The sequence below is a fragment of the Ylistrum balloti genome, unplaced genomic scaffold (assembly GCF_031769215.1).
Source record: "Ylistrum balloti isolate Yb309-2 unplaced genomic scaffold, AGI_CSIRO_Ybal_v1 Utg369872, whole genome shotgun sequence".
NCBI lineage: Eukaryota > Metazoa > Mollusca > Bivalvia > Pectinida > Pectinidae > Ylistrum > Ylistrum balloti.
Window position 1 is genome coordinate 8,783 of NW_026782014.1, and position 288,358 is coordinate 297,140.

General features: G+C 34.8%; 13 protein-coding genes and 1 long non-coding RNA gene across 15 annotated transcripts; 4 read left to right on the forward strand and 10 right to left on the reverse strand.

Annotated features, from left to right (window-relative positions):
• Window positions 1-10,844: 10,844 nt before the first annotated feature.
• LOC132546003 (uncharacterized) lies at window positions 10,845-11,438 on the reverse strand. Its single transcript, XM_060209690.1, has one exon. It carries the CDS (start codon window positions 11,436-11,438, stop codon window positions 10,845-10,847), a length of 594 nt encoding a protein of 197 aa, XP_060065673.1.
• A 10,146-nt stretch (window positions 11,439-21,584) lies between these two features.
• LOC132545991 (betaine--homocysteine S-methyltransferase 1-like) lies at window positions 21,585-32,948 on the reverse strand. The gene is made up of 7 exons (XM_060209679.1): window positions 32,936-32,948; window positions 27,240-27,430; window positions 26,602-26,796; window positions 25,560-25,671; window positions 24,888-25,066; window positions 24,539-24,620; window positions 21,585-21,865 (listed from the first exon to the last, which is right to left on the reverse strand). The coding sequence occupies exons 1-7, from the start codon at window positions 32,946-32,948 to the stop codon at window positions 21,585-21,587; spliced, it is 1,053 nt and encodes a 350-aa protein (XP_060065662.1).
• Window positions 32,949-40,108: 7,160 nt separating this feature from the next.
• Window positions 40,109-46,049, reverse strand: LOC132545999 (uncharacterized). Its single transcript, XM_060209686.1, has 2 exons — window positions 45,969-46,049; window positions 40,109-44,154 (listed from the first exon to the last, which is right to left on the reverse strand). Exons 1-2 carry the CDS (start codon window positions 45,977-45,979, stop codon window positions 42,120-42,122), a joined length of 2,046 nt encoding a protein of 681 aa, XP_060065669.1. The 5' UTR covers window positions 45,980-46,049; the 3' UTR covers window positions 40,109-42,119.
• A 5,458-nt stretch (window positions 46,050-51,507) lies between these two features.
• LOC132545998 (copine-8-like) lies at window positions 51,508-74,723 on the reverse strand. Its single transcript, XM_060209685.1, has 21 exons — window positions 74,588-74,723; window positions 72,558-72,645; window positions 70,699-70,802; window positions 70,129-70,168; window positions 69,742-69,818; window positions 69,486-69,517; window positions 69,147-69,175; window positions 68,724-68,827; window positions 68,139-68,243; window positions 67,845-67,886; window positions 67,161-67,236; window positions 66,713-66,727; window positions 65,622-65,675; window positions 64,771-64,832; window positions 61,786-61,941; window positions 61,127-61,199; window positions 60,139-60,266; window positions 59,476-59,578; window positions 59,081-59,138; window positions 58,717-58,790; window positions 51,508-57,256 (listed from the first exon to the last, which is right to left on the reverse strand). The coding sequence occupies exons 1-21, from the start codon at window positions 74,674-74,676 to the stop codon at window positions 57,083-57,085; spliced, it is 1,683 nt and encodes a 560-aa protein (XP_060065668.1). The 5' UTR covers window positions 74,677-74,723; the 3' UTR covers window positions 51,508-57,082.
• Window positions 74,724-77,882: 3,159 nt separating this feature from the next.
• LOC132546006 (uncharacterized) lies at window positions 77,883-78,635 on the forward strand. Its single transcript, XM_060209693.1, has one exon. The coding sequence runs from the start codon at window positions 77,883-77,885 to the stop codon at window positions 78,633-78,635; it is 753 nt and encodes a 250-aa protein (XP_060065676.1).
• An 8,421-nt stretch (window positions 78,636-87,056) lies between these two features.
• LOC132545997 (uncharacterized) lies at window positions 87,057-102,348 on the reverse strand. 2 transcript variants are annotated; one of them, XM_060209684.1, is made up of 3 exons: window positions 102,208-102,348; window positions 94,907-94,989; window positions 87,057-88,750 (listed from the first exon to the last, which is right to left on the reverse strand). In XM_060209684.1, the coding sequence occupies exons 1-3, from the start codon at window positions 102,242-102,244 to the stop codon at window positions 88,592-88,594; spliced, it is 279 nt and encodes a 92-aa protein (XP_060065667.1). In that variant the 5' UTR covers window positions 102,245-102,348; the 3' UTR covers window positions 87,057-88,591. The 2 variants fall into 2 exon arrangements, with proteins under 2 accessions (XP_060065667.1, XP_060065666.1); XM_060209683.1 differs by having other exon boundaries at window positions 87,057-88,885; window positions 102,208-102,341.
• Window positions 102,349-107,178: 4,830 nt separating this feature from the next.
• LOC132546000 (uncharacterized) lies at window positions 107,179-110,795 on the reverse strand. The gene is made up of 4 exons (XR_009554054.1): window positions 110,706-110,795; window positions 109,550-109,605; window positions 109,047-109,137; window positions 107,179-108,002 (listed from the first exon to the last, which is right to left on the reverse strand). It is a non-coding gene; the product is annotated as an uncharacterized LOC132546000 (long non-coding RNA).
• Window positions 110,796-110,982: 187 nt separating this feature from the next.
• Window positions 110,983-127,572, forward strand: LOC132546002 (protein CFAP20DC-like). Its single transcript, XM_060209689.1, has 20 exons — window positions 110,983-111,422; window positions 112,444-112,524; window positions 113,353-113,446; window positions 113,606-113,678; window positions 114,119-114,233; window positions 114,622-114,778; window positions 115,802-115,893; window positions 117,011-117,098; window positions 117,321-117,436; window positions 117,820-117,880; window positions 118,444-118,608; window positions 118,898-119,041; window positions 119,363-119,677; window positions 119,842-120,031; window positions 120,243-120,360; window positions 120,639-121,187; window positions 121,713-121,970; window positions 122,312-122,388; window positions 122,958-123,070; window positions 124,000-127,572. Exons 1-20 carry the CDS (start codon window positions 111,402-111,404, stop codon window positions 124,146-124,148), a joined length of 2,976 nt encoding a protein of 991 aa, XP_060065672.1. The 5' UTR covers window positions 110,983-111,401; the 3' UTR covers window positions 124,149-127,572.
• A 2,147-nt stretch (window positions 127,573-129,719) lies between these two features.
• On the reverse strand, window positions 129,720-133,890 carry LOC132546005 (LHFPL tetraspan subfamily member 5 protein-like). Its single transcript, XM_060209692.1, has 3 exons — window positions 133,461-133,890; window positions 130,759-130,998; window positions 129,720-130,002 (listed from the first exon to the last, which is right to left on the reverse strand). Exons 1-3 carry the CDS (start codon window positions 133,888-133,890, stop codon window positions 129,890-129,892), a joined length of 783 nt encoding a protein of 260 aa, XP_060065675.1. The 3' UTR covers window positions 129,720-129,889.
• A 411-nt stretch (window positions 133,891-134,301) lies between these two features.
• LOC132546001 (origin recognition complex subunit 5-like) lies at window positions 134,302-147,400 on the forward strand. Its single transcript, XM_060209688.1, has 15 exons — window positions 134,302-134,347; window positions 135,406-135,544; window positions 135,973-136,065; window positions 136,739-136,939; window positions 137,349-137,423; window positions 137,580-137,691; window positions 137,907-138,037; window positions 138,360-138,408; window positions 138,696-138,786; window positions 139,593-139,651; window positions 140,400-140,512; window positions 140,801-140,851; window positions 144,841-144,951; window positions 145,355-145,467; window positions 146,909-147,400. The coding sequence occupies exons 2-15, from the start codon at window positions 135,440-135,442 to the stop codon at window positions 146,952-146,954; spliced, it is 1,350 nt and encodes a 449-aa protein (XP_060065671.1). The 5' UTR covers window positions 134,302-134,347; window positions 135,406-135,439; the 3' UTR covers window positions 146,955-147,400.
• A 4,159-nt stretch (window positions 147,401-151,559) lies between these two features.
• Window positions 151,560-214,918, forward strand: LOC132545992 (reelin-like). Its single transcript, XM_060209680.1, has 59 exons — window positions 151,560-151,767; window positions 159,572-159,649; window positions 159,937-160,039; window positions 160,586-160,682; window positions 161,184-161,235; window positions 161,833-161,932; window positions 162,547-162,698; window positions 163,134-163,366; window positions 163,532-163,680; window positions 163,958-164,109; window positions 164,989-165,101; window positions 175,892-176,112; window positions 177,397-177,525; window positions 178,124-178,233; window positions 179,016-179,079; window positions 179,753-179,986; window positions 180,850-181,011; window positions 181,343-181,582; window positions 182,148-182,447; window positions 182,772-182,909; window positions 183,132-183,318; window positions 183,974-184,179; window positions 184,395-184,554; window positions 185,176-185,346; window positions 185,687-185,898; window positions 186,562-186,713; window positions 187,011-187,218; window positions 187,820-188,064; window positions 188,320-188,508; window positions 189,031-189,313; window positions 189,883-190,023; window positions 190,808-190,985; window positions 191,729-191,928; window positions 192,449-192,525; window positions 192,777-192,936; window positions 193,387-193,507; window positions 193,883-194,103; window positions 194,406-194,656; window positions 195,088-195,152; window positions 197,168-197,467; window positions 197,668-197,809; window positions 198,762-198,869; window positions 200,161-200,329; window positions 200,976-201,116; window positions 201,325-201,502; window positions 202,342-202,535; window positions 203,105-203,423; window positions 203,707-203,933; window positions 204,285-204,483; window positions 204,929-205,104; window positions 205,511-205,617; window positions 205,961-206,140; window positions 206,666-206,889; window positions 207,236-207,480; window positions 209,106-209,260; window positions 209,639-209,855; window positions 210,197-210,311; window positions 210,652-210,830; window positions 211,079-214,918. The coding sequence occupies exons 1-59, from the start codon at window positions 151,560-151,562 to the stop codon at window positions 211,128-211,130; spliced, it is 10,089 nt and encodes a 3,362-aa protein (XP_060065663.1). The 3' UTR covers window positions 211,131-214,918.
• Window positions 214,919-229,772: 14,854 nt separating this feature from the next.
• On the reverse strand, window positions 229,773-232,919 carry LOC132545993 (uncharacterized). The gene is made up of 3 exons (XM_060209681.1): window positions 232,791-232,919; window positions 230,459-232,450; window positions 229,773-229,973 (listed from the first exon to the last, which is right to left on the reverse strand). The coding sequence occupies exons 1-3, from the start codon at window positions 232,917-232,919 to the stop codon at window positions 229,773-229,775; spliced, it is 2,322 nt and encodes a 773-aa protein (XP_060065664.1).
• Window positions 232,920-234,758: 1,839 nt separating this feature from the next.
• On the reverse strand, window positions 234,759-237,784 carry LOC132546004 (uncharacterized). Its single transcript, XM_060209691.1, has 6 exons — window positions 237,590-237,784; window positions 236,850-237,036; window positions 236,281-236,538; window positions 235,856-236,027; window positions 235,260-235,408; window positions 234,759-235,025 (listed from the first exon to the last, which is right to left on the reverse strand). The coding sequence occupies exons 1-6, from the start codon at window positions 237,635-237,637 to the stop codon at window positions 234,850-234,852; spliced, it is 990 nt and encodes a 329-aa protein (XP_060065674.1). The 5' UTR covers window positions 237,638-237,784; the 3' UTR covers window positions 234,759-234,849.
• Window positions 237,721-240,579, reverse strand: LOC132545994 (uncharacterized). Its single transcript, XM_060209682.1, has 6 exons — window positions 240,181-240,579; window positions 239,768-239,881; window positions 239,235-239,349; window positions 238,403-238,655; window positions 237,846-238,112; window positions 237,721-237,775 (listed from the first exon to the last, which is right to left on the reverse strand). The coding sequence occupies exons 1-6, from the start codon at window positions 240,577-240,579 to the stop codon at window positions 237,721-237,723; spliced, it is 1,203 nt and encodes a 400-aa protein (XP_060065665.1).
• Between the last annotated feature and the right edge of the window lie 47,779 nt (window positions 240,580-288,358).

Consider the following 288,358-nt stretch of genomic DNA (forward strand, 5'->3'; position numbering starts at 1 on the left):
TAATATAAAAAGTACAATTCTTCACAAACAATTTTAAAAAATAGAAAGTATAAAACATAAAAGAAAGAAAAAAATAGATAATAGATAGATAAAGAAAGAAATAATAAAGAAAGAAATGCATTTCTACCCCAGGAAGGATTATGTGTCAACGTATCTTTTGATTATAGTACGAAGTCACAATCAGTTTTCCGGAAGTGAGTTCCAATTTATAACACCCTGTATTTATTCCAGCGTAACTGGACATCTTGTAAGATATCCAGAGATAAACTATTTTTTAATGTTTTGAAATATTCATGGATAACATATAGAGATCTCATAAAAAATCAATGAATCAATTAACCATGGGTAAAAACCTAGGTGACCACAGGTAAACTCAGATGAAATGACCTAAAGTCCTATTCACAACCTTATTCTGCTGAAGTGGGAATGTAGATAGAGCCTAAAATTGTCAATAAAAGATCTACGGTTTTCTGTAGCGATGCATGCCAAACGGATCGTTAGATAACCCACTTCCTTACACTGGCGATGCACAGCGAATGAGAATTTCACACCTACAAGTATCATCTCTACCGATCTATTTCATACAACCGTTTGTGTACCGAGAAATACCAGATGACTGATAATATATACGGTCCACACGTGCACGGGCACGAACGAAAATGTAATCAAGCTAAACTATAATGGTGATTGTTTTGTGAAATATATATAACACCTGTCAGCTACTCGTGAATATCGATGCATTGTTTGTTTCTCATGATAGTAAATCAAATCGTTATTTGGTAAATAGTTTCTTTCTATAACAATGTTTAAAATGTCACACTTGAACAGTTCTTATATAAAAAGAATAAAAGCAGCCACCCTTAAACAGAATTCGTATAAACCATACATGTTATGCGACATTCACAAAATTTACAGTTTATTTTCTAATATATTCTCATGTTTGCTTGACTATTTATGTTTTATTCTGCAGCGTAAAATACACGAGGGAAGGTATACTTACTTAATATCTCCATTCAATAGTATAACCATTCAGTTTGTTAAAAGGTAAACTTCGATAATATTTCATTAATGAGCCAGATCATAATTAACCGCAGCTTACAAAAGACAGTACTCCGGTTTTGATCATTATCATGGCTGGATGAAAAAAATAGATTTGTAGTCTTAACTTACTTCAATCGTATTTAAATTCATTAGTTTTTTTTTAAGTTGAGTTTCTGTAATTGACAATTCCTCACAGAAAAACATCACACAGCTTATTTACCAAATCAAATGCAACGTCACCACACGGACTTGGCACGGCATCTCAGTCCACGATCGATATATAGGTATTATGGTGACAAAAGTTGCCATTCCCATAAAGGGAAAGTTGAGAATATTTTCTAAAATTATGTGTTTTGATATCTCAGGGCCGAAGATCTTAGCAACACTTCAGAGTTCACCAATCATCGGCAACATAAAAGAAGAGATGGCGGCTGTTGAAGAAAGCGAGCACCATACTGTCCTCGTACAACGTCCGAGACTAATATCATGAAAGTGATTAAGAGCGTATTGTTTGTTTTTTTTCTTCTCTGAATATGTGATACAACTGAAATTTGAATGTACAAAATAAACCATCATGGTCACATCTGTTTGCTTCAAGTTGTAATATTTGGTATAAAATATATTCTGAATGTAAAGGGATAGGGAATACACCGTCCTGATTGTCGCATTCGACAGTTAAATGTGAAACTAAATCGTTCCCATGGTAACATTTTAACTGAAAGCCGATATATTGTACGTGGAACAGTGATGCTTAGACGATAAGACGACCAGTGGAGAGCTTTGTCCTGATGAAGACCTAAAGATTGTGACGTCAATAGTAATATATACAATAACGTCCAAGTATCATTTACATGAAATGTACATAAAGTTGTCAATCACTATCAATCATAATAACCTCCAGGGTTCTTTTAGCCTTTGACGTTAGATAAGTTCCGGTACACGTTAGAATTCATATCAAGACGTATTTATGCTCTCACTAAACCTTATTACCGTGCATTCGTTCATTCTGTCTATATACGCGCAAATGCACCAATTTGACAAGGACATATTCTTCATCAATAACTGGAAATTTTTCATCTGCCTCTTAGGCTATACTAAATGCCATATAAATTTCGCTTGCCCAACAATATACAGAGTTATGGCCCTTTGTTTACCATGAGTAAACGTGTTCGTAGAAAATCTCATACGACACAATCTAGAACTACACAAAACATGTCCCATGTGAACCTTTCTGAGGATAATGCGGTCTTATGTACCAATATCAGGATGTGTATATGTATTTTTCTATCACTGCATTATCGATGCTTAAATTCCTGTCTCGTCTTTTTTATGTTCAATTTTCATATTTTTAATTTGTGTGTCAAATATGTCTGGTGTCTGATTTCGTTCTGTGAAATCATGTCCATGAGAAATCTCGATTGCTAAGTAATATACGTCTGACTTTTATCTAGGTGATATTGCATTATCATTGTTTGTAACGATTTTTTATCGTATATGTTTGAACAGAGTTGCTCCCCTGTGTCCATTTTTATACCAATGTAGTACTCGTCTGAGAGGTTTTCCTCGACAGTTTGGTGGGTAATATAGTATCATGAACGTCTGGCTTGTCATGTAGGAGCTAACAGTCCTTGGCAGCATGTGAGAAAAAAGTTGGGGGCAATCACGCTGGTAGCTAAGAAGAGTCGGATGCTGCTAATATAATGAGAGAAAAACATTATTCAAAATTATGTTTATGTAAATTAAGTTTATCGAAAATATTATTAAAGTCTCAAACGAATCTCATTAATTCTGAACGAGTTATACACCTAAATATACTCTTCAACTATACTTTTTTCTTCATGTAAACATCTTGGAAGCCCCTCCTGAATGACTTATTGGTTAGTATTGCAAATTAAGCTAATTTTTTTATTAAGATCTGTTCAAAGGTGAACATAAACATCGTAACTTCGAAGTTTTCTGAGAAAGTTAAGAAAATCGTCATTATAATTGATCTGACCTTTCTAAATGTTAGTAACGGGATTGGAAATACATATATAATAATGGCCTTCATGTCTATTGCGTGAAGTGTTTCTCACCCCTTATAACACAAGGGAAAACGGTATACTTATCAGCTATATCTATATATACCTCTACTGTTCAAAACTGACATTTCGACGCAGTTTACCTTTTTTAGCTTGTCTGGAATAGAATATTAAGATATCTACATTTAGAAGATTTGTTCTTTCAAATCCTTCGCATTAAGATGCCTTTATTCAATAAGTTACATTTCAAAATTGCTTGTAAGTAGATACCATTAGTGCGTTCATTTCTATTTTGCATGCTTCCACTTTCTACTGAATTGGTTTTATTTATGAATTTGCCACCTACTTGGCTTAAAAAAGTTATGTTTAAATAGCATTCCATGTAAATGTTTTTGAAAGTTCTCATGTACGTGAAATTAATACAAGATAGTTAGATATTGTATCCTTGCGTTCATTAAATTTGAGATACCAAATAACTTGATCACTCTAGACCCTCCTGGGTTTTAAGTCAGCTTTCTGATAAATCTTATTGTAGCGATTGATTTTGTAAACAGGATATCGCTATTTATGGATATGAAAAGATTTGTCTTGTCAGACAGTAACAAGAAATATTCATTTGATGTTGAATACCGTGTCTTGTAATGATGACGTCTAAAAGCAAACATCGTCTTTGAAATGCAATACAACTACAACAATGTATTTTTACACAAATTACAGATATCAAATTTATTATTTCATTCACTTGTCTAAGTCGGCACATAAATATTCCAGTGTGTATTCAAGGCTCGGTAATCGTGCCCTTAGCTGTCATGTTTGATCATGCTGTGTAACTACAAATAGGGATGTGAAACCAGTCGCGAACATGAGTACATGGGTCATGTGACATTTCACAAGATTCCTTCATGATGGTGTATTGGTCGAACACATTGTCTTCTCTTGTTCAATTCCGATTGGACTACAAAACATGTTAGCTTCACATGACAACGTATCCAATGGTGACATACCCATAGAGCTATGCCTCGGATATTGCTCTCATTTCCCTTAAAATTTAGATTTTTCAACTTTTTTTCAATTTGCATGTCACCGAGACAAATGAAAGGTTAAACGTTTGTGACATTAATAGAATACCAAGGGAATCTCACACATCTTGGTGCTGATTAAACGCCGTTTCTTAACCGCTTTACTTTGATTTACCAGTTGCTGTCAGCTGATAATCTCTATTTTGTTATCCCATTACTCTACAGATATTGGCAACCTTCACCTGCTTGGAAATATGAAAGTTTGATTAGAAATTAATGGGCAATTTTTATGTTTGTGGCGATGATCAAATTTAGCAGTAATATATTTCCTGGTAGTACGTAAAGTTAGATATGATCATCTCCCAATCGTTTTATTGTTCTGAATGCTGTTTTCAATTGAGAACAAAACATTATATGTTCATATTTTGCACTCGTTTATGTGCGAGTTTGACCGAGGATTCTAGTGACAAGTCGATATATCCTTGTCGTTTTTGTCTATATTGAATAATATCACTTCAAATGACAACGCGTCGCAAACTATGGCAATTAAGGAATATTCATTGAAATTCGATTGCGTGACGACTGGTTGATGTCAAGTGCCACGTCACTCGCTGGCGTTGTCATAGACGAGCGGATGGCTGGTGATTTATCTACACACGAAACAGTGTTGGTATGGAAAGTAGATCCAAGACGCCTTCCACCAAACATGATTTTCGAATCACCTTGTATTGTAAAAAAGAAACTCGAAAGCCTCTGTGCCATCAGAATTGGGCATGGTTGTCGAGTTATTTTGTCACACTCAAAATAAAAAGGAATTGTAACGTTATTGTATTTAGTAATTTAGGTAGCTGTAAATGAAATGATTAAAGTTATTCGGGGTAATATTTTGTTTTTGTGCTATTTCAAATAGTCGCAACATAAACTTTTCGTTTATATATGATTGTATTTTGTGAACAGAAACACTCCAGTCTCACTTTTGTCATAGCATTCACAATGAAACAGTCTGATTCGTATTAAATCACAGATGTATGATAAGCAATAATAAAATGGCATACATCATCATTGTTTACCGCTTATGGAATACAACATCCAAACCTCGTTTCCTCGAACTCGGCGGAACAATGAGAAAACTTCAAGATAACCGTGTATCCGATTTAAGTGAGTACGAATTTTGTGAAGTTAGGCAGAGACCGACAAAGGACTTGAATTACACGGAGTTATACGAGTTCGGGATAAAAAGATTTGACTGTATTGTGAAATAAAGACAAAACATCATGTAATCGAGATGTCATTTTCACTTCAGTTCAATTTCAACTCAAAAGCGTATTTAAAAGGCATCTTCAACAATAACAACTTATCGAGGTTAACGTTATTGTAAATATGCTTTTCTTTGAAAGAAAAGTATCTGCACAAATAGCACAAATAGGCAAACCTTGAGAGAATTGGAAGTAATAGATCGTATATATACACCCATTTTCTTCATACACAGTTTTTACTTATCTAAAGTTAAGTAAAAGGATTTCTGTTCTTATCAGGATTGAAATATCAACTTTTATTGTAAGCCTTTAACATTGTACAACAACAAATGTCATTATTGATATTGGATCTGAGATAGATAGAATTAAAATCAATCACCAAATACACAAAGTAAAGCCGTTCTGAGCGAAAAGTTTAGGAATTCTATAAGATGTAGGCACATAATAACGTACTTGCTTTCAATTTCACTTAAAAGGTATTAAGTACCATTAATTTAATATCATTCGCGAGCATAACGGATTTGTAATTGTGTTTTCAAAGTGTTTAAAGCGAATTCCGGTCGTGAACATAGCTCCTGGGCGAGACTTCATAGGTGCCTGGTGGCGAGATCAATGTTAAGTTTATGATGCAGATCAATAAATCGGCGTGCCATTTGTACAGTGCTACTTTCTCCAAACATGCCATCTCCACGCTGTAACCCTCCGGTAGGTTTCATGTCTGTAAGTCACTCACACGTGCATAAAGTAAAAGCGATGTACGGTGATCCGCACGTGCTACATTAGAAACATGCCGTAGATTTTCGGTTGAATTAATTTCGTTGGCAGTAGGAAATAACCGCCATGAAAAGTTAAAGAAATATTCATAGAAAATTTGAGTGTGAATTAAGTATAATTTTTTTCTAATAAATATAGTATATTCCAAATAATAAAGATATACACCACATACCTGCTCCGCCTGGCTAGGACGTCAGTGATGCTAGGGACCAACAGAGGCTAACCAATCCTAATCGGTTCACCTTCTAGTTAAAAGACAGACGAAAAGAAAGGAGAGTGAAGTCACCTCAAACGTTGATGAAATTGATGATATTTAGATATTGGACTATTTCAACAGAACACAAAATATAATTGTTTATCTCAATCGCTGCCACCTATTCACCATTCAGAAAAAAACATCCATTTTAACTTTTAAAAGCCGAGAGCTAGATATTCATGGTAGTCGACAAAGTTGAATAATATCATTTATCATCAATTGATAAAGATGGTTATATCTAATCTGTAAATGTGGTCTTAGCTTAATATGCATCGGAACACCTCCTGGGTTGAAATTGTATATGTCGAATTGTAAATAAAACTGCGACATTAAATTGATTCTTACTACAATAATGCTTTTAAAGGGAAAGTAGAGTATATAGTGAAAAAGTTAGAACCTTTACACACGTGACCATTTTGTGACGTCATCAATCTCATTGTGTGGATACTGACATTGTTTGATTATAGTGTTACACAAACCGATTTGAGGAGAACGAAATTACTGAATAAAGAAAAAACCTTAGATGGTTTAGTGTTTGGTGTCATGTTCCAATTACACATATTTCCATCTACTTATGGCAATTCCACATAAAGCCCTAACGGTCTTATTCATTTTGTCAATAAAGGCAGTTTGAGTTACAGGATCGTAACATTTTCGAAAATATTACACATTTGTTAAATGTTCAAATGGGAACCAATGTCAGGTATTTATGGGAACGTCATAAGCTGTGTGTATGATTATTTGTGCAACGTGTCTGCGAATGATGAATGGGAAATAGTTAAATCACCTTGCTGACTGACTTATATTTAGTTATAAAAAGACAAGTACATATTCCGGCAATGTATTGCCACGGTGAGTTTCCATATCGCCACTAGAGGCCTCGTCATAAAAGACTGTAAAAGCGCCAAACAGTTTTACATGTTATTCAAAGACTCTACCGAAATTAGATATACAATACATTATTGTCGTAGGTCTACAAGAAGTAAAAATTACACATTAACCCGTGGTACTCAAAGCAATCATTAGATTTACATAACGACATAAAAATTCGAGTCTGGTGGACCTGATATAAATGTTGTTAGATAGGACTGTAATAAACACTGCTTAGATGATATCGACAGTTGAACAGAGTTTCCCACAGATAACAGGGTGTGTATACAACATGTCTTAAGTGGATTCAAGGAACCAAATAAATAAGTTACAGGTCTGTATCGAGGGAAATCTCCGAAATTATTTGTCGACATCATGATCAATATCTGCATTGAAAAATTTGAAAAAAGGATATAAGGGAAAGAAATTTTGTTATGCTATTTAAATAAATCTGTATAGTGTCAAATAGTTATGTATGGTTGTAGTAATATTTTCAGTCACAATTTTAATGTCGGAAAGTTTTGACAGACGCTAACTGCGGCAATTGTAGAAAATGTTATTTAATTTTGATATGCCGTGATAAAATACAATGTTATGACAGAAGGCTGAGAAATCGACAGTCAATTAGATTGATTATGATTTTAGTTCTCCTTACGTGCTTCCATCTTTGTCAGCATTTTCATAATTTTTTGTAGTTTTATGGCTACTCATTAAATATATCGAAGCATTTGTCAAATAATTAACATTATTTACTATTTACATTATGTATGGCTTACAAACACGGATGTTTTGTAATTCATGCCAACAACTGCGCCTAGAATCTTTATCGTCATTGCTGGTATGTAAATATCAGTACCTTTCGTGTTGTCTTAATTACATACTAAAACTCAAACTTCCACTTTATGATAATCTACAAAATGACAGGAGATTTCTTATTTCAAGAGTTTACATAATACAGAAACGGTTTTCGCCACATCAGGAATCTTACTGACATCACTTATCCAAATATGCGTTTTCTATAAATGTCGGAACATGTACATCTAATTCCGCACCGTATTGCCATACCAGTTCAAATTAATGTGGTGCCAAGAGAGACAAGATGAGAAAACACGATTCAGAGATCAAAATGTAATTTTTAAAATTCATTTTGAAGAATGGCGAACATCATATTAGTTAGTAGTTTTATTAAAATCCCTCACGGGATGAAGCCGCTGACAAAGATTTTTTTCAAAAATTAGTAACACTGAAACTCGAATTCCTGTGATAATATGGCCCGTTATATGAAGGTGAATATTGATAAAAATATCATCTGGTATAAGCCGATAGAGTGCTGACAAAATTTCGTTTCTCAATGTCCTTCATATTTAGCAGTGCATGAATTTTGACTGAAACCTCTTTAGATATAAAACCGGTAGAGGCGTAGACAATCACTTTCTAAAAATAGTAACACGGACATTGACATTGACCTTACAGCCTTGGTACTCAGGTTTCTTAGAGTTCTTTTTATAAGTGTAAACTGTGGTCAAAATCGGTCAGAAAATGGAGCCGCTAGTGCGCTGACAGGCACGTTCTAAAATCCGTGCAGTAACAGTGACAATGGCCTTGACCCTACAACCCCGAAACTCGGTCACTTTATGAAGTTTGATAAGAATCCGTTTGAAAATGAAGTCTCGGGAACACTGACAAAAATGAACATACAAACGCACTGTGTGTTATATGCCCTCCACGACTCGGTCGTTAGGGGTAAATAACAACACAATACATTATCGCTTTAGCAATCTGATGGCCATTTTGTTTGTTAGTTTGAGGTTCTGGCAGCAAAACTCCCCTACGTCAACTTACACTAAATACGTTTATGGGTCATTCTTTCGTGAAGTCATTAAAAATCCACCGGAATATCATCGTCAAGATGAATTCTCTTAAGTTAATTTGTATAGAAATAAAAAAAACTGAAGGTATAATGAGCATGCAATATATACAAATATATATTTTCATCTTCACAAAAACTTACTGCTACGTAAAGTATTATAAATGGGGGCATTCGGACTTTATATAACAACAGAATATTCCAATCTCATAAACTTTATAACAAATATGATGGAATTTATACATTAACTGTCATTGTACTGAATATTGAACTAATGTCTTTTAACATTGTGAAACGCATGGTGATTTTATAGACAAGACTAACAGAACCCTTCATCCCCTGATGAGTGAGATCATGGGATCTCAACCCTAGTTGTGGGGATTGACTTTACAAGCATGGGTTTGCTTGCCAAGTATTTGCAGCTTCATGTTTTCTTTTCTTTGCAGGGTTGTGATCTCTTTCCTAAAAGGCAATTAATTATTAGCTTTCTCTCATGCTGTTGGTCAGCTATTAAATACTTGTCATTGTCGGCGTCATTGTTATCAGGGACGTATAATACATCTGCATTATATGTCCCTGTTGTTATTAAAGGGGAATTTCCCAGCCGTATTAATCCTAGGATGGCAAAATGCACCTGTTCAGGAAAAGAGAAACAATTATATATCATAACAAAAAATAAATAAATGACCTCTTCCAGTATCACCCAAGGATCCTAACCCTAATTTCAATCTTTAAGGTTACAATATCATTTCAGGAGAACTGGCTAATGTTCATTCTTAACCATTTGCAATAATCAAAACAATGGAAATCCAGTAACACATTAAGCAATATATGTTTTATCCATTTCGTTGGTCAGCCCGGTTTATTAAGAGTACTGATATGTAGATAGTGTACGTTGTAGTGATAGTATTTCACACCCATGATTATACAGTGAGAGGCAATCCAATAAAAGAGTGTCGACATTCATTCGTTGCCAGACTGTTGAATTTAACACGTCCGTTCAGGGAATCGGGGAACTCCAGACGTATAGGTGAAAAGTAGCTTGAAACTGACGGTCCGTGCTCAAGTTAAATTTCTTATCAATGATATTATTGCTTGTCAAAATAACGGTCAACTTTTAGTAATATATATTAAAACGAAAAAGAAACGACGTGTAACCTAAAAAGATTCTTTTAAATGATATAATTTAATGTTACATTATTTCATTCATTTTTTATACAATTTCATCTGTTTGGAACCATTTGTTAAAGCTTCTATCGATTATCAATGCTAATTATGCCAAAAATATCCCCCTTTTAGCGATGACCCTACTTGTATTGCGCAACACGGCCGGACATTTCAGTATCTTGTGTGTCCTCAATGCGCAGCTGTCGCAGCCCTGATTCTTCTATGCATGGAATTCATCAGGGTGTTAACCCTTGCAATGGGGGATGTTATTCCATTCTTCATGCAAGGCACGTGTGAGCTGGACCAGATTAGTGGGGGCATTTGGACGTCTCCTAACTCTCCTATCCAATTCGTCCCACAAATGCTCAATTGGAGACAAATCTGGACTGAATGCTGGCCAATCGATTGGGATTACGTTATTGTTGGCAAGAAATTGCTGACAATCTCTAGCGACATGGGGCCGGGCATTGTCTTGCTGGAATATCAGGTTCCGTGCTTGCACACATGGCACGGCAACTGGGCGAAGGATTTCGTCTCTATACCTTACACCGGTTAAATTACCGTCAATCACGATCAGGGGTGATTTAAACCCATAGGAGATACCGCCCCAAACACATACTGAACCACCGCCAAACCGGTGTAACGTTCCCCTCGACGTCGATATACACGACGTCGCCCGTCCGAACGGTAAAGAGTGAACCGGGATTCGTCAGTGAAGAATACCCGTCTCCATTGCCTCATAGGAAAATTTCTGGGCGAGTGTGCTTGTAACCAAGCCAATCGGCGTTGGCGACGCGCAGGAGTTTGGGGCAGACCAACATAGGGACGTCGGGCTCTTAGGCAATTGACGCGTAATCGGTTTCGAACCGTATCAGGATGAATATGGCGGTTATGACTGCCTATAGTGTTATTTGCAGTTTCGGTAGCTGTGACATGGCGATTACGTAAGTGAGAAAGTCTTATAAACCGATCCTGATGTGGCGTCGTGACGCGCGGACGTCCACTTCGCGGTCGGTCGATGACCCTCTCCGTCACTCGCACACGTTGGACAAGACGTTGAATTGTCCGAATATGCACACCAAAATGTGCAGCAACCTGAAGTTGGCCCTGACCCTGCAAAAGCATTCCTATAGCCTGTCCCCGCTGGACTTCCGTCAATCGTGACATGGATGTAAATTGCTTAATTCGAATCAAACTTTGAAAAATCAATCCGAATACTTGAACAGTATCAAATAAACTGAAAATTTCCATTGGCGAACTCAATGACCTTCCCCTGCACGGGATTCTTGTATTTTAGCACGTGCCTCGCACGGAGCGCGGAGGTCAGGTATTATGTGATTTTAAACACGTGTACCTAGTGACCGCGAACAACACATCAACCTGACCGAGTGTCATTATTCTAGGCCAAGCTATAAATCATTTGTAGTATATTTAGTGTACCCGGCGTTTCTTTTTCGTGTTAGTATATAACAATGTATACAGACATGTTAATTTTTTTTAATAAAAACACAAATTCTAGTAACATTTGATAAAATAAGAACAAATTAAATATTTACAAAAATAGGAACAAATTCAATATTCAGGTGTTCCAGAAGGGTAGGCTTATTCTGCTTCATGTCATATAAATCTTGGTCAATCCAAGGAAGTAATTTCCTTTTCCGAAATAAGACAAAGTTTAGTAGCCAATGTAAAACACGTCTGTCGTGGGCTTGTTTTCCAATACTGGTTGGTATATACGATGGACACGGTCAGTAAATTTCCTACCCGAAAGTGAAATTGAAGGACATCGCTTGGTCGTCGATAAGCTTGTCGACCAAGAGAGTTGTACAATTGGTTCCCATCATCTGTCATTTACATGTGTTCTTGCATTTTTGTAAAGTGCATTCAGCAAGGCTTAATCAAATAAATGTCAAAATATTGAAACGCACTTTTAAATAGCCTTTTAGGTGCAATTTGTATTAGTGCGGGTTGCAGATTAATTTCTGATAAAGGTATAATTTTTGTAGAAAGATCCCATTACTCAGAAACAAGGCTCTTTTAACGTTTTGTTCTGCATCCCAGTGCATGACATTGACACTCGAAGCCAGCAGAAACTGGTATTAATGTTCTAAATAAACTCCGCGTTATTGAGTAATACGAACTATGAATAATAACAGCTCTTTGAATGTTTTTAATAACATACCAAGTTAATCTTATCGAATGGTAAAACCAGTTTTCAGTAAAACATATTGAAACTGCCGACGCTTTGTATCTATTAAGGATGTAAAAAATAGCTCCAACATTAAAGGATTTATTTATATTCGATCATGGTTTTCAAATTAATTTAAATGAAATAAAGTGTATGGCGACAATATATAAAGATACAATTTCGGTTTGGGCGTGAGAACCTGTCACACATTACTCTTCTTACCGTATACGACATTGTAAAACTGTAAACACAGTACTTCACTATGATTTCTTTGTCTATAAACCACTTTCATTTACAGACGTATTCGAAAATAAGATATTGTTCTTATTTTATTCTTAAAGGCATTTGATTACTGCTAAATTTCATTTGCTGAAACACAAACACTGCTGTGTAAGAAATCCAGCAGGTTTTGCTGTACAAAGAATTTTTATAGTCTCTGTAGGGTTTTCAATGTTAATACCCCGACCTAGCACATCGATTTTGAGTTGAAATTACGATATTGTGTACATTTCAGTGCTCACTTTTGCCAAATATAACACTTAGATTATTAACGACACGTAATGGGTACTGGAGGTTAACGGTTGATGTCTGCCTTAAAACTGTCAATACATTTTGTTGTAAACCAACGTTTGCATTGTCTCTGCATGACAAAGTGCAATCACAGTAGAATAGTTGTTGATTTAGATATTTCTGCTAACACTTTATTGGACCGAGACATGTAGAACAGTATTATACCTCATACTTTTTACCCTTTATGAAGACTTCGTCCGACAATAAGCCCATGTTTGTGGAGTAAATTACTGAGGTAGTATTGTTCTCGTGTATATGACCAAACTGATATGAGCCCCACCTTGTAACTTCTAAGGATCTCCGTGTTTTATTGCTACATAAATCAAACTAGGAATCCTAAAGCGAAACCGGATCTCTTTTGGAAGTCACGCCACGCGGGATTTGCAGAATTACATAATAGCAGAGATGAAATATCTCCGATACCTCGATATGTGGTCTTTCCATTGATGATAAAAGAGTCAACTGTCGCGGAGTTTTGGAACTGGTGTTGAGCTTGTATTTTTGTGCTGTTTGTCCATACCTGCTGCGACTAACTTACATAATCGATCCTACTTACTGCCAAGAAAACTGCAGTGTTCTCGTTAGTTAGCTTGTCATAGGTCGTCCGGTAAGTTTAGATAAACGTTGGCTCATCTGCCACCGTAATGAACCCAGGTACATCCCAAGGGAAATAAGTTCCGTTCCCGTTATTGTTCCGAAAATATCATGTTTAAAACAATATCTATGTTCGCCAGGTTTGGTTCCCAAAGCCCTTGTAACATGACAATCAAAATGACTGTTCATTATAAACAATTTGTCATAGGCAGGTTATACGGTTCCACTTTAACTCTCAGGATCTGATGTATCCTTACTACAGTAATCATCACTAGGACTCGTTATTCACCCTGTGAATAAATAAGGGCCAGCAAACGACAAGACATTTCTCATTTGGATGTTGGAATGTACTTGAAAGAACACGATAAATTTGTCTTCATCTGTGCCATTGCTGGACATTATTGAGTTTCTACTCGCAATGGTTACTTTAGCTATCGGTGTTTGGAGTTATCATTGTGTTACAAATACATTATAGTTACCTTACAACAATTGCGAAACAAGTTTTATCAAATTATAGCAATCACTATTGAAGGCCCAGATATAAGCGCACAAGGGGTCTTATTGTTGGAGGGAACCATACCATCCGGGGAAACCCTGAATTTGTATATAGATATTAAACTACATGTACATGTTTTATTCAGTGTAATGATAATGAAACACTTCATATAAAGAGCGGCAGATTCAATCCGGCATAAATGAAAGAAGTATTGTAAAAATATCAAAGTTTCCAACCCATGATATGAAAGATAACTTTCATTCATTAAGACGCAAATAATATCATACTGAGCATCAATGAGACGAGAACCGAATGTAAACAGTGGAAATATTACACGGAAAATCCTGTTTGCACTCTAAGAGAGGACGACCATATGTTTAAGAGTATTAAGTGCTTGCTTCATTGTCGGCGACCGCTTTATAGTCAATCCCAGCAATTTCATATTCTCAAATTGAAACTTATTACAACCAAATTACAACCTATCGATAATTTTATCATTTGAACATAAAGTCTACTCTTCAATCCTGGTTCGGAAACATTTACAACTGATTAGTTCTTACTTATGAAAAAAGTAATTGATACATCGATATGTATTGATATCGACATTGATACACATCGGCCGAAGATAACCAAGACTCGAAAACGTAGCGAAACAAATATTTTGTTTTGCTGATATTTCTGTTTGCGTATTTGGACAATACACAATACTTTCGAAAGGTAAGCTCAAGTGCAATTTCGGCAGGGACTTCAGATCTGGAACCTTCGGATATACAACATTACTGTGTATGTAGCATTGAGTTAATTTATCGATATTTTTGGACAAAGTCACACAAAGGAAGTTTTGACTCGTACCCTGTCCGGGCCTCGAACTCACAATCTACGACACTAAATTTCCTAGTCAACGAATTCCCAACTGCCTCCACCACGACATCTCCAAATTGGATGTTTGGAGATTGTACTTATAGACAACTGGAAATTCTCTACAATTATTAATATTTTGGACATTGTTACACAATTTTGACTCGTGCCTTGTCCGCGCTTCGAGCTCACGGTCTACGGCTTCAAATCGCCTAGGCAAGAAATTCCAAACTGCCACCACCACGACATCCCCAAAAGGGTGTTGGGAAGTTGTACTGATAGACAGCTGGGGTTTTCTCAACATGATTTTATTGATAAGTTGTCTAATTATGTGATATTATGTGATATGTACATATATATATATATATATATATATATATATATATATCTAGGACCTGTTAATTAAATGCAAACTATGTACTTTTAGGTACTTTGGCTATTTCAGTAACTATGTATTTGAACGAAACATTGCAGTTAAAAATGCTTAATGCTGAGAATGCGAAGTCGGAGGTAATCTGTTGTGAATTTTCCCAAGACAATGCATCAAATGGTGTTGCTATTTTAGTAATAAATGTCATTCCTACTTTCCATCCAATTTCTGTCTAGCCAATTATGTAACTTATATTTCTCAAATAGTGCTGCAGTGTCATAAAGGCCTCTCTTGCCACCTGTCAACAAAGCTCAGTACTGTTGACTCCTCCGTTCACTATCTTTTCTGTATTGAGTTCAATACCTACTGTTCCTTTCTTGTAATTGAATGATTCCAAAACTTAATATCTACTTATTTCCATGTTTGGAATTTTCTTTTCTTTAATCTCGTCTGTAATTAGTTTAAATAATATTAATTTCCTATATTCGGATCAACTACCAATCAAGGCTTTAAAGTTTATCACAGAAATCACTCTTTAAGTTTTACTGATGCAAGAACTAAATGTTAAATCCTCAATTAGGAAATCTATTGGTCCATAACTAAATCCATAATGCACTTGATAATTAATCAAATAATGAAACAAATTCGGATATATTTATATGAAGATACCGCATGTAAGATAAAAGTACGGTAACATTTTCTTCTGATGACATATTCGTTCGGTTATCTGGCGCTGTGGAGACATCCAAACTTTTAATGCTGGTGACGCTGTTGGGAATGCATTCAGCTTCTTCAGATATTTATGTTATATAATATATTACATTGCCTAACCTTAAATCACATACAGATTGTGATTATTAATCACAGGCACTAGATATTACGGGTTTTTTTTTTATCAAATTCACGTCTATCTGCCTTTATGATTGCAATACGAATACGCGTAAATCACAAAAACAAATGTTATTTAAAACGGGAAGTTCTCACTTTCCGATAGCTTCAGGTTTTGGTCTTGACATTAAAAAGTACATTCAACATGGACATGGTAGTCGGGATGGATGACGTTACGAACTAACAGACCAAGTCTCTAATGACACGTTATCGGATACATCATTTGTTATATTATAGTCTTTTAACTTCCTTTGTAAAAACGAACTATTCCTGATTCGTGGGAAACTAGGATATTTCTGTATCATGTTCAAATACGTGTCGACAATAGTTTAACCTACAAGTGCTATTCAAAAGCCATTTCAACCGTTATCACCGCCTTTCCTTCGAGCTCCTAACAAAATAAGTTTTTTCAGTAAACAAATCTGATTTTTTCGTTTGGTTTCAAGAAATAATGACACACCTCATCACACAATTCTAGTTTCCCTTGCCTTATCGAAAATGTAAATGTTCTATGTGATTTTTTCTTTCAGACTTGCGTTTTCAAGTAAAACCACGTGACACATCGGGAAACATTACTTTGACAACAAAGATCCCATAATACTTACAAATTCGACAGATGTCCTAAGCAATCATCTAATAAATATTTCCCTTAGTATTCCCGAAGGTGTGTATACCTCTATATCAGTGGTAACACGGTGACGCACTGTCATTGAAAGGACGTACTTCCAGACGCAGTTTCCGCCATCATTGGGCATCTCTCTATAATTATTGCCGAAACAGTAAGGCGATCGGTTTTGTCCAGGACCTGCCGGCAACGCTGACAATAAAATCAACGAAATACTAACATGGCAACATAATCATAATTCAAACTCAAATCCCATAAAACTAGGACAAGCTATGAGCAACAAGGAGACTCCTGAAAAAGTACAAGGGATGAATCCGGAAGGGTAAGCGTCCTCTGCTTCATCGACGACACCCGCGATGTAAACCTTGAGCAATCAAAGTGAGTAATACCACGTTCTCAAATGAGAACATTGTATTAAACAACGGAAGCAACAGCACGCTAACGAGCATCAAATACGTCCAGCTTCATGTCACACAAAAAAAAATTCTGAACGAGATCAATATAACGATCATAAAACTTCCCCATAATTCACATCAACCTGCATTTTTGAACGCTTGTGTTACGAGTTTGTCAGTCAGTTGACGACTTGCACGAAAACCGTGATACTGGGAACAGGCCCTTGACTATCGAATCGACTGTGTAAATAACATAGGTTGGTAACGCAGGAATATTGCTATCCAGAAATGGAAAATCCACAATAGGGAAATTGAAATCATCAAGTTTATCATACAATTTGATGGAAAGTTGTCCATCTTGGTTTCGTTGTAGGAAAAGAAGTCTGTTCTATCTTTGATTTCCAGTTTTGGTGGATATATACGATGAACGTGGTTAATGAATTTCTTGTTATTTAAAGACAAGACGTCATCAATATACCTGGGATGAAATTAAACGACATTGCAACGTCTTTCCGACCTATCAATCAATTGATTCAGCCTCGTATGAAAACAACAAGTCAACCAACAGAGGTGCGCCATTGGTTCCCATAAGTATGCCAATAGTCTGTTGGAAGATTTTACAACCACTACAACATTTCAAATCATAGACTTCAGTAAAACGTTTGCTCATTACAGCATTTTAAATCACTGACTAAAGTAAACCGTTTGACCATTTACAGTTTTTATATCACTCACTTAAGTATAATGTTTAAGCATTTACAGCATTTCAAATCAGTTGCTTAAGTAAACCGTTTGACCATAACAATATTTAAAATTACGGTAAGGTATTTCAGGTAACGTTTCATTATTACATCTTAAATCATAGACTTAAGTAAACGTTTGACCATTTACAGCATTTCAAATCATAGTTTTAAGTAAACGTCTGACCATTTACAGCATTTTAAATCATAGTTTCAAGTAAGATGTTTGACCATTTACAGCATTTCAAATCATAGTTTTAAGTAAACGTCTGACCATTTACAGCATTTTAAATCATAGTTTTAAGTAAGATGTTTGACCATTTACAGCATTTCAAATCATAGTTTTAAGTAAGATGTTTGACCATTTACAGCATTTTAAATCATAGTTTTTAAGTAAGATGTTTGACCATTTACAGCATTTCAAATCATAGTTTTAAGTAAGATGTTTGACCATTTACAGCATTTTAAATCATAGTTTCAAGTAAGATGTTTGACCATTTACAGCATTTCAAATCATAGTTTTAAGTAAACGTTTGACCATTTACAGCATTTCAAATCATAGTTTTAAGTAAGATGTTTGACCATTTACAGCATTTTAAATCATAGTTTCAAGTAAGATGTTTGACCATTTACAGCATTTCAAATCATAGTTTTAAGTAAGATGTTTGACCATTTACAGCATTTCAAATCATAGTTTTAAGTAAGATGTTTGACCATTTACAGCATTTCAAATCATAGTTTTAGGTAAGATGTTTGACCATTTACAGCATTTCAAATCATAGTTTTAAGTAAGATGTTTGACCATTACAGCATTTTAAATCATAGTTTTAAGTAAACGTTTGACCATTTACAGCATTTTAAATCATAGACTTAAGTAAACGTTTGACCATTACAGCATTTTAAATCATAGTTTTAAGTAAGATGTTTGACCATTTACAGCATTTTAAATCATAGTTTTAAGTAAACGTTTGACCATTTACAGCATTTTAAATCATAGACTTAAGTAAACGTTTGACCATTACAGCATTTTAAATCATAGTTTTAAGTAAGATGTTTGACCATTTACAGCATTTTAAATCATAGTTTTAAGTAAGATGTTTGACCATTTACAGCATTTTAAATCATAGTTTTAAGTAAGATGTTTGACCATTTACAGCATTTTAAATCATAGACTTAAGTAAACGTTTGACCATTACAGCATTTTAAATCATAGTTTTAAGTAAGATGTTTGACCATTTACAGCATTTTTAATCATAGTTTTAAGTCAGATGTTTGACCATTTACAGCATTTTTAATCATAGTTTTAAGTCAGATGTTTGACCATTTACAGCATTTTAAATCATAGTTTTAAGTAAGATGTTTGACCATTTACAGCATTTTAAATCATAGTTTTAGGTAAGATGTTTGACCATTTACAGCATTTCAAATCATAGTTTTAAGTAAACGTTTGACCATTTACAGCATTTCAAATCATAGTTTTAAGTAAGATGTTTGACCATTTACAGCATTTCAAATCATAGTTTTAAGTAAGATGTTTGACCATTTACAGCATTTTAAATCATAGTTTCAAGTAAGATGTTTGACCATTTACAGCATTTTAAATCATAGTTTTAAGTAAGATGTTTGACCATTTACAGCATTTTAAATCATAGTTTTAAGTAAGATGTTTGACCATTTACAGCATTTTAAATCATAGTTTCAAGTAAGATGTTTGACCATTTACAGCATTTCAAATCATAGTTTTAAGTAAGATGTTTGACCATTTACAGCATTTCAAATCATAGTTTTAAGTAAGATGTTTGACCATTTACAGCATTTCAAATCATAGTTTTAAGTAAGATGTTTGACCATTTACAGCATTTCAAATCATAGTTTTAAGTAAACGTCTGACCATTTACAGCATTTTAAATCATAGTTTTAAGTCAGATGTTTTACCATTTACAGCATTTCAAATCATAGTTTTAAGTAAGATGTTTGACCATTTACAGCATTTCAAATCATAGTTTTAAGTAAGATGTTTGACCATTTACAGCATTTCAAATCATAGTTTTAAGTAAGATGTTTGACCATTTACAGCATTTCAAATCATAGTTTTAAGTAAACGTCTGACCATTTACAGCATTTTAAATCATAGTTTTAAGTCAGATGTTTGACCATTTACAGCATTTTAAATCATAGTTTTAAGTAAGATGTTTGACCATTTACAGCATTTCAAATCATAGTTTTAAGTAAGATGTTTGACCATTTACAGCATTTCAAATCATAATTTCAAGTAAGATGTTTGACCATTTACAGCATTTCAAATCATAGTTTTAAGTAAACGTCTGACCATTTACAGCATTTTAAATCATAGTTTTAAGTAAGATGTTTGACCATTTACAGCATTTTAAATCATAGTTTCAAGTAAGATGTTTGACCATTTACAGCATTTTAAATCATAGTTTCAAGTAAGATGTTTGACCATTTACAGCATTTTTAATCATAGTTTTAAGTCAGATGTTTGACCATTTACAGCATTTCAAATCATAGTTTCAAGTAAGATGTTTGACCATTTACAGCATTTTTAATCATAATTTTAAGTCAGATGTTTGACCATTTACAGCATTTTAAATCATAGTTTTAAGTAAGATGTTTGACCATTTACAGCATTTCAAATCATAGTTTCAAGTAAGATGTTTGACCATTTACAGCATTTTATAGTTTTGTGTATAAGACTTTTGCACGATCTCGCATCAACCAGTTGGATGTCAGGTGCGTCTACTATCCATCCTCTCACTCATGTGTTGTACAAGTGAAGTTTGATTCAAGGCTTTGCGAAGCTGAGTGGAATATTTATAGCATAGAGTAAAGAACCTCTCTGACTAAAATCTTTTGCCGCTGGGGCAGATATTTATCGCTGACAGTTGACTATGCTGATAATGAGGTGATGTATGCACAGTCGTGCAAAAGCAACAGATGGTACAATAGGAATGCAATTTTACACATGTGCATAAACATATACAATATAACACCAATTTAAACTTATGTAAGTTAAGTTCTAAAGGGTACTTGTTAATTATAACGGTTGTTTAGAACTCGTTAGGTAAACACTGTACAGAACAGAAAATACTTTATGCCTACATAATCATTGTTACATCTATACTATCGAATTTAGCATTTTAGGACATAATAAGTAAAAACACTGGTGGCATCTATGTCTTAACTAATCATGTGATAACACAAATACAGACTGTCGAAACTAAGTATTTATTGATTAAAGGCCAGCCTAAGGATGTGTAATTATACATATATGAATTAATTCATTGGCGAAATTCAGGATGAACATGAAAATGAAATAATCAAACGGAACTGTTGCGATACTACATATACCAAGTTTTTTTTTTTTTTTTCTTCTTTTTTTTATTTAATTTCCGGTGTCGTGAAAACGATATGAACTTGCAGTAAATGCGCCAGGCATGAAAGCAAAGTTCACAGTGTGATATTGACGTATGAGATAAAATACTATAAACAAAAAATCCCAACCTACACCTTCAATTGTCTTTCAAATATCATGGAATGATTCTTGGTACTAGAAACTTAAATCCTACCATTACATATTAGCAACGATTTTAGATTTAACATTTTTTGTATAATAATCTTGAAACTTTGACTCATCGCCAAAGATGTAATGCTTGTGCATTGCCGGGGCGTGTTTGTTGGCTGGTGGGTTTTTGCCGTAAACGTCTGCCACAATTCTGAGCGTGTTTGAAGCTCCTCCACAACACAGCCCTACATAGGTAGTTCCAATTGCCTTGGCTTCTTCTGCAAACGTCCGGATCTCCTCGCGAGAACTGAGACATGTCAACAGTTCTAATGGAAAGGACTTCTTTTCTGGAATTACATTGAAAACTTGATTATTGTTCTGATCAGAACCGACACCTTGTGGCAATGACAACTGTATGTGATTTTGTAAGGAAACTATATTGTTTGAAAGAGAAATTTCATCTTTTTATAACAGGAAATTTGTGGGTTTATTTTAATGTATCCATACCAAAATATGTAAAAATCCTTACCGTATTCAAGAATTTAATTAGAAACGAAAATCTCTGTCTCGTTCCAGTAGCAACACAAGTATCGTTGCTTCTTCATTCATTTCACTACTTCAATTAACGGTCTAATTGAATTTCGGATATCACATCAGTGATGAATGAATTGCAACCTTTCAAGTACTTTCGGAATGTTTTAACATATATTAGACTGTAACGGGTACCAATTTTCTTTCATCTCAACCTAATTTATTTGGAACCCTTGTTATGTTAATGGCTAACTAAACAGGTGAGGTAAATATTACATTAATGTGTAATTCTCCGCCGGAAATGGTCTTCAAGATGTATATGTACGGTTGGTGTGGTGATCATTGATATACAAAGGGTGCATGCCAAGATATTACGGTGCAAACAGACTCAATAAGGGAATCTGTCCACAATGAACAGAAAGATTTAAATATTTTCATCAAAATAAAAACATAAATATCTTCCATTTGCAGCATACCAATGTTGCGCAATAAGTTTTACCATAATTCCTTAATTTTGTGTGTTTTCAATTTAACATGCATTACGTATTATAATCAGATCACGTTATCTGAAGACATATTCTGTTTAATCTCTGGGCGAATTTTCTCACACCATTGCAACGTTACGACTGCCTGAGGAATCATATGGATAAACATAAAAGACACATTTGTTTGACAATATCCCTTTGAGTGATAACCTTATGAAGAAATCAGATAAAAGTACAAAATTAAGGTCACGTTTGTTAGAGATTTTTATCATTGTTTTCACAAAAGCAGTTTGTTCTTAATAAGAAAATGGGTGTACAATTTCTCTCTCCGAATATTCCATTTTAATATTAAAAGACAAAATTTGATCGCTTTCCTTTAATATGAAGTAGCCACTGAAAGCAGTTCTTAGTATCAAGAAATAACAGTTCATTATTTCCCTATAGCGTTATTGAGCAAGGGGTCGACGGTTAATTAAACTTCAATTATTTGCCAATAGTCGACAATTAACCTTTAAGAATGCGAGGTTTATTCTATTATAGCGAAACATATGATAACTTCCTTGTAATGAATATTCAGCACTAGTAGACATTTCTACCTTACTTTTTGTTGCAGTCAATAGTCTCCTTTTCAATATTATGTGTCGATAAAGTTTCTCTTTGATCATATGTGATTTATTTACTCTTTTCAACAAGACATGACTGACAAGTTTATACTGTTTTTAAACTCAGATTCTTTTTGTAGAGTTTCGCTTCGTATCCTTTCATATTTGAAACGATAATGGACAATTTCCCATTAATAACACAGAAAAGTATTATCTTTCTTTCATGCTAAAAATTGGTCATTGACTAAATTGTTTTAAGGTACAATTATTCAAAGAATGTCTATTATCAGTTTGAAATTTCTTAAAGGTAATTGAGGAAATCATGAAATGCCAAATTCTTCACTAATATAAAGGATGAGACGACGAATTTCCTGTTAATGTGTATGAAGGCGGTTGTATACACATGGTCAATTTAACTATGAATTATATGACGTAACGACAACTTTATAGTAGGGACGAGTTTGCTTTAAACTCCATGGATCAGGAAATAATACAGTTTTATACGTCATAGTCAACTGTTTTCCTCAAGAAAATATAAACTCACAGTCAGGCATAAGTGATAATATTTTTTTCAAATAAAACGTTATAAATGTCACTATGCGAAAGGGTAAATTTTTGTGGTTGTTTTAGCTGTTTTCAACCAGTGAAACTTTGGAAGAAATTCTGTCTGTCTGTATTGTACTCACTGATAGGTCATCATAATGATAACAATTCATCATCACAATATTCAATTAAGACTCATTACGCAACTTCATTTCAGTGATCTGTGAAATATGGGAGTTGTTAAGACACATTTCGGTTATTTTCTAGTGATATTAAAATTAATCACACGTCAGGAACATGTTTCATCGTTTCATCTGTCTGGTGAATGAATCCATTTGAACTCACTGACTTGTCATTCCTAGCAGGAATATTGAATGCCAATCCGCCATAAAAAGACAAAAATTCTAGACATTTTTAGCTAAGGGAATAAAATCCGTGAACATTACTCTGTCGAGTAAGGCCCTGGGAATAGGTCTTATGTGATTTCTATAGTCACTGTTCCTGAAAAGATGATAATAAAAGGGTAAAAACGTACAAATGAAGCCCATACTTCTTCACTTGGGTTGTAAACGTCACCGTATTGTGGATTGTGTTATGTTGTTAGGCTAGTATTTATTGATGATATCATAACATTGTCTATGTAGTCACAAAGCTATCACACCTTGGGATTCATTCATGGCACTCTCCATAAATTCGAAGTTTGCTCAAAAGTACATCAACAGTAGACTTTTACACGATTTGAAAATTGCTTGTAGGTTATAATGAAGAATGTGTTTCATATAATATCAATCATAACTGGATAAAAGAAGGAGGTATGTCATTTATTACAGATCGATCAGAGCGACCGGAAGTAACTTACCAGTTTCCGGAACGGTCAAGGAGAAGAAGGTTGGTTTGGCAGCAGTTGTCCTGTACGGTACCGGAAGGCAAGCAATAGGTCCCTATCAGGGAAAGCAATGCATGACTCACCGATTATGAAAAAATTGATTTGTCAGATTTGCAGCAAATGTTGCGTTATTAGATGAGGCAATGAGTTATAAGCGATGTATCGGGAAAGTGCCTTGCCTTTTAAGTCTTTGACCAAAACTAAAATGAAAACTGGCAAAGTTACCATGTATCTAATATTCCCAATGACACAAGTCGTTAACGAATTTTGGTTTCGTTGACTTAAGATAATAAACTCAATTGCAGGAAGTGATACCGCATACCTTACATGCATCCCGTACACTCTTGAGCGTCTCAATGATAGTGACAGGACCACGCCCACAATTAAGTCCCACTACGTCGGCGCCGCCCTTCTCAAGCATACGACACGCCTCTCCGATATTTATGCCGTCTTGGGTATCCATACAGACAGTTGGCTGTAGCGTGATTACAGCAGGTAACCCTAAATGAAGTAATAAAAATGGTTAGTAGACAGTTTCTCTGTTCTTGTAATGATTAGCCATGCTCCACTCCATTTCTTATTCATTTACATATTTTTATACAGAGTTGAAATCAGGTTAGATTTAAAAAAATGCCGCCACTATCAAAATTAATGTTTTATTACTTGAATTGATTTTCATTCAAGGTCCATATATGATTAAATGGTGAGCTGGTGCCAGATACAGGACAGAATTTGCATCGTCGTCATTAATATTCATTTGGAGCACTCAGTACCAATATCAGCAACTATCTTTGGGCTTGCTTGGAACATTCTAATACAAAATATCGATCGATCTTGCTCCCCATACACTGATTTTTTTAATTATCAAGGTCATATTATCTAAGTCTAAACTACATATTATACATTGTTTTTACATATCTGAAGGTAGATGTTAACTTAGTTTGCATACATATACAGCATTATTCAATATAGTTGTTACTTTGTGAATTCGTACCGTTTCCGAATTTCTTTATTGCTTCTAAGGCAAGAGCAGCCTCGCCATACTCTCCAAACGTCTCAGCTACGATGAAATCGGCCCCTCCCTTCACAGCCCACTCCACTTGTTCCTGAAAATAAGGAATTAAAGCTAGGTCATCTCCATATATGTCATTCATCAAAAGCTGCGAGACGGTTATTTTTTTTCTATATTTCAAAACGAATATTGGCCACTTACAATAGCGTCGCCCTGTCTGTAGTACCAAGGACAAATCTCCATTTTGACAATGGATATCATGTTCAAAACAACTTATCCTTGGATATTTAAGAGTCTTCACCGCGACAATGTATTCTCGTCAACTAAAGGAAATTCTGGAAACGTTTCAATTCAAGGTTTATTCTTAGGCTCATAAATCATTCCTACAATCGGTCAGGGAGTTTTCTCTTTCCTAACGGCGGCTGAGAAAGGACTCTTACAGTTATCGCATCAGGAACAACGTTTTGTGTGAATGGCATGGCGCATACTTTTTACTCAGAATATCAAAGTGTTTTAAAAACAATATTTATAAACTAATATCTACCGAGATGATATGAATAAAGAAACATTTGAAGATCTTCCTCTTTTGAGTCTATACAATGTGTAGATTAAATACAAACGCCTTTTATCATATGAGAAATATTTTTACTTCTTTACACTTGCAGCATTTCATATCGTCGATCGTTTATTGTCAAATTTTAACCTGTACAATAAAATACTTGTTAAATTTTAGATCAAAAATAAAATTTAAAATCCATAGGTTCATTGCTGTCGAACAATTGGTTCAATAGGATATCATAACTTATCTTTAAATCATTCTGAAAGCGAAGACATCTTCAAATGGAGAACAGTCACGTGTCATATTCCTCGTTAATCTTTTAATATATATTATATTGATATTTTCTTCTCATAAGGTTAATAATGGTGAACCACTCCATCAGCAGTATGAGTCAGTCATAAAACATCTATGTTTCATATTTTAAAGTCTGCGAATATTTCAATATAAATAGATAAAATTCTCTACCTTAAAGATGGCATTGACCTGTGCGATAGATGCTGCGTCATCCTTCCGATAAATCGTTGAATTACACAGGTTTCCAGCCATCAATGTACCAGTGTTGTCTGCGACCTGGCGCGCAATTTTAAGAGCTTCCATGTTCATTCTTTCAAGGTCAAATTCCCGTCCTATCAGACGAAGCTTTTCTCTGTGAGCGTAATACTGTAAGGAGAATAGTGTTTAAACTTTCTTGTTACTCAATGTAATATATATGTTGAATGTTAGCGTAAGGTAGTATGAAGAAGTAGAAATTGACTGTGGAGATTAACGACATCAGTTGACAAAATTTAAAGAACCTAGCTTTCAAAGGAAAGTAAATGTTCTCTTTTTAACTTATTGTTCATACTTTTACCTTGTGTGCATCATGTCTGAAACTATCGTATAACCGGTTATTTTCGCGGGGATGATATTTTCGCTATTTCGCGGTACATTTTTTTATCCGTGAAATAATGAGTCACGTTTGGATAGATGTCTTTTACACCTAAACCGCGATTTGGTTTATTCTTTGAAATAGTATTCGATCGTTTGAAAAGAGAGTCACGAAAAGAAGTTTTTTTCAGAAAGTTTTCGGAAGAAAGAAATCACAAAAACCTCAAGCCACCTACAGTAAACGCCAACACAACGTCGCTTCCGGCATGAACAAATTCTTCGTGTAAACTCTTCACCAGCTCAGGATGTTCGAGTACAACTTCCGGTACAAAACTTCCTGCTGTCAGATATCCTCTTCTTTCAAATTCAAATATGTATCCCTCTGCCACCACAACGCTTTCGCCATCTCTCAGACGCTCTAACAAACCTGGGAGAAAAAGATGATGCGATTTAAACCTACATCTTCAACATGTAATGAAAAGCTTATCGAAATAGTCATCGAAGGAAGTACGTCATTGAAATGTGTTGAAGGATTCTACATTTTTTTATTTTCACAGACTATCTTTTTATCTATTTGAAATAAACCTAACCAGCCAATGTCATAATTAAGATACTTGTATTTTGTTACATTGCTGTATTTTGTGAAAGAATAAAAACTAAAAAAAATGTTATAATTTAGATCTAGAGTAAAACCCTTAGCAACGAGGTGAAATTGACCTCGTTTGGTCTAAAGACATTTTGGTGCCCAGAAGTTTGGTAAGTCATGTATAGCGTTGATAGAGGCTATGGTGTTTCTGTATGATAATGTTTAACGAAAACTGAAACCGGACAAATTGATTTTTACATTCAATGACGTGTTCGAAAAAAAAAAACAATTTACTTCCACGTACACATTTCCCGGTATCAACGACACAGCTGAAGTGCTTTGGTAGATAATAAAAATTGAAGTCCGGTCCTTTTGTGAATATAAACATTTCAGTATTAACTAATGTCTATGGTAATTTTACTTCCGCTGTTATCATTACTAAGACAAGTCGTACATCAATACGATGAAAGAAATAATTCTGACAAAGAGGTACTGAAACCACCACAATTGTGTTTAACTTGCTGTTTTATCTTCGTGGCGAAGCGTTATTTTCATGACTATTTCCACAAATGAACCATGAGAGTTGTGGTGTTTTGTCTGGAAATAGAATGAAAGATGTTGACTTCGTAGTGAATTCATGTATCGAAATTATGGGTTCACCCGAAATTGTCTACTGATAAGGAGGACCTTTTGTATTCTTGACAACACAGCCATAAAATTTTCATGGGAAGTGTTAATATTATCTGATAAAAAAAGTCAGACATATGTTGTTTTGTACACGAATAGGAAAGACACTTATCATAATGGTTATGTATTCTTGTCCATATTGGATCTTGCATGCATTTGTCTTCCACTTGAGCGTGTGGAAACGAGTTGATGTAGATTACATTTAGAGAGCTTCTAACGACCTAAAATAAAAACATTTATGGAGAGTTTTATAAATAATAAGAAATGGAAATAAAAAAAGTATATATATATTTGATAAAATGCAGAATAGGTTATTTTCCATATCAGATTTGAGGTATCTTTATAAAAAAAAAACCTTCCTTGTAGGAAGTGATGTTCGTGACAGTCGAGTCACAGCAGCCTAGTAAACATATTGGTGACTGTGGCATCATACCAGAAAAAATACTAGTTATGTCTGTTGAAAAGAATAATTCCTTTTTAGAGGATGATTGTAGCGACAGAGCAGAAACATAGCAGTAATGCCTGTCGAAAAGCATATTCCCTTTTTAGATAATGACTGTAGCGTCAAAGCAGAAAAATAGTAGTACTGTCTGTTGAAAAGAATAATTCCCTTTTTAGAGGATGACTATAACGTCAAAGCATAAAAATGATAGTATTGTCTGCTGAAAAGAATAATCCCTTTTAAGAGGACTGTGTTGCTACCGAAAGAAATAATCCTTTATCATCTTAAAGCTGGTAATGATGACTTCTACAGACACTTGTTAGATAGTGATCGTATTGTTATAACAGTAGAATAGAACTAATGTTTGTTGTAAGAAAAGATTTTGGATAGGACAGGTTAACTCAGTGAACCCCTTAAGACATACGACCATGTCTGCATTTCAAAGCTAAAATCCTAATATCAATCTTAATTAGGCGTGGAAGTAGTCGAGTGGGGGTCGAATTTGAAAAATTGGTATGCTCTCATTACCTTGGTCTGATGTCAAGTGCTCGAAAATAACTTTTAGTTTTAGATAAGAGAATAATATCATTTAACGTTATTATAAGAAAAACTATATGTACATGAAAAAGATTGCAGCCGTATTGATAGATATACAACTCAAAGGAAAAGGAGGCCAACATGGTTTTGTTGGTATCTTTGAAGAACAAACGACGTTCATGAAGGCAATAAACAGAGTATCGACTTCAAAAATTGCCTTTGTATGTGGCATTGTTTATAGGGTACTTGAGTCTCAACATTCGGTAATTTAAATGAGTGGAAAGAGACAAAGTGGTCGTATTTTGTGAAAAGTCTCCAAAATGATGTGATTGATTTTTGTCAAGCAAACGAAATGTCCATTAAGTTTGTGTCTGCTGCAGTCAGTTGGAGGTTAACACATGGTCTGTAGTCTAAAATAGCTTGTATACACGTGATCGATTGCTGTTTACTCCGGGGTCTTCTTATAATACGTTCTAAGTACACTTTACCATGTCCTAACGGTAGCATCATCAGTGTTGTACCGTACAGTTTCAACCAGTTAACTGTAGTTCGTTTCTTTCTTTGCATTGTGTTTGATGTGAGATTTTAAGCAAATGTGATTCAGAAGCAGAAAATACGTTGGGAAAAAACAAGTCATCAAAACCTTAATTCAGGAAAATTACAGAGTGCGATAAATATACCACTTTGTGTAGAATACGGTACACCGTACGGTGACTTTACCACCTAATGTAGTATACGGTACACCGTACGGTGACTATACCACCTAATGTAGAATACGGTACACCGTACGGTGACTATACCACCTAATGTAGAATACGGTACACCGTACGGTGACTATACCACCTAATGTAGAATACGGTACACCGTACGGTGACTATACCACCTGATGTAGAATACGGTACACCGTACGGTGACTATACCACCTGATGTAGTATACGGTACACCGTACGGTGACTATACAACCTAAGGTAGAATATAGTACAGCGTGTACCGTATATGTAATATCTGGTACAGAATCTCGTACAGCTTACGATTAATGTATTTAATATTGATTAATCTGGTACAGCTTACGATAGAATATCCCTTTACTCTTATCCAGATAGAAATGATTAACTACGTGGTATGTTTGCTCCATTTATGATCATGTCGAATATTTCCAATAAATTCTTGAGTATTCGTTACAACCAATTTATTGTTTATGGTTAACTACTCTGTTGAAATGAATTGTTGTCTTTACTTTCAAATGTCTTAATGCACCTTAGAGATTCAATGTGAGTTCAAAAAGTTGTATTAATATTACTGTCGTGAAAACCGAAGCCAGTATACAGTTGTTTCACTGAGTTTGTATTTTTTAATCTTATTACGGATTGCTAAACTGATGTATACCAGCATGTAACCAATAAAACTATCGATGTGTAAAATACCAAAACTTTTCTCTAATATCACAGCAACAACAGGTACGATGATTCTTTCTGAACCTTTGGTGATTTGCTTCTTTATTTTCTTAAAATATGCGCTTTTAAAGATACGACCCCCATTCCTACCCCCGCCCATTCCATCCTCAGACATACAAACAATAAAGCAACATGGTATTTACAAATCTCTATTCAAATCTGTGAAAACTAGTATTTTTTCACCTCGGATTGGACGTGACATTAAATTGTAGACCCATATTTAATTTGTCTGTATTATAATAACTGTAAAAAAATAACTGTGCAATTGTATATTTTCCAGTGACAATTTCCGTCTCCTTTAAGTTGACAACGATCGAATCCAAGCAAAGACGATCGTTTTATACTAAACATAAAACAGATTATTGCTATCCATTCCCTCCAACAGTAGATAGATAGCAACGAGACATTGCGCATTTGAACCGAGACTTTACTCCCAAGTGTATCATGATGAAGATATATTCTGTCCTTGGAAACAATTCAAAGTATACAAATGCTAAGAAGAATTTAGTTTTAATAGCTTTTGTAAAATGCATCCATACTAATTAGGATCGATTCTTGTTTCTAAGTCAGTTTACCTCTTCCATTAATATCCAGAGGTAGGTATAAATGTCTACATTAACCTTTACAATGTTTTCAATTAACTTCTGCTAAGAAATCGTTTCGTCTAAGTTCTGTTTAAGTGGTAATATTCGAGAAAATTTATTTTCTTGAAATTGGTTGTGTATTAATCCTCCCAAAAATATATGATTTATGTTAAATCCCAAAGGCTGCGGCTTCGAAACACATAAGATGTATATGTGTGTGAATGCCGTTTATTAGACGACACAAGAAATGTAACAATCTATTTAACACTCACAGGTCAATATCCCCATGGGTTGCTACATAATTGCAATGACAGATGAAAGATAATCATTATGATTTTGAATTGGCACGAAGGTGAGTTTCGAAGCTTCCACAATTCCTCGGAGATGTACCTTCATCTAGGTGTTGGGATTAAACAATAAGTGACAGATTAGACAAACGAAAGCAGCCATTCAGATCTTAAGGCCTGAAAATGCCGAGTCTTGTAAATATTTATTTTTTCTCCTTGCATATATCTTTATATACCTGTATACATCTTGACTCCATCTAACTTGTCCGATCAAATCAAATGCAAAATATTAGCCCCGACAAATTAAACAACTGTACGGTGTGGTCGATCAGGTAAACTGGAAGCCAAACCCAAGCAACTTTTTAACGAAATCAATGTGTTACTAGAAATAAAGAATCAGACACTTTAAAGAAAGAAACATATATGGCCATGCCCACTACGGCCTTTGCGTTGAATTATGACTCATCCGTTAATTTAAAGGTTACAGTGCTTTGAAACACACCTTCTAATGCAACGAAATATCCATTCATTAGGATATCGTGACACTGGCAGAAATTGATCATCGTTTAGACTTATTTTGTATAGGTCATGCCGATATCACTACCATCTGTTGGTTTACATGAATAACTACAGATCCCATAAGTTGTTCTAGGAATGACACTCGACATAATCTACATGGAGAGATAATAAGGCTCAAGGTCATCTATAGATCCATTACATCTCTGTTCGTATCTCTTACATTTATAACAACTTAATGCTGTCACGTATGGGGAAAAAACACGAGTTATCACATTTTACCACAACCTCTATGTCTTGAATTAAGCACCATTTTGTAAAACTTGCGCCTAAATGTGAAACGGAATTGGACAAATTCATATCCTCAAAACAATGCACACGCTTATATTCTGGCAAAAATATTTGTTCGTAGAACGTGTATATCAATTTTTGTAAAACAAGTTAACTTTCATCTATTTTTTAAAATCTATGATAAAAAAAATTTTTTTTTCTAATTCTCTATTACTTTTCTTTTTAAAATAAATTTCGAACATAGGAATTTTGTGTTATTTTTACAATATAGAAATGCAGATACATTCGAAATTCGTTTGTTTTTTATATAATGATAACTTCAGAAAGGCCAATAAATCGATAAAATATGAAAATATGCAGCAGTACTTCAATGGCTGTAACTCTACACAATGGAAATCTCTATAAATCGTCATGGTTCATACCCTCCTCTTCAAGTTTACACAAATCGTAATATCAACGTAAGTGTCCTAAATTACGTAATCATATGATTATATAGGTCAAGAATTTTGGTCTATATTTATTCTATTTTTATATCATTAATTTCTCACCTTTCGTTGGCATTCTTTCTTCTGTCGCTGTGTATTGTTGTCACCTATCAGACCACTGAGTATTTAATTGAGGAAGTTTTGAACATAACAAGATAAGTAATCTTATCGCCATTTGTGTCGAGTATGGAAACGCATTAGATGTACCAAGCGAACGCTGCAAGAGTACTTAACTTTGTTTTATTGGGTTGACACAATAGAAGTATATACTTCTATTGTGCACGAAATGCTATTGGCATATCACCTGAAGTTTTATATCCGTGATTTCATTAACATTGTCTTTTATTTTTTCATTTCGTTGATAATTCAAAAGTTCTAATAGTGATATCTACTTAAAGAGCTTTGACTACGAAATGTACGGTCGACAGCATTTTCTTAATTCAAGTAAAAGAAGGTATGTGTTTGATATCCTGACAGACACTGCTCGGGGAGCAGATGTTCTTTTCCGGCACTTTGGGTTGATTTCATGGTGTTACATCTTCACTTCTCGTATCTTCTGGGTTTTCTTGTCTATTTTCGTATCGATTTTACCTGCAATTATGTCCTTACTTTACAAGCTAACGCTGTGGTCTACGTTACCTCTGTAATCCCCTTGGTCATTGCAAATTTTATGGTACTTAATGTTACAGTTGTTAATGATCATCACACATCGAGAATCGAGGAGAAAGGAGGTATTTACTGGTAGAACGTTCTTATATCCTCTTGTCTTTTATTGTCTCTATTTCAGCCGCGATGAAATGCACTTGTATTATTCAATTCAATTTAATTCAAGTTTTTCAGTAAAGAAACAGCACGCTGGTGTACGTCTTAGTACTTCTAATCGTTGATCTTTTTTAGATGCAAGCCAGTTTATGTCTCATGCGTTCCATATTCGCGGGCGTTAGTGGTAGATAAGTTAAAGAATCGTTCACACATGTCCATACACGTTACCTGTAAGTTGCGCAAGTTGCGATAATGTCTAACACACCCAAATTTATTTCTAACCAATGGGTAACGAATACCACGTGTGTTACCATCTGTCGCCTGTTATATACTCGTACGTAGCATACACAGTATGCGTATGCGTCAGATTTATCATACGTCGGCTCTGGTCGTGTGACAGGGCCTGACAGGTATGGAATCAAACTTCATTGAAGTTTTATACATTTTAAGATTTTTAATTAAAAAAAAAAAGCATACGTACCTCGTTCTAGACTTTTTCTATTAAATGTTGTTAATATATCGTTCCATATATGATACAGTGGTGCATTAATCCAAATCAAAGAAGTCATTTAAGAAGGACGAAATCATAATATGCTCGAGTTTCTCGTTGACAACATCTCCGTTGAGTTTGGTATGATCTTCCAACATACTATTGGCCTAATTATAGGAACTATTTGTGCCCATCATTTGACCGACTACGCGGCAGAATTTATAGAAGAGCTTTAGCAAAAAAGTATCTAAGACTTTGCACAGTCCTTCAATTTCATTTTAGTCATAATGATGACTTCTTGTCTTTAAATGACAAGAGATTTATTGACCACGGCTATCGTATATACCCTATTAAATTGGAAATCAAGGATACGACAGACTCTTCTTCAACACGTATCTTTACCTTTTCCTACAACGAAACCAGCAATCTGTATGTAAAGCGTGTTGATTTCAATTTCCCTATTGTGAATTTTTCATTTCTGGATAGCAACATCCTGCATCCCTAAACTATGGTGTTAAAAAATCGCAGTTCATTCGATAATAAAGGGTATGCCCCCAATGATCTTGATTTTTGTGTAAGTTGTCGTTAACTGACAACTGGCAAACTCATAGTTGCAAAAAAGCATGTTGATAAAAAATACAGGGAAGTTTTACGGTCGTCATAGTGATCTCATTGCGAAATATTAAATCATTTCTTTTTGCGATATGCAGCTAAACGTGTTTAATGATCGTCAGCTTGCCTGTTGGTTCCGTTGTTATATACCCTGTTCTCATTTCAGAACGAGACATTACTTACATGGATAAACTTTTATAGCAATAGCGAAACAAGTTATTTCAACTTATACGTATCACTCTTGTTGGCCCGGATGTAAGCACGCGAGGAGTACCCGGAAAAACCCACGTGGTCGACCAAATGATCCCTTACATTTTCACGTCCGTTCCGTGAATCGAAACCCGGACGGCTAGGTGAAGGGCGAGTGTGTTACCACTGCGCCACCCGACCACCCAATAACGAGGTTTGACCGAGTTTACATGGCGAGTGCCGTCGATGAAGCTGAAAACGCTTACTCTTCCGAAACACTAGTCATATTTTCCTTGTATTTCTTCAGGAATATCCGTGTAAATCGTTCTTTTATTGATATTTTGTTCTAGTTGTATTTGTTCACCTGTTGTTACTTTTCTCGAGGGATCAAATTACAAATTTGTGCCAATGGACGAGTAAAAATGGTGTTTTTTCCTAATCCGACATCCAGTAAATAAGCAAGATACATACAAAAGCCGTCAACAATGCCGGCATAACACAGTTATATTTATCATGATTTATACAACAATTGGAAACGTGTAATAAAAAAAAAACAATAATAAGAGAACGGATATTTTTGGTAGATAAAACAACCGGTCTTAATTCTATTCGGCCACGTATGGACTTTGTTGGTTATATATACTTTCCTATACTGGAAATCAAGGACACAACAGACCCTTTTACATCAACCACTTAGCTCGATATTTCCGTATCACAGTGCTGACAATGATAGATTTCCACCAAGCTATAAAATAACTAAATCGAGTTTATTCCGATTTTCCTATTTCAAATTGTAAGATAGAAGAATGATTTAGATTTTTCTGATGTTAAACGTAAGACAAGAGAATCATTTAGATTTTTCTGATGTTAAACGTAAGACCAGGGAATTATTTAGATTCTTCTGATGTAAAACGTAAGATAAGAGAATAATGATTTGGACTTTCCTATCGCGAATTTTTCATCACAAGGTTATTATCATTGACCTTTAAAAATCGCAGTTTATTCGTGTCCATCACTGCTGCCATTACAGATGTCTATATATGACCGATAAAGTTATGGTTTCAGAAGAAGCATGTTGACAAAGCCCGAGGGAAGTTTTGTGGACGCCGCCATGACTTATTGTGAAATTAGTGTTCCCTTGTGCTATATAAAGTTGGATACAATTGATGTTCGACGTCGTAACTGGTGTCGTCGATGAGGATAAATTACCTTCCGGATGACCTTATTTAATTATCTTTTTTTCAACCGTATCCTTGTAAACCTTTCTTTTGTCCATACTCTGCCCAGTTTCATCGACTTTGAATTTAGGTAGCACAAGAAGTGTTGGCCAGTAAAACCTCAGTCTCTTGTTTTATTCTAAATAAGGAACACACAACAATGAAATCCATAGGTCGACTCAGCAATAAATCAATATTTCAGCTTGAAAATAAATCAACTTTGATTACATCAGTTACGCTGTCGCATGCAACGCACGGACTCCAATTTTCTATCCTACCTGGCCTAAAGGGCTATGTAAGCTTACGACATACCACATCATCCGGCGTCTGTTCGTCCGTCCGTTAACCTTTAATTTATATAAAATTTGAATCCAAACCTGAATGGCGAGATCGAATAGAGGAAATTAAGCATTTTTTTTAAATCTGCTCCTGTATGTTTTTGTTCCAATTTTGTTCGGAATTTTGTTCTGTGAAAGGAACTCTTTGTATCAACAGTGGGTCTGACCCCTTCGGTACACAATAGGGGCACATGGGTAGAGGGATAGTGCTCAATAGGGAAGAGCTTTAAAAACCTTCTTTTGGGAGGAAAGTGATATGTTTATTTAGTCAGAACTAATGGATCTGTGTCTATAGGGGCCTGAGGGGCAGTGGCCAGGGGGAAAATTAAGCAAAGTCTTCACAACCCTTCTTCTATAGGAATGACAAGACTACGAGTTCGGTTTAGAGCATTTGTGTTAAATAGTAGGTCTTACACCTTGGGTTAGACAGACGGTTCTCTATTGACGAAATATTGGAACAATACCGTTCTTTCGTTAGGATGATTGTTTTATGGACACATTTGGTCAAACTATAATTGGTGGAGATGAACTTACATAAACAGGAAGTAAAGATTTTAAACTTCAACTTAAATAAAACAATTTGGGCTAAAACAAACCATGTAATCGATAGTCCTTTTTGGACTCCTTGTTTAATTACCTTGGCACATTAAAAAAAACATCACTTTTCTTTAATTCGCTCGTACGTTAATTAACCAAATCAAATACGACGAGCAAGACAAAATGAACGGCATAACATGATATAACAGAAATCCAAGTAGTTAAGTGAGAAAATGTACAATTTCATTGTCCGTTGAGATCAATATGAGGTAAATATGCCACAAACCTAACTGAAGCGAAATGTGTATAATGAGTATATCAGTCATATAACAAACACTGGACAAATATTTGTGAAGGAAAACGACGTTATCACTGTATACACGATTTAATATCGTTAGACAGATAGCTTAATGAATCTATACGTGTTTTGGTAAGGACCAAACAAAATAAAGTGTAATAAATTTTTGAACACTATTAAGTTACCAACATCACAAAACAATCCTTGGTCAACAATTCAATGAAATGTTTAGGGAGATGGTGCGATGACACCCTGTCCGAAAGAAGAGCATGAGTAAGGTTGAAGAGCAGGGAGACGGATGACTAAATAGGATAGACATAGCATGACTACCTGGGAAATTCCAGGCCAGGATGAACCAACACAGTGTCATTCCTAGACTGACTTGGCCTCTTATGTTTCGTTGTACGAGTTTTAGCTGAAAATGGTTGAAACCCATGAGAGACTTGTCAGCAGGAACGTATGATAATGGCAGACAGTACAACCAATTTTCACGTCAGTAAGCAGGAACAACGTGACATCTCAGACAGGACGGAAATGGTCAGAAAAGGTCATATGATCTCCGTACAGCCATTTTGTTTTTATGATCAGTCTCAAAATAAACATGCACAACTAGATTATTTGAAACAAACAGGTAAAAAATTCGAGAAATCTAGGGAGAGCATTATCCAAATGACAAGACCGTCAGCCACAACAAAATCAATATAAACTCGTAAATGATACGAGAAAAAGATCACTTTCAAAATCTACGTTACCACATCTAATGATATTGTTTTCCGTTCAGTCCAAAAATGCCAAATTCAGAAATTATGAACATCGGAGTTATTATGTAAAAGAACAAAATCCTTCCAGTCCTTTCAGCTAATTTACCATTACAAGAATTGCTTTAGACGGGCAGACCACGAAAAAAAACTTGTCTGAAATAAATTAATAAAAAAGAATGTTCAAAGGAAAAATCTGCGCCAACAGAAAACTTATGTTCCTTCGTAGTCCAGAAATGAATGAACATGGGTCTAATGTAGAAACCTGGACTTGTTCAATAGATATATTCCAATTAGATGGTGGTTACATAACCTTAGTTCGATAGGTCGTTTCCTAAATCAATACGAATACTCCCACTGAAGCCGTGTCTACTGTTCGTTCGGTCGCTACGTCCTCACTCCGATAGCCCAGCAGGCTCAAAGGTTGTGAAATGAATCAAAATCTTTCATCATATAATCCAGTGTGTCTTCGTCTTTTCTTTGGTATAATAGAACTCCTAAATGTGCATTTATTATCCTACAACAACACTTTCGTTGGTTCCTGAAATCTTTAAGTTTCATTCGTATACATCAATATCCTTTCTTTCTCCATTTCTATTGTTTTTTTTTTTTTTTGGGGGGGGGGGGGGGGGGGGGGGGGGGGGGGATGACGGGGGTCCTTGATTTTTTTCATTCAGCTTCGCATGGATTTTTACAGAGACGAATATTTTAGAGCTTGAGATATTGGAACAAACGTATAAATCATTTCAATTATTTATATGTAAGAGCTGAACTAGTATAAAGCATTTCCAATAATTTGATGATTATTTTCCATGTTCATTTTCTCAGTTCATACGTTCAATCGCGTTCAGTTTCTACATGATAAATATGTAGGATAGAGAGTCTATTTTCATTCAGCGCCATCCACAGCAACGTCTTCAATGGGCAAGGCATCATCAACGATGGCGACTTGTTGACTGGCGACGGGTTCTCTTGTCAGACGAGTCTCGATTCCATCTTGCCCACGCTTATGGCCGACTGCGTGTGTGGCGTCGACGTACCGAACGTTACACCGATTGCTGTGTCCTGCAGGATAACAGGTGGCGTGGCGACAGCGTGTTGGTATAGGAAGCCTTCAGTAACCACCATCGGATACCTCTTCAAGTCTTCCGTCAACGTGTAACAAGAGTGATGTACAGGGATGATGTTCTCAGGCTTTACGTTGTTCTATTTTTTGCTTCACAGCCGTAACTACAGTTTTACCAGCAGGACAACGTCTCCCCACAATGGTCGAGTACCTATGGGTTTCTTTGCACCGAATAATGTGCATGTCCTCCCTTAGCTGTCACTTTCACTGGATATGGCACCGATAGAACGTGTGGGATAAGACTGGGAGAAGAATCGCTCCTGGTGGAGCTCCGTTGATGTTGGCACAGCTGGAACAGAAACTCCTCCTGGAATAGAACAATTTGCCTCAGTCATTCCCCCAGACTCTCAGCAATTCCATGAAACGACGTTGCACAGCCTGTATCAATGCCCGAGGCGGACACACGCATTATTGACTGATTTGTGATTTTCCTTTCATGGGGGTAATTTCATTAAATAGATAATCGAGATTGTAAATTTTATGAACTGAAATCTAGCCATATTTTGTTTAATTGCCATTTTAACAAACTATTGAATAAATCAGAGAAAATTCAGCTCCTGTTTTTTTTATTTTCTATTTCTTACAAAAATCATCTTAAGTCGGACTTACGTTTATTTTGGGGTTCAGTATATGATTTTATGAAGCAAATGTAAGAAGGCTGGATTTTTGTTCTTTTGGGGTTCAGTATATGATTTTATGAAACGAATGTAAGAAAGCTCGATTTTTGTTAGCCTTGGCAGAAGAAAAACCATTTCGGTACGACTTTCATAAATTCTAATATGAAAAACAGTTGTGAAATACTAATAATCACATAACTTAGAAATGTTCCATTTTGACATTAAAGAAAAAATGTGGAGGACAAAAAACCTCCACACATTATGGAAAGTATCAAATTTGAGAAATCAGGCGGATAACAGGCGGATTACACGATAAAATTCAAATACACTGTCCTTTATGTCTGCATCTGTACCAAGTCATTTTAAATGAAAGTGATCTGTTTCAATAAGTTTTGGCAACGACTATTTATGTACGATTGTTAATTCTCTTGGAAATATTTAAGACTTCTATTATGCTCTATTCCCACATGTACATGGATATTTTGAAAGTACTTGGACTATCGAACAGTCGGAAGATCCCAGTACGATCTGCGATAAAAGTTCAAGCGGCTCAGTTGTGCCAGGCTGATGATATAGGCAGTTTGTTAGGTTTTGTTGGATTGTTTAAACAAAATTCACACTGCTATAAACACTGCCGTGCACATGGTACGGAAAAAATGTTGGCGACAAAACACACATCAATATTCTGATTTAATTCCTTATAATCCTATGATTCATTGTGCAATTTTAGGCCGTGGAGACATTATGACAGAAATGATGCAGACCTTAATCCATATGAAAGGTACGCACGAGCTTCAAAATTTATGGGATATTAATGCGTAGATGATGAGAGTAAGCGAGAATTTGAAGTCAGAAGGATTGAAAAGCAAAACAAAAAAATGCATCTCTTACTAGTTTTCTTGTCCCTATGTTACAGATATCATACTGACACACCATTTCATCTTAGCACAAATAGTCATATAAATCTTGGCATAAAATCGATTAAAAATACATCATTCAACATACAAGGCTAATATGCAGCCTTTCATTTTATTGTAATCGTCATATGTATAAAAGACACACTGGAATTGTGGGGAAAAGTCATCACTTCGTTGTCGGATCTCAAAGCATAAAAAATACAAGTCACTTTTCCATTTAAATACATTCGCCAGCTTACATGCTGATGTCGAAAACTTTGCTTACATCGTGTGAAACATTTCGGAAAAACGTATCTCCAATACGTAGCTGCTCGGCTGTCTACACGACGCCATCTTGAAATGTTCCCTCCGGACCACATACACGACAGTGATAAAACGCTCTCTATTAGAACGGTAAAATTTTGCATACTTTCCGAAGCCGGTACGTCTAAAAATCATGTCATTGTCTTAACGTTGTGACTATATCATGTAAGATTTAGGACCGAGGGAATATTTGTAAAACAAAAGGAAAAAAAACAAAAATCATAACAAGGCATATACTACAGAACATATAATCCATATGACCTACATGCATTCTTTCTCTTTCAGCGTGTACTCCAAAAACCTTTGTGATGTGAGTATTGATCCCCATTGTGAGGCTCTTTGTTAGTTATATTTTAAAGAAATGGCCTGTTTCTGGACAATGCATCACTGAACCTCGTGAGAACTCCAAGTCGCTATCTAATAGGTTCAATTCGTATTAACGTTTTGTGATTTTAGTGTAAATGAAATGGCCATTACATCTAATTGTATTTCAAAGACAGAACAGTTACACTAAAAATGGCTTGCGTAAATTAATAGAGTAAATGTGTGTGTATTGCTTAATTATTGGGTATAAGAATTATATTTATTTGATAACCATCTCAAAAAACGAAAACAACTTCATAGACCGTCGGCCATGAACCTTTTATACTCAATGTCATACCGTTTGTTGATAACATTAAGATGACCACCCTGCCTGTATCATTTCTCCTCCCGAGATAGCCCAGGGGAGTCAACTCTCAATACTACAATGTAATACCGAGAACAAAAATTTCATAACAAGAGTTTGTGTTTACATACCTATAACAAATGATTTGTATCATAGACTACCACATCGTCGGAATCCTACGAGACTCTGCAGTGACTTTTGAGTCAAAAGACTCTGCTGTGTCTTTGGAGTCAAAGACTCAGCTCTGTTGTTTGAGTCAGAGGACTCTGCTATGTCGTTTGAGTTTGTCTTACTAATATCTTTTTCCACAGACGCGAAAGTGCAGAACAGTCAAGAGTTTTTTTTTCAGATTTAGTCCGTTGGTGATATTTTTAAGACATCGTTGGATATTTGACTACCTAAACGTTTTCACTTCATTATCCAGTCTCAGAACGTTTTATGGCTTCTAACCTCTCCATGACAGGATTTAACTCCTGAAATGGGGCAGGTGAATTACAGGAGTCTGTATAAGATCTGATAGCCCTTCGATTGTCTCCTAGAGTTTGATAACATATTCCAAGAAACGTATGCACTATCCAGTGCTTGTGTCCACCATGTTCCTCGTCATACTTGACCACAACCATTTCACGTAGCGCTTCATCACGTCCCTGTGTATCCCCGAGTTCATGACAGCACATAAAGGCCAGGAACGCCGCATACGGGCGCGGTGGTATGGGCATCCCATCACGACATTTTGAAATCTCTAGATGAAGGTGAGGAAGAGAAAAATGTTCCTCTAATTCGAGTGCTGCTGTGTAGGATGACTTAAGTTTATGGTACAAAGTATAACCTTTTGAACAGAATGCATCCATGTATCTTGAAGATTGTCTAGGACTTTGTAAAGACGTATGGAAGTAGGAATTTGACAAAACAAGCCTGCAAATATCAAGTGATGTTCTGTAGGTTCCCAAATGGTAGTGAAAGGTTGCCATGTATAAGAGATTTGTTCCAATAGCAGCTCTTGGTAAAAGCAAATGTTTGCATTTTTTCAAACGCTTGTATCTGGATTTGTTGCCAGTAGCATCGGGACGACTTTGATATGTTTCGATTGCCAATTTTGAAAGTGTAACACTAATTTTGTGGTAGGAAATGATTTCATCACTTTCAGTCTGCGACTTGAGAAGAAATTTCACGGCCTTGGATAACTGCTTCTTTGTCTCTGATGACCCACCTAAAGATATATCTGTTTTCAAGCATTCCATTAGGCCTAAATCTCGCTGCCACTCAATACTAGCTGCTGTTTGAGCACGTACCAGTTCGTCCCGGACACTGTCACTGGAAAGCTGTTCTAAGATTGACGGACCAAAAAATTTCACAAAAGACAGACACATCCATTTTTTCTGGTGAAAATCATTCAAAATTCCCAACAAGTTCTGCTGATTACGTTCATGAACGGGTCTCCCGAACACATTTTTGGATTGAATGAAGAAGTCTGGACAATGACCCGACTTGAGCCATGATAGCAATAGCGTGTAGCAAAACCAAAAACAAAAGAATAAATTATGTTCCTGCCAGAAGTTCAGGTGAGAGTTCTCAATCGCAAAAAACGCTGCAGTTTTCACCACAGACAAGCTTAGTATTTCATCTTCTACTCCAGCATCAGTCAATTCCCGTTCAATTTCTTGCAAGAGATGTTTCAACAGAATGTAAACTTTCCGTTGAGTGTTATTGAGAGAGTAAAGCAGACGTCTCTCAGCGCCTGCAAATGTGACCTTCCACTGTAAAACTGAATTACTGGAAAATTTGTCTCCAAGTGGAACAAGCTCACAGCCTTCGTGTATAATTTTGTCTACCAGTATTTGATTAGGCCAGCTATACATGCGTGTGCGGATTGCAAATCCATGTGCCTCCTTTGGCCAATTGTTGCATTTCAGACAAAGAATCATATCAAATGACTTAGCCATATGACCACTTCTTGGTATATTTTCGGATGCAGAATTCATTCCGTAAACGTCCATCCTTAAAGAGATATCGTTGTTTACAAACGTCGTGTCTCCAACAGGAACAAGTGAATTAATCAACCAACTGCTTTGTCTCCTGCCAAGGTGGCCGAGCTGTAACACCCTATACCCAGGTGGACAATCTGTCTCCGTCATATAAATTATGGTTTTATGCATACTATCCATAGGAACGTGTTGCCCTGGTAACAAGACAGTAACAAGATTGTCTATCAACATGACATTAGTATTTAATAAACTTGCACTTGTCTCAAAGGTATTTCCTGTGCGAAACACACTTACATCATCAGAGCTAGTATTATGAACTTTTTCAGATAAAAGTATGGTTTTCTTCCTGAAGTTAACGACCTCTTCTGACCCAATTTTCTGGTCAACGTATCTTGACAAAAGCACAGAAAACTGTTGTATCTCACATCGGTCTGTTGGGTTCATCATGGTCTTCGTTGGTATGGACCTGAAATGTATTATTATCGTATGAACAAAGTAAATCTGAGAGTTGATATTTTAACAATGAAGTTTTTTTTAAACATTTCATAGGCAATATCAACGCAAATTTTCTCGCAAAAAGTAACATAAACAATGAATTCTGTATTTCCGTGCTTTACCTTCAGTAATATACAGATATTATATCATGACGCATTTGGTTTTCTTTTTTTTCTAATGTCAACAGCCACGTTCACGTGTCACCTTTCTGTAATAGAATATAAACAGAAACATTTGCGTTTTACCAATGCCAATGACTTCAAAATATAGCACAAGTAAAAACGCTTTAATGAAAACTTTTGTTCAGGAGTAAAACACGCCTTCTACTGTAATATTTGCAACAGAATTAAGTAGACTAGAGTGTCTGCAATAGTTTTTTTTTCTGTATTCTCCGCTAAACTTTTCACCAGCGCAGTCTAGCGAAGAAAGATTGCACTAAGGCAGGTAATCTGGTCTATAAAGCTGAAGTGCATTGTAGGCTTTTCTGATGACGAAAATGCTACTCAGCGCATGTCAATGTAATATCTTTTGCATACTTGAACTTGTGTAGTTTGACGATTGTGACGTCATGGCAGGACGAAATGACCCACTAACCTCGTCGAATGCGCTATGATATCACAATGTAAACCAAGCAAAACTTACTTTAAAATAATACAGCAAAGCAAGTTTTCAGTAATATTTGCAAAAGAAATCTTCATGTGATTAAGATCAGTTTCCATTCTGAATTGTTAATTTAATTGAACTTAATGTAGAGTTTCAGCTGACTCAAATGAAAAACTCTTGAGACTCACCAATGTAATCTCCTATGAAATGACAACTTGTGTTAGCATAGCGTGTCCTTGCATTTAATTGTCTGTACATTTCATTAATGAGTGTATAAATACAAAGGAAAATATAGCTTTTAAAGCAATTCAATAATTATTTCTATGTCTATAATTAAGCATAAAAAAGTGAGAAAAAATAATATAAGGGAAAACGAAGAACAATATACTAATACAAGGGAAATGTATCAACATCGACAGTCTTAAGTGTAATTTTCAACGATGTACAACGATGGTCTTCAGGCAGACAACAATGGGAATACGGTATAAGGGGAGACAACCTCATTTTGTTTACACAACTTACACTATTCCCAATGTAATACAAGGCGAATATAATTTTGTATGCGAATAATTGAACCAATGCAGAAGTATGTCAGCAATTATAAACATTCTGTGATTGACAAAAGCAACATTTTAAAACGACTTAAAGTACCCAAAATACGGTAAACGTGTACCTTAACAGCGTCGCATTCTCCGAGAGTGTATTGTGGTATAGCTACACGTGTGCACACGTTTAATACATGTGCGTGCTACGCTTATAAGGCTATACCGCGGGTTCTGATATATATTCAGTGTATAGTTGGTACACAGCTAGGGATGTGGTCAGCATGACTGTGCAGATAACTATAATGTGTCTTTTTTCAGTATAACGGACAGATTACTATGAAACGATAACCTATGTGATACTGGCGATTTTCACCAAACGTGTACTGTAACTGTTTTTTAACAGTAATCGGCTTTCGACGTGAAACCTTGTCATTGTGCACTAATAAACATCACGAATAATCGTTTATATTGATGATTCCAACTGTTTTAGAAGTATAACTACATATTGTCACGTAGTTATTTTTATGTCCGTGTTGTTTAAATCATACATCGCGTCTCTGGTTATATCACTCTGCAGAGTTTTACACATACCCATTCATTGGCACAAAGTTAATATTAATACAATATACTGACTCACCTTTGTGCCATGCTTCAATAATGATGAAGCTTGGCTGGCATTTTGATTGACGAAATCTGTTTTTGGTACCCCCTTGACTAAATTTAGAAGAAGAAAATCCCCAACAGGAAATTGAAGCTAGACGATAAATAAGATCGGGCAGGATCGGACAGGATCGAAGAGAATCGGGCGACGATTTACAAGATCGGGCAAAATCGGGTAGAATAACGCCGTTTTAATCATTTTAGCGAATTTCTTTTGCATTAATACCTTAATATATTAAACATTATGAACAGTTTTTAAGGGAAATTAAAGACATATTACAAAACACATCCATATCTGTTTAGGTCGCGCAAGATCGAAAGACGATTTACAGGCTGGGGAGAATCGGCCGGTTTATATGTAGAATTTGAACATTAAATTGACTTTAGTGTAAATATTTTGTTTTTAAATGACCATAATTAAGATATCATAGTTTTATATTGAACACTTTAGTACTAGTATGTTTTCAGCAGTATGTAAAATAAGTCGGGGATGATTTCCTTTGAGTTCTATTATTTACTGATATAATGTAGAAAGCCATCTGCTATGATGACAAGGTCTTGATAAGACTGCTAATTGAGTAACATTATCAGGAATCTATTACTGCATTGTCAAGGTCTGCGGATCGTGGACCCTGCTTTCAAAGAGACCCTTTTTATTAGGGTGGGGTTTTGTTTTGTTTTGGTTTTGTTTTTGTTTTTGTTTTGTTTTATGTCAGTTTGTAAATAAATAACACTCTACAAATGTTATGATAATATTTTGCTACTCCTTATCATTGAAGTGGACAAGGTCTGTCGCATACATCGCTGGATATAGAATGCTCGTCTTTACTACCCTGTCCTTGAACACCTTGAATAATTTCTTGTTCACTGACGACTGCTGGTGTTTGAAATGTTGCATGGACAAGTCATCCCTGAATTTACCCCACAATTTCCTGAATTAGCACTGCCCTCACACCTGACGCTTCAATAGCATCTACTAAAAGCTTGAGACTGTCTAAGATATCTGCTGGATATGAGTCGGTCGTAATGTCACTCCCTCCCAAGCACTTCCTAAATCTTGGCACTTAAAAAAATTGTTAGCCACCATGCCACCTTCACCAAAAAATCATATATTGAAAAAAATGATAGCTTTTGAATTTGTTTTTCTGATCTGATACATATAAGACCCATGTCCTTGTATATATGGTTCAAGGTCATTACTCTTATCAAGCTTTCTTAATTATCATTTTAATGTGATCTCTTTATACTGATTGTAACACACAATATATAATAGTTATGATGTGTATGTGGTGTGTGATAATACACACTTGAATACTGACATTGACACCTACTTGTAAAAGCTGGTTAAGAAAATTAACATGCCAATTGACTAAGCGTTGTTCTTTATCAGACTTCAAGTAGAGCTATGAGTAGGCGTGATAATTCAACAAGTTTATGTATTTTATTTACAGGGTACTGAAACGCTTATTAGACAATAGACAACTTGATTAAATTTGATTTTTTTCTAGAACTGATTTAAGTCTGAATTCCGGTGGTGTAGATATCATAAACAGATATATACACACAGAATACTTACATTATAGTTTACCATCATGTGACATTAGATAGTGAGGTATTTAAATAGCTCTGACATGTCTGTGGTCAATCTGCTGGTCATCTGTCCATGAACAATTCTTTGTTATTGCTTGTTCTTCAGTATCACTGGATGGATCTTTCTCCAATATCATTATGTTCCAGTAGGTTTCTCTTGGTCACTATTTACGCCCTGTTGATTTTAAGATTGATAAAAAATTAATGGCTGGCAGGCAACCATCTTGAATTTTGACAATAAGCGATTGTTATCACTATTTCGTGAGGTTTACAGCATAGATCTTCCTTCAATCTCTTTTGAATGTTTTCTTCAGTTCCTAGTAGTGCCCTTTTGGTTTTGGGACTGGTCAGATAAGCAAAATGTCTGCAGGTGACCATCTTGGATTTAACACTTTCGCATTATCATCACCATTTCTTAAAGAAGAATTGTTCAGTTTCATATAATCGAATGTAAAATCTAGAAAGAGAAAATAGAGAAAAAAATCCTATTTTAAGGAACAAATACAGATCAAATAATGGTGAGTGTCAACTCCTTTCTGGGATTTCTTTTAGAGCTGTGGAATTATTTGTTGGACCTCTACTCTGATCTGTACAATAAAACTATGAAGACTGTCCTGAGGAGAGCAGCCTACAATGGTAGCACAGAGTAATCACAATGAAGAATCAAATCACCTGATCCACCTGATTTATCTTATCTTCAGTCTGTATGATTTATAAGCTTCTAAACCACCTTCATTCTGGACGTCATCGTTTGTTACGCATGACGATATCTGAACTAGTATGTCCATTTTTTAAAAATCGCTTTCATGTATTTTATATGAAACTCTGCATGGAAGTCAATGTTCTTTTTTATAAAGGTATACTTCCTTGATTTCTATTGTCCTAGTAGTTAACTCCTTACTCATAACAATCTGGATAAAAATTGATTTCGAGTCCTTTCCGATAGTTGTTTATCCTTGATTTGAATACATTCAATACATGTAACAGGCTTCGTGACTCTTCTGTGCATGTTTTCAATTGCTCTGATGTCTCTCTTAAATAGTGGTTCCATACAGTAAATCCAAATATGGTCTAATGAGGGCATAATAAACATTTCATATTTGTATTCTTAATTGGTTATGTAACAATATCTTGAAGATTCTTAATAGTGAATATTTTGCACAACCACTTGTTGAGAACGTCTGCTTTGTCACTACCATCTGTTGCTATTCTACCATCTTCTGCCTGCCATGAAGAAATGTCTGTTTTTGTCCTAGTTTACATATATTTCCGGAAGCTTTCAGGGTCTGTCTTAAACTCGTCGATAATCTTTTGTTCGTACTGCTCAGCAGACCGTCACGGTACATTGGTGTCGTGGTTCCTTGCTCTTTTGTAATTTTCGAGTGTGTTTTCATTCCTTTTACCTCTGTACTTATACTTTTCATCCTTGGGTTTCGAGGTTTCCCAAAACTTCTTTTGTTTACTGGATTCCATTTTTCCATACACTACATAATTTTGTGCAACAAAGTAAGCCCATGATTCCTTCAGATCCACTTCATTCATTTCATCCTACTCATCATGTTCCACAAAGTCTTGTATCAATTTCTTGTCTTAAACTAAATTAATGTGGAATACAGACACTTTTAAAGGCTAGTATTAACTACTAACTATACTGAGAGGAAAAAGAAACGCAATAAGCAGAAAATTAATTAAATCCTTGATGTACATCTTGAAACTTGACAAATGTGTGCATTTGAGTTAGGTCCCTATAGTACCGTATTAAAATCACTGATGCATAACTAAACTGCGCACGCCGCTTATACAAAAGAATAAGAGACAAAAGCACGATATCTCGAACCCAGAATAAAGGACTGGTTCAAAATTTGTGTGTGCGAATCTTCAGACATATCCGTCTTGGTTTTCCACATTTTAAGCATAAACAGTTCACCGCAACATGCAACGACTGTCCGAAGTTGACAGGGGTCGTGCTGTTGCACTTCTTATGCGCTATGCAGATGCTTGCGTGATAGTGAATGACCGCTTTGGAGGAGGATCGGTCATGGTATGGGGAGGGATTGCGCATGGTATCAAGACTCCTCTGGTCGTTATTCAGGGAAACCTCACGGCCGTCCGCTATAGAGATCAAGTCCTAGCGCCGCATGTTGTTCCTTTATTACAGCAGCGTCAACTGACGTTTAAGCAGGACAACGCCCGGCCGCATGTAGCGAGGGTTTGCCGTGGTCATCTCGCAGCAAACAATGCCCCCACCTAGACTGGCCCCCATACAGTCTTGACCTCTCCCCAATAGAACATTTATGGGACGAGTTGGACAGAAGGATAAGACGTAGGCCGAATCCTCCAATCAACGTCGGTCAGTTGGCGTTGGCGCTGGATGAGGAATGAAATCTTATACAAATGAGGAGGTTTAATACCCCGATCAATTCAATGCAAAAAAGAGTTTATGCAGTTACTGCAGCTTGCGGAAGGCACACACGATATTGATGGGTCCAAAACGCACTTCATTTTGAGTGGGGTACTCTTGAATCAACGTCAAATTTGAAAGGTTTACTTAACGTACACGAATGAAATTCTCGTAGATGACAGAGTGGTCAACTTTCTTCCAGTTACACCATAAATACATTCTAAAACCCTTTTCTATTTCCCGTAGTTGACCTGGAAATTCCTAATTGCGTTTCTTTTTCCTCTCAGTATATATTGTCTATAAAATTAAGTGACTCTACCAAATCAAAAAGCAATTACAGCTTGTGACATTGTCAGCAATATTCTGTCTTTCAATTCGAAACGATTCAGGAATACCAGAGGCGATAATCTTAGTTCTTCACAGAAAATACGAAGGTACAAATTGTATGTAATGCTGCTAAATATATCATTCTAACATCGCTGGTTCAAAGCATTAATACATTAAATGCAACAATATGTTAATAAAATCATTGGAATGACAATCATCATTTTGAAACTAAACAACTAGTTGACTGTTACAATTAATTTATTCAAAATGTATAGCCATTCAGCACGATTGTTTTAGAAAGCTCACTTCGAGCGAAATAGCTCTCTGAAAACTAAAATTGGCAGTGTAATATAAATTTTTTAAATTTCATAAATCTTTTAATTTTAATAAAGATATTTCACAAGCGGTACGTATGTCTTGTGGCTCATACTTCACTGTATTCTCCGCATTTTTAAGTCTTTTTCGCTAAAACAAAAACGAGATCACAGTTTGCTTATATACTTTGGTCAACAATTTTTGAATTGACGTACACTACAATGGCAGTCAATATATTGGTAACACACTCGCGTATATCATCTATACAAATTAAGTTCTCTGTTATATTTAGGTACATTTTTATGTTAAAGCATGTTCCATATTTTAAACGTTCGGAAATGTTTACTTTTTAGCAAAAGATGTTTTCCGATGCTGAAGCAAATTTATGGGAAAAAATTCAACTTAAAAAATTGCGAATGTTTGAAAACCTGAACTTCTGGTTCACGATTTGGTGACAAAAATGGCCAAATGGAAATTCTTGAAATATTATATCCATCGTTCTAATGGCTGACACTGTGGTGGAATATCTCACGAGTTACGAAGAAGTTCAAGGTCACTGTTATTTGACCTTATATAGGTAAGGGCGGTTTCTAATAAACATCCTGTTGTTCTGCCATAGACACGCACCTGATAACAACAGAAAACACACGATAGTGACGTGTTAGTCAATTTGTTCTCTAATATTATAGTATTGTAGTATCTTTGTACAAGACCATGTTTGCACAGGTACTACATGTAATTACTTTCAGACCCACTCCATTCTATACCATCCCAACAGAGACTCATTTTACACACAACATATCTGATGAAAGTTGTCTAAAATAGACACAACTCCCATGTCAATTTTGTCATAATGTTTATTGATAAAACATAAAAACACATATCGAAAGTTACATAGTAAAAGAATTGATATCTATTGTAAAAGTAAAGAACATGAAGTAACAGACACGAGGGAATAAGAAATATTGGTCGTTTGTTGAACTGAGGTGCATATAAAATTGACTGATTATTGCTGCTTGTTTGATAAGGAAATGACCTCCAGATTAAAAAAAACATTTATTTTTGATGATATGTGATTCCGCCATAATAAGTATAAAACTCATAGTTGATAGCTGAACAAACACATCTTATTAACATTCACTGCCATGTTGTTTGTCTTTCCATTGATAAAGACTAACTAGTTAACATCCCACACAATTTTAAAGACCACATATCAGGTTATATAAAATACCATTGAAATCAGATATTTTCCAATGATATGTTTTGTTTGATTTTGGTTGGTTGAAACAATCATTCATTTTTTTCCTAAACTGTAGGTCTACACCAAGGAACCAATTGCACAGGATTTATTTTGACAATATATAGCAATGTGAAATGAAATAGGTTATTAATTACATAATATATAACATCTATACCTGTATTACATATGTGTAACAAGAGAAAGTCACAAAGAGGTGGTCATTATTGAAACTGGGGGACATCACTGGAGAACACAGAAGGAACAGAATGGTGCCTCAGTGTTGTTATACTGGACAATAAAAACCCTTGTCATAATATTACTTAGTAAGCTTTGACATTATAAAGGGATTTGGCATTATAAAGGGATTTGACATTATATCTAGCGCGACACACACAACAGATTATCAATAAGGTTTACAACAGCTGGTAACTAGCTTTTGATAATCAGATCCAGTAATCCACTATACACATATCAATGGACTAGAGTTTACCATCAAACAATTTACACCAGACATTCACATATATAATATCATCTGTAGGAGTAGACGATAACAGGTGAAGAGCTGTTAAGAAAGAAGTGTTAAATGAATCACGTTACTTTAAACACGGGGGCTCATAACAACGTTTTTGGGTGTCAATGAAGACGTGTATGGTATACTATAACTAGTACAACCTTTACTAGTTACTGTTTACCATACAAACCCTCATTCCCCAGAAATATTGTTACAGGCCCATGTACCCTTAAACAGTACAAATATCAAAAGCATTAAACACATACATGTACTGATATGATTATATAGTCATTTATAAATTACATTTTGACCATGCTTCAATAAAAATAAAAAGGACACTATAAAAACTCTTTTGTGAAAATAATCCCTTTAAAATGCTTCTCTGAAAAAAACCCTAAAGTTGATAATTTCTGTAGGTAGACAAAATAACCCTACAAGGAAGCCCAAGTATAGCACTTTTACATCAGATGTGCCTTCTTGATTATTAAAATGTTGTGAAAGGTAAATGTTTAATGAACTACCAGATACATCTCTTAAAGGGAGACTAAAAAGTGTCTAGATGTCCTAGAAAGACTGAGACGAATCCTTTCTCTCTAGTGGGTTTCTCCTGGGAAAATTACAAGCAATCTCTCTTGGGGTAAAATTATTAACAAATACATCTTTCACCAGGGGAGACAACTCAATTGTTTCTCTCCTGACAATATTTTTAGGTGTATTGATCCTCAGATAAGACAAACAGCAGAGTTATTTATCTATTGGTGACTAATTACTATCATTTGATATGTTTCTAACAATAGATTATCAGCAGTTACCTCCCTTCTGGGGATAAAGGGATAAAGACATATATTGTTTCAGAAAGTGAGACAGCCAGTAGGTCTCTCCCACAAATACAGTGTACAATATGTTTTTTCGTTTGGTGTCTACATATTTATCTTGTAGACTGTGCATGAAATTCAAATTCATTGTGTATGCTATGTTTGCTGGTAAAACATTAAAAGATCCCAATCCCTCCAGACAAAGCTGGTATGTAAAATTATGAATATGGAGAAGATAAAATGATACATTTATATGTCTGGGGCCTGTACATCAATATGTGGGTATCATACTCATATCATGTTTATCAAGACATGCTTTCATATGGGATAAATATTAACTACACAACTAAAATGCTACTGTAATAGGTTTATCCTCACACAGGAATAACAATTACATGTCCCTTTAACACAACAATAATCACAGCCTTTGAACATTTTAAATGTTCAGGGTGAAAAGACAGCAGGATGTAGTGTAAAATTATAAGATACAGTCCCTCTAACAAAACTGGAATGTTATCAAGACTAAATGTCTGATAAAATCACCATTAATGATTATTTTGCGACTAATAGGGAAAAAATTTCTGACATTAATCCTCAGTTAACTAACATGTACTTTTCACATACCAATACATTTTTTCCTAAAAGAGAAACTTTTTCAAAATCCCTCCTTTCCCCATTAAAAAAAAAAAAAATTAAAACTCTCCAGTTAACTCAAATGCAAGTTTTGTACACCATACATGAAATTTATTTGTTTTAACCAGTGATAAAAACAATGCAAACCTGCTACTAACATTTTATTGGTCATTTCCTAGGAAAACTTCACTGACAGCATGATTAGTTAAGTAAGACAGCCAATTAACAGGTGTCCTGTTGCCATCCATATTACAAGCATTATGAAAAGGATATCATAATTGTAAAGCTAGCTGCATGACATGCAATATGATGAAAAATACTTATATCTATTTGAGCTTTTTAACTTTAATACATCTTTATTGAAAGTAGTTGATAGTAGGAATTCGGATGTGATAATTTTCTCTGAGTTACGAGTGGTAACACAAATAATACTGTACACACATATATTTTTTTGAAAAAATAAAAAGTTGAAACTAATACATTCTGTGTGATAAACACGACTATGTGGATATTTATCTAATGGTATATAAATGCCAATCAATTTCAGTCACTGTAAGGCATAGATACATACCTATTATCTAATATATTGGATTATAAGTCAACACTTTTATGAAAGTTGATTATGTTAACAAGTTCATCGCCTTTCATCATAATGCATGTTCTATGTTCACATATATATGAAATAGATATAAGAAGAATAGATATTGAGTAAATAAGAAACATATTTTAAGGATTATTACATCATTAAGAACCACTAACCATGCTTAAAGAATATAATTCCAATTCACACTTCATAAAAATGCACAATGTAACATACCATATTTGACTCAATAGATAAGTAAAAAGCTTGGACTAGGTATAGGACTATTCAAAATTAAAATGACCTTTTAAATAAATTGTCATAACTTTATTCAAATTTTTGTACCATGCTGTTCAAAACAATTTTTTGAATTTGGAGAAAATTCTTCACTTCAAAATTCATGTTCAACTATTTTGTTTACACTTTTTTGAGCTTAAAAATCTGAATATTATTTGAATACTGTTCTGATCTTGGGTATTGGTATTAAAATTGTGACAAGGACTTGAGGATCCAATATCTAGAATCAGTCAAGTTTCTCTGACAGAAATAAAAATTTTGTGATAACGATTCTGTAGGAAGTTTAACATCCAAGCCTGATAGTAACCCTTTGTATGACTTTATTGACAAACTCAATTCTGATATATATATATCAGTAAAGAATTGTGTCCACATGGACATGGAAAAAGACAATTGCAGCATGACCCCAATCTTCAACACAATGATCAATAATGATACGCTGTATATTTAAATACAAATTTGTATCTACATATTGTATTGGAGCAGTGAGACTTCAAAACTTTGTGTAGTGCAACAGACCATATTGAAAGTACCCTTTTTTCACCAAATGGCAAGAAAACATACTTTGCCTGAAAATTTGTATTGTTCTTTTTTCTAACTAATTCTTTTGTGTGTTATGTATCATTTCTCATTTGTTAAAAAGTCAGGGACTCATTTGCAATGTCATTTGATGAAATAAATTTTAATTGTCATTTATTAACTAATTTCTATACATTACCCTATTAAAATTAAAACAGTATACACATATATTTCATAAACATACATTTAATATAACAATCACAATAAAAAAATCTTGATCTCAAGATCTGATGTTTATAGTTTAAAAACTACTTCTAGAAATGTTCTATATCATACAGCAACATGAAGGACTTCTGTATTAAAACACAAATAAAAAAAACATACAATTAGACACAAGTCTGTAGCAGGTGCCATGCCAAAGTATTACACACACATCACAGAATCATCTACAATGTCTGATATTCATGTTGATGACAATGATAATCAGCCATTTTCATAATAATCTCATGTTATATAGCTACCCAGTCATTTCTAAACACGTTTAGAAGAGGTTTCATACAGGCTTTCATTCCTTTCATAATTTCCTACTGCTGTTCTAGCTTAAGGATGAAATACAGATGACTGGTACGCTCTCAACACAAAAAATAGATAAATTCCCTTACTTCATGGCAAATAAACTAAATAAACTTTATTATTTTTTATATACTTAATTGGCAGAGATGACAAAAAATGAGACATACACCAATATTATTTCAGCTTGTACATGTATGTATGATCTGTCAAACTTAGAGTGTACTCAATGAATGTTGAAATCGAAACAGACAGAAACTCACGTTAGGTTTCCCTGTAGGAATGAAAATTTCTTTTCAAGGATTGTCAACTGTTGACTCAATTATCCAGAATTTGGACAAGATGGGTATATGCTAATGAGCACTGATTCAGAACATGTTACAAGGATGTAGAATTTATTTCGAGAAATTTGATATCTAACTGGAAACACCAGTGCTTTTACCTCCCTTGTTTTGTGAATTGATAACAGACTTTTTGTAGACATTTTGAATTGTTTTACAGTTGTGTGATAATCTTCTTATAAATACAAGGATACTCAAAGATACTGTTTTACTATAAAAACCACTCGCCTTCATTTCTGGAATACAAACAGTACATGTTAAATAAGGCCAAACAAAAATAATGTTTGTTTCCGATTATAGGTTTGAAAGATCCAGGGTGTGTTGCAAGAATTAATCTTTTTCTGAAATACACAAAGGTTATATGGCAGGTTGATCCTGATTTTAATAGTGCTATCTTGATAAATTTTAATAACAATTTTTGAAAAAGCACACTTATTTTTGATCAGAAGGATTACAGGAAGCAAACAATATTCTTTCTTATGCCTGAGGACTGAGAATGGAATACATGCATTCAGATGTTGTGTTTATGTAATCTACTACCCTAATGAAACTAGTTAATATCTTATATGTGGTAAACTCATGTTTGAAATATATTGCTTAAACATCGAACACCGCACCTAGCGTTGATTTTATTTTAATTTTCTATCACCGATACTAAGATTGCCATAGTTATAATTGAACACCCTTAACAATAAATGGCAACACAGACCAAATACAGACTAGTACCCCAGCTCTTCTGGTGTCATTTTTGTGTATACCTTTATATCAGACCATTGATATGATTACTGGTGACTTTCATTAAAGAAGAACAGTCACATGACATATAGGTAGTATTTCAGATCCCAGAAGATCTTCAAGGTAACATAACAGTACTTATACCTCTCAACAGTACTAGTCAGTAGTCGTTACATCCATAAAACGTGCTATTTGGAAAGTCACAACAGAATCTTTATCAATAAGCTGGTCCGGGAGCATTGGCTGGTGGTCTAGGTTTAAAATTGTGGGCCTTCATATAGGACAGGAACTGGTCTGGTATCTCTGCCAGAACCTCCTTTGCTAGAGCTGCCTGGCACATCTGCATATTGCTACTGTTGGCACCCCGGAGGAAATCACGGAATGGCACAAACTGAAATAAAACATAAAATGTAATGACTGTATTTATATAGAGGATAAACGGTAAGTGTATCAATATAGAAGATGTATTTTGATGAAGGTGAAGTAAGACACAAATGGTGAACCTTTGCCAGGCTACTTTTGTCTTTCTATCCAGATACAAAATACAGCTTTTATTTTAAAACAATGGCCATGCATTCTATTTATCCTAAATGATTTTTTTGAAAATTCAGACTATCAAAATATTAACGGTTTGTTAGGCTTATTCAACCTTCGTTTATTTGACACTGACATTATGCTGAATAGTGCCTGATGAAGCATGTCAAAATAAATTAATCAGCTCAGAAATATATCATCAAACTTCAACGGATATGTAAAAAGTGATTTTTTTAATTTTAAGAAGTAAGCTTGTTTGTTACAACAAACAAAAGTCATGTCGGCCATGAAAGTCTCTGTCAAAACTTGCCAAAAAGAAACATCAGATCACTTATTGTATCTCCTAGTAGGAAATGTACTTTTATACATATGAAAACATCTTATAGCTGTACACTGTTTCTGGTCACATGTTGCCATAAAATCACCTTACACAAACAATCACCTTATACAAACAATGTTTCTAAGCATTTCTAAGCTGTAGAAATATACTGACCACTTGTTTCCATGGAAATATCTCGCCTGTACAATGTCTCCCAACAATAAGAGGCATACCTTACCTACATAATGTCCCTGACCACTTGTTGGCATGAAAACATCTTACAGTTTGTTTGTTTGTTTGTTTGTTTGGTTTGTTGTCCTGTGAATGGTCAATAGCTGGTCGCTACCTCACTAAACAACATATAGGAGGTCTATTACAAAGTGTGTTGCCAAAGAACACAACCATGATAGCACAGACAGGACAGTTTCTCAGTCTCCTGAGAGACACAAACCATCACAGGTAGGGAGGGTTTAACACACACACTTCTGATCTTCACTGGTGGTCATTTAAGCAACTCTCTAACCAACTAAGTTATTTCAGCTATCTTGAAGTTTTGAAATGTTTCTGACCACTTGTTACCATGGAATCATCTTACCTATACAGTGATTCTGACCACTTGTTACCATAGAAACATCTTACCTATACAATGTTTCTGACCACTTGTTACCATGGAAACATCTCAACTATACAATGTTTCTGACCACTTGTTACCATGGAAACATCTAAACTATACAATATTCTGACCACTTGTTACCATGGAAACATCTTACCTATACAATGTTTCTGAAACATCATATTGTTGCCATTGGAAACATCTCAACTATACAACATCTTGTTTGGAAACATCTATACTTTGACCACTTGTTACCATGGAAACCCTTACATGTCCAGATCACTTGTTGCTATGGATTAATTTTATTAATTTTGATAACTTTCCCCAATAAAAACACTCTACCTGCACAATATTTTAGCCACTTGTTGTTATGGAAACACCTTACCTGTACAATATCCCTGACTGCTTGCTTGCCATTGTAAGACAACCTCACTTCATCCCCATCTAGTGTATCCATGGCTGAAAAAAATTATAAGACATGAATCCTGTGAATAAAAATTTTCAGAAAATAACAGGTTTCTGTTTCAACTTTTTATCAACACATGTTCTCTTAAATGTAGTGTAACTCAAAATGATCTAATTTCATTCATCAAGTCAAAATTCATCTCTTAATTAGGGATCCATTTTGTGAATGAAAGTAGAACAAACCAGAGAAGAAAATGCTATAAAAAACCAAATGGCCAATAGATGTTTTTCACATCCAATACAATTTTTAAATACTCTTTCACAAGACATAAAAATAAAGTTACCTTCAAAATCTGCCTCTCCTACTCCAACTATGATGATTGACATTGGTAGCCCAGAAGCCTACAATCATCAAAACCATGTTAGGGAGAACTGTCAAGAATATCGGTACCATTCAATGACTTTTACAGAAATATGTTTTTGTAATAAATCTAAATATCTATTTACCTACAACTACTGATAATTCAGCTGTAACATGTATATCTCAAATATTGTACTTCAGGAAATACCCAAAAGGCAAGTTGTCAAAGTCATACATATGTTGTGATAGTGAGATCAACATAATGATTGTGATGCGATAATTCTACAAATTTCATATCTTTTTTTTGAACGTTCAGTCTTCATGGATATGCTACTATTTTTCATGTTCTGAGGCACAATCTGGTACCCTGGTACTTACATTGACTATAGCCTGCATGGTTTGTGGCATGTCGGTGATGACACCATCCGTGATGATGAGCAGCACAAAATAATTAGAGCCATCCTGCACTGCAGCTGCAAACCTACAAGTACATCATGAATATAAGATCTTACAGGAATTTCCAGATGATATATAATAAATGAAACAATTTCAAGAAATCTTAATTTCAGGAAATGCCAATAACTTTAAAATCCTATTTATCTAAGATCACTTATTCAGGAAAATATTGTAGAAAACAATTTAATATCAACTGTAAGTCTTTAAGACTGTATATGTATGGTCTCATTGTAATGTCAGAGTATGATCTGTGAGTGTGTAACAACATTTCATTTTCTAAACCTGATGTCACAGGATGTAATGTAACACAAGAAATGTACTGCTTCTTCGGGCTTCGACAGTGTTTGCCCTCTCATTGCACCCTAAATTACACATATATAATATATGAAAACATTACACAGGTGTACTTACTGAATAATAAGGAAATCACATGGTAAAGCAGATGTATTATCACACAGCAAATCAAATGTATTTCACAAATAGGATAAAAGAACCTACATGTGTCACAAATTACATTTGAGCAAGTTATTTGCAATAATCAGTAACCAGTAATACTACAAGTCTGGGGGAGATACTAGAACCTACCTGGCCACATGGTTGATAACAGGGGCAAAGTTTGTTGGCCCATAAAGTTGTACATTCTTTAGGGAGTTGTAGTAAGCTTGTAAAATACCTTGCACACCTTGACAGAATGGATTGCTTGGGTTGAAATTCTGAAATACATGAAGTATATTTTTGCTCACTTCTTTCCTTAAATTTTTTTTGATAAATACTCTCCTTGTTTACATAATGTTAAATGTAGAAATGACCAACATGAATTTCCCATTTTTTAAATTTTGAATCAATGTGTTATAAAAATGATAAATTTAACTATATAATCAGGCAAAGTTTATTTTCAAGATGGAGGTAATGTTGGACATCTTCAAAACCAAAAGTAATAATGAGGAAGAACTTCCATTTACAAGATCCCTGATTTCAGATGGAATCATTTGTTGGTCATGCACAAGACGTAAATGGAAGCCCTGCCTCATTATTACTTTTGGTTCTGGAGGAGTATACGTAGTGAAACACAGTTTTTATGATGGTGGGTATCTTGAATGTAGCATTGGTCCTATTCACTTGTGTGTCTTTTGCATAATTTTTGTTCAGCACTACAAGGACAATGTCAAACTCATTAGCAAATATTTCTATTGCCTGTATCATTATTCATTAAGGAGAAGTGTTAACGAGATAGTGTCTGATAATCTATGTCACTCCATCTGTCACTACTATCTTGGACAGATGGAGTGACAAATGGATTAGTGGACAGACAGATAAAAGGAGGAACAGGACACCAGGCAATTTACCATAGAACTGTTCTGGTCTTTGAACAAAAGACTTAAAATCTTTAAAGTCTCCAGGTAGGATGCCAACAATGACAACAAGGGAACAGAACAAGCTCATGGTTACTTGTAACTGGTGGACTAACAAAGGATTAGCCTTGAATGTCCTATAATTCACAATAAATCAATTAACTTTCCAATTACCACAGATATACTAGAATCTGGTGCAATCACATTTAAAAACAACTTACCAGTGCAAATTCATGATGTACACTTCCATCACTCATCCTGGCCCCGAAACCTAAGGCAGGGAACAGCTTGTCACTAAAACGAGCAAAAGCCATCCATTTTGTTACATCTCCTTATTCTACACCACAGATGCAAGGAAATCATGTGTACATATACTGTATTTTCTTTATCAGTAATCCATATTCTATATTTATATCTGTAATCAGTACATATACAGATTAATAACAGGACTACAGTCGAACAGAATAACTATCTACTCATACAGTAGTCATCATATAAATAATGTTTTACTTTCTTATTCATATATTCAGTTTCTCTTCATTCATTATAAGTGTTGCAGGCTCTGTATTTGCCGTCTTAATGATGGTCAAATGAGTTGACTTAACAGATTTGAACAACAGTTTGGTCGGTGTTTTGGCTTGGACAAATATATGCCAAGAGATTTGTGTCTAGACAAATAATTGGCCATAGAATTATCAGTTTTGGAAACAATGCCAAGGACATTTAGCCAGCCTTAACAAAAAATTGCTTCATCACAATATTAAAAATCTGATATTGATGTACATATCTTCTCTTTTCTCCAACTCTTGGAATTGTGATAATCACTTAACTCAGATGGTACCACTTTCACCCGTCAAGTCAGAAGAGAAACCATTCGTACCTGTCATAGTCCTGGATTATCTCCCCTACTGCCTGTATAGCCGCTGCGTACTGGTTCGGTGCTCCATATGGATTAAGATAGTGAAGAGAGGTTGGGGAGGAAGGGTTTCCATTGGAAGCAGTGAAGTCCACAGCTACGGTGAAGCTCATCTCAGTGCTGGTAAGTATAAAATCTTCTATCTAAGTCTCATTTATAACCTGTTTATCACTGAAATAGGTTCAGTGAAAGATCATACAATGTAGATATCACTCTTGAGTCAAGGCTAGCTGGAACATATACCTTATCCCATTCATTGTGTCTATCAAATGTCTAGTCATACATCAGAAATAAAGCTTAGCCCAACTGCATATAGTCTAATAGTGATTTGTGAAGATTCAATTTCTTTATGACTCGGCTAAAATCATACCAGTTTATAAAGAGAAAGATGATCATTTAATTACAATCAAAGGAAGGAGCTTTGAAAAAAGCAAACAAGATCAAAAACTCAAAAATATGTAATTCAGATGCTTATTAAAATGTTAACTGGCAGTAAGTGTTTGTATCAGTGTTTAAAGGCACTCATTAATAATACCCTTATTGAAACTGAATGATATTGATAAAATCAACAGACAGGAAAAAGAATCAAAGTTTGCTTCTAACTGTTCTCCTTGTCACATAATTATTTCTCTAAATGACAATATCCTGGGCCTTTGAGCTATCTACAGGCAGCTAGGAGGTTGTCTGATGAAAATTTATTTTATAGAATTAAGATCCAAGAAATAAAAGGGCAATAATCAATAATTGTAAACTCTCTCAGAGCACCTCTTAAAGCTGTTTTCATGAAATGACATTAACTCAAAAGTTACTATTGATTCTAAAAAGGAACACCACATATTGGGGCCAAGACTAGCACAGGAATATTCGTTACACTCAAAATTGAAGGAATCAAGTCTCCCATTTCAACTAGTTATGAGAAAGCCGTCTATTAGATGACATCAAATTAAAATGGATACAAATCAAACTATCATGTTTTTTATAAATGTGAAATAAATACCAGATATAATGTACATAAAAACTGACGCAATCACACCATGAAATTTATACCATTTGATTATTTCACATAAAATTTGATATATATTGCCACAATCATAAATTCTGTGTAGTGAATTCTTCAGTTTAAATACTTCTAAAGCAATCAGGGTAAAATGTCTTGCAAAGGACATAGTCACGACATCACAAGACAGTCAGTGATGTCAACTTTCTGAGAAAATGGAACCCCTCCCCCTAAGAAGGGATTGAAGCATACCTCGATCATCACCTGAAGTCAGAATAAGTCTGGTGCTATATCAATAGTGCTGATATGATGATGGCCCTTTTACGATTAGCTAAGTGTACAATAATAGTTAGTTGATGAAAATCAAAAGTGGAAGGGATACATACCCACTTTTTGTCCATTGATCAGAAGTAATTGAAAACCCAGGGTCCACAAAAATATGAAGAAAATAAGAAAAAGATATGAAAACAAAGGTCGATTACGAAACTAGTAAACTGAATGCAATGATACTGAACACTAAACGTTATTTTAATCAAGATCGACACATGAGGTTACAAGGCGTGTGATTTTGATGTGATTTAAATATTGGTAAATGGTGCCTTGTTAATGCAGGTTTACAATATATTTCTATAAAATACTGATACAACTATAGGTCTAGACTACTGTAATATCATATATTTTTGTTGGAACTTAATGATGAATCACAAAAACCGCAAGTATTATAATCAATGTTAATATGTTTAGCATGTCGTGGATATATAGATTTGTGGACCAAGTTTAACAACAAATCCAATGTAAATAAAAAATACCCATGAACATTAATGATTACACTGTACTTATTGAATATTTTCATTGCCTGATATTGATTATGATATGATTTTGCTATTTATGTTTGACGTAATTTAAGACGCTTTGCTTTAAATACAGGTTTATATTACTCCTTCAAAAGGTTATATTTTTTGCATCTTGTTTGACCAATAAACATTTTCAAAACAAAGGATTGCACACAGAAAAACAATCATTATTAAATGATTCTATTTGATTATTTATTGACTATTTTGTTTGCTTATACCAATTGAACAAGAATCCTATATTTGAAATGAAAAAGTCTTCTATCCATTTCATCATTAATATTGATGTCAACTGACAAAGAGAGACTTCAGCTCTCAGCAGAAAATCTAGAAGGTGTGTGTTAGTGTGTAAGCAATAAATCAGTGTTTAAAGCAGACTAAAGCAACTGGGAAAAATGTTTTAAAGAATTGTCCGTATAAAATGGCTGGCATGACTTCCTGTTATAATGATTCTGAAGCAAACTTTGATCAATATTCCTAAGTCTTTTAACTTTGATCAATATTCCTAAGTCTTTTAACTTTGATCAATATTCCTAAGTCTTTTTATCTACAGTGTTGATAACTTTATCTTGAATATACAACACATTAAGGTGCTAAGTGAGCTTGCCATAGCATCAAAATCAGTGAGGTAACATTTAAATGTGTGTCCTGATACAACAAAGCAGGTAATCTATATAAATATCTATCTCTAGCTTACCTAGATGCTTTTCACTGTTTCTCTGAACAATTTCCCAGTGAACAGTCATCAGTTGAAAAATTCTTATATATAGCAGCTGATATACAGTCGTCACAGCCACGAACATTACGTAACACCCACTAGTACTTCAACTTTTAAACTAGCAACAGGATGTTGTATCAAAGGATGTCTATTTGTGGTGAAAGTAGTGACTTGGTTGGGCAGAAATGCAAGATTATTTGAAAGATTTCTTGTATGAAAATTTCCAAAAGGAGAGATGCTCGTTGATATCTTCGATCTTTACAGTTACCTGCTTAACTGTATACATAACACATGCAATATGTGACTTCAATACAAAGCAATCAAACAGTTAACAGGACAAAAATTGTAAACAGTGTTCAGGCAGTGCCATATTGCTTACTTACCCATTCTGTATATAGTCCAGAAAGCTATGCTGTATCTCCATTTTATATGACATGAGTATAGCCTACAGAAAAATAAATGTCAACTCATGATCACAAAAAAAGTTTGACATCTTTTTCAAAATCACCTTTATGAATTAATATTACCAGAGAGATACTCATTAACTAATCTATCTCTGAGTCTAAGAAATTGTACAGAAACTGAAGTACAAACACTGTCTGCGAAAAATTACCATGCTCTAGGTACACAAAGGGCAATAACTCTCATATATACTAGTATATCTAAATAAATTCCCTGTAAATCAATGTCTTACATATGATTATCTTCAGCTGATAGTGATAAACATATCAACTTTTAAAGTAATGAGGCACACTTTTTACAGATTATCCAGATAGTATAAAAGAATACAAACGACAGGATTCATAGTGTAAAAATACAAAACATAATAGTGCTTATAGGTTTTACTTATGGTCATATGTAAATTTTAGCTGCTGTCAAGAGTTTATGTCATGAAGCATGAGGTAAAACAGTGTCTCATTGTGAAAGGAAACTTAGTTATCATAAACCATCACTTTGTGAATTTACCATGTCTACCTATCTCAAAAAACAAGTGATTTAGTAAATTAGATCACAAATATAATTCCTTTATTTATTAACTTTTTACTGTAAATAGAATGGACGAAAAATATTGCTTGATGTAAATTACTACATGTATATACAGATAACATATTATCCAGACATACCAGGTTCCACTGCATTAGATATGGAACAAAACTTCCACATCAAAAAATATCCACATACTGTATGTGTAAACACTAACAAGGTTTGACTACACTGAAAACACAATAATTACCTCCCCTGAGTTGGTGTATTTCTTCTTCTTGGCCTTTTTCTTAGGGTTCATAACCTGTAGAAAATAAAGGTATTTAAATATCATATTGGACAAGGAAGCGTAACACTATAATTATTTAAACTGCTGCTAAGATATAGTTTTTCTTCTAGCAAGGTGAAACATGTACAAAGGTATAACATGATTAATCTCGTGTAACTATACAGTCCTTTCACTTGAGAATCAGCTTAGTTGAGTGTGTACTTGTATTACCAATATGTTATCAAATAAAATGGTATAAGACATCTATAGTTAGTCTGAGAAAAAGTGGCACTTCCCACAGATGATTCTATAGACAATCTTTTATCAAATTTCTTGTTTGAATGCTCTTTTATCGTCCCTGCTTACATATTTGAAATTTTAAAAGAAAAAAATCATTGGCATTATCTAAAATTCAGACAATGTTATTCACAAATAGCCATTCTATATATAATGAACTCTAGTCCTCGTACATTGTATCTAAATTTTAAAATCTAGAATTTGCTCTTTAAGTCATATTTGTGATTTCAGGTATATCTATGATTCAACTACATGTTAGTGTATTACAATCTACACTACTAATTGAGGCTCTTCACCAAAAGTCAACAGACTTCAATGTCTGTCATATCACATACCAGTATCTGCATAAGACATGCTATATATAAAGATCAGACTTCTGATACAGATGTCAGATGCTGGGTTACCTGAAGCTCTAGCCTTGTTCCACAGAAAATGTACCATGCTACATATCTATAATTGTAAGCATTTGGGCCTATTGATAAAAGGGAGATCAAAGTATAATGTCAGGGTCTTCAAAATAGGATCTAGGATACTGGAAAATACTGAAATATTGACATGAATCAGGGAGAGATCAGGAACATTTAACCAGAATCTTCAGGCACAAGGTCTGCAAGTTATGGGGTCTAGTGTCTCCTCATGATACCATATCCTGCATGCTGTTTATTAGCAGCTAATGAAGCAATTTCGCATTACATATAGAACATTTCATATGCTAAATACAAATTCGCATATATACCAGACAATTTCCATATTATCAGCAGTGCATGCATACTTACTGGCCACTGGGCAGGCTACAATTAATGTACAGCTACACATATTACTAAAAATAGTCCCACACAAAATATATCATTGAATCCATTCTTCACATAATTTATTAGTTTGCAAAACTTCTTTAAGATATAAATTCACCATCATAACCGCTTCTCTTCATATTTCAAGCAATACAGAAACAAGTAGGTCCTACTGGCTCTTAGGTGTCATTCTATGTTTGACACATGACTTCAGTTAAGCCTTGACCCCTAATATTGGGTACCAATCCAACTGTCCCATTAACTGGATTATAGAGTGTTTTAGAAGACATAGGGACATTTTTCTCTACAAAAGTATCCTTGCCCTAAAACATGACTTCATTGGTTGGAAGTAAAGGACTATCAATGATTGAGTGTACACAATTTACAAAATAGTTAAATAAAATACTTCAATATATGAAATTCAAATACTTACAGAGAACTGGTTGTTAGAACCAGGACCTCGACTTAGTTCTCTCATGTTGGTCACAAATTCTCCAATGAAATCATGGCTGAAAAAAAAATGTCATTCATATCTTACAATAACATAATGTTACATGATGCCATCAATCAATTATGTTACCTGATGTCATTATCTTTTATACCTGTTGTTACCATTTATGTCACCTGGTGTCATCGGCTATGTTACCTGATATCATTATTTACATTACTCAATGTCATCATTTATGCCACCTGATGTCATCATTTGTATTACCTGATGTTATCATCTATTTTACCCGATTTCATCAACTCTGTTACCTGATATCATCTGTTTAAACTGAATCTTGTATAATCTGGAAACCTTAATTAACCAGACTAGCTAACTCATTTCTTTGAAAATTGAAGACTTGTTCATTTTCACCGATCCATGACAAAAATATACAATAAATGTTTCCAGTGTAATAGTATAATACCAGTTACTGTTATACAAGATTTGTGTAAATATAGGTACATATAGTAATCCTGAATTCTGAATCATCAATTACATGACAAGAAATACATAGAGCTAAACTTCCTATGTTTGTTTGTTCAAACTCATGTGGGCTGTTGAATTTAGAATAATATGTATTTTCGTTATATTATAAAGATGAATTAATCACTTGTTTAAAAATCTACATACCTTCCATCACTATCCCAATCATAACACTCCACCTTGATGGATCTGGAAGTCAAAATATCACCTTTCACTTTGTGATTTAATTGTAATTCAATTCTGGTTGAATGCAGCTGCATGAAAAGATAGTGAACACCTTTTTCCAAGCAATTATTAAAATAATAACTTTAAAAACCAGAACGTTACTAAAGTAAATTGATTCAAAATAACAAAGCAAAGCTTGAGAAGACTGAATATGGATGTGATAACTATCATTAACCAATGAAATTTGATCTAACAATAACCTAAAATAATACAAACCTATCATAGTCTCCGTTACATAAAGCTCTGGTGTGAACTGTGAAGGGTCTCCATGTTGGATTTAGTGTATTTTTTATTACTTCTGTTTTATGCACAATGGTATAGCTGAAATAGAACACAAATACATCGACTTAGAGTTTGCCTCAACAATAACGGATATCAAAATGGCTATTACACATTTGTCAGGACACTTCATGAATGAATCTGTGACAGTTAAAAAAAATATTTTAAAAATCATGTAAATTAGGTATTACACTTAGGTACATTTTGTGTACAAGGGTTATTAGGAAGCACAGAGTTCAACACACCTATCTTCAACAGTGTAGTAATAGTTCTATCTGATACCGGATGTGAAATGGTTAGCTAGCTGACAAATCAGCAATGTGTGGTTAATTTGCATTCTTTTTCTACATAAAAAATATCTGTGTTCTACTATCTCAACCAACAAGATCAGGTGTTAAAAGTTTATAACACATTGAAGCTATATACAGCACAAATATAGCTAAAAAATCTGACACACAACCATCATACAGAACCATACTGGTCCACAAATCACATAAAACCATAGTAATTATATCACCTTACCTGTTATCCTCGTTTGCTCTGTAAAACACCAGATATGGATCAGATTTACCAAAAAAGTCCTTTTTATCTAAATGGATGGCTTTAAACTGTAGTGTGACTATTTCCTGGAAAATATGACCATAATTTTTTTTATTAGCTAATAAATATTGAGATAGTGATTGCCCTATTTCACCCCTAAGGAGTTCCAAGATTCTATCAGCCTAACATTTGGACGTAGCTCTGGAGATTTTACACAAGAATGAATTTCATTACCATTGTGACATTCAATGTTTATGTTACAAACCTGTACATTACCATTAAAACACATTTTCACAGAGAGTTGTGATGTATTGATACTAGTACTTAGGTACTGATGAGATGCAGAAAACATGGATAAGATTACAAATATATCAACTAGTGTATTTCAACAGGTTTATCACTTACCTTACAGTTACTCATTTCTTCAGCTCTAACTGAAAAATCAGCAACAGTAACACATTAAATACTCTTAAATATCATTATCTTCATGAAGATAATAGACATCTTTTCAAGGCATAAAATAATTTCAATAATTTAGAACAAAGATTAATACAAAAATATATCACCTGTTCTACTGTAATAACAAATTTGAATTTGTCTTTATCATGAAATTGAAATTACTGAGACCAAAGTAACATTGACAGTAAAATAAGATAACTGAACCTGTATCCTTGTACATGTATATTATTCACACACACACAAACCAGTACATGTATATCTTCTATGTATTAACGATTAACTTACCAATAATTTTCCCTTTCTGATAATTCTGTAATCTACAACAGGAAAAAAACACTTTTGAAACAAATGTTTAATATGTAGATTCAATATCCTTTAAAATCTAAAAGATACCGTCCTATTTCTGTTGCTATTTAATGTACAACATGTAAACAATTTTTGAACAATTCTTGTCAATAAGATATATTTATATGTAAGTATTATACATAATATCTCTGTTGTGTGATTTTTCAGTAATATAAACTTTATTTATTATACATACGTTAAAGGTCTTTCTACTTTTCCTCCTGATGATCCTACAATTTCTCCTAAAGTTCCTTCAAATCTTCCCAAAAAATCCTGGAATAAAATTTTAGTATACTGTCATTTTCGTTTCTCAAACCAAGAGGCCCAGAAAACATTCAATAATAGCGATTTTGAAAGAAAAACTTTTTGTATTCTTTAACTGTAGCACAAATATACATCCTATCCATTAAATATTCTGACAGGTGCAGTTTATCCACAGCAGTATCAACAGTCCATCCTGTTGCATTATGTTGACCTTATTTCATTTTATTGAGTAGAATTTCATTTTCTGTGAAATAATAATATATTATTCAAACAATATTGGATAATGGATGAACACATATCATTTCAGCAATCAACTTACATGGGCATCAAGTCTTGATGTACTAGAATCCACATCATATCTGTAATTAGAAAACAAAAGCTATCTAAATTTACAGGTATAAGCACAAAACATACAGGCTTCATTTAACTTGGTCTCATATATCTTCATACTACTAACAAAAAATCAACAAGATTTTGTATGTAAATGACCCTCTTGTGATCTTCTAAGTTAACTATGACTGAATCAGAGAAAGTTGAATGATGATATATGACAAAAAATCCTGACTTGTACCACACAATAATAATGCATCATATACATTTATGTCATACAGTGCTGTAGCGCATGTGGCTTTGTTATGACTTTTGCCATGGTACATTATATACTTGTGTATCTGTCAGGGAATGGGTATTTGGATTCCAGGGGAGGTAACTCAAAGTCAAGAAACTGTCTCTGAAGTATAACACGGTAAACTTGTTGCCTTGTATGTGGTGAATATCATCATGGTTATTATAAAATATTTGCATTCCAGTCTTTGGTAGGGTATATGGTCCCATGTTCCTTGTCAGGAACTTTCTTCTGCGTAGAATTCATAATTTTTGGTAAACTTACATTTCAAATTTTAATTTTTGAGATTCTTCAAAGTAGTACTGCATTGTAAATTTCTTCACAAAGTCTGGATCTAGTGTATCCTTTATCATCTCAGTCCTTCCAATCTAAAATCAAAAGATGAAAATATTGAAACTAACATTCCTATATACAGTTACCCTAGTAACTAGAAACGTTGTATAAAGTATATCAAATATCCGTCTTTAGCTAAATATAGCATTAGAATGAAAAATTCAGCATACATCATATTTGAATTGAATCAAGATCAAAAAATTGACTTTAGCAAATTTCACACCTTTTTATACATAAATACCCAGATTCCTCTAAGACAGGATACCTATGTACATTTATAATAATAGGCATTTTTTACCATACTTGTTTACATGTAACTACCTACCAGATAATTTCCCCTATTTCCTGATATATCATTACATATTAAGTAAATCCAGATTTTTTCTTTCAACAGCACCATTTGAAAATGTTTTGTGAATCAATTGACCCGTAACAGTATAACTTAATGTTGGGCTGATTTTGGATTGTTTGACAGGACATCTCTAATTGTGAATTTTTACTTCAGAACAATTTAGTTAATTTCAAAATTGTTATTCTGTTTTAAGCTTTTAATGTTTACACAAATGTCACCTCAAATCACTTAGATTGATATAACATCCATTAAATAATGGTGGTTTTCCAATATGTATGATACAACTGCATTTCTCCATGTTTTATGCCTAAACAGGTAAAACGAACAGTCATTGTACCAATTTGCATGACTTGATTACGAGAAAAAGTCATTAAGTAACATATTTTTCCTTATAAATTGGTATTAGTGTGTATTCACATGATTGGTGTCCTTCATTAGATGATTTGATCTCTATATATAGCTAAATGATACACATGATATATATATACCACTCATTACTTGAGTTACAGATGAAAGATATCACACTTAAACTTTGAAGAAAACACGCACAAGATATTGAAGCTTAAAATATGACTGAACTCTCTTGGAATGATCAGTCATTTTATAGCATTTTTAGAGGAAATCGAGAACAGTGTTTCCAAAATTTTGTTAAGTCATGTTGATAAGAAATAAAGTGGGTTCTTAAATTCAGTCATGTCCCACAGGAAAAGCATGAGATCAGGACTCAAGTTAAATATCCCAAAAATCACTGGATCAGAATGGTTTGCATTATTTCGGTTACCATTTCATTCAAAAACTCAATTTCTTTAATGCCCTTTACATTTGACTTTTTTTTTAAGCCATACCACATGTATGTACATGCAGGCTCAGATATTTATAATAAAAATTAGACCATGTATATACACAACTACACAGGTACATGTATTATATAGCTCATTATAAAGATGCTATCCAGGGATGATACATGGAGTCCTGTCAGATCTCTGCTTTTATATGGTGACATCACACTGGCATGTCATGGTCATAACCTGGACATGATCAGATTTAATAAAACATAAGCATAAGGTCACATCTATCATATATCTCATTTTAATTTGAAATTACCCATAAACAAAACCTGAATTTACTGCCCAGACAATTATATCACAGCATTATCATTACTGTATATATCAATATATGTGACAATTGCAGGTAATGGCATATTTATGTAACCCTGGTAAAATACTAGCCGCAATATACCACTTGGCAAGAGAGAACTTCTCTTTAGCTCGATTGGTTGAGTGTCAGACTAGTAAGCCAGGGGTGCCGGGTTCGATTCCTAGTGGAGGCATTGAGATGAAAAATGACCTCTGTTACATTTACAGAACACATTTTTATGTAAAGTATTTGACAAAAATGTGAAAATAAATTAAGGCTGCTGTGTCAACTGTAAACTCACCTCATAATATGATCCTGTTCTTTTATCTTTTGTGAAAAGGACACACATTGGGTCAGACTTTGAAAAAACATCAGCATCTTTTAATCCCCTGCAAAAGATATATACAATCAACAATAATCATAAAACTTTCAAATTTCACAAAACATGTCAACTTTTCGTATCAATCACTGAATATTATGGAGAAGGCCTGTCATATGTCACCCAGATTAACTGGTGAAAACATCTCATGCCAAAGGACACACTGACAACTACAACAACACAATTTGTGATATCTACTTCCCCTGAATTTGTCAGTGGTAGTTATCAAACTACATACCTCAAATCTTCACAAATCAAAAAGTTAAAACAGTCCTTTATTTTAAGTTATCCAACCTCTTGCATGAATATAATAGGAAGAAGTAATGAAAAATGTCCTGCTTCCTCTAGGTTTCAAACTAGCAGTCTCTTGCTCTCAAATTAAGATGCACACTCTATGGCTTGACCAACAGGAAATTTCCACAAGTTAAACCTGATCAGATCAGGTGACCTGAACTCTCAACTTCCATATGAACTACACATTCTTAAACAGCACATTCTGGTGACTTCCATAATACAAGATTGAAACATCCCTTCATCTTATGTATGTTACATGGAATAAACCTGTTTTCATCCATTATAAATAATTGAAGAAAATTTATAAATCAAAAGAGCAAACAGGAAATTACAATAATGTATATCCATGTGTGTGGTAAGGAATGCAGACAAGAGAGGATAAGACCTTTTACTGTTGGGTAATAAGTCAGCTGTTTATTTTTTATCCTGATATGAACATTATCAGGTTTAATACAAAGTACCACAAGAAGTACATGACTAATAATTTTCAAATCAACAGTAACAGAAAACAGCGTAATTTTAACATTAAACAGGCAATCTTTTATGATTGATAATTTTTCTTACCTATAATAATACTGACAATTTTTATCAATGCACACTTACTTTTCATTGTACATGATTTCACTTTTGTAAACAATTGAAAGATCACCCTACATATAAACCACATTAAGATTTTTTCTCCTCGGGAATGCAGAGAGAAAAAATGTTAATATATACATTTTTATATATCTATATTTAACATAAAACTAGGTACAAAGGTAGAATTTAGCATAGGTGAGGTTTTGATAACAACTGGAATCAGCTAATCTTTTCTACAAATACATGGTCTAAAATGGCTGCAAGGCCTATTCCATTGGAGAATGGTGCACAGAAAGAAGGAACATTTGAAAGTGTTTATTGTTGCAGATATATGTAGGAATTTTTTTTTTTTTTATAATTTTATTGGTTCTACTGTAAAGAGTATATCAGTTGTAGGAGCAGTAATGCAATGAGACAGTGGACAATTAATAGAAGACCACAAGGCGTATTTTTGGTGATGATTTGCTAAGAGTGGCCAAACACACTGATTTTGTTATGGTAGTTACTGCACACATATAAATGTAGTTGTTTGCTATCGAACCATTTCAATTTTGTTAAGATTGCATTGTGTGTAGGACTCAGTAACCTAGCATCTCAATGAGCAGAGACAAAGTTTTTTATTGAGGCATTCAAAATCTCCAAATGCATTTAAACTACGTCCTTGGTGTGGTTATGATATTCATTTCTTGCTAAAAACATGTTTAAGCTTATGTTTATATTGTATCTTTTTGTGCTTCTATTATTTTTTCTCTTTGTGCGAACCCAAAATTCTACCAGACAATGAGCTACTTCTGTTTAGGTGTTAGGACTAGTGTAGTGTGAGTAACATACGGTTGATTATCATATCATCCAAGTCATGTGTTGCGCAATATAAAATGTTATACGCTGATAATGACAAAATGAATTTGATAATTCGTTTGCCAGTATTTACTCAAACATAGCATGTTCACGTGTCTTAAGTATATGAAAGATCATTTCTTGTTGTTTTTTTTATCCAAACTTAGAGCTGTCTGTCAAAATGGAACAAATCCTTGACTGGGTACGAAACACCGATAGGTCTATCGAATATCATTCTTTACCTGCAGGATACAGTTATTTCCACTTGTGATGCTGGAACTACTGCCGTCCCTGCTTGGAAATGTCCTTGGGCACCTGGATAGCCCGCCATGAAAGTGTAAAATAGTCTCGCAAATTTAGATGACAACTCCCAACTTCTTCGGTCAGTTTCTGTAAACAAAATTGTCGACTTCCTGTTTAATATGAAACTTTATCGCTTAGTCTTGTCTGGTTTAACGGCTTCGTTAGATTATCGAATAGTTGCGCCTGACATGCCTTGTCGAAAAAAATTAAGGCTCACTAATGTCTCGCAGCTCTATGTTAAACCTCCAGCAAAGAAGAGTTCTTTTATTTATAGGAATCAACGATGAGTACTATCAAGTGATTTGAATTTGTTTACACTATGGTACAAGATTGTACTGAAGACGTATGAGTGAATAACATCTTTCGATACAAAAGAATTATATACATTAGAGCCAAGTATGGTATCATACAGTCAGCTGTCCGTCCGAACCCACAAATGAATGAAGCTTAGTCCCGAAATTTTTATACTAATATGGCGAAATATTAGTAGAAATGTTAGATTGATCGAAACAAATTGTGTCCGAATCTAGATGCTAATTTCAAGAACATGTGTTATCAGAGAGTTATACTCTGAACAAACTTACGTAAGAAAAGTATGCCTGCGACATACCAATGTAGTGGGGAGCGGTGTAACACTAGCTTCTGTTAGACTTCAAGGTATTATTATTATTTCTTTAGAAATGTGGTAGTACATTTTTATACAATGCTCGTCAAAACTGTTTAATAAAAGCTACTGAAGAAGCATATTAAGTTTTGTTCTGTGTATGTTTTTGAAGTTCACTAGTGTTTTCTGCAATTAGAATAGATCAAAATTAATCCAAATTCATCAAGGAGCTCCATAACGCCTTAAAATGTAACTCATTTTTGTTCTGATAACTCTAGAGAGTTCGATTGAATCTCGGGTACAATTGATTCGCGTTTTGAACCTTCTTAAGTTCTATTCTTAATTTCAACAATTCTAGGATTCCGTGTTTCCCAATAATCATTGGAGATGGCTCTGGCATTGTTTGTAATTTTGAACACGGACATTTTTACTATCATCGATTCCTAGATGAAGCCATCGAATTAATGTGTATTTACTATGATGTTGTGATATACTTTACAATGTACTAGACCAAGTCCGTGACTAGACATTATTACTAGTAACATCAAAGAAGATGAAGTTTTCTAAAACAGCACACCAGGAAAATTACTTAATAGTGTCTGCTTTTCATACTAAGAGAAATAATACATGCTTATTCTACTCTGAATTTGTCTTTGTCACGGTCTGAAATAAGTTTTTTTTTTCTAATTAAACTGGAACGCAATTATATTTTATTAGTAAAACAAAACACATCGCTATATCGAGCCCCTGTAGTAATTGTAGGTCTGGTCGAGACAACGAGATTATACACTATGGATGAGATGTCCATAAGGATCTGCTGTCATTTCCTTACAAAGGAAACACACTATAGTAGTTAGTCTACCGGGCTACATACTAGTAAGTACAGAAGTAGTGGGCAGCGTTGTGAATACTTCACTTTTCTGGTGTGTCAGATTACACAAAGTCTCCCCATTCAGACATAGACGAAGATGGAGATGCAAAGCACAAGACAGTGTCTAATATTATATTTCAGGTTTGCATGTATTTACACACTCTTATGAAGTTGGTTCTGAATTCTGAATAGACCCAAAACTATCAAACCGATCTCCAGGTAACTTTCATATCGATTTTGAGTAAGACCGGTGTGCTTCCCTACTACACAAATGCGGCACCAATAACATCTGGATGAATGTGAATATTGACATTAAATTATCAATTTGGATGCGGTCTTGTCTGGTTGTACAGTGGATAGCGAGGCGCCAAAGCTGCCGTCTTTAAAAGTCGGTTAAACCGAAAATTTCTGTCTCTAATATGGTAATTCAATGTCAGTCAGTATTCACGTTGGTTAAGAAATTAAAATGAAATAAAATTACTTATTCACACACTTTATCCGTTGATATATGTCACTAATAAAGAAAAAAAGGCCTTTTATTTCCAATAAAGCATACTGTAAATTTTAAAAGTACATCAGAAGACGTTGAAAAAACACCATTCGTGTTGTAAAATTAACATAAATGTATAGGCCTACACAGAACAAAGAGTGGTATTGTGTACGGAAGTGATAATATTGAAATATATGCTGATCACGGACTCGGATATCTTATTCTGCGTGAATGATAAAATATTCTTAATTTGGAGTTATCAACTGTAATGTTCATTTCTTCACTTAGTAGCTTATTCGAATTCAGCGCCATGAGCAGGAATCACGAGCGCCCCCTTTCGCCCAGGTAATATCTTGTTATCGGTAGGAGTATGGCGACTGTGTTGTGTGTTTTTTAATCAGTACCAGCTATACGACCAACAGCTAACTGGAATACGTCAGTTAATGAGGTCAGTATGACATCACCTACGTACCTGTATAAAACTTGATAACAGATTACGTGTAGATTTGATAAAAAGTAGATATTCCCTCTACCTGTAAGCAAACGAGATGACATCTGTATAAAGCTAAAAATAGCATAAGGGGAACACGTCGCTGTCCCATGCTGTAGGGACTTAAATAATCATTGGCATTTGTAATGTTGTTCCTTAACCGAAGTCTGCATGGCAGTATTACTATATTTTAAACTATCGTCGTACATCGATAGACTTCGTAGTCCGTGACGGAAATTATAACGAAACTTATAACGGTAAAGGACACGGATCCCATATGACTCTGATGTCTCCCTAGATATGATATATGGCCCAAACAAATATTTAGAGAAGTAACGGTGTAAACGCTCTCCCTTACTCGAAGACGTAGTCATTAACAAATACTTTAAACATCTCCAAAATAAAGGGTTCCAGACATTAAAATCTGCACCATATTTGATGATATCCTGGTAGGATTACAAGCATTACTAATCTACCCCAAAATTTGTCACTTTGACCTTTTTCCTATCAATGTCATGTGATTCCTGTTTTTTCATGTCGCTTTTAATTTGATTTACATACAGTGTTGGATTATATACATGTATATAATGTGCATTAAATTTTGTCCTAGCACATTATCATTCAAAAGGTGTTCATATATATTAGTAGTTGGAGATTTGGATATACAAAGGTGTTATTGCGGAAACTGGAGACAAAATGGTGAACATCCACACCTACTTCTGAATATATCACTATAATTTCCTTAAATTGAATTACGTCTCGTTTCTTTTAGCTAAAAGATGGCAAAGCGTTACCAGCCAGGTGAAGGTATGGTGGGAGATGATGAATTAGCCTATGACAATGAACTTCAACCTCATCTTGGCCATCTTCAGTTTGACAATGAAGGATTTACTGCATTTGATTTTGACAACCCGGAAAATAATGATATTGTACAACAGTCCTCTGTCAAGGTTGAAATTCAGTCAGAGGTCAAGTTGAATCAAGGTCAAGCTGTCGGTCCCAGTGCTGAACCAAATGGTAGTGCTAACAGTGAGCCGTCTGTGACAATTTTGACATCTTCATCAAATCAAAATGGGAATGCTCAATCAGAAAATACTCCAGTTCATTATAAAAGCTCTTCAGAATCAACGACAAAATCAAATGGAACCAATAAAGACCGTCGTGTAATCCAAACAGCCCATATCCAGGAAACGGAAAGATGGAGAGACTTTGAGCGTCAGCGTCCATTGCGACAACGCCATATCATGTTGTTAAAAGTTTTTGGAATTATTGCTTGTCTGTTTTTCTTTCCAACAGGTATACCAGCAGTGTATTATGCTTTTAAAACTGAAAAAGAATTTGATGAAGGAATTATGCGTGGAAACATTGATGAGGCACAGAGATGTGCAAGAAAATCTGAGAGATTTATCATATTTTCTGGACTGTTGGCAATTCTGACTGCTGTCATTATATTTGCTGTAGTAGAGAGATCACTGATGGATGAACAAGCATATTGGGAAAGTCATAGTTCTAGTCGTGTTCTACCACCATAAACCACTGCACTTTTTCATTACCTGCTGTATAAGTTATGAATGCTTTGTTTAAGCTTTTTTGTCTATTTACCTTGATTTTGTAAGAGAATTCAGACTTTAACTCAAGAAAAATGCTTGACTTGAAACTAAGATCCGAGAGCTGGATATTTGCCAGAATAGTTGAATATATAAGTCAGAAAAAAACCAGAATTTAACAGCAGGAATTTCATTCACTAGATATTTAGTCAAATTTATGCTACATATATAACCCATATTTAACTTTGGTGTTTTTGAATATAGACAAGAGAACTCCAGGTCCCATAGTTTTGTCAGACGTTCAGAACTTCTAAAGTAAACAGAAGTTAATTATCAGTCTAAAGGTCACGTAAATAATTCGCTGTTTTAAAAAGTCTACAAGTACATATTAATATACATGTGAGAAAAATGATGTATTTTAGTCATACTTAATGTGCCGAACGTCATTCATTGTCTGTTGGGAAGAAACATAAACACCATCTGGGTTCATCAAGTAGGAGTTACTTGTATACCTGGTAGTCATTCTGTTGTGTTGTAGTGTTATAGTGTTTCCTACTGTGTATTAAAGTTAATTGATTACATGCAATACTTCAGGTATGGTATTATTCATTTACATATTTTTTGGAAATCTGATATGAACTTCTTTTTGATAAATTGTGCTTAATTTTGTACTAGTTTTCCTTTTCAAAGATGTCAAATTCAATATATTTATATGTTTATGTATAAAGATATTTTATTTTATTCAAAGTGAATCTCCAAATCTAGAAAATCTATACTTTTACATTATTTCCAGCATACTATTCATTCTGTTTTAGATTTGATGTGTATTCCATGGTGACAGTGTAATACATGTTACATGTAGTAATCTGTATTCTCCAAAGGTCTTTAAGTTCTGAATTTTTTTTAATTTCAGTAAATACAATGAATAACATACTATAATGAATAAAAATTGTGAGAAACCTACATATTTTTTTCTCAAGAAACTATAAAAGATTTTCAAATTCTGATTGATCAATAGGGCAAGGAATTTAATTATTCTCAAAAGTTCACATCTTAAATTGAATTTAGCACTTCAGTTTTGTTTCATCTTATTGCATGATATTCTTTCAATTTAAATTACATTAATTTTTTTACTTATTTGGAATCTACCATAAGCAAAGGTAGTCTTGTTACTAAAGAACCATGTAATATTTTTCTTTTTGTTCCTATCAATTTTCAGGATATCTTCTCTAAGGCTCACAGGCCAATGGTTAATGGGAGGTAATCCAATACAGTTGATATATTCCTGATAACAGCTGATCATTTTATTTTCTTTCATTTTCTTATTAACTTTGATAACATGTGTACATACACACAAGATACAATACACAGGTGGAATACAAGAAACAAAACACTGTATTTATTTTTTTAGTATCTTTGAGGTTGATATACATTATGGTACCACAATTATTAAACAAACTATTAACACATCAAATACTGTGGGGTACTTTTGATAACATTTCCATATATTCAGGCTTTAGATATCAATGTATTATGTGGTGTTACATAAGTGCTTATTTGTACATTTACATTAACATGTGTATTGTATACTTAAACATACACAAAATTAAATAATTGTTGTATATTTGATTTTTTCATATATATAGATAGTTATATATATATTAATCAGTGATCTTATAGAGTATATTTATAATACATATATATGTACATAATTAATTATATAGATTCACAATTAATAATCAATAATGCTGCTGGGTTGTATGATTCTTCGGTCTTTGACTGAGATTTATTGTTTGCATTTATGTTGAAAATGTAACGTGTGGTAGAATAATTTTACATATCTTTATGTTGACATACATTTGTTTCATGTATCTGAAAGTCTTTCAAGTTTTAATATGCAACATTTAATGGGTTCTGAAAGTGAATGACTTGCTTCTTGTTGTGATACTACAGATATCACCAATTCCACAATGACAACTTGTCACATTTAGCAAAATTAATTATTTCTCTCAGCCTTATTGAAGTTAGGTTTGTAATTCTGGTCCTCTACAATTCTCTACTATATTGTAGTATGTCATAGAGGAGTCAACTTACATGTCTTGTTTTAATTATGTTGTATTTTTTCAGATTTTCATCTCGTAAAAATCAAGCCTGATTATAAAGAGTTAGGAGCATGAATTTCCTTCTGCAAATTTGGACTCAATATGATTTTCTTTATAATGATTAATTTGTGAATTGATTCAGACACAATTATCACATCTAAAATTATAGTATACAATAAAATATTTTTTCATACTGAACTTCTGATGTATTTTGCATTTTTTTAATATTGGTTTATTTTCTATATGTTTGTAAACATTCATATATATATAGGATATAAATTTTCCTTACAGTGGATGTGTTCGTGAGTGTTGAGGATTAAATCTGCAAAGGATCACAATTCATTCCCTTTTTTCTGGATTTTTATGTAAATGAGAGAATCTGCTTTTTATATTTGGTGGCTTAAGTGATGGCATATTGACTTGCTCATGTAGTTGTTTTTGTAGAAATATTTAAATGTTTCTACAAGGGATACAAAAGAGGCAAAACTCTCTCAATCTTGGTTTGTGTTTGCAAGAAAATTCCTGATTGGCTACAGATAATATTGACTAAAATTCATAATGTTATCATACGATACTGCTTTTTTGATAAAAAGTCATATATTACAAGTAATTGTATATATGTTGTATTATAGCCCATGATTTTCGTATTTGTAAAAGAAAAACATTACTTGGAAGTTAAAAGAAATAGGTCATTGGTTCACATAGGGAAAGTAATAATCATATAGTGTGTGCTTTTTTTTTTATAGAGTTGCTGTGGAGGGATTGGAATGGAGATACACTCTCCCTGCAAATGTACAGTATGTGTAAATATTCCTACTCTCAGGATATATTCTTCTTTTAAACAATTGATGTGGTAGATTATTTTTTATACGCTGCCGGAGGCAGTCGTATATTGGCGTCATCTTCTCCGTTTGTACGTCCGTCCGTACGTCCATTTCTTGTGAACTCCTCCTTAACTAATCATCAGATTTTCATGAAAATTGCTCAATGTCACTACTACAATGTGTAGATGCACATGAAGGGGCGATTTTTTGGTTCGTTTTTTTTTGGAAGATTTATGCCATTTTCAACTTTGTATCTGTAGCTTGCTCTTAGTGGAGCCTTGTGAACGCAACGCCTCCTAACCTAATGATCAGATTTTCATAAAACTTGCTCAATGTCACTAATACAATGTGCATGAAGGGGCGATTTTAGGGGTCATTGATTTTTGTAAGATTTATGCCATGTTATCTTAATCTTTATATTTTGTGGCAGCGTATATTGTGTCCACGCCACTCTTGTTCTGTATTATTCTACTCATCTTAGCTAATATGTATAATTTACATGTGTACTTGACATTTTGATCTCTGAGTTACTTCTTGTCCATAACTCATTATCAGTTGGTATAGCAATTGGTGTTGATAGAGTGCACACTAATAATTAGGTATTTGATAAGAATGAGGGGAAATCTTTGAAAAATAATGTAACCACAGACTTAGGTTATAAAAAGTCTGTGCTGTAACATTCAAATGAGGTCTCAGTACAGAAAACAATTAAACATGCCACTCAAGCTTGTCCCACAATAAAATATTGATACAATGTCCCTGGGATACAGGAGTAGGCCCTTTTGTGGGGGTATTAACAAAGTGGTATGGGAACGGTAGTTAGTGTTCAGCAGCTGTACAGATGTTTATGAAAAATATTTCTGGAAATGCGGTTTTGAAATGGTGAAGTTTTGGTCCCCATATCTGAAGTGCCATGTACATAGGATAAAAGCATCACCTCTGATATGTGATATTCATAGCTATATATTTTCCTATGCAGAGGGTAATGAAACGTGGAATGTGTATGTATATTTGAAGAAGTTGCACGTTATTTTGTTAACTTGATCAGGGATATATAGTTAGTTTACTTTGTGGGCATAGATGCCACATATTTCTATGTATTTGCTGAATTATGAACTGGGAAATAATCCTATTGTAAATTTTGCATAATTTTGTATATAATTGTATTGTTTTGCAGCAACAAAGTCGCCACTTAATAGTTTATCTGTTGTGGCATGTTTCTGATTTTGTGTTTATGGGACAGAAACAAGTTTTTGTTTTTTTCGTTTTTTTTTTTTTTTTGTTATTGTTGGAAACCTTTTGGAGTCCACAACAGATCACAGCTTCCCCACAAAGTTTATGAATATGAAAGAGAGTACAGTCTTTTCTTTAAACAGGAACATGGATAACTCTAAAGTACATAAGATAACTATGTTTAACAATTTAATCAGATGGTTATTTTTTTAGAAATATTTTTTTTGTCTCTGTAAGAAGTTTCAAATCCTGACAAAATAGGAGTTTTTTTTTGTACAAATGGGTCTTTAGTCTTCATACATTGAAATCATTGAGATTATTTAGCTGAAAGATAGGTATATTTTTTGTATGTATATTGTTTCATTACTGTTTGAATGATTGCTGTATAATATATTACAGAAAATTAAATATTTTTATTCTGTTTATTTACTTTTTCATGTATGTATAACTTTATATAGAGTTATAGCCCTTTGTTTTTTCCTATTTCTAAGTTTGCTGGTGTTTTACCTCCCATCGATAATAAATCATCTCTTTGAATATCCTTTCAAATCCGTAATATTTTACCAGAGGTTTAAGTACCATGTACAGAAGCTGAATCCATTGGCTCACTTTCTTATTTTTGACAGATTCTTTGCTATTCCAGTTGCTTGCGCAAAACTACAAATACTTAACTCCTGATGTGTTTTGCAGGCGATAATTTTCCTGCGTTGGGTTCGATCGTAATAATTCTTGTAACGAACCGAAGTGCTTCGTTGTTTCTTCGGGAACACTAAGGGGAAGGGATTTGCTTCGACTTTTTGTCGCCCTTCCTCCGTCGTCCTTCATAAATCCTTGTTATCACTATTCCTCCGTGGTCCTTCATAAATCCTTGTTATCACTATTCCTCCGTGGTCCTTCATAAATCCTTGTTATCACTATTCCTTTAGAATTGCTGGATGGATCTTTCTCATGTATGTACTATCTCCTTACTTTCTAGTTGTGCTTTAGGGACTGATCAGAACAAAAATATCTGTTCGCCGAGATCTCTCATGGAGCTGTTGTTTAGAACAGAATCTAACAGTCAATTTGTTAATGTCGGCGATCTTCCTGATTTCCTGAAAGCTTTTGAAGAATTGATATCTCGATGAATGTTCTTCAAATACGGATTAATTTTCAATATGGCTGCCAACGACCATCTGTTTTCACAAGATAACTCTTGGTAAAAACATATCTACAGTATCATCTATTAGCCCACGTCCTTCGTTTTGCCCTGGTACTGGAACCCGATATATACTGATGCCAGTGGCCTTTTTTTAGTATTGGCGCTTTTAGAAGTGTGTTGCTTTGTCATGTAGCTTTATCATTAGTATTATTACTATCTTAACGACCCGTCAACACATAAAATGTTATTAGGGCCACCAACCAGTGAAACACACAGTGATCCCAAAAGGAAATCGCATCAACTGAAAGGCAAATGCTAAATATCTTAAATGGTTATATCATCACAGAAGATTAAAATGGCAAGTCTTTCAGATAACTTAGAATTTTATAAATCTCATCAGTTTCAAAAAGAGTCTTTAGAACTTGTTATGTTACGATAAAAAAATTCTCGAGTAGACAGAAGGTCAATGTACTCCAATAAAAAATGTTTAACGGTGAAAGGCTAATTCATGCCATGAAGCGAGGATTATCTACGCCTTTCAACATGTCCTGTAGCTATAAAGGTGACTATGTGATATCCATTATTTTTTTTTAATCTTTTGACGGTGCAGTATCATGTCATATCTTTGGAAGGTGCTTGTAGTTGCGAACCTATACCTAGGGTTAGTTCCCCTTAACGGTTACTCGAGATGTGTGGAGATACCTTCCAAGCCACGTGTCCGGTAGGGGAGCCACACGAAACTCTTTAAGAAATCGTCTAGGATGCAATATTACGTCATACACCACGCATGTGCTAATGTATAATTGATTTTTTTTGTATCATTGGAAGGTAAAGCATTGCTTCTGTTATACATCTCAGGAATGATGAATATTTGTCCTAGAATTAGTGTTACACTCTGGCATAAATCAGTGTGTCCTTTACTAATATGTAACATACCTTTCAAAAATAGCTGATATTGCCACTGCCATCCTCTGGTGCTTTGGACAGTTTATTTTTCCTATTAACTAGTGTACGAGACTCCGAGGATTTGATATAGACTAATGTATGTTGGAATACTGACAAAACGCATGACTCTGCATATCAGCATCTCATAACTGTAGTCGAGGCCATAGCTATCTCGAGTGATAAACGTTCACTTGGCACGATTTTGTTTACGTAGGTATAATATGTTTCGCAGTTTGTGTTGTCCGTCGTTGTCCGAAATGAGTAGTCAAAGTACTTCTATTTGATAGTGGTCAGTACCCACTGCTGGTCACTACGAACTCGGGATAATTCTTTATTAATCGTTAATTTTCAATACGTGTAGACTCCTTGATTTCCTCACAATCGTTTCTGATATATCGATATTAATACCATATACCGGTATAATGATATCAAAAGACTTAAACATTTGTTCTATCCTTTACTTGTGAGTCGGTGACCTCATCATCCTTGACTGCAGATAAAGGTATTTGAAGTTTTATTATAAAGAGTAAGATATATCTCACCGAATTCTTGTAAATGCTGCATATATACACAGATTTCTAGATTAAATGTTTCCATTATATATCTGCTACAAGGCCTCCCACATAACCTCTGTTTAACAGTTCGCCTCTTACATCTCCAGTTAAACCTCACAAGCTAAGCGGGATTCTGATCGCTTACATTGCTAATGTGTGTTCTACTAAAAATGTGGTAAATAGGTTTTCCTTCACTTTTGAATCTCGTCTGCCAAATTCTTATGTAACAAATATAATGAAAATTATAAAATCGTGTTCCGACTGACTGTGTCAAAACTTGAAAAGAGAAATTTCTAAAACAGAGTGGCATGGTATAGGAATCGTAGTCTTTAAACTTCTTTTTCAATTTATCTGAATCTTTTGAAAATGAATATTATTCTCGTTTTAGTCTGAACAAATATTACTGCACAGCAGGAAATAAATCATATAGACGAAGTTACATAGATATTACAAAAACTAAAGAGATTTAGGAATTCCGTCTCTCACTGATAATTAAAACTATATAAACCACACCGGTTCGTTCCGAAATATGTTAATACTGTTATTTATAACACGTAACAGTATGGTCTATATTTGAATCTCAATACTGTCAATTATATAATTATATTATCAGATCTCCAAACATCTATAGATATTAGTTGCTAGTAGTACGTGCTTATAGTAGTGCTAATAAACAAGGTCGTTTGAAAGAAACAAAAAACTCGCACGTTCTAAAGGTTTAACTTTTTTAATGTTTAAATGAATACTTTTAAATGCAACAAATTAACATTAATAAAGATTACGATCCATAAAATCAAATTTCATACTTCTGTTGCCGGTGAAAATATATAATGTATAATCGTCAAGTTTGGCTGTAACTAAAAATATATGTTTAAAAAAATAGTACAACACGGTTTTCTTTCGTGGTCTTTTTTGTTATAGATTTCGGGGCTGTTTTTGCGACAAAGCACATCCTAGCACGAACTACTAATAATGCGAAATTGCGCACCTGTTCGTTTATGACAAATGTCCATGTATCTTTCCAGACATTGCGGTGTTATAAATGGAATATTTACGAGGGTGTAGACTTATTTCATGATCCTAAAAAACTCTGGCCCAATTCCAAGACAAACCGTTCAGGCAGTGAAAAATGAAAGAAAACGGTCCTTATTTACGGATGTCCCGCTGAACTCTGCAGATTGATTTTAAATTTCGAAAAACATCGTTCAGTGTTCCATTTACAAATCTGAAGCTTGTATATATCTAATGTTCACCTTTTGCGCATCAATTTTATGGCAATTATAAATCAAAATAAGTAAAACATTTTCAAACTTGTTTTGTAAGGACAAAGAACCAGTTAGAAATTGAAATCTATGATCAATTAATTATCATCATGTTTGTATTGTGTCCTTATAAGTAGGTATCAGACTGGATTGCCCCAGTGTCGTCGAGTTTCTACTCTCCACAAGATTTCGCTTCGAAAATACAATGAGCGCAGTCTAGCGGAGAAAAGTTGAAACTAAGGTAGGTAATCCATGCTATACTTCGTGCAAGTCCTCACAATAACTATGAACAATCAAGTTATCTGCAGTACATGTGAACAATTTCTAAAAGTTTGACACAACGCATTAAGTTTTTAAATTTTTATTATATACATACAGAGTTATTTTAAGGCGATGATGTTTTCATGACAACAGTCACAGGAACATGACCCAAATTCTCAATAACACGGTCCATATAAAAACGACCATGGGATCGGGAAGCTATGTCATATACCTGTGATTCTGGCGGTAAGGTAAAAAGTCAAGCGAACAGTTCGCACAAAATACAACAACCATAAGTTGGATTTCAACGTGAACACAAACGTAACGCAAAGATGATACTGGTTGAAAGCGCAAATGTATAGTGTAAATATACACTTGGGTCATATTAACAGAGCATATAACATGCATTTGTGCGCACAGGGACTTGTGATGAATTTCCAACTAATGGATCACGTATATGTATTATAGAAAAGGATCGTGAGCTGGGAATTTGTTCCAAGTCCATGTGGTTGTGCGTATATATAATTATATCGTTTATAGACACATTTAGATGATGTGCCATCAGCTTGCACCAAAATTATGTTTAAAATTCTATAATATCGCCAATGACTTTAAATTATTCATATTCTCATGCTAAAGTAAAATTCAAGCTTAATTCGTATTTGAAGATTGTAATATAACAAGGGAAATGTGTTATGTACCGCGCCAAATAGCAAGATCGCAGGAAAATTTCCGACAAATTTTGGAGTATTGCCGGAAAGTTATTTTTGACCGCGTAATATTGTGAATATTTTATTTTCGCACTTTCTCTTGCAGCGAAGTGTTATGGAGAACGATAGCTGAAACATGTACTTTTCTGGAAATTGGTATCGGATTAAAATCTGCGATATCTAAAATTCGCGATCGTCCATTCTAGGAAAACAAATCACCGTAAATAAATATTTCATACTTTATAAATGGTCATCATTAGCATAATGAAATAAAAAAGAGAAAGCGAAAAACTTGGGGATCGACTATAGAAGTCTGGAATGATAATCAACTCTTGACATTCAGGAATCAGGTCACTGGCATTCTCTCTTCCGTAGTGCTTTTATCAAACAAACACATACATCATTTATACGTCTCGTGCTCAAATATGATTTATTTACCCAAAATATTTTTCAAATTATTTGCTGAATTTAAAATACGCGGTTTAAAGGAAAGGCAAATTATTCAAAATAAACATATTATTCCTCAAAAGCACCCAGAATATTGCCTGATTAATCAACGCCATCGCAACATATGCAATGTGTTATAATCAACTCGGAGCGGTCGTTTTCAGCAAGAGTAAGGAACGCCAGCTCTAGGCAAAGATTAGTGTCAAATCGCGGTAACAAAAATGGTGACCGACATAACCTCCACGTGGTATAATAAAAACCCACCATGCACACCTCTGACTGCCCAAATTGGGACGTGTGGGTAAATCCAGTCATAGAACGTGCTTATCATTTGAGGTTACATACACGACTTCCGGGTAAACCGCCATTTTTTTCCTCAAGTCGCAAATCCCCATAAATGGCACAGGGGGATTCAAAGCAAATAAAACAATATTTTCACATTTCTCTTGTTTTAAAATCTGTTCAAGTCTTCGGAGCAATGGATGCTTTGACACCCAATTCCCGGGCAAATTGCTGCGATCCGCCCACACAAGACATGGAGGTTCCAATCGCTTGGTTTATAGAGAAGACGCCATATTTCCTGGGGCTGCTTTCTTTGTCCTTATGGTGGCTTTGTTTTTCCTGTGGTGTGAAAAAGCTATGGTCAGAATGAATACATCTTGGAGAATGTTTGTGGCGATTGTTGATCAGTTCGGCGTTTCGTTTGTTGGATATTATTTGGAAAAGTTCCTCCGGGGTAATAAAGGTTTCTCGGTCCTGTTCACAAATATAAGGAAAGGAATGAGTCAGGTATGTTTGAGGAGAGATAGTTAGTAAACATTCCAGTGAGCATGCACACCAAACAAACACTATATCAACACTTTCCCTGTTAACGCACAATATATTAGTACTGTCGAACATCGCTATATTAAACTTGTTCCCTGCCTAACTTTATACAAAACACTCGAATTCACTGAAATCGAATACGCGGTTATCTCGAAGTATTCCCATGATCCCGTCGAGTTCGATATAACGAGGTTCGCCTGTATATATTGAATATGCCAAAGGTTTCTCTTGTTCTGTTTGCCCAAGAGATGGTTATGTGCAGGTCGATATATATAATACGACCTCCATATTTCTAAATTTAGAACAGTCAAACCATTATCCTCGATACTCCATGGATTTCGATCACTTTCACTCTCTGCACCCCTGGGTAATGTCATGGAAACATTGGAGGCTCTGTGTTCGACACCTTGTGAACAAGACGAAAAGACTAGTTTGATCCTTTGATGTACATCAAACGAATCTTGAGATAGCATAAGGGTATGTTGTACTGGCATTGGAGATGAATGCCGCTCCTTTGTAATCTTCAGCCTATGGTTGGTCAGATTTTTTTCGCCTATAATCAATCAAATTACTTCACTTGTGCCTTCAACTTTGCAATGACAGCGCCAAGAGTGTAGAGATCGAAAGTGATCACAACCCCTGGAGTATCGAGGATGTTGGACCATAGGTACTCCACTTTTCTAAATTTTGGATATGACAAAGGTGTCGTAGATAATGATTTCTAATTCAGAAATCTTATTTGTTAAACCGTTTCAGAATTTTTATGCTGCACTGAGAACACGAAACATAAATTAGTTATTATTTATTCGTCTGAAGAGTCAATTTTAAAGATGTGACTTTTTGTTGAAGACACATTCAATGTAATAATTACAGTACGTTTACATATGTAAAAGAAAAACCAAGGACCTATTGTCTCGGTCTGTATGGTATCTGACTGTATCGACCCGGTTGTTTCAGTGGAGGTCCAAAATGGATAGATATTTCATGGCTTTTACAAGAAAAAAGTTTTAAACAAATATCACCACTCTAGACTGCAATGAATATTCACCTTATATATAAGAATATGTGATATGTAGATATTAGATATGATTATCGATGAAAAAGTTAAGACAGAGACATGGAGCATTCAAGGTATGTGTTTAATCTTGGCAATTTCTTGCCATTATCAATAAAACGCCTAGCATTTCTAGATGATTGTCATACACAACAAGATCAGAAACTGGCGGGTTTACTTCGGGGCTTTAGTGATTCCGCCAAGTACTGCTAGTGAGTAGTTTGTAAACTCGCGGACTTTTTTCAAAACATTAGGGGACAAGCAAGATCTGTCGATTACCACCCGAATGTTTCTGTGATTGCCGTAAATGTCCGGAAACTAACCAGAAAAGACCGAGTGGTGATCGAGGAAACTGAAGCCGAGTGAATTAATGTTTATGACAAAATAAATGATGTATGATTATTGTACAAATGAAAACAGTCATCTAATTGTGAAACTTATTTGGATCTTTGATGTTGCAAGCACATGAAAATAAAATAAATCAACATCTCTTTCATTTGATTACGTGACACTGAAACATATATACAACACTTCCGCTGAGACGGGCGCCAACAGGGAGGGACCCTATATCTGATCCTCTGCGAAACAACACCGTGGCAAAACATCCGACTGAGATAGACATATGTATATAAGCCATGCATACACTTCAAACCAAAACATACACACCTCAACACTCTTAGGAACCCATGTTTAAACTCGTCAAATTAGATAAAATCCAGACTTCAGTAATCAATGGGTCTTGAAATATCGACTACAACACAAATTTTTGTTCTACTCCGTAATAGAGCGGTCACTGCGGCGTGTAGATGGACAAATATAAACCTGCGTTATTCTATTGAGTTGCGTGGACACTCAAAACTCTGTTCGTAGTTGGAGAATGAAGTTTAGAATATACACCTGACGTAATTTTAAAATGATCAAATATATGAAAATTACGATTTTTTTTCTATATAACAAGTGCATCTCCCAAGCTGGATTTTTTACTTTGTAGTTTAATTCGTTGTTTGGCTCTACTGTATTTTATTCTAAATTTGATTATTAAAGGGTGCTATTTACTTGTGAGCCTTTTGTACGATATCTGTTATACTTGCTGTTCGGATAAAGGAATGTCTTTTTTTAACAGTGTAACAGGTCATACCAATTAGTGTATGTTGTAGGAAGTCAAAGGTTCATATTGACTCGAAAATAAAATAAAATGACAAATCTTCAACATATTTTAGTTTTAATGCATTTATATCCTCATATGATAGATGATCTACACACATCCTCCCTTACGCATACCTTTGTTAATTAACATATTGAAATGCACATCTTAACGCTTCTGATGGCATATAACAAAGATGCATATTGTATTGAGAGGAGTTGGACGTTTTTTGTGTGAAGTCCTGTTGACAATATCAAAGCAATCCGTAAATCATAAAATCACTCTGAGTGATGAATTGTACACTTCATTGTGTAGGTACATAATGTTTCCCAGGTAGGAAATAGAACTTCACTTAGAACTCGGTGCACGTGAGCTCGGATTCACGTGCAAGTCTATTTCACAATGGTGGAAACTTAGACATAAAAAATAGGACAAGCTATTTGGCTGGCTGTCAAACAGCATGGTTGGATTTATATTGAGGAAAACATTTCCGACTATTTCGGAACGCAATCAAACATCAGGAAACAGGAATCAAGGATTTGTCTACCAATACAAAAATAACACATTGCACCAGATTCAACTTGAATTTAGTCAAGGAAATATCTATAGCAGTACTTCTTACAACTTAAAATTTTAATTGAAGGTTTCATTTAATTACATTTGTATGATATAAAAGAAAATAAACATGGATGTGGCACCAATATGATGATTACTAGTTCCTGTACATCGGGTTTAAAAGAACATTTGGAATTTGAATGGAATGTATATGCATAACTTTATCTGATTTTAAGGTCAAGACCGAGAAAGTCTAATCAGTCACGTGCTGAACTTGGCCTAGTTCATATCCTTATGGATTCCAATTACTAAATGGAAGCACTTAACGCTTGAACTTGAAACTGTTTGCGAATGTTTCTTATCAGATAAATGGGTCGACATTTTACAGAATCGTTGAACAACTCTATGTAACACATATTTCACATTCAGTGAAGTAAACCATAAATTAGTACGGGGTAAATAGAATGATAATGACATACCTGGTAAATCAAAGGACTAAAAAACAGTCAAGTCAAGGACAGTCTTAAAAATATGAACGGTCCAGCCCTCGGACAGATATCAATACCAGCGCTCAGACAGATATCAACATAAGCCTTCAGAGAGATATCAAAACCAGCCCGCAGACAGATATCAACACAAGCCCTCAGACAGACATCATCACCAGCGATCAGACAGATATCAACACAAGCCCTCAGACAGATATCAACACCAGTCCTCAGAGAGATATCAAAACAAGCCCTCAGAGAGATATCAAAACAAGCCCTCAGACAGATATCAACACCAGACTTCAGACAGATATCAACACAAGCCCTCAGACAGATATCAACACCAGACAGATATCAAAACAAGTAGATATCAACACCAGCCTTCAGACATATATCAACACCAGCCCTCAGACAGATATCAACACCAGCCCTCAGACAGATATCAACACCAGCCCTCAGACAGATATCAACACCAGACTTCAGACAGATATCAACACAAGCCCTCAGACAGATATCATCACCAGCGATCAGACAGATATCAAAACAAGCCCTCAGACAGATATCAACACAAGCCCTCAGACAGATATCAACACCAGACTTCAGACAGATATCAACACAAGCCTTCAGACAGATATCAACATAAGCCTTCAGAGAGATATCAACACCAGCCCTCAGACAGATATCATCACGAGCCCCCAGACAGATATCAACACCAGCCCCCAGACAGATATCAAAACAAGCCCTCAGACAGATATCGACACAAGCTCTCAGACAGATATCAAAACAAGCCCTCAGACAGATATCAACACCAGCCTTCAGACATATATCAACACCAGCCCTCAGACAGATATCAATACCAGCCCTCAGACAGATATCAACACCAGACTTCAGACAGATATCAAAACCAGCCCTCAGTCAGATATCAAAACAAGCCCTCAGACAGATATCAACACCAGCCTTCAGACATATATCAACACCAGCCCTCAGACAGATATCAATACCAGCCCTCAGACAGATATCAACACCAGACATCAGACAGATATCAAAACCAGCCCTCAGTCAGATATCAAAATAAGCCCTCAGACAGATATCAACACCAGACTTCAGACAGATATCAAAACCAGCCCGCAGACAGATATCAACCCCAGCCCTCAGACAGATATCAACACCAGCCCTCAGACAGTTATCAATACCAGACTTCAGACAGATATCAACACAAGCCCTCAGACAGATATAAACACCAGTCCTCAAACAGATATCAAAACAAGCCCTCAGACAGATATCAACACCAGACTTCAGACAGATATCAAAACAAGCCCTCAGACAGATATCAACACCAGACTTCAGACAGATATCAACACAAGCCTTCAGACAGATATCAACATAAGCCTTCAGAGAGATATCAACACCAGCCCTCAGACAGATATCATCACCAGCCCCCAGACAGATATCATCACCAGCCCCCAGACAGATATCAAAACAAGCCCTCAGACAGATATCAACACCAGCCCGTAGACAGATATCAAAACAAGCCCTCAGACAGATATCAAAACAAGCTCTCAGACAGATATCAAAACAAGCCCTCAGACAGATATCAACACCAGCCTTCAGACATATATCAACACCAGCCCTCAGACAGATATCAACACCAGACTTCAGACAGATATTAACACAAGCCCTCAGACAGATATCAAGCCCTCAGACAGATATCAACACCAGACTTCAGACAGATATCAAAACCAGCCCTCAGTCAGATATCAAAACAAGCCCTCAGACAGATATCATCACCAGCCCTCAGACAGATATCAACACCAGCCCTCAGACAGATATCAACACCGGTCTTCAGAGAGACACCAACAACAGCCCTCAGACAAATATTAGCACCAGATTTCAGACAGATATTAACAACACACAGATATCAATATCGACCTTCAGACTTATATCGACACCAGACTTTAGAGAAATATCAACACCACATGTCAGACATATATCGACACCAGACTTTAGAGAGATATCAACACTAGACGTCAGTCAGATATCAACGCCATACTTTAGAGAGATATCAACGCCCCATGTCAAACATATATCAATACCAGACTTTATAGGAAAATCCGTCCAAATATCGAAAGTGTGATGCTGGAAACAGTAACCTTGGTTTAAAGGAACACCAATACATTAGTTGTCTTGTTTCATAAATACATGCGAAACAATAGGAAAGAAAAAACAAATCCGCTAGTACTGATTGATGGGACAAGCACCAAACACGTGTTAGAGAGGATGTTCGATTTGGAAAGTTAATGTGAATGACGAACTTTTCGAAAACAAAAATAAATACAGCTACATTTATTCTCTGTTTGTTCTATTTTTGTTGCCACGAAGACAAATCGTGGACGAGAGAGAATGGAAACTGACCGAGGCGAACGTAACTTAAGATTGTTTTAAAGGAGCTGATATGCAAAAATAAAACTAGGAAGGTTATTTCTGTCGACAGGTTAATATGTTTCTTCCGCCATACATTACAAGGTCTTTGAATGTTCCAAACCTCCTACAACTGTATCTTTATATACATATATATTGAAGGAGACAGCTATAGCTGTACCGGAGTAGACAAAAATCAAAAGAAAGAAGAAAAATATAGTTTTTTCAGCTGATAGCAGTGTAAGGAACATTTGTTTGGAGGTGTGCTGATCTACTCGAACACTAATAATACCTACTTTTATATCCTGGCTGCCTCTCCGTTGGTGGTTGTCATGGCTACTTTGATGCTTGCTATTGCTGTTGCTACTGCTGCTGGGACCTGGGGGAAAACACAAGTAGAATTGTTTATAGGTCACGATGAACTTTGTACACTAGTCAACATCTTGTTTACAAACAGGTGGCGCTTCAAAAATGACGTAATACATACTAAAATATGAACCTAAAATACAACCAAACGAGGAAATATTACATGCAATATTTATGTTTGAGATTCTTTTTTTCTTCCATACATATTTTTTCGTAAACAGTTCGTTCGATCCACAATATGGATAAAATACGCGTTTTTTTATGAAAAATTACAAAATAAAACTCCAGTTATGTAATTTCAAGGCGATTTCAAAACTACGAAAGTATTGATTTTAATTATTATGGAAACGTATGATAAGCACGAAATTTTTCGAACACGAAAATTGCAAAGATTGCAGTAAATATGACACAAACAGAGTAAATCATTGTTTATATATATAGGTAAGACACCGATGAATCATAAATATGACGTTTATATGGTATATATCATTTACGTGGTTTTCCCTGATAATTATAGGAATGCTTCGCAGTAAACATAAAAATATGTTCGTAGCACCACCTTTCGTGCCTGCAATTATGACACACTTGTTTACACGTAACGCACGAGAGTACTACCGTAACTGACGATACGATGATAAATAGTCTGTATTTATGAATCACTGGATTTCTTTTATTTCTGATTAATTGCCATGACAATCGTAAACAAACACATCATTAAACGTATTTGACTTCTCTCTGAGTACAGTGTGATGTTTGAACCTACGATAACCTCGGCTGAAGTCAAAAGTGATCTGACGATTATAATTAGCACGGATATAAGCTTTCAGCTGTCGATTGAACGTTAACGAAAAATGTAATTAATGGAAGCAGTGTGCATGTCAATGTGGTTTGGTTCATCTAAAGGCATAAAGTATTTCTCGGTAATGCACATGACAAGTAGGATATAAGACATAATTGTCAGTTATATTACAAAGAAGCTTTCTACAGTTCTTGTCACTCCCTGACGTCTGCTATAAGCATTTTTATACAATAGAAGCAGGGCAACTTTCATTCATTGGCGCCTATCATTAGTGTTTTTAATGAAAGCGTACATGTTAACACAGATCTCTGCAAACCATTAACGTGTTGATGTAAAGACCCGTCATAATCCAGATCCGATGACAGGCCACAGAAGGTATAGGAACGTTCCGTCTCATTAGTATGGGTGCATCATCTTTGATGGATGATACCACAAAGGAATAAGATGTTTTGAAAAGAATGGGGAACTCCTGGAGATATAATAAACAAACTTTGTTATTGGGATATTATTGTTCAACCTTTAAATAAATAGTAAGATCATATGGTGGCCTATAACAACCTATATAAAAACAAGCAAATTCATAAATTAACCAAATTGGATGATATCTGGGGAAGTTAGAACATGGAAACGAAAGTGTGACAGACAGACGGACGGACGGCTGGACGGACCAACCCAAATTAATATCCCCCGTTTCAGTGAAAGCGGGGGATAATTAAGATCAATTATCATCTTTCCTAATCAGGAAATAGGATACGGCATTATTTCTTCATTTTGTGGTATGGATATGTAATTTACATCTATAAGTATAAAATAGATATTTTGATATACCTTTTTCAAAAGCATAAAATATTTTTAAATACGGAATAGTATTATGATGAAATAAATGCTGTTGCCTATGAAAATAGTAAAAGGTAGTGTAAAAACGACGCATATCCATTTCCATCTCAGAAGCAAACATTTCACAACGGCCTTTATTTATCCATCTAAATTACACAATAGCCTCGTCAATGACATGAAAATTCAGGATAACAACTGCGTTGCATTTTTTTTAAATGCTGACTTTCAATCTGTTCGGCGAAGACTGAAAGATACGACGAGTGAGTATTTCTGATATTATACCATGGAATACCAGGTTGTGTATAACTATACATCTAAACATATGTAGTTGATCATAGGGGTTATTTATAGGTATAACAATAGATTTTTCTGGTACAGGGCATGCTTTCTCTATTGGTGATGAAGTATACAGCATCAATTTTTATGCACGTGCTGAAAATGATAATTACACCGCCTCTATGTGGGCGGAATGTTTACTCAGCTCATTATAACTTTTATTTTCTTTCATGGATTTTCAACGATTATGTCGATTTCTATAGATACAGACCATCAATGTCGATTTCTATAGATACAGACCATTAATGTCGATTCATATAGATACAGACCATCAGTGTCGATTTCTATAGATACAGACCATCAGTGTCGATTTCTATAGATACAGACCATCAGTGTCGATTTCTATAGATACAGACCATCAATGTCGATTTCTATAGATACAGACCATCAGTGTCGATTTCTATAGATACAGACCATCAGTGTCGATTTCTATAGATACAGACCATCAGTGTCGATTTCTATAGATACAGACCATCAGTGTCGATTTCTATTGATACAGACCATCAATGTCGATTTCTATAGATACAGACCATCAATGTCGATTTCTATAGATACAGACCATCAGTATCGATTTCTATAGATACAGACCATCAGTGTCGATTTCTATAGACACAGACCATCAGTGTCGATTTCTATAGACACAGACCATCAGTGTCGATTTCTATAGACACAGACCATTTTATATAGACACAGACCATCAGTGTCGATTTCTATAGACACAGACCATCAGTGTCGATTTCTATAGATACAGACCATCAGTGTCGATTTCTATAGATACAGACCATCGATGTCGATTTATATAGATACAGACCATCAGTGTCGATTTCTATAGATACAGACCATCAGTGTCGATTTCTATAGATACAGACCATTAATGTCGATTTATATAGATACAGACCATCAGTGTCGATTTCTATAGATACAGACCATCAGTGTCGATTTCTATAGACACAGACCATCAGTGTCGATTTCTATAGATACAGACCATCAATGTCGATTTATATAGATACAGACCATCAGTGTCGATTTCTATAGATACAGACCATCAGTGTCGATTTCTATAGATACAGACCATTAATGTCGATTTATATAGATACAGACCATCAGTGTCGATTTCTATAGATACAGACCATCAGTGTCGATTTCTATAGATACAGACCATTAATGTCGATTTATATAGATACAGACCATCAGTGTCGATTTCTATAGATACAGACCATCAGTGTCGATCTCTATAGATACAGACCATCAGTGTCGATTTCATTGATACAGACCATCAATGTCGATTTCTATAGATACAGACCATATATCGATTTTTAATGATACAGACCATCAGTGTCGATTTCTAATGATACAGACCATCAATGTCGATTTATATAGATACAGACCATCAGTGTCGATTTCTATTGATACAGACCATCAATGTCGATTTCTATTGATACAGACCATCAATGTCGATTTCTATAGATACAGACCATCAATGTCGATTTCTATAGATACAGACCATCAGTGTCGATTTCTATAGATACAGACCATCAGTGTCGATTTCTATAGATACAGACCATCAATGTCGATTTCTATTGATACAGACCATCAATGTCGATTTCTATTGATACAGACCATCAGTGTCGATTTCTATAGCTACAGACCATCAGTGTCTATTTCTATAGATACAGACCATCAGTGTCGATTTCTATAGATACAGACCATCAGTGTCGATTTCTATAGATACAGACCATCAATGTCGATTTCTTTAGATACAGACCATCAATGTCGATTTCTATTGATACAGACCATCAGTGTCGATTTCTATAGCTACAGACCATCAGTGTCGATTTCTATAGATACAGACCATCAGTGTCGATTTCTATAGATACAGACCATCAGTGTCGATTTCTATAGATATAGACCATCAGTGTCGATTTCTAATGATACAGACCATCAATGTCGATTTCTATAGATACAGACCATCAGTGTCGATTTCTATTGATACAGACCATCAGTGTCGATTTCTATAGATACAGACCATTAATGTCGATTTCTATAGATACAGACCATCAGTGTCGATTTCTATAGACACAGACCATCAGTGTCGATTTCTAACGATACAGACCATCAATGTCGATTTCTATAGATACAGACCATCAGTGTCGATTTCTATTGATACAGACCATCAGTGTCGATTTCTATAGATACAGACCATTAATGTCGATTTCTATAGATACAGACCATCAGTGTCGATTTCTATAGACATAGACCATCAGTGTCGATTTATATAGATACAGACCATCAGTGTCGATTTCTATTGATACAGACCATCAATGTCGATTTCTATAGATACAGACCATCAATGTCGATTTCTAAAGATACAGACCATCAGTGTCGATCTCTATAGATACAGACCATCAATGTCGATTTCTATAGATACAGACCATCAATGTCGATTTCTAAAGATACAGACCATCAGTGTCGATTTCTATTGATACAGACCATCAATGTCGATTTCTATTGATACAGACCATCAATGTCGATTTCTATAGATACAGACTATCAATGTCGATTTCTATAGATACAGACCATCAATGTCGATTTATATAGATACAGACCATCAGTGTCGATTTCTATTGATACAGACCATCAATGTCGATTTGTTTTGATACAAACCATCAATGTCGATTTCTATTGATATAACACATCGATGTCGATTTCAATTTCGGTTACGATTTCTTATATCTGTGCACACCCGCTCCACTCTCACAATGCTCGTGACGTCTTAGGTAAAGTTTCTGTACTATTAGCTGTTGATAAAGCACCTGTAGCGTCATAGTTCAGAGATGTGTATGTACTCTTAGTGAGTCCATTCAGGAACAAAACATTACGTGTGTTGTTTAAGAGAAGAGCTACTGGTCCCAAAGTTTTAGTAAAGAATTACGTAACTCCGTATTATTCAATAAGAAACAAAAGAAAACAAAACAAAAACAAAGAAACCAAAACTACACGAACAGCGCGAAACATCAGAAATCGTACCCAAAACCTAAACAAATAAACAAACTCAATTATCGCATAAATAAAACAAACAAAAAATGTACATATTGCAGAAGACGAGGGCAAAAACAATCCCAATAGCAAACACTAGAAACCATGTAAAACACAATTAAGAACAAGAGGCCCAATGGGCCTGCAGCGCTAACCTGTCGCTCACCAAATATCATGCATCTATGCCTCGAAGAAGGCATTTTAATGTTTTAACATATCTGACCCCTTTGACCTTCAAGGTCATTTATTTTCACAGTCTTTCTCGAGCTTTATCCTAGGAACATACCACCCAAATATCACGCCTCTAGGCCTTTTATTTCATGAGTAGAAGCCGCTTAAATGTTTTCACAAATTTGACTTCCTGTAACCTTGAATATACGTCAAGGTCATTTATTTTCACAAACTCTATCGGGCTTCATCTTCAGAACATACCAATCAAATATCAAGCCCCTATGGCTTTTAGTTTATGAGTCGTTTAAATGTTTTCACAAATTTGACCCATGCGACCTTGAATATACATCAAGGTAACTTTTTTCACAAACTTTGATAGGCTTCATCCTAGAAATATTCCAGCGGAGTATCATGCTTCGGGCCAGGTAAGCTAACAAATGAATTAGAAACAAAACAATGTAACACTAAAACAAAAAGGAAAATAGATACCAAAACTGAAATGGAATACAATAAAGGAATAGTGAATACCAAAACAAAACAGAACACAAGGGTATAGTAGATACCGAAACAAAACGGAACACAGCAAGGGAAATGTAAATACCAAAACAAGACGGAAGGTGACAAAAGAAACGTGGATATCAAACCAAAACGGAACACAACCAGTAAAATCTAGATACCAAAAGAAAACGGAACACAACAAGGGGAAAGTAAATACCAAAGCAAAACGGAACACAACCAGTAAAATTTAGATACCAAAAGAAAACGGGAAAAGTAAATACCAAAGCAAAACGGAACACAACAAGGGAAAAGAAAAATACCCAAACAAAATGGAACACAACCAGTAAAATTAAGATACCAAAACAAAAACGGAACACAACAAGGGAAAAGTAAATACCAAAGCAAAACGGAACACAACAAGGGGAAAGAAAAATACCCAAAGCAAAATGGAACACAACCAGTAAAATTTAGATACCAAAAGAAAACGGAACACAACAAGGGGAAAGTAAATACCAAAAACCAAAACGGTACACAACAACGGGAAAGTAGATACCCAAACAAAATGGAATTCAACGACGGAAACAAAATGAAACATTATAAGGAAGAAGTATACACCAAACCAACGAAAAGGAATACAACATTTGGGGAAAATACCAACAGAAGAAAGGATCACAGCAAGGGAAAGGTCGATGCCAAACACAATACGGGGAAAAGAAAAAAAACGAAACATAACAAGGGAAATTGAATACCAAAAGAAAACGGAATGGAGTATGGAAACACCCCCAAAAATGAACACAAGGTACCAAAACAAAATGGAATAAAACAAAGGAAAAGAAGATATGTAAAAAAAATGGAATAAAACAAGAGAAAAGTAGATAACAAAACAAAACGGAATGTAAAAGGGATGAAGCAATAGACGGAATATATTCAAAACATCATGAAACAAAAACTAGAACAGTATGGGTTAAATAATGGTTTAAAACAATGTTACATGAAAATAGGTTACAAAAGAGAAACAGATATTAAAGATGTGAATTTTGGTTTAAAATGAGCTACAGGATAAGTCATCGAGGAGAAATAAGATCGGTATAAAAACCTTGGAACTGCGTCAATGTCGGTTAAATACACCTCTATATTTATCCGATTTACACCACAATCTAGTGACATTTGATTGTATAGGCGCGTGTTTCTGGTTTTATGTATCTACAATCACTGAATTAACGTACTCGTGTGATAGGGAACTACGTCTGTAACAGATGCACACTGGGAATGAAGTATTAAGCCAGGTGTTACGCTGCCATTCATAAATACAACAGGGATTTGTTATGACCGAGAGAAGGTTCTATTCGGGAAACGAATTAATTTCTCGTTCGTTAAGTGTTTGCATGTTTCAAAACTGTGTAGTTTCACTTATTAAGATTTCATTTGAACAAATTCAATTTAATTCAAAACTGACAAAAAAGTCAGAAAGAAAATGGATAAATGAGACATAAGTTTATGAGATAATTGTCATATTCATCCATCTATTAGTATTTGTATTAGTATAAACTTTACCTTTACATCCAGAAGAAGAAGCTATAACTCCAAACATAGTTCCACCTGACTCTTTCTGTGTGAAATATACTATCTACAATATCAGTGTTGTCTTTTCGTCTGCAGAATCAAGACTGCGGTACAAAAACGAATGCACAGCTGATACACGAGTGTCGGATCACGCGTCACAGCCTGCCATTCTATAGACCTCAGAATGGGACAACTTGTCGGCAATATTCCCAAAACTCTTCTTGTCCGCTCCTTACACGTCAGATCCAATACTTAGTCTAAGCACATCGGTCCCTGGACGGGTAAACCACGCGCGGAATTCAGCACGTTAATAGATACACATAGCTAGATACTAATAGGCTATGTATCACTCCGTAGTTATAACAACAAGTGTTTCTCATTAAATTCATGACTTTATATATTGTGTTTGTTATCATTTTCCTTTTAAAACAATTATGTGTATCAACTAGGTACCTGTGAGTGTGATGCGCACGCAAGCTACGTGTTTAGCGCGTCAACAAGACTTGCACTAAAATAAGAAATTTTAAAACAAAAGGACCCGCCCCTCTGTAAATATTAGCGGTAAGTTACGGAAACATGTCCGTGAAATAAATATCGTCAGTGTTTAGCACAGGGGTCTGACATAGGATAACTTAATCTCAACGTCTAGTGTCGAGTCCCTGTGGTATATCATATACACATTTAGGATTAATTGTGAGCGCCAATAATTACGCAAAAGGCATTAAGATTCATATATCCATATTCGGCAAAATGTTAAAAAAAAATGGAAACTAAGGGTCTTAAAAACAAAACTTGACCATTCACAATGGAATAATGATAAAACAAACAAAGACAAAACAAACAAATTGCATATAAGTGACGTAAGAGCATATGATAGGTTAAGAGTTTAGAAACAATTAAATCTGAATAACCTCATTAATGCGTCATTTCAACATTGGATTTGTTTGGTTGACATACCTAGCTTATAAAAATGTAACGGAGAAAGATATTTCAATGAATCGTTTAAGGCTCGATATTGAAAAATATATTTTATCCAGTTGGCAGTCACATTGCAAATAAAACTTAGTTCTTTATCGTTGACAAAGCTATTTTCAAATTATAATGATGACGTCAGGAAAATTGTGGTCTTCGCCTACGGTTCATAATTGATTCATAAAAGCAAACTCGGAATTACGCAAAAGGATTATTGCGGCGGTACCATGCATTGATATAGAAAATTGATATTCTCCGTTCGTCGTAAATTTTGAGGTGTCCGATGATTTTCTCTTTCAATATTCTATCGATTTCTTTCAAACTTGGTTATCATAAGTTGTTATTAAGATTTTGGAAGAGTTATTGCCCCTTAGTCATTTACTAATTTGTATCATCTCCTACAGTTTTCCGTGAGCTGACCACTTTCATACTTGGTATGAAATTATGTTTTCCTAAACAGCATTTACATTCAACCAAATCAGGAGGTGTTATTGACCTTTGTATTTAAAAAAAACCTGACAGATTTCGTAAATCTTAAGTTATCAAAACACCATTGTTCTTTATCTACGTTGGAGATTCTCTGTCCGACTTTAAAACTTAAACAACTTTATGCTTTGTATTCATGGTTATGATAGCACGAAACTGCACTTACTTCGTGACATTTTGGTTAGACAATTATTGCTTCTCTTCAATGTTTTAATTGTTGATATACAATAATGTGTTTATGACAGAAGACCAGTCTAAATTGGTCCGTCCTTGGTACTTGTGTTAAACGCGTAAATCACCACGCAGTGCGATATACAACGTGATATTTATAAGTCCGTTACATTGTCTTTTGATAAATCAAAACAAGGGCAGTCGTTGTTAAACCTAGTAAACATAGCACCGAGAAGTCTATCTATTGTACTAGAAATTTTGTAGATCATGGCTCCTTTGCTTAATTAAACACTATTTTCTTTGCTAGTGTTACCAAGCACAATATAATTTCCGCATCTTAAAACCCGGATAGCCATCCGTTCATTCCAGACTCCATCTTACAATTATTTCTGCTACTTTCGATCCGAACTTACATCACCAATTCCTGAACATGCTGAGAATGTGAAATATTTGGTTTATGTTCAGAAGTAAATAGCCCCTTTCAATACAATTTTAGAATAAAACACAGTATAGTCAAACATTAAACTGCATCATGCATCTGTTCCGACAACCTCCTGGATTTCGTCAGTGAAGGAAAGGGGGTAGGGGAGGAGGTGTGTGTGTGTGGTAGCTGAGAGCAGGGAAACTCAACTGCTGAAACCTGTGAAGAGAATAAAGAAAGTCAACATTGGTCGAAATCTGAACGTATAGCTCCATGTCCAGGAGGCGACAAATAAACTGTTATCTGAGTGCGTTCTCTACAAGATGCATATGTCAGCGATAATTAGTAACAACATTCCCAGGAAAGATGAGCCAAATTAACGCCTACTACAAACGAATAGCGACCATTAATACCTGTCAGTGAAGGCTCTAAAAAACAACGATGTGACGCAAAGGATACCCCGTAGGTAGTTTGTATTCGTCTACCAGGTGAGAATGATTGTGTATATTAAGAGTTGGTGACGTGAAAGGGGTGCAGTTGCAACAGTGCGCCAAATACACGCTGTAATTCCACACACAGGTGCTGGAACCATTAAAACATCTTTTACTTAATATTGAAAGTATTACATAAATAGTTGCGCGCACTGTGTTTATTTAAGAATTGATTAACTTATACTCATTTATTGAACGAGTTTTACGCCACTCAGTGGCATTATGCCGCCATTCGAAATTTGTATGGCCAAAAATATCCGTCATGTACATGGTCCGTCATCTTGTAAAGTCCCCTCCGGACCACGTACCAGTACACGACAATGTGCGCTGGCTGCTTCTAGTTAACAATATTTACACTTCTTAAATTATAATATCATCACTTATGTAAGAAGGAAGCTGTTCATTTTAATGATCCCGTTTTCGATGAGTTTGTGTCCATTGATATATAGTATTTCCCCAAGTATGGAGCTCAAAAATCAAGAAAGACGTAGGACCTGAGTAGTTTCCTATTCGAAAAATACCATCGGCGATCCTCGTGTTAAGCAGAAATGATAGAGGTTGTAGAAAACTGTAACGGTTGATATGAATAAATATCTATGCCTTTTAAATGATATACAACATGTGTTGGTGAGAATATTTCTCCGTGAAATGTTTGTCGTCTTCCTTTTTCGTGTAGTTGGAAATTAACATTTCATATATACACACAAGTCTGCCCGTGCTACTGATTTCTTTGTATCCTCGATCCACATTACACAAAGATAAGCCCCTCTCTTTTCTGCACGTTAGCGCCTCAACGCAGTCGGTTTGCTGCTGTCAAGATTCCATAGTCGTATTCATTCAAGTGTCCGACGAAAAAACGAATAAAAACACTACAAACACCTTTTTTTGTTTTTCGTAATCTTCTTGTACAAAAACAAAATAATTAGGCTTAATTACATGTAGTGTGTTGTGTTCCAAACAAGCAAGCTTGTTGCGTGTCAAGAATAATTTGTTTGTACTTCAGTTTGCGTCAGTAGACTTGTCATGTAATTCGTTCCGTCCATGGATGGTATTTCTACGGGCTATGTATAGGCTGCTTTATCACAGGGCCCTGATAATTCGGTAAAGTCATGGGAATTTGGACTTAATATGGGTCTGTTTAAAATGAAATAACACAACAACTTTAATTTTATATCAATATTCAGTAAAAATGAACCCTCAAAATGCAAATGGACGGGAAATATACCAAAGGCCTACTCCAACAATGTTGAAAGGTTTACACGGCGAGAAAATGATGACAGACGCCGTGTAACAGTCAACACAATATCAGATAATATAGGCCGACCAGCAAGTTTTAAGGGTAACCAAAGTCTCTATAACTGTTTTGTATTCACTTGGTTTTATTGAAAACACTGGTGGAGGGAAATATCTTTAATGTGTATGATATTTTTATTCTTTTGAAAATGAAGATCCCATAAAATGATAGTGCGACCTGTAAGGAAGTAACCGGACAGAACAGGTGCTACAACATAACTGGTTTTTTACATCGTTAGTTTCATTGTTTCATGGACATTTGTGACAATAATGAACTCGATATCAATATGTTATCTATGGAATTTTCAAGGACGTATCTTGTAAATATTCTGTTTACAGGAGGCCGTATAGTGACGTAAATCAAAATAACTTCTCTCTCGGGTGTAGTTGTTAACGACGACTGTTCTGTAGTGACTGAAAAAAAAAAGATATCTCATCCATCAGAGTAATTGGTTTCTCGAGGAGAAATGGGACTGTAGGGTGGTGTTTTACAGTCATCAGAATAGCATTTTGTTTGTTAATTCACTGAATAGGTCGCAATTTATTTCCCTGTGTTTTGGCTGATATGTATGAAGACTTTAATTTCGCCTAGTAAAGTTGTAAGAGTTGCGCCCCTTCAAAGTATTGACTTCGTCATAAATCACAGAACAATGTAGTATTACACAATGTAGTTTCAGCTGTTTAACGACGGTTCATACTTACCGTAATATTGACACACAGACGAGGAAACACTGATGTTTTGGTAAATCAGCTTACAAATTTGACCCTGTGACCATGAACAATGATCAAGGCAATTTTTTGGAAACATTATTTTGTTGGGCTCCATCCCTGAAACTTACTAACAAAATGTGAATCGAGGCCATTTGGTATAACAAATATGATCTGTGTGACCTCGAATGAGTAAATATGTTTTGTAAACATTATCAGACTTTATTCCAACAAAATATTTTGTTTTCTCTTTGTGTTACTGTGGATAAATCGGTCATCATTAAAATAAAATAACATGAAGATGTTCTGATTTTCCCATATAACACTACTAATATTCTTCATGTTATATTCATTAATACTTATCTATATTGTAGGTACAATGTATTGAGTCTAATTGTCAAATAACAACAACAAGGCATATCATAATTTGATTTTTTATCGGTTACCATGTCATGTTAGTATCTCTTTCAAAAGAACAATTTCATTTTGCATCTGATAAAGAATAATAACTTGCATCAAAATGTCAAGATAGGAGATTTCTTGTCTTTATTTAAACTTATATCCCAACATGTATTGCACAATGTATATCCATAACCACATTAAAAAATCTACTGAACACAATAAACTTTTTGTAGCAGGATCAAACAAGGCAGAAAATTACAAACAGAGATAAACAGTTCTAATGAAGTGAGGAAACAGGTTACTTATCTACATTACAGAATAATGTCAGCAAAAAAGCATGCATAAAAATGTCTTGGGATATATATCTGTCAACCCAATCATCATATCTTTATCTGCACATATACAACCATCCAAAACAAAACTTGAAAGTGACATGAAAATGGCCCGGATTGATAAATACCTGGTACATGAACAAGAAATTCTAAAACCAAGAAGAAAATTAAATGCTAGTGTGCAGTTTATAAACTCTATCAATTTGATATTATCCTAATGCTGCTACATACATTTCTCAATCTGCTCCTGACTTATCCTTAAAATCTTTAAAATGTTCCTAAAAATTACACATAAATTCAGTTAATATTGACAGTACAGAACATGACTTTAAATGGTGCATTCATGATAGTTAATAATTTGTATACAGTCCATTGATGATAAAAACATCCAATGTAATAAGTATATCATATAACCATGATCTGATGTGTGTTTTTAGGTGATTCTAATAGCTTTTGTCTGTCTATTCTGTCAGGGTCATTTCTTTCCTGATTTCTTTATGCCAGCACCACCTGTGAATAAGTTAAAGAAACAATATCAGATGATGTTTTCTTTGTACACTACATGTACATGATAATGAAAACGATAATGTTTGGAATGTGCAAGTTTTCATCAAATAATGTTTTTGTCAATGTTAAAATAGAAGAGAAAAGGGAAAAACAAAAAACAGGTAAATTAGTTGCAATTAATTTTTACTTGTACAAATCATTACAATTATAACAATATTCTCCTTATTAAAGAAATGTCATCTTTTTCTGTCCCAACTGAACCTATCATCAAGATCATTTGTGAGCAAAACTTTGAAAAATAGAAATATTACATCATGACAGCCAATCTATCATGCAATATATACAAAAGGTAGGGACAAGGAATTCTGAAGTAAAGCAAAATCAGGAGAAAGGAAGAAAAGACAGAAATGGGAAAAGACAAAGATTCCAAGTCTTAAATGGGATCAGCAAATAATATTGGTACCAAGATATCAACATTCCCTGAAGTAGACACAGTACTGATCCCTCTTCCCAGTTCTGAATCCCTTATATTACATGAACTGTATATGCCTTGTGACAACTTTCATTGGGACATAAGTAAACCGTGTAACAAAAAGATTGTCATCAATACACCCTGCTCACTGCTCAGGGAACTACATGTCTGTAAATCACTTTAAGGATCTACAAAAGCATCCCGCAATGAAAATGTGACTTTACATATGGAACAACTATACTGTGAAATTGTTTCATGAACCAGGTTTTCATATCATGTCACTGGATAGAGAACTTTTTTCATTTAGAGTACTGACCTAGTCATGTCATCCATACAAGTAGAATGACTGTAATTGATATTAAAATTTCCTAGATATGGACTTAGCAAATCTTCTTTATTGAAGTTTTGAACTCCCTTTTTTAAATCCCAGTATGCCTCAAAAGAAAAATGTATCAAAGTCTCTGTTTATGAACATTTTTTGAACTTGTTTGGATATTTGTATTGAATTTTATTGAAAATAAACTGATAGAATATCATACAAAAACACAGGACATGTAAATAATGACATGGCTTACCCATAGGTCCTTTCTTTCCTGATACCTCTTTTTTTGCCTTTTCTAAAGCTTTTTGCTCTTCTCTTTGTTTCTGTTTGAATGCTAAATCTTCCTAAGTAAAAAAGAATACTTTCTTTAGTATCTAAGGTCATAACAGATACTCCAATACTGACTAGTGCAATACTTGGAAGAGTCAACCCTATATTATTAAGCAACAAATCACTTCATCATGTAAAAAAGTACAAATACATTGCCCTGTTTTTAAAGCCTTTTTATCTAGTTATCTTTTTTTTCATTCTTAATGGTAACAGTATAAAAAGCTTAGTAATTTTCATATGGAATATGTGGGGTTTCATTGTAGATCATGTCTTTAAACTTTATTATTTTAAATGAGTGCACACACTGATCAGTATTATATAACTTGCCATTAACTACAGGCTCTAACAGACAGAAACAGCTATCAGATGGGACTTCATGAGTCATTGGTTAATCAGCATAACATACTGACCGAGAGCTATACTTACCTCATCCGCTTCGTGTTGCTGTTTCTTCGCAGCCTTCAAAGGCTTCTTTTTCCCTCCTGTATATCAAGACGAAAATTTTCATTTCGAATAAACACATATATAAAGCTCTGTCTTAGTTTACAATACTGATATTTATCATTCATTGTATGCTTAATCACTTGGATATGTAACAAGATTTGAAATCCAAAACTTAAACAGGCACGTTTTTTGTGTGAATTTGAATGTGTATTGTTACATGCCCATCTATGGACCTAACTACAGGAATCTAACGTTTTACACGAATTTGAGTTTGAATGATTATACTTCTGAATAGTTCTTAGCTCTCGCTGGACACATCAAGAGACTTAAAGACATGGGCTGTGAAGTTTACAAAATTTTATACAAATTGTCCCCTGAATACATTCAAGATCTGGTGAAATTTAAAGTCTATTTATAATTTTAGGAAGGACTACACAGTCACTGTGCCAAATGTAAAGTCTACCAAGTATGGACAGAAATTGTTTAGTTTTGAGGCAGCACAGGTGTGGAACAGCCTTCCGAATGAATTACGGAAGTGTGAATACTACCCAGAATTCAGGAGGCTGATCCACACCTGGGATGGCCCGATATGTTCCTGTTCTATCTGTGCCAAAATGAAACCTTGATCTGCTTTCTGTGTGTGTTTGTCATTTGGTCTATGTTGCCAATGTTTATTTCTTACTGTTTGTTTCTATATATATTTTATGGACTAGGGACCTAGTTTGTGGGGACTATACTGGCCCAGACCTCTGGGCCATTTTAATTTATAACCGTTAGTGCTTTCATAACTTAAATATGCTGTGTCTTTATGTACATTTTAATCAATGGAAATCCCGTAATAAACATCTCGAGTTACTACTCTGTGCATGTTTTATGTCCATACACGTATGTTTCACATTTTGTTTTTTTCTTTTACATTGATATGTTTTGTCGTAATAATAGCTCCTCTGAGCTAATGTTGACTTTGTTTATCATATACGACACAAAATAAAGCTTATTGTATTGTGATCAGTAGCATAATCACTGCGTATCACGGCATATTTTGGAAAACTACTTTTATAAAAACATACTCATCTTCAAACGCCTATTGGTAAACAATCTGAGAATTTTTCAATTAAAATATCGTAACGTATCATACCTTCTCTTCCAGACATTTTTAGGATGTGTGGATATATGTGTTGACTGTAAGTGGTCGCGGGCACGTTGGTGTTACCTGAACGTATAGACGCATTCAGCGATATGGGCAATCGAGCAGTGAGGTGAAGAAACGTAAATCATATACGTTACATCGTTTTAATATGTTACGACTAATTTCATTGGTCCGTGAGGACGCACAGACTCAGTAGCAACCAAAATGGAGGACAGGATTGGAACTTCCGAAACTTTTGTTTGCAAACTTGGCACGTTTGGATAATTATTGTCGTGGTTTCAAAGTAACGATGATACTATAACGACGCGATATCTGTTAACGAAATATTTGGAGCACATTTAAAAGAAATCGAGTTGCCACTGACCTGGTTCATAAAGACGAGTTAGAATTCGGAGAGAGAGCAGACTGGAATACACATCTGCCAAGTGAAAGATTGTCTGTTTACCAAGTTTAAAAAAGTGGCATTGAGTAATAAATGAAATCATCCGTATCGAACATTCACAATGAAGATGCAAATGATTTTCCACGACTTTTGGGTCGCAACTTTCCCCTGAAAATGATGGTAAAAGTACATGCTAAATTATCCAGGAATATTCCCGAATTCCAGGACTCCGCAGCATACTACACTTCAGAATCTATATTTTCAATATAGCAATAAAACAGTTGGAGCAGTAACATAACACCATGTTCAAAAATGACTACCAGGTAATGATAATTCAGATTGTAGGAAGGATTGGGGGTGTTGCATTGCTTAAGTAAGGTGTTTTCAGGGTCTTCATGATATGAATTTGCAAACATTGCAATTTTTTCATGTGTTGATTGCAATTTCAGATCACCACTGCAGACAGATATTTTACTAAGACGGTCAGAAATGTATTGATGTGTGTTAGGTGTTCCAAGTTGAATTAAGAATAGGTGTGGTTTTATATTGCTTAATGCCTTATTAACAGTTGAGGTCATTTAAGAATTGCCTTGAATGTATTCAAAATGAATGTGTGTTTTCAGGAGGACGCGATATGTTCGAGTAAGCATCATTGTGATAGTGTGGAACTGAAGTTGACTTTATAGTGCTACTACACTAAAAGTATATACTAACAATGATCAAACCATTTGTTACATAACCATAATAATGAAGATTAAGTATGAGGTAGTACTAATTACCATTTTTGAAGGCTGGTATACCTTGACCAGGCAACAGAGCCAAAAGCCTTTCCCAAAAGGGTGATAATTCAACTAAAGTACAAAAGTAAAGCAGTGTCAGCAGAGACATTAAGAAGAAATAGTTGTTTAGAAAGCTCAAATCTTAAATTTAGTTGCCTCTTAAGAATGATTCAGTGGGGTTGCAAGTTCAATTCTGATGCAAAACCTATGGGCAATAGATTCAGGACAAAACTTCACAAGTATGAGTTAGATGAACTTTTGTTAGTCTATGACCATTAAATAGTTTTGGATATTAGGATGGCATCAGCAATTTCATTGAGTTGGGCTTCCATGTGTATTGCTGTATTTATTGCCATTAAGCAGCTTAGATTGCCTGCTGTATTATATACATGCATTATGTAAAACAAGCAATGGCCTTATACAGATCTGATCAATATGTATATATTTGATAGTGTTGATAGTGGGATTTTTACTACGGGTGAAAGTTGATTTGCAATATTTCCAGTGAAATAAGAAACATTTTGATCATTATCTCAAATCAAAATCTTATTTTTCTCTTCTTCAGGGTGGCCCCTGTTTTGAACTTCTTACCTTACAAGGAAAGGAATCTTCAGCTCATTGGAAGTTCAGTGGTGGAGTTAAAAAGGTACCTTTGTGTTCCCATTCTAGACAATATATATTCGTAATTGTGTAACTCATGGACTTAATTCTTATATAGATGGTTCAGTGTTCCTTATTCAGCATTACCATTATTATCCTGTAATAAGCCCAAAGGCAAATACATAAACTGAGTTTTGTACATACTCAAAGTAAAGGGTACCATAGATTTGTACCATTCTGATTTATCTATATAGACAGTACATCATCAGAGAATCTTATTACAGTTCACCATTGACATTTAGATCTCATTGTCTTTTCAAAAAGAAGTTAAGAAGCTTCTACAATGGAGTTTTTTATAAGTGACTGAATCACTGTAGGTTGATCAGTGAATCAAACTTTGATTTTGAAACCGAGTTACTGGTACTAGAACTGAAGTTCCAGGTTTTAAATCACATTTTGTTTCAGTGCTGGTATCAGTAGTGTATTGATCATAAAAACCTTGCAAAACTGTGTTTGACTGTGGAAATGAATGAAAGTAATTGATCTTGGAATTATCAATAAGCATATTGAATTAGTAAAAGGATTACAGAATACTAGAAACTTTCAATTTTCACAATTTCATTAGATATGAAAATGAATGATTTTGGTAGAAATATAAACTGGTAGAACTGAATCATGTAAGTCTGAACACTGCAGACATATTGTAATGTTACATTACTTTGGATTGTGTTTATGGTTATTTTTATTGATCACCTCTAAATAAACTCATACCACCTTCACCGCATTAGTTGAAATACATTTTACTTTGTCATCCTATGCATATATAAAAATCTATTTATGTAACTATATCTGTATGAACATACATCTATCACAGGTGTATGATAAGGAGGTAAAGAGCTTTATATACAGTCTTGAAGGGACACCATCCACTACCAAGGTCCATTATCCGAAGGACCAGTCACAAGCAGGTAGGCAACTGTAATATCTGTGGTATATGATTGATTCATGGTTTTACTGAATTAACCATAATTTTTGCCCTTTGAGAAATTTTGGACACTTTCCGGATATAAAGTTCTCTTGTGTTGACAGAGTATTCTTATTAAATGTGAATGTTTTCTTCCTTACAGTTCCTTTGATCCAGCGATACATAGTAATACAGCTTCATCTAGCAAAGGGTCAAGACCTTTCCATTGAACTTGGGTATGTATAGTTTCTTACTGTCCTCAAAGATTTAATCTAGTAAATATCTGTCTGGTTGGATCATTAAAACTGAATTTCTGTCTATAACCTGCATATGTATAGATGGTTTAAATTATACGACAAATTGAATTGTTTGAGCTAATAAAATACATAGTTATGATTTTAATGAGTTTGGTTATTTCATGGATTTTCCCCATTTAATAGTGTTAAACAGGATGCAAATATAATGAATGAGGCATCCATGAGCAGAGGACAGATTGCAATTAAAAATGAAAGTTATATCTATTAAAAGTCATTCTTCATGTGAGAGAATTTAGGAAATTTGACAATTATGCAGGTTGAAATACTCGAACATGGGGAGATTATTATGGGAGTATGGGTGCTTATTATGGCAAATACATTATTTGTGACATATTTATGATAAGTTTAAACTGTTACAGAGTGGCAGACTTAGGGAATAACAAAAGAAGACTACACTTCTCAACAGCACAGAAGGAGACCCAGGTGACACCTCTCCATGCCAAGATACCTCTCACCATCCTACGGAGAAGTATTGTAAGAAGCAAACTTGAACTTGGTACAAGATGCTGTAATGAGAATTCATTTTAGTTCTATACACATAGCATGGTAACAATGTAGATCATGTTTGTTTATCAATGCCCTGACTTAGTGTTAAACCTTTTAGAAGTCTCAAGTCTCCGGAAATGGGGTTTGTGAAATAATCTTATTTCAAACATGTGATTGTCTTAGATTACAGGGAAATGTTGAATTATAGTCTTAATGTCAGAGCTTAAGCGTTAAATTGTGTTTAACAGTTTGATATTTTTCAAATACTGGAATATATGTAATAACAGCAAATTTATAAGAGATGTTGGAATTTGCTGGTATGAAATTCAATGTAAAGAAATGCATTTTTATACAATATATGTGTTGTTTGTTTCAGTGGCTGAACATGTGTATTGACATGGTGTCTCTGGTGGGGGAGACTTGGAAGGGGCAGACTTACAAGGCAACACAAAGCATCTCTGTATCTGCCAACTGTAAACTTCGCCGTATCTTCACCATGAAGATCCAGCCACCTGATACAGCAGGAGATGAGGGTAACTTTCCTATCTACTTTGGTACTCTGAAATAATCAGAAATATCTATTAGGCAGTGATATTTCAATTGCAAATTGAGGTTTAATTGTTATGCTATTCTGTAGATGAAAAGGAAATTTTAATTGTGGTTATATACAAGAATAACTGAAAATGCAAATAGATTGTGATTAATACAAGATATGAATGCCCATTTATCAGGTGCATGATTTAATTCCATGTTATTGAAGTATATAATGAAAAGAATAATTATTTTAACTATCAGGTGTCAGTTCTAGTAGTAAAATACAATTAAGACCTGTCTTTGTTGTGTCATTTTAATACAGGATAAGGTGGCAGGAAGGCTGCAAACATAGTGGAGGAATATAGATCGGTTTTGCTTGATTCCTTTTAATTTTGTGCCCCATCATTTTTTCATGTAGTGTTGCCCATATATATACACCAATGTTCCATTGTGGCCTGTCACATTATGTCCCATTCTGAATCAGTGTAATATCTTTTGAACCTCTGATCATATTGGTACAGATATATGCTTTAGTATTATAACATTAAGTTCTACACATTTACAAGTTAAGGTGATCATTGTTCAACCCTAAAGGGTCAAAGATAGATGATGTTTACATGCATAGAAGCAGATGCATTCATGTCTTATTTCCTTATTTGCAAGAAAATTATGCAGAGATTTCTCATGTGTTCAAATCTAGATATCTAATTTTGATCCAATTTGGTGGACATGTATTGCAACACCAGGAGCACAGATACAAGTTCAATAAACAGCTTTTGCAATTTCAGGGGTAGTTTTTTGGGACACATTTCCATTACAATTTTTAATTGTTTACGATCTAGTTGAAAGCAGTTTATGGATACCAATTGATCTAGTCATACATCAACAACATTCTATAGGTACAGATCAAATGTGTCAAATAATGTACATTTTTCTCAGATATTTAAGTGATTGTGAGTGTTTTGAAGATGTGTCTTCATTTAAAATTCCATTTCATGTCTGTGTCTTGTTTCCTGATAAAGAAATGTATGGATGCCCTCCTAGTAATTCTGGAGAACTTGACCAAATACCCAAGTCATGTCAACTGGCCAACGATGTCCAGCAAATAACACAGGTACAGTACAACTAGCCTCTAGCCAGTTTTTCTTAAATATTGGGCTAGGCCCTGTGTGTAATATAAATGATAGAGTTATACACCAGATTGAAAGACTCAGTAAAATCTTTTTTCATCTTAGGATACATTTTATACACCAAAAGGTTATGCCCCTGATTCATCTAGCGTTACTTCTCCAGAGAAAAATTTACCATGTCTCCACGGTGCATTTTCATGAATTGTTACTCCAGCTTTGCATCAAATGGAATTTACATATTTCTTTGCTTGATAGTAAAATAATGTAACTCTGGTAAATACTTGATGCAAGATACTGTTTGGCTAGAGAGAACTTCTCTTTAGAACAATTGGTTGATATTTAAATGACCTCTGTACATTGGCACTCATGAAGTGACCCATGAATAATACTAAGCCATACCCTTTAAGCATTAGTGTAACCCCATGAAACTTGAGTTCTTTCCTGGAGGAGGAGTTTGTAACCTTGGTAGATACTAGCCACAATATACTGCTTGGCTAGAGAAACTTCTTCAGCTCAATTGGTTGAGTGTAAGACTAGTTACTAAGCCAGGAGTCTTGAGCTCAAATCCTACGAGAGAAATTGAAATAAATCATGACTACTGTTACTTAATGTTCACTTCTAAATTTCTTAGATTTAATATTTTCCTAATTCCTTTCAGCAAATATTGAAATACATGTAATCTTAGTACAATTGTTGTGTATATCTCCAGAATGTTTGAACAGCTTCCTATTCTCTGAATGTGTACCAAAACTTGCACATGAGAGTATTTGGTTGTAACTTGAATTTTGTGAGGAAAATGATTGATAATATGTATAGAATAAAATGGAAAGGTGTATTCTTGCTGAAAATATATGCTTCTTTCCCTCCCATAGGGTAACCCTTGTTCAACCCTGTCTGACTCATACCTATTTTGAAAATATAATTGGAAAATTTTCATACTTCTCCTTTATCTATAATATAGATTTAAGAATTCTTGTTTGGAAATATTAATATTCTCTGACAGTCTTTGGTGTACAGAAAAATACTTCCTGTGTTTGAGTTGGTGAACTTTTGAAATCATATCTTAAATTGTTTTGTGGTTCAACTTTTCATTAATTTCAGCTGCTTACACTGACTAAGATCCGACATGGTGAAAGATTAAGGGCTGGGAGTGGAGATGTGAATCGTGCATCTGCTACACTTGAACTAGGTATGTCTTAAACTTTCAGATGTAATAGGTTAAAATATATATTATCTCCAGGTTCTCTAGATTTAAGATTTTCTGGTTTGACAATTTTGGTTTATCATATTGTTAACTTCATATCAATAGGAAAGCATTCCAGGCAATATTGGTAAAGGAAAATATCTATATTTGATTGTTTTTGTCAACAAAAATATTTCTTTATACAGTTAAATTTGATGTTTCATTTAGATTTAAACTCTAGTGGACGTAGGACATCTCTAAATGATTCCTACCACATAGCATTTGGTTCCAAGGTTCTGGGTTGTAAATCCACGAGTCAAAACAGCAGTAGAAAGTCGGCTCAGGTAAAGTTCTTCCTTATAGAATTAACACTGTCTTTTAAAATCTGACATCATGATGTGGTTAATTATTGTCTTATCCTGGCCATCACTGACTTTACCGAGTTATCATTTATTCATACCATTGGTAAACCAGTTTTCATTGAATCAAAGCTTATTTCAGATTCCAGAGATAGTTTTTTTTACACCATTGAAAATTCCATGTCTTATCACTAAAGAAGCAAAATGTATGGCATACATTTGTTTGATGTTCCTATGTTACGAGTGTTTTAAATTTGTTTTCAAATTTTTTCAAAGCTAAAATAAACATGAGAAACATTATGCTTGTTTGCATATGCTAGTCAATAATAGAATGAATTGAAATGAATTTTTATGTTCTTGAATTACAGGGTAGTATGACGAGTAGAAGTACAAGGAATACTTACTCTCGCATGGATTCTCAAACAGAAGGTGAGTCAGATATCAGGTCATTGAGGTAATCATTTTTGTTGGTTTCCCCAATACTTCCTAATTTGATCTTTTGAATTTAGTCAGTTTTGAATTCTTTCAAAGATTTTTTTTATCTTAAGCCCTCTGAAAACTTAATCTGCCTTTTCAAAACAATATTTGTGAGCCTAGTATCATTTCCTGGTGTTCAATCCTTACTTATCAAGAAACTGAATGTCAACATTTCAATAATATTGCATGTTTGAAAATAAAATGGGTGACATCACATATAAAGTAATCTGGTTTGAGACTATTTTTACTACTTTGTGCCTGACAAATTGTGTTTATACAAATGTTCCTCTTCTATACATGCTGCATTTCAGTCACCCAGTGATAGCATTGTCATTAACATCTAAGGAACACATTTGAATGCTATGTAATGAAAGTCATCCCTCAATGGAGAACGTACACAAGGCAAAATCTTAAATATTTTCTTGGTAGACAGCAATTTGAATAGTAGTTAACTTATTAACAATGTATGTAGATGGGCACATCATAGGAATTAATGACTCTGTATTGTTTTACAGATATGTCAGAGGAGCATTTAGAGTTGTCGTCCAGTATAACAAGTAAGGATGGACTTCTCAGTGGGAGTGACCACAGTCGAGAAGATTCCACCCACCAGCCATCTCACCAGAGGCAGGGATCCGACTCCCTCTCACAGGTCGACCTGGAAATGATGTCCCGAATAGGTAAGACTATCATGACCTCTTTGTGTAGACAAAACTCTGGAAGTTATGGTAGAAATCGGAGATCTGTAAATTCTTCTTTCTATATTTCAGAAATTAATAATTTAGTTTTTATCTGGTTATGCAAAAGAAATGAAATGGGTTTAAAGTCCTAAGATTAGAATTTAAATTATCCTTATGTGATTTAGAAAATGTTTGTGTAAAAATAGATACATGGTATGGCCACAAATGAAAATAGACTTAACATTTAAAGTAAATGCCGTGAAAAATCTACGTTTGGAATTTTTTTCAGACAAACCAAAGCAGGACTTTCCTATAGTACAACCCCATCCCCCTCGTGAGCCATCCAATGACAGACTACGGCGTAAGATACGTGTTAAGGCTGGTGGGAGTGGGGTGGGTAAGGATCGTGTGTCTAGTGCAGGATCTGTCACTGGTAAGTAACAAGTACCTTGCCATCATGTCTATTGACTAAAAATCTAAGCGACCCTAAATACCTTAATAAAATGAGTGAAAATGAAAGTTCTGTTTTAATTAATCATTCATTTTAACAGTAAAATGACATTTTCTGGTTATAAAGTAAGCTTTTATATTAAATGTGACATGTAAAGTTGTCTTGTTTCTATTAACCAATGGAATAATATAGATCAGAATAACTTTCAGTGTGGAGCTACTAACTTCTGACATGAGGAAGCAAAATGGTATGAATTGACTATTTCACAAAATGTTAGTTCTTATACTTTGTGTACTGTTTCAGATGAGAGCATGAATAGTGGTCCTGGAAAGCATTCTCAACAACATTCAGAGTCTAGTTCTAGTAGTCACAAAAGTAGCACAGCATCACATCGCAAACGCTTAGTGTCAGATGGTGAATTAATTTTGACTGAAGGCAGTGAAAATACAGCAGATTCAGCAAACAGGAATAAGTCTGCTGAAACACCACGAGGTATTAAGGCACAGGGAATCCCAAAAGTTTCTGATCGACTGGAAGGGAGAACAGGCAATCGTTTCAAAGGAGTTGGAGCCTCTGGGCAAGATCCACATGACAGACTGAGTCCCAAGGCTTCAAAAGGTATGCTATGTACTATTATCACCAACAGATGTTTATAGCCAGTATTTAATGACCTTATATCTTAATTGCATTTCTCCTAGAAGAAAACTCAAATTCATTTTGCACCTGTTTCTGATTTATCAACTTTCAACGCTTATTGTCTCATACAAAATTTCACTTTGCAGAGTACAACTGTGAAGATTATCAGGAAGAGGGAGTGGAGATGATGGATGATTCTATGAGTGCTGTGATAGAACTGTTGAAACAGAAGGCTGGGTTAGGGGGTAGGATGGGACAGGACTGGGATGAACTGACTGACGAAGAGGAAAGTTCAGCTGAGGATCTGGGTAGAGAGGAGTACGAAGAGAGCGATGAGTAAGTGGCACTGACATTCTTGATCATGTCATATGATTTAAAGAGAAAAAAGAGATTTGTATGGGTTCAATATCAAAACTTTATTTCTCTTGAAGCTATGGAATTTTCTTCTTACCGGTAATACTAAATTAAAACTTAATTAGAAGTGATGATTATTGTTTATAATATAATTTGGATTGTCAGCTTACTCTTGATGTAATTGGATTTATAGGGAAGAAAGTGACAACAGGAAAATGTTTATGTTTGCTGTTCCGCCAAAGTCGGCACCTCGACGCCATTTATCCCCAAGCCAGGCAGACAGTGGTTTGGAGCTGGACTCCTCATCACAGGTAGTAATTGTTCAGTTTAGAAATTGAAAAGAACCTCTCAATTTAACTATGATTGCTTAAAAAAGGTGGAAAGTACTACACTTTTATTGGTCAAGTGTAGGTTTAACTTTCCATACTGTTTGTTAAATTGGGTTAAGGATATATCAAATTTGAATGAATCATTCATAACACTTAAGAAATATTTAATATTTTTTAAAACAATAAAAAAGCTCAACTCTATTTTTATGCTGTAGTCACAGTAATTACATTTGGTTTCAATGAATTTGTTGGTTTTCCAGTCAAGAACATTGTCACTGTCAAGGAATTCCAGAAAGATTTCCAAGGAGTCAGCCAGAGGAGCTCGCCCCGAGGAGGATTTCTTTAACAATAATACAAGTAGTGATGACGATGATGTACATGTGAGGATAAAGTTAGGAGGCTCTCGTCCTAACAGTGGCACAAATAGTCGACCACATAGTGGTACAAACAGTCGGCCACACAGTGGCACAACTAGTCGACCCCATAGTGGCACAAATAGTCGACCACATAGTGGCACAAATAGTGGCACCAACAGCCGAAATCACAGTGGCACAAACAGAAGTGGTACAAACAATTTGGCAGTTAGTCCCAAATCTGGTGTAGAGAAAAAGGTTCCAAGGACAGTGCTAAATCCTGTACAACCACAGATTGCCAATGAAAGTCCTGAACTCCGATTCAGCTCTAACACATCAGTATTACAGGTTCCTGGAATAAACAATGGACATTTATCTAAAAATTCTATTTCTCGGATGAGTAGGAAATCTTTACGGGAGATTCCGATGAATGATGCAAGGCTTAAATCATCGGAGGTGAGAAACAGTTGATGAAATTCTTTTTGCTTCTGTTGAATCATCTTAAACCCTAAAAATATAGATTTGTTGAAACATCAAGAAAAAAAAAACAACTTTTCTTTCTCTGGATTGTATTTAGGTTCGAATCATATTAACAACTGTCAGTTTAAAATGGAAATGAATTTGAATCATCATTTCATAATTTTGTACCAATGTAATCATAAATATTAGATAGAATTAAAACAACATTGGGGAGACAACTGATATACATCACTCACATTTTAAAACTCCACAGCAATCGTCTGGCAAATATCTGTTTTGTTATTGTGTAAGAACAAGGTGTGGAAATGCTTATGATGTCTATCCATTCTACTTTTGATTGATGTACATATGTATATGATTTCTGATAAAAACAAAAACCTTAAAACTAAGACTTGGAAGTATATTTACATTCAAATTTGAAATTAAGTTCAAAATCATATAAACTGTATTAAAATGTCAGGAAGTTAGAAAGTCATTACCATTTCTTTTTCTGTTTTATAGAAACCTTATGACTTTTCAAAATATCAAATGGCTGACATCACAGAATCATTTGAAGCCAAAATGTTATCAAGTATGAAACGCCATAATGATGAGGAGTTGGAGGATGTAGTTGAATCACCAAGGAAACAAACTGCTCCAATCATGCCTCCGAGTAAGAGTCCCCACTCAACACAGGAGCATAACCCTCGTAACTTGTATGATTTCTCACCTACATTGACTAGTGATGATGACACTAGTCTTAGTACTTGGCAGGCTCCGGTAAGTGAACAGCCATCCTTATTTATGTCTATGGTGTATGTTGTGTTAGGTATGAAAATGTCTGTATTTTGATGCTGGTTCTTTTGTGACAGATTCTTGATGAAGTAAAAATGAAAACTGTACTTTGACATGTTGATATTAGATATGTTTAAGTGATGCAAAAATATTGTTTTCAAATGTAGAAAAAACAGGTGAATTAATTAACCTGTTTCAAATGTAGCTTATTTGCAATGTTTTGTTATTATTCATATATTGTTAGTGTTTATAGCAATTTCCATTATGTATATACATCTGTGTAATCATGAATGGGTAATTTGATAAGAGTATGTTTAATTAAACAGCCCAACGCCCCTCACAACTACCAGGATGAGATGAAGTCTCGACTGAGCACTGACACACTCACATCCTCCAACCCTAGGTAGGTCTCCATCAACCAGTGCTTTTGTCCACATCTATAAAAAAGTGTCATAAATGTACTTACCTGTATACGTCAGTTTTGTATGTCTGTTTTGAAGAGTGATTTGCGCCACATTTTACAAACTTATACATAAGGCAGGGATGTGTCAAACATTATCCAAACTAGATTTCTTTGATTCATCCTATGAAACACCTCTGGTTTATCTGCATAGCCAAACATTAAGTCATTTCAAATGGAAATGATTTCATATCAAAATGATCTTCTAATGCATTACCCACAAGGTAAATAAATCCAGGCAACTTGAAGAATCGAGAAATTAAAGTACTTATACATTGTTGACAAAACTTTTTTCAGAGAAAAAAAACCTTTCACTCATAATTATGTGTTTGAGAAAATGTTATCTCAGTCTTAGGCATTAGTTCTGTAACAAATCATTGGAGGAAAGTCTGTACTGAGGTTTTGTTTCAGAGTATCAGTCATTGATTGAGCTGAATTGATCTTGATCACATACAGCTGTGTTATCATCATGATAATTAGTATAGTAAACATTATGACATTGTTAATAACAGGGACTGGGGAATGTTCAGTCCACCCCTCCCAGTCTTCCAAAGCCAGCTGAAGAGCTCTAATGAGGACTTTTCTATAGGCAGCAATAACCCATCTCCACGAAAGGAACCTTCAGGTGAGTGTCTGTGAAAAAGGATTTCTTGAATTATCAAGTGCTTATGAAGCCATGGCATTTAGAAATATTGTGATCTGGATGTGCTGTAAAAACTGTTTTATTATTGTTATAGTTCATGTTTTTTGTGGATTTAGATTAACCTTCACACAAAAAGGCTGTAATCTTCATGAAAAGTAATATGATTATCTCTTGCAATTTTGTCTTCAAGAAATCTGTTTTTTTTTTTTTAGACACTCTATTTCATACTTGAAAATAGCAAAAATAGACTTCCTGGAGAACAAACATCTGTATTTAATCCATACAACCGGATCATGATCTATTTTTAGTTTTATGTGTAAAATGTTTCTTTGATGCTCTTTAGCAAGAGTTCGTTTCTTACTATAAAAAAAATGTACAAGAAAATCCATACTGTTTATGGGTTTATCAACTCCTTCAATTTTCATTTTCAGTTTGTTCTTTTACTAGTTCCATCATTAGTATTAAAAGGGAGACATAGTTGCTGTAGGGCTTCACCTATTTCCAAATTCTTATGAGTCTAAGCTTTTAAACCCAAAGTATGCAGTGATAAGTTAAATGATTCATGTGACTTTCACTTTTTCGTCAAAGGTTATATAAGTGCAAATTTTTTATCATTAAAATCTTGTCTAGACATAAAAATTTTCACTGTGGAAAGTATGTTAAAACTTATGCTGACAGTATTGTGTACTAGTGGTCACAGAGAGCCACTGAGAACAAAGGAAATGTGCATGTTGGCAGGATAGGGGAGAAAATGTGTGTGCTTTTACACGAACATAAATATTCAGAATATGAATAAATTTCATCTTTTCAAAATTATTGATTTTATTGTAAATTCAATTCTTGAGAATGATTACATTTTGGAAAATGTTGAAATAGTTATTTGCAATGTCATGCTGATTGTCTTTTCACAGATTTGAGCCCAAGGAAGGCAGGATTATCAGCAGTGGGATGCCAGGACACAACAGATGATGAATCTATTGAAGAGTTGGATTTACTCTACGATCCTTGTCTCAACTGTTACTATGATCCCAGGAGTTGTAAATACTATGAACTTGTGTAGTATTTCTGACTGATTTTGTTCGCAGCCATCACACCAATGTATCAGCAATGTTACATAATCCACATCAGATGTGTCAAGTCTCCTCTTTTTACCAGAATCCATTTCAGCAATTTCCATGTTACAGTTTGTACCAATTTGTAAGGAATCTTATTCATCAGCATTGAGTTAAAATTTCATCTTTTGATTAGAAAATTAATGCAATGTTCTTTCAGTATAGTATGTATTTTAGGTGTGTGTTTCATGGTGGCAAAAACCACCATCCTTGCCATAGAACTTGTCAGAACCTTTAATAATTTACAAACAAGTTGTGTGTTACCAGTAAGAAATCTTAAAATGGTGTACTGAAGTCTCCTTATAAAACATTAGAATTTGGTAGAACTACTGGAGTAGACTCCACTACATCTATATGAGGAAATCTGTTTGCTGAATCATTTCCCAGTCAATCACATATAACAACTGAGAATTATGTCAACCTTTAACTGAATTATTTGTTCTCTTAAACAAGATTAGAGAACTTCATACCTTGGTTTCATCCAAATTTGAGTAACAAGTTTTATTAACCAACACCTGAAACATCTCGTTATTCTGAGATCCCGGCGAAATGTGTAAAAGTAATGATACAGTAACCGCTATATACAGTCATCCCTCTTATTGTAACATTTATTGCTCTGTCCACATTTTTAAAATTTGTACAGATCATACTACCGTCTGTATCATCTGATCACCTAATTATAATTATAGTACAGAGATTATGCTGTATGTTACACTGTGAATGGTTAGTTTTCTTGGCCAGTTGTGATACACGTATCATATGTATTCAAAGAAAATGTATTGATATAAATAGATATATTTTTGCAAACCATTTTTATGAGCAACCCTGTTGTAAACACATGATATCATGGTGTTTTTCATTTGTTATTGATCACTGTGCATTGTGAAGAGATAGATGATGCTAGACATCCATGGATATAAAGTAAGATCACTACAGTTATATGTTAACATTATTTAATTAATTTTTGTGTGAATGTTTTTGGTGATCATTCATGGTTTAGCTTCCTATATTGTTAGCTATCACATAAAAAATCGACTGTCATGCAAACATGACAAGTTAAATGATTATTTTTAAACTTTGATGTGAAGAAAAAGGCTTTTTACATTGTAAAAAGTAGCATTATTTATTATATAAAATGGTTAGAATTTACCTGCTTTGTCTCTGAATTAATAACAAAGACAAACATTTCATTTATTCACCATTTCAAACATAATGCTGACTGCTCATTTGTAGACAAGCTTGTTAGCAGATATGTGTAAAGTATGTGTATATGAAAGAACATGCACATTGTCTCAAATTTTATGGAGCAGTCCTCGTTTAAAGAAACAATATTTTACTTGGTTCAAAAAAAGATTTCTGATTTTCAAAAAATTGATATGTAGTGAAACTTTGAGAAAACAAAACAAAAACAAACGCACATGTTCTAGAGGATAAAAATGTATTAATTCTGAGCAGGTTGTCAAGCCTAATTCTACTGTTAATTTATACAAGTGATAATTTTGACTATGATAAACAAGGGTGAGTTTAGATTAGATACCAAAATGCCATATTGACATTATTTTGTTATCAGAACACAATTATGTTAATAGTGAAGCATTCATTGCTGTATTTGAGTTAAACAATCTTTATTAATTTTTTGGGTGACTGTTCAAGTACCAATAAGAGTATTGACAAACTGAAGGTATGTTATTCAAAGCAAATTACTTGGCATTTCGTTTCCTTTTTTATGAGTGACAGTAACAAATTCACAAGTCTTTCCTCAAAGAATGAAATGTTTGATTGATAAGGAAATTTCATTGCTTATACATGATAAGGTAATAAGAGCTTACCTCAAAGATTGAAGGTTTTAATTGTATTGTATTTCAAATAGTATTCATGACTACTGGTAACTGCTGTAAATGTTGTATGTAAAAGTATTGGTCACTACTGACATTGGAGTGAGTACAAGTATTTTGTTTTGTCCAAGAGGGAAATGTGAATATTTGTTTAAAAAATCAGGGTTTGCGCTGTCAGTCGCTATCAGTGCTAATGGCGAAAATGAAAACTCATGGGCGATTTAAAAATTGTTTTAGCGAAAGTTGGAAATTGCCAAAATACACAGAGTTAATTTTGTACATAAAGGGGTGTAATTATCTCGCTACCAGCTATCTTCTCAGGCTCATGTCACAGGTAAGCTGCCACAGGGTGCCCAGGTGTTTGTCTTCACCCTCAACTGATCACTCTACACAATCTTAGTTAATAATCATTATTCTGTAATTATACTATTGGACCATCACTTCAAAAACAAACACTGTTTATAGCTGTCATTGATTTACTTACATGAGGATGATCTGTGTTTTACTAAAATATAGACAGCCTCTAATAAACAGGAAATGAACATCCAGTTCATGATAAAAAAGTAACTGAAACTGGTATGAAAAATTTGGATTTTCATCTTTCTTATCCCTTTTCTTCTTAAATTTGACACAATACTTACATCATTTTTATGAGTTTAACCAAAGAAAATTCTTTTAAATAAATCTTTACAACTTAGAATTAAAGTACTGCAACAAAAAAAAACAACTAAAAAACATGAAAATAACACATTTTGATTAAGCTGTATCAATTATTACTTATTGTACCAAATGGGTAGAGCTGAAGGTATAAAGAATCAAACCAGCAAATTTGTCGTGTGAAACCCAATTCTGTCACCTAAAAATATAACCAGTTTTCAGAAATTCAGAGTTTGGCGAATCAAAATTAAAAACCAGAGCTAGCCCTGAAATCAGGATTTTATATATGTATAGAATGGCATTTCTTTTTCAAAAGCCTTTACAATTATGAGTTGAAAAATGTTACCTTTTAAGTTCACGAGTTTTATTTAACATACATATTGAAAAGCCTTTTAAAAAAGTCTCATTAATGTAAAATTATAAGTTTTCATGTGAAGAATTATTTCTTGGGTAATGTTAATCCATGAATTCGTAAATAAAGTAAAATTCATGAGAAGTTTTGTTTTGGATAAAGTGCCAACTAAAAGGCACTGAAAAAAAACCTTCATGAAATGTGAGCCCAATTTCCCACAGTTACTGCACACATTTTCAAGTACCATATTTCCTTGACAGTTTCTATATATATATAGCCCTTGTTATAGTGTCCAGCTCTTCTATATGCCACTACATAGAAGACATATGATGGCAGTATAAGGAGGGTTTAATGTATATACCCAGAGTGAGTTGATATGTATCTTCTTTAACTTATAGACGAGAGAACTGTACAGATAGTGTTGAAACCTGAGCTGACGTGTCCTTTGTAGAAGATGATTATGTGTAATGTTAAAGATGTATTATTTATGTAAACAAGTCTGTGATCTATTGAGAGAGTGAGAAATAAAACTAGAAATATGAAAAAAATCAGTTTATCACCTTTCTTGTGAATGGTATTTTATTCATAATACTTCTCAAGAGTAAACTCGAAGGCATATAACAAATGTACATGTTTGACACATGTCACTGAATGTCAAGGACTACTTTCACATGTGATATGCACAAGGTTACTGACAAGGGTTTTTGGTTGACACGTGTTACACAAAAATGTAGAGGACTTGTCTGTGACACCTGTCGTAAAATAGAAAGAGGACTTGTCTATGACACTTGTCGTAAATGGGAATAAAAACATCACAAGTTGGTTACAGGAGAAGAATAACGACAGCACTCTGAAGAAAGTGATGTATATATATTTTATTATTTCTTCCTATATACAAAAACGTTTCATCAAAGACAATACTATAATTTCCAAACCCCTGTTTTAAAAAAATATTGCCATGAATGCATAATGGAGGAATAAGCTTAACAATGGCATCTCATAATATCACAAATATCAGCATGGACATATCTGTACTGATATTGTCAAAACCTTACATACTGACCACAACTGTCATCTTGCTGCAACAAAAGGATTTCTAGGATTTGTTATAAAAATTAATGAAATGTATTGTCTTAATGTGAATTTCACTCTCAGGACGTCTGAAGAAAAGAAATTTTTTTTAGATTTCAAAGTAATATGATTAATAATGATGTTTATAGATTGATGAAACCATTTTTGAGCTGATCATTATATATTGATATTCAGATATATAAACATTATTTTTGTGTACAACTGTTATATATAGGAAGCTATTCAGATAAAACCGTATTGAAAGTAATAACAGTAAAATCACTCGCACAACTAAAAGATATGTACTGTGTACTGATAATTATGATGTAAAGAATCTATCTAGTACCTCATTGGCTTTAAGTCCAGTCATTTTCTAAAAAAAGTACATAAGTTTACTTGTTGTAAACTTAATTTTAATCACCATGCAGTATAAACCATGCGACTTAAATACCAAGGAGACAGGAGTATACAAGATATAGATGAGACAACATATCAACTTTTGAGGTCGTTTAACAAGATGGAAGAACTGTTAAAATATGCATATGAAGTTTTCTCAAAAGTTGACATTTTTATTGTATGACAAGCAATATTTTGGACATTAGAGCTAAAGCAGAATGCAGATTTTATGAGGTTCATTTTTCATCGTTGTGTAGATATACATTTGTAAACAATGCACTCTTGCAAAAATATATGTGATATACTTCATTATGATACAGAAAGTTTCATTCTAAAAAAGAAAACATAGTTTACTAAACAAGACCATTTTGTGAATTAGTTATTTCATGGATGGTAGAGCTGAACTGCTGCAAATCCCATCAACGTAATATTAACATGTACACAGTTTCCTATTTACACACCTGTGAACAGCACAATCTCCGATAATCCTTTACTGAGTTTTCATCCTCCGTCTACCCAAGATAAATATTCTATTTTCAATTTCATCATGTCTTGGAAGTGAACATTTAACACTACCTACATACATGCATATTTTTTAGATTCTATTTCTCACATTTCCAGTGACCAGGACAGGTTTCCTGTAATACTGGTTATTTGGCCCCTCACTCATTCAGACTTTATATATATGTACCTTCAGGTATATATATAAATCCTATTAATCTTCTACTGATTGGTGCTGCTTCAATAACAAGCCTTACTTATAAAGGGAACTGCTCTTGTAATTATAATAACCTATCATATACCTATCATATTTGCATGATGTCTTTAAATATATTTTTTGTGACTGAAATCACAAATGGTAATTTTCAGTTTTGAGATGATTTTTCTTAACTGTTTTCTATATACATGTAATGTCAAATTTTTTCTTTCTTTATACTTGGAAATATATATTCTTCTTTTTACATCTCTTTACCTTCAGAATAATCTACACTAATGAAGATCTTTCAGCTTTGTTCGGACCACATATCAATGTTTTTATTTCAACATGTATTGTTCTTCCGTAAGATTTTCTTCAGGTAGCTGTTTTTTTTTTGCTCCATATTTTCCAAAGGTAAGTTTTTCTTCAGCACATTTGCCTGTAGTTCCTAATCCTTGAATTCAAAAAATGGAGCACTTTGACATTGAAATGTTACTAAATATCACTGTATAATAAGTATTCAAGGATGTTGAAGTTTCAATGTACAGTTCATCAACTTTACCTTGAAAATTGTCACAAAAGACAGCAAGTATGTTGGCAGATCAGAGATACTAAGAGATCCCTTAAATACGGTATAAAATAATGGGAGATCCCTTCCACATGGTCTCGAATAATGAAAGATCACAGAGTGAAGTCCCGTCGGCTACCATAGTGAGAGTCTGGGACTGCGACGACTGGCTGGATAGGCATGGAATGCTTCGAAAGGGTGTCGCCTGAATAGCCATTCAGCTCAGCTGTAATTAATTAAAAAAGACACCATTATTACTTCATATAGGTATTTGATTACAGTAATTACAGACTTACATACATGTAAAACCAGAAATTTATCTTCAGAATAAAAGTATATAAACATCTTTAAAACATTTTCTACCAGAAATCTCATATTGTATTGCACTGATTAGGAACAATTTCATTCTATTAAAGACGATCACACTCACCTTAGATACCTTGTAAACACCCACACATTTTAGCTAGACACCCACAATCAAATTTTAGAAATACACCCATATTTTAGCTTGACACCTACAAATTTTAGCCAAACACCCAAATATTTTAGAAAGACATACATATTTCAGCTAGACACCATAATATTTTAGACAAACACCCACATATTTTAGCAAGACACAAAAATGTTTTGGAAAAAACCCAGATGTTTTAGCTATACACCCACATGTTTTAGCAAGACACCAAAATATTTTAGAAAGACATACACATATTTCAGCTAGATACCATTATATTACAGATAAACACTTACACATATTGGATAGACACTCACTTATAATACCCACACATTTCAGATATACATCCTTACAGTAGGAGAGATATTATCTTGAAAAGAGATGAATGGGGAAAAAAATTGTTGCACACACTGCTGATCTTTGTATCTCATATGATGTTTGATATTTTTATTTAAAGTTTGGGAAGTTTAACTGAAAACTGAGTCACATTTCCACGATATGTTAGTGTATGTGGATCAGATATATACTTACACTTAGTTACAGTACCAGTTGTGGAGTACATCTCCAGCTTTGCACGTTTTGTGGCTAAGAGGAAAGCAAGAATAGCCAGGAAGGCTGCATCAAATATCCCCAGGATGGCGAGAATGTAGGCCCAACGAATACCACACTCGCCCAGGCGGTACTCTCCTGCTGTGTCGCCACAGATCGTCCTCACCTCTGCCTGATTCCACCCACTAGGGTAGATCACACAAGCCAGGAACATAAACAAGGCTACAAGACAAACAATACAGCATCAGACCAAGCAGGTGAACTATAAATGCTGTATACATAATATTTTTGTTACACTAATGTCCCTTCCAAATGATCAGACTCCAGTAATTCTGCATTACTGATGTAAAGGAGGTCTGAAATAGAGATAACTAACACAAACTACACTTCAGAACAAAAACATCTTTCTATAAGGATCCCATCTACACAGAATTCACTTTTCTATGAATACCACATCAACACAAAATACATATCTACCAAGAACACACCATTACAAAATTCACATGTCTATGAAGGTCATACAACCACAGAATTCTCTTATCCAGATCACACCAACATCAAATTCCTGTGTATAAAGACTACACCCACACATTAGCCACTGTCAATAAAGAACAGCCACACAGAAAATGGCTTCGTCGTCAGATGAAATCACTTCTAAAAAAGACAATATCCACACAAACACTTTGAAATCACAACCACACAGGAAAAAGCTTCATATGAAAATCACCTCTTTATTAAGACCACCTCTCTATCGTTGATCAATGAAACCATCATCAAAATAGAAATCTCCTATCTCTATCAACCATATTCAAAGGAGAAATTTTATTTACATGCCTATAAAGACCACAGTTAATCGAGTCAAACAAAACCTACTTGTTTACAGTAACCATATCCACACATAAACCACCTGTCTATAACAACCACATTTCCAAATATTCATATCCACATTCACACAATTATCACCTCTCTATAACAACCACATTTACAAATATTCATATCCACATCCACACAAAAACCACCCCCTCTATCACAATCACATTTGCATAAAACATCCATATCAATTATGATATACACACACAAACCACCTGTCTATAACAACCACTTTCATATCAATCATCCTGATCAATAACCACATCCACACATAAACCACCTGTCTATAACAACCACATTTATATTTATCTCCCTCATGAATAACTACATCCACACAAATCACCTGTCTATAACAACCACTTTCATATTAAACATCCATATCAATAACTACATTCACACAAAAACCACCTGTCTATAACAATCACATTTATATTAATCATCCTTATCCATAAACACATCCACACAAACCACCTGTCTATAACAACCACATCTATATTAAACATCCATATCAATAACCACATTCACACAAAAACCACCTGTATATAACAATCACATTTATATTAATCATTCTTATCCATAAACACATCCACACAAACCACCTGTCTATAACAACCACATCTATATAAAACATCCTTATCAATAACCATATATATGTAACAAATCTATAAGCCTTGGGTCTACATAACTTTGTCATCTGTTGTGTGTATTGTAGTTAAAATACAGCGAAACACATCAAAAGTATGACTACGTCTATCCAAGTTACCAGGACACAAAAACCTTTCACAATGGAATTTACTGGGATATGTCTTCCGAGACATTTAAATACCAAGTAAATTTTTGATCGTAAAACAGATTATAAATATTTACTGCATGTTAATGTCCTATTAATCCTAACAATTTAACTAGCACTGCAATATCTTGATATCTTTGCCACTGATCAACTCTGTTTGAAACTGCTTTTCTTAATCAGCTTCTATCACATACATGATATAATTTTACAGACACAAGAATCATTTATATTACAGCTGTGTTGTTTAAAGGAGGGTGGTGGCTGGAGGAAGTTGGTTTGAAGGAGGAGTGCAGGGTTGGGGTGGTGGGGATGTGTTGCAGGGAAGAGGTGAATAGGGTTTTGTTATTATCTTGACTACAAAATTATGTACATGTAATATTTATCCATGATCAATGACTTTTCCAACTATCTTATTTTTCAATTCCTTATTGTCACTAGTAATCTGCAGCAATTTAATAATTTATAACCATCATCATATTTTCTTGTAATGTATCTTACCGAGTCTGGTATAGAGGACTTGCATTAAGTCCTGAACTGGTGTAGTATGGTAAAGTGAACCACGGTTCATTTCGGAAATAAACTTATCTTATCTCGTGTACATGTATCTATCGTAATAATTATTGCTTCAGTTAGAAAATACTACCTCAAACTTGTTGACCAGTTTCATGACTCAGACTTACCTTTACATACATAACTCAGTGTATTTTTAATTCAGCTATTTCGTACACAGTAAACACCCATATCACAGGGAAACTGCCTCTGTTTGTTTGTTTGTTGATTTTTTTTGCATGACTTATCTGACTTGAATGTCCATAAAATCTACCTGCAGATTTCTTTTCAAATACATCTATTTGAAAGTTTTACCACTGAACGATGGAATGTATGAGAACAGCATTAAATTCAGTTTTAAATGGATATTAGTTATAATAATAAGCATAAAGATATCTTATCTATACGTATCAATGAACTAATATTTTTTCTATCATGTTTATAAGTTATTATTTAAGATATATCGGTGTTATACCAGAGATGATTTCCATGATTCCACATAAGTAGAAAACCAGTGTTTTCTTGAAGCAGAAGAAAAACAGCAGGGCAGCAACTGTAATCAACATCAACAAAGCTGACACACCAACGAAGAAAGATGTAGCCTTGAAGGAGTTGTTGAGGATAGAATCCCAGCTGAAGGGAGATCCATCACACACGTACTCCCCTAGGGCATGATCGGGGTAGCAGTTAGCGTACACGCCCAGATGCCCGTATCCTGGGGACTGGGGACTATCTCCAATCCACTGGGGCTGGATAAATGACACCAGATTCAAAATACACCAGATGATCGTGAGGAGACCCCATAACGCACAAATAGCACGGTATTCTCTCATGTAACGAAAATGGTAAACTCTTGCCGTCTCTGGGTTGAATTTGGTCACATTAGGATCCATTACCGATGTCATGATGCTACCCCGATCCGCAGCACCTGTTTGACTGATATTTACAACTTCCCTTCGTATCTTCAACCGGTCGAAAATAGACCTCGTGTATGTTGTAAACGGAGGGTGAGGTCTAACGATTCGTAGTCTCTGTCAATAGAAATACAATCTAAAAATAGCACCCGATCAAACTGGTAGAACAAGTTTCTACCTTCAGTGTCATTGATTGGCTATGCTTACCTGTTGTTGACACCGCCATGCACAAACCTGTTCCGCCACAGCTATTTTAGGAATACCACATGGCTCATTACAGATGCAGGGTTCATGGGTCATATTTTGCCGGAAACCGGAAGTGGTATGGACACGTTTGGCATTTTGGTGGGAAAAATGAAGCATTGCAGTCGACCAGTGATTGATTAGAATATAGACGTTCTACTTACATTATAGGGATCAACGAATTACACACAGACGCTGATAACAAGTATGTCGTCAACTTGTGACAATCTTATATTTCCTATGTAAGTCGATTATAAAACAGTGACAGACTGAATCGCCACGTGCCTGTGATCCATACTTTCGATTTTGACAATAAAGAAAATTGAACCTGGGAGTCACACTTAGACCGATCTCTACATTAGCTAGCACATGATGTAATGACAAGCTTGATATTACTTACTTCCAATCATTTTCATTTTAGTAAGAACCAGTAGAGACCTCTTGTTGAATTGAACGTCACCCCCTCCTAAAACAACAAAAACAAAAATGTCATTAGGTTGGGGGATATCCTTGAATTTGGGAGAATGTATCCTATTAGTACAGAGAGTTGTTATCCCTTAACTCTGACACATTAGTGTAAATGCCATGAAATGGGTTTTAAGCATAAGTGGACAAAGTGGCATATTCACAAAAAGCTGACCAAAACTTTTATGTCATACTAATTTGATTATGATTCAGAAAACCATTGCACTGTTAAAGGACAGCCACAAACCATGTACTCGTAAGTGAATCTAATATACTCACCTGTGCTTTTCTTACAAAAGCTAGGTTTCATTGTTTTTAATGGCAAGATTGAAAAGCTAGGTTTCATTGTTTTTAATGGCAAGATTGAATAGTGGTTTGTGAAAAAAAGTAGCCGATACATTTTTGATGTTTTTTTGCAAATCTAGCTAAACTGATTGATATCTTGGCCTATGAGTTGGAAACTGTCATTTACTATGTTTTTTTTCTAAAAAGCTATGTAACACCTACCTGTACACAAACATGTCTTAATTCAGAAGAAAAAAAATCCCCTGTTATGAGAGGTGGCATTGGATTTTTGTAGTACATCCTGGCATATTTAAGGATATTCACAATCTAATAAGAAAATCTCTCTCTCTAAATTTGCACCAAAACTGTCACATAGACTTAGTATTTTGCTCTAAGTGCTGTGTAAAACTAGTTTAACATTGTCTTATAGCAGCTTCACAGTCAGTGAAGATAAATTTTTCATACTATTTTTTACATGTTGCTTCAGGTTGTGGACCTCTGTATTTTGTTTAGGTGGATGGTAACAGTGCAGCATTAGGTGATAAAAATGGCAGAGATGGAGGTAGAGAAAGCGGATCCTGTCAAAGTCCTGTCAGAAAATATATCTTGTCGGAATCGGCAAATCAAAACTCTAATATCACTCATAGGACAGGTAATTACATAGGAATAAATTCTGAATACCCAGATTTATAGAAACTTATCTATTATGGCATACATCTATAAAAGAAAGTAACTGTGCAATATCATGTAAATATGTCAATTTGATAGCCTTATTTAGAAGGTTTTCCTTTAGGCTAACCATAAAGTGAATTTAAAGATAATATGGTCCTGTTGCCTGTGGGAAGTAGGGATTTTTGCTGTAATTATGTTTTTGAGGAAATGAAAATTATCTAGTATTTTATGAGCAGTGAACTCATGTTTTCAAGACCTGGATGAAGTTCATAAGAAGTAATACCATGATACTGTTATCAGAGATCACTATGATCGAGTACACAGACATTTTGTTCAAGTGGAAGCCAACAATCTCTTTATTATTTATGTTTGTTATCTCTATTATACTGGTATTTATGTTTATTTAAGCCTCAGCAGGTTGCTCCTCCTGCTCTGTTTCTGTACGGACATACAGGTACGGGGAAGTCCCTTGTCATCAACTCATTATTTCAGACACTACAGGTAGGAATTTTTCTTCAGATTTCAGTCATTGTGTCTTATGCCAAGATCCCTTACTATTACTATTCAAAGGTTGCTGAGAAATCAACACTCTGTCAAATACTTTGGCTTCCAATGATGTGTAAGTGTTTATGTTGCTAAAATGGTATCATGTTTTACATATGAAGTTGTCTCATTTGTCCATGGATGAAAAAGGCAAAAGTCAATATCAGAGAAAATTTCCAGGTGCATTTATTTCATAAAACATGCAACCCTTATGGTTCATCATATGAATTCCCATTGTATTATGCTCCCCAAAGGGAAAGCATATATTTATTGCTTTGTCTGTCCGTCCATACAAAAACTGTAAGAGGCCTCAACATAGATAGATCACAGCAAGGAAAAGTGCAGTGCACAAGGACTATCCTTCTCTTTTGCATAATTTAGGAGTTATCGCCCTTTGGTATTTTTCATAGTTAAATTTTGTCTAGAGCATTACTCTAAAAGTATAAGAGGTATTAATTTGAAACTACCTTGGTAGATAGGTCTCAAGGAGTAAGAGGGCAGTGCACAAGAATCATAACTTTCTTATTACCCTTTATTTTTCATACTTAAATTGTATCCCAATCAGGGAGCATAACCCATCTCTGACAGCTCTAGTATTGTACATGATATTGTTATATATCTTATTCTATAGCTACCCCATGTCATTGTGAACTGTGTGGAGTGTTACAATCAGAGGTTTATGTACGAGAAGATCCTCAACAAGCTACAGGGTTTACGATCATACATGGCTGACCCTGATTCCTATCTCAAGTGTGACAACATGAATGATTTCATACGGACATTCCAGCAAGTGTGTGAGGATAAAGGTCTTAATAAACAAACTGTTTATATTGTGAGTATTTTTTTTTGGACTTTGATAACTTGAAGCAAGATTTAAAGATTGAAATGGTGCGAGTATGTGGAATTATCGTTTAATAGCTATTCAGTGAACAAATGCATGGTTCTTTAGTGTACACTTGTATCATGCAATTTTGACTTTTACAAATGATTACTAATAGGTTTTGAAGTTGATGACCATGGAATCATTTTCTTTCGCATAAAAGGTAGTGCTTTCCATTCCATTAAATTTTAAGGGAAAATAATGTTACTTTGGAAAGTTAGTTGAACATATTTCAAGTTGAATAAGTTGATTTTTTTTTCATGTCTTTTGTTCAATATTTGATAAATTTAGTATCTGTTATAATAAAGGGATATGGTATTAAGAGTTGAGCTGCTGAAAGTTATTATTTTGTTGATTCCAGGTGCTAGATAAAGCAGAGTGCTTGAGAGATAAGGAGATCAACATAATACCATCATTTCTCAGACTTCAAGAACTGGTAGGTTTTAATACCACCATTTAGTTTTACTCTTGGACTAATGAAGAAGTTTTACAAAAGACTTATTCATATGTGAATAATCTATAAAGGGAGATAATTCATAAAACATGTTAATAATCTAAGGGAGACAATTTCACTCTCACTTTTTATTTTCAGACATGTCGAAATGTGTGTGTGATATTGATGACAGAGATAGTTTGGGAGAAATTTCGTACAGGGACTGGTTACTGTGAGCCCTATATAATCAACTTTCCTGACTACACAAAAGGTAAGGGACTCTACATACTGAAGTCTGTATTGTGATAATTTTTTGTTAAAAATAAAATATACATATAGAGATAAATATAAAACTGGTTCCATCAATCCTGTTATGTACAACATCAGACAACATTCACTCTTTGCTTAAAAAACAGATACATGTATACTTTGGTAGATATTCTGAATTTTGTTTTTAAACTCCATCAATATTCATGCTAACTTCAGATGAGGTACTGACTATTCTGACAGAAGACCGACCCAAGGATTGTGAGGCAGACTTCTATTCTATGTACCTTAATCTTCTTTTAAGTGTGTTCCACATGGTATGTCGAGACCTCAGGGAGATACGATACTTAGTAAGTACTAAACATTTGGAGGATAGTACTTCAATTTCAAATTGATATTGAAATGATTCTTTCTATGTTTATGATCATTATGCATATTGATCATCAGATTTACCAACTTAATCTATCTGTATTTCCTACCGAACGCCAACTATCTGAATTCCCCTACTAGACACCTACTAAATTAAGCTGTATTCTCCTCTATCTGAATTCTCCTACCTGACAACAATTTTATACACTTTTATACATTTGTCATGTAATTTCACAATTGAAAATAGTATTCAAAGGGATATAGTGTGGGCATTTTGTAAACTTGTGAAATGTAATTCCACAGGCTTCGCTGAACTATGACCAGTACTGTCAGCCGATTAAAACTGGAGAAGGTAAGTCTTTCAAAACACAATTTAGTTAAACATGGGACGGTAAGTCTTTAAATACAAAATTGGTGGTGTTAAATATTAAGTGTATGTTCTATGTCAATCAAAACTTCAATGAGGAAGATTTTTCAACTTAAATGATATAACATATTATTACATGTTTATGGTATCCATTGTTTAGTTTATAAATGATATCCCACTGGATTATGCTCCAACTGTGTTGTATTTTACAATTACTAAAATGGAAACACTATAATAATCATATGTAACTCATTAAAACATCTCTCTCTCAGCTGTAGCTTCAGATACAAGAAAACTGTGGAAGAATATAGAACCACATCTGAAAAAGGCATTACAGACTGTTTACCTGAGGGAGGTATCGAGGTATGTAGATAATACAGACTGTTTACCTGAGGGAGGTATCGAGGTATGTAGATAATACAGACTGTTTACCTGAGGGAGGTATCGAGGTATGTAGAAAATACAAACTGTTTACCTGAGGGAGGTATCCAGGTGTGTAGATAATACAGACTGTTTACCTGAGGGAGGTATCGAGGTATGTAGAAAATACAGACTGTTTACCTGAGGGAGGTATCAAGGTGTGTAGATAATACAGACTGTTTACCTGAGGGAGGTATCGAGGTATGTAGAAAATACAGACTGTTTACCTGAGGGAGGTATCAAGGTATGTAGAAAATACAGACTGTTTATCTGAGGGAGGTATCAAGGTGTGTAGATAATACAGACTGTTTACCTGAGGGAGGTATCGAGGTATGTAGATAATACAGACTATTTACCTGAGGGAGGTATCAATGTGTGTAGATAATACAGACTGTTTACCTGAGAGAGGTATCAAGATGTGTAGATAATACAGACTGTTTACATGAGGGAGCTATCCTGTCACACTTTGTTAGGGTGTGTTTGTCACATTCAATCCACTCTTGATAAGTTCAACACTTTGGTAGCATTCCTGTATGGTTTTCTAGGGGTTTTTTTTCATTTGTTTTAAATGTACCTATTAAACTAGCACCTTCATTCTTACATCATGTTTGAAATCAAGGATATTCCTGTCATTGCTATTTAACATGGACTGAGGCAGCTGTATAGAACCTCTTTAATTTGGTTTCTGATTAAATGACTTGACAAAAGTAGGCTTGTTTTTTCTGATAACTGTTTGGTATTTGTTTCAGCTCTCAGTGGGAAAAAGCACAGCAGGAAACTGAAGTAGGACAGATACCATCTTTACAAGGTATTTCAAATGAGAGGTAGTCTATTTATATACCTGTCAATATGTAACTCATTTTTTCCCTCTATACCTGTGTAAGATCATTTTTAGATTATAAGAATAAAATATGCTCTGAAAGCAGGTCTAGGTTTACATTTACATTAGGTTTATATCAAATTTCATCCTATGTCTCTATAACACAATGTTACACCAGGTACTGTTTTAATTAGAAGGGAAGTAACTCATGCAGACTTATTTCCGAGTCCCTGTAGCTATGGATAAAATAATGGAGGAAATATTGTATAGCTGGTAATTTTCACGGTCAAAATGTTTTTGATAATTTTTTATAAAATGATTTGATTTTATTCTAACATATTAAAATTTATTAAAATCAAAATTATACACACATCTCATTATTTCACAGACTAAATTTTCAAAATCATTTTCATTTACCACGAAATAGTGAAAATACCATCCCTGCAAAAAAAAATGAATGACTATACAGTATTTACAAAAAAAGGAGGTTCAGATATTGAAAAAGATGTAGGTCAAAAGTATCTGGTTCAATTAAGAAACAATCAGTGAGTGGAGTTGTCCTAGGCTTGAATAAACTTGGTTTTGAATGTACTGAAGTATAAACACTAATTTTCTATAAGTCTTAACAGGAGGTTTCACAAAAAAATCAGTTACCATATTCACATTTACTACAACTTGTACCACCTTAGTACTGTTAGTGTATGTAGAGATATATGTGTAATGTTTCTCTCTGTAGGTTTGTCCTCCAGAAACCATGTAGAACTTCCATACTACTCCAAATATCTGTTGATAGCTGCCTACCTTGCTTCCTATAATCCTGCTAAGACAGATCGCAGGTTTTTTGCCAGGGTAAGTTTATGTCAATCAGCAATGAAGTACTTCTTATATAATTCAATATTATTGGTTGTGATATATACATCATGTGATATGTTATCTCTGTCTTTCCAGTATCATAATAATGGAAGTATGATAACCTCTTGAATGAGTTCTTAAAATTTTAAATCTAAAATGATCCGACAGTTTTATTTTCTGACTGTTGAATAATTCTTGCATCATGAATATAACCAGATAGTTTTGAAATCTTTGAATATTTAATTTAAATACTTTGCAGTATATTTGCTTATTTTTTACTCTCAGCACTCTGGCAAGATTGACAAACGGGCCAAATTGATCAAGAAACATGAAAGAGTAAGTGAAATAATCCACCACGAATGTTAGCATTCATACAATTACATCGATGATATGAGGGATAATTGATTCAGCATGATCCCCTTCAGTATTCATCCATTTTGCCAGGGATGCTTAAGGACTACAATGCCACTTTTAAAGAAGCCCTTTTCTTGAACATTCAGATAGTCCTCCACTGCATGTATGATATTATCATCTGACCAAAAGTTGGAAATGGAAATGGCAATTTTCAATTTTGGAAACAGATGAAAATCTGACGGAGCAAGACTAGATGAATAAGGTGGATGTTCAATTAATTCAAAGCCACCATCGTTAATGGCAGCCATGGCAATGACAGACTTGTGTGTTTAGATTGTTGTTTGGCCTCTGGGGTGAAATGATGGACCCACGTTTCATCCATAAGTTACAAACCTCTGCAGAAAGTTAGCAGGGTCTGCCTCAGATTAGCATGCAACAAAGTTTGCCTGGTGTGCTTGTGATCAACATTCAGAAGTCTTAGTACCCAGCGGCCCATGATGCCAAGCTCTCCTGGTCAGGCATCATCCCCAAGGCTCTTCCTTTTTTACTGTAGCATTTAAAAGTAGTAATGCTACCATATCAGTATGGATATTCTTAGGTGATTTTTTGTCCATTTTGCAAAAGTCACTTGTCTTGTTTAATTTAGAGTGCTACCGCTTTGACATAAACTGACTGAATGACACTAGTCAGGGAAAAGTAGAAAAATGACATCCTTGCTTGACTTCTTCAATACAAGGCTCACAACTTATCAATCAACCCTCGTACAACAGTTGTGCAGATACAGCCATCTGTTGTGTAAACAGTAAAAGCTTCATGAAAATTCATGTCCTGATTAACTTGTTTCTTGATACACAGTTATTGTAATTATCAATTACCTATTAAAAGATATTGATGAAATATTACGTTCACGGTCATACAACTTTTGAAGATTTGATTAATATGTAGTCATGCTAAGGAAAGTATGTGAAATTATGTGTTCTGACTCATATGAATTTTGCATAATAAATGTCAATATTTCATTAATTGATTAATTTTTGTTCAATATTCTTTTTGTGTCAAGAGATGAGTTAATAGTCCAGAGAGGGGTTTTAAATTGTGTTGTTTTGATATGTTTTGATGTTTTCTTTATTTTCAGTATTTGCTAGTATTTAATAGTATGTATCCTAGACTATATGCTCAGCGTATCCTTTTGATTTATTTATTCATTAAAAAATACTTGAAATAAATCTGTGAGCTCTCTTAACCTGTGTACACTGTCATCCTGGATATTGTATTGTTGGCTATTTTTTTGGGGTTTGACATTTTGCTAATTTTCAGGGCAGGCAAGTGATGATGAATATGATGATAAAGTGGCTCATGAAATTATCTCTGATAGCAAAGCTGCCAAGTGTGCTTCCATTTTGTATTACTGTTTTACTGTAACAAGCCCTGCCACTCATGTAGTTAAAATGATCTAGGAGTTCAGCAGTGATTGTTATCTTACATTTTGTAACAGATAACTCTGATATGTGAGGCAAGATAGCTCTACCAGGAAGGCATAGGCCTAGCATAAGCATACACAACTTTAGAGAAAGATCTGAGGCATGTGTCACACTTCCCAGGAAGCTGGGAAACTGACCAGTTTGTGTTTACATAATTGGGTGATTACATAATTGGGTCCTTGGGGGAAGACTCTTTACCCTAATTAATGTCATGTGACAGGCCTCCTGTATGTTATTGAGGTAGTCACATGCTACTTCTAGGAGAAGCCCTCACCCTTAAAATGATCCAGATATGCTGATGAGTTATGAATGAGTGAGTTATGAACTGATTAACTGAAATACATTTTGAACATTAAATTGACTCATACAAGAAAAACTGTTAATATTCTGTGTTATATTGTATTTATCTTGTTGCCCCTGATTTTGTCATCATCAGGTGGTGGGCCATTCAAATTGCTCTGTGTCCATGGTCTGTCGTTTGTCCGTCCGTAAATAATTTTTGTTATTGCTATTTTTTGAGAAGTACTGGAAGTCATCTTTCACAAATTGAATATTTAGGCTTCCCTTGGTCCCTAGTTGTGCCCATAAAATTTTGGAACCGACAAAAACAAAATGCATGACAGTCATCCAGCCATCTTGGATTTTGACTTTGCAAGTTTGTTATCACTATTTCTTGAGAACTGTTGTATAGATCTTTCTCAAATTTCATATATAGGTTTCTTATGGTCCCTAGATGTGCCCATCTAATTTTGGAACTAATCAGAAAAAAAATGGCTGACTTGAATTTTGACTTTCACCGATTGTTATCGCTTATTGTCAAGAAGTCCTGGATGGATCTCTCTCAATTTTCATACGTAAGTTCCCCTTTGTCCCAAATAATGAACATTTAATTATGGATCTGATCAGAAAAACAAACTGGCCGAAAGGCAGCCATCTTGGATTTTACTTTGAAGGGTTGTTATTGCTATTTCTCGAGAACAAATGTATAGATCTTTCTCAAATTTCATGTATAGGGTTCTTTAGGTCCCTAGTTGTGCATATTTGAATTTGGGACTGATCAGCAAAATGGCTGACAGGCAGTCATCTTTGATTTTGCCTTGTAAAGATTGTTATTTCTATTTCTTAAGAAGTACTAAATTGATATCTCTCAAATTTCATATGTATGTTCCCATTGGTCTCCCCTTGTGCTCGTTTGCTTTTGGGACTGATAAGAAGAAACAAAATGGCTTCCAGACGGCTGTTTTTGATTTGGCAGGTAAAGATTATCATCGCTCTTTCTGTAAAGGAATGTTCAAATGTCTTATCATTAAGAGCATAAACAGAGAAGGGAGAAAAAAAGGGAAAATATCCAACTTCCAAAGAGCATATTAAGATCAAACAATGGTGGGTGTCAAGATCCCTCTGTGATCTCGTGTTTATAAATAAGATTTAAGCAAATAAGGCATTGCTTTGTACTGCTTCCAACAGTGAGGAAACCAGAAAACAGGACAGCATCCCCCTCCTACCATCAACTTCCCTTTTTCCCAACCCTGAAATATTGTTTCTAATTAATAATTAGTATTAGAAGGAAATTTCACTCTTTGCTGGTACTTGGTATTTGTGCGTTGTACTTGAGGAAATTGTTGATATTGTTGAGTAGCAGTGAGTGGACCATTCACAAGAGTGTATATACAAAGAGCCAATCCTACAGTAAACAAATTACTGTACAATTACGTCGGTAATAGGTCACATGTCAAGTATGCATGCATGTGATACATACTCTGATAATACGCAATAAAAGTGTTCTGGACGGACATGCTACACATGCACCCCAGTGATGAATAAGTGACATTATTGGTTTCTAAAACATTTGTTTATATTGCTGGATGTTTTCTACATTACTGCTACGCCTGCTCAGGAGTAAACATAAAAAACCATTTCAGTGATAATTACACTGAAACATTCATTATATATACACTTCAGTTTAAAAAAAATATATGAATTATGATTTTTCCACTTTTGCAAATATGGGATACAAACATCCCTTACGGAACAACCCTGTTGGATTTATAGAATCTTGAATTCTGAAACACAGATATCCCAAGAAATTTTGTGACATTTGGCTACAAAATCTATTTAATATTTTATTTTATTGATCAAAATAAAAGCATATACTTTATGTCTGCATCATGTCTTCTAAATTGACATCATTGTTTAGCACAGTACTCCAGAATGATGTTTCTTAAAGGGAGATAACTATTGCTAATCTATTAACAAATTTAAAAAGAAAAAAATAATAATTTGGTAAACTTTCATCTAGTTCATTTCAGATGGGTAACTTCACAGCAATTTTTGTCTGTTAATACATGTAGCCATATGTGTTAACAATGGGTGAAATTGATACTAGATTATTACCTCTTAAAGTTGACAGAAGTAAACTTACTTTCTGATAGGATGTAATGATATACATTAAATCACTTATGCCTATATTTGATGGTGTTTCTGTTACAGACTAGTAACCATATGCTGGGCCCCAAACAGTTTTCCATAGACAGACTGATGGCCATATTCTTCTCCATAGTGGAGGGAAGAGTGTCACCTACTGCCAATATATTTGTACAGGTTGGTAAAAACTGATATAAATGGACAGACTAAATAGAAAAATGTGGTTCTTATGTATTTTACAAATGTCAAAAAAGTGATGGGATTATTTGAAAATACATATTTTGCTGATTTATTAAAAGTTACAACATCAGTTGTGAACTTTCTTTTTCAAATTATGATTCACCTCTTCATTCAAAATGAACATCATTTATTTCTTCATGCAATGTCAATGCAAAATAGGTCAAATTGGGATATGTCTGGGATCAAAATATTTTGCCTATTCATGCAATGTTCATAATACTTGATATGAAAGTTTTGCATATAAAACTAATAAATGATTGAGGCCAAAGAATACCCCAAATGGTAATGGACCTAACATTTTGTGAAGGGAATATTTATATAATTTATATATGGATTGTAGATTTCCTCACTGGTCAGTCTAAATATGCTCGGACAGGTGGCTGGAGATGACCAGATAGATACACCTAAATACAAATGTCTAGTGTCCTTGGAATTCATTAAATCAGTGTCAAGGTCAGTATTATTGTTAACTTGATCTATTTTACAACAATTTTCCAACTTATATGAATCTTGTTGGCTTGGGTAGAGGGTCACAAGGGTTCTTACTGTGGGAGGAAACCTGAGTACCCAGGGAAACCCATGTGGTCAGCAAGGTGACCCCATACTTTTTTTGTGTCCATTCCAGGAATCAACACCCTTGATGCCTAGGTGGAAGGTATGTGTGTTACAATGTTTGATTTGGCTAGAGAAACTTACGGGAGGAGGATGGTATGATATTACATCATGATGCAAGGGTTCCTCTAAGTTTAGGGTGTTTAAAAGACTTCAAGATGTTTTCTTACTTACTGCTGTTATTCAGTTATAAATCCACATTTCATCAGATTAGTCCCATTGTTACAGAAGTTTGCTGTGAAAAAGGAAATAAAAATATAACTGTAGTATTACTACTTTGTTTTTAAGAACAAATCATCTGACAAAGTTTACTTGAAGTACTGATGTCCTTAATGACATTCCAGAGTGGAGCTGTGTTATCTGTGTCAGATTTACCGCGATTGGATGTTGACACGGAAGTATGACAGCAACTCGTAGTAAGATAACTAGACATTTCAAGGCCTGGGATTTAGCTGATATCATCCCTACATTCTCAGGTTGTGAAGTGACCGTCTCCTGACTAATTGGCCAGTTCTATTTCATATGATGAAGTGACCGTCTCATGCTGTAATTACCTAACACTTGGGGTAAAACACTACTTACTTTTACAACGAACTTGACCTTATTCCTGAAGGATTATTAACGAAGGAAGTGTTTTAGGTCATTAATTCTCATTATTTTTTGGCGACAATTGGAAATTTCCTTTGATAAGTGTTCTACTTGTAGTAATTAACAGCTGTCACATTGTACTTAGTTTCCTTGTGTACTGGGTTACCTGTGTTGCCAAATAACTACTGTACTTTGTTACCTGTGTTGCCTAGTAACCACTGTACTTTGTTACCTGTGTTGCCAAGTAACTACTGTGGAAGGTTACCTTTGTTATCTGGTAACCAAGATACTGGGTTACATTTGGTACCTAGTAACCGCTGTACTGGATTACATTTGTTGCCTAGTAACCAATGTACTGGGTTACTTGTGTTGCCTAGTAATTACTGTTCTTGGTTACCTGTGTTTTCTAGTAACCATTGTACTTGGTTACCCATATTTCCTAGTAGCCACTCTTACTTGAGTTACTTAGGAAAAGTAAACACTATATTCTTGAAAGTAGGAAAAAAATGAATAAAGTCCATTGATGTGTAGAGCAACAACCTCTAGTCGTTCATCTTTCATATTGTGTTACAAAATTTGACCTTGATGTTTGCATGTTCAGTTTGTTGCTTAGAATAACATAGGAGTATACAGGCCCATTGTTCCTTATATTAAAGTATATGTTGCAAGATTAATTTCTCTGAATCTGTTACAGAACTGTTGGATTTGATGTCCTGAGATATTTATATGACTTTGTGTAGAGGTGTGTGTGGCATCACTATGTCTGAACACCAGGTGGCACTTCTCCGATTGGTTACAGGCTAGCCACAGGATTGTAACTTTGGACCTTTTCACCAATCAAAAGCTGGAGGGATAAACAAGGAAAAAACGGTGCTGATATAAGTAAACCATATGATATTGACATGCACAGATTCTCTTATATGTTTACAGTATGTCTGTAAATGTGTGCCAGTAATATTTATCAAGACATAAATGACATACTTAACAAATACAAATTCATATGATACTACATAAAACTGTTTGTTGCAGGTGGAAATTACTGATCTTTCCTTATTTATATTGACAAATAGAAATGAAATATGCACCAGAAAGATTAAACCTTGATAAGTTATTGAATTTTCTGTTCTTTTCCTGAATATGTTTACCTTGATAACAAGGATCACCAGAATAAAATGGACATTTACATTGTGACATACTATACTTACATGAATTGCAAGATGTTCTTCAAAGATTTTTTCTTATAAGAATTGTTGCATAACATAACTAAATTTGCTTTGTTTAAAAATATGATTATGTTTATTGTAATGAAAATAAATTCACGTACAATGTTGCTACTGGATTGTTTGTTTATATGTTACAAAAAGATTATGGGAAATGCAGTTTTCGTTGAGATTTTTTTGTTAAGATTAATGTGCAGTGTTTAATCAGATGCTTATTTAGTCAAGTTTTACCAAGTACACAGTAACATGAGCTGAGTTTACCCATTAATACCTAACTAAGTAAAGGAGTGATTATTAGCAAATAATGGCTTTGTGTGTTTTTCCATATGACTTGAGAATTTAATGACTGATTGTCCAAGGGTCATGATACCCAGCAAGTAGCATGCTCTGTTGGTTGGCTTTCAAGTTGTTTTAGCTTACCTTGCCAAAAGGGTGAACTTTGACAAATTTTGTCAAAGAAACATGATATTTGGTTAGAAAATTCCTAGAATGAAGCCAGAATAAATGACTTTGACCTATATTCAAGTTCACTGGGCTCAAATTTGGTAAAACATTTAAATCTTCTTCTCATGAACTAAAAGGCCAAGAGACATGATATTTGGCTGGAAAATTTGTAGGATGATGCTTGAAAATTTTGCCCAAAGAAATGACCTTGACCTATATTCAAGCTCACAGGGTTCAAATTTGTTAAAACATTCAAATCTTCTTATGAACTAAAAGGCTGAGAGACATGATATTTGGTTGGTATGTTCCTGGAATGAACCAATATTCAAGGTCACAGGGTTAAATTGGTTAAAAAGACTTCTCATACACCAAAAGGCCTAGAAGTATGATATTTTGCTGGTATAAATATATATCAATACCAGGTGAACACTGCAGGTCCATAGTCCTCTCGCTCAGGTTTATTTAAAGAATTTAATTTGTTGGAAGTTTTTGTTACATACAGTCAAACTTGTCTTATAGGCCAACTTTATACAAAGGTCACCTGTCTATAAAGACCACTTTTTGGTTCTCTATTTAATGCAAATCAAAGTAATTGAATCTTTATTCAAAGGTCATCAGTTAATAAAGGTCAATTTTCTCTGCTCCCTTGATTAGCCTCTACAGACAGGTTTGACTGTATAATGCACCATGTTTGGTTACAATAACAAAAAACAACAATCATTACCAATATATTAGGACTCGGTGACAATGAAGGCCCATGGGCTTCTTGTTCGTTTTTCCCTGAATATTTCTGAAATCTGTCTTTTAAATAACAACTTTCACAAATTGTTTTAAGGAAAAGATCATTGTTACAGTTTCTCAATATTGATGCAGTATTGTCATTTTTGATCTTATTCAAGCTACAATATTATAATGGATATGTTTGACTAGTCAGAAAAAAAACTACTTAGTTTCACTTACAAAATAATATGCTTATAGCTGGTTTTTACAAACTATAGTTAGTTATTACATACTATAGCTAGTTATTACAGACTTTAGCTGGTTATTACAGGTTATAACTGGTTATTACAGACTTTAGCTGGTTATTACAAGTTATAACTGGTTATAATTGGTTATTACAGGTTATAGCAGGTTATCACATGTTATAACAGGTTATTACAGGTTATAGCAGGTTATAACTGGTTATTACAGGTTATAGCTGGTTATTACAGGTGATAGATGGTTATAACAGGTTATAGCTAGTTATTACAGGTTATAGATTGTTATTACAGGTTATAGCTGGTTATTACAGGTTATAGATGGTTATTACAGGTTATAGGTTATAGATGGTTATTACAGGTTATAGATGGTTATTACAGGTTATAGATGGTTATAGGTTATAGATGGTTATTACAGGTTATAGGTGGTTATTACAGGTTATAGATGGTTATTACAGGTTATAGATGGTCATAACAGGTTATAGATGGTCATTACAGGTTATAGATGGTTATTACAGGTTATAGATGGTTATTACAGGTTATAGATGGTTATTACAGGTTATAGATGGTTATTACAGGTTATAGATGGTTATTACAGGTTATAGATGGTTATAACAGGTTATAGATGGTTATTACAGGTTACAGATGGTTATTACAGGTTATAGCTGGTTATTACAGGTTATAGATGGTTATTACAGGTTATAAATGGTTATAACAGGTTATAGATGGTTATTGCAGGTTATAGATGGTTATTACAGGTTATAGGTAGTTATTACAGGTTATAGATGGTTATTACAGGTTATAGATGGTTATTACAGGTTCATCTGTCAACAAAAATATCTTAATGATTTGAATTTGAAAAGAAAGCAATTATCAGGATTTGATAAGTAATATTGACTTCTCAGGATTGTTAACAAAGGACCAAATTTAACGACCAGATGAAATTACATCTACACAGGAAAAATCAAATGAGTAATGTAAGTTAGGAAAGTGCTGAATCGTGTGCCTATCACATTTAATCTCCAGATCTATTGCTGATATAGAGACTGGCTTTTGCTAAACAAATTCTGCCATATTGAAAAACCAACATTCGTATTTAATGAAGTTCCTTAGAGCATAGTCATCTTGTGATGGGATTTTATAAAGAAATAAATTTATATGTTGATGTTTTAATTCCTCAAGTTATTCACATAGGACTCAGAAAGATCTTATACATATAAAAATATACAGAAATGTAAATATTTATCTTAAGAGGTGATTTAGATAAAACAAGTTTTGAAATAATGATTTCAGCTTGTTTGGTTGGCACACATTAGAGTATTACGAGTGTAAAAAAATGTGTAGCTCTAAATAATCCTGGTCAGATGATGTGTGGAATGGGAACACTGTAAGTGGTGCAGTGCTTCAAGAGCTCGTACAACATTACATTAACCATGTATTTAGAAGTGATTGATGAAGTGAGATGAAAATGAGATATTGCTGATAAGTTGATACCATTTGACCCTTAGCTTGTGAAAAGTGTGAAGTGCCTCACAGCTCCTTGTGATTTATAATATATCATGATAACGATTCAAGTGTACCACTTTATACCCACTATCTGTCCGTAACATGATAATATCAGAAAATTTACGTAAAAGTTTATTTATTTTGATTGAAGAGAAAATTTTTGTTGAATTATTTGTTCTTATCTCGTGAAAATTGATAAAAATCATAACATATGTGTGAGGTCTTGCATTTTACCAAGATTGACAGTGAATTACGGGCATTTAGTTGGTAAAAAATGAAATGTAGGTCTCTTTGGTGCATTTGAAATTGTTTTTAGTGCTTAACCCATTTTCCATTTTTTTTAGTAAAGATATAAATCTAGCTACAAATAAAGTAATGAATTTGTTTTCATGTATTGATTTTGCTTGTTTCAGTCACAGAAAAATAAGTTAAATAATTACAATTTTTTTTTTTAATTTTTTTAACTTTTTTTTTTTATATTTGAATAAAGAGAAATACAATTCTAAGAATTATGGGAATTGAAGTATAAGACTACATTAAGAAGATAACTATAGTAAGAGGTATACTTAAACATTTCTGTACAGTCTTTCAGAATAGAATTGGTAAAACCCCCATAGGGACCTCTCTGTTACGCAAAATTGGTTCAAGTGGATGACGTGCGCTGATATACCCTAGCGATGAAATACTTGGCTAATGTTACTAGGCTATTGGTTGGTCCGTGGGTGATTTGACCAAGAGTATACATGTTATATATGTTTAAGGGCAAACCATTTCATTAGACTTATATAAAGAAGATGCTGAAGAAGAGTAGGTAAGATTAAATTTGAAAACTTTTGAAAATGTTGATTTTTGAAATGAAAATCAGCATCTGAATTAATCTGATTTGAAATAAAAAAATTGAAATAGTTTATGAAATTTTGAGCATAGAGATTCATATATGTTTAAATGTATATGAGATACGATTATCAAATTAATTTTTTTTCTGATAGTTTTACAATTTTTGTACCTTTTAATCATGGATACTAATTGGAAGATTGGATGATTACCTATTCCGCAATTCAGTATGAAATGATAATGTTTAACGTTAAGAACTGTAGTTGCTTTTACCAAGAATGAAAAACGTAAAAGGTAGTTTTATTATATAAATATACAACATACAGTTTCACCGCATCTGTTTTTCAGGTACTAAATTAGAAACATGGCGTGGAGCTTTATACTACTTTTACAAGTGATATTTTTTCTTGCAAAGAACACTGATGGATTTTCTCCGTATGTAGAACCATTTTTCTTTTTGTGTAATTACCATGGAAACACAAATGACCTTGTAGCAGAGAAAGGTGAAGTTTCTATCAGCGTGTCGGTGGGAGGGAATCCTGAATACTACACGCCTGGAGAATTCTACAATGGTATGTTGTTTCGTTCATACATATTTTAATATTTGTAAATTCTTTTTCCTTAATCACATTTAATTACGTTAATCTTGTTTTCTGAATGAAAACAAAACTTACTACTGATGTCTTCTTTGTTATGAATTCCATTTAAAATTAATAAATTAATGTGCACATTTAAAAAAAAAAAATTAATGTGCACATTTAAAAAAAAAAAAAAATTTATGTGTACAGTTAATAAAAACACAGTCATTTGACAGTTTATTTCTTCATTGTACAGTAGTACTTGAACTACTCCATTAATTGTGTGGGATTGTTTGACTGCTATTGAGAAATATGAGTGCTCTTGAGTGTCGATATCAGAATTTCAATCACATAATTTTAACTGGATGATAAAGTCAATATCCCAGAGCCTGTTGTGATGATTGACTCATTTTGATATACAAAGTCACATGTTAATGTGTCCAGGTCCAAAGTGCTTCTCTAACTTTCCTTTCTCAACAACTTTTTCATTAGAATAAAGAAAAATAAGGACAAACATCATTATATTTAATGAATTATTTGCTTGAGTAAAGGATTAAATGATTATAATGTTCAAATAATGGACTTTGACATATATTGAAATCAGAGAATTTCAATGATCTTCTTAAGGACAAGTCCAGGAGATGTGATTGTTATCATCTACAAGAGAGTAAGCTAAGAATGTGTGTCAATTCAGTGAAATAAATGACGTTGAATCATGTAAAAAAAAAAATCAAAATAATTGATAGAAAAACTTGAAATACCTGGTCTGTAAAACCTTTAGTGTTATATATTATATGGTTATATCGTGGGACACTTGATTTTATCAATAAATACAGTTCAATAAGTGTACACATATACAATTCCAAACTTCACCTTCTCAAGTTGGTTCTTTGTTAATACTTCTATAGGTTCCTGCCATTTGTTAGTAATTACAGTTTCATTCCAGACATCTTTGGAAATTTCCAATTCCAGTTGGTAAAATGTTTGTTTCTTTGTTAGGTGGCAGTTTGTTTAACAGTTAAGTTATAAATCTGGTTGTTTTTATCCTATAAGCTAAGACATTAGAGGTTTAATGCTGTAGTAATTAGTAGACACTACAGTCAATTTTAACTCACTATCATTAAATGGTGGACTGTTCAAGCCGTCCGTCAAGCTCCTGTTATCTGTCAACCATCCATCGCTGTCTGGTGGCTGTCTGTCTCTTCTAACAGCCTTCTTTCTCATATCTTGACTCCACTTGGTCCCTAGTTCTGTATATTCAATTTTGGGGTTGGTAAAAATACAAAATGGCCAACAGGTGGCCATATCAAATTATTGAAATTGTTTCTGAATAAATTCATTATCATTATTCTCATATTGCATATGCAGACATCCATTGGTACGTTTTTGTACATGTTAAATTTTTAGACTGATAAAAAAATCCAAATTGCAGGCATATTGGATTTTGAGAATCACAATTTGTTAAGGATATTGAGAAGTTCTGAATGGATTTCCTTCCAATTTGAACATTTGTTCTTCCTTGTCCTTTGTTCATTATCTGTCATTGGACTGATTAGAGTAACAATGGCCTACAGGCAGCCATCTTGGATTTTGATTCTCCTTTGTTCTTTGTTCATTGTCCGTCATCGGACTTTTTAGTTGTATGAGGTGATATAGTTGTATGAGGTGATATAGTTGTATGAGGTGATATAGTTGTATGTGGTGATATAGTTGTATGAGGTGATATAGTTGTATATGGTGATATAGTTGTATGAGGTGATATAGTTGTATGAGGTGATATAGTTGTATGTGGTGATATAGAAAAAATGGATGATATATGTGGTGATATGTATGAGGTGATATAGTTGTATAGTTGTATGTGGTGATATAGTTGTATGATGGTGATATAGTTGTATGTGGTGATGTATGTTGTGATATAGTTGTATGTGGTGATATAGTTGTATGAGGTGATATAGTTGTATGTGGTGATATAGTTGTATGAGGTGATATAGTTGTATGTGGTGATATAGTTGTATGTGGTGATATAGTTGTATGTGGTGATATAGTTGTATGTAGGTGATATATGTAGTTGTATGAGGTGATATAGTTGTATGAGGTGATATAGTTGTATATGGTGATATAGTTGTATGTGGTGATGTATGTTGTGATATAGTTGTATGTGGTGATATAGTTGTATGTGGTGATATAGTTGTATGAGGTGATATAGTTGTATGAGGTGATATAGTTGTATGTGGTGATATAGTTGTATGTGGTGATATAGTTGTATGTGGTGATATAGTTGTATGTGGTGATATAGTTGTATGAGGTGATATAGTTGTATGTGGTGATATAGTTGTATGTGGTGATGTATGTTGTGATATAGTTGTATGTGGTGATATAGTTGTATGAGGTGATATAGTTGTATGTGGTGATATAGTTGTATGTGGTGATATAGTTGTATGAGGTGATATAGTTGTATGTGGTGATATAGTTGTATGTGGTGATGTATATGGTGATATAGTTGTATGTGGTGATATAGTTGTATGTGGTGATATAGTTGTATGTGGTGATATAGTTGTATGTGGTGATATAGTTGTATGTGGTGATATAGTTGTATGAGGTGATATAGTTGTATGTGGTGATATAGTTGTATGAGGTGATATAGTTGTGATATAGTTGTATGTGGTGATATAGTTGTATGTGGTGATATAGTTGTATGAGGTGATATAGTTGTATGTGGTGATATAGTTGTATAGTTGTATGTGATATAGTTGATATAGTGGTGATATAGTTGTGATATAGTTGTATGAGGTGATATAGTTGTATATGGTGATATAGTTGTATGTGGTGATATAGTTGTATGGTGATATAGTTGATATATGTATGAGGTGATATAGTTGGTGATATGTTGTATGTTGGTGATATAGTTGTATGTGGTGATATAGTTGTATGTGGTGATATAGTTGTATGAGGTGATATATTTGTATGAGGTGATATAGTGGTGATATAGTTGTATGAGGTGATATAGTTGTATGTGGTGATATAGTTGTATGAGGTGATATAGTTGTATGTGGTGATATAGTTGTATGTGGTGATGTATGTTGTGATATAGTTGTATGTGGTGATATAGTTGTATGTGGTGATATAGTTGTATGAGGTGGTGATATAGTTGTATGAGGTGATATAGTTGTATAGTTGTATGTGGTGATATAGTTGTATGAGGTGATATAGTTGTATGTGGTGATATAGTTGTATGTGGTGATATAGTTGTATGTGGTGATATAGTTGTATGAGGTGGTGATATAGTTGTATGAGGTGATATAGTTGTATGTGGTGATATAGTTGTATGTGGTATGTGGTGATATAGATATTGTATGTGGTGATATAGTTGTTGTATAGTTGATATAGTTGTGGTGATATAGTTGTGTGGTGATATAGTTGTATGTGGTGATATAGTTGTATGTGGTGATATAGTTGTATGTGGTGATGTATGTGGTGATATAGTTGTATGTGGTGATATAGTTGTATGTGGTGATATAGTTGTATGTGGTGATATAGTTGTATGTATGTGGTGATATAGTTGTATGTGGTGATATAGTTGTATGTGGTGATATAGTTGTATGTGGTGATATAGTTGTATAAGGTGATATAGTTGCATGTGGTGATATAGTTGTATGTGGTGATATAGTTGTGGTGATATAGTTGTATGATATAGTTGGTGATATAGTTGTATAGGTGATATAGTTGTATGATATAGTTGGTGATATAGTTGTATGTGGTGATATAGTTGTATGTGGTGATATAGTTGATATGTATGGTGATATAGTTGTATGTGATATAGGTGATATAGTTGTATGTGGTGATATAGTTGTATGTGGTGATATAGTTGTATGAGGTGATATAGTTGTATGTGGTGATATATTTGTATGAGGTGATATAGTTGTATGTGGTGATATAGTTGTATGTGGTGATATAGTTGTATGTGGTGATATAGTTGTATGAGGTGATATAGTTGTATGTGGTGATATAGTTGTATGTGGTGATATAGTTGTATGTGGTGATATAGTTGTATGTGGTGATATAGTTGTATGTGGTGATATAGTTGTATGTGGTGATGTATGTGGTGATATAGTTGTATGTGGTGATATAGTTGTATAGTTGTATGTGGTGATATAGTTGTATGTGGTGATATAGTTGTATGAGGTGATATAGTTGTATGAGGTGATATAGTTGTATGTGGTGATATAGTTGTATGAGGTGATATAGTTGTATGAGGTGATATAGTTGTATGTGGTGATATAGTTGTATGTGGTGATATAGTTGTATGTGGTGATATAGTTGTATGAGGTGATATAGTTGTATGTGGTAATATAGTTGTGATATAGTTGTATGAGGTGATATAGTTGTATGTGGTGATATAGTTGTATGAGGTGATATAGTTGTATGAGGTGATATAGTTGTATGTGGTGATATAGTTGTATGAGGTGATATAGTTGTATGAGGTGATATAGTTGTATATGGTGATATAGTTGTATGAGGTGATATAGTTGTATGTGGTGATATAGTTGTATGAGGTGATATAGTTGTATGTGGTGATATAGTTGTATGTGGTGATATAGTTGTATGTGGTGATGTATGAGGTGATATAGTTGTATGTGGTGATATAGTTGTATGTGGTGATATAGTTGTATGTGGTGATATAGTTGTATGTGGTGATATAGTTGTATGTGGTGATATAGTTGTATGTGGTGATATAGTTGTATAGTTGTATGTGGTGATATAGTTGTATGAGGTGATATAGTTGTATGTGGTGATATAGTTGTATGTGGTGATATAGTTGTATGAGGTGATATAGTTGTATGTGGTGATATAGTTGTATGTGGTGATATAGTTGTATGTGGTGATATAGTTGTATGTGGTGATATAGTTGTATGTGGTGATATATTTGTATGAGGTGATATAGTTGTATGTGGTGATATATTTGTATGAGGTGATATAGTTGTATGTGGTGATATAGTTGTATGAGGTGATATAGTTGTATGTGGTGATATAGTTGTATGTGGTGATATAGTTGTATGTGGTGATATAGTTGTATGTGGTGATATAGTTGTATGAGGTGATATAGTTGTATATGGTGATATAGTTGTATATGGTGATATAGTTGTATGTGGTGATGTATGTTGTGATATAGTTGTATGTGGTGATATAGTTGTATGTGGTGATATAGTTGTATGTGGTGATATAGTTGTATGTGGTGATATAGTTGTATGTGGTGATATAGTTGTATGAGGTGATATAGTTGTATGTGGTGATAGTTGTATGTGGTGATATAGTTGTATGAGGTGATATAGTTGTATGTGGTGATATAGTTGTATGAGGTGATATAGTTGTATGAGGTGATATAGTTGTATGTGGTGATATAGTTGTATGTGGTGATATAGTTGTATGAGGTGATATAGTTGTATGAGGTGGTGATATAGTTGTATGAGGTGATATAGTTGTATAGTTGTATGTGGTGATATAGTTGTATGAGGTGATATAGTTGTATGTGGTGATATAGTTGTATGTGGTGATATAGTTGTATGAGGTGATATAGTTGTATGAGGTGATATAGTTGTGATATAGTTGTATGTGGTGATGTATGTGGTGATATAGTTGTATGTGGTGATATAGTTGTATGTGGTGATATAGTTGTATGTGGTGATATAGTTGTATGTGGTGATATAGTTGTATGAGGTGATATAGTTGTATGAGGTGATATAGTTGTATGTGGTGCTTTCCTTTCTCTGACTGGTCCCTAAAGTCATGCTTACACCTGATCTCCAGCTTTCCTTTCTCTGACTGGTTTCTAAAGTCATGCTTACACCTGATCTCCAGCTTTCCTTTCTCTGACTGGTCCCTAAAGTCATATCTCCACCTGGTCCCCAGCTTTCCTTTCTCTGACTGGTCCCTAAAGTCATATCTCCACCTGATCCCCAGCTTTCCTTTCTCTGACTGGTCCCTAAAGTCATACTTCCACCTGATCTCCAGCTTTCCTTTCTCTGACTGGTCCCTAAAGTCATATCTCTACCTGATCCCCAGCTTTCCTTTCTCTGACTGGTCCCTAAAGTCATATCTCCACCTGGTCCCTAGCTTTCCTTTCTCTGACTGGTCCCTAAAGTTCTATATCCTCCTGATCCCCAGCTTTCCTTTTCTGACTGGTCCCCAGCTTACCTTTCTCTGACTGGTCCCTAAAGTCATACTTCCACCTGATCCCCAGCTTTCCTTTTTCTGACTGGCCCCTAAAGTCATATCTCCACCTGATCCCCAGCTTTCCTTTCTCTGACTGGCCCCTAAAGTCATATCTCCACTTGATCCCCAGCTTTCCTTTCTCTGACTGGTCCCTAAAGTCATGCTTACACCTGATCTCCAGCTTTCCTTTCTCTGACTGGTTTCTAAAGTCATGCTTACACCTGATCTCCAGCTTTCCTTTCTCTGACTGGTCCCTAAAGTCATATCTCCACCTGATCCCCAGCTTTCCTTTCTCTGACTGGTCTCTAAAGTCATGCTTACACCTGATCTCCAGCTTTCCTTTCTCTGACTGGTCCCTAAAGTCATATCTCTACCTGGTCCCCAGCTTTCCTTTCTCTGACTGGTCCCTAAAGTCATATCTCCACCTGATCCATAGCTTACCTTTCTCTGACTGGTCCCTAAAGTCATGCTTACACCTGATCCCCAGCTTTTCTTTTTCTGACTGGTCCCTAAAGTCATACTTCCACCTGATCTCCAGCTTTCCTTTCTCTGACTGGTCCCTAAAGTCATATCTCCACTTGATCCCCAGCTTTCCTTTCTCTGACTGGTCCCTAAAGTCATACTTCCACCTGATCCCCAGCTTTCCTTTTTCTGACTGGCCCCTAAAGTCATATCTCCACCTGATCAATAGCTTACCTTTCTCTGACTGGTCCCTAAAGTCATACTTACACCTGATCCCCAGCTTTCCTTTTTCTGACTGGTCCCTAAAGTCATATCTCCACCTGATCCCCAGCTTTCCTTTCTCCGACTGGCCCCTAAAGTTCTATCTCCACCTGATCCCCAGCTTTCCTTTCTCTGACTGGTCCCTAAAGTCATACTTCCACCTGATCTCTAGCTTTCCGTTCTCTGACTGGTCCCTAAAGTCATACCTCTACCTGATCCCCAGCTTTCCTTTCTCTGACTGGTCCCTAAAGTCATACTTCCACCTGATCTCCAGCTTTCCTTTCTCTGACTGGTACCTAAAGTCATATCTCTACCTGATCCCCAGCTTTCCTTTCTCTGACTGGTACCTAAAGTCATATCTCTACCTGATCCCCAGCTTTCCTTTCTCTGACTGGTCCCTAATGTTACAGAGCTCAATTTCATATGAATCTTCAAACAACTTCATCTGAATGACCTAATAGCACTTAGAAGCATACTTTGGTGAATGACTATCAAGTTGTTCAAATAAATGACCTTGACCTACTTTCAGGATAGAAAGGGTCAAGTGTGTTATAATCTTTAAAAGAATTCTTAAAATCTAAGCGACCAAAGATCATATTATTTGTCCAGTGTCATGTTGGGATAAAGAGCTATCATATGTACTCAAATGAACGATCTTAATTTTGATCTTTCAAGGTCAAATATCTTTTAGCAATATCTTAATAACCAGTATAGACCCAAGATCGTGGTAATGGCATAGTAGTACACTAGAAAAAAGGGTTGTTATATATAAATGACTTTTCCCTACTTTGAAGGTCACAGAGATAAAAAATGTAACCTTAGATGACTTCTTCTGAATAACTTTGATGAAGTTTCCCCTGATTACATTTCAGAGCTTCAGCAACACTTGGACATCAAATGCTTTTCAAGGACACCACTGTACTTCAGTTGTGTGAATTGGGAGGTAAATATATTTAAATTGATGAGGACTTAATCCTCAAGGAATGAAAGTTCTATTCTTTATAATTATATGATAGTTTATATTATAACATTTTATATTTAGATCCGATGGAAAATATCCATGAGAGCAATTATTTTTCCAAATATCAAGATTAAAGTTTTCTCAGGATGATTACTCTAAAGCAGATAGGTGTTTTGTGTAGGTGTTAAATTTATACGTAGTCTTAATTAAACATGGTTTGATTATGAAAAATACAGACAAAACTTTTATATATTATGTTGCTATGACAGCTTCAACAGAGCCAGAGAGACCAGACACCATTGGAATCAATACTGACAGCTACTTACTGAGGGAAAGTTTTGACACATCTTCCAACTTCGATCTAAATGTGTGGTCAGTTGCCATTGTATTTCTGTGATGATGTTACTTAATTAATATGTTATTGATGTTATACCAGATCAATTTCGGAATTTTGTTTGCCACAGAAAATAAATAGAAAAAGAATATGAAGTGTTTCCTAAATCTGAAAGTTACAAAAATACAACATTATGTTATTTCTCTTGTTTTCAAGGTATTCAAATCTGTATATTGAGAAATTTTTGTGTATATCTTGGCAAATTTAGTAACCCTTTCAAAATCATAAAAAAAGAAAAACCAAACAAAATTGGAAAATATTGTGATTGTGAAATCACATGTAATACATTATGGATTAAGTATGTAAATCTCTTTATCTAGTGAGACTGGTCAGTTAAATCTCCGGTTGATGTTAGAATCTACATTGGTGTATATGTATCAGCTTTGGTCAAGAGGCCTTTCAAATTTTTCAGATGATGAAATCCCCAAAAATTGAAATACGCTAAAATTGTAAAAGGTACATTTTGGAATTTTCACAAAAATATCCCAATATACGATATGTTCACCAATATTTACCTATTACAGGGCGTCCCATGATGGAGCCTCCATCAGCAGTGATTGTGGAACAGTGCTCCATGGAGACTCAGCTCTATTCTGTGATACAGAAGGGTACCGTAACCTTGTAAGTCAGACATAAATCACCAGGACCACCATGAGTCTATACTAGAGATCCTTGAATGGATTATTAAGTCATTATTTGACCAAAATGGAGTTAAACTGTATTAGTACTGACCCTTCTGATTCTCTAATTAAATGTTGAGCCATGACTCTTCAGCCAATAGATTAAAGGTACACCTTACATGCGGTTCACAAAATCAGGTTACTAAGACATTCACTCTAGATTGTACATTTACCGAATCAAATCTGTCCTTTTAATATGTTAATTAAGAAACTGTTGTATTTCCTAATGTAAAAGCTTTCACTCTGTACTGTCATTCACTGTTTTTATAGCTTTAAATGAAATGAAAGCACTTTGGTATTGCTAATATGATCAGCTTCAATTGTGTTTTCTTTGAAATGACGAAGAAAATAATTTAATTTTTACAAATTTGAGGGTTGGTATTATAACACATTGTCAACAAGTGATCATACTAGTTTTGAAGTACTTATTTTGTTTTTACAGATTTCTGTCCCCCTTAACTTAACATCTGCAGCAGTTCTACAGTTTACTATCTGTATGTATTTATGCGTATATTTAAGAATTCAACATTAAGATAATAATTTTCTATGATAACTGAGAGAGTTATTAAATATCATTAAAATGAACTCTTTAACTGTGTAATAATCTACAGAAGTGACATATTTAGTTTCCATTATTAAGTCTGTCTATTTGTAGCATGATTTAGTGTCTAGTTCAGTCTTATTAGCTTTATATCAAATCTCAAAGGGTAAAAATTCCAGCTTTAATTTATAATGAACAAGTACATGTAGCTTTATCTAAGGTCCATTGAGGTCCAAATACCAATATCCTTTGTATCTTTTGGTGGGGACAAACGAATATTTCAGCACCGATCTGTAATGTCATTGATCAACTATGGCCTCCAAGATAAACGTACAGAGAACAATTTCAATGTATAGGGATTACCAACACATTTCATACATATATGAAGTACTTTGCAAATGATGTCATCAAAACTTAGTTCTATCTGTTTTGATAAGCATTAAGTTTGATAAACTGTAAAAATATTCCATTGAAGAAGTGTATTGTATGTTTCTATAATAAATAATAAAGATTAAGTTTTGAAATTTTGACACTTGTGATTGCTATACAGCTGCTGGAACCTGTGGGGGTATTGTGTTTGAAGAAGAGGACATCAAAGTCACTCTTGGAATCAACAACTGCAGGGAATGGGTTGTTATAGATACTGTCAGGCAAGTACTGGGATTAACAACACTAGACCTGTTTAGTGAAGACCCGTCCAGGATATACATGACAACATTATAAAACAAGATTCTGACAAAGTATAATCACATAAGTTGAAACGTTATAACAGAATTTCTCTGCAGCTTGGAGGAGGGGAGGGGCTATGGCAGCTCAGTCAGTAGATCACTCGCCTATGTAACCTCAGGTGAACACCTGAAGTGCTAGATTTGATGCTCGTTACCCTTTGGTGTTTACGTTTCTCAGGAAGATGAGAAATGTACCAGAATGTACCTAGCAAAAACAAAAAAAAAAGGAAAAAAACATAATAAAGAAGCGTACTATTGTAGGTGAGATCTGGACGGATTATTCAACAACATTTTAACATATCATATCAATTAACATACAGAATTATGTGTAAAAAGGAACAGACTGAATACAAAGTATTCTTAAGTTGATGGGTCAAACTTCATCATCTCCATGGATCTTTCAGGAAAGAGGGATAATTCAGAATGGTACTTTGAGCAATTGACATGGGAAGAACCTTCTCTAACATTGATTTTGTGTTTTGATGGCAAACCTCTTACCCTCGATGTCCCTGATGACATTATTAATTGTTGTTTAGTGCCCCAAATGGACCAAAGCCTGAGACACATCTTATTCACATCCCAGCGAGTGGTCAGCAGGACAATGTTTGTATCCGTTGGTCACAGGAGCGCCCGTCTAACCACACATCATTGTCAGATGATGATGATTATGAAAAAAATACAACTACAAGTATGTAATACCAAGTGTCATTGTTAGTTATGTACTTACTAAGTTTAGATAATGATTTTCGTCAGCAACCCCACAGAACAGCCTTTGTATTACATTAGTGTACTTTATGACACATTGACCTTTAGCTGAACTAAGTATACCTATCTTTATCATTTGTATTTACTGTTTCATCAAAACTTTACAACAAAAAAAGATTTATTTGTCATAAAATGAACTATATGTGTTTTTTATTCTAGTCTTGACAATAAACCTAAAAATAAATAGTGAATGAAAAATTACCCATGAAAAAAGAACCCCTGGATAGCACAAGATTAAACCCCTTGAAATCACAAATAAAAAGAGGAAAAAAGAACCCAGATAACCTTTACAGTAATGTAAATATTTGTAAATTTTCTGTTAATTTGCCAACTTTTACCTGTGGCATCACATCCTCAGGGAGCAAATCGCTGACAAAGACCTATCCTATTAGGGGTGACCTTGGTGGCATCGGTGTGATTGAAGAGGAGACGACAGGTTCAGAGGAAGTACGGAAGGGTCCTTACAGGTCCTGTTGGGCTTTAGACAATGTCCTAGTGGTCAACACAGCCCATGCTCCACTAGTCATCTCAGAAACGTTTGACCCTGTTGATCCTTCTAATTGGCTCTTCTTCCCTGGGGCAAACATTCAGGCAAGTTTCCAAGTTGTACTCTATCATTTGTTACCTTATGAGTCTGTTATGTGACTTTTCTCTATGAATTTCCAGGTATAATGTATTGTAAAGGATGGCGACATAATGTACATTTACCTAGTTGAAGATCACAAGTTTTAATTTGACTTTTCTGTGTGTTTACAGCGAAAGTGTCGATCAGAAGAAAACTCTATGTACTTCAATATGGTAAACCAGTCCACAAACTATGTTGTTACAAGAGACATGGACCTTAGTACTGAGGATCTCTCAGATGTCGTTCTGGAGGAAGTCTTTGAGCTCAAACGACAACCAGGGTATAAATATATACAGATCTTGATCTTGGATGTATAGATGTTTTACTTGAAAAGCTTTCAACAGAAATATGGATACGCTTAATGCCCAACCTGGACATGTGATGGGATAAATATAGCGGTATATTAGTCCACTTTTATTTAAGCTCTTGAAAGTACATGATGTGAGTTGATTTTGTAATCAGGACTCAGTGTGGAAGACAGTGATATTATGATGATGTTTAAAAGCTGTCTATAATGTTATTAAATTTGTAGTAATTATTTCTTTCCTTATTTATAGGTGGAACATTCAAGGTGGCCTCCCAGATGTTAACTGTGGCATCCTTCATGAGGGGAACTCTTTAGTGTTCAGCAGTAATGGAGGTAGAAAAGCATGTACACCCTACCTGGATACAAGAGGAGTTGGAAACCTACGATTTTACTTCTCAATGGGTAAGATTTATTCATAATAAATAAATTATTTGATTTTATAAATACATATCTGCCTAGATGGTCAAATATCAGTATAATGGGTTTATGGTTGGGCCTTGACAGGGGTTTATAGTTGGTCCTTGACAAGGAATTATGGTTGGTCCTTGACAGGGGTTTATGGTTGGTCCTTGACAGGGAATTATGGTTGGTCCTTGACAGGGGTTTATGGTTTGTCCTTGACAGAGAATTATGGTTTGTCCTTGACAGGGGTTTATGGTTGATCCTTGACCAGTAATTATGGTTGGTCCTTGACAGGGGTTTATGGTTGGTCCTTGACCAGTAATTATGGTTGGTCCTTGACAGGGAATTATGGCTGGTCCTTGACAGGGAATTATGGTTGGTCCTTGACAGGGGTTTATGGTTGGTCCTTGACAGGGGTTTATGGTTGGTCCTTGACAGGAAATTATGGTTGGTCCTTGATAGGGAATTATGGTTGGTCCTTGACAGGGGTTTATGGTTGGTCCTTTACAAGGGCTGTAAATGTTACACCAAAATAAATTGCAACAACTTTAGACTCCAGATAACAGAAATATGACATGTTTATACTTATTAATTAGTATTATTCATGAAAGGATTTGCCATGGATTTCATGTCTCCGGATTCATGAAGGAAACTACATACAAACACTTTATACTGGTAACAGTATAGCAATACTCGTACCACAATGTTAGATAGCCCTCTGTCTCACAGGCCTGTGTTGGTAATGATAAAAGCATTTTAATGTGTTTCACCTTTTTTGTATTTGACCCTTTAGGTTTTGTTTCTGCCTTTCATTACTTGCCAACATGATGCAAAAGCAGCATTATGAGACTTGACAATATACATGTATTGCTTTAAAAGGAAGTGGAGGGTGTCACATGACAGATTCAGATGAAGTCCATGTCCTGTTGTATGGTGAAAACATTGATGGTCACACAACAACACTTCAAAAACTCCTCCCCAGCAATCACAGGGTAAGTAGATCTTTTTATACAAACCAAGAGAAGTAATGTTCATAAAAAGTTCCCCACTTGTTAACATTGGTGGTGATGTACACGGAGGGGAGTTGTGTTAGACAGTTACTCCCAAGAACCTGCATTTGCCAACATGCAATAATTTATGAAACAAGAGGACAAAATGGCCTGAAGACATCAGCGCTAAACCAGTAATCTTCATTAAAAGGCATGTCACTATTTCCTGCCACTTCGTCATAGTCATTTATTTTGATTAAATCTAGTAGCACAACTGTACGAAGGAATTCTGTAACAAATTTCTGTGATTTTGTCGCATTGCAATGTAGGAGTGAGACCAAGATGAATGTGTTACTCTTCCATTGTCATCCACACCCAACGTTAATATTTGTACTTTCATTTTACATCAGCAACTTTTTCTTTTTCTTCAGCTCAGTTGTTCAGAAAGCATTTACTGTAACAAGCAGATTTTGTTTTTGGTTAGTTAATAGAATGTACAACAACACTAATGACAACATTAGAGATGGAGATTTTTAGGGGAAAAACATGAAAGTGCTGAAAAAAAGCAAGAATTCCATGAAAAACTTTCCTGCTTCACATCTTATTTTGTAAACACCTAATAAACAATGTCATTGATAACGCACATACATAAATCTATAGACAGGTTCATATGGCTGACTTTGTCCAAGCCATGCATTTAAGATATTTCAGTGAGTTAAATCAAAGTGGTAACAACAACACAAATCATTCTGCAAAGTTCTTTTCTGTCTTTAATCAAGTAACCTGGCATTTTCTGTTTTTATCGTCAAATATAGGGATGACAATGGAGGCTGAAAAAGCTATCGTGACAGTCTTGTGGTAGTAAAATTACTATTGTGATACAATCAGGATATTTTTTTTTACCTTAAAATATTTTATCTAACCCAGAAATAAAGAAAAGTAACTAACCATTTATAAGTATCAGAATGTACAATATCTCAAAGGTTATAGCTGAGTAAGATATTTACAATTAAGTATGTTGTGATATTTCGTAAACTTTATCCTATTTTCTTATTTCTCATTTTATACATTAATATGCTGTGTGTAGTGATAACTATTGTGTAACTCCTACACAGCTGGACTCAAGACTGTACAATATCATATTTGTCTTAATTTTGCAATAACTTTAGTATAATTTTCTATTTATTCTAAATTTTCTTTATATTTTAAAAGGTGATTATCAAATTTAACAATGATATAATTATTTGGTTTTGATAGTAAGCTTTACATACTTCTTAATCTTTGTCAGAGTCATCAGTAGGCCTAATTAGTAAACGTAGGATGATATATATAGCTGTTTACCAAATGAAAGTTTCTGTACTATCACAAACAGGAGTTTAATTGTGATCCGTTTTGAGACACTTCATCAATATTTTCACATAAACAAAATGTTGCCCTACATCTGTTTTTTTCCTTTTTATCAGGAACAATTTTTATAATGGTGCTACATTTCGCCATGTTGTTTATTGAAGTGGGTAATTTCAACAATGGGTCTAAAACATGGACCCAGAGTTAAAGAAGTCACCACCTCCCCTACTATAGTTTGTAGATTTAATTAGATCATATTGGAAACAACAACATAACACTCATTTAAGATAAAACTCTCATTGATACAACAACTTGTGCTTCAAATTCTATTTCAATTCCAAGTATGTGATTGTGCCATTCTTATACTTGGCGCTAACACTGATCGAGGTCCTCAAGATGTTTCATAAATAAAGGCTAGCTTGCAGTCATTCAGCAAGGATTTGGGGAAAATTCTTGCTGTCAAGTAACATTTTTGTTTAGTTAAAAGATACTATTGTTAACAATCAACAGTTGAACAATCTGTTGCAATAGTTATCGACTTGAAAATATCCTATCGACCTATTGCTATCAATAGCAGAGCTATCATGATACATGGATAAGTTGACCTATCGTTACACCACTAGTCAAATGTACTGTTTGAAAAGACCATTTCATAATAATCAAACTTACTGCAATCTGAATCAGTTGACTAAAACTAAAAAGAAAAGAACAACATGATACTTGAATGTATCATCCATTTTATTGAACAAAGATATGAATATTTCCTGATTAATAGTTTAAACACAATGATAATACTTAAGTGCTTGTAATCTTATAATATACAGGTTGATAAGTAAACCTTCAGTCAGTCTGGACAAAATTAGACAAATATTGTTGAACCTGTTCATATTATACAAAAATATGCTTATGAAAATAAAATTTAATGTTTGAAATATCAGATTTGATATTGCTCATATTGATGATGACAAGTAGGAAGACAGGAAACTATCCATTGGTAATGACAATGGTGTGATTGGAATAGTTATCTTTTGAAACATCAACATGTTAATTGACTGTTCAGAAATTACAGGTTTCATTTTGTTTTTTGACATGTGGGAATGAAACCGTGTAAGCCCCCGACAAAAAAAATTTGGCTGCTGCCATGTTGGGATTTAGCATTGACATATCATTATGTGGAGTGTCGAATGAGACTTACTGTTATACATTAATGTTTTTCAGAATTATTACATTGTTGTTTACGAGGCATTTTTACAAGTCTTACAACTATTTATTTGACTTGATAAATAGGGATAATCTTGGCATGATTATCCCATCAAATTGTGATGTGAAGCATTGTTGTACATTGACACTTCACATGCTAACATTCCAGGCTCTGTATATTAATATATATCACTTATAATACAGTTGGGCTGCAGGGAGCTTGATGTGACAAGACATAACAGATATCGCAATGAAACAATGATAATCAAAAGACATATGGGTATAATCTGGTAATATCATACTGCTTACTATGGTCATTTACAACTTGCTTCCCTCAGTGTTAACTTTCAATTTGAAGAGTACCCACATAGAGTAATTATTATGATAACAATATCACTATCGATAACTAGGAGTAATTACATTCTTACAATGTGTTTAAACAATTTGAATTGTAACTGAAAGAAAAATAGAAAGGGTTTGAAATATGACCACACAGAAAGTCATTGTGTTTTTAATGAAAAATCATGTGAGTGAACTACCTGCTTGGAACTGACCGAAGGTTTATCATATCATAGACAATTTCAAGATAAATCAGCTGGATATGTGTCAATAACATACATATATACAATAAATACATAATGTGTCAGCACTTCCAATTCTAATGTGACTAGAAGGAGCTCTCACACCAGAGTAGGTCTCCCACCCAAAGACACTTCTATCTCCATGTGTGATGGAATCTCACCACATGATACAGAATCTCATCACATGATACAGGATCTCATCACATGATACAGAATCTCATCACATGATACAGAATCTCATCACATGATACAGAATCTCATCACATGATACAGAATCTCATCACATGATACAGGATCTCATCACATGATACAGGATCTCATCACATGATACAGGATCTCATCACATGATACAGAATCTCATCACATGATACAGAATCTCATCACATGATACAGAATCTCATCACATGATACAGAATCTCATCATAATACATGATACAGAATCTCATCACATGATACAGGATCTCACCACATGATACAGGATCTCATCACATGATACAGGATCTCATCACATGATACAGGATCTCATCACATGATACAGAATCTCATCACATGATACAGGATCTCATCACATGATACAGAATCTCATCACATGATACATAATCTCATCACATGATACAGAATCTCATCACATGATACAGAATCTCATCACATGATACAGGATCTCATCACATGATACAGAATCTCATCACATGATACAGGATCTCACCACATGATACAGAATCTCATCACATGATACAGGATCTCATCACATGATACAGAATCTCATCACATGATACAGGATCTCATCACATGATACAGAATCTCATCACATGATACAGAATCTCATCACATGATACAGGATCTCATCACATGATACAGGATCTCATCACATGATACAGGATCTCATCACATGATACAGGATCTCATCACATGATACGGAATCTCACCACATGATACAGAATCTCATCACATGATACAGAATCTCATCACATGATACAGAATCTCATCACATGATACAGAATCTCATCACATGATACAGAATCTCATCACATGATACAGAATCTCATCACACGATACAGAATCTCATCACATGATACATAATCTCATCACATGATACAGAATCTCATCACATGATACATGATCTCATCAAATGATACAGAATCTCATCACATGATACAGGATCTCATCACATGATACGGAATCTCACCACATGATACAGAATCTCATCACATGATACAGGATCTCATCACATGATATGGAATCTCACCACATGATACAGAATCTCATCACATGATACAGGATCTCATCACATGATACAGAATCTCATCACATGATACAGGATCTCATCACATGATACAGAATCTCATCACATGATACAGAATCTCAACACATGATACAGAATCTCATCACACGATACAGAATCTCATCACATGATACAGGATCTCATCACATGATACGGAATCTCACCACACGATACAGAATCTCATCACATGATACAGGATCTCATCACATGAATCTCATCACATGATACAGGATCTCATCACATGATACAGAATCTCATCACACGATACAGGATCTCATCACATGATACAGGATCTCATCACATGATACAGAATCTCATCACACGATACAGGATCTCATCACATGATACAGGATCTCACCACAAGATACAGAATCTCATCACATAATACAGGATCTCATCACATGATACAGGATCTCACCACATGATACAGGATCTCATCACATGATACAGAATCTCATCACATGATACAGGATCTCATCACATGATACGGAACCTCATCACATGATACAGAATCCTACCATATGATACAGAATCTTGTCACATGATACAGAATCTCATCACATGATACGGAATCCTACCATATGATACAGAATCTCGTCACATAATACAGAATCTCATCACATGATACAGAATCTCATCACATGATACGAAATCCTACCATATGATACAGAATCTCGTCACATAATACAGAACCTCATTACATCAGATGTAATCTCATCACGAGACGTAATCTCACCACATGATCTCATCATATGATCTCGTTATACCAAAATATTCTTTATTATGTCATGCAAAGCCTGCTAATGGTCCCATTCAGGTGGTTTCACCAGTCTGACTCTTTTGGCACACTCAGTTAATATTTTTTTTGTGAAATTAATAAGGAAACATCACTGCATAAACAAACAGGGGTTTTCAAAATGAATAAAATTGGTAATATGTGTCTATTTACATACATGAAAATAACTCACACATATTATTAAAGATGATACAAAATTACTATAATATTTGTTTGGAAATATACCAGATGATAAACCCACCCATATCTTTTGCAACTTTATTTAAAATATCAATGCATGCTCTTTCAAGGCCTATTAAGTTACAGGTATGTTTGACCTATGTTTTTTTCAAAGTTATCTCTCCTTGTAAACCAAAAGAAACATGATCTTATTCTGGAATAATTGATCTCTGTGTGAAACAGTACTAAATTTTAAGTATTTTCTATATTTCCTTTTAACCTTTTGACTGTTTAGTGAAACTCCTTTGAACCATGTATGTTTTGAATCAAATGAAATATTCATTTCAGTAAATATCTGCATTATCTGGTATCTGGTCCCATTCAGGTGGTTGGGGGGGGGGGGGGGGAGGAGGACAACACATTCCCTCTCTGTCCCACTCTAAATTACCTCACCCCAGATAGAAAATGGTGTAATGCTTCACTTTATCATGGCCATGGTGAAGTGAACCCCCTTGCCCTATCATAAATTACCTCACCCAAGATAGTTATTTTAGTGTTTATTTGAATTAATAAGGCTGGTAAGAAAAAAAATGAGTGAAAAAAGTTAAAAGTGATATACCTCAATGTACTTCACTTGGGTTCATTTACCTGTGTTTTTACCTGTGTGATCTATTACCCGACATTTTGAATTACATTATGTATTTCTTCTATATTGATAAAATAACACAATACAGTCATACAAGAAACTGCTTTTACATACATTCAATAATATTACATTTCATAATAAACATTTCATTTCTGAAAACGCATTACTTATAATTTTACATTCTTCCTACACAATAGCTACAGTAATATGTAACACTGGTTAATAAAAGCCTTTCTATGTTGATATACACCACAGGGACAATCACATGATACAGTCCAGCACATAGTATGTTAAGCTCTCAATAAAATTCTTATCATTTCATTCCATATGATATGAGCCTCTAATGCAGGCTATCACAGGTGAACTCATCTGAAATCCTTCTAACAACATTTCAAAAGTGGGTACTAGGATACATGCACTCAAAGTGGGCTTTTACAGGGCATTGAAATACTTTAAGTTGTTAAGTTCTTCTGCACAATAAGAAAAATAGGTAGGCCTATTACTAGACATGGATAAGTATAAATGATTTTACAAACAACTGACAAGTATAAAATTGAAGATACAGTTTTTAGGTCATCTGACTGAAGGATCTGATGACCTATTGCAATTGCCTTTTGTCCGGCGTTGTCTAGCATCTGTCGTAAATATTTTCAACTTCTCCTTAAGTTCTACATATCTCATTGAGCTGAAACTTACCTGAAATGATTGTGACATGATCCTGACCAAAGTTTGTTAATTTCGGGTTGGTCCAAAATCCAACATGGCCGCCATGACCGCCATCTTGAAAGCACATTTTCGACTTCTTCTCAAGTTCAAAATTTGAACTCTTGTAATTTATGACAGATGACCGTTAAGGCCCATGGGCCTCTTGTTTGATGTAAACAGTCATGGGTAGATGATTGATCCCTTCAAATCCTGCCAAAAAAGCTTACAGAATGGTGATGACAAAGTTTGATACAAATTACATACAGTACAGCAAATCCTCCGAATATTGATAGAGCCTAGCTGTTCATGGCCACATTCACAATACAGTGATTAGTTTTCTACTAGGAAATGTAATGAGTTATCAAGTAACAAGTTTCTTATCTGCCTTAGATATAGGCCTTCTTTGATGGGTCACTGATCACATATGAATTCACATGTGTGTTTGTACACTTGGATTGTTCCTTCCAACAGCCCCACCCACACATCACCGTTAGATTGCAGAGCAAGTGATCGTGGTGGAGCACAGTGCTCGGTCACCAAAACTTTCAGTGGCTTACAAGAGAGATCTAACAGTTGCACAGTCTTAGAGTAAAACTCTGCAATGAGCAAAAGGTTGTGTGGGTTGAATGCCATACTAGTAATCCAGAATTTTTCTGTCAGTTCTGGCATCCTTTCTTCAGCAGCCACCGTAGCTCCGTGAGAAACATACCGTAGTTTTAGATTGAACTTGCCGTCCAACATCACCAAATGGCTTCTATTTGGATTTCTGTTCGTTGCATTAACAACAACCACTGTTCTGCTATTGTTATCAATGGCTATCCCATCAGAAATAAAGAACAAGTCTTCATTGTGTCTGTCTTTCTGAATCTGTGCCAGTTTCTTCCCCTCTTTGTTGTACCTCACCAATTCTGTAGTAGAGTTAGGTTCTACCAGCCAGGATTGTTTGTTTGTTAGCATAACTAAGATGTCCCCATTGTGTGTTGCACAGATGGAGCAAGGTTTCAACATCCCCATATCAATCAGTGGAGATGCAATTGGTTCAAATAAGTCTTGTCCATCTTGTACTTGTCTGATGATATTTTCTGTTGTGGAAGTTACCAAGACTTTGCTGGACTCGGGTACCACTGTGATGTCAAGAATTGGTGAACAGCAGTGTATGTATTTCTTGATTCTACCGCCCATGGTCATTTGTTTTGGTTTGTTGTCATTGTGACATTTTACCCAGCAGTATCCTTCTGCCGTTGGCTTCATGGCACGTACAGTTTGAGGAAGCTTGAAGGAATGTTTGTGGGTCAGATTTACATTATATTGGAGACGTTGAGGATTCTCTGTAGACTTAAGTTTTGTTTCTGAGTCAGTAGAATCAGTTTCACATGAGTTGATTTCAATGGCTTCCTCTGCTCCATCCCAAAACAGTTCATCTGTATCAAAACTGTCGAGCGCAGAAAAATTGTCATTGTTGTTCCCCAACAAAGGAATAGAAATGACATTTTCTGAATTGAATGTTGATGGAGACTCCAGCTTATGTTGTGTAATGTTCCTGAAAAGTGTCTCACTAAGAGCCCCGAAAGAACCAAGTGCAAATCTTGATGCTTTGGGGAAATCCAGTTGTTCTATTTGGGGAACTTTCATCTTCAATCCATGTTCCACAACTTCCAAATCGCTTGGCAAATTCTCTAATTTTTCCACTTCTCCTCTAAAAGTTTGGATTTCTTGAATTTGTGAAATTGATGTTTCCTTGGCTTGATCAAATTCCTTCAACATGTAAGCATTTTTCTTGTCCAGTTCTGTCACAGCAATTTCTGTTAAATCATCAATCGATCGTTTGATTTGATCTCGTCTAGCCAGAAGTTCTGCCTTTCCTGCATTAACTTGATCTATTTCAGTTTGATGTAATTCCATGAGGTCCTTGACATCCTTTTCTAGTTTGATAAAACTTGGGTTTTCCATTGAAGCTTGTAGTTTGCTCTTAATGTTTGAGGCTTCTGTCTCAAACGAGTGGAGTGTATGTCCAGTATGATCTTCTTCTATACATGATTCACACACAGCATAGTTGCAACTTTGACTAACACATACCATGATCTTGTTCTTTCCCCTGTGGACCTGACAAGCCATAATGTGTCCTTTTCAGAATCTGCTTTGAAACTATAGCATTTCGTGTCTGTTAGAGTTATATTTGGGTCACTATTGCACAGGGGATAATAATAGAGGTGGAAAAACCCGATTATCATATGTCTTGCATAGTTAGCTTACAGTCGTAACTTACACAGAAGTCAGTGTCCTATAATGTTTTAAATAGGAAATATTTCAGGATATTAGGAAATGTATAGAAAGCTATGATAATGTAATCTGAGTTACATAATTTTGAAATTAATTTAAATCACATTTGACTCAATCTAAAGCATTCAATATCTTGTTTGTAAATTTTAACTGTTGGTTATGTGGTCAATAATGGATGATGTGTATTTAAACTTATCCTTGCTTTAACTTCCTGGTGTAGTATGATAGTGAAGCCCATGGTAAAGTGAACCCCTACTCCCCATGGTAAAGTAAACCCCCACTCCCCATGGTAAACCCCCACTCCCCATGGTAAAGTGAACCCCCACTCCCCATGGTAAAGTGAAGCCCCACTCCCCATGGTAAACCCCCACTCCCCATGGTAAAGTGAACCCCCACTCCCCATGGTAAAGTGAATCCCCATTCACCATGGTAAAGTGAACCCCCACTCCCCATGGTAAAGTGAACCCCCACTCCCCATGGTAAAGTGAAGCCACTTTATATTTTGATTTTAATTGCTGTTTCTTCACTTAATGTTTTATCAGTTTTCTTAATTATGATCTTCAATACATAATAAAACAAAAAAAAACAGGATAGGGAAAGGAAATGGTTCACTTCACCACTGCCTTGGTAAAGTGAAGCATTTTTCTTCAGTTCACACTGATTCAATCATATAAACAGATAAATAAAAAAATATATATCTGGGGTTGAGATATTAAGGGTGGGGCTTGGGGGAGGTGGGGGTCACTTCATCATAGCCATGATAAAGTGAAGCTCTACACCATTTTCTTACCAATTAACTTTTTTTCACCAATTTATTTTGCAATTCACACTTATTTAATCATATAAACACATAAATATGTCTGGGGTGAGAAAAGTTAGGGTGAGGCAGGGGAAGTTCTCTTCAGATGAAGTGACATGGGCATGGTGAAGTGAGCCCTCCTGCCCCACCCTAAATTACCTCACCCCAGTCTTATTTTTTTTTATTTATGTGTTTATATTACTGATTCGGGATGAATTGCCAAAACATTTGTGAAAAAAAGAGAATTAGTAAGAAAATAGTGAAATGCTTCACTTTACCATGGCCCAGCTCCACCCTAAATGTCCACACCCTTGTTATTTTTCAGTTTTATTATGTTTTGAGGAACTTGATTAATCGACGTGATAAGAAATTAAATGCAGAAACATTGATTGAAAACAAAATATAAAATGGCTTCACTTTACTATTGGGGGAGTGTTTCACCATTATGGTATTTTGACGTTGGTTCATTTGCCCATGCTACACCGGTGTGCTTATGTCAATAGCCAGAGGAACTTGGGTTAAAGATGGATTCCCCTTGATTTTGAAAATAAAAACAAATTGCATTTTCAACTTGGTTTGTGGGAAAACAATACATTATTGATGCACTAGAAGCTGATATATATCTACAAGTTTAAATGAAAGGTTTTCTGCTTATAATGGTAATACTCTTGAACAGTATTTTGTAATATCAAAGTTTACTGTATACATATCAACTTTCTTCCACACCTGATAACTAAGCTTCTCAATTACAGCATGACAAGAAGTCTAATAAATTCTAAGAAATAGACATCATGATACGAGATGCTGTCCATTCAGTAAATTTAGTTTAGAATTGAATACAGTGATAAACTTTCATGATCATAAAATTTGCAATTTGAAAATTGCCTGGAAAGAATGTTCGATTACGATATGGAAAATTGTATTATGATATGTCCTGGAAATTGACTTTGGTAAGATTTGTCTCTTTAACTAATAATAATCCATTACTTACTCTTAAGGAACCAAGGCTGGTGTCAGTACCAGTGGAGGGAACACTACGACAGAAAGAAGTTCGATTCTGTTGGATCCAGAAGTTCCACAATGGTGGTGGTCAGGATGTATGGGCCATGGACACTGTCCAAGTGTTTCCTGTCACTCCTCAAGGCCTTGGACGTAACAGGGACAAAATTGTACAATTTGGTATCAATATGGGATGTGCCACAAGTCCCAACTCTAACAGGTAGGGTTCTTTTATTGTCCCTAACTTTTACTGGTTAGATATTGAAGTATGTATATGAAGCCCTTTTGGTAGAATCTGTACAGTTTCACCCCAAATTAGTACTTTTTTAGTGCATTTTTGATTTATGTATAATTCCTTAACTTTTGTTCCGTATTGAAATGAAATTTGTACACTACTATCAAATATGCAACTTCAAGTAGTTGACTAGTATTTTGTCAAACTGGGCCTTGTATGGTCACCACAATCTGTCTTCCTCTTTTCATATGTATATTTGCTGACTGAGGGTATGCTATATATGTGTATTTGCTGATTGAGGGTATGCTATATATGTAGATTTGCTGACTGAGGGTATGCTGTATATGTAGATTTGCTGATTGAGGGTATGTTGTATATGTATATTTGATGACTGAGGGTCTGCTGTATATGTGTATATGCTGACTGAGGGTGTGCTGTATATGTGTATTTGCTGACTGAGGGTATGCTGTATATGTATATTTGCTGACTGAGGGTATGCTGTATATGTGTATTTGCTGACTGAGGGTATGCTGTATATGTGTATTTGCTGACTGAGGGTATGCTGTATATGTGTATTTGCTGACTGAGGGTATGTTGTATATGTGTATATGCTGACTGAGGGTATGCTGTATATGTATATTTGCTGACTGAGGGTGTATAATTATATGCCCTTTAAACTCATTGACTTATGAGAAGACAAAGTAATTTAGTAAGAGCATTTTTACCTAATTGATTGAATGAAAGGACCTTTAAACTTCTTAGCAGAGTAGTTATGCACAATTCCTTACTGGTTCCTTTTCTTTAAAGGACAAATTCTTTGATCTTTAAACTTAGACTTATGTTGAGATTCTTGTCCAAATTGTTAATTATTCCTTTGTTTTCCTGAGCACAAAACTTTCTGTCCTACATGGTTTTAGCCATGATTGTATAAATACATATTACATACCTGATTTGGACTTCTGACCTGAGATGTTTTTCCTATTGGCACTAGACAATTATGTCATTTTCATGACTTTTGACCTCTGACCTGAGACATGTTTCCTATTGACAGTATAGGTATGTTATTTGCCTTTGACCTCTGATTAAAGATAAGTTTCCAATCAACTGTAGATCTAAATAGATGTATGTGTTATTTGTCTGACTTTTAGGCTATGACATGTAAAGTGTTTCCTACTTGGTGTTATTAGTTTGACCTTTAACCTACAACCTGCAGTAAGTTTATTTGTCTTACTTTAAACCAATAATTTGTTATGCATTTCTTGTCAACAGAGTAGCTATGCAGTATTCCACAGACTTGGGACAGACTTGGCATAACCTCCAAACACCATGTTTACAGGGCAGTTGTCAAGGCAACTATCAGCCTGTTGTCTCTACATTCTCCTCAGATGACTACCCAAGGTACAATCAAAATTGGTCCAGAGTATTTTGGAAAAAAGTAATACTGATGAAATTTTAGATTGTTGTGTTTCATATTGTTGTGCTTATGTCTATAGAACTTTTTGACTATTCCTTGTTTATATATAGATGTGGAGCAAAAAAACAATTTCTTATGATATACTTATATAATTATAATTCTGAATTTGACGCTGAGTTATCAAATAACATTTACCACACCCATAACAAAATCTGATGCTGAATAATAAGATTTTACTTATTGTGTCAATACTGTCTCTCATTTCTGCCCACTATCATGTGTTCATCGGTACAAAATGAACTGTCTCATCTTTTAAACTATAGCTTGCTATTATCAGCACTAAATTTGAGATGGGTTTCCCTGACCAAAAAAGTGGCCAAGCTGGACACTGGAAATCGACCATGAATATTGGGATAGCATAAAATTGTTACTGAAAGTATAAAACACATGTACAATCAATAACGAAATTGATGTTTTTATTATGATTCCCATTTAAAGATATCATCATACATATTCTCAAATCTAACACATTTAAATGTATCAGTGATTTGTTTGGATGGTCAATAGCTGTTTGTCCTTCAGCTGGAAGCAAGTTACGATGCCAGTGCCTTATGCTGCCATGGTACCACATGTAAGGTTTCGCTGGATTCAGACACTAGATGGAGCTGCTCCAAACTGGGCTATCGACAATGGTGAGACAAAGACAAGATTAGTTTGATTAAAGTACAAACCATTAGATGTCAGATCAGCAGATATTGAGTTATGTTAGAGAGTGTTCCATAATTGTCCAGCCTTCTCTGGCAAGAAAATAATACATACATGCATGTAAAGAAGTTTCGATTGACTTAGTAAAGTTCTCTTCACTATATTGTAGGATTTTGTGGGGTTCTATTATCAACTTTCCCCCAGGATAACATAAAATCCTCAAAAAAAATAATAATTACTTTTAAAGTAAAATAATGAAAAGAGATGAAGCTGAAGTCTATCCTACAGTTTACATGCTAATTAATTCTGGCAAATAATTAATTGAACCATCAAAAATACAAAAACAAAACCTTTACAGTAATTATACAACATTTATATACCATATTTATCCAGCAATAACCTGATCCCAGAAAGGATATTTTAGATAAATGTGTTCTATTGCTGTTCAGTAACATTATAAACAAAATGGTATTTCATTTCATTTATAAGCTCACCACTTGACTTTGAAGTATACATGTATGTTGTCCTCCTGGGTTCCTAAATAAGATCAATATGGTTTATGTTTCTATATTGATTTAAGAAGTGTACATGAAATATCAAAATTGGAATACAGGAAATGAAAAAACATAAAATTATTCAAAATTCATCGTGCTGTCAAAGAAATAAACTTGATAACAGGTAGAAGTACATTTTTATATCGTTATCTTTAATTGGTGTTAATTCATCTATCAGTGCAGAGGTGTTGATTAGTAGTTTTGTCTTACTGCAGTGTATATAGGTGACTGTCCTGAGGGTTGTCAAGGCCATGGGATGTGCACAGATGGCACATGTAGGTGAGTTTTAATTTACCACACTTTGTCATATTAAACCATTGTATTACACTTTAGACTGTAAGACTTGGGGTTGAAACATTTGAAACACAGACCAGTTGACTTTATAAATTCATTCTTTGAAAAGTCTCTTTTACTCAAAATTGTGCAAATATACTTAGTTGTGTAAGTGAGTACATGTATCAGTATTCTGGGAAATAATTCTAGTTGTGGTCTTTTGATTTTGAGCCAAATCGGTAAAAACAGAATGGCTGACAGGTGGCCATCTTGGGTTTGACAGTTAAAGATTATTTTTACTATTTCTTGAGAGGAATTACCAAATTTTATATAATTATTTGGGTACAAAAAAGAGGAAAGAAGAGAAAAGGATGGGAAAGATCCAATTTACAAAGAACAAAATTGATAAAGACCATACAATGATGAAGGCCAAGATCCCAATGGGATCTCCTCAGTCAACAGACATTCTCCCTGTCTGTTTATCTAAAAATGCTTGTTCTGTAAAATTACTTTACTTTTATGAAAATCTAAAATGAAAATTCATTTATAAACTATTTTATTGATACTAGGCTTCAAAGAAACTACTGCCATTTTCACTGATTGGTGAATGAAATTTATATGTTAAACTTATAGAGATGACTTAAGACATACACTGTAATTTGTCAAAAATTGTTCCCAGATGTGACTTTGGCTATGCTGGACCTACTTGTGAGGAGACAGTTGTCCCAAACCCCACAGAGCTAATGGAAAACTTTGCTGACCAGGCTGTTCTCTCCTCCTCCAGCTCTATAGCTGTCAAAGGAGGAGAACTTAGTTATGTATGTGGAGTTCTGTCATCAGAGAAGGCCTTAGTATTCAATCAAGATGGTCCAAGGGAGATAATCACCTCCGAGTTTAACACAACACAGAACAGGTGATTTTATGTGAATTTTAGTTGCCATGAAATGTTTTCAGCTTACATATATTTGAGTTGTTATTTCCCTTGCTAGATGGATAGGAGCACAATTTTATCTCAATGTCTTTTCTACAGATAAAAAATATTTTTTAATCCATAAGAGCTCAATATTAACCAGAAACCGTACCAATCAGGTAGATGGTCACCAGTATTTATCTGCCTTATTGCAATGTCATGATTTTAATTGCTCCTAAAATTTTCTTCATCACTTTTTTTTTTTAATTGTATATTTCAGTTACTAGATATCATGTAAAATACGGAAAGTGTTTGTGTTTTAACATAGCTTTGGGTTCTGGAGAATGTCTGCATGGTTGCAGCCTCAGATCTAGACACTCCATCAGACAATATCCGTGTATAGCTGTTCTTCGTCTTAGGGACTTTATGATAAATCCAATTTTACACTGTTGTAATATCAAATAAACGCTTGATAGGAAAACCCCACACTATGTACAGCTCATACTTATTTATTTGTGTAATCAAACTTTATCATGATAATCCTGGCATGGACTTCAATTCATATCAAGCTTCACAAACACCTGTGACTATTTAAAAACAGGGCAATATGTAAAAAACAGAAAATTATGTGTTTTATTGTTCTATTAATTTTGAGATTGATAAATGTACTACATTCAGAAACTTTCTTAAAGAGTCTTTTTGAGAACATAATTGTTGACACTAAAACAAATTTTTGAAGGATAGTGTTGGTGCCACATGTAATGTCAGATCTGCCCTTTGCATCAACTGGTATTATATATAAGGCAACTATGACTATCTTATAAGTGTTATATCTTGTGAAGTACAGAGAAACTGATATATTACAGATACCTACAGTTCTATATCCGGGTTGGGAGTCAGTCTGTGACATCCCAATGTCCTCCCTCTGACCGAGAATCAGAGTCTGTCCTGCTAGACTACAGTTGTAATGGAGGAATTTCCTGGCATCTTCTTAAAGTGTTCCGTCCCACTGACTTCAGCTCGCCAAAGTAAGTTCCCTACTTTTCCAAAGTCTCTCATCCCTCCAACTTCAGATCACCAAAAGTGAGCCTTTACCTTCTCAAAGTCTCTCATCCCTCTAACTTCAGATCACCAAAAGTAAGTTCCCTTCCTTCGCAAAGTCTCTCATTTCTTTGCCAACAGTTCACCGACATAAGTCCCTTAAATTATTAAATGTTAAATGATTTAGGTACAAAATTTATTGGCACATTTTATATATAGAAGGAATAATGTAGAATTATATAAAACTTTGGTGCAAATTGACAGCATGCCTTGCATAATAATTATCAAGTAGAATTATTTACTGATATCCTGTGTTAGGTCAGACATGGTCATGTTACCAGAGGGAGCCCGAGGAACAGGCTGTCGGTTCCGCTGGTGGCAGCCAGAACACTCGGGACACGGAAGAGATGTATGGGCCATCGACAGTCTGAGTCTCAATAGTCATCTGTTTAATACCCTCACCATGGAGATGAAAGATGCTGCTAATGACACCACGCCTCTCATAGCCAATTTTGGCAAAATCTCTGACGGCTACTGTGATAAAAGGAGATCTATCAGGTTTGATTTGTTTATTAGGTAACATAACTTTATCATTAATTACAAAAAAAAGTGATGTGATTTCATTGAAAAATATTAAATACATGGTATGCAAATAATGTTCACTTTATATTCAATAAAAAATATATCACAACTGTAAATCACTTAGATTTTGTTAATACAATCAACTTTATCATACAAACTTAATACTTGAGACATATTTTAGAATGTATTTTTTGGTTACTGCTGATCTAAATGACTTTAAATTCACAAGTTATGAGCTGTAAGAGAACTGGGCTCTACAAGATATCAATAACTGTATCAACGTGGATAACATCCAGAATTATTTTCAAACTTAATCGCAAGGGATTCAAGATTGACTCTCCCTGCGTATTCTGTGAAAACAAATTCCATGTGAAATATAAATCATTTTCAGTATCTAATCTGTAGTACATTTCAGAATTATATGAATAACCTACTGTAGCAATATTTCTATCAAAATTTACTTTTACCATATATTTTGTAGTTTTTTAGCATTTTAGTATGAAAATAGAAAGTTTTAAGTATAAATCAATGTTATTTTAAGTTTTTATGATCCACGTGAGGATGGAGACCAGCGATTTTTGATGACCAGATCGATGCATGTGGGACCATCTTATATCATCCAGTTTGACCTTGTGATGGGTTGCCACATCATGTACAGTGATGACATTGACAATGACCTCTACCTCGAGTACTCTGCAGATCATGGCCTTAGTTGGGGGCTTGTCACTGCCCCCTGTCTGCCCCCTAAAGCTTGTGATGTCTTCACAGAGGGCACAATTTACAAACCTTCTAAGTACACAGCTTGGACACAAGTCACTGTGCCACTTCCTCCTGCCACATGGTAGGTTGGCTTTCGGTTTTTTGTCAGCACATATTTTTCCTAGATAAGGAAAATCAGCAGTATTTCATTTCTTTAACCAAAGCTAGCGATGGATAATAATAATAGTTTCGGGTGAACTTGATTCTGATGTGTCATTCTCTGCATGTAGTTGGCACTTTGTCTATCTCTCCTGTGCACAAATAGCACACAATTGAGTCACTGTGCTTCAGTAAGATAATTCAGGCCAGAATCAGTTTTACCTTTGGATTAAAGTCTTTTTCATGGCTTATTCATTCAGTATTTCACATTTTTTTTTAAAAAGTTCAGTTTTTTGTTTTATGTCAGGGGCCCAGTGACTAAATTCCGCCTGCGCCAGCCCGACTGGAGCCCAACAGATTCATGGGGAGTGTCCAGACTTTACATTGGTCAGCAGTGTCCAGCCATGTGTAATGGACATGGTCAGTGTACCGATGGAGTCTGTAGGTAAACATCACATCTTTAGACATAAAGGAGCTTGATGTATCTGCCTATAAATGGAATCTTCGTACACTGACACACAGAATAGAAGTAAAGGTAGACAATGGATTAATACTCATAAAAGGTCCTCTTTTAGATGTCATCTGAAAGATAATTAATTAGAACTTTGAAAATTGTTTGTGAAAGATCTTTAGTATAGAGGGAATAATACTCATTTTGATATTGTAGGTGCGAGGAAGGCTTCCTTGGGGAGGACTGTCATACTAAGGAAGCTTGGCAATCTTCCATGCAGGCAGACTTTGGAATACGATACGAGCCTGACAGTGACTTTTCAAGCATCCTTGGAGGAGAGGTGATAAACGGCAGGAAAGGATGTGGAACTCTCTTGTCAGGAGAGTCTCTTTATTTCTCAGGAGTAAGTGGTGTTAAAGCCTTTTATCTGTTCTGTAAAGTATTGTTATTTTCTGTAAATTTCCACACTGTTTAATGATACTTGACTTCAAATACTAATCATGAAAAGCTTAGCTAGATGATAAGATCAAACAGATCATTTCAAAACACAAACTACCATATTGAACTTTTCTACAATAAGTCGAGGGAGCCAACATGTTACTTCAAAGTAAGGAGCAGGCTTAATAAAGAACAATAATATCGCTATTGTTGGTAACTTTATTACTAAAGTGTAATTGATATTGTAAGGCTTGTTACTGGCTATAAGGTTACATGTACATAATAGAAATGTTAGAACTTACACGTAAAATGTGATATATCAGTTTTATGTCGCCTTCTGTTTAAACAGTCAAAATTGTAATGATTTTGCATATTGAACTTAAACCTGTATTAATTTATTTAACCAAATCTTAAATACAGTGTATTTATCATGTAATACACATGCACCAACAGCAATAAATCAAAGATTTGTCATTATCCAGTAATAAGCCCACTTCATATTTTGAATGGGGGTTTATTGTGTTGGTTTCTGAGGCTTATTGTAGGATAGTTATAATCTATACATGTATAAATGAAAACTTTATTCTCTCTTTGTGGTTATCCATCTTATCCGTCAACAGAATGGTGTTCGAGAGCTACGAACAAAAGACTTTGACACAAGCGAGAGTGATTATCTCCAGTTCTACCTCAGGATAGGTGGTGACCTACCTGATTGTTCAGGGTCCGAAACACGACAGGAAGGGGTGGTTCTCCAGTTCTCAAATAATGGGGGCACTACCTGGGAACAGTTGATGGAACTAGTGCCAGCAGAATACAGAAATCCTAAGTATGTAACATAGCTGTTATAGTTATGTTGTCTGTATTGTTTAAACTACACTTATTTCATAAACTGTCTTCAATAGTGATGTTTGGCTGAGCTCCATTAGATTAATTTTCTAAAAATTACTGAATTTCTGACACTTAGATAGAATATGAAATATTAGCTGTCGATCAATGTTTAAATTGTTAATTCTGATTACAAGTCATAATTTGTTACCACAGGTTTGTACATACTGTATTACCACCCGAAGCACGGTCACCCAACACCCAGTTCCGCTGGTGGCAAGGCTCACACTCTGGGGGAGGAAAGGACCAATGGGCCATTGACGAGATCATGCTTGGTAGTTATGACCACATGACAAAGATGGAGGATAACTTTAATGTGAATATATTACACAATGTTTATTGGTTGGATTTATGACAAAATGGTGTTCAGTTTCAAAAATATACAAAAATATATAAACATCAAAACGGACTGAACAATCTACCGATAGTCACAGAAGACTGTATGTAAATTCAGAGTTTTAGAAAAGAAGTTATTCCTTGGAACTTTACAATCAATTCATATTTCAAATGATAACATTAAAGTGAGGTGCTATGTTTATCAGGTGTCACTAAAATAAGGTTTTATTTCTTAAGTATTAAATGATTTAACGATTATTACCCGGGAAATAGTGTGATGAAGCCCCAATTGTAAAATCTATGATCATAAAAGAATGGAAGATTCTTCATTTAATCTTATCAGATCAAAGTGTCTTTTTTTCCCTCACTGATATGATACAGGTCTATGAACTTTAGAAGACATCTTCACTTAACTATGTTTTTATCCTTTGACAAAGTATTGATGTTGAAATATTATGAAAAAATAAATCAACTTCCGAAGATTACAATCAACAAGAAGTTAAAGGTTATATTGTCAGTTTGTATGAGTTAACTTGTAACATGGCTTTTGCTTGGTTATAGAGACTGCCTAGGTTTGTAACATTGCATTTGGTTGGTTCAGGATCATCTTGATGTGCTGGACTCGAATATGTGGTCAACCGTGACGGAAGGTGTGTTGGGGAAATACTGCCAGGCACGTGACCCTGCCCTCATTCTAGCCAATCAGGAGAATGATAAATTTGCCATCACTAAGGACCTTGACCTTCAGACAGGAGATATTGTACAGTTTAGGGTAAGTTTTGTTTTGGAAATGGGGAACTGTTTTGTTTTCTTCTTTCATTGCTATTTTTGTCAGTCCTTACTACTCTTCAATTGATTTTAAGTTTTTGTTTTCTTACACGACAGACTAGAAATAAAACCAGATCATATAAGTTGAAATAGATATGTTCTGTCCTTGATTCTAGATCATTGTAGTCTGTGGTGACCTGTTCTGCACTTGTTTCTGGATCATTGTAGTCTGTAGTAACCTGTTCTGCCCTTGTTTCTAGATCATTGTAGTCTGTAGTAACCTGTTCTGCCCTTGTTTCTAGATCATTGTAGTCTGTAGTGACCTGTTCTGTCCTTGTTTCCAGATCAATGTAGGTTGTAGTAACCTTTTCCGTCTGGATCACCCAGTCCTGTTACAGTATAGCCATGACGGTGGCCAGAACTGGCGCCTTCTCTCTGAGCCATGTTACCAAGAGATGGACTGTAGTGAACACACTGAGGGTACAATCTACTACTCTGGTCCCCATGGTTACTGGCAGACCATTGTCATACCTATCACACAGGCAGTTGCAATGCAGTAAGTTTGTATCTAGTTACAATAGGTGAAACAAACAAATAACCTGTGTAGTAAATCAGTGGGATTAGACATAGAAATACTGCATTTGTTTGTATTTCTACTGAAACTTCCATAGATGTGCCAGGGCTAATAACCAGGCATATACTTATTACCCCAAAGACACAGCATTTCACCTTCTCATTAGCCAATTAAAATGGTTCTCATTGTTGATTTTTTAAAATTTGTGTATTTATTACATAATTAGATGTATCATAGGCACCATATTATTTTAATGGTGATGCTACATAATATTGATGGGGTTTTTTTCCCCTCAAACATACTCAACAGTCTATCCCAGTTTTGTTCCCTAATACATGTGGATGTTTGAGATTAAAATTTTTACTTATTTTCACATTGAAAAATTTCAATCCGACTTTTAATCAAGTTTGTTATATATTCCACTTTAATTCTTGTAGCTTTGTTTATTGAAGTTAATTATGTCTTTGATGTCAGTAATATGAATTAAGTGATATTTTGTGTACAGTGTCAGAATTTTAGGAACAAATTCCTGTCAGATAGAATAGGTACATAGAGGAATATACTATATAACTTATAGTTACAGATAACTTCAATGTATATCCTCATTTCTTAGTACGCTATTTTTCTTTTATCTGTCTGTTACAGTCCAGTTCTCTTCCGCTGGTGGCAGCCTGGAGGATATGCCCACAGTTTTGCTCTAAATGATGTATCTATAGGTCCGCCCTGCCCAGAGAACTGTCACAGAGAGGGGCTGTGTACTAATAGTACAACCTGTATTTGTAACGAAGGATTCCTGGGTAGGTTGACTGCCATTTCTATGTGTTTGATACACACCCACCTCTGCTACCTTCACCTCTGAAATCTGTGTGTATAACCTCCCTCAGGGTATGAAAACTTCCTGTGTTTGTGTATTCTTTTATTAACTTTTAAAGATTTATCTCCCCTGCTTTAATGGGGAGAAAGCCTTTCAGACTGATTTATCACGTCAGAATTGTGTGATAATTTTTACCTGTAAATAACTCCTGGATACTGTGCTATTGATATTAAGATAACTATTGAAAAGAATAGATATTAATTTGAATTCTTTGTTTCAGAGCCAGATTGCCGATCACCTGGCGAGACACCTCATGGTCTGCTGGACTGGTTTGACAACCATCACAAACCTCGAAAAATCTGGAGGAGGATTATGGGAGGAAAGCTCGGCCTGGGATGTGGAGTAGTTGATTATGGGAATGCTTTGTTCTTCAATGATGAAGGTACACGAGAGGCTGTAACGGCACCTCTCAACACTACTTTCCTCAGGTAAGAAAGTTTTACCTCTCATCATAAGATTTTCAGTGTAGAATGTCACTACTCAACACTGAATCTTTTAAAAATTATTGTCTCTCAGCAAAATGTTTATAGTTAAAACATCACCTCTAGATACAATAATGGTACTTGCTTATTGAGGCTCATTGAGGTAAGAAACAAATCATATGTCAGCATAAAGCTTTAAGGGTGGGCGAATGATGCTGTGGTTAATGTACTCACCTTCCACCTTAGTGTCCAGGATTCAATCCCTGGAATAGACGTGTAAAGGTATGGGAACATTTGCCAAACACATAGGTTTGCCTGTATACTGCAGTTTCCTCCCACTGTAAGACCCTCGCACACTTCCTTCTAGGCCTAAAAGAATAATAAATGTAAGGTGAAAGCTTTTATCATTCTAAGGTAGGAAATTTATTATCCCAATATTTGTCAGCATGGTATTCTTCTCCTCCAATTAAGGTTTTAGTATGTAAGCTGAAGCAATGATGAATTTTACAAATCTTACATACAAACATGTGATTGATACTTCTTCTTTCCATCTATAACATGGTTTAAGTAAGTATAAAGGGTTTTTCTGCTTTTATTTTACTAACAGAATGCTTCAGTTTTCAATTCGTATTGGAAGTGATGGTAGTTCTCCACAATGTCACCAGCCTAACAGCCGTAACGAGGGTGTGGTGGTGGCCTACTCCACAGATAATGAGATCACATGGCACACATTGAAGGTTGTTGAACCTCGTATCTACAACGGCAGTACAGAAATGCTCACAATATCCCTGCCGCCAGAGGCCAAAACAGAGGCCACCATCTTTAAATGGTGGCAGCCTTTGGGCTATGGAGGTAAAGATAAGAGTCTTTACATGTATTGTTTTGAAAGGGGCTCTATTCCATGGACATTTTTCAAATATAAAACATGAGAAATTTGAAAATTGTGTATTTGCAAAAAATAACCTACCTTTCTTTTTGTTTAACTGCCAGTAATGTATGACAAATATTTATAAAGCAGTAATGCATCATGAATTTGTCTTATATTCATCAACTTTGAAATTTTGTTCAGTTTTTTATTTGATTGTTTATACCCATTTTCATTGCAAGGTTTACCAAGGGCTGAATGGGGTCTGGACAGTGTTATTGTGGGTGTGAATGAGACAAATTCTGAAGGTTTTGATGATGACTTCCATTCCATGACCCCTGACCCCCAGAAATGGATGCTGACAGAAAGTGCCATCCCTAGAATCACTTGTCACTCTCAGGGAAATGCCCTGGAATTTAGTCGAGATAAAGGTAAAAAACAATGTTAAAGAGTCAGTTTGCAACTCACGTGGTTCATTAAAGAATGAAAAGTTTCCCTCACAAATTGAAGCATTGCCCTGTCATGGATGACTTTGAATCGTTACATATCCAGTAAAACATAATAAATAAGGGAATGGACCATCAACATCTAGATTCCATGGTTTATCGTGTTCTGCACTTGTCGTCACTTTTCAGCCATCATCAGAACAACATTGGTACAGCATAGCAGGTTACTTTGGTCAGCATGATAATTTCTTTCTTTCTCACTATATTATCGTGACATCGAAAGTCTAATCTGAAATAATGAGACATGTGAAAATAAGATGTCCTTTACAGTCAGGATGTGAAATTTTAATTCATTCAAAATATCATTCAGTCATTTTAAAAGAAAACAAAAATTTTGACACATGAAAATTATCATCAATCATCAATCTATCCTGTAGGTATCCTTCAAAAATTTCTGCCACATGTGACGAAAGATCATTAATTCACTGATTATAATTCTTTCCATAGGACTGAGGTTTGCTGTAACACACGACTTCCGTGTGACACCCTCCATGTTTCTGCAGTTTGACATTGCTATGGCCTGCGACTCACTGTATGGGACAATCTACGGTACACTCTACAGCGTAGAGCTGGAGTACTCGGTAGATATGGGACAGGCATGGCGGCCAGTAGTGGAGGAATGTACACCACCTAACTTTGAGTGCTCTGGCTATCACTTGTCCAGCGAGTATGTTTCTGACCAGCACCGCAACTGGACAAGAGTATCTGTTTACCTACCTCCGGGTGCTGTGTAAGTCTTGTGGGCATGAATACCTTACACAACATATATTCGGTAAAAGTGAGGAAAAATTTGACTAGCTGTGAGTGATAGAAAACTGAACTTGTTATTCTATTTGCAATCCGTTTACCACAAAGTCTCCAGCTACAAAGGCCATGTATGGTCAATGATTGACCACAGATCTTATTATAATAATCTAAAGAAATGATATTGCATTTCTGTGCAGTGATTTACACTTAATATTCATACCTAATTACCTTAATATGAAGTTAACACAATATCTACACAAAAACTGACCATAGAACTATTGATCTTTCATGCTTCTGTTTTCAATTATTGTAGCTTAAAGAAATATTAAATTTTAAGCACATTTCCTTATACAAATTCCTCACATGAAATGATTGTTATTCAAAGTGGAAAGTCTAAAAGACCCATTTGTGGTGTCTCTGAATTTTAAAATTGAAGGAAAGTTAAAATGACTCGTTTGAGTTGATCCCTATCTCTGTATTTTTAGGTGTATGGAGTGACTGGGTATGTTGTTTAGGGCTCATATTTAGCATTGTGCATGGTTGTATGTTTAGATCACCAGCAACTCGATTCCGATGGATGCAGCACACCTCGTCCCAGCGTGGTAATGTATGGGCATTAGACAATGTGTACCTTGGAGACGGTTGTCCATGGCTGTGTTCTGGTCAGGGCTACTGTAGAAACAAAACTTGTGTGTAAGTGTCACCATGTTGTATAAGTATTGCCATGCTGTGCAAGTACATGTGTGATTAAAGATTAGCTTTGCCCCTTCATTATAGTGGAGAGATATATATATTCTTTTTCTATGGATTCACTGCAGTGTTATTTGTATGTCACTGTGACCTATATTTAAAACCTTGTTTAACAAAGCTTTCTCTGTGGTAAAACTTCAAATTAGGAAATAGGGTTTTTTGTTTGTTTTTCTAGAACTGTACATTACGAAGTCTTGACACTTAACATGTGTGTTCATCTGAAGAAGTACTTAACTGCTGTGCTATTTATAGATCACTTTGACCTATTTTGTACTTGGTGTTAGTGTGATACAAACAATGTGTTGACCTCAGATGTCATCTTTAGATATTATAACAGTATTTCACGATAAATGTTTTTTTTTTTTTTTTACCAAACATCCAGTGGGGATATGCATGTTACACACACATTTTTCGAGTTTTAGACAAACTTTAATGCCATGCATTAAAAAAGTCATCATCTATTCCATGCTTTGATTAAATTTTTTTTATCTTGTTTGTCTATAACTTTTAAAATAAGATCCAGCAATCTTCAGATTTATGTGAATATCTTAAAGCACTGCTTGGTTTCAGTCAGTTAGATTGAAGTGAATGGAAACTTACATATATTGTGAAAACATGCTATAAGTAATATTTAAAGTGACTTTTAAAATGTCTTATCTGAAAACCCCAGAGAAATGCACCTTAACAACATGCTTTAATTTGTAATAATTATTTGAATGTTCTGTAGATGTGATCCAGGATTTTCAGGTCCATATTGTGTACCAAGTACCCCTCTTCCCATGATACTGAGAGATGACTTCAACAGTCGTGATGTTAACACTGACAACTGGAGAGAAATATACGGAGGAGAAAATTTGGACATTTGTGGAAAACTTGTCAGCGGCCGATCTCTCACATTCCATAAAGTAAGCATTCCTGAATCATTAGTCACTCATAACATCTATTTCCAGATGAAGAATTTTGGTAAGTTATTATGTGTTCTATAGAATTGTCAACATTCACATTTAATTAATAAAAAAACACCTACAAAAATATCTGTATCTTTGAGTATATTATCTGTGGAATATCTCTATTGGATTCTGACTGACACTGAAGTAGAAAATTAGATTTTTCTTGAGGAAAATATACCAAATTGAATAAAGAAGTCCTGTTTTCAGGAAGTGATATCAAGGTGTCCATTGTTTTAATTATTTCTTAGTTTCACTCTTTTGGTATCTGTAACACTTGTGTCATAAATTAAGTTGCCGGCAGTTACAATTGCCACTTTGTACTTTGTCACACCTTGACTGGGCTTCCATAATCTATAACCAGGTTTTAAACAAAGAATCAACATTCATGGAATAGTGCATTGTTACCACCTAATGTATGTATAGAAGATCAGTTGGGAAACCAGGTGTTGATACTCTTCTTTCTTTTTATAGATCTACCATAGTCAACATAAGATTGTACTGCAGCTAATCACTAAACACATTGGTGCAAATAGTCCTCAAACTGGTCATTTGTCTGATGAAGGTGACCATGTAGTCATCCAAATGTTACACATAATTTTGATTGTGATAATAGATCTTCTATTCAATATCTTTTAACAACTTGAAGAGAATTTGTTAAGATAATCTAAAGATATTGTTGATTAATGTAACTTCTACAGGGAAATCTGAGAATGATAGTGAGTCGTGATATTGACACCAGTATGCTGAATACCATAGAGTTCTTCTTCAAATTTGGATGTAATGGAGAGGTGGTGGATTGGCCAAGGTCAGAGAGTGTCCTTCTCCAGTACAGTACCAATGGTGGAATCACCTGGAATCTCCTCAAGGAAATTCACTATCATAGTCACCAAGGAGCCAGGTATGTACACAAGGTCACTTATTCTCTGAAGAGGAATAGAAAATTAGAATAATCAGCACATGTTACCATGGAGACAGAAAGTATGCTTAATTATGGTATGTTTTTGTCTTTAATTACGGTAATCTTTTTGTCTTTATGGTGATTTTTTGTCTTAAGAATCAAAGAACTACTCCAAAGTAAACAATGTCAAATTGACCATCTTTAAAGTTAGCATGAAACACCTTCTCCTTTTACATCCATGAACCTAGCAATCAGTCAGTTTTTTTGTTTGGAACTGTTGAAATCGTTCTTATATCTTACTATAGATCTAAGATGTTGCCATGACACACAAACAGCTTTTGATTTTGTCAGTGGTTTTAGATAACAGTGCAGGTGAATGGGTCGCATCAGCCTCTTGTTAGCTGTTTAAACAAAAAAATTTTCTGAAAAAAATCTGTTTGTAGGTGGGATAAGACTTTAGTTGTTCGACATAGTTTGATTAATAAACAACACTGATACTTTATATATTCTACTGTTGTAGGTTTTTCAGCCTTGACCTGCCTTTCAAGGCAAGAAACAATGCCACTCGCATACGATTCTGGCAGCCAAAAAATGGAGGTAAAAAAGCTTTCTCTCGTTTTCACTGAATGGATGTTTTCTTATGTTATCATTTACTCTTTATTGAAAACTGGAAGCTTTTAAAAATGTTTTCATTTCAGTGGCTTTTTGAAAAACGCATTATCAGAAACATTTTTCATTTTTCACAAGGACACTAGAAGTTATAATCAACAGCTTACCTATGCGATCATTTTCTTTGACATAAAGTTCATACAATATTTCACAGCTTTAAAATGTTTTATATGTTTCAGGTACAATGAGATCTATCTGGGCTGTAGATAATCTGTTTATCGGCAGGATGATGATGAACCCAAGCTCGTTAACAGACAGTTTTGACTCACAGCCTCTTTCCGATGTTTGGCTGTTTGTCAATGATGGAGAGGTTGGCAGTTATTGTCAACACAAAACCAGGTGCACACTTGTTTAATTCATTTTAGCTTGTTCACCATACTTAATGCAGTGTTATAAACTTGATCTATTTTACAATGTACAACAATTATAAAGCATGTTGTTGGTGTATATTAATTTACATTAATCAATCTAATTGCCTGAATTGGAAGCATACAAGGAGTCTTACTGTGGAAGGTAACTGGAGAACCTGGGGAAAACCCAAATGATCATGCAAGTGATTCAATACCTAAGTGAAAATCGAGTGCATTACCAAAATTAAAAGCATCACCTAACAAACAAGTGTTCCAGTAAATATTATGTGAAATAATTTCTTATGTATAAAAAAATTATGACAAGCCTTAAACACTATTTCTTTAAAACTGTACAAGCTGCTATATCCAGGAAGAAGTGATTATCAGATAATTTCCAGTCTGCTCTGCCCTGAGATATGAGATGATATTTTTTATGCAGAAGTGACACCGTTTCTGCAGGACAGTCTGCTTTGGTGTTCAAACGTGGCCCAGATTCTGGAGAACACTATGTTTTAACTAGGGACATGGATGTTGGACCAATGTCTGTCCTACAGTTTGATGTGAGTACTGGTGAATTTATTATTGTAGAAAAAATCCACTGTAACAAACAAATTTCAAACTGTCCCATAATTTCTGGGCCAAATTAAACTTGCACACTTAAATTTTAATAGCTTCAACAATGATTACTGCCAAAAATCTAGATATTGAATAACTTCTACAAAACCATCAAGCATGATGTTTATCATATTCATCCTGGAGTTAAATGGATTTAAATTAAACATAAGGTGTTCTCAAGCAGATCTTACTGATTCACAACAGTACCATGCAGTGTTATAAAACTTTGAATATTACACTAAAGAAACACTTATATTCAATTCATAGAAAGTCAGGAAATACTTGTACTAATTATACAATGATCTTCAATTAATTTCCAGATCAATGTTGGCTGTGAAGCTGAGTCTACAGATAGATACCCTGTCCGTCTTGAGTACTCACCCAATGGAGGGAAAACCTGGCATTTACTGGTGCCAAACTGTGCTGAAGTGTCGTCTGCTCGCTGTTTCGATGTTACCCTTCACCCGTCTGTTTACTATGGTGGCACCTCCAGCTCCTGGCGTCGTATTATTGTCACTCTTGATTCTCTTCACACGTGTGGGTTAGTTGAGACATATTTCGTAGAAGCCATAAATAGTTATACAACTGGAGTCAGTGCTGGAAAACATGGCTGAATTGGCTATGGATGATTTTGAACTTTTTGATTTTATTTTTGTTCTTTGTGAATAGAGTATAAATAATTCTAAAAATAGATAAAGTGATAAATCATACATATATGTAGACTTTGTAAATATTTCTAGTATTTTCTTGGGATGAAGATGTCACATGTCTACAGCTATTTATTAAAGTTTCATCTCTAAGAGCTTAAAATATCATAAAAGAAGTTGCTCTTGTTTTTACAAGGTCACTAAGATTCCGATGGTACCAGGGATTCATTCCAGATGAGGACTATGGCCCTGAGTGGGCCATTGATAATGTGTTCATTGGTATGGCCTGTATGGACAACTGTTTGGGACATGGAGAATGTTCCAACACCATGATGTGTACTTGTGATCAAGGATACCAAGGTGACAGTTGTCATCCAGCCAGTCAGCTTCCTGAATATCTTCGAGATGACTTTTCCCAAACAGACTTCACATTTACTCAGAACGGAGGTGTCACTATACCGCATGGTCAGTCCATTATCACTAAAACTATTTCCGTAAGATTTGATATGTAGCATAGTCAATAGATGTTTTTTTATAATAAAATGATAAAAAGTACTTTATATAAACCTGCTCTCTCATTAGAAATAAATTTTCAAAGAGAAAAACGTGGTATTTGATGATTCCAATGCTCACTCAAACTTCTCCAAACAGTAGTAGAGGTAATCATTTTAACACCCTCATGCTTAAGTTGGTAATGATGCTTGATCTTAAACACAATTTGTATCATTAAATGGATTTTTATGATAATTGTAATGTAATTTCTAGTGAGCCATACTTTTCACCCTTTGACTTCTATATGGTCTTGTAAATAGTCCAGATATATTTATATAGTGCATACTAAAAAATGTTCTTGGACTTTATGTGTATAGATCAACCAGTAGATGAAACCAAGTGGTGGCTGTCCAGTGGTGGCCACATCAGTGATGAGTGTGGCCTCATCAATGTCAGGTGTGGCAGCAATGTTAGGTGTAACTCAGCAATGTCAGGTAGGTGATAGAGGTACATGTCAGGTAGGTGGTCAGCAATGTCAGGTAGGTGTGACTTTACCTCAGCAATGCCAGGTAGGTATAACTCTTACCTCATCAATGTCAGGTAGGTGTGACTTTTACCTCAGCAATGTCAGGTAGGTGTAACTCTTACCTCAGCAATGTCAGGTAGGTGTGACTCTTACCTCAGCAATGTCAGGTAGGTGTAACTTTTACCTCAGCAATGTCAGGTAGGTGTAACTTTTACCTCAGCAATGTCAGGTAGGTGTGACTTTTACCTCAGCAACCTCAGCAATGTCAGGTAGGTGTGACTTTTACCTCAGCAATGTCAGGTAGGTATAACTTTTACCTCAGCAATGTCAGGTAGGTGTAACTTTTACCTCAGAAATGTCAGGTAGGTGTAACTTTTACCTCAGAAATGTCAGGTAGGTGTAACTTTTACCTCAGCAATGTCAGGTAGGTGTAACTTTTACCTCAGCAATGTCAGGTAGGTGTGACTTTTACCTCAGCAATGTCAGGTAGGTGTAACTTTTACCTCAGCAATGTCAGGTAGGTGTAACGTTTACCTCAGAAATGTCAGGTAGGATAGACTTTGAACAACCAATGTCAGGTAGGTGTGACTTTTTATCTCAGCAATGCCAGGTAGGTGTGACTTTTACCTCAGCAATGTCAGGTAGGTGTGACTTTTACCTCAGCAATGTCAGGTAGGTGTGACTTTTACCTCAGCAATGTCAGGTAGGTGTGACTTTTACCTCAGCAATGTCAGGTAGGTATAACTTTTACCTCAGCAATGTCAGGTAGGTGTAACTTTTACCTCAGCAATGTCAGGTAGGTGTGACTTTTACCTCAGCAATGTCAGGTAAGGTCTAACGTATACCTCAGCAATGTCAGGTAGGTGTAACGTTTACCTCAGAAATGTCAGGTAGGATAGACTTTGAACAACCAATGTCAGGTAGGTGTGACTTTTTATCTCAGCAATGCCAGGTAGGTGTGACTTTTACCTCAGCAGTGACTTTTACCTCAGCAATGTCAGGTAGGTATAACTTTTACCTCAGCAATGTCAGGTAGGTGTGACTTTTACCTCAGCAATGTCAGGTAGGATAGACTTTGAACAACCGATGCCAGGTAGGTATAACTTTTACCTCAGCAATGTCAGGTAGGTGTGACTTTTACCTCAGCAATGTCAGGTAGGTGTGACTTTTACCTCAGCAATGTCCTCAGCAATGTCAGGTAGGGTGTGACTTTTTCAGCAATGTCCTTTTCTCAGAAATGTCAGGTAGGTGTAACTTTTACCTCAGAAATGTCAGGTAGGATAGACTTTGAACAACCAATGCCAGGTAGGTATAACTTTTACCTCAGCAATGTCAGGTAGGTATAACTTTTACCTCAGCAATGTCAGGTAGGTGTAACGTTTACCTCAGAAATTTATAGACTGAACAAGCAATGCCAGGTAGGTGTGACTTTTACCTCAGCAATGTCAGGTAGGTGTGACTTTTACCTCAGCAATGTCAGGTTGGTGTGACTTTTACCTCAGCAATATCAGATAGGTGTGACTTTTACCTCAGCAATGTCAGGTAGGATAGACTTTGAACAACCAATGTCAGGTAGTTGTTACTTAGACCTTGGCAATATTAGTTAAGTGTGCCTTTGACCTCAGCAATGGCATATATATGTCACCTTGACATAAGCATTATTGGTTAGATGTTAGCATGACCTTAGTAATATCAGCTGAATGTTACTTTGACTTCTGCATTGCCAGGTAAGTTAACTGTCACCTTTTTAATGCCAAGTAGGTATAGCCTTGATGTCAGCAATTTCAGGTACTTCTGACCTTGACCTTAGCAGTGTCAGAAAGGTGTGACCTTAACCACAGCAATGTCATGTAGATTTGATCTTGACCTACTTATGTCAAGTAAACAAAACAGGCTTACAAATCACCATCTCATGATGATTATGATAATACTGAAATAAGATAAATTTGATGAATTTTAAAAATGAGTTGATTCTTTTCAGTACGATACAGTTTTTCCTGCGCCTTGGCTGTGAAGCAGTCCCTCTGACAGATGACACTATGCCAGTATACCTCCAATCCAGTATCAATGGTGGGGTATCTTGGCAGTCTATTGAACAGTTTGATTTTAACCAACACAGTAACAGGCCGAAATACTATGCTCTACATCTGCCAGAGAAGGCTCGAACCAACTCCACACATCTAAGATGGTGGCAGCCATCACTGGATGGCACCTTTACCCAGGATTGGGCCATAGACCAGGTAAGGGGTGGATTTTGTCAAGGTCATGGCCGTTAATTTGGTACATAAATGACCATGTATATAGTTTTCATTCTTTTAGCATTAAATTTTTAAATCAAGCTGCACAAATTAATTGCAAGCACTCAATTTATATTTATTCATTTTTCTGGATTCTTTTTTGCATAATTTTTGAAATCACATTACACATTATTTGGGTATAGATATATGTTGGAGGAGATGTTCAAGGGATGCAGCCTCTCCTAGATGACCCAATGACCCCTCGGGAGACAAGTTGGCTCATGTACCCCGGAGGAGAAATAGAGCATGCATGTGGGTCTATAGCAGAGACAATTCACTTCCATGGTGAGTGTTAATTAACCTTCAGAGAAAATGTAAATTAATTTCCACTGTAAGTGTAACTTGACCTCCAGGGTAAGTGTAAATTCACTTCTATAGTAAGTAATTCACTTCCATGGTGAGTGTAAATTCACCCAATTTGAGTGTAACCTGACTTCAGTTGTTCCAGGTATAGTAACTACAGGCTGTCCAGCATCCATAAAATTCCTAAAAAATCCTAATTTTTTTCAGTTTTGCTAAAATTCCTAAAAAAATGAAAAATTCAAAGGGAATTTCTAAAAAAAGCCCTAATTTTTCACTTCAGTTCCTACTTTTTTATATTTCTTACAGTTTGCTGAAAACGTTTTCATTAAATTCATACTTAAAATGTACTTTAATGTAATCTGTAGTTCTAATTTAGGGTAGACAATGAAAGGCAGTTGACCAGTGGATCTATGTACCCAGATTGTTATTGGTTGTGACTGAGTGACAGAGGTGTGATTTTAAGGTCACAGCCGAGAGCAGCTGGGACACTGAAACCCTGGAAGACACCTTTCCTGCAATTAAGGCATTGTATGTTAGTTTCTATTTTGTCAAATTTGCAAAGGTAAGTCAGTTTAATGCTTTTATACTCCCTATTCTAGTTACAAAATTCCTAATTTTAGCCCTAAATTTGCCCTAAATTTTTGTAATTTTAGCCCTAAAATTAGCCCTAATTTTTTGTCAAGAAGTGCTGGACAGCCTGTAACTATGAAATTGAATTCTGGAGTAAGTATTAATACTTTAAGGGTAAGTAATCATGCATCAGAATGGCTAGTTAAAATATTAGTGTAGATTCCTCTTTAATACAAATGAAAACAAAAGATTTCCTCATTGATCTTAAAATAACAAAAGCAATCATTACAAATACATATGTATATTACTCTAGATGTAACCATTTTGTTTCATTTAATAAGTGAGAATACATGTTGAGTTACAGGTGAGGAACCAATGCGGTATGCCACCTCTGCTGATGTGATGGTGGAAGACGGAACATTTATTCAGTTTGATATTGTCATGGGATGTTCACCATCACAGGACTGTTACAGTAAGTGTTGTAATGTCCTCATCCTCTCAAAGTGGTTGGTGACGCATAATTGTGAGGAATGACGCAAATAAGAATCATAATCTTAAATCATTTTCACAAATTAATTAAATTCTACCATCACATTTACAACTTCATCAAATTTACACTAATTAGTTAAATTTTACAACAACTCACACAATTAATTTAAATTTTAATTCCTTTCACACAATCAATTAAATGCTATGACCATTTACACAAGGCAATTAAATATTATAACCATTTATACATTAAATTCTACAATTCAGTTATGACTTCATACTCATTTTTATCAAATTCGTCAACCATTTACACAAATCAATTAGTTTCTATCCCTTGAACAATTTGATTAAATTCTATGACCTCTTACACAATTCAGTTAAATTCTGTGACCACTTACATATTTTCATTCAATTCTGCAACCACTAACAGCTTTATTAAAACGTTACAGACTGGCTACTTGGTATATTGTCCTTACTCGGAAGTAGACATAACTTTGTAGGTACATGTATTAGCATCATAATATCAGTGTATATCATCAGGCTTAAAATATGATAGGTTTAATTTTCATATTCTTTCCAAACAGTTAAATCTTTGTCTAAGACTCTAATGGAATCTGATCCTGTTGATGGCCATCTTTACCATATTTGAGCTGGATTTCTGTTTTGAACCCGTGCTGACATGCCTCAATAACTGTCTGATGTCCCTTGTCTGTTTTGAACCCGTGCTGACATGCCTCAATAACTGTCTGATGTCCCTTGTCTGTTTTGAACCCGTGCTGACATGCCTCAATAACTGTCTGATGTCCCTTGTCTGTTTTGAACCCGTGCTGACATGCCTCAATAACTGTCTGATGTCCCTTGTCTGTTTTGAACCCGTGCTGACATGCCTCAATAACTGTATGATGTCCCTTGTCTATTTTGAACCCGTGCTGACATGCCTCAATAACTGTCTGATGTCCCTTGTCTGTTTTGAACCCGTGCTGACATGCCTCAATAACTGTCTGATGTCCCTTGTCTGTTTTGAACCCGTGCTGACATGCCTCAATAACTGTCTGATGTCCCTTGTCTGTTTTGAACCCGTGCTGACATGCCTCAATAACTGTCTGATGTCCCTTGTCTGTTTTGAACCCGTGCTGACATGCCTCAATAATTGTCTGATGTCCCTTGTCTGTTTTGAACCCGTGCTGACATGCCTCAATAATTGTCTGATGTCCTTTGTCTGTTTTGAACCCGTGCTGACATGCCTCAATAACTGTCTGATGTCCCTTGTCTAGATATCAGGATACAGTATTCACATGACATGGGCAACAGTTGGAAGCTCCTACAGGAACCCTGCCTCCCGTCGGATATTGACTGTGGACGTTTCGACCCTGGTAGTTCACTGGTGTCCGATGTCCACACAGGCTGGAACAGGGTCACCATACCCATGCCTCACTATACAAGGTAAAGTGAATGGGAGCTGATGTATATCAATTTCATCGATTGATTACAAAATGTTTCTTTTTTCTAAGAAAAAAACAGCAAAAGATGATGCAAGTCCTTCTAGAGATGAAATTATATTTGGAAAAAATGTGATATTTTATCAGATATGTCAGTGTATGATGACAAGACAATACTCTGGATAGGGAAAGGTGTTGATTTGTAATGATTCAGGCTTTTTTCCTAATAGTTTGTTTTTGTTGTAATATTATTAATATTTTTGAGAAATAATGTAATTTAGAATGCCAGCACTCTCTGTAGATTGATGTAATGACTGACACTGTTTTAAAGGAACATTGTAATGATGTAATCAGTACAGTTTATTACACTTGAAGAGTGATGTCATAAGTAGTGTGTGTAACACCATGATAGTGATGTCATCACTGTTGTGTATAACACCAGAATAGTGATGTCATCACTGTTGTGTATAACACCAGAATTGTGATGTCATCAGTATTGTGTACTACATCAGAACAATCAGTCTAGCTTTAACATTAAAATATTTTGATTCCAATTTTTTCTGTTTTGTAATAAATAGAGCTTTCGGATTTAAAAAATCCCCCCCCCCCACCCCCAAAAAGTAATGAACATAGTTTTATGTTTGTGACAGATCTAAATCAACTAGATTGATGTGGGTACAGAATGGATGGACATCAGGCAAACAGTCGTGGGCTGTGTCATACCTGTATATAGGAAAAGACTGCTCCAGAATGTGCGGAGGTCATGGCCGCTGTTCCAACTCTGGCTGTCTGTGAGTCTTACAGATGTGATGTTCACCATTTATCCTGAACTGTCAGCAAATATGTTTCCTATGATGTTTGAATCAATATCCTTAATTTTTTTCATTGATCTACTTAATCAAAAAATTTCATATTAAAGTATAAATGCTTCACCTATTTGTTATTACTTAGTATCGGTGTTTCCAGCTCTCATCTACAACAAAGTTGTGTTTACTTCAGGTGTGATGATGGTTGGTCAGGTTTTGAGTGCAGTGTACCAGTTAGGGCCCTTCCTACACATCTGTATGATACATTTTCCAATGGAATAGACAATACCCTGTGGTCTAAGGTTGTGGGGGCAAAGGTCACTGAAGGTTGTGAAGTCTTGGCTTCTGGTAACACATTGCATTTCATGGAGGTAGGTGTAAGTGAAAAGAATATACTGTGTGTAAAACATAGGCTGCTTTAGCATAATGTGGCTTAGCATAGCAAGTGGCACAAATTTATTCCATGGTGAACAGATGCATCTGTTTCGAATGTTGGCAATGTTATATATAAAGTTCAAAATACTCAAAGTATCGGAAGTTCACTTCAATCATACAATAAAGAACCAATGATAAGATGTGTTCTATCTTTTTTCAAACTGAATACCATAGCAACTCAGAAATGTGTGTGTGCACTGACCCTATTTCATGCAGAAATTCTAAAAACTACTGGTGTTCAGCCCCTTAGTTTCAGACAGGAATAAAGCTGGCCCCTTGAAATCACATGTGCCAAATACTTGAGAATCCAGCCTCAGTCCCAATCTGTGCCAGGGATGTCTCTTGCAGGCTCAGCTGGTTCAACATTTCAACCTTTTATAAAGACATGAAAGCGACCTTAGTGAACAAATAATCTAAATAACCACAAATGTTTTTCAAGCTTTTTTGCCAAAACCAGAAAAATTGCATGCTAGATTGAACTGACCCCAATACTGATTTTCAAGATCAACTTGAGTGAGACCTTAAAAAACATTTGCTAGGAGAGTATTAAGTTATTGTTTGAACTGTTGTTCATTTGGGATATTTTTCCATGTTATGTCTTGCCATGTTATGACATGAAGAAAGAATAATGATTAAACAAGTTGGTTAATTTTCCTCATGGTTGATTTCAATGCACATTAATGTACAAAGGTTGTTATGTAGTGTTTGATTTACTTTTAATGATAAAATATCAGAATATTCAGAATGGTTTCCTTCATTGAACTTTTATTGTCAGGGTTGCAGTCGATTACTGATCAGCCACGACCTTGACCTCTCGAATGCGACAATGATCCAGTTCTACTTTATGTTTGGATGTAATGCTGCCCCAGTCACACGTAACCAAGGAGTACTTGTAGATTACTCCACTGATGGTGGCTCCACCTGGACACCCGTCACAGAACTATACTACGCTTTGTACAAATCACCAAGGTGATGATGACAATAGACTGTACACATGACAAAAAAAAATTCTTTAAGAACTAAATAATCCCTTTGATTTAAACAGGCTTTTTAACAAGAAATAGAAAATCTGCTCATCATGTTATGCTGCTTGTTAAATCTAATTTCTTATTGTATTTCAAGTTACCCTTATTTCTTGGTTTATTTATACCATTCATTCATGTATTTGTTAATATAATGCCAATGCTTTTTAAGGCTATTTTTTTGCCTGGAATATGATGGCATTTTAAGGGGCTGTGGTCACTTAAATTTGTTTTGAAGAATCTTTGATTTTTTTTTTTACCTGAACTTCATTCTAGAAAAACTTGATTTACTAAGATGACATTAAAACAGGCGATTTTAGCAAGATATCTTGTTTCTTTAGAATAATGTAGATCTTTGTTTTAGGTATATGTATTTGTAAATACTGAAAATTTGTTGATGGTAAAAGTCATAAGTAGAGAGAAAGTGAAAATGTTGCTGTAGATATCATGTCTAAAGGCAAGAGTATATCAGATTTAACTCGGATCAGATTATCCATAACCTATAATATTTGACAGGTTTGTCCATGCAGATTTACCAGAGGGGGCTAAACAGAGGGCAGTGAGGATACGATGGTGGCAGCCAACTCACGGGGGTCGACAGGTGGGAGATTGGGTCCTCGACAATATCAGGATAGGAGGTCATAAGGTTAACCCTAGCAGTATGATTGGGCAGTTTTCTGATGAGCTGAATGACAGTGATTGGCTGGCCTCTGACAACATGGTTGCCGACAATTATTGTGGGGAATTACATGTTGCCAAGGGTACTACTCAAGTGGAAGAAGACTCGGTGTTGACTACTCAGGACATTCATATTGATGAGAATTACATGTTGCAGGTACTGTTACAGATCTTAGGTGTCAGAATATTTTTGTATTATGTTGGATGAGTCATTGTTAGTATGTAATACTCTATAGCATTTAACATTATTCTTTGTAAGTTGAACAAAGCTGTTTTTGATTTTAAAACAGCCATGTAGTTTTATATGTAAAAGTATGTCAGAAATATATGTTTGCAAAACAATTGGAGAAAAAAAAAACAATTAAAAAACTCAAATCAAATGTAAGAATATGATTGCCAAAATAATATTAATGGAAGAAATTCTACTTTATTGTGTTTAGTTTGAGATAAACGTAGGCTGTGGCCAGGAGTGGAATGTCAGTGGCCCTGCTGTCCACCTACAGTACTCTTCAGACAATGGTCTTCATTGGCATCACCTTAAACATCAGTGTCTACCTGATGACCCCCAGTGTAATGGAGGACCTCAGATGTCCACAATTTACTTCAGTGAGCCAATGGGGATGTGGCGAAGAGTCACTGTGAAGCTTGAAGGTCTACCAGTGTCTAGGTAGGTTAGTAGCAGAAGGAAAGCATATGTGTGACTCTGGCTCATTGTGAAACTTGAAGGTCTGCTAGTGTTTAGGTAGGTTAGTAGCAGCAGGAAAGCATTTGTGTGACTCTGACTCACTGTGAAATTTTAAATAACAGAAGGAAAACATTTAAGCATCAATATGCTTCTGACCGAAAAAGAGATTCCTCCAAGTCAACAGAAGTCTTTTGGTTTGTACAAGAGTTACTTCCCTGGTTGTATTTTGTATTTATTCATTTAGTCTGCAATAATATGCATGAGTAAGTGTGAAACAGGTGGTCTATGTATACTTTTTGACATAAAAGAGCTGTTTTGGTATGATTTTCCCAGTGGTACCCGTCTACGATGGATCCAGAAGGCAGATGGCCATCAAGGAGACACCCACAAGTGGGGATTGAGACGACTGTATGTGGGACCCCCTTGTGAGAATCACTGTAGTGGACGAGGTACATGCCATACTCCTCAATGTTCCTGTGATTTTGGGTATGGGAGCACTGACTGTAGCCGCCTCTTATTCACTAGTAATCCTGTAAGTGTAATGTAAGAACCTACCCAGATTCTGGTGGACAAGCAGATGTTAATAACTTTGTTAAGGCTCATTAGAATGTGATTTCATGATACTACACAACAAACTAAGAATTTACAGTTTATTGCAATACTGCAGCTACTCACTATGTTATAGCATGTCCATGTATTCTACATATGTGGCAATCTTGAACACCTCTTAGAATATCTCTGCTATTCAGCCTTGGAGGATAACTTTGCTATTTTCAGACTTGATTATTAGCAGGATAACTGTGCTATTTTTAGACTCACTTGAAGGATAACTTTGCTATTTTTAGACTCACTCGAAGGATAACTTTGCTATTTTCAGACTCACTTGAAGGATAACTTTGCTATTTTCAGACTTGACAACTTGAATGAAAACTTTGATAATTTCAGACTTACTTGAATGATAACTTTGATGATTTCAGACTTACTTAAAGGATAACTTTGAAGGATCAGAGGTAGACAAGACCAAGTGGTCACTAGTGCAGGGCGGTCATGTGGGTTCAGGTTGTCACGGTCTGGTGGAAAACTCAGCAATGGTCATGTCAGGTCCTGGTAATCGGCAAATTGTCACCGGTGACCTTGACCTTCGTAATGCCAGGTAATTTATGTTGAAATAATTTTTTCCACATATTAAAAGTACTATTTAATATTACTTGATTTAATCGATTGTAGTTACAGAAAAATAAAATCTGTATTCATGTGAGCCATTGAATTGAATTGCATTTGTATCTACCCAACTGAAGGGATGAAGGTTTGTCGAGCAAAACAATGATATGTGATTTAGTCAGTATCATTTTACAGCTGAAGAATCAGAATCATTGAAACAGTATCATTACACTGCTTCCTTCTCTTGAGCTCCTATCATACACATATTTTTTTATATCTGAAGTCCTCCAGTGTCACAAATATTTATTTCACTGAAATGAGTCTAGAAAAAAAAATCACCCATAACTTGAATGATACGTTTGATGACAAAAGTTAATGTATGGCATTTTGTTGTGCAGGTTTATACAGTACTATGCTGTGATCGGTGGAACAGGCACAGAACCAGGATGTTTTTCTCCTACATCTTCCAAACACAGTGTCATACTACAGTACTCTACAGATAATAGTATGTGTTCTCATACTACCATAAAAAGGAAAACATCTGTGAAGTATTCATAAACAGGAAATTAAAAGCATGTTGTTACATCAGGCTGAAGGAATCCATATAAGTATTGAGTCACACTAGTAAGATATATTAGGGATCATTTATTGTACCAAGTCACAGAATTCACTATAATTGTTTTGTTTTTTAATATATATTTTCAAGGTACTTATATTTTTTTTATTTTACTCCTTCGAAAATATCGCAAAACAGAACCCCTCAAAAGTAATGACCTTTACCTTGATGAAAAAATCTTTAGCTATGGCATAGAATACAATCTTACTGATAACATTGATAATCATCGTAGGTTTACACTGGGACACTCTCCATGTGCTTGACTATGCCAGTTACCAGGATGTAAAGAAGGACTACGTCCTTCTGCCACAAGGAGCAAGAACTGAAAGTACAAAGGTACGGTGGTGGCAGCCATTGACGGAGGGATATTCACAGAACGGCCCTCAATGGGAGATTGACGAGGTCTATATTGGTATGTATGTATTAATGTTCGGAGACATTTTGAGGAACGAGAATAACATTCTGGATATTTAAACATTTCTCTGTGAACTACAAATGTCATTGGTATTCATTTATTATATGAAATGTGTAACATTAAGAATATTGATGTAAAAAAGTCCCAGTGACTTCTGACTTAGAAATATTTCTGATCATGTCTAGAATGCACAAACAAGTTAACCCTATTCATCTGTGTCTTAGTCACTAAATAGTTATCTAGATGTTTGCATGACCGTAATCAGGCGATAAACATGTGCCCGGGAATAAGCCCACCGATATATATTGAACATTTTAGTAGAAATACCAACAAGAATCATACATTTTGTATTTTGTTTTCTTTGTACAAATTACGTCCATCTGCATAAGTCATACAATTAGATGTTAACTCTCTGGGCCTATCACAGGGTATTAAAAGTACAGGTGATATATTCATTTTTATGTGGAATCTCATACACAAAGACCAAGATCTCAGATATAGAGAATTTTTCATCATTTTTAGGTGGAACTGAAATTAACCCTAGTGAGATACAGGTTTCCTTCGATGATATGGATGATGTGAATATACAGAGTGATGCCCCTTGGGAGTTCACTCCACATGGTCAAATACGTGAGGATGTGTGTACGACTTTTGGACACGCTATAAGCTGGGATGAAGGAAAGGGCACCCGAAGCTTCACCTCCAGCCAAATGATTGTACAATATAACTACATGTTGCAATTCAAGGTGAGCAGGCTCCTGTCTATCTCAACTGTGTCATAATCACAGGATAGTTTTGCTACATTTGTAACCATCTGAATTGATATCATTGAGTTTTTGGTTCATTATTTTTATACCTGTCATTCAGAATCATCACACGATCCACTTTATAATAAGATTTTTGACAAAATTTTAGAAATGATTAAGTTTGATAATATCATTTCATATTTTCAAGGCCATGATCATCACTACAATAAATAGCAACTTCACAATTTTTATTCCATTTCCAGTCTCTTTATTCATTATGGTTTCGTACAAGATGCGCTGATTGGATAAATTTCATATTAATGGAGGATTTTGTTTCCTGAAACAGATCGTGGTTGGCTGTGGCGGTCAACCAGATGCTTGTAATTCTCACTCTCCGGTCAAGCTGCTCTATAACAAGAATCCAGCAACTGACCGCTGGGAATATGTCCAACCCTTGTGTCTACCTGATTTAAATGGCATGCAGACTGATTGTCGTCCGAGCCACTATCACTCGGCTAGTGAATATTCCACAGAGGGATACCCTGCCTGGACATGGATCACTATTGATCTACCTGATACAGTGTACTCAAGGTATATAGAGTTATAATAATAATAAATAATATAATAATAAATTTATTCAGGAAAGATTTGCACAAATGTATACAAAGCATGATCAATAAAACACATGTTACATAGTACATAAGGTGAAAAATTGACTTAAATAAAACATGCAAAACTGGAACATCAAATCACAATAAAGACAGCTGATATATGTTAAACAAATATATCCAAGGATAGCCCAAAAAGCGTAACAATATACACTTATTTCCGTTGGGGTCCTTGTAAACCCCAACCGTTGTGGTTGATACCACAAACGCTTGGGGTTTACAGAAGGAGCCATGTTAGAAAATTAAAACAATTATGCAAAAATTTTGATTGAAGATGGTTTTGTTTGCTATTCTTTAAAGAAGTTTATGAATTATAAATTCATCAAGGGTGAGGTTTCTGATGTGCCCTACTCATTGATTTAGAATAAGAAAAAAAATCAAAACAAAGAACATAAATTATTGTATATATATATACATATATAAATTTATAAATTAAGGTTGCTGTAGGTCCATGTAGGCCCCTTTGTAGAATGCTAATGCAATTAAGGAGAGCATTTGAGTGAACCTTCTGCCAATAAAAGTTATCCCTCATTTAAAGAACTCAAATAATTTGTCAGTCAAAAGAGTAGCATGATGTAAATATATCTACTTAATAAAATAAAACATGTCACTTATATCTTCTTCTAAACTGACATTGGAGGTGAGATAGGTAGATCTCAACATGAGAGGAAAGATGATTACGTTAACAAACACAATTATGTCTTGCCAAGTGCAAATTAATCATCTCTCGCGAGGGTTGAGTGCCAACCTTTTTGTCTTACCCTGCTGACCTTACTAAGTCCTTATGTAATGGAATTTGCTTCGATTTAGTAAATCATCATCTAATTCTGTGTAATTGTTACTTTTCATTTTACACTTATGGTCCTTTGGTATCTTGTTCGTTAGTTTTATGCAAACGAGGCTTAAATTTTGTTGTTTTCCCACCTAAAAGATCTCTTATATGTGGCAATAAGGAGTAGGATACTTCTTGAGGTTATTTTGCAGTCAGTTGTGTTTGTTTTGGGCTATGATTTGCCAGTCATTCTCGGGTATGATCTTGGGATATAAAACACTGTACATGCAAGTAAGTTGATTGGTGAGTCATCATTCAAACACTATCTCCCGTCTTTTTCTGTCCTTCTCTATCTCTCTCTTGATTAAGTAGTCATGTTACACAACCTGGGTTGGTCCATACACACTGGAGAGTGCACATATGTGGATTGGGTACACACATGAGTACATCTCTCCCATTGTACAAATACGTTTGTATGTGATTTTGTTGATCCAGTGTTTGGCATCATTGATGTGGTTGAATTGTTGACGTGAATTTGGTGAATTATCAGTGTGATGTCTTACCATTGTCCTGACATGGGAATCCCCTCATCTCTATCCCAGGGTGAGACAAGGTGATCTCACATCAGTAAAAATGTGTCTGTACCTATATAGGGTAAGAGAAAATTGTACTTCATCACTATCATCCATACCCAATAAATGTTGGATAGACAAATACCAGTGAGTTGCCCATGTTGTGTAAGATACACGTAATGATTGTGTTATTTCTTTATCTAGTGCGACAAGATTCCGATGGCTACAGGAAGCGACGAATTCATCAGCCTCATCTTGGGCACTAGATGATGTCTACATTGGGGAAAAGTGTCCTGCTATGTGTAGTGGCAGGGGCGCCTGTCTGTTTGGCACCTGTGTGTGTCATCAGGGTTACACAGGTAAACCCAGTTACTGAAATGTTCGTGTAGATGTACCATTTGTTTGATATCAATAGATAATTACAGCTACCTACATGTAATATCACAACAACAGAAAATCAGAGACTGCTTTATACAACTAACAGCCCAATATTACCCACGTCTCTTGTTACTGAAATATACAGAAAAGTTAATTTAAAGTTAAACACACAAATTATTTGATTATCTGATACAAACAGAATTTGAAAGGTGTTTGACAGGTGAGATTTTTTGTAATTTCTGTTTAGTGTTACTTATCAGAAAATAGTGAAAAATAAATTTCAGCAATTATTTTCAGGACACAACTGTCATACATTTATCTTTTTTTACTTGTATTGAAAATTATTTATCATGTTTCAGGTTACTCCTGTGAGAAAATTGCTCAACATCTTATAAGAAAAATGTCAGATTCATTTGAGGGAGGAGTGTTTAGTTTTTACTGGGAAACCATCACCGGTGGGGGCATTGGTTTTGGCTGTGGAGCTCTACTACCCTATGCCCATGGGAAAACGCTCTACTTCAATGACTGTGGTCTAAGACAGATGGTTACGGTGGAAATGGATCTCCGCAGGGCCAGGTATACATACAACATATTTAAACTGAATTTTGTGTTATTTATGTAGGAAATGATACAGCAACAATTTACACAGGTTTTCTGTAATTAGAAGATTTCAGGATAACTATCATTAAAATTGAGTTCCTTCTTACTTAGACATCAACTAATTGTATGTCTCCTTGAAATAATCATTAAAATTTCTTATTTTATGAAATTATGAAGATTTAGGCTGTGCAAAGTATTAATACAGAGGTACACAATATTGATAATCCTATGGAACAGCATTAATGTAAAGTTTTTATATTTCACAATCAGTTCACATGATTTCTGCATCAACTGTCAAATTTTTGTTTCTTTTTCAGCAAAATAATGTTTGTGCTACAGATAGGTTGTCGAGAACAAACAACCACTTGTAATGTAAAGACAGGCCAAGGTGTACAGTACAGGGGAGTGTTATTACAATACACTACAGATAGGGTATGTCTTACACCTCAATGTGTTCCCTCAATCTACGTCACATCAATTAACCTTACCAATTATAGAATAGATACATAGTCAAAATTGATGTGCAGCATTTGTATCAAATTTCACACAAATGGAGAAATTGTCCTTGGAATGTATTCTGTTAATATATTGATAAAAGTAGAATGTTTCTTGATGAAGTAATATCATTTTTCATCTCATGGAATGAAAACTTTGTTGTTCAAGTTTAAAAGGATTGAATTTCAGACTGGGGCTAAGATTCACTGCTATCCTGGATAATTTTGGATGATTAGATAATTTTCTGACATTATATTTCATCGAATCTATTTTTCAGGGGACACACTGGAAACTCCTTGCAAGACATGATCCAGAAGACTACCTTAATCCCAAACGGGCAGCATATAATCTACCCGAGGATGCTCAGGTCAAGGGCGTGCAGTTTCGATGGTGGCAACCTTTGCATGACGGGGAGGGACATGACCAATGGGCGATTGATGATGTAGAAGTGATAACGTAGGTAACACAGTAGATAGTAAATCCTACAAAATTCTAGAAATAAAGCAAATCCTGCAAAACTTCTCAAACTTAACTAGTAAAAACCAATCAAAGAGGAATCGTTTGGTAAACAAATTCAAACTGGAAGTTGTAGAATCATTCTCAAAAGTAAGAATTTTTTTATTTGTGACACAAGTTATTTCAGAAAGTTAATATAAAAATGTTTTATTGAGTTTTAACTCTATGAAATTATTGATATTTTTCAGAAATCATAATTCATTTTCAAGATTCAGACGAAGTAAATGGAGAGGACAGTGAAAAACAGAGACATTAAGGGAAAGAAATGTAAAAAGACATTTGAACCAGAAACTGAATGCACATTTCTGAAGTAATGGATTTTGTAGGGTTATTATAACCTTAAAAAATGTATAAAACAGGGTTATATTACAGTATTGTTGTAAACATGGAATGATTGAGATTAAAACCAAGAGCTCAGTATGCACTCAAACCCTCCAGACTGTCCCCAAACACATACCAGTACAAACGTCTTCACACAACTGTCCATAGCCACTGTCTGACCAGAGTCAAACCCTCCAGACTGTCCTAAACACATACCAGTACAAACACATCTTCACACAACTGTCCATAACCACCGTCTGACTTCAGTCAAACCCTCCAGACTGTCCCCAAACACATAACAGTACAAACATGTCTTCACACAACTTACCATAGCCACCGTCTCTCAACAGTCAAACCCTCCAGTCTGTCCTAAACACATACCAGTACAAACACATCTTCACACAACTTACCATAGCCACCGTCTCTCAACAGTCAAACCCTCCAGTCTGTCCTAAACACATACCAGTACAAACATGTCTTCACACAACTGTCCATAACCACCGTCTGACTAGAGTCAAACCCTACAGACTGTCCTAAACACATACCAGTACAAACACATATTCACACAACTGTCCATAACCACCGTCTGACTAAAGTCAAACCCTACAGACTGTCCTAAACACATAACAGTACAAACACATATTCACACAACTGTCCATAACCACCGTCTGACTTCAGTCAAACCCTCCAGTCTGTCCTAAACACATACCAGTACAAACACATATTCACACAACTGTCCATAACCACTGTCTGACTAGAGTCAAACCCTCCAGACTGTCCTAAACACATACCAGTACAAACACATATTCACACAACTTTCCATAACCACCGTCTGACTAGAGTCAAACCCTACAGACTGTCCTAAACACATAACAGTACAAACACATATTCACACAACTGTCCATAACCACCGTCTGACTAGAGTCAAACCCTCCAGACTGTCCTAAACACATACCAGTACAAACACATATTCACACAACTGTCCATAACCACCGTCTGACTAGAGTCAAACCCTCCAGTCTGTCCTAAACACATACCAGTACAAACACATATTCACACAACTGTCCATAACCACTGTCTGACTAGAGTCAAACCCTCCAGACTGTCCTAAACACATACCAGTACAAACACATATTCACACAATTGTCCATAACCACCGTCTGACTTCAGTCAAACCCTCCAGACTGTCCCCAAACACATAACAGTACAAACATGTCTTCACACAACTTACCATAGCCGCCGTCTCTCAACAGTCAAACCCTCCAGTCTGTCCTAAACACATACCAGTACAAACACATCTTCACACAACTGTCCATAACCACCGTCTGACTAGAGTCAAACCCTCCAGTCTGTCCTAAACACATACCAGTACAAACACATATTCACACAACTGTCCATAACCACCGTCTGACTAGAGTCAAACCCTCCAGACTGTCCTAAACACATACCAGTACAAACACATATTCACACAACTGTCCATAACCACCGTCTGACTTCAGTCAAACCCTCCAGACTGTCCCCAAACACATAACAGTACAAACATGTCTTCACACAACTTACCATAGCCGCCGTCTCTCAACAGTCAAACCCTCCAGTCTGTCCTAAACACATACCAGTACAAACACATCTTCACACAACTGTCCATAACCACCGTCTGACTAGAGTCAAACCCTCCAGACTGTCCCCAAACACATACCAGTACAAACACATATTCACACAACTTTCCATAACCACCGTCTGACTAGAGTCAAACCCTCCAGACTGTCCCCAAACACATACCAGTACAAACATATATTCACACAACTGTCCATAACCACCGTCTGACTTCAGTCAAACAACAGTCCTCATCACATTTTCATTGTGTCTTTTTTTTGTATTGTATAGTTATTTGCTCCATCTGGCCTCATAAAAAAGAAAAACAAAGCATGTCCTTGTTCATTTGAACCTCAATACATAGTGCACACATTGCCAACAGTGTATTCTTATAGCTGGTTTTAATTGTGAATAGAGTCTTAGGGTTTCAGATACAAATGTATAGAGTGTGCTGATTACAACACTGCTTTGGTCCTACTGTCTTGATAAAGACCAGTATTTGTTTTTGTGTGTGCATGTTAAAAGCTGTAGTAAAGTTTTGTCCTGATGTCAGTTTAGATAAAAACGAAATGAGTAGGGGCTTACAAAGATACACACACACACAACCATCCCTGCAATCTTTGAGACAGATTTTCTATTTGGGTAGTGGTCAAGGGTATTCTTTAACCTTCACCAATAACCACTGAAGTCTAATTAGAAGTTGGCCAGCCTTGGTGTTGTGATACTGTGGTGTGAATCTGAAGTAAATCTTCAGGGGTTCAATTCCCAAAGTAGTCTAATGACCACCGAAATGTAATCAGACCTTTCTAGTAAAATGGTATGGTGTATATGAACCAAATATTCTCAAGAGATCATGAGATAGCTTGCACACAAGGTTGTCTAACTATACACACAGACAAGATCATTACTGTATCGTTTTGACCTAGTACAATGTATTATGCAGTATTATAAATATTGCATACCCTTCCCCACCCCCAGTTACAAAGTTAAATACACACTCAATTACCATACTTACCATTTTATGTAATATTCATCTGCATACAGCTCAAAAGATAACTTTGTCGTAAAAATATCTGCATTTACCTTCTTTTTCGGTTCATTGTTAGCTGAACTTTTATTCAACAGAGGATACAGTAACCTGTGACAAGATTGAGAGTTAGTGTGAAAGTGTGCGTGAAAACATTAATATCACATGTGTTGGTTTATGTACAGTACTGTATCTGTTCTCAGATGTATCATGGTTTATAGTAGTGCTGTGTCCTTTTAATGTTTATCTAACTTACCCGTTGCCCGATTTTGAAGATTTTTAGTAACTTCCAACACAACAATTGAATGCTTTTGTTTTCTGTTCTATTTATGTGTTATATAACAATGAAAAAATCATTTGTTTTGTTTGTCTGATTTTTAGTTGAAATCCTGGTTAACCAAAAGGAGAAGAGATGTGAAATTTCACCTGCTTATCAGTTGTGTTATCCCTTATTTTGTGGAGTGCCATTATTTGATAAAAATTGCAATAAATACACTGTAAGATGTTCATTTACTCATATTTTCGAGCTTATCTGGTGAACAAACGATCACCCTTTGTAAATGTATTGAGGTAGAATATAAACCAAAGACAAAATATAAATGGCTTTGCAATGCATTTCTTGTCCAACATTACAGAACAACAGTAAATAACGCTATGAAATGTACATGTGACTTGCATCACCCATGTATTTGATTTAAGCTGCTTTCATGAATTAAGTTTTTCTCTTTTTTTTTCATATGACTGACTTGAAATTTATATATTTGTAATATGGAAAATGTATTGGAAGATATGATTTTGTTAGAACCGAGTGCAGAGTAGTGACAATGGTAAATGTTAACTTTGGTTTATCACAACTAATCCTATATGATATACACTATCGTAGAACTATGAACATTCATAATGTGGTTAATTGTCATGGTTTCAGCTCACTTATCTGCGAAATTTGCCAGTTGTCATAGTAACAAAAATAGACTGCCATGAATATGCTATACAGTGATTTTGATGTGATATACATACTTCTCCCATACCAGTGTTTGTTTATATTTGATGTAATAAAGATATTACAAACATATTTTTTCTTGTCACATATAGTTGTCAGAAGTGTTTTCTATTAGTGAATGGTTGTGAAATCAAACTTACCACGATTTGGGAAATCCGACTTACCATGATTGGTAAAATTGGACATACCACAATTTGGACGCTCAAGGAACAAAGTTTGTCTCTTCCTTAAAGCGACCGTGCAAGTCAGAAATCACATTGTCTACTCTCTCTCTCGTTATATTTGCTCCAGAAATGTTGGATATCATTATGATACAAAGATTACACAAAGCTGTTCTTATGATTTCTGTACGAATTATTGAAATGATTAAGAAAAACACACAATAATACATTAATTGTTAAAAGACAGAACGTCTAAGAAGGGTGATATATTAGCTATATAATTGATAATAATATTATGTTTTCATTGATAGATAATGAAGATCTCATGACCGGAGTTCACAACTATGTTTAACTTTAAGAGTCGTTATATATCATTTATTCGAAATATTGCTTACCAGATCAGTTTTGTTTACTGATTTTTTTTTCAGACGTATGTTGATACGCCCCATTTATGTTTGACAAGAGTAAACCTCAATTTACATACATTAAAAACGTGACATTGGCTTTTATTCGACAATATTTTTAAAATTCTTCTTTCCATGCCTTAAAGACAAAGTCATTTAATGTACCATCATACGAAGTTTCATAAAACACCCTCATGTTGGTTGCAAAACTTGCTTTTTGATTCAAACGTTAACCAAATGTAATTTCAACAAATCAAAACTATTCACGAATACCGTACGTGTAAAAATATTCAAACGTAAATAACTTATTGATGTTTAAGTAGTTTAGATATCTCGACGAAAGAGAGTCTTTAAAGATCACACTTCATAGTAATGGCTTTTTATTTTAATGTTTTATAATCTGCTGGCTTTCCTGCTGGCGCGACGTCAACAATTATTGTACCTATTCATAAAGAGGGCCTTAATACCAAAATAATTATAGAGGTATAAGGCTGATAGTTTGTCTATACAAATTGATCTCATCTGTAATCAAACTGTTTTCAGAGATTTGTACTGAACACTATCTTCTTCAGATGCACGATTTGACTTCCGTCTTGGTTAAAGTACAGGTGGTGTTATTTTATCATTGCAATCCTTAGCATACATCTCAGCATCATATACTGTTAAATTCTGTATTGTATATATAATTAATGAGATACATTCAGTATGCATTTTGCGCTGTATATGTGATTAATGTGTATTCTTTTTAATTCCGATAAATTAAAAAAACTCAAGGAAATAAACTTGTAGTGAACTTTTATCTAAAAAAATAAATCTTTCCAGATTACCATAAACCTTATCGAAGTGTTCCATTCGCGATAATGCGTTCTTATCTTATTTGATCGTTTTCTATATAACATGTTGGTTATATACATTATAAGTACACTGTCCGTTGTCGGGAAGTAGTCATGAGGATGAAGTAACGACACAATGGGTAAATTTGAAATGCTTATTTAAGTCTAGGATGTTAATCTACCAAATACACAACACATTAACAATAGAATATATCAGTTATTGGACATTTTTGGATCAACAGTGTTTTTATTAGCATCAGCACTTTAACGAGACAACATCGGCAATCTTAAATACGAACAATACGGCTTTGTCTCCAATGAGGACAAATCACACTGCCTTTGTGATAGGAAAAACAAACAGCAACCTGGTATAGTTTACAGTAATCGGTATCTCGTACAGAGGTGAAAGACGTAGGGTTTTGTGTGATGTACTCGATCAATAGACCCGCAGCAAGCCGTAGGGACGTCTATTTATGAAGAATCTGTTACACTGACGGTATGAAAGCCATCCAAGCACACTCGGTTTTAATTTTGTTAACTGGTAAGTAAAGCTACGTTAATATTAAATAATTCGTTCATACAAATTGTTAACTATTGTATTTCGTTTTTTTATTTCAATTAAATTTTCTATTGAAAGAGTTAAAAGTTTCTCTGTTAAAGAATTCCAGTGTGGTATTTACAGTACAGATATAACAAGAAAAACAAGTTTGAGTAATGTTCACGTCTAGAAAATGGATATTGTATTGGGTGTTTGACGCAATATAAAATCAAACTTTTTACAAAATACTGAATTCAAAAACTATACAAATATTTCAATAAGTAGCGTATAGTGAACCCAGATCAGACCATTTTGTTTCGTTTGATTGTGTGACTTCTTTTCTCTATCTTTCATTTCAAATGTATTAGATTTGAGTAGATAAATAGGAACTTGAATGAGTATTTATTTAATTAGAAATCTTATTAAAGGAGTCTTGGAAGACAAATTAAAATCCAAGACGAGCTTCTTACAATCTGGTATCAAAGGAACAAAAAAAAAAGATATGTATTATCGCACAACACAGAAAAGCTACATTTTGACAAGTTTTGAAGTAAAAATATCGAGAACAAAATTAAACGGAGACAGTCATTTTGTTTTGCCATTTTCAATTGATGACGTAATGTCATTGTCCATATTATGACATTAAAATCGATTTCTGACTGTAATCTGGAAAATGTTCCAGGTTATATTACACTGTCATGTACGTAAAATATTATGTGTTAAAATAGTATTATTTTCTTATATGTTATCAAAAGAGCTCTCAAAACGTTTGACAAATCAAAAGAGCTCTCAATACGTTTGATAAATCAAAAGAGCTCTCAAAACTTTTGACAAATCAAAAGAGCTCTCAAAACGTTTGATAAATCAAAAGAGCTCTCAATACGTTTGACAAATCAAAAGAGCTCTCAATACGTTTGATAAATCAAAAGAGCTCTCAAAACGTTTGACAAATCAAAAGAGCTCTCAATACGTTTGATAAATCAAAAGAGCTCTCAATACGTTTGATAAATCAAAAGAGCTCTCAAAACTGACAAATCAAAAGAGCTCTCAAAACGTTTGATAAATCAAAAGAGCTCTCAATACGCTCTCAAAAGAGCTCTCAAAACGTTTGATAAATCAAAAGAGCTCTCAATACGTTTGATAAATCAAAAGAGCTCTCAATACGTTTGATAAATCAAAAGAGCTCTCAATACGTTTGATAAATCAAAAGAGCTCTCAAAACTTTTGACAAATCAAAAGAGCTCTCAAAACGTTTGATAAATCAAAAGAGCTCTCAAAACGTTTGACAAATCAAAAGAGCTCTCAATACGTTTGATAAATCAAAAGAGCTCTCAATACGTTTGATAAATCAAAAGAGCTCTCAAAACGTTTGACAATTCAAAAGAGCTCTCAATACGTTTGACAAATCAAAAGAGCTCTCAATACGTTTGATAAATCAAAAGAGCTCTCAAAACTTTTGACAAATCAAAAGAGCTCTCAAAATCAAAAGAGCTCTCAAAACGTTTGACAAATCAAAAGAGCTCTCAATACGTTTGACAAATCAAAAGAGCTCTCAAAACGTTTGACAAATCAAAAGAGCTCTCAAAACGTTTGACAAATCAAAAGAGCTCTCAATATGTTTGACAAATGGCAACACTACCTTATGCATTTATGATATGTGATCACAAAGGTGACTTTTAATAAGGCTTTTAGAACGTATATACAGAACCTAACATGTGATGAAAATGTAAAGAATTTCAACATTTTCTTGAATATCCTTTACCGTAATAAAATTTGACATCTGCTAGGATTAGATATTCTGTTGAGATTTAGTAAGAGATAACTGCGTCCTGATTTTAATGTTGATACTGTGTTACAGTGCTGCAGTCTGTCCTTGGTCGAGGCCCTAACCGTAAGAATGAGCTCAACCTATCTAAAGTGGAACCGGCACCTATCGCGTTTTGGCCAATACAGTCTTCGAAACATAATGTTCCAACACCAACAGAAAAAAGGTAAGATATCTTTAGTGAAAAAATAATATTGGCAAAGTTACTGGTGTTGGCTAGAAGGAAAGAACACGAGTACCGAGTAGACTGAAGTATGATACAGGAACACATAAAGAAAGCAACTCGATGACCCCTTTGTCATTCCACTTAGATCGGGAAATCGAACCCGTACGATTACATGAAAGCTTTGCCACAGCACCACTCGATCATGTGCTTGTTCTGATGTTTATCTAGTGTTACACTGTGCATATTTTGATTTTCTGGATTACTGATTTCCTGGAAATTCAGCTCACGCATTGGATGAAATAATGCAGTTAGCAAGGTTCATAATAGTCCGTATAATATAGTTCTAATGAAAACTTAACCTGAAAAAAAATAGCTATGAGTTTAACAATGATATGAAATAATGTCACGTGTGTCTACTTTTTGTAATATTAGGATAAAATGTTCGGCAATAATCATTAACTTTATTTCAGTTTCCATTGCATCAAAAAAGTGTCGGGAGGACTGACATTAACTTGTCAATATTCACAGGAAGAAACTGAAAATGAAATTTTGACGTTGAAATCATCTCTGTTTAAGTAAACACGGATGAGATGAATTATTTTGAACTAAACAGTGCGATGCACACACGAAAGTCAAACGCGTGTCCCTGCAGAAGGCACCACATTAGGCGCCTCCTAACAGTGTACCTGCAGTGGGATTCGGGCGATGTTTATTCTAGTTTTTTCAACTGTCCGCTACATATGAAAACTCGAAGAATGTATCCTCTAACATTTGTAATTTGTCGCTTTGTTCGATTTGAACTGATCGTGTGATGCTAGATGACTATCTTGGAGCTATGACACTCCGAAATGATTTAGGAATAACTTTCAGGAAACACAAGATATATCTTTCTCATATTTCAAAATAAATTCCAAAACTTTCTGAAGTCTCTTTGATATACTACAATTTGATAGAAACCTTCAGTGGTCATTAAGACTAAATCTTTCATCTCTTGACACATTTTTAAGGTGTTTTTTATAAGAAGTTCTTATTCTCATTTTAGTTTCATAGACTTTATCTTCTCATCGAATTAAAGTACATGAATAGTTTCATTTCAGAATCCAGCATCATTAATATTCTTATATTTCAATTTTGTAAATATATCTACGCTAGTAACTGAAACTAAGACGTTACCGTACATACACAAGTACTTCCGTAACATCCAACATCATAATCTCTCTAGCCTCTTTGTTCCGTATTTTTCTTATCAAACCTCACTCAGGGGTTTTATATAATATGCAATGTATTATTTACCATTCATTATCCCCTCCTCTTTAAAAAAATCATGTTATTTTCAAATTCCTACCTATCATCTACATATATACACATTGATGCACTGGATCCCAGTGATGCTTTCACTGTAACAGAATCCGGCTATTCAAACGGTAATAAGAATGTTCCGATATCGTTAACAATATTACAATATGCGAAATTCGTGTGAATGACTAACATCGAGTATGCTGTATCAAGCATTCTGAGAGAGAGGGTCGTGCTTTTGATGACGGAGTGAGACTTGCATGTACTGAAGTAGTGCTGACAAGGATGAACTTCTGACAAGCTTTTGATAAAAACACTTTCCGGTATGACATTGGCAGTTTCTTTGATACTATGGTTTCCTTTTAATACCTGTCACATCTATTGTTCATTCTGTTTTATAAACACTAAATTATGCCAGTCGATATGATCCTTTCCTGTGAAGTGATGTTGTTAATGGTTAACACCATTATTTAGCTCTATTGTGCCTAATTACAAATTATGATAAAGGAGCTGTTCTCTTGTGTGTCTATCATAGGTAAAATTAGGATTTTCCTTAAGCAGCGTCCAACAACTTATTGAACGAAGGATAATATATTTGCATACGACTTTGACAAATAATAACTGGCGATTTAACAAAATCACAACGAATAACTTCAAAGAAGCAGTTGAAATATCGATTATAAAATACATTTGATTCGGAAGGCTGCATCAGATAAACGGATATGAGTTCCATGGATTAACTGCCTAGGTTTCAAACTTTACGCCCATTAGAATCACTGACGAGTCTTAGGAGGACGACACAGCCGTATGATGCAGTTTACTTCAATATATGTCTCTTCCAATATCCAATTCTAAATTTGTAATGAAAGGTGTTCTTCACTAGCGTGTCTTTTGTGCAAACTTGTGCCATACTTGTGCCACATTTTCTATTTTTTTATGTACGTGCTTTCCTGGTAACTAATAAATTTCAACGCTAGCTTTGAGAATAAACGTCCTAACTTTAAGATGAAATTAAGTTCTCTTAAATCAGAAAGTCGAAGGTAACACAACCTACTCTAGTTTAACGGTCTTCTAGCCAAAACACTGTCTATCTGTCAATCAAAACATTTGGTGATAGGTCTCAGAAAATTTGGACTGTAGACAGATTTACTCTATTTCTTCAAAAAGTTCATCTTAAATCATAATATCTAATAATTTCTTGGTAGAATTTTTCAAAAACTTAATTTTTGCTGGAGATTTATAAGATACATATTTACCTCTGGATTTGCTTTTATTAATTTTTTTTCGCTAACCTTGAAATGATTGCACATTTCAATTTCCTGACATCAAATCTTCCTTTGATACTTTGATAGTGACCTCCTTCAACTCACGTATTACCAGTCAGCAGTTGAATCGATGTCCCTTCCATATACCAGAATATAACACGATATCAGTAGGTGTTACATGACGACATAGTACGGTCATTGTCAATGTTTTCTGCCCAGTTGCTCGCTTTTTTGAGAAATGATGGCCAATAAAGTGAATCCTAAGTCTGCGTTGGTACCATCCTACCTTAAAATGTTTGTGTCTTTGAGAAAGTGATATTTTGGTTTTTGTTTTCAAACGGTACTGGACCTTCAATAGCAAAATCATTGATATGAATTGTTTCGAATATATAAGGCGCTAAGGTGGTTAATGGACTTTGTGAATATTTCGTAAAGTTTTATTTTAATAGGCTTTAAACGCAACAATGAATCATTAAAGTTAATAAGCTATTCACAGTTATAAAATTCAAGCTTTGATAAGGAGTGTTGTTAATGTGCCTAACAATATGTTTCCCGAACATTATTATTAAATTTCTTTTCATCTATATGAACTTTTCGTTTAAGAGGAGATGCTATTACCGTCTTAAAATTAGGATATTGATTATAAAAATAAAAAAATAAAAATTTCGCCCATATTTATAAAGGCATTTGAGAACAACTTCACGGACGGGTCTTTAAGGCCGAAATGGCTGTATGATGCAGTTTAATTCATTATTTGGCTCTACAATATCTAACTCTAAGGTGGTATTGAAAGATTTTATTTTTTAATTGCTTAAGCTTCATTCTTTACTGAAGCATTCAATTATAATACAGTGGTAGTGTATTCCCATGAAATCTGTCGTTACTAGGCGAGATATGTCGTTCTGACTTACCCCCCGTTTAACAAATTTCTTGTTTTCCACCTTGAATAGTAAGTGAAATGACAACAGGTTCCCAAGCATTTTTCAGAGAAAACGTAGTTGTAAAGACCTAAAAGGATTTTGTCACGGTGAAAGATTTCTACTCTGTAATCAGTAACCATAACATAAGCCCTGTAACACAACGAAAAAAGAACCAAATCTCAATATAATTTCAATCCTAGTGAAACTAAATTACGTACAAGAAAAAAAATATACGTAGAAGCATAAGGAGGAAAAGACCTGGATCGTAGAATAAACGTAATGTTTGAGACATGATCAATATTGAGTTAGTGAAAAATTGACATAAATTGCAAGTGTCGTTTGATTTATCATGGGTCTCTCTATTACAGATTGGCGTTTCTGCAGAATGTGTCACTTTCATATGGACCCACACTCAACTTTGGTGTGCTTAATGCTCTTGAATTTCTTGAAGGAAGCGAATCATTTACCTTTATCTCCAACAATGAAGGCATCTTGAATGGTGAGAGGGCCATGTGCTGGATGCTCTTTGTGTACATACCAACCAGCGCTATGTCACAGTCATCGACCCTGTTATCGTACCAGGGCATCAACAACCACCCTGGGTTTACACTCGGTGTATCCTTTAATGGACGACTAGCGGCAGACTTTCATGATATAGACGGATCCCATTTCAGGTTGAATAGTTCTATTGCACTGGAACCTTCCAAATGGCAGTTTATTGGTATCAATTTTAACATGCTTTGGGAAGACAATCATTTCGACTTTTTCCTGATCGATTATGCTACTACAGAACCAAATGTTATTAAAGACACACATTCTCTCTCTTCTGCCAACCTATTGCGTCTGAATGCCCATGGAGCAATATTTCTAGGAATGAATCAGGAATACAAAAACCATTTTATCGGAAAGCTGGCATGTTTGCAGTTCTATAACACATCAATCATCGGCGGAACACAGAGAGATGCTGTAAAGCTTTGTGATCCCAACATGTGGTTAGATCCGGATTATGGTACAAAAATATTTGAAATCTAGTTTTATTTTAGATGTGATTTCTGCCCAGTAATTCGTTTCGCTTAACTGTTGTGAAAAAAGTTGTATTATGTATTTCATTATGACTCATATTTTTACAATACACTTCTTTGGATTTACATTTTGTATTACTGTCTAGAATGTAAAATTTGTCTTGCGAAATTCCGGAAAGAGTTTTAGGTTTTAGTTATTCATGTAACATACGCATTTTTGGACAAACTTTTTGGAGTAGGAATATATTTTTGTTTTCGATATCTTCTGTACATTTTGAATATAATTAATTGACATTTTGCTAATTCTAATGCATAACGTAGATCAAATTTACAATAAAACAGAATATTAAAGTGGCCAGGAAATCACATAAAAACATATTTCATCATGATTTTTTCCAAGGGGATTACACACTCGACCTCGATTCAAGTATCGAAACAGTGGAAGCAGCACACACACAATTGTCAACATCATCGACAACAACGACAACGCAGCTAGCAACAACTAAAACACACCGAAAAGCAACGACACAAGTCTCGGTGACCAAAACACAACCGACATTCACTACTCAGCAGACGTTTACACAACCTGAAGGTAGGTTTATATGGGTAAATAAAATAAAGAAAATAAGACAGTACATTGATTTAAAATGATAAATAATTCAATCATGACGTACATCGCAATCCATACAAATAACAATGAAACAATTTGCATACTTCGGTTGTCCTTATTGTATCTGTTAACATATACCATAACTGGTGCTGTGGTTACAAACGTATACTTTTACAGAATACCCAACAGAGAAGATATGTACTTGCATGTACCAACAAATCAACAAAGAAGAACTTGCCGACAAAATAGAATCATTTAAATCGACCCTTCGTGTGAATAAGGAAACCACTTCAAGTAAGAAATCGATAGTAATTTGCTATTATTTATAATGTTAACAAATATCTTTTACCGACATTTAAAAAAAACACACTTCAATATTTGTTTCGTTACTCAAGTCATTGCTCCTGTTCTCTCTTTTAGAAAGTAGCGTTACTTTAACTTTATGTGTCATTGATGACAAAAAGCACATCCAGCCTTTTCCTTAAAGATTTTCAGGAGTGTTTGTGTGAATTGTCTTAGTATATCAATTTCTGAATTCGAAATGATATTTTATTTACTCTAGGGAAATTTTGATATCTGCATTCAATGTTGATAATTTCTTGTTTATTCATTCTCTATAATTTTGTTTTGTCTTGACATATGGGCGTGGCTCTATACCTAGTGTCGACACTTTGACAACAAAACATGGGCAAATTGGGTTGATCTCTCTAATGGATGCGTTTGAGTATTACAGTCACTTAACTTCACACGATAAAGTATACTGATTGTGCTCTGTTATAGTTCCAGGTCTTGAGGAAATGATTCAGAATATTTTGTATAAAGTTGCTTTGATATCGGGAATTCTTCTTTCATAATTCTTTGTTTTAAAATGTCGGGAACCGACAAATTATAAGTTTCATTTCTTTCTCTTTTAAGTGACGATGCGAAAGAAGTCGTGTGCTGAAGACGGACGTGCGAGTGCCCAGGTGATAGGCCAGTGTGGACTAACCGTGCTTATTATCATAGCTGCATTATTGGTTTTACCGGATATACTAATTACAGCACAGACACTTATCAACATTCTGCGTAAAACATTCCATACGTTCAATCCTGTTCAAGTGGCTTCACAGGACACCACTCGCAGCAACCCGTAATGCTTGTGAATTGACATGTATGTCAATGAGTCTTTTGTTCGCATTTTAAATCTATGATTCCGATTAAACGAAACAAATGTTTTCCAACTGTCAACTAGATTTTATACAATTGATTACTCAAATACTGCACTGGTTCACAAATATAAGACATATCTAAAGACGTCTCAGACTCACAGACCGATTTTGACAAGCTAAGAGCTCTTCTAAACCTTGTTCACATATAAATGTATATTTCGATATATAAATCTGAAAGATTCTAAATACCAAGCAAACACAACAAAAAATGACTAATGCTTACTAAGGCCTCACATGAAAATGCAGTTGCCCAATAGTAATCGTGGTGTTATTACAAATGTATATCAGCATTTTAGTTTCCCGAGTGATCTCGAAACACAGAAGATGAAAGTTTCTGAAATTGCACAAGCATATAAACTGTGATGTGTAAAAGTGCAGTTGGGATTTTTAAAAAGTCTCTATGGTCAAGGTCAAAGTTTACCAAAGGTCAAAGTAAGACCCTAAACGGCTGGCAAACACTGCATACGAATTGGTACAATCAAAGTTAATGCCAGTTATTAAAAATGGAGCAGAAAATATGCTGTCAAAGAAATATACTGTCAATGTAACATATGAATATGCCACTGGTTAAACTTCTTAATGAAACTTTACTGAAATCAGGTGTGAAGGTCATGAGGTCAATAGTCAACGTACAATTTCAAATATTTTACCACTAAATATTTTTGTTATGACATGAAGCAAAGTTGAGAAGTCGTTTGCTTCAGGTCAAAGGACAAGGTCATCTTATTTGCAAATATTTTTTAACATGATTATGAAGTAAATTTGAATATAATCAAGTATGGTCACCAGGCCAAATGTCGAATTAATCTGAAAATATATTACCAATTTATATTTTATGAAATTGTCCAGAGTCAAAAGTAGCCTGATAAATGATCAGTGTCGATTAGTTCGAGGGCAAGATCAAGTTTTCACATTTTTGAAAAATAAGTGCAATACCATTTAACATATAAGTCATTCTTCATCGATGTAATTCTCGGTTTAACTCCGGGTTTAAAGTCAGGTGCATTGCTGGCCCCTTTCTTAAATGTCAGTAATCTAGTTAGAATTGTTTTGTTGACACTTCTGATTGAACCAGGTACAAGTGTGCAGAAATGAATATAATCGGTTGGACAAATATATCCTAACCTGCTATTTTTCATAGAATTCAATTTTTGCTTGACCCATGCATTGAGCAAAATATGACCAGACGATGATTTGTCTCTTAGCTTTTAAGCGAATAGTTTCAATTGGAAACATTTTAATCAATGATACTAAAAGCTGATATTGCTATAACCTTACTGTACCTAGTAGGCTTATTGACAAGCTATTATTCAGCTTATGTAAAACAAGGACAATACAAATAACGACACGTGTCACTATGAATACACATCTAATGTAAATATATGTGTAACAATGTTGACAATATTGAGTTAATTAATGTGTTTACTTTTTCACGAATCAAGTTATACATTTTGAAATTTTGTAGACAAGACAAGGACAATAATCTTTTTTCACCTACCTCACTATTTCTTGTGATTTATCAAAATTATTTAAATACTCGTTCATTTATGTTTTCTAAATATATAGAAATGCTAGAGAAGAGTTACATATTGCATGTTACATTAAGCATTTTAATTTACAGTTCTCATATCTGCACAATAAGCATTCGCTTATCATTACATTTTAACATTGTTAGCCCACCTGGCCTTAAGGCTTATGACATATCTCAGCGTCCGTCGTCCGTCTGTCGTCCATCCGGCGTTAACTTTCCCCTTTAAACAACTTCTTAATAACATAGAAGCCTAGAGCATGTTATCTTGCAGGAATGGTCCTAGGATAAAGCTCGACAAAACTCTTGAAAAGAAATGACCTTGACCGATAATCAAGGTCACTGGAGTCTAATAATAAGAAAACCCACTGAATTACTGATTATCATTACCCAAAGGCATAGAAGTATGATATTTGGCTTGTAGGTTGCTATGATAAACCAAACAAAACTGACGAAAAGAAATTAACTTGACCTATATTCAAGGTCACTGGAAACAAATTTTTTTAAATCTTAAAACGACTTCTTCTTACTTACAAAAGGGTACAAATGATATTTTAGCTGATAGGTTCCCAGGATGAAGTTCGACAAAGTTTGCGAAAAGAAATGACTTGAACCCTTTTTCAAGGTCACAGTTGTCGAACTAGTTAAAATGTTTAAATGACTGCTTTTGACTAACTAAAAGGTGAAGAAGAATAGTATCAAGGCGAACGCTTCCTAGGATGACAGACAACGTTTGCGAAAAGAAATAACATTGACCCATATTGAAGGTAACAGTTATAAAATGTTTTGAATCATGTAAAAGATTTCTTCTGGTAAATTCTTTGTTGTAGAAATGGGTTTAAATCGATTGGGTGTGGCCACTTAGAACGCCATTGGTGAATATGTCCATATATTTCTTAAATTGACACATTGAATACCAGGTTGGCGATGCAGACCTAGGGTGCTTCTTGTTTGATAATCTAAAATCTGAAATTCCAAGCAGACAGATTTATTGATAAAGAACATTCAAAACATATATTCCTACAAATAACTGACATACACGACGGTATGTTCGTATATAAAAAACAAATTATTTTTCCCATTTTGAAGAATAATATTAGAGGTGATTGCGAAAGCAAGTAAATTTTTCATGGCTCTTGGGAAAGGATGGAGCAAATGACAAGAAAAGTGATAAACTTAAGGCCAACAATAAATTGATTACAATAACTACAATTAATAAAAGGGAGCTAGACTAATAATAAAAAATTATACCGTACAACAAGCGTTAATGAACTAATCGCAAATATAATACGGGAATATTGTATATATATATATATATATATATATATATATATATATATATATATATATATGTGTGGGTGGGTGGGTGGGTGTTGGGTGTGAGTGTCTGTGTGTCTGTGTGTGTGTGTGTGTGTGTGTGTGTGTGTGAGGGTAAAAAATAATAAAAAAAGTTCTTATGATAAGCAATAGAAAATAAGCAATTTTGCAAATGTCCTGAACACAGTTAAATAAACTATTTCCATTTAGTTTGTTTTGTATGAAAAAACTTCGTACCTAATAGTTTTTCGTGTAGGGAAAGACGTTTTTACCGGACATGCAACCGTATATTTTCCTTTTTTAGGGTCAGAATGACCTATAGCCATCGTTTCTCGTCCGCCGTCGTGCGCCGTCTGCCGTGGGTAAACAATACATTCAAATTATTTCTTCTCAATACCCAAAAGGCCCAGGGTGTTGTTACTGGGCATATAGCATGAATGGATAAAGGACTTCCAACTTTTTTAAATGAATGATATTGATTTACTTTCAAGGTTACAGGGATCAAATATGTAAAAAAAAAAAAAAAATGTTATTTCAATAACCAAAATGCCCATGATGTTAATATATTGGCCTGTGACATCCTGGGATGAAGGGAAACCAAGTTTGTCAATATGAATTAGCCATTTTCAAGGTCACACGTTACATGTGTGTAAAACGCCTTTCACTACTTGAGTGCTTGGGCCATGTTATTAACATTTTCTCTTTTTAAAGGCCACAAGTGTCAAATATGTTGAAATCTCAATAATGAAAGAAAACCAAGGCTGTTGATATTGCTTCTTTAACACAAGTGAATGAGGGGCTACCAATTTATTTAAATAACTAACCTTCACCTATATTCAAAATCTCTTGATTCAGTTGAGATGAGATCTTGAAAATTCTTTTTCGGTAAGTTATAGGTCCGGAGTAATGGCATTTTTGTAGTAGCATGTATAAAGAATACGATTTTAAGTTTGAAGAAAATTTCTTTATAACATGTCTCTATGTAACCTATAGAATAGTTGAGCAATTTATCATAGGCCTATGTGGCCTATACCAAATATAGATCTTTAGAAGTCAGATGACCGTTAAGGCCCGTGGGCCTCGTTTTGTTTTTTCTTTTGACAAAAACAATATTATTGTCAGTAATACCAATAGTTATGAGTAGAATTATAATAAGTATTCAAATAAATGCCTATTAATAGTAGTTAATAACTTATTAGAGCGAATATTCATTAATAATTATTATTATAAAACAGAAACACTCTGTTTTTGATATAAAATAGCCAACATGTAAACATGAAATTTGTAGACAGTATCACAATAAAGGATTAACGCACCTACTGTTTTAAAATTTCAATATCTTCTGAGTAGCCATCGTGGTTAGTATATACATTGCGATTTATCCTGCAACTGGCACTGCCGTTGTCTGATACAACAGTCACATATATTTTGTTATATTCGGCAGTGACGGAAAACAACTGTTTTTAGCACGTGCGGCAATTCAACAGAATTTACATAAATATTATGTTTAGAAATATAAACAGTTGTTGAAATAAGCGATTTAACATGTTGTAATGAACAAGTTGATTTATGAAAATTCATAAATTCGCTGTTATATCCAATGAAAATATGAGCAATTATTTTGGCGTCCGTCATCAGGCAAACGTCAATGTCTGGTAAACACAGATTGAACGACAAAATTGTTTAAATTTCAATTGTTTGATTTTCAATCAATGTTGCAGGCTAAATAGAATACATGGTCAGTGTCATACAGATAAAGTATACTTCAATATGCCAATATCAAAAGGTCCAGATATGTAAATAATGTACATGAATGTGGGAAGATTCTAAAGACAAACAACAGACAGATTAATATTTCGTTACGGTTGTAAATGCTGGGTTGTCTTTCCCGCCTGTAGTTTGTTGTGTGTTGTCTGGTAAGTAATTCGATTTTCGATTTTTCTTGGACTCCTTAACCTCCTTCCGCAAATGAAGAATATAAGCTATAGAAAGCAGAATTATCAAACCAAGAACCGTGAACATGATCCAAAATGTCTTCATTCCGTATCCCTCTGAAAAAGAAGATTTCGCGATACAGTAAAAGTTCTTCCATATTTATTGCATTTTATCACCTCAATGCCAATCTGAAGATTTTGAATGTTGTAATTTTTATTGAAGTTTGATTCACGTAGCCAAAAAAAACACACGTTGAAAATAAGTTATCATAATACTGTGTTATGAGTTTGTATGATGCATAGGAATTGATCGCATTTACACAATAGATAAGAAATTTAAAAGTAAAAACTAAAAATAAGTAGATACTTATTCTATTAGATAGTCGAGATTATTTCTGGCACTTTTAGTGCGAAATTTGACGTTACGAATTGTGGGTTTACTCCCTAACACATGTTTCTTTATAAACATGTTAAAATTGAGGAAAACAACACTTTACATTGATCATAATAGGTCACCAATCTTGTTTAATTAGATACCGTTAAAAGTTTTCGGCAAAAATATACTATACCTTCCGAAGGTACCCTGATGGTCTGGGTCACCAGTTCTACCTCAGGAGCTGGTGTTATCTTTAAGCTGTCCTCATAATGTTCCCGATACTGTGATGGATATCCATGGCAGATAGGGAACCCCTTAGGCGGTGACGGATGTCTGTCATAAGAGTTGTTAAGTAGCATGACCATTCCGTCCTCGGAATGAAGTTGGATATGACAATGCATTATCCATACACCTGGGTTGTCGGCCTTGATCCTAATAATAGCGTATCCTCCGCTAGGGACTATCAACGTGTCCTTTCTGGGAGCATTTGCCAACTCAAGTCCAGGTACGTTGTCTCCCAGCCAACTAGGATTCCTCCAGGTTGCGTTGTTGCAGAAACTTTGTGTCATATCGCCATTTCCCCTACAGTCGACATCTGTATTTTGGGATATGAATTTAGCGGTTGTCATATCGTAGGTTGCATAGCCCATTTTTACCACATAAAAAGAATAACCATGTAGGTGAACAGGATGTGACCAACCTGTGCCAACTCCCATATTGGTCAGCACCAACTGAACAACATCATTGTGTTGAATGCTTAATGAGTGTGTACATTCACATAACCTTTCTTCCCCACAGTCTGCTTTGTCGCAAGTTGAATCGATTTCGTAAGGTTGTGTCAGAGCCGATACTTGTGGAGACTTAAACTTTTTTCCGTTAATCGTGGAAGGAAATTGCGTTGTTCCAGGAAAAGCAAAATTCAGATGGTACTCTTTGAATGTAGCAGGGGATGTCGGAACAGGTGCAGGGTCGTTGTTTGGCAAAGATCTTAGATCGTCGAACCTTAGGCAGTCTGTATGTGTGTTGGCTGGGAAGGTCGTGAAAGGACAATTGACGACCAGACATCTTTCGGTAGCAAAACAGGCTCTCCTTGATGTTGTTGGTAACTGTTCAGGGTTTGGTCCGTTACTATAATGCAGTATTGCCTCAGCTCGGTGTGTAACTTCTGCTTCCAAAGTTTCGGCTCTTACCCAGTAATTTTCTGCATTTTCATTTGTAGTCAATGTAAAGTCATATCTCTCTCCAGGATTTATGATGAACGATTCTGCAACAACAGGTTTTACATCAAAGCCATCAGACGCAATTATTGTCAATTCATGGTTGTCGATAGAGACTCGAATGGGATAAAGTGCTCCGACATGAATGACTCTAAATCTGTAGGTCAGTTTTGGATCAACATTAAAAACAGAGAGAGGAGCATCATTGTGTTCTCCAGTTGTGATATTACTGTAATATCTCCCTCTACCATTAATTAAAACTGAGGACAAGAAAAATCGACTGAAATGGCCTCCGTCGATAGAATCAGAAATAGACTGTTCTTCACGATTCACAAAACTTCCAAAGTTCATTTTCTGATGACCCATATCGGCATCCCAGTAGTGATTCCAACCTTGAACAGTTATGATGTGTTCTGCCATCGTTGATTGTTTTTCTTTTATAACAAATGCGCCATTCAATCCTTTGCTTCTTTGAGCACCTGTGTGTGAATGGTACCAGTAAGTCCCTTTGGGTTCTGCAATGAAGTCATATGTGAAGGTTTGGCCGGCAAGGATTGGACATTGGGTTACGTAAGGGACGCCATCCATCCACTGGCTGCTGTGCTGAGGAATACCGTGCCAATGGATTGTCACAGAGTCCGAAGCAAGTTTGTTGACGACGTGAACCTTTAACCTTTGACCCACATAAACAATAATATCGGGTCCTGGGAGGCTTTCATTTGCAACAACTACTAACCGATCATCCTCCCAGCCATCAGCGGTCATGACCTCATCAGTGGGAACAGGGGTTGCAGTGTCAGGTTCAGAAATGTCATATCTATACAGTTTCCCCTTATATGGATAAACCTTCTTTTCCTTTCGATGCATCATGGTCAGCTTGTGTTCAATAACTAACGTCGTCTCACATACGGTAGCGTCTTCTGGACATTCATATCCCATGCTAGACTGAATGCATGAGGACAGAAAAAACAAGACGATTACGCCTCCTATGTCACCAACCTGTCAGAAAAGGAAACAAGGTGATTAATAATGACTAAGCTATTATAGCAAATTGATATTATTCATAAGCTTTCTCCGAAAGCAAAAAATATTTGTGTTTTAAGAATTTTATGTGGAGAAAGATAATCACAATCTTATATAGTATTCCTCTTTAATTTGTACTCTAAGAACGAAGCAGGAGAGCCAGGTGATCAGATGGTCAAGTTATAGTTTAAATTTTTTTTTATCAATATTGATATTTTTATTAATCAGCACAAAAGAAAACTTTACAGAAGACAAGGCAGTGTAGGTAGTTCTTTTTAAATTATCTGTTATTTGTTACTGCTTAGAAATATGATACTTTATATGAGTCATATGCACGTAAACCTGGGCAGCTTTTATCCCGATTCCGTGAGTGAACCTCACTTTTGAAACTACATGCGTGCAGATGTGCAGAAAAAATATCCGTAAATGAATGAAAAAATGTCATGCAGTGCCTAAGAAATATGCGTTCGATAATCTTAACATATTTTAAGTTATTACTACAATAATCACACTTCTCTAAAACAAATTCCGACTGTGCTGAACCCACAAATTCTTGAATAATTTTTCTACGTTAAAGAGGAACCTGAATGTTGATAGGTTCGATTTTCAATGGATTTGCTGTTGTATAAGAACAAAAATGCCGAAAACCGCATCGAAATTCGACCATCCGTTTCCGAGATATATCCGTCTAAACGCGCCGATTCACACCTGCTTCGAGATGTTAATCAAGCAAGCGATCAAATTACCCTGATTTACATCCGGGTGTTGGTGACGTCACAAGTGGAAGCGCGTCGAGGGAAAATCACAAAATTCAACATGGACGGTACTGACTACTCCGACAATGATTCGTACTCTACTGATGGCGCTCTTCGTTTGTCTTGCGAATCATCGCCTTTCGAAGATTCAGACAACGATGTAGTTGACGAGACATCACATTGTGGGGTTCTTCCGTACCAGTTTGAACCATATGAAGACGACGTAGAAGACAGCGAGAACGAAGATGAAACTGTTGATAGCCAAGCTGACCGCATTGGTAACACCGACTGGTAAGAATGTAAACATATAGCTTATGGTAGTATCTTATTTTATACCTGAAGTTAGACCATAGAGTCAACAGTTTTGATATCAAATTATCTATGATATTATGTATAAACAAATATAGGTTGTAGACCATGTGCAATAGCACCAATAGGTCTTCTCGAGCTCGATCAAATGATACTCTGAATACACATGACACTTGTCTAGACAGTAACATAATCTTTCTTAAATGCATGATTATATCTCCAGGAGGGTTTTAAAGCATCATAATCATTACTGGAATGAAGAAAAAAGGTTAAAAATAGACTGAAGTTTCAAGTAAAATTCATTCTCGTATAGTCGTTGAACAATACATATGACAGTAAGTTGAGTAACAGATAATCACTGTTAAATTCATAATATATGACCATGGTTATTTTTATTGTATTAAGGTGTACATGTGGGAATTGCTATCCTATGTCCACGGTGACAGAATCTGTTTGCTGCAGAGAAATCAACCAAGTTAACGACATCAGGAGAGAGGTCCCAAACGTTAATTGTGTCATCGACCATCCAGGTTTTGAACCAGTCTGTCTCAATGTCCATGTATTGAGGGCCGCATACTTTGCATATAGACAGCAGTATGGGGAAGAAATGGAAGACACTCCAGAGTAAGTATTTGTTTACAGGAATGTTTACAAAGTCTTTACTGTCCCAAACAAACACTTTTACAAAATTCAAGTCAGATAAGTTTCATTAAATAATTGTGATTTAGAATCTCTACAAGGAATTAAAAGATCTGATTTTTTTGCAGGAAAAAACAACTTGAAAGCTTTTACAAATTTTAATTGCCCAGCATAAAATTTCATTTTGTAAATGATATATATTCGTGTAAAATTGAATTTCTTGCGCTGTGGTGTTATTTAAAATTCCTACATTATTTTACAGCCGACGTAGGTATGTTGCCTACAGACAACTGGTCAGGTGGTGCTTTGGTTATTTGGGCAGGAAAGTGAGGGTTCTAATTCCATCCTGTGTTGTCAGCAAAGTACGGAGCAACTTCCCAGCTGAAGATGATGAATATACTGGCTTCCAGCATGCAGCATGAAAATTCTTGGGATAAATGACAAAAGTCTCTGTGATATTTTGTATATTTATTTAAAATCGTAATAAATATTTTTTGTATTCTTTTGCTGTTCTATGTAATATTTTCTTTTTACAACAAAATTCAACAGGCAAAAAATTCAAATAACAAATGTAAGCGACATAGATATGTGGATTTCAGAAAAAAATTAGCATCATAAATCAAAGTGGTACGTTTGTACCGGCAGGGTAAGTATTCACTTCAAAAATTAAGTTCAAAAGTTCATAGAAAATCTTGAATGCATTCCTGCTATGGCATCCGACATATCTGGGTGAAGAAAGTCATGACACAACGGTGGAGGAACTGTGGGTGGAATAGGAATTCGTTGCTTTGCTAGTGAAGATCTTTCTGCCATGCTCATGACAACTTCTGTAAGATTTTCCACGTAATCTGAGAGAAAAAATGCAAGTTTCATGATTCATATTTTAACTGTACATTCGATTTCTACATTTACAGAAAAGTTACAATTACCTAAAAACATTCAAATGACACATTCTGTTGATTAAGTGTGCGCTTAAATGTCTGGCAGGTCACGATAGGCAGCTTAAGATAATATACTGAAACTTATATACGAGAAGCAAATGTATTAATACTAATAATTCAAATTCTATACATAAAACTTACCAAAGGTGCTATGAACTTTGACTTTCCTGACGATATGTTCTCCTTTTTTATATTTGGGAAATTCCAAGCGGTAACGCAACACACCGTCTTTATCGACTGCTTGTAATTTGGAGCGGTTTTCATTAAAGTGAAGGGCTGCTAACTGCAACCTGTAGTGAAATATAATGGAAAAGATATAAGTTGATTAAATGTTCCATTGCATCGCATTTACTGTGTAAATTAAACTTCATGCAGTATAGGTAAGTCATGGTATACATCAAATGTCATTAACATACTCCAAATTCAAAGCCAAGTTATACTTCCAACGTGAATCTTTACCAAGAGCTGTGTAAAAAATGCGAGTTGTAGGCATTGAATCTAGCACAAAGTATAAGTGTAAATAATCTACAAAGTTAGATGATCATAGCTTAATTGTTGAAAAAGTAATAATAGGAATTTTAACACAAAAAGGCTAATATACCAAGTCTATATTCCCTTAAAAACTAAGGAGCTCACAAATCTTAAATTTCATGGTATTTGGAAATCTCTTTATAATTGGATCCTTTCTTCTCTGACACACACACATACATATCAATATACATGTATCACTTACATACCTACATATCATCCCATGATATGAAAACCCAATCATTTTTGGTGCAAAATGATTTATGACAGAATGGTATGCCTCTATGCTGGAAGTCTGTTGTCCTGTGGACAACATAGGAATGTCTTTCTTCATCTGGTTGGAGAGAATGACATCATCTAGTCTTTCACTAACCTTGGTTGCTGTAAAGAGAGTTCAAGAATTATAACAGGAAATAACAAGTTACTTTTCACTTTGTTGATTTTCATTTCAAAATTATGATTAATTAATGGACTGAAATTTTCAATAATTAATGTTTCTTCTATGGTCATGGTTTATTTTCACAAAACATGTCCATAGAATTTGTGTCCATTATTCGTTTGACCCAACACATTTTCCCTACCATTGTTATGCAAGTTGAAGTTAATTTCTGAAATAACTGGTATTGTCAAATACCTGGTTTAATCCATTTCTTCTGCCTTTCTCTACCGGACAGGTCACCATGACAACACTTCTCAAACAGAGATCCATGACCTTCATGTATGTTTTGTACATGGTTTGCTACACTCTGCCACTTTTCCATCATTAGGGAAGGATCTGCAGACGGAGTTGATGCAGCTACCCAATAAAGGTGGTTGCTGATACTCTTTATCCAAGGTGTTAAGGCATCACAATCTTTATCCTTGGATATTGCTGTCAGTTTTTTCTTTAATCCTAGTAATAAAAAAACATGTCAAAATTAGTGAGAAATATTCAACTATCAACCATTATGCAGTTGTCTACAGTCAAACCTGCTTTGGAGCATATCTTTGTATGATGGATAGATTGATTAAACCCATCTGGTGCAGTTTGCAATGTAGCTGACCTCTATACTAAGGACAACTGTCTATAAAGGACAGTTTTCCTCTAAACTTGGGTCTTCATAAACAATTTTAACTATCTAAAAATGACTTACATATCAAACTTAAACAACCAAGAGTGTTATATGAAATACATATGAAAAGCATTTTTTGTTGAAAACTTACCCTTTGCTACATGCCAGATATCTACACAGTGTTTTGTTTTAGGCATATTTTCCCTGACCCATTTCAAAATTTGTACATGACGATCTGTAACAATCTTCTGTATAGTAATTCCAGCATCACTGAAGGTCTTCACACTTCTGATCAACCCTTCTTTTTCCATGTGGTAGCTACTTTTGACTTCGTTACTCTAAAAATAGAATGTGTGAAATTGATAAATGAATTGAATGTAAAGGCAAGGGATTTATTTGATTTTTTTCCCAACACTTCCAAAAGGATTCACCTGTGAAAAGACAAGGCTGTCTTACAGCCACTAGGGAAAAGACAGTTTAAACATGCTATGATGTCACAAAAGCTGCCAAATGACATCACAATTTCATTCACAAAAAAATTTATTATACCAACACTGAAACAAGGTTTTCAGCATCATGAGTGTGGGAGAAAAAAAATCAATTGTAGGGTTGAAAAGTGAACAAAAAATCTCAACCATCAGGTGGAGATTTTTCTGTCTACGTTACACTCCCATGATGGAATCATATGATAATAGTACAAAACAAATCACAGATTTTCTAGTGACATGTATGGACAGATTTACTTCACATTTGCAAGTTCACATGGCCTCTGTTTGCCCATTGCAGGCCCCCAAGGGGCCATTTCTGACCCATTTTTTCCATATGGGAAAACAAAACATGATCACAATAGAACAAGAGCTTTCAGCTGACAGGTGAACTAAAAACAATTACCTGAACCAATTGCACGTCGACTACTCTGGATTCATCTAAATCCATCATCGTGTAGCTGCCATACTTTGCAGAGTGGCCTGGGGTATCTGCACGTCCATCTCCTCCCAATACAATTTCCCTATTTTCTTGAATCACACTGTCCAAATAGCACTGCTGATGCTCATTCCAAACTTGCAATATGGCTGGCTGAAGAAAATACCTCTGATGTTGCAAAAATGTATCGCAAGATATTGTGGCCATGTTCATAAAGTTGAACATCCGCAGTGATTTGCTTGGAAGCGATCCAGAAAACAGAATTGCACATGAAAGCAGTAAGTTTCCAGCTGGTATTGACCCGATCATTGGTTGGCTCTTCCAAACATTGGTATAGGAACAAAAACCACAGTCCTGTAGAATTTTCACTGCTGTACCGCGCAGCTGTTGAATATGTCCAAATGTTGGGCTGGAGCATCTTGGGCATGCTGAAAATAATTTTAGGAGTTCTGATTCGTAAACCAAAAATTTTCTGTCTCTTCCATCATCCCTGAAAAAAAAAATTTTTACTTTAAATTATTGGTTTGGGCAGTGTATTTTGTCATTATTTGCCAGGCCAACGAAAGGCACTTGCACTGAGTAATAATTTAGCCTTAGTAATAACACAAGAGATCCAAAAAGTGGTGGTGGGATAAAGAAAGTGATATAGATGAAGATGTACAAGTACCGTTATGTGGTAAAATGTTACTAATTATGACCCACAAACCTTTTTAACACAGAGGTCTAGTGACCTTTAATAACAATCATTTAACTTTACAATTGATCATAACAAAAAATCACCTTTCATCATCTATGTTGCTATCAGAGTCAACATCTTCATCTGCTTCACTCTGAAATGACGCATTAAATGAACTGTCAAGCAAGTCTTCTTGGGGACTATGGTCATCCATATCTCCATTGTCCTCCTCTGTGCCATCATGATCAAAAGTAAGATTGTGGTCCTCGCACATGTTGGTGTTTGACGTTTGTTCTGGTTTTATAATATCACACTGGATGGCCACAGACTTGCATTCATTGGATGTCGTCTGACATACTACAATAAAGAAAAATGATAAAAGTGGTGTAACACACTAAGAGAATGAAAACACTTTTTTTCTGAGCTCAGAATATGATAACTTTCTCCTATTCAACACCTTTACAGCAACGTAACATTGGGCTGCACCTGTTCCTTTGGAGCAGAGAGTAGTAGTAAAGTGTAACTATTTAACAATCCGCCATCCATAATGCAGATACCAGAATTAAAAAAACTCTGAAGAAAAAGGTTGTACCAGTTTACAAAAGCACTGGAAACAAGGTCATAATACTAACATCAGGATTCAAGATGGGTGTATTACTAACGAAACTCGAAAGTGTACTGGAAAACAAATTCATTAAAAATTGCAAAAAATTGTAGGGGGGACTCCATCAAACACCCTACACAAATCATTTGTTTTGTGAACAAGATATTATAATTGCAATTTTAACTCCGAGGATTGAGTGTATATTTATCTTCCTTTTCGCAAATCAAACAGAACTGTCTTCATTACAATATGATGAACTGTTAATACATCTGCATAAATTTAACTACACCCAATATCAATTTCTGATGCATAATTTTGATTAATCACTGTACCTTGGTTATGAGTTTTAAAACTTGTTTGTATTTTCTTTGACCTTCTTGCTGGCTTCTTCAAACCTACTTGGCAACCATAGGTTCTTGTTAAAGCTGTTGTTGATCCTGATGGTGTCTAAAAAAACGTTAAAATACACAAACTTCAATAAAACACATGAAAACCCTGTTACATAAGTATCCCTTCTGCCCCATGCCTCTCTGTTATCTGCCTATATCAGACTCCGTAATATCAAGAAAAAATACTAGTTTTTTAACTTTTAAGAAAACAAGCTTATTTTTAATCTAGGTATAAGACTGTTATAATAAAGCACTTTTCAAATACTTCTTAAAATAACTCTGATCTGGTATCAATATCAAAATATATCCAACAAAGCTGAATCTGGTTCTAACTTCTACGGAATGGATGCTAAAAACTAGGACATAGTTACAAACTCTATTAATACCATTTAGATTCTATATGCTAAAATAAATTGTCAGATGTTTCCTCTCCATGAACTAATTGCACTTTGAATTGTTTATCCTCAAATTCTTACATGTGGTGTTGAGTTATCACTCTCCATACCGCACACCATGGTATTATTCGAACCGTTGTCAACATCATGGTCAATCTCCATCAGTTCTGTTGCTTGGAAATGCTGTGACAGTATCTGGAGGGGAAAACAAATGATCAAAATCAAAATAATAATGACTTTTAAAATTTCATATCATAATTCAAATTTGAGACAAAAAGGTGTGACTGGTATATACTAGCTGATACTGGTATAATACCTTCACTTTAAATGTACATGCTGTATATTTGATTCTCTTCCCAGTATAGAAAGTTGGGGCACCATTATACATATGTGTAATATAGACCGATGAAACATTAACTAGAATTCTAGTTGTCTGAATGTTTAACAAAATTATGAAAATACCAATACGCACGTCATTACTAAATTGTACATACCCTAGCATTTTCTCTCTTAGTAAAAGCCATTCTTTGTCTCTTTGGCGGTGGTGGCGTGTCTGTAATATTAGACATCGGGCTTGGTTCTGAAGCGTGTATAGATGGAACAGCATCTGGAAGCAGGTCCTTTCTTCGGACTGACTGGCCTAAACTTTCCATGATCTTATACTTCGCCGGGTAACAGGACATGTCGAAATGTTTCGAACAAATTACAGAATGTTTGGTGGCTCCGGCCCAGTTCTTCCTTTTCGTTGTTACAAATGAAGTCCACTTTCTACAAATATCATCATTCTTCAATGGAAAGAAATGAAGGGAAACTCCATCTTTACTGGTGTTGCTGCAACCGAAAACAACACATCTTTTTCCTGAACGTCCGGCAGTCGGCGACGGGTCACCCATGGTCACAATAATTGACAGAAAAATCCACGAACGCTCACAAATATTTGAAACCTAAGTAAAACAGTCCACAGATGATGACACTACTGTTACTTTACCATCAATTATAGTATAAATTAGTCGAATAACATTCAAGTAGGCCAAAAAAACGAAACGATATAACCTGGCTTCTGCTGAAAAACTAATGGCTGCCGGAGTGGGACCGAACGCGCGCTTCCACTTGTGACGTCACTACTGAAGAGCTATGTTACAGTGCCGTTCGATGATCTCGTTCAGGTGTGTTTTTAGCGTTTTCGACAATAACTTTGGAACGCGTGGATCGTTTTCGGCGATTTTTGCGGTAAATGAACGAGCAAAGGCTATTTGATTTAATGACACATATATGACAAAGCATTCAGGTTCCTCTTTAACATAGTTGTATTCCAACGGGATATTCCATCTTCTAAGGCAGCGACGTCCAATGATTTGTGTTCTACTTTTAAGAACATACAAAACTCCCTCAGTGAAGATAGATAACTTTTAACGGTCCCAGGTTTATGTTTCTCCCTTGCTGGTTGTGGCCATTTGTCTCTAACTTTAGATGGATCCATTAAATCTTTCATGTTAAATCTCTCACCTACTGCACTCCAAATACGTTCAACTTGATAACAGTGTTGTTCGGCAACATTTTTTGCTTTCATCTTTTCTGGACCCATAAGGTAGGTGTAGAAATCTTTGAGTATTGTGTTTTCTAACCTTGGTTCTTGAGAGGAAACGTCGGATTTCTCATGTTTACTATTTATATGCTGACCTAACCTAATGACATGTGAAGAACATCCGGGATATGAGCATTTATGATACTTTTTCACACTGGAGGCTGCCTTCATTGATCGTGATATTTCCAGGCTTTCCATTTTCTTCTTGTCGTGCGCCACACGTAAATGTCTAGGTAGATTGATTACAGACAGGCAGCACAATTCACATTTTCTGCGATTTCTTTTTGGATTTTTTTCTTCACTTCGTTTTCTATTTTTTTTTCTCGGCCTATGGGTGCTAAATTCCATACACTTTGATTCCTCGTCTTCAGAGTCATCATCGACAAATTCACTTTGTTTTCTTTTTTTTTCTCTCGGCCTATGGGTGCTAAATTCCATACACTTTGATTCCTCGTCTTCAGAGTCATCATCGACAAATCGTTTTGGTGAGGACGGGTTATAGTCTGGATCATTGTCGTCTGACTCATCCTCAGAAGACGACTCATTGCACGACTTGCCTCCTCCCCATTCGCGTTTGAGACTTTCAGAGAGATGGAAAAGAATGGCTTTCGTTTTATTCCGTTTTCTGCTAACGTCTATGATGCATGAGTTGGGTATAATCTCTCCATCAGTAATCTGTAACAAGTAAAATATTGTAAAGTGTCATTAAAATAAAAGAGACAGATTGGTATTTTTTCTTTTGTTTTATTATTGTTTATTTTTTTGTTAAATCATTGATATCGGCTTCCAACGGTGTTTACTTTGCAAACAATTTGGAGTTATCTCTCTTTGCCAAAATAGCATAGTTTTAGTTCCATTAACGTTTTGTTTGTTTGGGTAGTTTTCATGTGGTTCATGTTCCGTTTCCGTTTTAAATGATATTCGTTAGAGTTTAATTAGCGCTTGCGTTGATCGTTGGAGATAATGCTAAAATTTATGCAGAATAAGAATTAAATAATTCATGTATTAAACAACCAACCCAGATAGACATTTTTTTGATCGAATGCTCAGACTTTAATGCTCCCTCAATGAAAGACGTATTGAATTTATTTTCTGTGTTGAAAATCATCGATTTCTTACCTGCAATAAACCTTTACAATGAAATTTGACATGTTTTGCAACTGGTACGTTTTAATTTACTATGATCTTTATTTTTCAGAAATGTTTTACCTTTTAGTTGCGGTTTGATATATTTGGTTTTGTAAATGACCCTTTTATACCGTATTTTGGCACTAAATGACTCTGATTTTCGAGTGGCCATTAAACAATATAATAGTAATAATAATCCGTACATACATGAAACAGTATATGAATACAGCTGATACAATCGCCATATTCTTGAGAGATACAGTTTATAACTTGGTAGCATTATCATATGTAAAAATAATAAACATTTGAATAGGTCAAATTAACAATCAGACCTTAACTAATTAGTGATTCAGCATCTCTAAAACTTATCTTAAAAAATATAATCCAACTTAAAATATGTTCGTAGATTCAATTTAAATTTTAGGAGCATTTCTTATCTGAGCAAAGAATTATAAACATAACAGAACTATTTGTTTTCTGATTAAATAAGAAAAAAAACCTTTAATTTTACCGAAGATCCAACTTGTCATCGTACTAAACAAATATGTAGCTTTATCACAAAGCTTTTACTTAGGAGACAAAAACGCAAATATAGACAAGTAAATAAATGACAAAATTTCAACGTGTCTCCCCATTTCAGTATTTCGATACGATACAGTGATCTGAAATGAACCATAGTTTCGTATTTTAGGCGGAATTTTCTATGGTTACTCTTTACTTTTGCTGAGTTTCTTTCCAAAAGACATCTTGTTATAAATGTAGAATATGATATAGAATTCGGAGGGGTGCCCAAGACATCATATATATACGTTAAAAGTTTTGTCATCAATGTTTTTCGTTGATTCTGATGATTTGGCTAAGAACACCGATCTGAAAGTAGGAATAGTCTTTACACGTCGTTTATTCTCTTTGTATTCTTAATATTCATTAGACATAATTAAGTAGCAACATTTCTAGATTAGAAAAAACTTCTTATATTCAGTGGAAAATTTGCTACATCTTAAACGCATTTTTTTCAATAACTTCATTTATCTTAAACCTTCGGTGTTTTTTTCTTCTTTTTCACATTTCATTTTCCTTCATTCATAATTAAGTTGAAATATATCAGGATCAGAGATTTTTATTTTTCGAATTCAGTTCAAAATATTTTTCAATTCAATGGATTTCTTATTCCGATAATATCTTCAACCTTTTTGTATTTTTCCTCCGTTTCGATACCTGCTTTTATCTTTTATTCTTTAGAGATAGTTAATTAGTAAAATTACTAAAGCAGACAGAACTTTTGGTATTCAGTATAAAATATTTTACCCCTTGATTTTATGTGTTTTTCTAATTACTTTGTTTATCTTAAACCCTTTCCTGTGTTTTTCTCCTTATTGACATTTAATTTTCCTTCATTCATAAGATAAGTTGGAATATATCAAGAGCAGAGAATTGTTTTTTTTCTCAAATTCAGTTCAAATTATTTTTCAGTTTCAATTGATTTCCTATTCCGATAATGTCAATTTTTTTTTTGTGCATTTTCCTCCTTTTCAATATCTGCTTTTATAGTTTATTCCTTAGAAATAGTTAATTAGTAAAATTACAGGAGCACACAGAACTTTTGGTATTCAGAGAAAATATTGTACCGCTTAATTTTGTATGTTTTTTCCAAAAAATTAATTTCTCTTCACCCCCTTTTTGTGTTTTTCCTCCTTTTTGACATCTATTTTATTATTATTATTATCACTACAAGGTAACCGGTAATAAGTTTATACACTGTAGGCCCCACCATAGAAATGGTGTGGTGTTTCCTTAATCTGCAGAGTTATGTCCCATAATGGTAACTCTCCTTTCTTAGAGTTAGATTTCTCTCAAAACCTATACAAAATGGCTGCTTCAGAATGCAGACGACATGAGGCTGGAATTCAATATGGAATATATTGACAAGTACACATCGTACAATGTCCGCATGTGGTGGAATCTTCTAGTTTAATGATGCTGCAATCAGATCAGTTGTTGTTTAGTCGCTAAGGTCATTAAAATAAAGTTTATTATTAGTTTATAAACTTATTTGTAATTACAAGCTAACCGGTAAATAAGTTATTATGCCCCACCATAAAAATGGTGTAGTGTTACTTTAACCTGCAGAGTTATGTCCCTTCAAAGTAACTCCTTGATTAAAGTTAGATTTCTCTCAAAGCCTACACAATGGCTGCTGCAGGGTTGCAGACGACATGAGACTGGAATTCAATACTGAATATATAAGCAAGTAAGCATTGAATAATGCCCCCATGTGGTGGAATCTTCTAATTTAGTAACGCTGTAATCAGATCAGTTGTTGTTTAGTTGCTGCGGTCATTAACATAAGAATTAGTATTAGAATAATAACTTATTGTAATTATTATTATTTTTGTCATTATTCATTAGGCATAATTAAGGAGCAACATTTCTTGATCGAAAAGAACGTCTTATATTCAAAGGAAAATATGCCACATTTTAACGCATTTGTTTTTCCAATAACTTCATTTAACTTAAAACCTTTCTGTGTTTTTCTTCTTTTTGACATTACGTTTTTCATTCATAAAATGTAATTAAGCAGCAATAAATCAGAAGAGATGAAAATTATAATTTTTGTATTGTCTTTAAATAATAAGGTTTTTATTGACCACGTCGATGACATTTACCCTTCAGAACTTGAAATAAAGGAAACTACTGATTCCTCTTCTTCGGCTGCCAGGGGAACTCAACACAAGGTTATACGATAATCGCAAAGATTTTAACTCTCCATTGTTAACTTTCCCTTTCTTGATAGTAACATTCCTGCTTCTCCAACCTACGGAATTTACATGTCGCAGTTGCTTCGTTTTATCAGAGCTTGCTGTAAATATCAAAATGTTCTTGATAGATGTCGGCTGTTGACTAACAAACTAACTACGCAGGGTTTGAGAGATGCAAGTTGATGAAAACGTTGGACAAGTTTTATGGTCGCCACTTTGATCTCATAGGGAAATATTCTGTGTCCCTGAGTCATTTGAAGTTTCACGTTTTTTTCGTACACTAATTAGTGCCCTTCATGGTTATACTGTATATAACTTGATTCTCGTTCAGTTGATATGACTTGTACTTGGATATGACAAAGATTTGCATGGCGGGTATCATAAATGAAACAGAAGACGCTTACTCTTCCGGAACACCTGGTCTTATTCTCTCGACCTTTTTCAAGAGTCTCCGTGCAAACCTTTCTTTTGTTTATATTTTTCCTTTGGTTTAACAGATTTTGAGTTGGTATTGTGATTTTGTTAATGCTTTCGTATTCTTTGTTTCTTATTTAAGTCATTTCAAAATATTCTATTCCAATTTTTTTCTATAATTCCAATAATATCTTCAAACTTTTGTGGTTTTCCTCCTTTTCGATATCTGCTTTTATCTTTTATTCTTAGCGATAGTTAAGTAGCAAAATTACAGGAGCAGAAAGAACTTTTTGCATTCAGTTGAAAATATTTTACCCCATGATTTGTTTTTTTCCAATATTTTTATTGATTTGAAACCCTTACCTTTTTTTTCCTTTTTGATATTTATTTATATTCATTAAACACAATCAGGTAGCAACATTTCTAGATTAGAAAGAACTTTTTAAATTCACTTGTGCAAATTTGCTAGCATTTATTTGCCTATAATTATTTTAACTATCTGATATTTTTGGATATATCAGAGAGCTTTAAACAAAAAACATTTACCCTGGTCTTTAAAGAGTCTGAGTACAATTACTAGCCCATTTGAATAATTTTTCTTTCATTTGTTATTAATGAAAATGAATTGCTTAAACTTAGATATACTTGTTATATTTTAAATCCTAAATTACACGAAGACCTCATTCAATGAAACGTTGGTTTCAAGCAAGTCTTCACTTACTTCATCTTCGGGCGAGTCTTCCTCTTCCTGATCACTGTCTTGTTCAGGATTTGCTGGAACGTCCATGAAAGATCATGATTAATATTGCTAATATTTTGATTTAATCATGCTTATCAATATCAAAGTTTAAGAAGAAGAAAGTTGGTTAACTTATATAAAGTCCTCTCCTAAAAATTAAAGTATATATATAGCAGCGATGCTGCAAATACATTTTTACTAAATGTTCAAGTGTCAAACGATGAGTAAAATTTTACATCTTGTGTTTTATACAAGACATTTTTCTTCGCAAATGTATTACTTTAGTATGAATAATAACAGTGGTTGATCAAAAGACAAATTTGCATAAAAAAATCCTTGATAAGGAGACTGATGTATCAATTTAAATATTAGTATAACTGGCTCAGATGACGCTTACGATATCATTTTGTAACAAATATTATTCATGTAAGGAGATAATAGAAAAAAATAACAAAAGGAATCATGGATCACTTACAATATAATCGCCGGAGGGAAACACTTGGCTGCCACTTGCTCATTGACTGAATCTAGAGTGAAAAAAGTATATGTATCATTCTTGTTAGGCACATAATTTAGAAGATTATATATGTCTTAATATATTCTGAACATTAGATAAATTATTATATCGAAATTGAAAGTATGAAGGAAAAAGATCTACTAATGTCCTGTCATGTCCATCTCTTTTTAGGTAAATGTCAAAGCTGCTGATCTGGACACGCATGGACTTATTAGCGTTAAGTATTTGTCACGGACATCCCTACATGTTCTATCGATCCGTATTACTTACTTTAAAGAATCAATAGACGGCTAACCTTTAAAAATATAAACGATAAACGATGAATAGTAAGGTTAATAAATACCCTAAAATCTTGAAAATAAGCCGCGGCTTATTTCAACTTTTCGTAAGGAATTAAAGGCGTATTTTCGAAGAGGGCCTCTTTTCAAGGCCGTCTTATTTTCGACTGCATTCTGACTGCAAGGAATCTAAGGCTTATTTTCAATGGCGTCTTATTATCGAGTCCTACGTGTATTGGAACATACACAACGTACATGTAAGTACACGTGTACATTATGTACTAGTAAATACCGTTTATTTTTATGATTGTATCGTTCGATGGGTTGTAAGTAAATAAACCGTTAATAGATTATTTTTGTAAAAATTAAAACGTTCCGTTACCTGTCCGAAAACGTCAAACACATCATAACAAGTAGAAATGAAGAAAGGAAATTCAACGGTCTATAAATAGAACACTAGAGAGTTCCACATCGACCAAAATGGCGATGGGAAAATCGTGTGATATCTCACGATCGAGAGGTAGTATCTGTCACCGTTAACACTTCATTTGTTGTTTTATAGCCGGAAACTACAATGTTTGAATTAAAAGTATTATTTATTTCCAATTGAAATATTTAGGATTATCTAATATTTGTACCTTTTCTCAGAGACCGCGCTTCAATATTCAGTGAGTCGATAACCATAATTGGCTTTGCCGTATCACAGTTACAAATTGTAAAAATAATACCTAGCACATCGCCACATTTGAGGGGAGTAGTTTTAACTATGCATACCTGGGATAATTAGCCAACCTGTAATTATACACGCATGAGTTGAACGCCTCAACGCTGGGTGAGCTGATTAACACCTTAGGCAAAACGTTAACAATGGAGATATGGTCGGGGACTTAAAACTTTTGGCGGGGTGTTGAGAACGGGGTTTCTTTAGCAGGGAAATCTGTTCCAAACAAAATGATGGCGGTATGCGGAGTCAGCGATATAAACGGGGAGGGGGGATATATACAGCAGGAAAACTGTACTGTATATACACTGCCAAATATGTACTCATTTAAGAATGTATCGGAAAGATGTTAAAAAAATGTATTTTTTATAAGAAATTTGTAAGCATTGGTAATCTCTCTATGCTGAGTAAAACCATAAGTTTTCTCATACAAAACCGGCTTATTTTTGAGTGACACATGTCTACAAAGAATTTCAGGTGTATTTTCAAGGCCGGCTTATTTTCAAAGCCGGCTAATTTTCAAGCCAGGTTTATTTTCGAGATTTTAGGGTATCATTAACAAACGTTCAAAGATTGATTTGAATGTGTTGATCAGATTGAGCGTGTTGGTCGGGTGGCGGTAACGCACTCACTTTCTCTGATATTATTTATATGCATTTGTTTTTGAAGTATAAACTTCGGTATGCCACATGCTATTTTTTTAAAAAAAAGTTGTCTTTCGCTATCTCTAATATATTCTTGAAATCCATGTCTTTTTTCTGCTAACATTCAAGTCACATTTCATCCGTTTATTCGTGCAGTCTGCCTCACTCTAGGCTTCAGCTGACATGTTTCTTATAAATTTTATTGCGTCTTACTTTTATATTCCTGATAGTCTAATCCTGATATTCAATACCAATTATTGTTTGTATTTATCATGCATCTTAGTATGTCTTCGTAAATGTAAATATGCTTCTATACTGTTTATACCTGTTAGGAAAGGGCTTTTATAGGCTCTGCCTGTTGTCCAATTCCTATGGTATCTAAGATCTGAACAATAAAATTATTCTGAACATTTCATCCATTTTATTTTTTGAATATATTTAAGCGATCTACAATATCAAATTAGTTGAATTGATTATTATCATAAACTTTATTTATTTTCGAAACCTTATCTTGAAATGTAATAATTATCAAGATATTATTAATGTTTAATTATTTTGTCAAAATAGGTGCTAAAATGTCATTTATTCTAGTAGAAATATTTATTGTGAATATATGTTTAAAAAAAGAATGTAATGTGAATTTACAGATCAAAAGTTTTATAAGAAAAAGTGAAATGTTAAGCCATTCGTAAATTGAAAGTCTCATATGCAATTGAATATCCCTAACGATCGATAATTATTTAACGTAATATCTACGCGTTATATGTCTTACTGAAACATATGCAACGTTATACATATTGAAATGATTTTAATCGACACAAGCGTAAGTGTTAAGTTATATTTCAAATTTAAATTTTCTATGTTAAAATAGGAGCTAAAATAGATTTATCTTACTTTTTTCTAGTAGATTAAAGATATAACAGTTAACTTGTTTAGATAATAACAATCATAATAGAGAATTCAATAACTTACTATGGTCGTCAGTTTAGATCTTTGTGTTATAATCGTCATTTAATGTGAATAAAATTATTTAAGAGTATTGCTGCTTAATTACTGTTGGAAACTTATATGAAAGTCTAAATGAACAAACTGATATAATGATTGCTATTTAGTTGCATATTGATCAAAACTGGTTTTTGCTAAATCCCAATTCTATATTTATTGTAAGAATAGATACATCACGTTTTGGGATTTTGCCACTTAATTTCCAGTAAATATGAAGATCAAATGGCTATCCACAATAAATAGGCGAATATTTCTCTAGAAATTGATATAAATAGTGATGAAAATCGCCCTTAAAACAATCTTATGTTATCTTGATTATAAAAATTTGAAAACCTTTTCTAAAATTTTGTTACTTAAATTTTCGAAATATGATTAAAGTGAAATAATCATAGGTTTAACACGATATCTAAAATATGAGATATTATCGATATAGATAATGAAACATAACGTCTTTTCTGAAATCTTGATATCATACCTATTATAAAAAAACATCGTATGAAAATTAATGTGACTTAATTGTCCAAAAAGATTAATATCAAATAAATGATAATGAAATACTTTTATAAGATAATAAAATGATTGTAATTTAGATAAATATTCATCAAAATTGCTCTTGGCTGTATTTTATTGTTATTGTAAATGTGGAAATAACAATTTCATATTATGGAATTTCGCTACTTTATTTGAAAATATTTGGAATTAAAGTAAGTATAGTTTGAATAAAAAAGTTAAAATAAGTATACAAATTGAGATAAATATTGATGAAACCAATATTAGATTTGTCAAGGTTTTCATGGTAATTAAATATCACATGATATTTTTTTTTAATTTATTATTTTTTGCGTGTTAAAAGATAAGTATCAAAATGTCTTAACATCATATAAAAACATTTTCATCAATATTGACTCAGTCTTACTTTTAAGATTAATAATAATCTGTTCATCGTGAATATATCTTTTAGAACAAAAACGTAATTTGATTATACAATTCAAAAGTTTGATAAGAAAAAGTGCAATGTTAAGCCATTCGTAAAATGAAAGTATCATACATAACTGAATAATTAAGTACTTACATTGGCCTTCTGTTTTTTCTGAGTAGGATTCCTCCTGAGTAATGGTCACTTCTTTGATTGTCGCTAAAATAATAATTTTGGAATATGCTTTAATTTTGAGACAATTATTCTTAACAATTGAGACATTTTAAAACAACATCTATGTGTTAAAATATATGCAACTCTATACAAATTGAAATGATTTTAATCGACACAAGCGAACAAGTAAAGTTATATTTCAAATGTTATTTTCTAGATCAAAATAGGTGCTAAATAGATTTATCTTTCTTTTTCTAGTAGATTAAAGATCTAACCGTTAACTTGTTTAGATAATAGCAATCATCATGGAGAATTCAATAACTTACTATGGTCGTCATCTCCTGTAGTCTCCATACCATCTGGCAGTAATGCTGGAATAAGTGAAAAGGATAATTATAGTTAATTTGGGGCTGCTTATCTCGGACCAAAAATAAATCACTAACTCAATGACTATGTTTTTGTGCTATCTTTTATCGTGATATTTAAGAATTGATGTAAACGAATTTGTAAATGTTATCTTAGTATTTGGTATTTCATCTTAAAGTAGTATATTCTAATATCAAATTGTAATTAACCACTATAATGGTTAAAACAATTCGGAAAGGATATCTTACGTATATTTTTAGTTTAAATCTTTGTGTTATATTCTTCATTAAATTTGAATAAAATGATTTAAGAGTATTGCTGCTTAATTACTGCTGAAAACTAATATGAAAGTCTAAATGAACAAACTGATATAATGATTGTTATTTAGTTATATACATAAGATTTGAACCAAATTTAGTATAGTGCCTTCCATCAATAAGATTTCGGTTGAGGTCGGTATTCGTCAAAAATCGACCCACAGTTTACAGAGTTAAAGAACTGCAAATCTCTCAAAATGGCATATTTCGTTGTTTTCCCTTCACAAATTGCTGTGGTTTTGGGCATAGTGTTTAACAATACATTTTCTTCTACTTGTTTTTATTCAAAGATTGAACTGAAAACAAGCTATTTTGGGTTGTTATCGAGATTATTAGATACAGGCATTTTAGGAAATCTTGACGAAATATGTTTAAGGAAAATGAAAATATCGCATTTATTTAAAGATTGAATCCTGTTATGTTGAGGTTTATGGGGTATAAACCTAAATGGGTTTTGAGACAAATGCTACTTGTTATCCAATTTTAAATATCAAAACTTATGTCGTAAGGATTTTCCATACAACATGTTTTTATTTTATATATCACTTTACATGATATACTCATTGGTACATTTAAAAATGTAAATACACACATTCACACTCACTTTGTATATGATAAATAGGGATTTTGTAATATATAGTTTCATATTTAAATATTACTTTACATGCTGTACTACATGAACAAGAACAAATGTAATCTTTCATTTGTACTATAATATAGGAATAATTTTTCTATTGAGTTCTCTATTACAAACATAGTTTATATTAGACACAAATGTAACCATATTTGAAGACATGTTTTCAACCCTAGTATACTATACTTGTCATATTCTATGTGTTTTGAGGTAACTCAAACTTACATATACATACATCTGTATCTACATAACACATTTTCAATACTACATTGTACTTGGATATGTATATACACTTGCATTTATGAAATATTTTCTATGGTATATACATCAACATTACTTTTATAATATTCTATAGATTTAATCATATATCTGTAACATTCTATATATTTTGAGAACAGTATATAATATTCGTACTTATACATATTTTAGGAAACAAGGTATTTTCCATAATATTTTGTGTGTCTACGCATGCAAAAGTATACAAAAAAACTTTCAGTACGGAGTCCGGTGATGTAGACCTCCCTTATGAATGTAGCACAACACCATTTTATTGTATCGTGTGTGTGTGTGTGTGGAACGTATAAATGCCATTTTCGGTGTGAATGTTGTTTTGTTGGAATGTATAATATGTGTATGTATACCAAAATAAAAATTTATTGAAAACAATTTATTACAAATCAGCTACGTTCATGAGACTCCCCCTCTTTAACTGACATCTATGTACACAAAAGGAGAAAAAAAGAATACAAAAGCATCAACAAAATCATAATCTGAACTCCAGATCCGTTGAACCGAAGGCAACATATAAACAAAAGATATATTTACACTAAGACTCTTGAAAAGTTCAAGAGAATAAGATCAGGTGTTCTGAACGAGATTCCAGGTATTGAAAATATAACTATTAACTAATGAGTGTACGAAAAAATGTTAACCTTCTAATCACTCAAGGACACAGAATATTGCCCAATGAGATCAAAGTGGCGACCATAAAACTTGCAAAAAAGATTATAGCAACTGGCATGCAAACATATACCAAATGAAAAAAAAACTATATATGGTGAAATTATATTGTATTCAATCCGTATGTACTGCAAATACATGTTGAACATTTTTTTCCAGAAATTGCTAGTTTCTACTTATATAAAGATTTTGCAAACTTTAAAAAAAGTCTCCAAATCAAATATTTTTTTATTTTCGCATATAGTTCCTCGCGTTTGTCACCAACTTTTTTTAATTTACTTCAATGACTGCACTCTGACATTAACCTTCTTCAATACGTACCAATACCGCTTATTCCTCCAACTAAAGAAATATATAAAACTGCCCAATTCGGCAGGATATGACAGTTCCCTCTTCTTTCCTTCCTTGAAATTAATGAGTTCTCCCTCATACTCGCATATGGCTTCATTGGTTTTGAATGGCCTTCCAGTAAACAACCCTTTTCCTGTAATTACATTTATTTTTGTTTCTCTTTATTTATTGCCATCAAGTAAACGTGTTAACATATTCTTTGCTCTCTGGAATATCACATTCTACAAATTTTGCCAAACACAAATATATTCGACACGGTAATTATACAAATAAATTTTACACTACATAATAAACATCGTATAAACCAAATATACTTTAATATGTATTTCACAAGTACATATTTTTACGGTGTTTCACTACCTATGCATTGTGAGTAACTCCGGAGGAAACTTAAGCTTTTTACATCAATATAACTTATTAGTTACAAGTACAGCCTTTGACGCCCACTTGGCAAAAACTCTCTCGTGGTCGTGCGGCTTTCTCAATTATGTGTATAAAAATGATATTATTATTTGTATGTCCCTTCCCGTGGTTAGGTAGTTATATTCTATTAATAATATATATATACTGTATATACATATAATGCAGTTGACAACTTTCATATTATTTACGTATTGACTAATTTCATGGTAGAATGAGGGTTAAAAGAAGTTAAAGTAACAGATGAAAAAGATAAAAGTATACAGTTAAGATACAAAGTCAGGGTTCCTTTTTACATATGATTGCCAGACATATCTTGGAAAGCAGCATTATTTAGGGTTTCAGTAAATAAACTTCAGTTTTTGGTACTTTGATACGCGATATTCTATGTAATAATTTCTAATAAAAAATCTTAAATTATGCATGGTCTATGTTCTGGACATTTCGTATGTGATGTTTTTGAAGTAAGCTTGATATTGTCAACGAGACGGAAGCACATTCAAAGTCATATAAGACATTATGAAAAAATATATATAACCACTTTTTTCTTAATAACCAATAAAGCTAGAGAAGAGATATTTGGTCGACAACAGGCTGGGATGAAGGGCTTGAAAGTTTGAAGAAATAAATGACTGACATAATTTAAAAATAATACAAACGTGAAGGTACAACGGTTTTCATTTTCGAGTATCATTATCGCATTCTCTCAGTACGTTTTCTTCTCCCATATACAAAATAAAAAAAGTTAAATGTCTCATCAAACCTATTATTGATTATGCTGATAAATTTACAGTTTATGGGGCTATACATTTTCATAACTTTTCAAAGGAAATTGACTCGAAAAATTGGAAATTTGTATATTAACACATTTTATCTAAATATAGGTTATGTATGAAGAAATAAATTAATTACAATCTGGAATTCGTATTACCTTTTTCTTCGTTGATTTGCTTGACGAACAGGTCCTGATAGTATTCATCCTTTAAATAGAAATGGAAAACATGTACTAAAACTACTTATAGTCTTCCTACTTGCTCCTTCTAATCATATACCCTCCCCTAATATACATGTTAGTCCCTGTCTTCTCCTAGACCTCCTATCTGTTACTCCTACTCCTATAATCCCCCCCTATAAACATACTCTTCATCCTACACCCCTCCCTAATATACCTGTTTATCCCAGCCTTCTCTTGAACCTTCTATCTGCTTCTCCTACTCCGATAACGCCCTTATAAACCTACTCCTAATCCTACATCTCCCCTAATATATATGTTAATCCCTGCCTTATCCTTGACCTCTTAACCGATACTCCTACTCCTATAACTCCCCTCTAATCCTACTCCTAATCCTCCCCCCCCCCCCCCCCCCCCCCCCCACCCCCAATATACATGTTAATCTCTGCCTTCTCCTGGACCTCCTCTCTGCTACACCTACTCCTATAAACCCCCCTACAAACCTACTCTTCATCCTAGACCCCTCCCTAATATACATGTTAATCCTGGCCTTCTCCTGGACCTTCTATCTGCTACCCCTACTCCTATAAACCTCCTCTAAACCTACTCCCAGTCCTCCTACTTTCTACTCCTAATCCTACACTCGCACAAATATACATGTTAATCGCCGCCTTCTCCTGGACCTCCTATCTGCTACTCCTTCTCCAGCACCTGTCTTTACACCGCTTAGACCTAACCTAACCCTTGCTTTACCCTAACTTCCTAAATTCCTTAAAGTCAGGTGCAGCATTTCATGGACCCTTTCACCGAACAGTCTGGCAGAGAGGAGGCACCATTGAACCCTGTTCTCCTGTCCTTGATACTTCATCTCAAAGGCCAGGGCTAGGTTAAGGCTGACCTGACAGCCCTTGAATGCCACCAGGCAGAAGGTTTGAGGCTTTGTCTGCCATGAGATGTGAAACTCTCCCTCCTTCCTAACCCCCGACATATCCAATCTATAGAGGATAATGTGGAATACCCCCATAAATCATGCCCTATCATACCCCCCTTGAGTACAAATCATTGCAAACCCCACCCCACCCCACCTTTCACATGAAATAAAACCAGCCCTGGCCTAAATCCTTCCCCAATCAACATATCCACTAAGTCTACCACATCCTGTAATCTCCCTACTGACTTTCCAATTAACCTCTACCAACTCTACGCCAAAATTACTAAAAAACTTTCCCTCCCTGTCTCCCTTTATTAGCCCTGCCTATCAATAAATCTATGGCCAATAATGACCACTTTCCCCTGAACATAGTAGCTGTAACTCAAACTTAACTCTGTGGTTAACACTTACCTACAATAGAATTAAAATTAAAGATGTTACAACCTAAGTAATACATCTAACTAACAATAAGTCCAAACTAACACCTACAATGCTGAAAGTCATTCACAAAAATCTTCAGCTATAGTGTAGTGCAAAACCCTCAAGGTCACCTGCCTGGTCCACGAAGACCTAAGGAAATGTTGATAACAGAGTTCAATGTCCAGCTGAGGCACAGCATTGGGAATTTCTCCAATACAGTTGCATCCTGAGGAAAACAGAACTTCCACATTAATTGTTGTGGAGGAAAGTCACAAGCTGTCACTTCTCTTAATTAGTTTTCAGTTGAAAATTTCTTCCATCAGCTGGAAATTCTCTTTGCCACAGGCAGGTGTCACATCAGGTTCACAGGAGTCCTTCTGTGACTCCCTCCCCGGGTTGGTGTGCCAGCGATGCAGATACATATGAAAAGTTGAAAAAAAACTATTCACTACTATCATAATAATTAATTAAACTAGTAGAATAGAATCACATTTCAACAACATTAACCTAAATAATAAACTCTAAGTGAGATCATAGGTCCCACAACACATCAACTTCTGCGGCCGTCTATGTTGACGTCCAAGTCGTGATACTGGGCATACCCACAATTCCTCCTTGGGTTCACCTATCTCTATGGGTTCATGTTTGTCTATATAGTCCACCTCATATCGTTATCTACACTGTCATGCAAAAGAGCCAGAGTGTCCTCTAAGAGTTCCTCCCAGACATCATCACATGCTGGTTCCCAAGTCTTGTCCCGATCAGGAACCTGTGCTTCCATTCGACCCCCAAGTGCCTCCTCCTCCTCCTTCACATCCCATGGGAGGTAATCCTAAGCCACTGTCGCCTCTATTCTTTCATCATAAGTAAAGTTTCAATCCATTAAAGTGTACACCTTATTGATTCCTGCTCCCAGACCTACAAAGGATATAATTAACATCTGACAATATTGCTTCAATCAGAAAAGGCCCCTTCCATTTCAAAATTTTCAATCTCATCTCTCCTACATCTCACGGTATAAAGCAAAACATTATCATCACTCCTAATGACAACCCATGGATTTTAGAATTATATTGAAACTTCTGTTCCCTCGGCTATTGTTTTACATGTTCCCTTACAATAGTTTCCAGAGGCAAATGGAGGTCCAAATCAGATTGGTCAGTACTTAGTATCCCAATTAAGGTACAATTAAACCTTTCCACCAACCAGTCACATCTGGGGTGATACAGAGAGATCCTAGTATATCTCATCCCTAAGATTTTACAAATTTTCTCGAAAAATCTTGGATTCAAAATCTGGACCCTGGTTCGTATTAAGAATGCCACACCTAGAAAAGGACTTACCAATAAGTATCTGTGCTATGGTTTTTGCTTTCTAATTGGGTAAGGGGGGTGTCTTTTTTCACTTAGAAGAAAAATCTCCTACTACTAATATTCATTTGTTTCTCTCTGTTTGGGAAAGGATCCTAATAAGTATATGACTATTTTCTCCATAGCTTTACTGGCTGTTGTATCAACAAGAGAGGCCCTACAAGTACAGCTCTTCTTAACCCCATAATCATTTTTTTACAAAAACTTAAATGTAATTTTTCGATATTGGATGCTTTATTCATTCCCCAGACCTCACAAATATAATTCAAAATACTAGCAACATATGTATCAAAGACATGAAGTTGTGTTTCAACGTTAAAAACAGTTTTCTTGCACACATTGATTACAGCAAAAAGTGTCTTTTTTCCTCGTACTGCAATTTTTTTTCTGAGTTTTCCTGAATTTTCTATTGAATGTAACAAAACACCTACGTAATTAAACTCATTTATACTTCCTAGTTTGCATCTGTTATAATTCCATTTATCACTTTCCTTGATTTACCCCTGTTTGTAAAAACCATCACCTTTTTTTTCTGTATTTATAGTTAACCCCCAATCACTGGTATATATCAACAAAGCATCTAACACATTTTGTAAACCCTCAGGTGTTTTCAGTTAACAGAACCATGTCGTCTGTGTACAATATTATTTTTTTTCCTGTCTCGCCCTCTGAGATAAGTTTATATCATAGGTTTTGCCTGTTAAGGAAGTCAAATGTTTTCTAATAATCAATAAAGCAGCAATACAATATATTCTTGTAGCACTTTACTTGTTAATATCTTCAGAACAAGTCGTTTATTCAAAATTGAAGTAAAAAGTTTTCCTAAGCAACATATTAATGTGATACCACAATAGTTATTTGAATCATTTCTATTGCCCTGTTTAAAAACAGGTACTATGTTAACAACAGACCAAGATTTTGGATAGTTTCCAGACTTAGAAATATTATTAGATAATAATACTGGATGTGATAAGAGTATATCTTTATCCTTAATGAAATATTCATTTATTCGTAAGTTGTAAGCACCAGCTTTGGAAGTATGTTATTTGTTACAGTTTCTTCTTCAGTAATGTCATCATCTAATTGGGTGGTCGGGTGGCGCAGTGGTAACGTACTCGCCTTTCACCTAGCTGACCAGGGTTCGATTCCTGGAACAGAGGTGAAAAGGTAAGGGGTCACCTGCTCGACCACGTGGGTTTTCCCACGGGTACTCCGGTTTCCCCCAACAATAAGACCCTTCACGCGCTTACATCCGGACCAACAAGAGTGATTGACATAACTTGTTTCGCAATTGTTGTAAAATAAATAAAGTTTATATTAATATCTAATTTTTGAAATATAGAGTCAGGTACATTTCCATCTATGTAAGCATTCAAACATTCCAAACCATTTTGTTTCTCGTAAATCTGTGGAAGATTATCCATGAAAATGATTGAGGAAAGCTTGCTCATCTATATTACAATGTAAATTACTAGTATTACCATGTTTTCCAGGCAATAAGCTGCACCCAAGTATAAGCTACAGGGCTGGTTTTTAGCAATTTGTTTTAATTGATCCATGATGTGGTAACCGTTATGTTGACCAGGATGTAATAAGCTATTGTAAACTTCCTCTATGGCTTCTGAAGCAACCATGAAAGTTCAGAAGATATTATTGCCATTCATATTAAAGCATACAATTAATTAAGTAAATCCACAAAAATGCTATTTTTAATTCAATCATAAACTCATCCTGTATATGGTTGCAAATGACGTGACGAACAGGTAATCATAAAAAACTTGGATACGACCTCCTGTACATATGTATGGTATCCTTGGTTTAAATCACTATTTTTTTTTTATTCTTAGTGGAAGCATGACATGTTACAGCAACCAGAATTATCAGGGTACAATGTCACATAGTCAATAGTGCAAGTGAATGGCCATTCCAAAATACATAACAGTCAGGAACTGATATCCATATGATACGTTTAGTGTTATTAACATTAGGAACATAACTTGATGTACTTGACAAAAAGTTTGCAGCATCATACCCAACAGTGTCGACTTGGATAAAATCATCATTACTGGTTGTCTATTAAAATGACCAAAGACAAATACTTTCCCAATACCTCTATACATAGTAATCTGTCTTCAAATGAAGCGAGAAGATCATTGTCACATTTCTCATAGAAAGTGGTGTTGATTGGAGGAAAGTTATAAGAAATAAATAAGTACTAATGCCATCATTAGATAATGATCTTGCTAGCTTTATCGACATGATATTGTCATTACTGATATCCACATAACAGCAAAATTTAGATAAGACTAATAAACATAACAACTCCACAACCTTTACCATGTAGTCTTGGAAACAAGAAACATTCATACTCTTTCAATTCTATCGCTGAGCTATCAGTCCTATTGGCATTGCAATATAAATACAAACATGATGTAATGCTATGGGTGTTGTCACTCTATAATGTCAATGTATTGATCAAAACCAATAATAGACCGTGATGAAACAAAGGCTATGACCACTGTTTATTTCCACAAGTAAGTGTACAGGTAAATTTGGGCTATGTCTATAAATAGTCCCTTAAAATGAATTACCCCCAATCGGGCCCCACTGCACATCCAAGTATTACTGATACCGACTCAAATGAACACATGTGTTTTATTGTTATTGTAAAGTTTTTGTAAATTTGTTATTTTTCAAGATCATCATCATCATCATCAACAACAAAACAAAACTATGACAATAATCATTATCACTGATTAGTGTTAATCCCTAGGATTCAGGTGTATCAGTATTACCAGAATGCATTGTTTGCGATACACGTCTTTTTTTAGAGAAAGAGAGAGGGGGGAAGGAGAGTGGGAGAGGGAGGAAGAGAGAGACAGAGAAAGTTGTCACGGAAAATTAAACAATGTGTCTATCAAGGAGTTGTACAGGATTTAAAAGCTTCAGTAAGTATTTATGTACTTCACACTTGTTGGCATATTCAGGGTCATGTATCAAGAAGCTGTTTCCATTTACTCCCATCATTATCTATTTTCTTGATAATTATCTCTCCTTTTCTAACAGCAGAATATTTTTCAATGCGATAGGCATCCTTAATAAGTTTGCACAATGCATGTATTGATAAGGTTGATTGTAAACATCTTGTCCTATAAATATATTGTTTTATTGTTAAAATGATCATATTATCAACCCTCAGATTCAATAACCCAAAAATGAAAGTTTCTTTATTAAAAGCAAAAGGAATTAATAAGGTATCAAGGAGAAATTCAAAGTCTTGAAGGAACTTTTGAACCTCTGTACAATCCCATAACATATGAATTATTGTCTCTACTTCAGTTTTACAATGGTAACAATATGGACTATCAACAAGTCCAACTTTGAATAAAAAGGCGTTACATGTTAAGACATGATGATTAATTCTATATTGTAACCTATGTAATTTAGAATTTTTAGTCACCTGAAAAGGAGTACTATATATTTGTTTCCAGGTTTCATCTTCAAAATCAAACAAATCATTCAATTTTCTTTTCCCATTTGAGATAGAATTATTTTTACATAACAAGCCATTGAAGTCTTTAGTCCCCTCTTTATGTTTCAAACATATTTCCAAGTTTGTTGGTATATAGGGATAGCTTATTGTTATATTTGCAATGTTACTGGACAAGTGATTTTTTTTTAAATGAAAACTTTAAATAATTTCTTTGATATGTAAGAAAGTATGTGCATATGCCGTATTTGTGCATAAATTCTGCATGGGTATAAAATGAACTGGTATTACAATCCTTAATCATATCATTTATATAATACCTTTGTTAAACCATTCTTTATAAAAAAAAAGACTGGAACCCCCTATCATAAAGTATTTGTTATACCAAATAGGAGTTTTCAGTAAATGTATTGCATCCTTATCACTTTCTTTAAAAACTAAATTTCTGCATGCCTGAAATACATCGTTCCAAAACAGGTTTCTACATCTCTGCTGACAGTATGCTATATATTCTGGCCCACAGTTGCTCAAAATATTTCTATCTGCATATATATTAAATAATACTTGCCATTTACCCGCTGATGTATAAAGTCTGCGGATCCATGTAAGTTTCAATGCGTCAATAAAAGACTTTATGTTAACTATTTCAAGACCCCCTTCCAAATAATCTTTAGTTACAACGTCTCTTCTAATTTTACCTACTTTACTATTCCATAGGAAATGGTATAATTCTGAGTTTAATTTTTTAATAAAATCATCATCCGGATTAGGGAGTGATATAAAAATGTGATTGAGTTGTGATATAAGTAATGACTTTATTATATTTATCTTTCCTATTGGTGTTAAAATTCTTCTGCTCCAGATCTTTATTAATGACTTCAGCTTCACTAACTTCTTGTCATAATTCAGTTTAGGTATTCGTTGTAGGTCAACATGAAATTCTAGAAAAAGGAGTAGAAATGAATTTTTCCCCCATTGCAAGTTTAATTCTGGGTAGTACGTCTCATCACTATATTTTTGGTCCCCTATCCATATAACTTGAGTTTTACCTACATTAATTTTCAGCCCAGAGATTTTTTGCAAATTTAGTGAGTTCCTCCAAGGATTCCTTTAATGATTTCTTGGTTCCATCTAAAATGAGAGTGGTATCCGCATACCGAGAAATTAAAAGAGGAAAATTGTTTACTTTTATACCATTTATACACTTGTTATTTCCCAATTTAATAGCCAGAATTTCTGCACTTAATATAGAAATATACGGGGCAATTGTGTCCCCTTGACGGTAGCCCCTCTTGATATCGAGGAAAGATGAGAGATTACCACCTTGATTAATTGCTGACATTGAATTATCATGGAAAGTTTTTATCCAACTATCACGCCTTTTCTTAAAGTTATTTGGATAAATGAAGTATATAAATTTATTCAAATTGAAAACTTTATATAAAACTTTTATTTGTTTAAAATGAGACTGTAATTTAGAAATATACTTTAAAATTGTTCTATACTTTAAAATTACTTCGTATTTACAAAAACGTAGAAAATATCATAATCTTATATACTCAGCGTCAATGAAAACGCAACACCTTTAAATTACTGTCAAAATTTACCAATTATAGTTTTGAATACAATATTTAATAAAATACCTAAAAAGTTGATTATGTCCATAACAAAATTCACTCAATGCAATCAGCACTACATCATGGGAATACTTTGATTTCCGGGGGCTAATGTCCATACCCCCAAAATCAAAATAACCACGTTCAATATCTAATGTGGCCACAATTTGCAGCGACACAAGCGCGGCATCTTCGATGCATTGACCGAATAAGGCGTTGGATTTTGATTTGAGGAATGTTCCTCCATTCTTCCTGAAGAGCGATTTCAAGCTGCCGACGCGTCTTGGGCTGTCGTGGTCGCTCTCTCACAGCCCTACCCAATTGGTCCCAAAGATGCTCGATCGGACTAAGATCCGGGGAAAACGCGGGCCACGGGTTGCGATGTTCTGATGTTGAAGGTAGTCTGTCGTGATACGAGCGGTATGTGGTCGTGCATTGTCCTGTTGTAATAACGCTACGTTTGGGTGTCCAGCAAAGAATGGAACAACAGCAGGAGTTAAGACCTCGTTGATGTAGCGCTGTGCTGTTAGATTGCCGTCAATAATTACTAGAGGGGTACGGTATGCAAAAGAGATACCTCCCCACACCATCACACTGCCACCGCCCCACCTATCCGTTTCCGTTACACAGCAGTCCAAAAACCTTTCACCTCGACGTCGCCACACTCGAATTCTACCGTCATTTCCTCTGAGGCGGAATCTCGATTCGTCGGTGAACAGGACGCCAGCCCACCGACGTTGGGTCCATCCTTGGCGCTGCCTTGTCCAATTTAGACGATTTTGACGGCGAATTTTTTGCAGATTTTTCTTATAAGATGAAAATGAAATTGTTTTTCCTATGATTTCAAAGAGTAGGGTCTCTAGAAAAAGCTGATCATTAAGTTATTGCAAAGTTAGTAACACAGCTATCACCATTAAACCTACAAACGATTATACTATCTGTAGTGCTGGAGACTTCGACGTGTTAAACATTGGTATCATATTACAATCAAACAGAAAGGTAACCTGTCAAGTGACAGCTTCACGAATTCTGCATCAGTTTTCAGTCCAATTTCTTGATTCATGGTTCGCCATCTATCAATCTCTTATTTCATGTATATATTCTTACATGTCCCCTCTTCTGGTGTAATTCCGTCCTCTTACGTTTCCGTGTGCTGTCAATTTGTCAAATAATTCCTAGGAAATCGTCGTCTTTTCGTGTCTGTACCCGCCATATTGTTACTCTTCACACGCAGGCGCAGCATCAACGAAGACTGAGACCACATTTTTTTATATAACAATCAAATTTGATTACAGTCACTGTTATTTTGAATTATTAACAGAGGGATTTCGTTGTATGACACATTCTTGGAAAATGGAACATTTATATTATTTTCTAATGGTAATTATTTTCAACATTAGTCGCTTTTACTTAGGAGGGATATTTTTTTCTATATCTGATCGATTGTAAATGACTTGTTGATTTCCACTTTACAATAAATATGTAAACCAATACAACCTGTCACGAACCTTTTTGATTGCTTTATTAAGGAATGGATTCCGTGCGATTATATCAAATATATATATGAACAGTGACATTTAATAAATTGTTGAATCGTTATGTTCTTAATGGAAGGAATAACGATTTAACATCAAATAAAAAAAAACTTTCATGGTATATCGAGCCTTTGAAAAATCTGTAAATCTGTAAAAGTGCGGAATTATACTTTGCTGTCGATCATCAATGTTCCAGTGATCTTGACTATTTCGACGTGTCACAACAAGCTACTGGTGATATCTTCACTAAGACTAATATGAACGCAAATTGAATTGAGTTCATAAGTACTTGTATTAACGTATTTGGAAGTAATTTATTTATCAGTAACAAAAACTACGAATGTCAAAAGTGCAAACAGTTTAAAATGTAAAATAACATTTATCAGAAACAAAAATAGATAAATAAACCTATATTTACTCTGATCTATTTGACATTCATTAGACTTTATCTTTTATCCATGAACTTTTGCACATTTTAACACCTCAAACCCATTTCATAGCTACACTATCCATATTAATGTAGTGTTGGTACGGAACGGACAAATCTGAAACTCGGAAATTAGGCAAAACTGTCCTGTTTGCCCGTTCGCATCCCTAAATGGAGCCTTGGGATTTCAAATTGTGCTAATGTGATAGTGTTTATTTTATTTTTGTAGTTTATTATATTCACAATATTTTAATGTTTATATTTATAATTCATCTATTTTTGTACGCGTCCGTTTGCCGCGTCAGTCTATTTGAATTTTATCCTTTGCATTGTGAGTGTGTATGCTAGTTAGTGTCGTGTGTAAGAGTCACGTGATGTGGTGAAAATCTGTTGGTTAGGTCATGTGATTGTCTATTTTATTTTGGTCTTTGTCTAAGTTAGTTTTTGCGCGAGTTGGCCAGAGGTGTTTTTTAAGTTCTGGTGTTAACAACCAAGTATTGGAAGACAGTCTAATGATCTACCGTCACAATCGTGTATGGAAACCCTCTTCTTGTAGAAGAGGTAGGTACAGATTGTATATTTATGAATGTCATATATGAAACTGTTAAATTCTTTTATATTATTAGAATTATGAGAACAGTTATATGTATTTTTTTAATATTTTGTAATAGCTTATACGGCGAAACTTGTAAGCGTTTATTACAATGAAAATGTAAAAGTAGTAATGAATGAACAAGTTATTATGTAATTGTATTTTAATTCTATGTAATATGTTCCATGTTTTAGGGTTTTTTGTCTCATTCTGTTTGTTAGCTTCCTTGCGCTAATAAACACGGTATAATCGAGGACCCTGAGTTGTGTTGTTGATCCATCAAGAAAAACACGACTTTCACACTATTTTGCTTTTCCTCTTACACAAGATATACGAATGCACACGAAGCTGAGTGTTCAAATTATATTTTCAAAACTTGACAGAAAAGTTTTCTGGTAATATGTGGTCTTTAATTAATTAGCTATCAGAATCTTATTTTAACAATCAAAACTGCAAATAACTTTTTTGTATTATTAAATATCTCTTATTAGGAATTTTCACCAAAACTTTTAAAACTTCAATGTAGGGTATCAACGTATACGAAACTACAAAGACTTGATATCTCATGCATATAAAGTTAATATAATTGTATTTAACTGTTGTTAATTTAGATGACCTTGACCAACTTTCAAGGTCACAGGGGTCAATTATATCAATAGCATTTAATGACGTTTTCTTACTTTTAAAGAGGAAAACAGTTACGTGATTTAGTCAACAATGTACTGTAAAGACTTGCTTTTGATAGGTATAAGCAAAACTTCCACAAAAGACAAATTTCCGGTTTTTCATAGGGGTCAAAGTTCAAAACTTCAATGTATGATACCAACGTATGCGAAACGTCTTCACAAGTTTGAAAGAACCTACACTGTAAAAAATAAGCGTTAAGTTACACTTCATTTACACTCAATTTAATGGATATTTACACCGTTTCTGGTGTCGTAAGGCATCCTACACTAGAAATGGTGTATATTGACACTAGATACTGATTGGTGTAACGGTACACTTTACTTACACTAGATGTGGTGAATATTTACACCGTTTCTGGTGTCGTAAGGCATCCTACACTAGAAATGGTGTAAATTGACACTAAATTCTGATTGTTGTAGCGGTACACTTTAAGTTACACTAAATGTGGTGAATATTTACACAGTTTCTGGTATCGTAAGGCATCCTGCACTAGAAATGGTGTAAATCTGCGGACACTAAATACTGATTGTTGTAACGGTACACTTTAAGTTACACTAAATGTGGTGAATATTTACACTGTTTCTGGTATCGTAACACTCAATTCTGAACGGTTTAATATTACAGTGGTTACAAGTACAATATTCGATGCTGACGTTATTTATCCTGACATAGTTTGAATCTTTAGCATACTTAGTTGGCAGTTGTAGTTGATTGTAGTTGATAAAATATATACCGACGTGGTGCTACATGGCATTATACTTGATTTATTATTTTTTTTTAAATGCGTTAAATTTAGTTTAAAATTATCAAACCCTTTGCCCTTTGCAGATAAAATATTACTGAACATGTACAGTACGGCAGTACTCGTGACCCGTTAGTAAATAAGGCTCTTCATGTATAAAAGTATAATACAATGTATCCAGTCTATTTCAGTTTTAAACCTTGAAATCCCTGCTTTTAATGTTTTTTATTTCTAATTGTAACCGTTATGTTAGCGTGCGTGCACGCGGGGCTCTCAATTTATACGGAGCTACCTGCTCCAGAGGCGATCAGGATACCTCGGCTACCTGGCCGAACAGTTGAACGAAATAACACAAACAATATATCAATATACACTACAATGGGAAGGACAGTACTCCTGTCCTCCCTACACCGTCGCCTGGACGTAAATCACACCACGAGGCTACAACACACCACAACACTCAACAGCCTGCCAGCACCACGACACTGTCACTGCTACAGGCACGTCGCCGAGCTGACCACCGTACAGCTCAGACGTCGCCTAACTAGTGTCCTTCTGTTACAAAGTACTAAGTAAGGTGTCAGTTTTTGTATCAGCAGTCAGGCGTACCAGAGCAGCCTTTGCAGGCGACTCCTTATCCAGGAGCTTCCGGCGTACCTGATCCGTCAACTTACTGGCACCAACCACACGTACAATAACTGCTACCCGAGTAGCCTTATTCAGGCAACCCCTTATGCAGGAGCTTCTGGTAGCAGTATGCAGTGAATGCTTACCTTATTGTGTACACTGTAACGCTGTACACTGTGTGTTTTCAGAACTTTCAGTTAACAGTACTGGTTTCAATTAGCCTATATACAAAATTTGGTGGAATATTCTGGGTGTCATTATTTTGAAGATTAATAAAGCACGAAAAATTACCTCATAACCCAAATTAAGTAACACGTATATATTTATTCAGTTATAAAGTATGATTACATATATAGAAAACACCAGTTTCCTTTACAAATCAGTCAATCATTGTTAATTACTTTAATTAGGGAGTTTACAAGAAGGGAGATAACTCAAACTGAATAAAATCATCACACTAATAAACTTATCAATTTCAATGTAACACAGTTCAACTGTTCAGATTCGGAAGTTATTAGTACACCCCCCGCCCCCGCAAAAAAAAAACTCACTTCCTATGATGTTTCAGTCTGTCTACTGAAAAAAAAAATTGAAAATTTCACATTTATTATTGATCATTTTGTTATTTGTTGTTTAGAACCCAAATTTATGAAAAAGTTGTTATTCAAATAATCTGATCAAGTTTACGCATTTACATGTAGGTCTATATACAGAAAGCTGTACATGCAGGCCTACACCGATCTCGGAGTAACTTTACCCTCTACCGTGTCACCTTCGTCATCCAGAGTTATCGAACTTCCAGTAAAATCCGTGTCACTACAAAGTTTGCAGAATATGGCCAAAGTACTTAGATGGCCTCAAGTATTTTCGAGACAAGTACTAAGTTGGAGACTGCATCCCATGGAAAAGGAAAGTGACTCGAAGTAAGTATTTAGCGTGTGGCGGGGGCGGCGAGACTTCCACATGTGGAATTAATGGATGTCCGCGAACATTTTCTAAGCATGCGTCATTTACGAGTCACGTTTACAGAACACATAGTAGTGATAGTGCTTTTTCAGGAAGTGATTTTGTTGATATAATCGATATTCATGAGAACCTTATGTGTTACTTGTGCAAAGAGTCATTACGGCCAGTTAAAATAAGTACATTAATTGGACATTTGGTAACACATGCTAAATCGGGGGATGCAATAACTTGCCCCGCGCAAAACTGTGAATGTGAATATAGTGTATTTTCCTCTTTCACTTCTCACATAACAAGAAAACATCCCAACCTGACCCTGTATGGTGTGAAGAATATTTTCATTGAATCTATATCTATGGATATAGATAACATAGAAAATCAAGATGAGCTACATGAACAACAAGGAAATGATTAAAATAACACAAACAAATTTGAAGATGAGGTATTCATATCTTGTTATGAAAAAAGTCTTGCACAAGTGTTCCTTAGACTTCAGGAATTTCTCCATCTTCAACAATTGATAGTGTAATATGAGAAATAAAAACCTTATTTGAAATGTAACAGAGGTCAGGATCCCCTGGTGTACTAGTCTAATGCTCAACCAATCGAGCTAAAGAGAAGTTCTCTCTAGCTGAGAGCTCCCCCTCCAGGAAATAACTCGTCCTCGAGTTTCCAGGGGTTACAGCGATGCTGGTGGGGCATGGCTAAATATTATTCCCGGGTCCCTACATGGGCGCCAATGTAACAGAGGTCATTTTTCATCTCAATGCCTCCGCTAGGAATCGAACCCGGGACCCCTGGCTTACTAGTCTCACGCTCAACCAATCGAGCTAAAGAGAAGTTCTCTCTAGCCGAGAGGTATATTGCGGCTAGTATTTTACCAGGGTTACAGAAATAACAATGGAAAATGTACAAGAAAAAATTGTTAACAAATTGAAGGCTCAGGTTCAGCCCGACCTTTTGGAGGAAGTTGTTAAAGAAATTCAAACTAATGTATTTTCTTCTTCAATTGTCAATTTTTCATCCGCCTACAGGAGACATGTGTTTATGCAGGAAAAGTTTCCATTTGTTCAGCCACGCATTGTATATTTGGGAGCAATTGTATGTTGAAAGATGAGGACATAATTTCATCAATATTGGGGAATGAAAACAAGAACCAGAACCAAAACATTCTGATTGACTTCAAACATGGTATACACTATTCTGAAAACAAACTATTTAAGTCAGAAAAAAATTGTATTCAAGTTATTATTTACTATGATGAATTTGAAGTAGTGAACCCACTCCGTTCAAGAGGAGGCAAACACAAAATGGGTGCCTTTATATGTCACTTGGAAATCTCAATCCATTCCAACACTCAGGATTAAATTGCATTCAACTATGTATCTTGTGTCCTGTTCCAGACATAAAGGAATTCGGCTTAAAAACAATACTACAGCCACTTTTAAATAATTCAAAAGTTCTGGAATGAGATGGGGTATCAATAAATCATGATTGCAATGCATATATTTTCAAAGGATCTTTAATTTATATATGTGCTGATAATCTTGGAAGTCACCAAGTTGGAGGCTTCATGGAAAGTTTTGGACCCAATGTGAAGCATGAGTGTAGGTTCTGTATGGCAACTCCTGAAGATGTGCAAAGCTGTTTTAATGTGTCAACTGTATGTCAACGAGATGTGCAGTCGTATGATTGGCATGTGAATGAAGTAGAAAATGGTAATGCTACTAGCTCAGAATATGGACTGAAGATAAATAGCCCTTTCAATCAACTGAAATATTTCCATGTTATGAATGGACTTCCTCCAGATTGTATGCATGATCTATTAGAAGGTTGTGCTAGAGTGGAAATTCCTCTTGTATTGAAAAAACTCTCAAAAGATGGCTATTTCACTGAAAATTTAGTCATTGCAAGGATACAGTTTTCAGTTTGGTAAGTGTGATATTACTGATAAACCTGCTACACCAAAGAGTCTATCAAGTATCACCCAGACTGCTATTCAAATGTGGACATTGGTGCGATTCCTTCCATTTATGCTCGGAAACCTTGTGCTTCCTGGAAACATGGACTGGGAACTTCTGTTACTGTTCAAACGTATAGTTGAAGTGTCAAGGAGTCCGAGGATTCATAAGAGAATGTGTCCATACTTAGAGGCTATCATTACAGATCATCACATGCTTTTCAAGGAATGTTTTCCAGGGGAAAGACTGACACCAAAACATCATTTTCTTATTCATTATCCACAACAGATTTTGAATTTTGGACCACTACGTTCTTGTTGGTGTATGCGTTTTGAAGCAAAACATCGGTATTTTAAAATGATGACTAGCCGACTTGGGAATTTCAAAAACCTCCCATCAACTCTAGCCAACAGACATCAGACCATGCAAGCTTATGTAGCTGAATGTGGATTTCTACACTCTTCTGCATCAATTAAGGTACTGGTGTCATCTACCATTCCGGTGCCAGAAAGAGCAGCAGGATACGAGAATCTGTTTGAGAGGAAAGGCCTACAAATAAAACAATTTTCTTGTTTGAAAGATGTCACTATTCACGGAATATGTTACCACATTGGATATTTTATTATCCTGTTGCCTTCAGGATTCTGCACATTTTCATACGACACAAAACTGTTGTTTTCATTGCTCCGAATTTTTACAAGCATATTCAACAGTCATATTGGCGGGAACGAATTGACAAGAACTGAGGAAGTGAAATTGTTCTTACACACAGAACTGATGGATGTATTGCCATTGGATGGTTACAGGTTTCGGGACAACAACCAGCTGGTCATCATTCTAAAGCACATTATTTTTTATCAAAGAGGTAAAACAATTGATTTTTATATAAATTAAAGCAACAATCTGACACATTCATGATTGGCATCAAAATTAAATATTCTTACTATGTTAAGCCCTGCATAATGACCTTGACCCACTTTCAAGGTCACAGGTGTCAAATATGTAAAAATCTTTAACAAACTTTTTCTGGATAACCAGAAGACCACGGTGCTGATATTGGTATATATTTTGGATTGGAGGCCGAGGGCTAACAATCAAATGACTTTGATTCTTAACCAAGGTTTCAATGAGTTCAAAATCTTTTTTTTTTGTCAGATGACTGAAAGGCTTATGGGCCTCTTGTATGATAAACAATTTTAAATGGAGGCATACCTTTATTACACAAATTTAGCGTTGTTTTCAAAGGTAAAAGCTAAGACAAACATTTGGTACTTTGCAGCTATATGTAATTACATGTAAGTAATCAATATACAGTATGCTAAATGTTGATTACATTTGCATCATACATCTAAAGGTATTGAAGGATAATAGAAATAATACACTGTATACTTGTAAAAGGACCATATGGAAGATAAGCCGTAGGCTAAGTATGTTATCCTCAGAAAATAAAGTTTATTATTATAAAAGTAATTTTCCTCCTGTGAAGTTTCCACATTTATACATTTTTCTGTTTTTTTTTCTTGGTTCAGATAGATACTGTCTGTCCTAATTTGGAGGACCCTGAAGACCTACAATTTCTTGTTAAATGTGGTTTTTCAACAAAGATTTTCACCATTTGCAAGGAGGATATATTGACTTTACCAAACAAGTTGAGAAAGGAGTTTGGAATAAAAAAAACTATAGTTCTGTTAACATACAATGATTTCATAAAGATTGGGATGAGTATGTTGGTACTGCAGATAATGAGGAATTTTTCACTTTGAAGACAAAGGAAAAACTTTAACTCACTATCACTGATTCAGATGAGAAAGTTGAAGATAATTCCTTAATTCTAATTTCCACACCTCAGTCATCTGTTCTTGGTGAAGCTTTAGATGATACTGGTACCAGTTCAATCATTTCATCACCAGAAATGAAGGCTTCAACTTCAGGGATAGAAAAGAGAGGTACTGGAATGTGGCCAAAGACTTTCAAGCTTGACAGGTCTAAATACTCAAAGATATCGTTGACCTATCTTCAGGAAGAAAAATCTCTTTCTTGGGCAAACAAACATGAGCTGTTGCAACATATAGGGGAAGCTATTACAGAGTATACCTTTTATCCAAATGGTGGACAAATAAGTGAGGTAGCTAGGCTTCTCACTGACACATACCCATACCTGACAGAAAAAATTGGAATGGATATGATGGATGGACAGGGTGCATTCGTGACAAACTTAAATATGAAATACGAGTGAACCAGCAGTGAAATGGAGAAAAAAAATGGAAATGGACAGTGGTAGCTCTGCCTCAAGCAGTGCCAGTAGTACACCTAGCATGCAAAAGAAAAGAAGTGTACCTAAGGGTTCCAACTGGGCACCATTGGTAACAGGCAACCATGAAGACTTTGAAAATATGGCATCTGAATTGAAAGACTATATCAATAGTGATCAGAATGACATTGATCACATTGACTATATCGTGCAAAAGACTTTTCCCTTTCGTCTTGTAAATACTGGTCCACCGGTACAAACAATCTTAGAGGAGTACCCAGCACTCAAAATAGTTCAGGTATGTCAGAAGGAAATGACCCGTTGACATGTGTAAATGCTATGAACATTTTCAAGACAAACCTCACAAAAATTCCAGAAAATGTTATGAACATTATTAAGAACAAAAAAAAAAAAAAAAAAAAATAAGACTGAAAGATCTGATGCAATAATTAATATATTGGACTGTGTGATTGCTGATCTGGATGAAATAACTCCCAAATCTGTATTTGTTCACAAACTCATTGCTTTATGTTTGATGTTGCCACACCTCTTTGACGAAGATGATGGTTCCTTCATCAAAGAAATCAGTGTAAGTTATAATTTATGGTATACATCAGAGTAAAATCCTTTAACAAATATCAATGCAGGTTGATGAATCAAAAGTTTCCTCTTCTTTAGCAGTGTTTCAGTGTGTTTTGGGTTTGTATACAGGACCCATGTCCCTTGAGATTTTAGCTGAAAATTTCCATTTTACATTTATATGGAAAATGTTCCAAAATACACTAATGGACTTTTATTAATTTATGTTTAAAACAATTCACAATTTCACATTCCAATTCAATGGGTATCAGGATGCTATGAAACAAAAGTTTTAAAAAAAATCAGTATGAAGCTTCATCATATATTGCACATACAGGTGCCTGAGTGTAATTTCTCAAAACTGGAAAATGGGCACATTTAGCAAAGTTACCTCCCTTATCATAAATCTTGCCACTAATTATTGTACATTGTATGATCCTTAAACAGGAAGTAGTGTGTCACTGGGAAATATTCTCAAGTCAGGTGGAGAAACAGTGTTAAAATACAGTTTTGTCTATTATACACCTTTATTATCTGAAACTGAGGTGATGATTTTCAGTGTTACACCAAGATGCAAAATTGTAGTGTAAATGGCTTCTGTTAATTCCGAATCTGCTTATATATGCCTTGCAATCTAAAGTACCCTTAACGTTTTTCAAGCAAAAAGTATTCTTTAAGTTAATGATAGCTACATCCATCATTTTAGGACAGTATAACAGCCTGTTATGAGGACTTTTTTTAGGTCATCTGATCCGAAGGGTCATGGTTACTTATAGTCATTGTACTTTATCCATCGTCATCCATCATCCATTGTATGCCTTCTGTATAAACTTTTCGTTCAAACAACATCTCCTCAATGACCATAACCCAGAGTACAGATATTAGGCATGTAGCATACTGGGGTGAAGCCTTCCAAGTTTGTTCAAATGAATGACTTGACCTACTTTCATGGTCATTGGTCAATTAGAGAAAAGCCTATCTGCATCATAATAGAATTATAGAACTAATTTGACTTTCAAGAATATTAATTAATCATAATGACAAGGTATGTGAGTGCTGTAAGGTGGAATTTAAATTAACTTTACCTGTTTTGGCATATTTAAAAATATAAATTGTTTGAATGACAGTTAAATATTTATTTCATGCATCCATTTACTGTGATATTTCTTGATGGACAAAACATTATTCTCTTAAAATTGTAGATTAAATTTGGTTGCATTTTTTTGCCTCACAGGGTATTTAATGTATGTGATGTGTTATGTTTTTTAGACTGATGAAAACTTGATGGAATTAGTGAAGTGCGGACCAAGGACACCTTTTATAATTGCCATCACACTATTTGACAGTAAAACAGGATATTTTACATCACTGTAGAGGGCAACATTATTTTGAATAGCAAAGACATTCTGGAGTCAGTTTTTCTGCTTATGTCCACCTACTGGATATTCAATATTGAATATCCAATAAAAGCAAGACATACATACTAGTTTTTGCAGCATTTTGCTTTATAATTGTCATTTGGAGAGACTCCAGCAATAAAAGTGATTACAATTGCTCAAAAGGTAAGATTGGAATTAAACTGCTTGTATTTTGATGGTCTTTGGTAATGATATTATGATTATAGCCTTCAATGGATGTTGACATTTTGATAAATTGAAATTTATTGAAATTCTTTCAAAAGGAGAAATTTGATAATATTTGGTCAAATTATGTCAAGGTTTTGGTCCTTTTATGCCATTGACCTCTGGAGAGCATATTGTTTCATGTCTTGACAGTCCAGTTTGTGTCTGTTTCTCTGTTGAATAAATCAAATTTGATATGTTGCTTACATATAAAAAAATGGTATTTGAAATCTAAATTAAGGGTAATACATATATACATTTAATTGTTTCAGGTATCAATATGAGTGATTTTGTGGATCTGACCGACCTGCCGGACTTAATATTGGAGAAGATCTGGGGATATGTTGGAATATTTGACCTGTTGAAGAATGTAAGCAGGACCTGTAAATTTATGAACACTTTTGTACACACTAGGTCAGTGCTGTGGAAGCAAATGGATTTAGAGTGATTAGAAGATGCAGCAAGTTTTTCCAACAAAGACCAAGTGTACAGTGTGTTCAGGCATGCACACCAGTTTCGCTGCCTAGATATTCCAATGATGACCTGTAACTTTAATGGCAGTGTAGCTATTTTGGATTAATGTTTAAACACATACCGGTATTTACCACTGTCAAAACATCTTTTTTGGCTGGACTTGTCCTATGCAGAATTTTTTACACTGTCTTTTGTACTCTGTCTCGAAAATCTGTCAACATTGCTGATTGCAGGATGTGAAAATATCCCAGACATATAAAACATTGCCCCATACTTACATACCTAAGTGTTGGCTACACAAATATCAGTGGGCCAACTTTAGCTGCTGTGCTAAGTCCTCCCATTGTTCATGTAGATGCACCAAATGTAATAGTCAGTCTTGAGGTGGCATATAGGTTTTTGCAGAATTGTGAATCAACTCTACATAATATTATGATTGGTTTGGAAGAAAGTGTCACAAAACAACAGTTTAAACACTTGACCCCTGAATTGATTTATGTTTTTATTACACTTTCTCTAACCAAAAATCATTTTCTCATATTGAATGCTGATAAAAAAAAAGATATTTGATTGATTATAACTTGTATACATATTGTAATTTCCACATTGCATTGTAATTACAATAATGTATGTATGGTATTTTGAGGATGGTGTTGGTTATTACTCTTATAGGCATGCAAGATAAAGAGTGCTTTATTGATCATGAAGAAAGTGTATTGCAGGTAGCATCACTGCATGGCTATTTTGAAAGTTTATTAAAAAAAATGTTGGGATATCTAACTTCTTTAGTTGTCAATAATGATATCTCAACAAAATATTATGGTATTAAATAAACTGATTGTTTTATCTATCCCTTTCAAATACATTTATATCTTATGAGCCCAAACAAAAAGATTTAAGTTCAAATTTACACAATGGCATTGTATAGTAAAATTTATACATGTGGTTAGGTTATTCATGGTGGTAATCGGTGAAAATTAGGGGGTCAAATGTCACACTTGACGTGTAGCAGGCCTTGATCTTGGTCGAGAAAGAATAATTCTATAAAACTGGTTCGATGACAAACATACACTAGGAGGAATAATTCTCTTACTTTAATCGCTCATCATCAATACCGTAAGAACTCGTTCTCTTGACCAAGCTGCTAATAATTTCGTTGAATCGTTTGCCTTGCGTAAACACAGCATGGCTAGCACGTTGTTAAAGGAAGTGATAAAAGAGATAACTGAGCATGCGCTAACACTTACATGTACTTAGTGTATAAAACACAAAACGACTTTGTTATAGAAAAGGTTAATTACCGTGTACAAAAAAAAAATAAACTTGGCAAATACATAAATATGTAACACTGACAATTACACTCCCACCAAATCATAATTTTACATGATTTAAAATAAAGTTCAGTGTCCAAAGCAAAGTTCAAAGTTCACTTAACACTTATTGCATAATGCAATCACATACATGTGTTGCGGTATTAATTCACAATTCACAAACAACAATTATACACATGTTGAGTTAATTGTCTCCCTTGGTCTGATTTTCAACAAGAAGCACTAGTTTATGTACACTGCGTTCTAGAGTTCCACTTGCAAGTTTGACCTTTACACGTCTCGCAAGACCATCATCTTCCGAATTAGCCTCAATTACCTTTGCGAGAGGCCAGAGATTGCGTGCGAGTTCAATGTCCTTCACTAACACAATGTCCCCTTCCTGTACGTTGCGACGGGTTTTGTGCCACGTTTGCCTGAGCGAAATTTGAGACATGTACTCCCTTTTCCACCTTGACCGGAATTGTTCGAGCAGATACTGAACACGCTTCAATCGTTTCCGTAAGAAGAGATCTTCCTTAACGAATTCACCTGGAGGTGGATACAGTATACTTGACTTGGCAGTCAATATATATATGATTCGGAGTTAGGGGCTCGAATGTTTTGGGGTCGTCTATTTAGCTGACGGTAAGAGGACGACAATTTACTATCGACGTTACCTCATAGAACACTGTCCTCGGGGCAAAGAAGAAGAACAGCACTTAAAATGTTCCGAACAGTCCGTGTTTGCCGCTCCCACACTCCACCAGTGTGACTGGAATTAGGGGGGTTCATTACAAAATCACACTGTCGCTCCGCAAGAAACGACGTTACTCTTTCATTGTTCAAGCCTTTTGCGAATTCATTCCTTGCACCACCAAAGTTCGAACCCTGATCTGATCGGATCTGTCGAATGGATCCACGTATTGCAATGAAACATCGTAAACCATTAATGAAACAATCAGTCGACATGTCATCCAGCATTTCTATGTGGACAGCACGTGAACACATGCAAGTGAACAAAAGTCCATATCTCTTTACACGCATCACGTTGAAGAAGTGAAATGATAGTTCTTTAGGCAGTTTGTCTTTCAGTCACAGTTGGAGTTTCGCTTCCCTTGGTGCCGTTTGATAACCTTTGTATTCACGCAACAACTGACACCACTAGATGCCAACTAGAAAACCGTTTCAGACGATCTAGAAGACTTGGAATGGGAGATGCATCAGTACAAAGAGATCTCGTAAATTTGACCTCAGGGTCTCCCAGTTGCAGTTCGGTATTGACGTTTTCAGTTTCTAATTGTCGTTTCCTTAGGAAAGATGGACCGGTCAGCCATGTAGAACTGTTTACTTCTGCTGCACGAAGACCGCGGGATGCATGATCTGCTGAATTATTGTTTGTGTCAACATAAAACCACTGACTAGGGTCAGAGGCATCTCTGATCATTTGCACTCGGTTAGCTACAAAAATGTGAAAACGTCGAGCTTCATTATTGATGTATCCAAATACTACTCTAGAATCAGTCCAAAATATTCCTTGTCAATAAGAAGGTCCAACTCCTTTCTCAAGAACATGCTCATTTTCACCGATAAGACTGCGGCAGTCAGTTCGAGTCAAGGTATGGTGACTATCTTCAAGGGTGCTACTCTTGCCTTTCCTATGAGCAAAGCGCAATGTACTACTGTGTCGTTCACCAAGCGAATATATGAGCATTGACCATAACCGTTCGTGCTATCGTCAGAGAAGTGGTGTAGCTCTATCCTTGTTGGCTTACCAAAGTCACTTGGTATGAGACACCTGGGGATCTTGATGAGATCAAGATTCAAAATATCCTTAGTCCAGTGTTCCCATTCAGATTTTCTATTGTTGGGTAGCTGGTCATTCCAACCAACTCCACTCTGACACATCTCTTGTAGAATACGTTTACCGATCAGAGTGAACGGTGAGAGAAATCCTAACGGATCGAATATTGAAGCTACTTTAGACAGCATATTCCTCCTGGTAGGCGTTAAGTTTCTATTAGCCATTTTGAAGTTGAAGACATCATCCTCAATGCACCATGTAACCCCAAGAGCTTGCTCATCTGGTAATTGTTCAAGTGCGAGATTCAGTTCTTTGACCTCTGCGGCTCGTTCTGACAAGGGAACAGAGTCAATCACACGTTTGCTGTTTGAAATGAATTTGTGTAGACGTAGTCCACCGTTGGCACATAACGTTTGTGCATCGTTGACCAAATGAATGGCCTCCTCCTCAGTTTCAACGCTCGTTAGCCCATCATCGACATAAAAGTCGCGTTGAATGAAGGAAGCTGCTAGAGGAAATGACTTCTCTTGAATCGTTGCTTAGTATTTTAGACCATAATTGGCGCATCCGGGAGATGAAGCGGCACCGAAAAGGTGTACGCGCATACGATACTCCAATGGTGTACGTTCAACGTCTCCATTCTCCCACCACAAGAACCGTAAGAATTCTCGGTCGCCCTTAGTTACAACAAACTGGTGAAACATTTTTTCAATGTCACACATCACTGCTACAGTATATCGACTAAATCTACAAAGTAATCCAGCAAGACCATTTGTGAGATCCGGACCCGTTAATAAATGTTCATTGAGTGAAGAGTCTCTATACTTCGCGTAGCAGTAGAAGACAACCCTTAGTTTGTCTGGTGTTCTTGGGTGGTACACGACGTGATGAGGGATATACCACTCGATGTTACCAACTCTGTATCACCCTGATGGATGATGTCATCCATGAATTTTTTATAATGTTCATGATATTTCTTATCTCGTAGCAGCTTACGTTTAAGGTGATCTAGACATACCAATGCTAGGGGTTTGTTAGGAAGAACTGGACGGGTCTTAAAGGAAAGAGGCACCTCGAGATGCTTGTCCTCTCGTTGGCGGATAGTCTTGTCCATAAAGTGGACGAATTGAATGTCCTCTTCAGATAATTTTAAGTCATTCTTGTCATGAGCAAAGTCCTTTTCCAATGCTTTGATAGCATCCTTGGGGGAATAAATGGGGAGCTCCTTTATAAATGCACGATGCGTGATGCTTTTAGTCATGGAGTGGTTTGACGTTGACGTTGTATAGCCCACTATGCTCCATCCGAGTCGTGTTTGTACTGCATATGGCTCGTTATTACTGCCAGTAAGAAATTTCCTCGGCGCGAGTGCTTGGGGACAATTGTAGCCTATTAAGAACCCAACTTCACAAGACTGAAGTGGCGGAAGCTCGTCAGTAAGTTGTTGGAAGATGACTCCAGTCTTTGACAGTTTCTGTTACAGGTATATGTGAACGGTCTGCAGGAATGAACTCTCGAGTATATGCACGATCAATGATCACGGAGTGCGACGACTTGAATCCCCTAACTTGAAGGTCACAAATTCTAGAGCTTTTTATGACAGTAATTTGTGATGTCATAGTTGAAAGGCTGAGGTGTATGGGCTGTGCTGGAGCTTATGGCGCTGAGGAGAGTTCGTTCAGAATAAATGTAGTATCACTTTGAGTGTCAAGGAGTGCGTAAGTTAATATTTCACGGGAGTTAATTTGTATTGAAACCGACACGGGTACAATCATGGATGTTCCTTGTCCATTTAGATTAGCTTGATTTACGTAAAAAGAGCTCGCAGAAGTTACTTCATATTCTTGTTGTGAACGTCTTGTTGGTGGTTTCTCTTCATGCATACACGTAGGATGATTTCTTTTACACATTTTACATGTGTGCTTCCATTTGCAGTTCTGATTTCGATGGCCCTTTCTCAAACAGCCAAAGCATAAGTTCTTCTCTCTTATGAAGGACCGTTTTTCATCTATGGTAAGGGAATTAAACTGGCTACATTTGAATATTTGATGACCATCTTTTCCACAGAATTCACATGGTCTAGACTTACTTTATTCTGGTTTGAAATTTGACTGGGCTGGAGTGGTCGTTGCAAGAACCTTTGCTTTGTAGCCCTTATTTTTGTGATTGCAAATTCCTTCATCATCGTTGATCGTTAGAATTGACGAAACGGGATTGCAGGCTATGCGTGCCTCTTTGATGACAAAACGACAGAAAGATGGGTAGTTTCCAGGTGAATCTAAACTTTCTTGTATTTGGCGATTCCATCGGAGTGTCAACCAATTTGGAAGTTTGCTCAAAAGTTTTTGGTTTTCAGTACAGTTGTCCAAGATTTTCAAACTAGGAATTTTGGGCGTGGCATCTTGGCATGCCCTAAGAAAGTCACCAAAGTCTCTTAGAGCTTTAGAATCTCTCTCTGCAACTTTCTGCCAATTTTCTAATTTGCGCCTAAATGCCATCTGCATAATAAATGGGTGCTCTCAAAGGCTGAAGTACTACCACTGTAGAAAAATCCATCAATTGCTTGTCGTGCCACACCATCAACATAGTTTTTAAGGTTGAATATTTTCTCCTCCTGTAGAACACCTTTCCTTCTCTATGAATGCGCAAAATGATGTTTTCCACTCGATGTATTGTAAGGGGTCACCACTAAACACAGAGGGTTCTGGTATAGGTAGGCGATTGAGGTTTACGAAGTCAGCAAATTCTTTAGCTAATTCATTTGTAGCCGACGTTTGTTGTGTTTCTATCTTGCTAGGAATAAATGGAGATGCATTTATGTTGAAGACTGGCGGGATTTGATGCGATGTTACGTTTGATTGAGTGTTGGGTTGTGTCTGTGAGACTGGCATGTGTCCATCAGAAGCAGTGGGAATATTAGAATAGCCTTCATATTGGTGTTTAGCACCAGGACCGGACATGGAACAGACGTCATTACTTTGTGTAGCGTTGTTTGCGTTCGTCATTGAAATGTCTGCAGATACACCAATATTATGTCCCATCATAGACTGTTGACACTCTGTATATGCCTGAAGTTTGGCTTCTGCGACTGCGATTGATCTTTGAGCTTGAAATTTTCTGATCTGTCTTTCATGCTCCTGAATGAGTTTCCTTTGTTGTTCTTGTAGCGTTTCAAGTTCTTCCTCCATTTGAATTGATTTTAATTCTTCCCTTTTAACTACCAAATCAGCAGCTGCATCTACCATCTTATCAGATAAAACAGTTTTTCCTGTGTCACAGGTTAGGTCACTAAACACAGAACCTGCATACTGGTTACTTTTCAGGGATTGAAAACTAGGTGTGTAGTCTTATTCAATGCCAGAAAGCATTTCATTGATTATGCATATTACGTCATTGGATATAGCAACACACGCATCTACTTTACGTACGATATTAGGCTTTGGAGCACCAGTGTGTTACCGAGTTCATCATCGTTTGGGTTGGTTTTACGGTTTTTTTCTGCAATCGCGTACCAACATTCTCCAGCGCTCATACGTTGACAAAAGTCTCCTTTCACGTTTCACTTGTTCATCCGCCATATACTGGCTCATATTTTCGGTCATATTTATATTACGTTCTGACCGTCTCAAACTCGATTCCTCACTAGTCTCATTTTCTTCTCGAATGGTTTCATCCATGTCTCCACTATCAGCCATGATGAAATGTAAGTCGAGTTCTTACTGTAGCAGGCCTTGATCTTGGTCGAGAAAGAATAATTCTTTAAAACTGGTTCGATGACAAACATACACTAGGAGGAATAATTCTCTTACTTTAATCGCTCATCATCAATACCGTAAGAACTCGTTCTCCTGACCAAGCTGCTAATAATTTCATTGAATCGTTTGCGTTGCGTAAACACTGCATGGCTAGCACTATGTTCGTTAAAGGAAGTGATAAAAGAGATAACTGAGCATGCGCTAACACTTGCATGTACTTAGTGTATAAAACACAAAACGACTTCGTTACAGAAAAGGTTAAATACCTTGTACAAAAAAAATAAACTTGGCAAATACATCAATATGTAACACTGACACTTACATGACGACGTTGTTGGAATGGGGGTAATTCAACAGTAGTGTGGTGTATCAACCTTGGAAATAACAAATTTTCTATCTATACTATCTATATTACTGTAGTGATAATAAATCATTACTGTTTTTGCTGGTGGCAGTTGATTTTACACTCATTATTGGCATAAACTTTCCTTAAATGCATTGGTGTAACACTAAAGCACCATCGCAACTGTGGTGTTTTGTTAAATCATAGGCATCCATGTAAATTTACATTCAAACTACATTCATGCAGTTGTGCTGCTACACCACATGTACTGGTGTAAGTTTACACCTAATTGGTATTGTGTAATGTTACACCTGATTGGTATGGTGTAATGTTACATCACAGGCACTGGTGTAATGTTACACCTGATTGGTATGGTGTAATGTTACATGTAATTCGTATGGTGTAATGTTACACGTAATTGGTATGGTGTAATGTTACACCTGATTAATATGGTGTAATGTTACACTTTCCTTGCTGTTAATATGGATGACCTTGACCAAATTTCAAGGTCACATGAGTCAATTATGTTAATATCATTGAAAGACGTTTTCTTACTTATTAAGAGGACAACAGTTATACGATTTGGTCACCGTACTGTACTGTAGAGACTTGATTTAAATTAATTTAAGCAAAACTTCCACAAATGACCAACTTGCAGATCTTTGTTATTAATATAATTGACCTTGACACATGCTCAAGGTCACAGGGGCCAATCATGTTACGAAAATAAAATGACGTTTTCTCAACTTTGAAATCTGAAACTATAATGAAATTTGGTCATCAACCTTCTGTGACACTCCCTCTCAAAATTTCAACTTCATATTTCCGATAGGGTCCAAAATTTCAAGTTGCTATTTTGACAACTTTAAGAAACTTTTTTTTTTCGTAAAAATCCCAGTCTGCCTGTTTTGTTGACAATTTCCGGACTACAGACATGTATTTGAGTAGCTCCCCAAAATCCTGTGGTTTCCTTTGACAATATATATCAATGTAAGAATGAAACAATGTAGTTCATTGAGCAATAGTCAAGGACTTAGTTTTTGTTTTTGTTTTTTTTAATTTTTATTTTTTTTTTTTTTTTTGCACATTTTTCAACATGAATGACATTTCAAAAAACACACAATGGCATATACCCACACAATCACACAGATCAATACCATCCATCATCGTGAAACCTGGTGATGTCAAAATCATGATCATCATCATCATCTTCATCGTCATCAATATCATCCCATCATCATTAATCATCATCACATTATCATCATTGTCACTTCATCGTCATCTGCTTGATCAATCATCATCATAGATCAATGATCATCATCATCATCAAACATTGATTATTGTCATCATCATATATACACTTTCAATATTATATTTTGATTATGTACACATTCACCCACACACACACTCACCATAAACCACGCATGCACATACACACACATTAGGAGAGAGAGAGAGAAAGGGGTGGGGGGGGGGTCTGAAGGTAGAATGTTGAAGACAAGAAATGATATTTTTGTTGTACAATTGCAAAAACTACTTATTTGAAACTACTTATATGTGCTTCTAAAATATTCGGCTAAGACAGGGGCATCAAGAGATCATGAGTAGTAAAAATTTCAAACTGAATTGTGGAATTTGAAAGACTACAGGTTAAGTAATTTCTCCCATTTTTTCCATTCGTTATCAAATTTTTGTTTTTCTTTGTCCTCTTTACCTTTTACAATATATTTCTGGATTGAATAGTTTTCTTTAATTATATTTATAAGAACATTTATATTTAGAGAGTCGTGAAAGCATCTCATTCTATAAATGTACTGTTTTATGATTATGACAATTTCATTGTCAACACGATTACTGGGAAGAGAGTTCTGAAAGAGAAAGCCAAAAATAAACGATTTTTTGTTTACCGAGAAAGGGATCAATAAAGCTTCTAATAATGTTTTAAAGCACTGAAGTAAGTTTTGAACTTCCTGGCACTCCCATAGAACATGGGTAATTGTCTCAGTTTCAGTATTACAGAAAACACAGAGAGGGGAGATAACTAGTCCTAGTTTGAAAAGTAAAGAATTGATTACCAAGATGTAATGGGTTACTCTGTACTGAAAACATTGAAGTTTTGCACTGTTTGTCACCTGGAATGGGATTCTATGATACCTAGTCCATGATGAGTGGTCAATATCGTCTAACAGGGAGTTCCATTTTTTGGTGCCTGTTGGAATCAATTCTGATTTATTTAAAAGATTATAAAATAATTTTGAACCTTTTTTATCTCTGAAGAAAATCTGTAAGTTAATTGGTATGTATGGGTAAGTTATATTAAGTACTTTATGCGTATCGTATGAGGAGATATATTTTTTATAGCTGAGACCAGACCATGATACTCTAGAAAATTAGTGTTTATTCTATATTTCTGAATAAATTCATCAAATGGGTAAAATGTGCCAGTTTCTGAGTTTTTCATCAAATCATTTATGATTATTATATTACTTTTATACCATTTTTTAAGGAATAGTGCTTTACCTCCAGCAAGAATTTTACTGTTATACCAAATTGGAACTTTAATTAAGTTTTCCTGAAAGGCTTTAATATTATATTTTAACTGCACTTTATACCAGGCATTTAGAACATCCTGCCAAAATTTATTTTTACACTTGTTTATACACAGCTTTATATATTCAGTACCACTAACAGCAAGAAGATCTGTATCAATATATGACATTAGTATTGCTTGCCATTTCTCTGTTTTTTGGTAAAGTCTCCTAATCCAGGTGAGTTTTAATGCTTGTATGAAAGCAGTGAGGTTAACCATTTTTAATCCACCACTGGTGTAATTTTGAGTGATTACCTCCCTTTTTATCTTATCTGGCTTCCCATTCCAAAGATAATCATAGAGAACTGAGTAAAGTTTCTTGAGAAATTTACCTTCAGGGTTAGGTAAAGAGATAAAAAGATGATTAAATTGAGATATAAGAAGTGATTTAATAATACTAATTCTTCCAATAGGTGTAAATGATCTCCTATTCCATATTTTATTAAGGATTTTAGTTTAATGAGCTTTTTATCAAAATTGAACTTTGGGATTTCATGCAGGTTCACACTAAATTCTATTCCTAACAAAACAAATCTTTCTCTACCCCACTGTAAGTTGAGTTCTGGTAAACTATCTGTGCTATATTTTTTGCTCCCAATCCATACCACTTGAGTTTTATCAACATTTATCTTTAAACCAGAAATTTTAGCAAATTCCTTAAGTTCAAGAATTGATTCTCTCAAAGATTTTTCTGATCCGTCAAGAATTAGGGATGTATCATCTGCGTACTGTGACAACAAAATAGGGATGGTTTGAACACTGATGCCTTTTATATTTTTATTGTTTCTTAATTTAGTAGCCAGAATTTCAACACAAAGAAGAAATAGGTATGGTGCGATTGGGTCCCCCTGTCGTCAATCTCTCTTAATGTCAAAAAAGGATGATAGATTCCCCCCTTGATTAATGGTTGACTGGACATTATTATGTAGTGTTTTGAACCAATTAATGATACTAATACCAAATCCATAAAGACGTAGAACTTTTTTCAATGAATACCCAAGACACAGAATCAAACGCTTTTTCAAAATCAATTATAAGTAGCATGCCTGGAATATCATTCTCTTCAGTATAATGCATCAAATCATATATTATTCTTGTATTTATTCCTATATACCGACCTGAAAGAAAACCAGTTTGATCATTAATCAATTTATTTAAAACTTTTTTATCCTGTTTGCAATTGAGCCTGAGGCTATTTTGTAAACATTATTCAGAAGAGAAATGGGCCTCCAGTTTTTTTATATAATGCCTGGGTTTATCTGGTTTAGGGATACAAGTTATTATCCCCAGCCGCTGTGTAATAGAGAGCTGTCCAGTACGATATCCAAACTTAATTGATCGAACTACAAAATCTCCCAGTTTCCCCCAAAAGCATTTGAAAAATTCAGTTGTAAATCCGTCGGAGCCTGGACTCTTGTTGTTTTTCATAGATTTTAAAGTATTGCCTGCCTCCTTGAATGTAATTTCTCCTTCGAGATTATCTGATTCGTTTTTTGTTAGCCTAGGTACACTGTAGCTATTAAGATAGTCAGCCAGATTAGTATTTTGCATATGTGTAGTGTCTGCATTGCTATAGAGATTTTTTATAAAACAAACAAACTTCTTGTAAAATGTCTACCTATTTAGAATTAATTTCATTATCATCTTTTTGTAGTTTAGGGATAATTTTAGAAACATAATTCCTATTTTCCAGGTTTAAAAAATACTTTGAAGGTTTTTCCCCTTCTTCCACCCACTTTGCCCTTGATCTTATAATACTACCCTTTGTCTTGTATGCCCTGATTGCTTCTAACTCTGACTTTTTCTTATCTAACTCTTCTACATCTATGATATCAGATGCCTCCAGAGACTGAATAGTAGTTTTTAAAATATTCTCTTGAAAGTTTTGCTGCTTTTTCTTGAATGATGCATATGAAATTGACTTACCTCTGATTTCCATAAGCAATGTTTCTAAAAAAAAGTTGGTCATTAATAAAAAATTGTAACTGAGAATTAGGGATGTCATCAACTTTAAATTATAAATAGGCACAAAATAGTTTTTGTTTTTAGCAGCCACTGAGCCACAGGAACCCCGGTTTTACTTTGGTTAATGACCACTTCAAATGTGTTTTTGTCTTGTTTCCCAAGTGTACTCGGGTTGACAAATTCCCCAGCCCATATTTTCTCCTTAACAGGCAGGCATACAAAATCAGATAATGGAATCACCGCTGACCTAAGTGGATTCCTGCCTGTACTTGGGGTATTCTGTAACTCAACAGAGGCCAAAGTACAGATGTACTTTCATTCGCTAGAGATGAATTACAAATCACGGCTTCCGACATCAAAACTGCTTCAGTCTGTGAAGAGGTAGCTGTAGGTGGGGGATGACACACGACATTGTCCTGTCCCCCAACAGAGGCGTCATGTGGCTGTAGGGGTAGCTATAGGTGGGGGATGACACACGACATTGTCCTGTCCCCCAACAGAGGCGTCTTGTGGCTGAAGGTAAAGCCTTCTAGCTTCATCCACACCTTGTTTGAAGGCTTCCTTAATCAAAGATTGTACTCGTGTCAGAGGTACAGGACTGGTTGGGATTGATCCAAAGGCACTGTCATTCAAGGGTTGTCTTGAGGTTGATTCAATGTCACTCCCTGTCTGTATGTGATCGTCTGCTGCAATAATTTCATCATTGGAAACTACTCGCCTACGTTTGTAAGCTGCATGATTTTCTGTTGCTCGCCGTCTAGGTCTCATACTGATAAGTGAAAATACCTGCAAAGAAAAAATAGTGTAAAGAGCTGGACCCCAGTCTTAAACTTGAAGGCAGTTTTGACTTACGGCGATAACACCTGGTGCACTTCTATAACGTCAGAAAAATTAAAATCCCTCAAACTATGAAATAATGTCCTGTCTAACTAGGTGTCATAGAAATTAATACTGCCAGTATAGCAACCAGCATGTCCAGAATGTGTAATATTACCGTGTATACCTACCACCTTACGGCAGTATTTGGGCAATAGCGAATACATGAAAACACCTTAACCGTGTCTGGTATAAATTAGATTAAAATAAGTGAAGATCAAGTTACAAGAAATCAGAGCCAGTACAAAACAAATACACAGAACCAAACTAGCATTCTATGGGTCGTAGCAAATAATGAACTGAAACCTCAGTTGGGCAAGTGATATAAATAAACTGTAACCTCATTGGCCAGTAACACATTAAGTAATAAACTGAAACCCGAGTTGGGCCAGTGACATAAATAAACTGTAACCTCATAGGCCAGTAACACATTAAATAATAAACTGAAACCTCAGTTGGGCCAGTGACATAAATAAACTGTAACCTCATGGACCAGTAATTTTATAACACATTAAATAATTAACTGAAATATAACCTTGTCTCCAGGCAATGTGATATCTATACATAAATCATAGTAAAATTACAAACGGTTAAACGGAGACACTTGGTCAATGATATATAGATGTCAAATGAAAATTCACCAAAATAGACATAAAGCTTCTCAGATAGTGGTGGCATGGATGTTATTTTAACAACAAACATTAGTTTACGGACATTGAACTGTTTAATTACACTGTGCAGACATAAATGGAACTTGCTATATAAGAAATTCATGTACATACAATACAAATTGAACTACTCAAACATGTGCTGACATAATTGCAGTTTATGAGGTATTACACGAAATGAAACCAGCAAGCTAAAC

Excerpts from the sequence above, each read along its gene's own strand:
- LOC132545993 (XM_060209681.1), bottom strand. The coding sequence starts at position 232,919 with ATGACATTTTTTCATTCATTTACGGATATTTTTTCTGCACATCTGCAC. Across the intron at positions 232,451-232,790 it reads GTGCATATGACTCATATAAA|GTTGGTGACATAGGAGGCGT; the intron begins GTATCATATTTC and ends CTTTTCTGACAG. Across the intron at positions 229,974-230,458 it reads CAGCTCCTGAGGTAGAACTG|GGATACGGAATGAAGACATT; the intron begins GTGACCCAGACC and ends TCTTTTTCAGAG.
- LOC132545997 (XM_060209683.1), bottom strand. The coding sequence starts at position 102,244 with ATGTTTGGAGTTATAGCTTCTTCTTCTGGATGTAAAG. Across the intron at positions 94,990-102,207 it reads TTCTTCTTCTGGATGTAAAG|GTCCCAGCAGCAGTAGCAAC; the intron begins GTAAAGTTTATA and ends GTTTTCCCCCAG. Across the intron at positions 88,886-94,906 it reads GAGGCAGCCAGGATATAAAA|GACCGAGAAACCTTTATTAC; the intron begins GTAGGTATTATT and ends ATTTGTGAACAG.
- LOC132546001 (XM_060209688.1), top strand. The coding sequence starts at position 135,440 with ATGGCAGAGATGGAGGTAGAGAAAGCGGATCCTGTCAAAGTCCTGTCA. Across the intron at positions 136,066-136,738 it reads CATTATTTCAGACACTACAG|CTACCCCATGTCATTGTGAA; the intron begins GTAGGAATTTTT and ends CTTATTCTATAG. Across the intron at positions 136,940-137,348 it reads ATAAACAAACTGTTTATATT|GTGCTAGATAAAGCAGAGTG; the intron begins GTGAGTATTTTT and ends TGTTGATTCCAG.
- LOC132546005 (XM_060209692.1), bottom strand. The coding sequence starts at position 133,890 with ATGACATCGGTAATGGATCCTAATGTGACCAAATTCAACCCAGAGACG. Across the intron at positions 130,999-133,460 it reads AATCATGGAAATCATCTCTG|CCTTGTTTATGTTCCTGGCT; the intron begins GTATAACACCGA and ends TTTGTCTTGTAG. Across the intron at positions 130,003-130,758 it reads AACTGGTACTGTAACTAAGT|CTGAGCTGAATGGCTATTCA; the intron begins GTAAGTATATAT and ends AATTAATTACAG.
- LOC132546003 (XM_060209690.1), bottom strand. The coding sequence starts at position 11,438 with ATGTCACGATTGACGGAAGTCCAGCGGGGACAGGCTATAGGAATGCTT.
- LOC132545998 (XM_060209685.1), bottom strand. The coding sequence starts at position 74,676 with ATGGCGGGCTATCCAGGTGCCCAAGGACATTTCCAAGCAGGGACGGCA. Across the intron at positions 69,518-69,741 it reads AAAGTAGAAAGACCTTTAAC|ATTACAGAATTATCAGAAAG; the intron begins GTATGTATAATA and ends TTCCTGTTGTAG. Across the intron at positions 64,833-65,621 it reads AATACACCAACTCAGGGGAG|GCTATACTCATGTCATATAA; the intron begins GTAATTATTGTG and ends ATTTTTCTGTAG.
- LOC132545991 (XM_060209679.1), bottom strand. Across the intron at positions 25,067-25,559 it reads AATAAAGAAATTCGGAAACG|GGTTACCTGCTGTAATCACG; the intron begins GTACGAATTCAC and ends TACTTCATTTAG. Across the intron at positions 21,866-24,538 it reads CTTGACCGTTCCGGAAACTG|AAAAGAAGTCCTTTCCATTA; the intron begins GTAAGTTACTTC and ends ATGTAATTCCAG.
- LOC132545994 (XM_060209682.1), bottom strand. The coding sequence starts at position 240,579 with ATGGGTGACCCGTCGCCGACTGCCGGACGTTCAGGAAAAAGATGTGTT. Across the intron at positions 238,656-239,234 it reads TTTTAAAACTCATAACCAAG|TATGTCAGACGACATCCAAT; the intron begins GTACAGTGATTA and ends TCTTTATTGTAG. Across the intron at positions 237,776-237,845 it reads CCAAGCAAATCACTGCGGAT|CCAGCCATATTGCAAGTTTG; the intron begins GTTCAACTTTAT and ends TATTTTCTTCAG.
- LOC132546004 (XM_060209691.1), bottom strand. The coding sequence starts at position 237,637 with ATGATGGATTTAGATGAATCCAGAGTAGTCGACGTGCAATTGGTTCAG. Across the intron at positions 237,037-237,589 it reads TCGACGTGCAATTGGTTCAG|AGTAACGAAGTCAAAAGTAG; the intron begins GTAATTGTTTTT and ends TTCTATTTTTAG. Across the intron at positions 236,539-236,849 it reads TATCTGGCATGTAGCAAAGG|GATTAAAGAAAAAACTGACA; the intron begins GTAAGTTTTCAA and ends TTTTATTACTAG.
- LOC132546002 (XM_060209689.1), top strand. The coding sequence starts at position 111,402 with ATGTTCAAAAATGACTACCAG. Across the intron at positions 113,447-113,605 it reads GAAGGACCAGTCACAAGCAG|TTCCTTTGATCCAGCGATAC; the intron begins GTAGGCAACTGT and ends TCTTCCTTACAG. Across the intron at positions 120,361-120,638 it reads AGCTGGACTCCTCATCACAG|TCAAGAACATTGTCACTGTC; the intron begins GTAGTAATTGTT and ends TTGGTTTTCCAG.
- LOC132545992 (XM_060209680.1), top strand. The coding sequence starts at position 151,560 with ATGGCGTGGAGCTTTATACTACTTTTACAAGTGATATTTTTTCTTGCA. Across the intron at positions 179,987-180,849 it reads TTTAACACAACACAGAACAG|ATACCTACAGTTCTATATCC; the intron begins GTGATTTTATGT and ends GATATATTACAG. Across the intron at positions 192,937-193,386 it reads TATTGTCAACACAAAACCAG|AAGTGACACCGTTTCTGCAG; the intron begins GTGCACACTTGT and ends TTTTTTATGCAG.
- LOC132546006 (XM_060209693.1), top strand. The coding sequence starts at position 77,883 with ATGGCAAAGCGTTACCAGCCAGGTGAAGGTATGGTGGGAGATGATGAA.